General features: G+C 38.9%; 2 protein-coding genes and 2 long non-coding RNA genes across 14 annotated transcripts; 2 read left to right on the top strand and 2 right to left on the bottom strand.

Annotated features, from left to right (window-relative positions):
* The first annotated feature begins 92,133 nt into the window (after window positions 1–92,133).
* RAB27B (RAB27B, member RAS oncogene family) lies at window positions 92,134–229,309 on the top strand. 5 transcript variants are annotated; one of them, XM_072822825.1, is made up of 7 exons: window positions 175,065–175,182; window positions 210,808–210,937; window positions 211,471–211,642; window positions 213,316–213,401; window positions 218,412–218,515; window positions 221,832–221,955; window positions 223,038–229,309. In XM_072822825.1, the coding sequence occupies exons 3-7, from the start codon at window positions 211,490–211,492 to the stop codon at window positions 223,225–223,227; spliced, it is 657 nt and encodes a 218-aa protein (XP_072678926.1). In that variant the 5' UTR covers window positions 175,065–175,182; window positions 210,808–210,937; window positions 211,471–211,489; the 3' UTR covers window positions 223,228–229,309. The 5 variants fall into 5 exon arrangements, with proteins under 5 accessions (XP_072678924.1, XP_072678927.1, XP_072678923.1 ...); XM_072822823.1 differs by lacking the exons at window positions 175,065–175,182; window positions 210,808–210,937 and adding an exon at window positions 92,134–92,213; XM_072822826.1 differs by lacking the exons at window positions 175,065–175,182; window positions 210,808–210,937 and adding an exon at window positions 108,046–108,179.
* LOC140631419 (uncharacterized) lies at window positions 220,560–221,458 on the bottom strand. Its single transcript, XR_012029000.1, has 2 exons — window positions 221,176–221,458; window positions 220,560–220,764 (listed from the first exon to the last, which is right to left on the bottom strand). It is a non-coding gene; the product is annotated as an uncharacterized lncRNA (long non-coding RNA).
* Window positions 229,310–234,027: 4,718 nt separating the features above from the next.
* CCDC68 (coiled-coil domain containing 68) lies at window positions 234,028–285,298 on the bottom strand. Of its 7 annotated transcripts, none has more exons than XR_012028983.1 (12): window positions 284,596–284,704; window positions 270,798–270,893; window positions 268,080–268,210; window positions 266,884–266,970; window positions 263,656–263,796; window positions 262,346–262,471; window positions 260,514–260,642; window positions 255,115–255,197; window positions 248,207–248,346; window positions 246,846–246,929; window positions 239,192–239,268; window positions 234,028–236,718 (listed from the first exon to the last, which is right to left on the bottom strand). XR_012028983.1 is itself a non-coding variant. In XM_072822817.1 (12 exons), exons 3-12 carry the CDS (start codon window positions 268,194–268,196, stop codon window positions 236,661–236,663), a joined length of 1,008 nt encoding a protein of 335 aa, XP_072678918.1. In that variant the 5' UTR covers window positions 268,197–268,210; window positions 270,798–270,893; window positions 285,232–285,298; the 3' UTR covers window positions 234,028–236,660. The 7 variants fall into 7 exon arrangements, 6 of the variants coding, with proteins under 6 accessions (XP_072678918.1, XP_072678920.1, XP_072678921.1 ...); XM_072822817.1 differs by lacking the exon at window positions 284,596–284,704 and adding an exon at window positions 285,232–285,298 and having other exon boundaries at window positions 248,241–248,346; XM_072822819.1 differs by lacking the exon at window positions 284,596–284,704 and adding an exon at window positions 285,232–285,297 and having other exon boundaries at window positions 248,241–248,346; window positions 270,755–270,893.
* LOC140631412 (uncharacterized) lies at window positions 235,650–257,584 on the top strand. The gene is made up of 5 exons (XR_012028999.1): window positions 235,650–235,786; window positions 237,929–238,773; window positions 249,263–249,389; window positions 250,258–251,800; window positions 256,875–257,584. It is a non-coding gene; the product is annotated as an uncharacterized lncRNA (long non-coding RNA).
* Window positions 285,299–288,358: the final 3,060 nt, after the last annotated feature.

The raw sequence follows: 288,358 nt of genomic DNA, 5'->3' as shown, positions 1-288,358 counted from the left end.
CCTTGGTAAAAACCATGGCACAACCTTTAGCTCTCCGTCCTGTGCAGAGACTCTTACAAAACACTTCTTAATTTGGTGCCCCTTTCCACGTGCTGCCAGCGTGGCTCTGTCCCATTCGTATTGTGGGCTCTGAGGATATTTCACTCACTCATACATTCTTTCATCTACTAAACAAACACTTTGGGAGCCGAGCTTCTGTGTTCCAGGCACTGTTTTGAGGTATACAAAGTAATCCCCCTCTTTATGCTTCATGCTAGTAAAGGAGGCAGAAAATGCAAATAAATATCACAATTCTAGACAGAGGCACCTCAGTGGATGGAAAATACAGGATCAGAGCCAGTTTGCCCAAGGTGTAAATCCTACCTTTGCCAGTACTAGCTTTGTGATTGTGAGCATGTTATTAATCTCCTCTGTAAATGATGATCATCATTGTGTCTTGTTTGGCTCTTGTCAGGAGTGAAGCACGTAGAGCCCTGAGTAAGAGTTTTGTAGACACAAAAAAGTACAGGAATAAGTTTCATTTATTCTGTGTTTGCTACAAGTCCTGTGTGGCTGGAGATATTAAGTGAAAGAAAATGAATTCGGAAAGGAGGTGCCAGCCCCACTGTACTGGAGCTGTGTAGATTATATTTTTGAGAAATGTAAAGTCATTTAAAAAATATTTGCTTTGTGTTTTGAAATAATGGCACTAAGTTCTTTGAGAAAAGGCTTACTAACTTATAATTTGGGCTCCATATGAGCCACTTAAGTGAGTATTTAAGCCTTACGACCTAGTGAAGGTCAAATTCTTGTTTCCTAGTTCCAGTTAATGTCAGTTTGTTTGGGTTTCTCTGGTTTGGCTCATTAGGTAAAGATCCAAATAACTACTTAGTATGATTCATACTGATGCACTTCATTATTAATTTATAGTAGGTTCCCAATCCTACTTAAATACTTCCTAAACCTCCTCATATTTTGCAGAAGACATAGATATCTTTTTAGATATTTTTGGGATGGCATATAGATCACCTACAATGAATTTAAAAATAGGGCAATGTGTTACAAGCATTGAGAGACCAGTGAGCAAGCATGTGTATATTTAAGAGTTGATAGGGCTGTGAAAGAATTTCAATCTAAAATGGAACTGGAGGGTATAAAATGGAAAGCTCATGCATATGCCCTCAGAAAAGCAAAACTTAAGGACTGAGAGAGACTGATTTTCTGTAAATGCATAATTTATAGAAAACGGATAATATTGTAATTTTTTATGGAGGTGGGCCAAGCAGGAGGGAGGGAGGGAGAATCTTTTATTTTTATTTTCTTATTTTTTTATTTTTTTGGTAGGGGAGAGAGAGTCCTAAGCCCAATGTGGGGCTCGACCTCACAACCCTGAGATCATAACCAAGCTGAAATCAAGAGTGGGACGCTTAATCAACTAAGCCACCCAGGTGCCCCAATATCAGAATTTTCTTAAATGATTGGAAATCGGTTGTCTCATATCAACCTTGGAAATTTTGCTTATAATTTCTAGAGGCTTGAACAAAAATGATCCAGGGAGGGTTGGTTTAATAAAAATAAGCTGACTTGAACTCTTGTTTGTATGACTGGACTGGTTTTGATGGCTCAGGGAATTTTCAAAACTGGTCTTATTTGTTTTTGATTTTAATAGACTCTCCAGCTGAGCTCTCCCTTCTTTATATTCCCTGCCTATAAATACAGCCTACTGAAAGAAACAGCCTGCCCCCCCACACCTCAACTGACTCACCTGCAGCTTGGTAAATTCACATAGCTCCCATTGCAAATCTTTTGCTATTCCCAAATAATTGCATCCTTTTGAGCCAGGCTTAATTTACCTCTTTATTTAGGTAAACAATGTCTACTTAAAAAAAATAGGGTTTTTCTGTCTAAGGGAGCCTCAGTCTTTCTGGTTTGCCAGATGAATCAGCAAGCATTAACTGAATGCTAATATTTTCAGGACATTATGCTAATTATTATATTTTAATAGGAAATATTTCTAGTATTATTCATCTCATTCCATAATCACTTAAGATATATTTCCTATGTGCCCAGCATTGTGCTAGGTGCTGGGAATTCAAAGGGAATGCCATAGGATGGACTATTTTAATAGTGCATGACAAAGACTGTGGTAGAAGAAAGCCCAGCATGTTGTGGAAACACACAGAGGAGCAGTCAGCAGACCCAGAAGTTGGTGGTCTCATTTTGTTTTTGTTATTGTTGATTATCAGGCTTGCTTTTGACTAAATCAAGTGTAGAAACACATTTGCTTCAGTTCCAATAAAATTAGCACGTTTCATCTCCCTTGTCAAAGTAGTGAAATTTTAGCGCCCCTTGTGGGACGTTGAGTGAGGACCCCTCCAAACATCCACATCCTTATCCCTGGAGCCTGTGAATGTGGACTCACATGGCAAAAGAGGTTTTTCAGATGTGATTATGTTAAGCATCTTGGAATGAGAAGTTTATCTTGGATTGGTGAGACTAATGTAATTACAAAATTCCTTGTAGGAGGGAGGTGGGGGGTCAGAGTTAGTAAGAGATAAGATGACAGAAGCAAGAGATGAGGAAGGGCCGTGAGCCAAGGAATGCAGGTGGCCCCCATGAGCTGAAAGAGGCAAGGAAATGAGTCTCCCTCACACCAGCCAAGCCTCCAGAAGGAACAGGTTCCTTTTAGTGAAATTCCTTCTTGAGGAAATCCCATATACTGTAAATCTGAACATTTTATTTCTACAAACCATATGCTTTCATTCTTTAGGAGTGAGAAACTGTCTATTTTTGGTTTAGTTCATGACTCTTATGAAAGAATCACAAGCTGGGAAATAAGAGCTAGGATTGGTAAATTATTGTGAACCATCAGATCCCCAGCTTATCCAGAATGTGGTAACTTGTAGAGTGACATGACATTTCTCAGCGTCTCTCAGGAATCTGAGCCATCCTGGTCAGGGGCACTTCCCAGACCCTATACTGCCTCATGTTGTAAGGAAATATAAGTGGCCAATAAACATCTCATCATTCAGATATTCAGCTACATTAATTACCAGGGAAATCCAAATTAAATCTACATGAGAATTAGATTGGAAAATATTTTTTATTTATTTATTTTTTAAAAATTTTTGTTTTTTATTTCTTAAAGATTTATTTATTTATCTGAGAGAGAGGGAGGGAGAGAGAGAGAGAGAGAGAGAGAACAAAGGGAGAGGGAGAAGCAGGCTCCCCAGTAAGCAGGGAGCCTGATGCAGAGCTTGACCCCAGGACCCTGGGTTGAAATCAGATGCTTAACAGACTGAGCCACCTATGCACTCCTGGAAAATATTTTTTAAAGTCTGAAAATCCAAGCATTGACAATGATCTAGAAAAATGGGCACTTTCTGCTTGTAGGAATACAGAATAGTACAAACACTTAGGAGAATATCTTGGCATCTTCCAGTAAATTTAAATTGTGCTTACCTTGTAACATAACAACTCTACTCCAAGACAAGTGCCAGGAAGCAAGGATGAGATGTTCATAACAGCATTGTTTATCTTAACAAAATTTTAATAAATAAAAATAAATAAATGCAAGTCCAGAGCATACAGTTTGTAGCTTTACCACTTATGTTTCTAGAGTTATATAGATGTGGAGTCTAACTATAAAGAAAAACAAGAGGATGACAAACAGATAATTTAGGATGTTGGTTATTGCTAGGGGGAGGGAATATTACCTGGGAAATTTATAATGGGACTTCAATAGTATTCATGATTTTGACTGATTATGATGGGCAGTAGATATATAGGTAAGTGTCTATATTGTCATTCTTTACCGTTAAATATATTTTTTTGACAAATGTCTGGAAAAACCTCATAATGTTAACAAATGTAATTACTCTTCTGCCTCTCCCAACTTATGCCACTGTGTCCAAATGGGCTTCTTGAATCACTCTGGAAGGGATGGTTTTAGGAGGTAGTTGCTGTTTGAACAACAGACACAAAAGTCCTAGGATCCGTTTTCATAGGGATTTTAGCCTCTGTTTGCTGCTGATCAGAACAAAAAGAAGGATATACTAATGTATAGCTATACAAGAGAAGACAGGATTGAAAGTTTCTATCAAGATAATCAAAATATGGGGCGCCTGGGTGGCTCAGTGAGTTGAGTGACCAACTCTTTGTTTCAGCCCAGGTCATGATCTCAGTGTCTTCAGATCAAGTCCTGCATCAGACTCTATACTTGGTGCAGAGTCTGTTTGTCCCTCTCCTTCTGCTCTCTCTCTCTGTCTCTCTAAAATAAAGAAATAAAATCTTAAAAAAAAAAAAGATAATCCAAATGGGAACTTGGAAATCTTCGTTAGAGTTCAACATTGTGCAGCATGAATAGAATTCTCAAACTAGAAAAGTAATACCCAATACTTGCGTGCACTGATTCAACTCATGACCTTCAAGTCTGTTGGGTGCCATATATTCACAAACAAAAGAAAGACTGTAGTAATTATAAAATACCTATTTATAGAGCTTTGTAACCATAAAATAGTAACTTGTCAATTAGTCACCCAGTATTGATTTAGTTCTTATAAATTGTGCAGTTGGGTACTAACCATTCAGGAAATTCATTTTAAAACATAGGCCTGGGGGCAGCCCCGGTAGCTCAGCAGTTTAGCGCCACCTTCAGCCCAGGGCCTGATCCTGAAGACCCGGAATCGAGTCCTGCATGGAGCCTGCTTCTCCCTCTGCCTGTGTCTCTGCCTCTCTCTCTCTCTCTCTCTGTCTCTCATTAATAAATAAATAAAATCTAAAATAAATAAATAAATAAATAAATAAATAAATAAAATAAAAGGCCTGTTGGAACCGATATTACAATATATTTAATTACAATAGGTTGGTTGTGCTCAGTCTTTTGGCAGGACTAATATGGGATTATAATATCTGCAGAGAGAGAATTAAGGGTCACAGGGTTAAAGTGCAGAAATACAGGGGCAGCTAGGTGGCATCTGATTCTTGGTTTTGGTTCAGGTCATGATTTCAGGGTCCTGGGATTGAGCCCCGCATCCAGCTCTGCACTCAGCATGGAGTCTACTTGAGGATTCTCTCTCTCCTTCTTCCTTTGTCCCTCCCCCTGCTTGTGCACACACACTCTTCTCTCTCTCTCTCTCTCAAATAAATAAATAAATCTTTAAAAAATGCAGAAATATGGAAGATAATTGAAGGGAGGGAATGTTTTTAGAAAAGGATGATGTTAAAAGAATGGACACCTGTCCAATATCAAGTGTCCATACTAGTTGTTGACAATCAGGAAAATGTTGGAACAGAGAGAGCAGGATGTCACCTCAATATGTAACCAATTATTAACACACCTCTAAGCTATAATGTATGTAGATCAATTTCCTAAAGTTCAAATAAAAGGTAAAAGTTTGGATGTTCGAGTCATATTTGTCAAAATACTTATGCCCTGTATCTGGTAGCCAGAATGTCCAACGAACCTTTGTCTGGAGCTTTTGATTAAATAAATTTGTTTATAATTAGGTTAAATCACTTATAAGAGCTTGAGTAAAGTCATCTACAATGGAAAAATTCATGTATCATAAATTAGAAGGGAATGAAATATTGTACAATAAATGTTCTGGGAAAACTGGTTAAATATTTGGGGAAAATTGACTTTAAATATACTGAAGAATACTTGTTGAAATCAAAATATTAAAATCAGACACAATTAGCTTAGCCTCCCCATTTTAAAAACTTTTGTAAGTCAAAGAAATCATTCTTTTTCTTTTTCTTTTTTTTGAGACTCGAATCAGAATTATTAACAAAAGGAAAAAAGGAAATCATAATATCAGAAGACACAGTGCTTAGGTATGCCTAGATTAGGTGTTTATGAACATTACAAGCAACAGACTTTCCCTGTTTGGGAAAAGGCAAATTGGGACAAAGCCTACAAAGACATTTTCATTGTGTCTACCTTCGAATGAAAGCAAGCAGTCCAAATATCCAAAAGTCTAAATATTGTGACAAAGCCTTAACTGTGCTGAAGTAGTTGTTTGTAAAAACATGGTAGTAAAAGGAAGAGCTTAGGAGTCTGTGGACATGACATTTAAAAAGAATATCCTCTTCAAGTACTTACCATTTACACTTCAGAGCTTTGAAAATTGAAGCTCCTAATTATTATTCAGTAATAAATCTGTAATAAGTTAATGTTGTAATTCCACTGAGGAGAAAACACAGTGTCTATATATTTGGGTTCCTTTGACTATATGTCTACTTTGATTTTTCATAACTTTAAGTATTTTCTCCTTTTCTTCCTTTATTTGTTCTCTGTTTCATTCCACAATGGCTATAAGTACATTTACAAAGATAGGGATAAAGGAAAATAGGACACCTACAGACAAGTTTAAAAGATGAAAAAGAACAATTTTCCAGGAGTAATACAGCAGTTTTTGCTTCTGATACCAGTCTGGCAAGTCTCTGAGGATTCTTATAGAACTGTGATATAAAAAACACAGCTTGACCACATTCTGTAAGACAGATGACAATGAGTGTTTGTGCCTTTTCAAAGAAATCATTCTTTAAAAAAAAGTAGGAAAAGTAAACTGCTGGAAAAATATTTGCAAAACATGGGGTGAAAAAGTCATTGGTATCTTGATACGTATAATGTTCACTAGAAAAAGGAGTACTGAACCACAATAGTTGAACTGCCTGAAACATGAATATAAATAAACATAAATATGAACAAACACATGTAAATATAAATATTAATGCTTTATAAGTATGAATACTGAATAATATGGAAATGGTTATTAGTATTTTTGATTTTAGACTTATGAACCAAAGGAAATGTCAACACAAACACATACACACACACTTTTTTCTTTTGACCTGATTAGCCAAGACTGAGGAAATGGTCAAGCAAGAAGAATGTAGTAATTTAGCGAGTAGGGCTGTCTTGTGATTTTTTTTTTTAAGATTTTATTTACTTGAGAGAGAGAGAGAGTTCAAGCAGGGGCAGAGGCAGAGGGAGAGGGAGAGAAATCTCAAGCAGAGTCCCTGCTGAGCACGGAGCTCAGTGTGGGACCTGATCCCGGACCCTGAGATCATGACCTGAACTGAAATCAGGAGTTGGTTGCTTAACTGACTGAACCACCCAGGTGCCCCCATCTTGTGACGTTGTTAGTGACAGTGTAATCTGGTAAAATTTTCTTGGACAATTTGTTGAGTTCCGATCTAATTAATTCCACCTTTAGGTTGCAACTTAAAAAAACAATGACAGATTTTGAAAAAATATCTTTTAAAATTGAGTATCATATTGAATTAGTAAGAGAATAAAATCTGAATACTTGAGCAATGGAAGTGTGGTTGAGTAAACTCTTCCTTTCATGTAATGGACTTTTATGTGACCGATAAAACACACAAAACCAAACAAAAGGGAATAAATATCTTTAGACATGCAATGAAAAAAAGTCTATATGGAATCCATCACATTTCAATAGTGGATAAACAATTATTTTCTAATTTTCTGAATTCTCTTCAAAGTCCATTTATATTAGTTTTCTAATTCGGAAAAAAGTATATGAAGTCAGATGTTTTCATAACCTAATAAAAAAAATAAGAGAAGCAAGACAGTAAATTGAAGGCAGTGAGTAATGGAGACCAAAGGTAATGGATTTATAATGGAAGGATGAATCTAATCTGTGTGTATGCTTGTTTTTTTTCTTCTTTTTTTTCAAATAGTCATAGAACATTGTTTTAAAACTGAAGTACAAAAGAAATATGTATGTTTAGATACATATACATAGTACATGTATATTTTAGTATATACCTATAATGTATGTACCATAAAACTTCATTTATTTTAGGATATTTTAACTTCTTTTATTTTGGTCTATCAATTTTCTTTCATACTCAACTGAGCTTCTAGATAACTTTCTCAAAATTTCTACATTTCCCTACTAGGGGTTCCATAGCAATGGAGAGAATGAAAAAATGATCTTCTTTTCTTTTGATTTCTATCTGATCTTCAGAGCCGAGATAAAGCACAAATGTCAATTAGCATTGACATATGAATAAACTTTTCATTTTGGAGATATTTGCAACAGAACCCAGAAATAATCTCTTAGTTCTTCTAAGGATTCTGAACAATTGCCTCTCCTTTTTCCTTCGCGGATCAAGACAAATAAGCCCAAGAAGTGTCAGCAGAAATCCAGGTGCAGGTTGGCTGCTATGCTCTAATGCTTCGTGATCATGGCTTTCAGTAGCGGGGAAAAGGGAACAGCCCCATGCTCTTGCTCATTTCTCTAGTGAGTCATATTTCAATCTTTGATGGTCAAGGTGGAGATCAAACTTAAAAGACAGAACAAAATGGCTTAGGTCATGAAAACTTAGACCAGACCATAAAATTGAAGGTTCAGTTTCAAGTATGAGGATTGATAATAATTAACATACTTACAGAATCAGCAAACGAGCAAAGCAGAGGATGCTCATGAGCTCATCGGTGCACAATGATCAACACAAAGAATATAGTGCCCCAGCTGTGACCTTGTTGCTTGCTGGGAGGCACCAAAGTTCAGTGTCCTGGGCACCTTTCATGAAGTGAGGAACCAAACCCTAGGATTAGAAGCCATTTGGCTGGAGTCGAAAGAGGGCACAAATCTCAACTCTGAGTACCTTAAAAGCAACTGATTTTTTTTTTTTTTTTTAATCAGGCCACAGGTACAGAAACTAGCTTATTTTATGGTTTACTTCTCACTGTGCCATCAGTCAGAAGTACAAAAGAAATACCTATACTTATAGACATATACCTAGTACATATATATTTTAGTATATACCTATAATATATGTACCATAACACTTCATTTTTTAAAAAGATTTTATTTATTTATTTATTCATGAGAGACACACAGAGAGAAGCAGAGACCCAGGCAGAGGGAGAAGTGGGCTTCCCCCAGGGAGCCCAATGTGGGACTCCATCCCCAAACCTGGGACCACACCCTGAGCCCAAGGCAGATGCTCAACCGCTGAGTCACCCAGGCATCCCAAAACTTCGTTTATTTTAGGGTGTTTTAACTTCTTTCATTTTGGTCTATCAATTTTCTTTCATATTCTACTGAGCTTCTAGATAACTTTCTCAAAATTCTACATTTCCCTACTAGGTGTTTCATAGCAATGGGGAAATTTCAGTGCATGAGGCCTAGCCAAAATGGACCTTCCACCTTACTTGTCAGAGAATCACTATGAACACAGAAGAAAGAGAAGGTAATAAAAAAAATTTAAAAAATATTTTTAAATCAATATTTTTATTGATTTTTATTTTTAGCTGAAATGACACATACTATGAATTTTATTAGAGCTCGCCAATATATCTTAGTAAGTACTTACTTTTACCTTATATATAGATTTTCATGTGTGGTGGATATTTATAAGATGAACACCCATGTTATTACACTCAGGTCAAAAATAGAACACTTTTAGCACTTCTAAAATCCCTCCATGTTGAATCCAGCCCCAATTCTGCTTTTCTCCTTCCCCCGAGAGGTAACCACTATTATGAGTTTTATGTTAATAATTTGCTTGCTTTTTAAAAAATGGCTTTATCACTTATGAATGAGTCTCTAAATAATAAAATTTAATTTAATGTCTCTGTTATTTTTCTCACTACATTATATTTATAAGAATCGTAGATTTTATGTGTCTAGCAATAGTTCATTCACTTTCATTGGTGAAAGTATTTTATTGTATAAATATATCACAATTAACTTATCTATTCTGCTGTTGATGTGAATTTGGGATATTTTTAAAAAATTGATAAAATAATGCTACTATAAACTGTGTGTGTGTGTGTGTGCACGCGCACGCGTGTGTGTGTGTGTTTCCCCACGTAATGGGAGTGGAACTGCTAGATCATACAGCATATGAATATCTTCAAATTTACTAGATAATATCAAATGTTTTTCAAGTTGTCTTACCAATGTATACTGCTGCCAGGAGTATATTTATTTAGAACTTCATTAATGATTTATTCATTTAAATTTCATAATTCTTTTCCATTTAAAAGCAGTATACCTCTATTAGTAGATTTATTTCTAGGTACTTGAAATGTTCTTTAAATAGCTCTTTAAGTTTTTAGTTTTCTGAATATTTTTTGCTGACATACAAAACTATGAAACAGTTACTTATAGAAAACAAATGTAAAATGAATTTAATTATAAGTCATTTAATTCTTGCTTAGTGAGAAGTCCAGAGGTTTGGAATCAGTTACAGAGAGTTTTTTTCATGAATATACTTACAATAAGAAGACATGTCTACTTTTGAAATAGGATGTGTGTAAGCATCTTAAAATTTTGGAAATTCATGTCATTAACACTGCCAGGAGTTGTTGGCTTATAGGAAATGCACGACTAAAACGGATTTTTAAAGTCATTTTTTCTCCATTCCATACTGCATGCCACATTGTTAAAGGGCCAAGGAGCATTCATTTTCAGATGGATAGAAAACACCACCTCAATTTTGCATGTTGTATCATGTGAATGTTTCCTTGAGAAAAGTGGAAAAGTGCCAAAGACGTTGTTACTTTTCTAGTTCCCGCTCATCAAAAAAGATTGGGGTTCATGAGAAGGATGACATTACATAGCCAAAAGCAACACAAATTTACAGAGAAGCAGACCATATTTACTGTGGATAATCCTTGATTCCCGCAGAATCCTTGATTCTTGTGGATAATCAAGAACTAATGAAGTGACTTATTTGCTACTCTTTATTTTTAGCTGAAATCATTTTAGCGATGGTTGTCCATCTCAGCATAGCCACTGATGTCAATAGCACCATAGATTTTATTCACCATTCACCTAAAATCAATCATGACCCCATAATCTCAATATTGATTTATTTCTGGAAAGTTTTGAAATCAGTCATTACCATAATCCTTCTGCCTCGCCACAGAATGTTCTGCAATGTTCATAATCAAGGAGTGGCTTTGTGGGTTTTTTTAGAAACAAAAACTAAATTCCTAAGCCATGAGAAATCAAGTTTCAGTGATTTACATGAATTACGTGAAATAAGGAGGACAAGGGTTCATATCTGCTCAGAATCCTGGAGTCATTTTTACAGCTGAGATAATTTTCTGCATGTTGTTTTTTTGAAGGGAGCAAATTTTTCTATTTATTTTTCCTCAGCAAGCATAAATCGTGTACTTTGGGGTTGAATTTGGAAATTTTTCTTTGGATAATAGATGACTATTGCTTTACATAATCCAGATTGAATAAATACAGTTATTAATTTGACAAAAACCCAGGATTTTCCAACTTCTTATCCACCAAGTGAGTATAGACATCTCTGGAGTTGCACTTGAGATATCAGCCCCCACAGAATGCACGGCGAACGGCATCATGTTGAGGATGTTGAACAAAGTGCAGTACAGCTGGTAAGTACCTATGCCTTTTAGTTGCTTTCCTGTCTCATACTCTTGCCTTCAGCATTTAACGTTTAACACTTCAAGAAAGTTAGGTTGCATTCTTCTGATTTTGCTATTTCAGGATGAATGGAATCCAAGATGTCATTACCAGTAATCAAAAGTGTTCAGGGGTTATTTAATAAGCCAGATAGTGTTTTCATTTCATTTGGGAATTGTGCGTTAGACTTGCCTAAATTTTGATATTTTGCCTGAATTTTGACATTTGTATAAGGGCTACTTGTAGACAAAATTTTTATTTATTTATTTATTTTATTTATGATAGTCACAGAGAGAGAGAGAGAGAGGCAGAGACATAGGCAGAGGGAGAAGCAGGCTCCATGCACTGGGAGCCCGACATGGGACTCGATCCGGGGTCTCCAGGATCGCGCCCTGGGCCAAAGGCAGGCGCCAAACCGCTGCGCCACCCAGGGATCCCTGTAGACAAAATTTTTAATAAATTATTTGAAATGTTGCTGGTAGCACGTTAACATTATTTATTATTATTATTTATGTTTATTTTATATTGCTTATTTGTATTATTATTAAAATTATTATATATTTTGATCCAATGAAAGTATTTATTCTCATTGACCTACTTGTATATATTTAAAGTAGTAATTTATGGAAAATGTCTCGGGGAGACTTACGGTAAAAATGCATTACTCTAATAATATAAAAATCATATTTCTTAGAACATATATGGGGTCTCATTCATCATTCTAACAAATCTCTTCATTTTACATGTGAGGGAATTGAAACACTAAGGGTCCATTTAGCTAGTGGCAGAGTCAGAAATAGAACCAGATTTCTCATATATAATGTCATTATAAGAAACTACTTAAAAAAAAGAAACTACTTTTCCGAACACTTGACTACTACTATATTCATAATAAGGAAAAATGAACCTTAAGCCAACCCGAGGTTGTAGAAACCAAGAGACAAATCAGAAGAAATAAACACAAAGATAGGATTTGATAAAAGAGTTATTTTGCCACTTGAAGCTTGTATTTATGTCAGTTTCAGGATTCAACATGTAGACCAACATAAGCTTAATTTATAGGATGTCTCATATTTCAGGGTAGTTACACAATGACATTAATATCATGTATAATACATCATTTTATTTCCTTCTTCTTTTCATTATATATTAAATTTGAGTTATGGTAGTTTCTCCACCTGCCAAAATCTAGGCAAATTATTCCTTTAAGTCAAATAATTAGGTAATCTTGCTAAAAAAAAACAAAAAACAAAAACCCAAAACTCCAAAACAAACAAACAAAAAAAAAGCGATAATCAAAACCAAATAGTAAAATGGACTTCTGAGACCATGAAAAGGAATGTTTGAATTTCTTCCCTCCCCCGCCCCCCCCCCTTTTTTTTTTGGTAATCTGACAGTCTATATAACTTCTTACATTCTCCCAAAATAATGGGTAGAAGTTTTTTTTTTAATATATACAAGTACTAGATGAATTTATTTGCTCATTTTATAGCATTTGGAAAATACAGACAATAACAAAGATAAAAGAAAAAATCACCCATGATCCCTCTCAGAAAAAAAAATGACTGCTAATATTTTGCTTCCTGTCTCCTCTCCCATCCAATCTAATTTTATTCTTTTGATTGCTTTATTTTGCCATGTAAATTTTTGACAATTTACCCAAGTTTTCCCTCCAAAAATCCCATAAAGATATTAAAATTCAGAAAATTGAGAGTTTATACTGCTGAAGCTTTTTATAAGAGGACATTTATCCAAGTTGTCTTCTTGTTCCTCAGTAAAGTTTTATGGTTTTCTTTATATAAGTCCTATAGCATTTGACATGTTTAACCATTTTATATTGCTTTATTACTACAATTAGTAGTTGCTAATACATGCGCACATGCGTGTACATACACAAGACAAGTGCTGCTACATATATTTTTCAAATTTTTATAATCAGCCAATTTAATGAGTTCTTATTACTTTTGAGAGATTGTATGGTTGATTATTTGGGACTCTGTTTGCAGACAGTCATATCAAATAGAAAGAATGTTAATTTTATCTTCACATTTCCATTATTCATACATATTGATGAGAACTTCTAGAAAAACATTACCTAATACTGGTGGCAGGAGACATTCTTCACTTCTTCTGACTTTAAAGGAATGTGCCTGTTTTGAGGTAAACATTCCTTATCACATTTGGGAATTACTATTTTATTTGTAGTTCTTTGAGATTTGCATTGTTTGTCTACTTTTGTCAAGACTGAATGCTAAATCTGTTAAAATGATCCTTGGGTATCTATTGAATCAATCACTTTATTTTTCTTCATTGATCATTTGATGTGAAAAATCTATGTTACAATTCATATCATTAAAACCATTCATTAGAGTTTCAAATTCTCCTAGAACTTGGTTGGTTCTTCATTTAATACATGTTGGATTCACATCATTTATTTGTGCTTCATTTATGTTCCCAGATAAAATAAACTTTCATTTTTAACAATAAGCCTTGTTTTTTTAATTTATTTAAAAATTCTTTCTTTGCAGTTGCCCAGAAATCCATACTGTTTGAATGAAGGAACTCACTGTGGTTGTAGATTGCCTGGTGCAACCCTCCATCCACAGTGGGTAAGATTTGGGGACTGGGGATGGTGGGGAGTCTTTAGCAGTCCTGTGGAAATCTGTGGGGCTTTTGTGTCCTTTAACCTTTCACTGTCCTTTGGCTACTCTACACATCTCCAGTGCTGCCGTGTGTGTGTGTGACACCTGGGACCCATAGTCCCCAACAGTTTGTCAGGCCTTCATTCTATTCCTTGATGACCATACCCCAAAGGAGAGCTAATAAGTTTTGCATTTTAATGTCTTTCTGAGCTCAATGAAAGTCCTCTTATGTATGAGATAAAAATGTATTTTAAAAATATTTTTCTAATTCTGAAATTTCAATAGGTAATGGAAAATAGGAGATAACAATGAGCAAAAGAACACCTGCAATTTTCTATCACTCAAAGATAACCAATCTAAGTGTTTTGATATGTGTTTTTATCATTTTCCTAGCCATGAGGACTAATTAGGTAATTTATATTGCAACGTTATTAGCTGATAATAACTAACAGTGATATATCCCAGAGGCAATCTGTTTGCGTTTGAGATGATGCCTTATTGCTTTAGTACAAAGGGGTAACTCAGAGGGAACATTTTGTCCTCATGGACTTGTGGACAAAGTGTGTGTGTGTGTGTGTGTGTGTGTGTGTGTGTGTGTGTGAAGGAGAGGGAGAGGGGGAAAGAATGAAAGAAAGCTGTACTTTATAGCTTTTGGAGTAAGGAAAAAGGTTAGCCTCGTTCTAATTGAAATCAGTTACCTAAATCACTACTGTGTCATTTGCTGAAATATTAACTTTTCATAATTCATTGCAGGTTACAACAAAACCGTGGTCACTCTGGAAAACATTTCTGGTGTGTCTCTTGGCCTGTCTAATTGCCACAACTCTTGTTGTTCTGGTCTTATATTTTGTCCACTTTGGCAGGCCCACCAACAGTACCACTATCATCATTCACGCAGATGGAAAGTCAAATCATGTCACCTGCATCCCTGGTTCTCCCCCATCTCCTGCCTCATCAACCCTGCCTGGATCTCCTACCACTGTGGCTAAACAAAGCTCCTCTGCCAAGGTGTCTCCGTCCTCCGTGGACACAACTAAACCAACAACATTGGACCATGAAGTTATCATTGAAGAGGAAAAATGACATTTTTTGAGCCCCTAGCTCTCCTCAAGCTGGATCAACACCCTAGCCTTGAAGGAGGCATGTCCGGGTGTCCTCTCTTCCTGTCCAAGAGCTTGCAAAGCAGTTTGGCTTCATGAGAGCTTCTCCTCTTGCTCTGCTCATTTGCTATATTCCCACATGGTAATCACTCAGTTCTTGGTTCCTCCAATGTTCAAATGATTAGGAAAATTTTTTTTCAACTGATTCTGATTGATCCATTCAGGCAGGGGCCCAGAGCTTTCTTTGCATCCCTCCTATATAACCACCTTTCTCTTCACAATGGGGGTTTCAGCTGAGGTAGAGGCTGCCAGGTGGATCCCCCTCTGCTTTGTTCCCTGCCTGTTGGCTCTTAAGCCAGGATTTACCCTCTAGTTATTGCTTATTTTACAGTCTCATATGCTTCACTATTTTCAGCATTTGTTTTCCAGTAGGGGGAAGGAAATCTTCAATTATAGTAGTTAATGAGAAAGAGTCTTAAAATACCTATTGGTTATTGCAGATGCATTTCTCTTGTTGGGAAATTCAGAAAAGAGATCAGTGAGGTTAGAAAGGAAAGTCAAGGAAGATTTTGGAGACAAACTAAGAGTTGGAAAAGGGTGAAAATTTGGACTTAGGTAGAGATAATTAAAATAGAAAATTGAAAGGTGAAGGGGATTTAACATTTAAAATCAAAAGCACGCTTAGAAACACTTCAGATGTAGCAAATGATATATTTTATATATATGCATTTTTCACTGATATTGTCAATATTATTTTCCATATTTGATATTTTGCTCAATATCTAAAATACCATAAACCACTACTTATAAAATTTGAACCTTAAAATTGTTTTGTATTTTGTACTATGATTTTGCTTGCAGTTTGCTGCATAACACAAGACTTGTTCAATGTCATTTATATTGAGTGTTTAATATTTACTAAAAGCGTACACATTCATTCTGGGAAAGACTTCAGAGTTAAATGAACCTATCCATTACACCCCCGAATCTTCAAACTACAAAAATGGAAGACTGTCTCAGACAAACAGGCTTCCTACCCAAGGACTCAGCCCTGTGAGAGGACACTAAAGCCTTGGTATCCATCGTCCAACTTCTGATTATCTTTTGAACACACATTTTCAGAGGTTCTGAAAGCATTTTTTTCTTTTCCTAAAGCAAAAGACTTTGTGTTCTATATAATTCTAGTTGATTTGTTGCAGTCAATAAGAGGCCATGTAAATTAGCATAGACTTTGAGGCCTTACTGAGTATCTAGTGTCCATAAGATCAGAAATATGGTCATTCCTTACAAAATTGTTATATATGGACAGTTAGTATTATTTCTCAGATACCAAGAGATGTACACATTTGAGTCTCTAAATATTAATTTTATACCACAAATATTTGATAATACAATTTAAGAATGATGAGAGTTATTAGATACATTTTAGAAAAGAAATGTCATAAAGCTCTAGATAAGGTTAATAAACACAAGGGAGTAAATGTGCATGCATTTTCCCCTGTATGATTTTAAACCAATTCATTTTATTGTATTTTTTATTTAAATGCTTATGAAGAAGAAAGACTAAATTCACTAGGTTCAAATGTACTTCTTAATGTGATTGAAACTTTGTTTTGTGATATGAAAGTAAAAGAAAAGATTTTTAAAAAGGACTGAAAATAAACTTACTTCTAATAAAATTTAAAAAATAGTTTTCTAGAAGCCAAGCTAAGTAACTAGATGTTGTAATAAGAGCTGTTGTTAACTTCTTTCACTTTTATAGATCTTACAGAATGGGGTATGGTAACATGGGAAGGATAACTTCTTTATGTTTAAGAAGAATCTTAGCAATGAACTTCCTACATTAGATATTGGGTTGGAGGATATTGTAATTAAATTATCTGAGATCATCAGGTTTTGGAGCTTTGTAAAACAGAGATATGAATGAGCTCTTGGGTTCTTTTTTTTTCCTTTAGATTTTTATGGTTTAATAAAATATTAAAATAGTAAACAGAGTTGTGGAAAATATCTTCACAAGTTAAAATACATCACTTGAAACAAAAATTTTACAAAGTATTGTGAAAATACTAAATGTGCATAGTTAATAAATAAGTAATCATCCAGTTTTAAAGATTTATTCAGCAAATATTAAAACCATATATAAGTGCTAATATTTATTGTTCCAAAATTTTATTCACTCACTGTACTTGATCGATAGTAATATATTTTAGTCAGGAAGCTCCTCTATTTAAAACACCTGCTACATACCCTTTTGCGAGTCTATCATTTATTCTTAAGTGCAAAGTAACTTAGCATTACATGTTAAATTTTCAAAAACAAATAAGAGTGTAATTAATTTCTTTAGAGGCTTTATGGGAAAATGTCCTATTGGGCGTTTTGTTCCCCTCAAAGCTTATATATCTATACTGAAAATCCACCGTAATAGGTGGTCCAGCTCCATGATGATATGTGATTCACTCTGATAATGGGCAGTTTCAGAAGCTTTTGAACTTTGAAACTCTAGCTGATAACATTGACTCTATCTTGACTCTCCTCCATCCTGTTCACGCCTGAACAGTGACTTCTTCTACGTGTTCCATGCCCAGAGGAGATTAAGGTATACCCTCACCCAAATGTGGGAAGGCTAGTTCTGATCTTGAGCTTCCCTAAGGTGGCACGCAGAAGGCTCCACTTTAGGGAACTAGTAGAGGTCCTCTGGTGCATACAGATGGTGCCACTTTAGGTAATTACCCTGTGGCTGCACCATACTGCTTGCTCTATAAAAGCTGGGAGATTAAGGTCTGGGCCAGGTGGAGAATAACTGTGACTGCTGCGGGTCGTCCCCTGTGGGATTCCCACTGCCAGTAAGTTACCCTGAATAAAACTAAATGGCAGAGAGAGGCTTCATTTTTCAGTCTCAAAGTGCCTTCTCTTTGGTTTACTGACTCTTCTTTACCTTCTGTCAATTGGCAAGCCAGCCAGGAGATGGAAAACAAGTATGGGCAAAGGGGAAAGCCTCTTGTTTGTGGGAGAAATCCCAGATTGGCCAGCCACCTCCATGTGGAGGGACTCGCCAGGTTTTTGGAGCCTTTCAAAAAAAAACTTTCTTGCACTGCAAGAATATAGGGATGCATCCCTCACCACCCAAGCCCAAGGGATTGTTAGGTACCTTACCCAAAACGGCTGGGAAAGAAAATAGAGAGGGGGAAATAACCAAGCTATTGTGGCAGTAGCTTGGTGGTTGATCTGTGCATATGAGGCACCACAGAAAAGCAGTTACTAAAAAGGAGAGAACTGGAACAAACCAGGGAAGTGTGTCTTTAGAAAAGGACATAGGAGCTCATGTTCCTCTAATGTGGACATTATGTCCTAAAGAACCCAACGGCCAGAGGAACGCTTAGAAATTATAGCATGTAAGATGGCAAAATGCATGGGCACGGACTTTCACACACTAAAGTGAGAGCTGTTATATCTTAAGAGAATTGAGACCGTAAAGCATGTGATCCTGGGGATAATGTCTTGTCGGATAGCATTATCACAGAGGAGGGGAAAGATGTACAGGCATACCCTTTGATTCAAAGACCCAGGCCACTTGTGAGCCTGGGGATGGTGGAAAGGTTCCCACTAGTGAGAGAATGATTATGAGGGAATATTCTGCTGCTGGGTTATTGGAGCTAACCGGCTGCTTTAAGTGGAAGGGCCAAGACGGGGTGGCTGCTTGGGTGTTAGGACTATGGAATACTGGGGGGAGATGTTATTATGTTAAATGGGTTTGAGATGTTAAAAATGGTCTCTGTCATTGCTCAGTCTGCCTTGTGACAAGGATTAGATGCTGCAGGCATGGGTGAGTTTCGAGGTGCTTAGCTAATTTGATTGATTGGATAAAGGCTACCATTAAGATAATCTGGCCTAGTGAAGAGGATGCTCCCCTCCCCTACCTGTTACGCTAGGCCTCTATGGGAGAACTGCAAGAAATTATATGTGAACTAGGAATGAAACATGCCATTTATACCCAGCGTTTTGGAGGCCCAGGAGAAGAACTATTTTCCTCTGGTAGGAAAGCTCTTATCTTACAGTCAGCCCTGGAGCATGTTAGGGGATTTAGCATCTGTCCTTGACGGGTGTGGCTAATTAGCCCTTTGCTACAGTGGCTGCTATGGTTGCTGATTTAGGTGAAGCTGAAAGAATCCATTATGACGGAGACAGGTTGAAAAACAAGGAGAAACAAAGGATCCTGCCAACAATAAAATGGCAGAAAGGGGGCCCATCAAAGTGTCTTAAACAATTGTGGCAATAGCTAATATTATCTGGGACCCAGAGAGAAAATATAGACAACCCAATTTGATCTTGCTAAACTTATGGAAGGCACTAAATCAGGCAAAGTAGTTTGCTCATTTGAAGGAAGGCTCAAAAAAGCCAGGTGCATTGCCAAATGCTCCTCTACTAATGGAGGAATTTCAGGGGTGGATCCCCTTACCCCTAGAGACTAGGAGTTAGGCCAATGTTGATCTCTAGTGTGTGTAGGAGGGCAGTGTGGGGGGGGAACCCATGTTGAACTGACTGTTTATTGGTCTCCCACTGGCAGGCAGACTGTACTGGCTTGATAGATACTGGAGTTGGATACATACTTATTTATGGAAACCTCTCAAAATTTGGGGGAGAAAATGAAGCTGTAAATGGTTATGGGGGATAAATTATCAAGGTCAATTTAGTCTATCTACAGACGGGTAGGCTTCCTCCCTGCTGTTTCCTGGTGCATATTTCCCCCCATTCCTGAGTATATTTTGGGTCGAGGGGTTTTATAGATCTGGATCTAGCTACAAGGACAGATGAATTCAGGCTGTATACTGGAATAGTGAAACCTGTCATCATGAGTCATGCATAGGAACCTATACAGCTGCCATTCCCTTGAAAGTAATAAGCATAAAACAGTATAAACTACCCGAGAGGCATAAGGAAATTACTGCCACCATTAGAGAATTTAGAAAAGGTTCGAGTAGGTCTGGTCAAAGCCCATTCAATAGTCTAGTTGGGGATATAAAGAAATCTAATGGGACCTGGTGAATGACAATAGCTTATAGGGAACTCATTAAAGTTACTCTGACCATCCATGTTATGGTGCCTGGTATAGTCTTTTGTTAGAAAAAAATCACGGCATACATTAAGACCTATTATTGTGTACTGGACCTATCTAATGCCCTTTATAGCATTCTGTTAGAACTGGAATCCCAAAACCAATCTACTTTCATGTGGAATGGGAGACCGTGAACCTTTTAGACATTGCCCCAAGGGTATCTCTATATTCCTACAATTTGTCCTAGAATGATAGCCAGAGATTTGGAAAAATGGATATTGATATTTTTAGAGGAGATGGTGCTTTATCATTATATAGATGATGTTACGTTCACTTGTAATGATTTACCCTCCCTATCTCAAGCGGCTCCCTCATTATAAGCATACTTAAAGTCAGGAGGATAGAAGGTAATTACCCATAGATCCAAGGGTGAGGTCAGTCAGTAATGTGCCTGGGCGCCAAGTGGTTGGGTAAGACAAAGGTAATGCCTGAGGCAGGCACTTATAAAATACAAGTCTTCCCAACCCCTATAATGGCAGGAGAATTACAAGCTTTTTTTTTGGTTTGTTTGTTCATTGGGTTACTGGAAGTCTTTTAGTCCCCAGCTAGCACAGATATTAAAACCTTCATATGCCTTGGTTAAGAGGGGAAGACCAGGGATTGGGGGGCTAACCAAGAGGCTTCTTAGAGACAAAAATGATAGTAAAACAAATACAGGCCCTAGGGGTATTATAGCAAGTATCTTTTCTGACCACAATGATATGAAACTAGAAGTCAATAACTGGAGGAAAGCTGAAAAATTTACAAGCATGGGGAAACTAAACAGCACACTACTGAACAAACAATGGGTCAAAGAAGAACTCAAAAGGGAAATAAAAGAAAAATATCTTAAAACAAGATAGAAACACAACATATGAAAACCTATGGGGTTCTGCAGACTTTCTAAGGGGGAAGTTTATAGTAATAACATTAGGTTGTTTATTTGAAATCTTTGTTTTCTAACTTTATACCTCAAGGAAATACAAAAAGAACTAAACCCAAAATTAGCAGAAGGAAGTAAATAAGATCAGAGCTGAAATGTCCCTCTACAATGAAAATGAATCAACCATTGATACATGCCACATGATAAATCTCAAGGTAGTTATGCTGAAAGTGGGCAAATGAAAGAGTACATACTGTATGATTTCATTAATAGAAAATTCTGAAAAATTTAAGCTAATTGATAGTTACAGAAGACAGACCATTGGTTGCCTAAGGACAAGAATTGGAGTGAGGACATTTCGGGCAAATAAATTACAAAGGAGCATAAGGAAAATGTTGAGGGTGATGGGCATGTTCATTATCTTGATGGTGTTTTCAAGGGTTAAAACTTACTAAATCATATGACTCAAATACGTGCAATTTGTTGTATGCCAGTTATGCCTAAGTAAAGCTATTTTTAAAAACGACCAGTAAAATAATAGAAAAGATGAATGAAACTAAGAACTGATTATTTGGGAAAAAAATAAAATTGAGAAAGCTTTAGACAAGCTAATAAAAAAGAAGAGTCAAATATCATTAGAAGTGGAAGAGGAGACATTACAACTGATACCACAGATCTAGAAAGATCAGAAGAGGTTATAGTGAACAGTTCTGTGTCAACAAATTGGATAACCTAGGAGAAATGGACAACTTCCTAGAAACCTACAACTTGCCAAGACTGAATCACAAATAAACAGAAAATCAAAAACAGGTCAATATGAGTAAGGTGAATGAATCAGTAACCAAAAAATTTCTAAACTTCTAGAAGAGCCCAGGACCAGATGGTTTCACTGGTTAATTCCACCAAACATTTAAAGAAGAATTAATGCCAATCCTTAAAATGTTCTAAAAAAACTGATGGGGAAGGAATATGCCCAACTTGTTTTATAAGGCTACTTTTACCCTCATACTGAAGCCAGATAAAGACACTCCAAGAAAACAAAGCTGTGGGCCCATGTCCCTAATAAATGTAGGTGCAAAAATTCCCAACAAAATATTAGCAAACTATATTCAATCACATATTAAAAGGATAATATACTAAAAATCAAACTAAAAATCAAACTAAATCAAACCAATCAAACTAAAAAGCTTCTGCACAGCAAGGAAACCATCAACAAAATGCAACCTGTAGGATGGGAGAAAATCTTTGCAAATCATATAATCTGATAAGGGTTAATACCCAAAATCCATAAAGAATTCATAACTTGATAGGAAAAAACAATCGGATTTAAAAAAATAGGCAGAAGAATAGAATAAACATTTCCCCAAAGAAGACATACAGTTGGCTAGGAGGTACGTGAAAAGGTGCTCAAAATCACTAATTAGGAATATGCAAATGAAAACCAGAACATATCATCTCACACTTGTTAGAGTGGTTATCCTCAAAAAGATGAGATGACAAGTGTTGGCAAAGATGCGGAGAAAGGGAAAACGTGTGTTGGTGGGGAGGTAAATTGGTAGAGCCACTGTGAAAAACAGTATGGAGGTTCCTAAAGAAATTGAAAATAAAGCTATCATATGATCAAGCAATTGCACTTCTGGTTATATTCTCGAAGAAAATGAAAACAGGATCTGGAAGAGATATCTGTACTCCCATGTTCATTGCAGCATCATTCACAGTAGTCAAGATAGGAAGCAGTGTTAAGTGTCAACAGATGAATGGATAAAGAAGATGTGAAAAAAAACTCAGCCACCAGAGAGAAGGAAATCTTGTCATTTGTGACAACGTGAATGGAAGCCGAGGGCATTATTCTAAATGAAATAAGCCAGAGAGAGCAAAATACTGGATAATATGATCCATATGTGGGATCTAAAAAAGCTAAAATGCTAGAAACCAATGAAATATAGAAAGTTTCTTTGTCACAGGCAAAAGACTGAAGGTAGCTTGTACAGAGCTGGAAAAAGTAATTTCGATATCCTCAGAGACCTAGACTCCTTTATCTCACTGTTCCACATAGTCAGCAGCCGGCTTCTGCTTCATGGCCCAGAATGGCTACTTAAGCTCCGGTCATTATGTCTATATTCCAACCAGCAGAAAGGAAGAGGCATGAAAGGACTGATCCTTCCCTCTAAGGTTATTTCGAGTCTGCAAGAGCCTCCCCTGTCACTAGTGTGCGTGCACCCAGGGCCCCGCCCGGAAGGCCTGGGCTCATGCCCTGAGCAGAAGCCAGCCCTGTGCCTGGCTGAGAGAAACTACAAAGGCGGCGCTTGGCGTGGTAGGCACTGAGCACGTCCCAGAGGCCTCAAGCAGGAAGGGATTGTGGAGATGATCCAGTTCAGACTGCACTTCTGAGATGCAGGACCTGAGGCTGGAATGAAAACTTGCAAGGGCTGGCTCTGCGCAGGCACAGGGTCAAGGACTTTAACCCTGTGACCTTGCCTGACAGCCCATCAGTGGTAAAGCTGAGTGGACGTGAACTCAGATCTCAAAGGGTCTTCTATCTGCCACCCAATGTAGTGGGTAGCGCGTACATGCTCCCAAACTGGGTAGCCAGGGCGCGAAACCCAGTTCTCTCACTTTCTATGCGAACTTTGGCAAATTACCGGATCTTTCTGGGCTCTGGTTTTCTCATCTAGGAAGTGGAGATTTAAAAAACCCACTTACTTCATAGATCTATTGTGAAGAGTGGATAGATTAATAGATGTAAATCCCTTAGCCTGGCACCTGGCGAATATTCAGTAAATATTAGCTGAGAATGACAGTCGATGCTTAGGTCAAGGATGCTGTTCCCTTACCACCTAGCCTATTTCTGGCCATTTCTCCTCCTTTAATAATTTATAACTATTCAGAAAATTACAATAATATTGACATTCAACTAAGAAAAATATCACAAGATAGTTGACGATTCTCAGTATTTTCATATGGTCACCTCAGAGCTAAATAGAGGTTAGGGGTTGGTGGGATAAAAAAAAAAAAAAAGTGCACATGAAAGACCCCGCAATGATTGGAGGTGAAGGCTGACTGGGAGATGAAAGGATTGAGTCCCCTTCCCTCCTGCAGGAAGGACAGAGTGCACGCACTATTGGCTGGCTAAGCCACAGTAAGGAAATTACACCATACACACCTCAAATGGAAGTAGTTTTAAACGAAATTTAGTTATTTTTTGTTATTGGGAACCAGTGAGAACCAACTGAGTACGGAAAATTAAGATTTAAATATTTAAAAACTATTTTGGTGCATGAAATATATATTCGTACCCTTCAGCTCCACAGTCCCTTTCCCCGATGATACCTTTGTGACATACGTGCATTGAAACCAATTGCTCTTGTCCAAAGGGCTAGATTATTCTTGTCCTGTGGTTGACTCAGGGCAGGAAGGTAAATTCAAACACTTCTGCAGGTCTCTTTCCTCTGGGAAGGTGTTCTCATCACCCCAGAGTTCCTTTCGAGCACATGGCAGCATCTCACAGAAAACATGGCCCATCGCCATTTTCTGCCTAGCGGGGCCTCAAGGTGGTGGGCCCCATGCATGGAACCACTGAGACTGCATGGAGAGCGTGCTGGTGCCCCTCACCATTTGTGTGCCCTTGAGGGAATCTTTCCAAGTTTTTGGAAATCGGCTTCTTCATCTATTAAATGGGGATATTCAAACTTATTTCTAGAATTGCTCTTAAGATAATTAGACATCATGAGCCTGAAAGTACTTTGTAGCTATAAACGATCATAGCCATGACGATTGGTGTTATTATTTCTCCTTTTAGAGATGAAGAACTACTTGATTTTTCAGTGTGAGGTGAAGGATGGTTTTATTACTCTAGAAGAATGAGACTGTGATCCACTGTGGTTAGCAATAAGAGCTTTTTGAGGAGGGTCTTGGGTTTTAATCCCAAGTATAAATTGTGACCTCATAAAGGCCCATAATTTATTCCAAATCTTGGATTCCTCACCTATAACTTGGAGATAATAGTTGTATATAATTTACAGAATTTGTAAGATTAAATGGACTAATATTCTTCAGCAGAGTACAGGCATACCTTGGAGATATTACAGATTTGATTCCAGGCCACCACAGTAAAGTAGATACTGCAATTAAGTGAGTCAAAAATTAATTTCTTGGTTTTCCATAGTTATGGAACCTATGCCAACTCTAAGGGGTCAATTCCATACATTCACAATTTACTCAACACAGGTACTAATATGACCATAATTTCTCAGTGATATCAACAGAAATAAAATCTAAATACACCGATAACATTTCTTCTTTGCAATTCTTCGTAGTTAAAAAAGGAAGGTGGTAGGAAGTCTGATGAAAGATTTTATGAGAAGACAATATGGAGGGATAGATTGCTTTTATGAATTTTGTAGTTGTGTCATTTTAAACAGATGATGGGAAACATTTCCTGAGTGTTCACCGTGAGCAAAACACTGAACTGAAATTTGAAATGAATGTCACTAAATAAATAATTTTTAGCTTGGCTCAGAAGTTTTAAGAATAGTGCTGAAACCATCTGTGTTCTATGAGCAGCTTCTTCTCCCTTTGGATGAAATACAATCATCCAAAGACGACGATGAAAACTATTGATTAATTTTGGGACAGAATGCTGGGAAAATGTAAAACATCCTAAGTACTAAGTTGACAGTTGAGAGCTTTGAAGATTGTGTTAAAGTTAAACGCCCTCTTTAGAGGCACCAGCTTCTAGCCTGTGTGAACACATTTCACACTGCTCCAGTCACTTCAGAGCTGGTAATTCATCCAAAATCCAGGAGTCTCTCCCAATGAGTCTTAAGTGAAATAATAACATTCGTTTGTGAAAAGCACCAGAAGGAAAAGAATAATCCTGCTGAGCAGCACAGGTAACCAAATCACAGACTTGTAAATAGACGCAGAGCCTTCCTAAACCTAGAAGCCAATGCTAACCAGTGTGACGGGCAGGAATTTCAAATGTGGCAATGAAATGTGGCTGTCACATGTTCATCAAGTGTGTCACTCAAAAGATCTGGCCAAGTTGAAATAAATTTGTCTGGGTTTTCTGAGGAATAATAAATCTTTAACAACAAAACCAAAAGCTAGAGAATTCGGAGTACTTACTGGCTCTTCCTGGACTTTACCTTCTTGCCTGTTGTTAGTGAGCTCTAGTTAGGAGAAGGTTGCTGCTTCACTTTTTCCTTTCTTCTTTTCCTCCCCAGCTTTATATTATCCATGATCACTGGCTTCTTCTCAAAGTATAATTTGTTTCCTAAAGACCATTACCACAACAGAACTTTACCCAGCCTGTTGGCAAAGGAAAAAAACCATGTGTCTCTGTGACTGAAAAAAATCTTAATTTGTACTCCTTGATTTTGGTCTGGGTGTGAGGTCATGGAAGTTCTTTTCTTTCCCCACTCTGAGTAGAACTGACACACACACAAAAAAGAAGTTAATCAGCTGCTTTATGATGTCTTTGACATTACTGATATCTTCGACATTACAATCACTTTGGAACAATTAAGAGACTAGTGCCTGAAAGCACTAAAGCTTATGACAGCTTGAAATCAACCAGTGGAGGGCAGCCCCGGTGGCGCAGCGGTTTGGTGCCGCCTGTAGCCCGGGGTGTGATCCTGGAGACCCGGGGTCGAGTCCCACGTCAGGCTCCCTGCATGGAGCCTGTTTGTCCCTCTGCCTGTGTGTCTCTCTCTCTCTCTGTCTCTCATGAATAAATAAAATCTTTAAAAAAAAAAAAAAAAAAAAAAGAAATCAACCAGTGGAGACCATGTCATGTCTGGTAGAAGAAACTGAGGAAGGCAAGTGGCAACCACTGGGGCTCTGAGAGGGAGTCTGAAAGAGGACCTCCAGCTGGCTTCTGCCTAATGGTGCTTCCCTTGGAGGCATCTCAGCGTTCCCAAGGGACAGGACTCTCCAGCTCCTGCCACCCCCACTGTCCTCTACCCTAGAGCTACCAGAGACCCTCAAGGCTCCTGGGGAACAGAAAGTGGCTCTTGCTAAATTGTGTAATACCTCGATGTCTCAGTTGATTTATTTAATAGTCCTGAATTACCCCAGAGATGATTAGAGGAAAACCTACCCATTGAGCAACAGCTTCCAGCCTGACTGTGCCAGCTCATCAGTAATCCTACCACAGACTTTCATAGAGATGTTTTTATTTGAAGATCAAAAGAACTGCTCTCTAAGACCTGCTGACAAGTGGGATCATTAGACATTCCAGCCCAACCCTCTCTTTGTGGAAACAGCCATCACACTCATTACCCTCTGAAAGACACTTCTCTAACTGGGATAAAGAAACTCCAGAGAGAACAGAGTGCTTCCCCCGGAGATACTATTCTGCACCATTGGAAAGAAGAGGAAATCTTAGCTCATCTAAATACTTCTGTAAACTCCAAAGCAGTCTTGACAAGCCTCAGGCTGAAGTTAGATGAATTCTACATAAATCAGTTCAAGTGTATGTTATGCTTAGTGCTTTTAGATTTTAATAGTATTTTTCAAAGTAAAAACATAAAATTTTTTCAAAGCAGACCATTTGGAAACTAGGAAAAGGTAAAAACTTAGTTCACTATACAGTGGCAAGCACTAGAAACAGTTTAGTGTATAGAGTTCTGGAGACTTTTTTTTTTTTTTTTTTTGGTGTGTGCATAGGTATCATGATTTCCCTCCAAAATACATGATAAAGTACCTCCCTTGTTGAGATCGGTTCTCTTTACCCGGTTAGCAATGTACCCTAAACTCTACCCAGGTCCAGAACAGTGTTATCCTACAACGTATTATTTTTAAATGGCTTTAAAATCTTTTATTGAACAAATTCATTATAGTTTAACCAGTTCCCTAAAGTTGGACATGTAGGTTGATTTCTATTTTTATGATATTTAAATATATGTTGCATCTATAAACACAGGAATAATTTTTATTTTTATTTTTATTTATTTATTTATTTTTTTGCAGAAAGCATTAATTTTATTCAGTGATAAATTCATAGGAATAATTTTTAGTATAAGTCTCTGTATCTGCAATTTCTGGGTCAAAGTGTATGTATGTTTTTAAGACTCTTAAAACATTTTACCTGTCCTTCAGGAAGGTTAGACAAATTCTTTTCCACCAAAAGTATGAGAGTGAAGTTTCCTCACACCATGGCTAAATGGAAGAGTATTGTTTTCAATCTTGACCAAACTGATAGAAGATGAGTTAAACATCAATTGTCTAGGTGTTCTTATTTCATTACTAGTGAGATTAGATGTCTTTCAGCTTGTGCCATTTCATTTTTTCTTATCACACGTATTTTTGATGGAACTGGCCTATTCATGTCTTCTGCCATTTTAATGGGGTCTTCATCTTAATGATTTATAAGTGACTTTTCCGTATTAAAAAGATAAATTGTTTGCCTGTCATATGTGTTACAAATATTTCCCCACATTGTAACTTAGATTTTGATTTAGTTATGGTGATTTAAATTCCCAAGTATGAAATTGTTCTTATCTGTAGATTTCCTTTTCTTTATTTTTCTCTCAGTGCTGTGCCTCTAAGGTTTCTTTCTCTAACCCTAAAGACTATATGAATATTCAAATACAGTTTCTTCTTTAATATGGCTTTTTTTTACTATAATCTTTAATCCATTAGAATGTATTTTGATAGATTTTATAGAGTAAGGTTCAATATCTCTATTTTTGAGGAGCTAGAAGTTTAGGAACTTGGAGGTACAAAAGGTAGAGGTGGTACATATGGAAAAGATGCCTAATGTGGTGGGAAGTTCTGAGTTCTGGTCTCGTATCAGGTGTGCCTGAATGTATGTGGCAGGCAAGTTACTTAACCTGTGTCTAAGTTTCAAATAAGGTTGCAGAGCTGCCATGGAGATGAAAGGAAATAATACTTTGAAAAAACAGGAGTACCATTTCTTTGTGTCATCTTCAATTTCTTTCATCAGTCTTTATCATTTTCATAGTACAGGTCTTTTACCTCTGGTTAGACTTATTCCTAGATATCTTATTATTTTTGGTGCAATTGTACATAGGATTGTTTTCTTAATTTCTCCTTCTGCTTCATTCTTGGTGTAGAGAAATGTAACAAATTTCTGTACATTGAATTGTATCTTGTGATTTTGCTGAATTTACCAGTTCTAGCAGTTTTTTTTTTTTTTTGAAAATTTTACTTCTTCCTTATCCATTTGGATGCCTTTTGTTTATTTTTGTTGTCTTATTTCTGTGGCCAGAACTTTCAATACCGTGTTAAATAAAAGTGGTGAGAGTGGACATTCTTGTCTTGTTCCTGACCTTAGGGGAAAAGCTCTCAATTTTTTTTTTTTTTTCCCATTGAGGATGATGTTAGCTGTGGGTTTTTCATATATGGCCTTTATTATGTTGGGGTATGTTCCCTCTAAACCTACTTTGTTGAGGTTTTTTGGTGTGCTTTTTGTTTTTATTCATGCATGGATGTTGTACTTCATCATATGCATTTTCTGCATCTATTGAAATGATCATATGATTCTCATCCTTTGTCTTATCGATGTGATGTTATCAGATTGATTTGCAAATATTGAACCACTCTTGCATCCATGGAAGAAAGCCCACTTGATCATGGTGAATGATTTTTTAAATGTATTGTTGAATTCCTTTTGTTAGGATTTTATTGCGAATGAACATTTAATATTTGTATACTTTAGCTATACTGGGAAAAGCTTACTTTTGAGAAACTTTGAAAGTATTAAAAAGGACTCTCATAAAAATATAAATAGGATTAAAAGCATTTCAATGATAAGGGGTATGTATTAATGTGTATCCTTAATATACGAGAACAAATTAGTTCAGCTGGTAGATTCTCTTAAGTAAATCAGTTTTATGTTATTAAGGTACATACTTCCCTATATATAATGATGTTTTCCTGAGAGGAAGAAAAGGTATTTTTCCATTATGTATACAGTCCTTTCTCCCCACCTCCAATGGAGGAAATGCTATCAGTACCAAGCCATTTTGACTTATGTGAGGTACTAGTTCTAAAGGAAGCATTTTCAGGTTTATTTTTAAAGAGATGAGTTGTGCCCTTAAAAAAGGAAAATAAATCCTATAACGAAATATTTTAAGTTTTACTCTACTAATTCTTGCTTCCAAAGCAAGAGCTTCCTGAAAAGCATACCTCAGTGGAGGAGGGGAGACATCTGGTGGATGCCAGTTGGAAAGAATGCCTAAGAGTCTGCACACCAGGCCCTCGTGAAATGTTTATTTTTTTCCATGTCTTCGTAAGACAATAACAAGTAAGAGGGAAAGAATATTAAAGATATTTAAGTTTACTGATTTGCCTTCATTAACAACAGTTCAAATTATTTCAAAGGTGACTGAATTTTAAAAGCTTATATATATATATATAAAATATATATATTTTTATATATATATATATATATAAAAGCTTATATACATATATATGTATTTTTTTTCTTTAGCTAGTTCCTCTAAATTTTTAACTATAATTTTTAGCCCTGATGGAGGTATTAACACATTTTTTAAACAAAAACTATTATGAGGTCTTCAAGGATAAAAAGGAAAACCTCCTCAGTTTATTTTCATATTGCTATTGGCATTTTCTATCAATACAGTTTAAAGTGTACACAGAGAAAAAGCAATTCCATCTCGAAGACAGTATGTCACTCATACAATGGCAAAAGTACACAAAGATAAATGAAACCATGTTTATTAAGCATTGTTTGCAAAAAGCAAAAACCCAGAGACAACTTAGATTTCCATTGCTAGGTGGGTAAATATCATGAAACCTGATGTTACAAAGAATGAGATAGGTCTATATTACCATTAAGCTGTTTTCTGAATGTATAACAGTATGAGATAATTTATATAAAAAGGATATGTTATGTGAATAATTGCTTAGGAGTTCACAGGATATGTGTTTTAACTGAATGACCAATGATCATGTGTTAAAATCCATATTTAGCTAATGCTGAGGCCAAAGCCAAATATCACCCTTAAGAGAATGAACTGGGATAAAAGCAAAAATCTGATTTTTATCAAATGTTATAATTTGAATTTTTACTATTAAAATTTTAGTAGGTTCTGGCCTTGTCTGGTGGATTCAATTTTTTTGCAACACTATGTCATGCCTTCCAGATTTTATACTCTGGAATGGACAACACAGCTTATTAAAATATATTCATGGAGAATTATCTTTATTGGGATAAATAGCCAGAGTTCTAATATTTACTTTGTACTGATTATATTTATTTGAAATATAATGATAATATTCATTCCAATAACACTGCAGTTTAAAATGCTATACTGCTACATTTAACATTGCTCTTATCATTAAATTCTATTCCACCTGGCAAACTATGTTCATATTTCACATTTCAACACCTCTTTGAAGTCTTCCCTTATTCCTCTTGTGTTCTCACATGGTGCTCCTAGATATCTTTATTATAGCATGGCTCTGAGTACATTGCTGCTAGTTATTTACATATATATTTCCCTACTGGTCTATAAGGGATCTATTTATGCCTGTAAACCCAGAATTCTAACAGGCGCTTGTTGGATGCATGAAAAAAAGTATAAAACATTTTCCTCACATTGATCCAAAATCTTCAAAAAGAAACAACCGGATTACATTTCCCAGCATGCTTTGCAACTGGAGGTAGACACATGACTGTGTCTTAGCAGGCAGTAATGATATGTGCCACTTACAGGCTGAGCCCCTGAAAACCTCCATGTGCACTCCTTGGTGCTCTTTTCCCTCCTGGCTGGTTGGGCCACCCACCCCCTACCTGGAGCGTGGAAGCCACTGTGACAGCAGAGCTGCCATCAGCCTCATCAGTCCCTCTGCACCCACCTCCACTGACTTAGAACCGTCTCCTGCTGTCTTATGACTGAGAAATAAACTTACATTAAGCCAAAATAGGTTTGTATCTATTTTGTACTGTGGCCTAGCCAACCCTCATCTACTGCTCAGAGAGGAATTTGACCAAATCTCATTGAGGTAGTCCTCTTTCCTCATTCAGGCCAAATTGGAGGTGAATGTCTAGGAATCCATCCATTCATCTATTTAGCCAGAACCCACTGACTGACTACTCACCAGCTGCCACGCTCTCTGCTGTAGGCTGAAGAGACAAAGTAAACAAAGAAGGCACCGTTCCCGTCTTCATGGGCCCTACACGATAGCGGCAAAGACAGGCCAGAGACAAATAAGCAAAACACACAATATATTTTTAAGTTGTGATAAGTGCTGTGAAGGAAACAAGCAGCATTTGAGGATGGAAAATAAAAAGCATGCCCGAGGAGGATTTTAGATGGGTGAAGGTTTAGGAGAGACCTCCCTGAGAAGGCGATATTGAAGCCAAGACCCAAAGGATGAGAAGGACCCGCCTACACGAAGCCTGGAGTTTAAAATCATTCCAGGCAGAAGGAGCTGCCAGCAAAAGTTGTAGCATGAGAAATACCTTGGCCACGTTTGAGGTGCCAGAGAAGACCAGTGTGGCACACCGAATGAGAGATATTAGCTGAGCAAGGCTAAACTCCAGAGCAGTTTCCAGCCAGATGAACGTGCCAGCATTCTGGCTCCCCGCTCATAAATCTACTGTTGGACTAACTGAAGACAAGGATACTCGTATCTTCTGTTTGCTTTACCCCATTTATTTTGTCCATTGTAGACAGATGTCACTGCGGGAGAGAAACACAGGCCAAAAGCCAACGTGGCCCAATGTATTTGATCCCATTTTTTTCCCAAAAAACTAAGGGCCATCTGGGCTACTCGATTAATCTTATAAAACAAAAATGAGTCCTCTGTGAAAATATCTTTTACTCTATTTTTATGCAGTCATTTATGGAGGCCTCATTGATTAGAGCTTATATTCAGAAATATGAATAAACGTATTGTCTCTTCCAGGAGCAGATCCTTCAGCGGTATGTCATTGTAATTTACCGATGGAAAATTATCACTTGTTTTAATTACTATTACTCTTAATTACCCAAAGATAACATTATACATAAATGATACTGAGGATTTATTCTTTTTTTTTAAAAGGTGCCAGTGACTTCCCGTATCTATAACATTCATTCCAATGGTTTTCTTAACAACTGTGTCCCATTCGAGGTTAGGCTCAGTGCTACTGTGACAAATTGTCTTGCCAGTGGCCTCTTGTGTAATGGTCTCCATAGACTTCCCACGGTTTTGTGCACAATGTGGTACCTAAAGGATTCTTCACTCAATGTCATGAGCCAAGGACACCTAATATAAAAGCCATGGGATATCATTTAAGCAGCTTCTATGTAGATGGAAAAGACAAGCTTCCATCTCGAAAGCAGACCCCGGGCTCCTTTCTGTTAATCTTACCCGTCGGCAGGGACATTTTGAAAAAGCATCAGCAGGTTCCTGGACAAATTCAGGGTCTACAGAGCTTCTGGCCCAGCACCCTGATGCATCAGTATGTTGCCCGCCTCAGGGTTTTCCACTGCGGCTCGCCCTGGAAGTGAAACCACCATCTACAAAGACAGCCATGACCTTGGCCTCTGCACATTGTTTCTGGGTAATTTTGCTCTGGCAACGGCTTATTCCTTGAGTTTTAAAGCTATACAAATTCCATTAAGCATCCCCTGGTTGTGTGAGACCACAGGGAATGAAGCATCCTGGTTTTCACTCTTTTTTAATACCATGGCATGCTGAGAACTGCTTTACTAAAATAAATCAGGGTTTTGTTGCATGCATTGTCAGACAATCCAGGATTCTGCATCAAAAGTGAGAGAGATAATGTGATGTGCTTTATGTGAAATATTTAGCCCTATGCCAGGCGCACAATGAACATGTGATAAATAGCAGCTGTCCTTGTCATATTGTTGTTATTATCAGCTCTTACAAAATCTGTTAGAGACTGATTGCTTGAGCTTCAAACCTACATCAATCAATTGAATTAACAGACGTTTATTGAGAACAGAACATGACTAATTGCTAATTCAGTGGCTAGCCAGAAAGTGTTAGTTACTCAGACAGGGACAGTTCACAGCGGGGCAGATAGTAACACACACACACACACACACACACACACACACACACAGCACTTAAATCAGGATTTAAAGGATTGAGATTTTTCATAGGCAGCAGGGGTATCTTCTTTCCGTCTCTTCCCCAAATTGTGTTTTATTTTGAAAAATTACAGTCTTGCAAAGAATGGGAAGAAGAAACACCTATTTTTCTTGGCCTAGATTCCCTGGTGTCATCATTTTATTGCATTTGCTTTATATTCAGACTTTCTTTTGGCTGAACCATTTGAAAATAAGTTGTAGGTATCCTGACACTTTACCCTTGATGTTTCAGTATGCCTCTCCAGAGAGATAATCACAACACCATGACTTTATTAAAGAATATTGAAAAATACCGCTGTCATATCATCTACTGTACAATGTGTCTTCAAACAGTTCCAGTTATCCTGAAACTGGTTTTCATAGTTTTTATTTTTGATCCGAGACGTAATCAATAGACAAGCATTGGGTTGTTAGCCGGGGTGTATCTCCTGGCTCAGATGATTTCCACAAAGGGGAGACTCTTGATATCATTTTCTACACATGGCAGGACAGCGTTTCATCAATCCTCAAATTAACCATTTTGGGTAGTAAACAAATCCTCAAAATTGAATTCTTGTTTGATAGGACTTTCTAGAAAAATCAAGTGGGATATTAAAACAATTACTCATATAGTTCACTTTTTAAAAGAAAAAAACACTTCATGTTAATTTTCTGATAGTTGGGGGGGGGGACGGATAAAGAGGAAAAAGGGGGCAGCGCAAGTGATTGCTTTCCTTTAATTATCTGAATAATTGCTTCTAGCCTCCAGGATGCTTTGTCACTGATGATGTGGACTTAGCTTTACACTGGGAATACAGGTGGCTCATAGGTAAATATTGTTTTTCTGCTAAATGTTGTGTTTCTGCATTCTGTGGTTCATTTGGAATAGTTAGAAACATAGAGACCTATTTCTTTTCTCTGCGTGTGTTTTTGTTTGTAGCAGATAGATCACATCTCTTTGGAAATAATTAGATTAAGTTATAATGCTCCACAGCTGCTGAGTTATTAGCCAAATGCTCACCAAATGGGATCTCTCATTAGGACTCGTGAACAGGTAATCTTTTTTGATAAATGAACTTGTAATTTTCATAACCATTTATACAATACACAGATATCTTTTATATTGATTTCTAATGTGTTGGCACTTAGGATGCTATATTTGATTCCCCCTTTTAAAGGATGTAAAAATCATTACTGACACTTGATTGAGCTCCTTTTCAAAGTGGCGCAGGACCCCCTAGGAATTGGATACAATTGATAGTGATATTTCATGCATGGAGTCTCTAATTTTTTTTTTCCAGTTTTAACTTCAAAAGGAAGTCACATCTTCTGATGAGTAGCTTGATACTTTTACCATTATGCAAACTCAGATGATAATTGTTATCCACATAAAAATAGTTCTCCTGTTATTTAACTGAAGCTGCTGAATAGAAGTTAAAATCAAATCACAAATGAAAACAGGTGAAAGCATTAGTTTTTTTTTTTTTCCTGCATCTGAGCCAGATTGTTTTAGGATCTAAACTGCTCCCTGATAGCAATCTAGGAACTTTAGGATGGTGCAGTCATTTTCTTGATGAACCGAGAGAATTCCAGTATCTTCTCTCATTGCAAGTTGAAAAAGCTCGCCTCATTTACAGGAGTTAATAAATACACCTGCAGCATCTCCGATTTTTTTTCTTCATTAAAAGGCAGTGTTGAAATTGGAACCCTCCTACCCTGCTGGTGAGAATGTGAAATGATGCAGATGCTTGGAAAACAGTCTGGAAGTTCCTAAAAAGGGAAAACAAAGAGTTACCGCATGACCTGAAATCCTACTCCTAGGTATAGACTCAAGAGAAATGAAAACATGTGCCCACATAAAAATTTGTTCGTATTATTCAAAGCAGCATTATTCAGAATAGCCCCAAATGGAAACAACTCAAATGCCCATCAACTGATGAGTGAAAACACAATTTTTAAAAAAGATTTTATTTATTTTATTCATGAGAGACACAGAGAGGCAGAGACACAGGCTGAGTGAGAAGCAGGCTCTCCATGGGGAACCCATGGAGAGGGACTTGATCCCAGGACCCTGGGATCACGACCTGAGCCAAAGGCAGACGCTCAACCACTGAGCCACTAGGCGCCCCAAAACATAAAATTTGAAATAGCCATACCATGGAATGTTATTTGGCAATAAAAACCAGTGTAGTACTAATTTATGCGACTTCACAGATGCACCTTGAGAACATTATGCTAAGTGAAAGAAGCCACTTACAAAAGAATATTTTATGATTCCACTTCTATTAAATGTTCAGAATAGGCAATTCAATAAAGATAGAATATAGATTAGAAAGTTCTCAGGGCAGGGAATGGGGAAGTTGGCATAAGGGGTAGGGATTGTTGTGTACAGGGCTTCTTCCTAGGGTGTAGAAATATTCAGAAATAGATTCTGAAAAAGTCATACAACTTTGTGAATATACTAAAGATCATTGACATACATTTTAAATGGATCATTTTAAACAGAGTGTGTGAATTATATCTCAAAAATGAAAAAAAAATCTCAAAAATGTTTTATATGTGACTAATATATTTCTATAATGAATTAATATATTATAATAACATATAGCATAATGTTTTATATATAATCACATTATATATATTATATATGTCATATTATACATATTATATATGTAGATCACATTTACATATTATATATATATATATATATATATATCCTTTCTGTGGAAGAAAAAGGTGTTGGTTTTATTGTCATAAAGCCACAAAGACAATGCAAAAATTATTCCATAATTATTAATACTTTTGGAAAAGTATTTTAGAAAGATTTCTGTTCATCATATTTAACCACTTAGTATTTGAAGGTGGACAAAGCACACATCAGTTCTATATCTGTGTCCGTCATAAAGTGAATGAGGCATAGACAAGTCCTAGTGTACACGGCCTGGGGAATACTTCCCCTCAACAACGAGTAAGTTTGAAATCATTCTTCTTAGAGGCTCTGAGTTCCAGAATATTCTTGGATAATGCTAGCCTTTGCTAATGTGACTCATTTACCAAACATGGGAATCGGAGTAAAAATGACTGTCTACGGCTAAGCTCAGCAGGAATCTCTTTTTCTCTCTTGCTTTAAAGACACCTCAGATGATTCCAGGCTTTTTGATCACTCTCTAAAATAGAGTAATTCAGTTAAAAAACCTGATTTCATCTTTTGTCAGCTCAGATTTTATCCATGGCTCCAGGAAAATGAAAGGGAGATATAACCGTATCTGTTCTTCTGTGTCACCTTCCCTCTTCCTCCTTGTTCTAGATTTTCCAGACACCAGAGGGAAGGAACATGGGGATGGGTGGTGGTGGCAACAAATGTTTATTTCCCTGGGTATGAAATGGCGCTGTCTGTGATTATTCCTGTCTAGTTAGTATTAATTCGTATCCGCTCTTTGACAAGTGTCCAAATGTTGGCTCCCTCATGGGACACAGGTATGACTTCAGGAAGCGTTACAATATTCCGTACTGTATCTGTGGGGCACGTTGGCTGCAGTAGACACAACCCTGTAAAATGAGTGGCTTAAAATAAGAACCTTTCTCTCTGGCACATGTCTATGGCACGTATCTTGCCCAGAAGGTGGGGCTTCTTCCTCCAGATCTGCTGACTCTCACTGGTAATATCTCAAACATGATCTTCAATGCCCAGAGTACTGGTGGGTAGGACCCCTGCAATGACTGTTTCAGGATAGAAGTGAGAGATGCAACCTCTGCTCACAACTCACAGGCCCGAGTAAGACTTATCCATTCCCTCACCCCACCACAAAGAGGATAAGACGTGTAGTTTTGCCACATGCCTGAAAATATTTGGCAAACACTGGGCATGGGAGTTCCTGTTCCAGCCCCACGTGTTTCAGCATTAGCAGCTCACCAGTGCCAGCTTCTTGCTGCTCATGTCCTTTTATCTAGAAGCAGGACATCTCGGGTGGGGCACAGATGATGGATTCACGCCTGGCTATCCTCTGTGGTGTCCACCGAGAAGCTCAGGCACCCTCATCACATAAAATGCATGGAAATATTCCATGTGTTTGAGCCAACAGATGTGTCATGATGGAGGCAAGCTATGGAAAGCTTGTGGAGGCGCCACCTGGCAATTACTCCTGCACCTTCCATCCTTCCTTCCCTTTTCCCTCACTCCTCTTGCCTTGAGGTCGAATGGCCAAATAAAACTGTGTGGAGGTTCCTCAAAGAGTTAAAAATAGACCTGCCCTATGACCCAGCAATTGCACTGTTGGGGATTTACCCCAAAGATTCAGATGCAATGAAATGCCCGGACACCTGCACCCCGATGTTTCTAGCAGCAATGGCCACAATAGCCAAACTGTGGAAGGAGCCTCGGTGTCCATCAAAAGATGAATGGATAAAGAAGATGTGGTATATGTAACAATGGAATATTCCTCAGCCATTAGAAATGACAAATACCCACCATTTGCTTCAACGTGGATGGAACTGGAGGGTATTATGCTGAGTGAGTCAATCGGAGAAGGACAAACATTATATGTTCTCATTCATTTGGGGAATATAAATAATAGTGAAAGGGAATAGAGGGGAAGGGAGAAGAAATGGGTAGGAAATATCAGAAGGGGAGACAGAACATAAAGACTCCTAACTCCACCACTAGGGGTGATGGAAGGGGAGGAGGGCGGGGGGTGGGGGTGACTGGGTGACTGGCACTGAGGGGGGCACTTGACGGGATGAGCACTGGGTGTTATTCTGTATGTTGGCAAATTGAACACCAATAAAAATAAATTTATTATTAAAAAAACACTTCATCTTTGCCTCTTATTTTACTTCCTAAGGAACTGAGATAAGTAATTTTCTTTGGGACAAAAGAGGGAATAGTGATTTGGAAAAAACCTGGAACTCCAGAGACGCTGGTGATAAGAATTCTATCTCTTGGCCTAAGAAGTTACAATGGGTTTGTTTTGTGACAATTCATTGAACTGCACATTTATATTTTGTGTGCTCTTCTACATTTTTTTAAACTTAAAACCTTATGGGAAAAGAATCCTTAATATTGCATTTTATCTTAACAGAGTCAAATCTGAAAATCAGAGCAGAGAAGCAATGGAAAAAGAGTTGGAAATGAACTGAATAGACTAACCCTGCTTTGTTTAGAACCTGAGTTCTTAAAAGCTTCCCTGTTCTTCCCTTCCTTTAGTGAGATTATTTCCTCTGTTTCACAGCTGAGGGTCTGGAAGCCTGTGGGAGGAACATGAAATACCATGTCTGACAGGTTTTCATGGCAGAAGGTAAGAACAATCTTTGGTGGGACCTATTAATCCCATTTCCTTATTCTATAATTAGCGTCCTTCATAAACCTAAGCCACTCAGTAATCCTAGCTAAAATTCAACTACATTGGTAGCATTTTGTGATTTTTACCTGAATCTGTTCAATGAAGTGTTACATCTTCCGGAAGGGCTGTGAGTAATACCTATAGTAGAGGGTAAAAGATACAAGATCTAAAGTTGTCAGTGTTCTTCTTCTTTTTTTTTTTTTTAGTTGTCAGTGTTCTAAAAATACAAAATACCCAGGGATGCGTAAAAGCAGATTGCACTGCTGTTCCATTTGCTATAATTGCCATTCATAAGCTCTTTTTCTCATTAATTGGAAGTGCGCCTATAATTCCTTAATACTTCCATTTCTCTCTCTCTCTCTCTCTTTAGAATAATGCAAAAGAGCTGTTTGATACAGCTCTACATCCTTAGAACAGGCAATTCTATAAAGACAGAAAAAAAAAAGATTAATTGTTCCTTAGAGTGGGAGAGTTGGGGGTGGAAGAAAGATTGCTAATGATTACAGAACTTCTTTTTAGGGTAGGATCTGCCACCAGAAGGTGTCACCGAGAGATACAGCAACACCCCATGGGTGATTTTGCAGCCTCTCACTTTGCTAGGCAAGATCCTTTAGGCCTTTCCCCCCAAATTTTACCCCCTCCTCTCTCTCTGTGGCCCAAGAGCTGAAGGAAGACCCAGTGAAGAAGAGGGAGGAATGAGGGGCAGATGGGAGCCCCCCCACCTCTGCAGGTTCACACTTGAGCTGGAGAGAAGGGAAAGCTTGAGCTCTGAGTTTAAGTGGAAGAGAAATCCCTATAGTGCCTCAAAAGAGATCTGTGTGTTTTGCAGCAGGCTCTATGCGAATTGCTTTGCCCACATTAAATCATTCAACTCACAACAGTCTATATGGAAACTACTATTTCTATCACAATTTTATACTAAGGAAACTGAGAAACAGATTTAATCAACTCTCCTGAGGTTATGCAATTTTAAGTGGCAGGCAGGTGAGCTCTGGAGGATAGGATGTAAATCAGTACAGGATAGGACCTTTTTATGTGTTAAGGAGTGAAGAAAGATTTGCAAGTGTCATTGAAATGGTTGAAAATGGAAGAAAAAGAAGCCACTTAATGATTGTGCCCCCACAAATTCAGACCGATCTGGGGTGGAAATGTACAAATGTTAATAAAGAACATATGCAAATATATGCATAGAACTTAAGGCTGTTTATCAAATATTAATAACAATTGTCCCTGGGAGGTAGAATTATGAGTGACTGTTAATGTTCTTTTTTGTATTTTTAAGCGATTGCCCCCATGTTTCTTCTATGAATAGATACAATACTTTTATACATTAATTAGAAAAAACACAGTAAAAATTATATAACTACTCACAACTTAAATCTTGTTCCAAAACACACCATTTACCCCTTAATTGTATTTCTGTTTGCGTTACAAGTGAGAGAATTTCATGGGAGTTCCTGCACTCTTAGGCATTTTGTTTCCGATTGGTAAAGCAGCTAGCGAGAGAGGCAGAGGAAGGAATGGGAACTGTGGGAATATCCCATGAGACAAGAGCCATGTTTATGAGGTTCACCCTCGTGTCCTCCAGCAGTCAACCCACCCAGTGCTCAGGGCAAATGAGGAAACCACGTGGCCTTTGCGTGTCTCCGGCCTCAGGAGGTCAGCTGTAATGGTGGCCTGCAGGCCTAGTACACATGGTGGCACACGGTGGAGGTAGCAGAGGTGCCTGGGCCACCCTCTAGGTGCCCAGCAGCGATGGAGCTAATGTAGAGAAGAAACTAAAATGTACAAAGCACCATGGTTACTGAACAGGCAATAGACCTTTGGGATCTTCATAAATCCTTTAGGAGGGTACACATTTCAGGGGTGTGGGGTGCCGCCAAAGTTATCACCATTAACTTTAACCCACCTGTAGACAACAAAATGGAGGCAAGACGGGCAAGTGCACTGCCTTCAAAGCCAGCTAGTGTTTGACCATGCATTTTGTGACAGAGGGTAGACCAACCTCCAAATGAGAGTGGACTACTTCTACAGGATGCCCCATATCTCTACACCGGCAAATAGCCAGGTCATTATCTAAAACTTTGAGCTTTCCTCCAAAGTCTTTGCTTTGTATAGTTAGGATGTGATATTTCTAATTTTATCAATTATTACCTCACTACCATGGTCAAAGATTGGTCTAAATGACACGATATCCATAAATGAAAATATTTTGATATTCACTTTTTACCTGCCAGCCCTTGGGCAAGAGTAATTATAATTATCAATTCAAATTACATATAAACTGTTGCTCCTGGAATTCCTTTCCATTATTCTTTTGGTACTGTTGTTTAATAAACTCTACTTCTTCATAAAATCAGAAAATCCAGGTCTTCATTAGTGAAATCTTCTTTGGGGGGATTCAAATTAGTGCAATTTAATTGTAAGAATTATCTATATTTTAGCATTTGTGTTGAATTCTTAATATCTAGCTACTTGCTCTGTTTCTATCAAATATCAGTAGTAATATTTCTTGGGGTAAACATCTCCCAATTGTACTTTAAATATCATTTAACATGTAATTCAGGGACTTTGAGACTAGGGTGGTTTATCTGACACAATGTCCCATCAGTTAATAGGATTCTTGGTTTGTTTTCTTTTTTTTTTTTTTTTTTTTTATTGGTGTTCAATTTACTAACATACAGAATAACACCCAGTGCCCGTCACCCATTCACTCCCACCCCCCACCCTCCTCCCCTTCTACCACCCCTAGTTCGTTTCCCAGAGTTAGCAGTCTTTACGTTCTGTCTCCCTTTCTGATATTTCCCACACATTTCTTCCCCCTTCCCTTCTTTTCCCTTTCACTATTATTTATATTCCCCAAATGAATGAGAACATATAATGTTTGTCCTTCTCCGACTGACTTACTTCACTCAGCATAATACCCTCCAGTTCCATCCACGTTGAAGCAAATGGTGGGTATTTGTCATTTCTAATAGCTGAGGAATATTCCATTGTATACATAAACCACATCTTCTTTATCCATTCATCTTTCGTTGGACACCGAGGCTCCTTCCACAGTTTGGCTATCGTGGCCATTGCTGCTAGAAACATCGGGGTGCAGGTGTCCCGGCGTTTCATTGCATTTGTATCTTTGGGGTAAATCCCCAACAATGCAATTGCTGGGTCGTAGGGCAGGTATATTTTTAACTGTTTGAGGAACCTCCACACAGTTTTCCAGAGTGGCTGCACCAGTTCACATTCCCACCAACAGTGTAAGAGGGTTCCCTTTTCTCCGCATCCTCTCCAACATTTGTTGTTTCCTGCCTTGTTAATTTTCCCCATTCTCACTGGGGTGAGGTGGTATCTCATTGTAGTTTTGATTTGTATTTCCCTGATGGCAAGTGATGCAGAGCATTTTCTCATATGCATGTTGGCCATGTCTATGTCTTCCTCTGTGAGATTTCTGTTCATGTCTTTTGCCCATTTCATGATTGGATTGTTTGTTTCTTTGGTGTTGAGTTTAATAAGTTCTTTATAGATCTTGGAAACTAGCCCTTTATCTGATATGTCATTTGCAAATATCTTCTCCCATTCTGTAGGTTGTCTTTGAGTTTTGTTGACTGTAGCCTTTGCTGTGCAAAAGCTTCTTATCTTGATGAAGTCCCAATAGTTCATTTTTGCTTTTGTTTCTTTTGCCTTCGTGGATGTATCTTGCAAGAAGTTACTATGGCCGAGTTCAAAAAGGGTGTTGCCTGTGTTCTTCTCTAGGATTTTGATGGAATCTTGTCTCACATTTAGATCTTTCATCCATTTTGAGTTTATCTTTGTGTATGGTGAAAGAGAGTGGTCTAGTTTCATTCTTCTGCATGTGGATGTCCAATTTTCCCAGCACCATTTATTGAAGAGACTGTCTTTCTTCCAATGGATAGTCTTTCCTCCTTTATCGAATATTAGTTGCCCATAAAGTTCAGGGTCCACTTCTGGATTCTCTATTCTGTTCCACTGATCTATGTGTCTGTTTTTGTGCCAGTACCACACTGTCTTGATGACCACAGCTTTGTAATACAACCTGAAATCTGGCATTGTGATGCCCCCAGATATGGTTTTCTTTTTTAAAATTCCCCTGGCTATTCGGGGTCTTTTCTGATTCCACACAAATCTTAAAATAATTTGTTCTAACTCTCTGAAGAAAGTCCATGGTATTTTGATAGGGATTGCATTAAACGTGTATATTGCCCTGGGTAACATTGACATTTTCACAATATTAATTCTGCCAATCCATGAGCATGGAATATTTTTCCATCTCTTTGTGTCTTCCTCAATTTCTTTCAGAAGTGTTCTATAGTTTTGAGGGTATAGATCCTTTACATCTTTGGTGAGGTTTATTCCTAGGTATCTTATGCTTTTGGGTGCAATTGTAAATGGGATTGACTCCTTAATTTCTCTTTCTTCAGTCTCATTGTTAGTGTATAGAAATGCCACTGACTTCTGGGCATTGATTTTGTATCCTGCCACGCTACCGAATTGCTGTATGAGTTCTAGCAATCTTGGGGTGGAGACTTTTGGGTTTTCTATGTAGAGTATCATGTCATCGGCGAAGAGGGAGAGTTTGACTTCTTCTTTGCCAATTTGAATGCCTTTAATGTCTTTTTGTTGTCTGATTGCTGAGGCTAGGACTTCCAGCACTATGTTGAATAGCAGTGGTGAGAGTGGACATCCCTGTCTTGTTCCTGATCTTAGGGGAAAGGCTCCCAGTGCTTCCCCATTGAGAATGATATTTGCTGTGGGCTTTTCATAGATGGCTTTTAAGATGTCGAGGAATGTTCCCTCTATCCCTACACTCTGAAGAGTTTTGATCAGGAATGGATGCTGTATTTTGTCAAATGCTTTCTCTGCATCTAATGAGAGGATCATATGGTTCTTGGTTTTTCTCTTGCTGATATGATGAATCACATTGATTGTTTTACGGGTGTTGAACCAGCCTTGTGTCCCAGGGATAAATCCTACTTGGTCATGGTGAATAATTTTCTTAATGTACTGTTGGATCCTATTGGCCAGTATCTTGTTGAGAATTTTTGCATCCATGTTCATCAGGGATATTGGTCTGTAATTCTCCTTTTTGGCGGGGTCTTTGTCTGGCTTTGGAATTAAGGTGATGCTGGCTTCATAGAACGAATTTGGAAGTACTCCATCTCTTTCTATCTTTCCAAACAGCTTTAGGAGAATAGGTATGATTTCTTCTTTAAACGTTTGATAAAATTCTCCTGGGAAGCCATCTGGCCCTGGACTCTTGTGTCTTGGGAGGTTTTTGATGACTGCTTCAATTTCCTCCCTGGTTATTGGCCTGTTCAGGTTTTCTATTTCTTCCTGTTCCAGTTTTGGTAGTTTGTGGCTTTCCAGGAATGCGTCCATTTCTTCTAGATTGCCTAATTTATTGGCGTATAGCTGTTCATAATATGTTTTTAAAATCGTTTGTATTTCCTTGGTGTTGGTAGTGATCTCTCCTTTCTCATTCATGATTTTATTAATTTGAGTCTTCTCTCTCTTCTTTTTAATAAGGCTGGCTAATGGTTTATCTATCTTATTAATTCTTTCAAAGAACCAACTCCTGGTTCTGTTGATCTGTTCCACAGTTCTTCTGGTCTCGATTTCGTTGAGTTCTGCTCGAATCTTTATTAACTCCCTTCTTCTCTTGGGTGTAGGATCTATTTGCTGTTTTTTCTCTAGCTCCTTTATGTGTAAGGTTAGCTTTTGTATTTGAGTTCTTTCCAGTTTTTGAATGGATGCTTGTATTGCGATGTATTTCCCCCTTAGGACTGCTTTTGCTGCATCCCAAAGATTTTGAACGGTTGTATCTTCATTCTCATTAGTTTCCATGAATCTTTTTAATTCTTCCTTAATTTCTTGGTTGACCCTTTTATCTTTTAGCAGGATGGTCCTTAACCTCCATGTGTTTGAGGTCCTTCCAAACTTCTTGTTGTGATTTAGTTCTAATTTCAAGGCATTATGGTCCGAGAATATGCAGGGGACAATCCCAATCTTTTGGTATCGGTTCAGACCCGATTTGTGACCCAATATGTGGTCTATTCTGGAGAAAGTTCCATGTGCGCTTGAGAAGAATGTGTATTCAGTTGAATTTGGATGTAAAGTTCTGTAGATATCTGTGAAATCCATCTGGTCCAGTGTATCATTTAAAGCTTTCGTTTCTTTGGAGATGTTTTGCTTAGAAGACCTATCGAGTATAGAAAGAGCTAGATTGAAGTCACCAAGTATAAGTGTATTATTATCTAAGTATTTCTTCACTTTGGTTAATAATTGATTTATATATTTGGCAGCTCCCACATTCGGAGCATATATATTGAGGATTGTTAAGTCCTCTTGTTGAATAGATCCTTTAAGTATGATATAGTGTCCCTCTTCATCTCTCACTACAGTCTTTGGGGTAAATTTTAGTTTATCTGATATAAGGATGGCTACCCCTGCTTTCTTTTGAGGACCATTCGAATGGTAAATGGTTCTCCAACCTTTTATTTTCAGGCTGTAGGTGTCCTTCTGTCTAAAATGAGTCTCTTGTAGACAGCAAATAGATGGGTCCTGCTTTTTTATCCAGTCTGAAACCCTGCGCCTTTTGATGGGGTCATTAAGCCCGTTCACATTCAGAGTTACTATTGAGAGATATGAGTTTAGTGTCATCATGATATCTATTCAGTCTTTGTTTTTGTGGACTGTTCCACTGAACTTCTTCTTAAAGGGGAATTTTAAGAGGCCCCCTTAAAATTTCTTGCAGAGCTGGTTTGGAGGTCACATATTCTTTTAGTTGCTGCCTGTCTTGGAAGCTCTTTATCTCTCCTTCCATTTTGAATGAGAGCCTTGCTGGATAAAGTATTCTTGGTTGCATGTTCTTCTCATTTAGGACCCTGAATATATCCTGCCAGCCCTTTCTGGCCTGCCAGGTCTCTGTGGAGAGGTCTGCTGTTACCCTAATACTCCTCCCCATAAAAGTCAGGGATTTCTTGTCTCTTGCTGCTTTAAGGATCTTCTCTTTATCTTTGGAATTTGCAAGCTTCACAATTAAATGTCGAGGTGTTGAACGGTTTTTATTGATTTTAGGGGGGGATCTCTCTATTTCCTGGATCTGAATGCCTGTTTCCCTTCCCAGATTAGGAAAGTTTTCAGCTAGAATTTGTTCAAATACATATTCTGGCCCTCTGTCCCTTTCGGCGCCCTCGGGAACCCCAATTAAACGTAGGTTTTTCTTTCTCAGGCTGTCGTTTATTTCCCTTAATCTATCTTCATGGTCTTTTAATTGTTTGTCTCTTTTTTCCTCAGTTTCCCTCTTTGCTATCAACTTGTCTTCTAGGTCACTCACTCGTTCTTCCACCTCGTTAACCCTCGTCGTTAGGACTTCTAGTTTGGATTGCATCTCATTCAATTGATTTTTAATTTCTGCCTGATTAGCTCTAAATTCTGCAGTCATGAAGTCTCTTGAGTCCTTTATACTTTTTTCTAGAGCCACCAGTAGCTGTATAATAGTGCTTCTGAATTGGCTTTCTGACATTGAATTGTAATCCAGATTTTGTAACTCTGTGGGAGAGAGGACTGTTTCTGATTCTTTCTTTTGAGGTGAGGTTTTCCTTCTAGTCATTTTGCTCAGTGCAGAGTGGCCAAAAGCAAGTTGTATTGGGAAAAAGAGAAAAAGAGAGGAGAGAAAGAAGGAAAGAAAAGAGAAAGAGAAAAAAAAGGGAAGAAAAAGAAAAAAAAAACGAAAAAAAAAAAAGGGAAGAAAAAGAGAAAGAAAAAGAAAGGAGAAAAAAAGGGGGTGGGGGAAGGATACAAATCAAAAAGCAAAATAAAACAAAAACAAAAACAAACAAACAAAAAAAGAACCACCGGGGAGTATCTTCTGATTCTGTGTACTTTAAGTCCCTTGGCTTCTCCTGGAAGTTGTCAGTCTAGCTGGTGTTCTGGGGGAGGGGCCTGTTGTGCTGATTTTCAGGTGTTAGCAGTTGGGGGAGCTGCTGTGCCCCCTCCTGGTGCAGGGCTCAGTGGGGGTTGTTTACCCCGTGAGGCCGCAGGAGGAACAGCCCCAGTGGCGGGGCAGCTCTGGAAACCTGGATTCAGCCCCCGCAGGAACTCCGGAGCTCTCCGTCTGCAGGGCCTGGAGGCTCCGGGGCGGGGCCGCTGATCTGCTCAGCTGGGGCAGGAGCGTCCTCGCTGTCCTGGGCCCTCCCGGCCTCTGCCTGTCCCGGGGGAGGCGGGATCCTGGGCTGTGTCCCGGCGCCCTGTGCTCCGGAGCCTGCGCTGGTGGATTCGCGCTCCCGGGCCGCGCAGCCCCCTCCGCGGAGCTGCCGCCCAAGCCCCTCCGAGCTGCTCCTGGAACCGCGCAGCCCCCTCTGCACGGAGCCTCTTCCTCTGCCCGAGCCCCTCCGAGCTGCTCCCGGGGCCGCGCAGCCCCCTCCGCGGAGCCGCCGCCCGAGCCCCTTCAGCTGCTCCGGGTCCCGCCGGGTCCCGCCGTGCGCGCTGCAGCCCTTAGGGAGCTCGGCGCACTCTCCTGGGTGCGCAGTTGCTGTTACTGCCTGGTTCCTGCTCCCACTCCCCACGAGCCCCTTTCCGCCCGGGAAGGTCGGTGCAGCTCCTGCTCCTCCGGGACGGGGCTCTCCTGTCCTGGGGACACTCGCCCCGGCCTCAGCCCGGCTCCTCGCGGGGCCCCTCCCCCTTGGAGGCCTTTGTTCCTTTATTTCTTTTTCCCCGTCTTCCTACCTTGATAGAAGCGCGAATTCTTCTCACTGTAGCATTCCAGCTGGTCTCTCTTTAAATCTCAGGCCGAATTCATAGATTTTCAGGATAATTTGAAGGTTTTCTAGGTAGTTTGGTGGAGACAGGTGATTTGGAGACCCTACTCTTCAGCCATCTTGCTCCTCCCCTCTTGGTTTGTTTTCTTGACCAAGTAGAATGGCAAATGTTAAAAAAAATTTAGCAGTTGTTTAGTGCCATCTAGCGGGTAGTTTGGTGTGAATAAAAACTCTCAAAATGTTTAACAAAATGGCTTGTTGTGATTTTATTATTTTTTATAATGCTATTTAATGTATATCATTTGAATTTCAAGTTTTATAAATTAGGATATAATAAAGCCAACAAATTCTAAAATTATTTTCTATTGTATTAAATAACCAGTTTTTTGATTAGCTAAGAAATACATGAGAGATTGCCCAAATAGCTTATAATCACTCTCTTTTATTGAAAAAAATTAAAGTTCTCGAGACTAATTTAAAATTCCACAACACATATTTCTCATTAATCAAAAAATTTAAATTATGCTATTCAGAAGAAGTGATTTGATATTGCCGTTAAGTGTAGGAGTGTTAATAACAAGAACATAATTTCTTACAAAATTACTTAGTTTGGAGAGCATATGATTTACTACAAATGACTATTTTAGGCAAATAACCTAGCATATTTTAGCATAACATTCATCATGTTAATTCTATAAAATTTTGCTCTTCCTTAGTCTCAGAAACAAAATTCCAGAGTATATTCTGCTGTATATTAAGCAATATCTTTCTTAAAAAGATTTATTTATTAAAATATTTATTTAAAAAGAAGAGATAAAGAGAGAGTGCAAGCAGGGGAAGGAGCAGAGGGAGAGGGAGCAAAAGAATCCGCAAGCACACTCCCTGCTGATGGGGCTCAATCTCATGACCCTGAGATCATGACCTGACCTGAAGCCAAGAGTTGGCTTCCTAACCAATGGGGCCACCCAGGAGCCCCATAAATAATATCTTCTTAAGTCATTACTTTTGTAGTTTAATGTAGAATATATGTGTACATCGTTGGTCAACATTATTTATTGAATATCATTTCAACGTCATCTATTGAATGGGATAAATGTGTGGATGGGATGGAATAAATGCAGATGGAAGACACAGAGTTTTGGTAAAGTTGTCAGGGCATGAGAACAGGTGACAGCATGGAAGGATGCAGACAACTAGAGCTCAGGTGCATTGCCAATCTGATAGTTTTCTTTCCTTAACTGATAATGAGAAGTATGCAACTGTGAAATGCATCATCTTGTGAGAGACACAGAAACAGTCAGATACAAGACACCCCTGTCTCGCACTGGGTATATGCAAACTTAGCCGGTTGGCAATGATGATGAGGATGTGATGATGACAATGGCTGTGTCATGACATTATAATACTGCCATTGAATGCTTGCTATGTACCTACAAGTGTTCGCATTGATTTTCCTAAATTATATTAATCTTTTCCACCAACTTGTGAGTTGGTAGTATCAGTTTTCCCATTTTATAGAACAGAGAAAAAAGGTACAGTGTGATTAAGCAACCTATTGAAGGTCACACGGCTAGTCAGGGGTATTGGATGAATTTGAACCCAAATCTGTCTGGTTTTGCTTTTATTTTTGCTCTGTTGCTAATTGCAACAGTTATAAATGAGTTTCGAGGGATCCCTGGGTGGCGCAGCGGTTTGGCGCCTGCCTTTGGCCCAGGGCGCGATCCTGGAGACCCGGGATCGAATCCCACATCGGGCTCCCAGTGCATGGAGCCTGCTTCTCCCTCTGCCTGTGTCTCTGCCTCTCTCTCTCTCTCTCTCTCTCTCTGACTATCATAAAAAAAAAATGAGTTTCGATGTCATTTATTCATTTCATTTCATTATAAATGAATTTCTGGTGTTATGTGTGTGATTCAATTAGAAGGTCCCAGAATACCTTTGAAATTCTAACATTCCATGTTTCCATAAGAGAGTTTTTCTCACAGGCAAAAGAAATATTATGACCTTGTCTTCTTTTCATCTCTAAGAAATGAATGTGAAATTCCCCTTGTGCAGAGGAATTGGCATTGTCATTAACGATCGGCATTGATAACTGACATTGACATTGTCGTCATCATCTTCATCTGGATTTCCAGGAAACGAAACCCCTTTCTGAATCCTGGGAATCCTCTTTACGTAGGTCGAGGCTCCCATCATCCAAACCGACCCTGGCAAAGACTAATGCTTCGTCAATCGGATACTCTCCCAGGGGCACTAAGTCATGGAACAATGATAGAAGGAAGAAGGGACAACCACCAATCTCAATGGTGCTGATACCTGGAGATTTTTGCTGGAGAAGGGGGCCTGTGCAGGCTGGTCCTACCAAAAGTTGATGTGTTTTCTGCTCCTGGGCCTCTTGTATTTTACCAGCCTGGTTTGGCAGCCTCTTATTCATTCTGGGAGCCGCTATTACGCTTCCAACAAATCTTATTTCTGCATAAGATCATCAGAGTCCATTTCGTTGCTTGAAGCTGAGAACCTTGACTGACACCCTACTTATAACACCAACATGGGGATATCGACAGCTACTGATATTTGTCAGTGTTGAGGAGATTACTTTGGTGCTGTCTCCCATAAATCATGTTAAAGCATAGGCACATAACTGATTATGATTTTCCAGTGTAATAGAAAGAACTTCCATGAGAAATTCGCTGATGTGTATTTCAGACTAGAGATTTTATCATAACTATGTTACAAATTTTTCCATACATCTCAGAAGAAATATTGTAATTTTCCTTCATTTACAGAATGTTTATTGGTGTTTTCAATTTATTGTGGGGGGTGAGACTCAGCTAGGCATGTGAAAGACCAAGATGTCCTTTATCTCCCTGGGAGAGTAGAGTGTGGACTTAGAAGAATTCTACAATTGTCATTACTGCGTCTTACAGATTTTAACATAGATGTGAGAGGCAGTATAGCATGATGGTCCTGAAGCACAGATTGCAGGCCTGGGGGCCAGACAGCAGGTTTGAGTGACTCTGCTCTAATTACCACATGTGATCTTAGGCAAGTTACTTAACTTCTCCATGCCTCTTTTCCCCCATTTTTTTAAAAAAAGATTTTATCTATCTATCTATCTATCTATCTATCTATCTATCTATCTATCTATCATCATCATCATCTATCATCTATCTATCATCTATCTATCTAGAGAGAGAGAGAGAGAGAGCACACACACAAGTGGGGGGAGGGGCAGAGGAGAGGGCCAAGCAGACTCCATGCCCACAGAGCCTGGAGCAAGGGTTGATCTCACAACCCTAAGATAATGACCTGAGCCAAAATCAAGAGCTGGACACCCAACTGAATAAGCCACCCAGGTGCCCCTTCCCCCAATTTTTAAATGGCAATAATCAGAAAGATTATTTTAATAATCCTATACCTAAGTAATTTAAGAAGCCACACTTCTCATAATTTCCCACCAACACCTGACATAAACATAAAATGAATGCATATACTGAAGGCATAAACTTAATGCATAGAAATAACACTTGTTTCTGTTAAGAAAGAGGCAAGGTTCACAAGTTACCCTACAGCCTCTCAGTAGCTTTTGTTGACATTAATTAACAAAAGATAAACTAAAAGTGTCTAAATGACAACCAGGATTTAACATGAATACAATATTCTTATCAGAAGACCTTATCTGAACTTTACCAGTTTTTCCACTGATGTCCTTTTTCTGTTTCAAGTTGGGTGAGAGATATTTGGAATCTGTGTTATTTTTTTTTTTTTTACAACTTTTCCATAAGTCTAAAATCAGTTCTGAGTCAAAAATCATTTTAAGTATGAAAAAACAAAAGACTGAAAGTTAAGGAGAGGAAAAACACTGTTTTACTTTAAAGAAACATGCCTAATAAAAGTGATGACTTTGAATAAAATTAAATAAAAGGTTTTTATACTTAAGATTATTTTTTTTGGTTTCATATTTTTATTTAAATCCTAGTGAGTGGGATCCCTGGGTGGCTCAGCGGTTTAGTGCCTGCCTTTGGCCCAGGGTGTGATCCTGGAGTCCTGGGATTGAGTCCCGCATCAGGCTTCCTGCATTGGAGCCTGCTTCTCCGTCTGCCTGTCTCTGCCTCTCTCTCTCTCTCTCTAATAAATAAATAAAATATTAAAAAAAATAAATTCTAGTTAGTTACCATATAGTGTTATGCTTCAGGAGTAGAATTTAGTGATCCATCACTTCTGTACAACACCCAGTGTTCATCACAAATGCCCTCCTTAATCCCCATCACCCACCTAGTCCATCCCCCGCCCACCTCCCCTCCAGCAACCCACAGTTTTACACATAAACTTGTGCTAGAGACACCTTGAAGCTAGTCTGCCCATAAACACTGAACAGTTTGCCACGTGTTTGGCAATACAGCAACTGTACAACAGCGATGGTTGGAAAGATCTAGATCATGTTAGTTGAAACAAAATTTTAAACGCACCAGTCAAAAAAATAATAATAAATAAACGTACCAGTCTCCTCCAGAACCCCATCATATGTGGTCTAAACTCTTTTTATTGTATATGTAGTTGTCGTCTTCTATCTCTGGCTCGGATTCTTCTTGCAACACACTTTTTGATTATCTTCTAAGAGACAGCTTTCTTAGGTCAGTCCCTTGCTCTAAAATTGCATTTCTCATTTGATGGCCCATGGACAAATCACCTAAAATGCATGTTCATAATGTTGATTCTTGGATGAGACCTCAGGCCTACGGAATCAGAATCTCTGCATATTGGTCTCAGTAATCTGCTTCTCCAAAAATACCCTAGGTCTAACTTGCAAGCCCTCCAGGATGCAGTTTGAATATCTACACTTGGCATCTAGGACCCTCCTACCTTCTGCTCTGGGTTTTACCCCCCCCAAAACGGCCTTAGTATCCATGGTTATCAACCTGGCTAAGAGGCTGGCCTTGGAATTTTTTTCTTCTGTATATTACAATATACCTTCCCATGCTCAGTTAAATTATTTTGTTGAAACCACAAATAAGAGCTTTCTCACTGATTTCCTTCAGATTTTGACTACAGAAAGAGGCAAAAAGGCAAGGCAGCCCTTTGATGACATGATTGAATTCTCCAGTGGCCCAGTGCTAAAAGGACTTAGGATAAAATATCATCATTCTGTTTTATTTTATTTTATGCAAATTAAATAAAATAATATTTCTTACTTAGCTGAGTCCATATTCGCAAAATAATGCCCATGACATAGGTACCGTATGCCACAACACAGAAGTTATAAACATTTAAGTTGAAAATGATATTTGCACTGAAGTCAACTTTGGTTTATTTTTTTAATTTAAATTCAGTACATACTTAGTAGTGTGCGATGATTTATCAGTTGTGTATAACACCCAGTGCTCATCATGTCACGTGCCTTCCTTAATGCCCCTCACTAAATTACCCCATCCCCCCCCACACCTCCCATCCATCAACCCTCAGTTGATTTCCTATAGTTAAGAGTCTCTTATGGTTTTTCTCTCTCTCTGATGACTTCCCATTCAGTTTCCCTTTTTTACCCTATGATTCTCTGCACTGTTTCATATATTCCACATATGAGTGAAACCATATAATTATCTTTCTCTGATTAAATTACTTAACTCAGTATAATACCCTCCAGTTCCACCCATGTCAATGTAAATGGTGGGAATTCATCCTTTCTGATGGCTCAGTGATATTCCATTGTATATATTTACCACATCTTCCTTATCTCTTCATCTGTCAGTGGACATCTCAGTTCTCTCCACAGTTTGGCTATTGTGGACATTGCTGCTATGAACAGTGGGGTGCAGGTACCCCTGCAGATCACTACATTTGTATCTTTTTTAAAAAGATTTTATTTTTTTTGTGAGAGAGACACAGAAAGAGGCAGAGACACAGGCAGAGGGAGAAGTGGCTCCCTGCGGAGAGCCTGAAGGGGGACTCGATCCCGGGACTCCAGGATTGTGACCTGAGCCAAAGGCAGACACTCAACCACTGAGCCACCCAGATGCCTCACATTTGTATCTTTGGGATAAAAATCTAGTGATGCAATTGCTGGGTCGCAGGGTAGCTTTATTTTTAACTCTTTGAGGAACCTCCACTCATTTTTCCAGAGTGGCTGCACCAGTTCACATTCCCACCAACAGTTCAGGAGGGTCCCCCTTTCTCCACATCCTCTCCAACATCTGTTATTTCCTGTCTTGTTAATTTCCCCCATTCTCACTGGGGTGAGGTGGGATCTCATTGTTTTTTTTTTTTAAATAATAAATTTATTTTTTAATGGTGTTCAATTTGCCAACATACAGAATAACAGCCAGTGCTCATCCCGTCAAGTGCCCCCCTCAGTGCCCGTCACCCATTCACCCCCACCTCCCGCCCTCCTCCCCTTCCACCACCCCTAGTTCATTTCCCAGAGTTAGGAGTCTTTCTGTTCTGTCTCCCTTTCTGATATTTCCCACGCATTTCATTGGGGTTTTGATTTGTGTTTCCCTAGTGGCCAGTGATGCGGAGCATTTACTCATGTGCTTGTTGGCCATGTCTGTGTCTTTGGTGAAATTTCTGTTCCTGTCTTCTGCTCATTTCTTGACTGGATTATTTGGAGTTGAGTTTAATACATTCTTTTTTTTTTTTTTTTTTTTTTTTTGAGTTTAATACATTCTTAATAGATCTTGGATCCTAGCCCTTTGTCTGATGTATCATTTGCAAATATCTTCTCCCATTCTGTAGGGTGTCTTGTAGTTTTGTTGACTGTTTCCTTTGCTGTGCAGAAGCTTCTAATCTTGATGAAGTCCCAATGGTTCATTTTTGCTTTTGTTTCTCTCGCCTTTGGAGATGTGTCTAGCAAGTAGTTGCTGTGGCTGGGGACAAAGGGGTTGCTGCCTGCATTCTCCTCTAGGATTTTGATGGATTCCTGTCTCACATTTAGGTCTTTCATCCATTTTGAGTTTGTTTTTGTGAATGATGTAAGAAAATGGTCCAGTTTCATTCTTCTACATGTGACTGTCCAATTGTCCCAACACCATTTATTGAAGAGACTATCTTTTTGCCACTGGATAGTCTTCCTGCTTTGTCAAGGATTAGTTGACCATAGAGTTGAGGGCCCTTTTCTGGATTCTCTATTCTGTTCCATTGATCTACAGCTGTTTTTGTGCTAGTCCCATATTGTCTTGATGATTACAGCTTTTTATTATAGCTTGAAGTCTGGCATTGTGATGCCACCAGCTTTGGTTTTCTTTTTCAACATTCCTCTGGCTATTCAGGGTCTTTTCTAGTTCTGTGCAAATTTTAGGACTTTTCGTTCCAGCTCTGTGAAAAATGTCAATGGTATTTTGATAGGGATTCCATTGAATGTGAAGGTTGTTCTGGGTAGCATAGACATTTTAACAATATTTATTATTCTGATCCATGAGCATGGAGTGTCTTTCCATTTCTTTGTGTCTTCATCAATTTCTTTCATAAGTGTTCAAGTCGGCAAAAAGAAGTCAAACTCTTACTTTTCACAAATGACATGATACTTATGTGAAAAACCCCAAAGACTCCACTCCAAAATTGCTAGAACTCATACAGCAATTCAGCAACATGGTAGGATATAAAATCAATGCACAGAAATCAGTTGCATTTCTGTACACTAACAATGAGATAGAAGAAAGAGAAATTAAGGAATCAATCCTATTTATAATTGCACCAAAACCCTTAAGATACCTAGGAATAAACCTAAACAAAGAGGTAAAGGATCTGTACTCTAAAAACTTTGATTTCAACATAGATAAGCTGGTTCTCCAGTCCTGGCTGTTCTACTAGGAATGGCTAAGGGGACAAACAGAAGCAGGGATGAGAATTCTGGGGTCTAAGAAATAATGCAGTAGGAGCATGGGGAGTCCAAAGCCACATAAGAGGTTCAACAAACAAAAGAAGAGAGTGATGCAGGGCTGAGCAAAGCATGCATGCAAGAAGCATGCACTTCTTTACGGAAGTCAGATGTTAGGGCAGCAAATGTCTCCTTTGTCAGGAATGGGAGGGCAGGCTATCAGACAAGAGTTTTGCTATTTTTCACCTTGTACCCTTTTAAGGGTCTGTCTTTAGCAAGTCTAACTGAGACATCCACAGGATGTGACCAGGGGTTAAGAAAAGGAAAATCAGAGGCTATGGATATCCCGGCATGGTCCCTGGCTGATACTAAAAGTTTATAGGATGGAAGAGGTAGAAATAGGGCTGATATGCTATCAGTTGACCTACTCTTTGAAATATATTACATTAAAAAAACAAAAACAAATACTCCAAATCCCACAACGTATGGTATTTTTATTTTGTTTTGTTTTATTTTTTAGAGAAAGTGCAAGCAGGAAAAAGGGGCAGGGGAAGAGAGAGAGAGAGACAGAGAGAGAGAGAGAGAGAATCTCAAGCAGACTGCACTGAGCACAGAGCCTGACTAGCTCGACTGGGAGCTCTATCTCACAACCCTGAGATCATGACTTGAGCTGAAATCAAGAGTTGGACGCTCAGCCCACTGAGATACCCAGGCGCCCTGGCAGTGTTTTGTTTTTCACGGTCCTGATTAAAAAAATATCTCGTGATACATATTTTTCTTTTTTTTTTGTAATAATAAATTTATTTTTTATTGGTGTTCAATTTGCCAACATACAGAATAACACCCAGTGCTCATCCCGTCAAGTGCCCCCCTCAGTGCCCGCCACCCAGTCACCCCCACCCCCTGCCCTCCTCCCCTTCCACCACTCCTAGTTCGTTTCCCAGAGTTAGGAGTCTTCCATGTTCTGTCTCCCTTTTTGATATTTCCTACCCATTTCTTCTCCCTTCCCCTCTATTCCCTTTCACTATTATTTATATTCCCCAAATGAATGAGACCATATAATGTTTGTCCTTCTCCGATTGACTTACTTCACTCAGCATCATACCCTCCAGGTCCATCCACGTCGAAGCAAATGGTGGGTATTTGTCATTTCTAATGGCTGAGGAATATCCCACTGTACACATAGACCACATCGTCTTTATCCATCATCTGTCGATGGACACCGAGGCTCCTTCCACAGTTTGGCTATTGTGGACATTGCTGCTAGAAACATTGGGGTGCAGGTGTCCCGGCGTTTCACCGCATCTGTATCTTTGGGGTAAATCCCCAACAGTGCAATTGCTGGGTCGGAGGGCAGATCTATTTTTCACTCTTTGAGGAACCTCCACACAGTTTTCCAGAGTGGCTGCACCAGTTCACGTTCCCACCAACAGTGCAGGAGGGTTCCCCTTTTCTCCACATCCTCTCCAACATTTGTTGTTTCCTGCCTTGTTAATTTTCCCCATTCTCACTGGTGTGAGGTGGGATCTCATTGTGGTTTTGATGTGTATTTCCCTGATGGCCAGTGATGCGGAGCATTTCCTCATGTGCGTGTTGGCCATGTCTATGTCTTCCTCTGTGAGATTTCTGTTCATGTCTTTTGCCCATTTCATGATTGGATTGTTTGTTTCTTTGCTGTTGAGTTTAATAAGTTCTTTATAGATCTTGGAAACTAGCCCTTTATCTGACACGTCATTTGCAAATATCTTCTCCCATTCTGTAGGTTGTCTTTTAGTTTTGTTGACTGTATCCTTTGCTGTGCAAAAGCTTCTTATCTTGATGAAGTCCCAATAGTTCATTTTTGCTTTTGTTTCTTTTGCCTTCGTGGATGTATCTTGCAAGAAGTTACTGTGGCCGAGTTTAAAAAGGGTGTTGCCTGTGTTCTCCTCTAGGATTTTGATGGAATCTTGTCTCACATTTAGATCTTTCATCCATTTTGAGCTTATCTTCATGATACATATTTTTCACAAAAAGCATTAGCCTACGACTAGTTAGAGAAATCTTTGTTCTTCTCCCTCTCCTGGAATAGATAATATAATTCCATGCTTGATAGGGAATCCTGGTTTTAAAGAGATTATTTGCATGGCTCCAGGAGCAGCACTTGTGTTTGCTCACAGTTGCTGGGCTGTCACACCGCCCCCCGCACAGGCGTAGCCCATGACACACAGAGAGATCACACAGATTGGCCCCCACCAATGGTTAGTCAAGGATGAAGTAGTGTTTGCTCTTCTGTGGGAAATTTCCACTTCTCAGGTTTGCCATTTGGAGGCCTAGGACAAGAACATGTATTTCACAGCAGTGGGCACTTAACTTTGAAGGCTGTGTTTTACTCATGTTGGTTGTCCTTGGCTATGCCCCCACTCTCCCTGGAAATCATTTCTGCAGAAAGGAAAAACATAGCCTTGGCGCAGCACAGACTAATACATTATGGCTTTTAAAGTTGTATCTCTGATACCTTCTATATAGGGTCTTCGCTGAGTCTTCAACCAAATGAGGCCACCCCTTCCTGTAAATTTCCCTGCAAATCTATCTGTATTTCTCATGTCACTTATCACATTGTAGTTATATTATTACTTTTTATATACCATACTGCTTAAGCCTGATTAAAAACTTGGGCTCTAAATTCATAGACATCTGGGTTTGAATCTTTGTTCAGACACTTGTAAGCTGTGAGACTTTGGATGTTTTTAAACTCTGTTTATTAATCTGTAAGATGGGGATAAAGAGAGCACGCAGCTTGTAGGGTAGCTGCGAGAATTACGTGATTAAGCATCTTGCACAGAATGATTTCCTGATGAATATGGCTTTGATTATCACTCTCTTTCTAATTAATCTATAAGCTTTCTAAAGAGCAAAACTTATGTTTTATTCAATAGTATACTAGTCTAGTAGCCCACAGCATAGTGTGTTATACAGAAATAAGCATTCAAAAATAATTTTTGAGTCGTTAGGAAAATCATGAGGCCTTGAGATTAATGAGACATGAAAAGAGGAAAGAGCAGCTCATGAAAGAGACTTGCAAGAATTTGCTTCACATTTGGTTATAATCCAGGTGTATTATAGACATCATTACTTAATTTGACCAAAATATCCCTGAAATAGAGATCTTAATTTGTCCATTTCATCCTAGGAGGATGCTAAGGCTTAAGGATTTAAATAACTTGTCTAAAGTCACCTAGATAGCAAGTGCTGGGATTGGATTTAGAGCAAAATCCTTGTTCCATGACCCTCTCCATCCTAAGAGGCTTTTGCCATCTTTATTTGTTGGCTTGTTTTGTCCCAGGAAAGACTGTGCTGCTAGTGCACAGCCTCTTTTCTGCTTGTCTGTGTCCTTAGCATCAGCCTGAAGGACCTTTGTCACACAGGGTCTAACATGGTCAGTCAGATTACTGACAGTCTAATTTGGATGACTGCATGCTTCATCCAATCAATTGTGCACTAAATCAGCCATTAAAATGGTTGACAACACAGACCCCAGAAGGCCTTGGGAGAGTCACTGGTCATCCACAGGGGCTGCATTTGTGCGTCACACAAACAAGGCCAGCTGAGAAAATAGGAGAGAATACCATCTCTTACATTTTCTATTTATTTCTACACTTCCCCTGTTTTCTTTTAGCTTGTGCTGATTTTCTCTTTGGACATAGGATACTCTTTCTCTCCCCGCCAGCTTCGTTGAGGTATAATTGACAAATGAAAGTTGTAAATAGATAAGGTGTACAACGTGATGATTTCGTGTACATATACATTGTAAAATGATTATCATAATCAAGCTAATTAATATATCTATCATTTCCCATGGTTACTATTGTTTTTGTGTGTATGTGTGTGTTTTGAGAACACTTAAAATCCAATCTCTTAGCAAATTCCAAGTATACGATTCAGTATTATTAGTTATAATCATCATACTGTGCATTACACCTCTAAGAAATTCTTTTTATATTCTTTAGATCTAAGACTGTGACCCAAATTCAACTCTGTATGAACCTGGGGAAAGAATCAAAGTGAAATTTCTTGAGCAATTTCTAAGGACTAAAATTGCAATGGTAAAAAAAAAAAAATGCTGTTATATAATCTTTCTTCACTAAAAATTAGAGACAAAATTAAATTTGTATTTATTTAAAAGTACTATATATACCATAGCAAAACTCAGAAGCTATCAAGATAAATACTGGCAAATAGCACTGCATGAAAATTCTTCAATTTCTATACAGAAAAGGCACAATAAAGCAAAGTCAATAACAGGAAAAAATATTTTCAACGTAGAGGGAAATTTTTAAAAATATTTTTTATAGCGGTGTCTGGGTGGCTCAGTAAGTGAACATCCAACTCTCAATTTTGGCTCAGGTCACCATCTCAGGGGCTTGGAATTGAGCCCCATGTTGAGCTCTTTGCTCAGTGTGTGGATTCTCTCTCTTCCTTTGCCCCTCCCCCTGCTCATGTTCTCTCTCTCTCAAGTAAATAAGTCTTTGAAAAAAAAATTTTTATTTTTACTTTATATATACTGAGTACTTACAGATTAATAATGTACTTCTAGATTCACAAAAAGAGAGATGGACAAAGGACACAAATGTGCTTATTATAGAAGTAAACTACAAGTAACGCATATAAGCAGTATGCATGACTTTACCGATAATTAAATACATAGGAAAGAAACTATAAGAAAAGTGAGATTTTCAAAATAGGTTTAGGCAATTGTTTCTGAAATTACTATTTTTTAAAAATAAAAGTTACATGTGCTTGATATAAGTAGCTCATTATGAAAAGGAACCTGCATTCTTAGAAGAACACACATATATATGAGAACGTTTTTATATTAAAAAAATAGGACATCAGAGGGCTCTACTGCTATCCTTGCACATTGTCCATAAGACATAGACCTTCCCCTTTCCTACCATATCTCCCTTCTTTCCAGCTATTCTGGGAGACTTGAGTGGCCACTAGCCTTACTGAGCATATGGCCAAAGCCCACGGAGTCGTGGAGTGAAAATTCAGATTTGAAGTATTCAGGAAAATCAGAAAGAAACAACTCTTCCTTAGAATTTTTTTTTTTTCCAAAGGAGATGAGTATTTAAATCAGTGGGTTATGAGAGTGGTTCCAGTGACAGCTGTACCACTCACTAGCTGAGTTAGTCTGGGCAAGAGCCTTATTCCCTCTAGGCCTCCTTGTTTCCTGATTTCTTCATACATTCTTTCAATCAAGAAATACCTATGCCATTATACGCTTCCAGAGGCCAGGGATCATGTTTATTTTGCTGACTCATCTCCCTGTAAAGCTTGAAATATAGGAAGTGCTTTATTTGCTACTTGTTGAGTGACTGTGAGACAGGGGGGATCTTGGATCATGGCATTATGAGAAGAAATGAGGATTGCCCATCTGCTCACTGGGTTAGATGAAAATTTATAGGAGACAACAGATAATAAGAGAAAAAGACCCATAGCTGAGCTAGGAGAAATGGAGAAAGACCTTCAACAGGAAAACCAAGGCCTCGGATTACCACTGTGGGTCAAAGAACACTCTTCTTTCAAGGGGGATATTAGGGAAGACCTAATATCTGGATAAATATAGAAATGCATTAACATTTTTTTACATTTATTTATTTATTTGACAGAGAGTACAAGCAGGGGGAGTAGCAGAGGGAGGTGGAGAGGGAGAGGGACAGAGAGAGGAAGAGGAGAGGGAAAAGCAGGCTCCCGGCTGAGAAAGGAGCACAACTCAGGGCTCCCCGCCCCCCCCCCCCAGGACCCAGGGATCATGACCTGAGCTGAAAGTAGACATTCAACCGACTGAGCGACCCAAGCATCCCTAGAAATGCACCTTAAAGTGATGAAGTAGATATATCTGTGCAAGGGAGATGTATTTGAAACAATTAATTTAGAAAAGATATCAAATAGGTGACAGACTATGGTATGTTTTCATATTTACTCTTGTGTGTACACGGGCATATTTGTACATTTACATAGACACTGAAAGAATATACGGCCGACTGTTGGCAGTGGTTTCTTGCAGAGCACGATGGGATGATAAGGGGCTTGAATTTTTGCAATGAGCATGCGCTGCTTTTGTAATCAGTAAAATCGATAGGAATCCTCTCTCATAGCTACTGCTTAGGACAATATGATCAATTCCAAAATCAATTTTAATAAACCAAAGGAAATGTGCCACTTTCTTTATCTTCTGCAAATTGGTATCAATATAGTTTGGATATATACTAATGGAGATACATTTTATATGAAATCTACCAGACAGGTAATCTTTTTGTCTTTGTTTCTAGCATAAACTTCTGCTTTTTCCACATGCAGGAAAGCAAGGGGGGGGTGGACAGCCACGGGGATGAGTCTTAGCCCTTTGTGTCAAACATCCAGGTCTGTTGTGACCCAAGACCCCCGGATCACCTCATATGTGCCAAATTCATTCCATAATCAAAATTTAATCAACTGTTGTACAGCTCAGCTTGCGTCATTTCCCCCACAATGGAACTTGAGGTGAAATATTCTCATTAGTGAGACCTGAAACAACCAGGCTTCCAAAGATGACCATAAAGTATAAAAGTGCAGAACAACAGTTGAAAAATTCCAGAAAAGTAAAAGTAGGCTTGCAAAATGTCAGCGTATCATGAGGCAGGGACATGGAAACCTCTGTCCTTTCTTGTCCACGTGGTCAGTGCCTTCCAGGGTGCGTAGGTTGATAGACTTACTGACGTGTGACTGGTTCTTGCCTCTTAAAAATCTACCCCCAGTTCTGAGCTTCAGATGTCATCCTGAGAACACGTCTCAAACAAGTACTTCTAATCCTTATCTAATTTCCTATTTACTGCCCATTCACTGAGCTATAGGAGGTCATCTGTGAAAGGCTGGGGTGGCATGTCCATATTTTTCTAGCTGGGTCATCTTTGTGAACTGCCCCGTTGCTGCCCACCCTCCCTCCACCTCGCTTGCTGGGTTTACCAGCTTGGCTCTTTGCCATCTTGGTTGTCAGAGGCCCTATAAAAGCCAGTGGAAGGCATGCGATGAGAAGTTGGACCGCAAACCCATCATTCTCTCCAGACTTCCAATTAATTGTCCCAGGATATGGGGCAATATGATTTTCAGCACAGCCGTACATACAGTGCTTATGTACGATGCTGAATGGGGCCGGCAAGGGACAGTTTCTTGTGACACAACATAATCCTTTAAAAGCCAGACCCGAAGGAAAGAAGCCAACCAGTAGATGTCTCTGTGGTGCTTCAGTTCGGTCATGCTGTTGGATGCTTAGCACAGATGTCTGTGGGTTCAGAAATGCACTGATCGGAAGATTTGCACCTTTTATTTTAGGCAGGTGGGGGAGGGCCCAAAGTGCCCGAGAAATAGACCAAAGGTCTCCAACAATAAGTTTTCTATATGGTCTGAAAATAAACCTTGTCCTTAACACCTGCACTTCCAACCTCACCTTAAAAACCAAACAAAAAACAAAACAAAACAAAAAACAAAAAGCCCCCCCACAAAACCGTGTTTTACTTACAAAGATGAGCAGTTATGAAATGTTGAACAAATTTTTGCAAAATGATCACATTTGTAATTTTAGAAGTATGTATCCAGGGGAAAGATGTTTGACTGGAGGAAAAAAGGTATCATTTTCTTCTCAGCAATTCCAGGCCTTGAGTAGCAGAGGAAGTGACACTCTGGAAAGGAAATGGGACCCACTCCTCTGAAAGGAGCCCCCTAAGGTGCTGGTAACAACTTGGAGAGATTCCAGGGACCACTGTGAGTACATGCTTCTTGCTTTACCTGTCAAGCTTCCTCCTGCTTGAAATTGGATATAGAATACGTCTTTCTCTCCTCGTAAACTTACTATAGAAAAAATTATATGTTTAGTTCGAGAATTCCTGTGGCAATCCTCTTGTGAGGTTAAGACTCTTTTTAATAAGATTTTTCATAATACGTCTTTTCTATGTGAATTTTTTTAAAAAAGATTTTATTTATTTATTCATGAGAGACAGAGAGAGGCAGAGACACAGGCAGAGGGAGAAGCAGGCTCGCAGGGAACCCGATGTGGGACTCGATCTCAGGACTCCAGGATCAGGCCCTGAGCCCCAAGTGTGAATTTTTTAATCAAGTTTTTAAACTGAAATTCTTATTGGGAAGATTATAGATTCATATGTAAGTATAAGAAATAAAAGAGATCCAGCCTACACTTGAGTGGATTTCTCCAATAGATCATTTTGCTAAACTATAGTATCACAAGCAAGATACTGATATTGATACGATCCACCAACCTTATTCAGATTTCCTGTTTTGTGTCTATCTCTCTCTCTCTCTCTCTCTCTCTCTCTCTCCCTCCGTGTGTGTGTGTGTGTGTGTGTGTGTGTGTGTGTGTTCGGTTTGGCACAGTTTTGTCACATGTGTATATTTGTATGCCTACCACCACACTTGAGATACTGAACAGAGTCAAAGCTATAGGATCCCTGGTATTTCCCTTTATAATCATACCCTCCCCCAACTCCCTTCTCAGCAGCCCCCTCAGTGTTATCAAACCCCGCAGTCAGTAACCTATCCTGCATTTCTACAGTGTCTCGTTTCTCGGATGTTATATAAATGGAATCATATAGTAGGTAACCTTTTGGGATTGGCATTTTGATCCCACATAAGTCCCTAGATGTCCATGCAAACTGCTCAGGATATAAGCAGTTTGTTTCTTTTATTACTGAGTCACTTTCTGAGATACGTATGTACCACAGTTTGTGCAACCACTCATCTGTTGAAGAACATTTGATCAGACTCTAGTATTTCACTATTACAAGTAAAGCTGTCACGAAATTCACATACAGGTTTTTGGGTGAACATAAATTTTCATTTCTCTGGGATTAATGCTCAGGAGTGCAATTTCTTGGTCATATAGATTTAGTTTTTATGCAACTTTCTAAACTGTTTTCAAGAGTGTAGCATTTCTAGTTCCTGTCTATAGTATATGAGAGAGCTAGTTTCTCTGCATCTTTGCCAGCATTTGGTATTATCACTTTTTTTTTAGACTTTAGTTATTCTGGTAGATATATACTGATATCTCATTATAGTTTTAATTCCATTACCATAACAGCTAGTGACGGTTGAACAACTTTTCATATGATTATTTGCTATCTATACAGCCTCTTTGATGAAATACCTGGTTGTGTCTGTTGTCCATTTTCTAATTGGATTGTTTTTATTTTGTTTTGTTTTACTGTGAGTTTTGAGAATTCCTTGTATTTTAGATACAAATCCTTAGTTGGGTATGTGGTTTGCAAATATTGTCTTCCAGTTTATAGGTTGTCTTTTCATGCTTCAGTTTTATGCAACACTCACTCACTGTTCTCCGGAGCTGCTGCAACGTAACATAATAGCGCCATCCCACATAAAACCTGAAACACATTCATCTCTTCTTCAAAGTCGTGTCTGGGTACCAAATCCAGAGGTGACACAGGAAATTTGAAGAACAGGGATGCGGCTGAAACTCTCAGAATGGGCTGAGAGCCTGGGACTTTTTGTCCCCTGAGAACACTCCTAGAAGGTTTCTAGTGCAAAAAAGGACCTTAAAAATCAGGCAGGAAGAATGATCTGCTTTATAGATAATAGGCATCCTTCCTTTGCTACTTTAAGGCTTGCTCACCAGAATCATGAATAGAGTGGTCATGACGGCAGGAATGGAGGCTTTGTAGCACACCCATTTGGCTTGCCCAAAATGTCAGTAGTGCCTCGATTTAGAAACAATGACAGAAGTTACAATCTGAATTTTATAGCCAGAAAATTGAGGTTTTCTGAATCCTGGCTTGACCAGAACGCTATACTAGAGATTCTCAGCCTCTTGCCTAATTTTAAGAAATATAAATGAATCTGCATCCTCTTAAGGAAGAATTTTTCCTAGACGCTCTCAAATTCTATCCCCACAGATTTGCCTCAGCTTGAAAAAAATTAAAATAATAACAAATAAATGTCTTTGACATTTATTATGAAAAAATTGGACTACATTCAAAAAGCAATAAATTACAAACCCTCATATACTTACCATGCAGGCTCAGCAATGATCAGACCATATATTTGAAATGGCTGTAGCAAATTTCTGTAATGTCTTCCTGAGGATTTTTTTCTGATTCTTTCTTGCTTGCTTTCTTCCTTTCTTTCCTATGCCAGTTTGTATTTCCCCATTGAAAGTATATTCAATCTGAACACTGGACATGATTCAAAGGCCATTAGGGAAATGAGAATTGAAGCCACAGTGAGATGCCACTCACTCTATACTCCATAGGATGATTATAATGGTAATTTTTAAAAATCACAAAATAAAAATTGTAGGCAAGGAAGTGGAAAAATTGGAACTCCTATACTATGCTGGTAGGTACGTAAAATGGTACAATTGTTGTAGAAAACAGTTTGTTAACTTCTCAAAAAGTTAAACATTGAATTACCACATGGCCCAGGAATTCTTCTCTTAGGTATATACATAAAAGAATTAAAAACACACATAGGCAAAAACATGTAGAAGAGTTTTCATAGCAGTATTATTCATGATAGCCAAAAAATGGGGACCACCTAAATGTCCAGTAACGGATGATGGATAAACAGAAGTGGTATATCCATATAATAGAATGTCATTCAGCCATAAAAAGGGATAAAGTAGTAATACATGCTACATCATGGATGAACTTTGAAAATGTTATGCTAGGGAAAATAATCCAAAAGGAAAAGAACACATATCACATGATTCAATTTATATAAAATCTCCAGAATAGGCAAATCCATAAAGGCAGAAAGTATATTAGTGGTTGCCAGGGTCTAGAGGAGAAGGTAATAGGGAGTGACTGCTAATGAATTTGGAGTTTCTTTGGGGGTGATGGAAATATTCTGGAATTTAATAGTGGTAATGGTTGAACAACTTTGTGAATATACTAAAAACCACTGAATTGTAAGTGCTGAGTTTTTATATGTGAATTGTATCTTAAATTTAAAAAGAGCACTGGGCAGCATTTCAGAATCTGGAGACTCAGCATTTCCAAGTCTTTAGAGGCTCCCAGCTATCTTCATTTTAGTTGCTGAGGTCCCAGCCTTTCCTCATCATCCCTTAACCTTCACATGGGAGATCTGCAAGTTTGTCCTTTTGGTAGCCTCTGAATTAGAGCTCATTTCCTAGAATGAAATCAATGCCATGACCAAGTAGTGACAAATAGAAAAGTGTTCTCCTCACACCAGGCACACAGTATTCCTGAATTTTATTATGTGCCTCATTGAAGATTTTTGAATTTTGAAATTAGACTGCCTTGTTTTGTCTTATTCCCCCTTCCACCCCAGTTTTGACATAACTAATTCCCACCTTTTTTTTTTTTAAAGATTGTATTTATTTATTCATGAGAAACACACAGAGAGAGGCAGAGACACAGGCAGAGGGAGAAGCAGGTTTCCTGCAGGAAGCCTGGTGTGGGACTTGATCCCAGAACCCTGGGATCATGACCTGAGCCAAAGGCAGATGCTCAATCACTGAGCCACCCAGGGGCCCATAATGAATCTCTATTGGCTGACCTCCCCAGAGCTCCCTGCTATGTTGATAAATGGTCTCAAATGACTATAGATCCCATGATTTTCTAGTTCTCCACTGCTCACCTAAGGGTGCCATTTTCCTTTCTTAAGGATAGCCAAACTTTTTTTGTCTTTAGCCCCATTCTGATTCTATAACCCATCCCAAAATATGCCATAATCCCTCAAGCAAATGTACTTACAATGCATATTATGGTTCTGATATCTATATCAATTAAGATTCTTTTGTAAGCCAAGGAAATGGAGTCTGTTGAAATCATACCACAATAAATAAGTAAGAGGAAGACTAATAAGTAGCTCACCAGGAAAATTGCAAAAGGAACAAAGAACTAAGTGTTCAAGTCTAGGGAAAGACAGGAACCAGGTCAGCTGAAGGAAACACAGTAGAAGGAGCTCAGAGGCCCTCATAAGACCCTCTTCAAGTATCAATCATCACTATGTGCTGTACCTTCTTTTCTCAAAATTCAAATAATCTGCAAAAAAAAAAAAATACGTCCAGAAGGCTTGGATCATGTGCATCTCTGAGGAATGGTGGGAGCAGAGGAAAGAAGAGGGGGAAAGGTCACTGGGAAGATAAATTTCATAATTATAAACTTTGCTGTCAAAACTTTGGGATGAACATCCTTGATCTTAATTCTTTGTCCAAATGTCAAGTATTTCCTTAGTTTGGATATCTAGAAGTGAATCTGTTGGGTCAGGAAGTTGGGAAGAAAAGCGAAGGTATAAGTTCAGACTCATGTCATAATAATTATCCCCTGAAACAATTGCTCTACCAATTTATAAGCTTCAAAATATATAAAACAACCACTTCACTGTCTTCTATCAACATTAGTTACTTCCCTTTCAAAAAGGTTTGGCCGTGCTGATTGGGACACCTGGGTAGCTCAGTGGTTGAGCGTCTGCCTTTGGCTCAGGGGGTGACCCCAGGGTCCTGGGATCGAGTCCCACATCAGGGTACCTGAATGGAGCCTGCTTCCCCCTCTGCCTGTGTCTCTGCCCCCCCCCCCCTTTCTGTCTCTCATGAATAAATAAATACAATCTTTAAAAATAAAAAAAAGTTTTGGCAATTTGATAGGCTAGAAGTGATAGTTCTTTGTTATTTGATTTAGGGCTAGCATACAATAATTTAAAATATAATTTAAGACAATCAAAATTTTTTTCTTTAAACTTTCTCAGATTTCTTTTTAATAATATGGGATTTATTTTAACATATTCAGAAAAACACCAGATTTTAAAATAATTTTATTACATTCAGTTAGGTTTTGATGTTAATTTGGGGGGGGATAAGAGAATCGTATCTTTCTACATATTCAATTGTTTAATAGTCTCTCAGTTGATCATATACATTTAGAAATCTTTAGAGGAAAAAGAATTAACACACAATGAAAGTTTGTCCTTTACGTTTTGATTCTAAGACTAGAAAAATTCCAGAATATGATGTAAAATCTAGAAGTCAATTTTTTGACTGAATCTTCAATGTAACTGTTCTAGTGTTTATAATGTAATCTACAGGTACAGGTCAATAACCAAGTAAAAAATGACATTTTTCATGAATGACTGACATTCTACAGTGATAGCATGTAAGTGTGAGAAGTCTTGACTGGTTGACAGTGACACTTATGTTGATGTCTAATGAGAAAGAAGGAAAATCATGAAAAGAAGCCTTTTTAGAGGGGTGGCTCCATCGGGTAAGCATCTGCCTGAATTCAGCTCAGGTCAGGATCTCAGGGTCCTGGGATGAGCCCCGAGGGAGGCTCTCTGCTCAGTGGGGAGACTGCTTCTCTCTCTCCCTCTACCCCTCCCCCCGTACTCATTCTCTCTCTCTCTCTCTCAAATAAATAAAATCTTTAAAAACAAGGTTTTTTAGAGAAGAAATCATATAGATAAAAAGTAAAAGGTCTTAAGTCTTTTGTATTCTACTAGTTTGTCAGAACCCCAGATTAGAGCCATAGTTGGAAATGTTGGAAACATAGTTGGGATGTGGAATAATCATTCATCTGAGAGAAAGCACATGCACAGAAAATTGCCTCCTAGGACTGGTTGCATAGCAACCAATAGGGATGTGGTGGCTGGAAAAGTCTAAGCTGGGAAGGAAGCAGGTCAGTGACAGTGGAGGGGCAAGAGAATTCCCCAACCACAGAATAGCATCCACATTTCTGAGGGAAATAACTCCATAGGAAGATGCCTGGAGTTTTAAAGGGGAATGCAATCACAGGCTTCAAATCAAAAGAGATCTAGCTGCTGAAACTTGTATCTCTACATTTCCAGAGAAGTTTTATAGTTTAGGGGAAAGTGGGTTATGGGATTATTTGGGTAAAGAGATTCTTAGTACTCTTAGAATACAAGTATTTTTTTGTTTTGTTTTGTTTGTTTATTAAAATATTTTATTTATTTATTCATGAGAGACACAGAGAGAGAGGCAGAGACACAGGCAGAGGGAGAAGCAGGCTCCATGCAGGGAGCCCGATGTAGGAACTCGATCCTGGGTCTCCAGGGTCAGGCCCTGGCTGGAAGGTGGTGCTAAACCGCTGAGCCACCTGGGCTGCCAATACAAGTATTTTTGAAATATTATAAGACAAATGAAGAGCAAAGGGACCCAGTGAGGGATTTTTGTTCCAATTTTAAATGAGCTTTGTACTCTGTTTTAAAAGCTGCAAGAGAAAAAAAATGGTGTAAAGGAAGAGAACCATTTGATACTGAAAATAATCCTTTACACACACACACACACACACACACACACATGCACACACTGTTTCACCCATATCCAGGATCACGTTTTTGACAATTTATTCAATAAATAATAGTTTCTGTCTTAGTCCACTTGGGCTGCTGTCACAAATACCATAAACTGGGTAGCTTGTATATGACAGAAGTTTCTCACAACTCCAGAGGTGGGGAAGTCCAAGATCTAGTTAATTAACACTTCCAACACTTTACATATTTATTTATTTTTTCTTTTTGGAAGAGGGAGAGTGTTTAAGTTCTATTCTTTTAGCAAATTTCCAATGTTAGAATAGAGTTCGCCTCTTGAATTTTGTTCCATATTATGTGCTACCTATTGAAAAATATATAAACAAACTTAAAAAGCAAGCAAACAAAGGATGCCCAAGATCAGGACGCTGGCAGATTTGGTGTCTGGTCAGGGCCACTTCCTGGTTCCGAGAATGCTGTCTTTTCCACCCATCCTCCCATATCAGAAGGGGCGAGGGTGTTCTATGGGGCCTCCTTGACAAGGGTATGCATTCCATTCAGGAGGGCTCTGTCCTCATGACCTGATCATATCCCAAGCTCCCGCTCCCATCCAAATACCACCATATTGAGGATTAGTTTCAACATATGAATGGGGGGAGACACAAATATTCAATCTGGAGCAGTTTCCTACTGTACTTAATTGCAGTGGAAGCCAGAGAAGGGAATAAAACATAATCTCTCTCATCAAGGCAATTGTAGCATAACTGGGAGAATAAGGTCCAAATAGGTGGGAGGTTTGAATAAATGAGAAAGAAGAAGTAAACATTTTCAAATGTTCTAGGTACTATGTATATATTCTATGTACTATGTGTGTGTTATGTTCTATGTATGTTAATAACTTCATATGCTTTTTCGTTGATCTCAATAATGATCCTCTAATGTTTCTTTGTTTTGGATCATGGACTCCTTTGAACATCTGGTGAAAGCTACTGACCTCCTATAGGAAAAAAAAATATATACACACATAACATTTTGTTTATAATATTTAGATGATTTTAGGACCTTGAGTTTCATCCATGGACATCAAGTAAGAAATGGAGACTTATGGAGCAGTGCTCCTTATTTAATTAGGAGTGAAACTAAACCATAAAAGTTTCCATGTTTACCCTAAAGTCATACAACAATAATGCATTTGGGATCAAATACCTCATTCAATTCATATAAGAAATATCTGTAGTTAACCAAACTAGAAGGAGAAATATGACATACCAAACTTATAAAAATTATATTAAACATTATGGAAATGTATTGGAACCTTTGCAGAAAAGCTCTAGGATATCTCTAGGATGTTATTGCTGTCTCTATGACAGATTGCCTCTTTCACTAGAGCTTTCCTATTAAATATTGATGAAGTGTTTCTGGAAATTTTAATTAAAGGTTTCTTGAGGTCAGTGCCTGAATGTATGTTTTTTTCCTTTCTCAAGTAGAAAAAAAATTCACTTATACTAGCTCAAGCAGATAAATATTTTAATAAAGAGTTTAAGAAAATAAAGGGATAGTTTATGGAACTTGAGAAAAGGAAGAAGGGAAACCCTGGAACAGAAGAGCTAGCAAGGGGTCAAGAGTACTTCTCTCTCCCTCTCCTTCTTGGGATCCCCTGCCTCTCATCTCTGCTTCTCTGAGCACATACTAGACAATGGATGAACTTAGCTTTCAGGTTACCTTGTGCTCACTTCCAGCAATTAGAAATACCAGATACCTATCTTTCCTAATCTCTTTAATTCTAAATTTTACTCCAATATCCTGGCAGAGATCATTTTATTTGTCCAGTTTTTAACTTTCATGTAATCAGCTAGGGGAAAGGCAGGAGTCAGCTAGTAAAAACATAATGTTAAGGATTCATCTCCTGGGTGCCTAGGATATGGGAAGCATTGATGCCAAAAGCTGTTGATAAAGAGCCAGATAGTAAATATTTTGGAGTTTATGGTCTCTGTCACAAATGCTCAACTCCTGGTTTAGCACAAAAGCAGCCATACCCAATATACAAACAAATGAGAGCATCTGTGGGCCAATAAAATGTTATGAACATTGAAGTTGAATTTCATATATCACAATATATTATTCTTCTTTTGCTCTTTTTTAACCCAGCCATTTCAAAATGTAAAAAAGAACAAAAAAACAAAAACTTTATCAGCTTGCAAGATATATAAAAGCAGGGGATGCAGGCCAGATTTGACCAATGGGTCATAGTGTGCAAACTCTTGGTTTAGCAGAAGAGCTTACTTCTTATGAAGTTTTTGAGGGGCTTTCTTCCATCTCCTAATTTGGAGATCCACTCTTTCTTCATCTTGTTATGCCCCATCAGCATGTGACGTCTAAGGTTGCCATAGCAAGGGGAAAGGAAGAACATAAGTAGTTAAGACAGTAGTCTTAACTGTCTTGGCCTAGGGGTAGCATACATTAATACATCACTTTTTACAAGCCATTGGCTAGAGCTAGTTACATAATCCTAACCTAATTACATGGGAAGTTGGGGCATACAAGACAGTAGATGTAGTCTTTGGTAAAGGGCAACAATCAATGCCATAATATTAAACCAGATAGTGGCCAGTAACTCATCTTTATGACTATCAATCAAAAATTTCAAGTTTTGCATTTCTAATTGTTTATTCTTCATTGGACAACTGGATGCACATAACTGCAGAAAACTCTCCAAGTATTATCGTAAAACTAATGAATGTTTAAAAAAACAACACCCCCCCAAAACACTAATGAATGTAGGCAAAGTATAGTAAATTTAATTAAAGTGTAAGAATTCAATTCATTCTCTTTTCTTAAATTGTTTGGTAGTACTTTTGTGTTTATTTGTAATGCTGCCTTATAAGATGCCGAAGCCTGTATTTTGTGCTCATTGTATCATAAAAGCCTTCCATATCTACAGCTCACTAAGATGAATAGAAAACATTTTCCATTACTCCATCCTAGATGCCACTTAAAATGCCCATGCAAAAATAATGTCTACTTTTTGCAATGTCATAATGCCTACATTTTCCTATTAGTTTACTGGGACCTTTACCTTTTTAATTAATTAAATCCAAATTCTTTCATTTTCCTGATAGCTAATCTTCTCCATTAGTTGACCTCATCTCATTTATCATCCTGGTGTACAACCTTCAATTGACATAGCTTATCTCTTTACCATTCTTGATTTATTTCTGTATTGTTCTGCTGTGTAAAAATTGGCTTTCTACTGTCATTACTTCCTGCCATTCCTTATCTTATGTCTCCTTCGCATCAACTTTTATATTTGCCTACATTCTGAAGCCTTGCCAGATTAGCCTGACCTCATACAATCCATTCCTGATCTTGATTGCTCCACACCACTGAGAATCTGAATCATTCTATTATTCACTTAATAATATAGTGGCATACATTTTTACAGAATATCTTTAAATCTTATTTCCCCATTTAGATTATAGTTCTTTTTTCAAATGACAGGGCTTGTCTGTTTTCTATTCAACACAAAGTTGATTACATAAAATTCTCTTATTTTTGATATTAATCATTCAGACTATCAATGAAAATAGAAAAGACCATAACATATTTTATATTTAACACTTTTCAGGAATAAAAATATTATCAAATGTTATTTACACATATTCCTGAATTTGAGAAGAATTTCTTCTTATGAGTCAGTTACTAAAAAATGCAATCTAGAAGACAGATGGTCAATGCATTATGGGCATGTTCTAAAAACATTTATAATCATTCAAAGTTTTACATACAAGAATGAGCCTAAGCCTGTACATGTATCATTTTATAGGGAACATTTTATAGCACTGCACAAAGATTAAAGGTGCAGCAGACACGTAGTTTTGAAAATGAGGGGTTCTTTTTTTTTTTTTGAAAATGAGGGGTTCTTAAAATGATTTGACACTTTTCTTCATGGAATCTTCACCTTCTTAGGAAAGAAAGTTGTGATCAAAATTATTCATTTTCATACATCCAGAAGACGAGTAACTGTAGAGTGTATTCATAGTTTTTGTAAGAAGAGAAATAGCTTAAGAAGGGAAGTATAGATCAGAGTACAAGGTGAGTTAGTAGCTAAGCAACGTGCTGAAGAATCAGGGGCTATAAATTGTAATTACAGCATCTTACATCGGTAGTACTTTTCCAGCTGAGAGCTCAAAGTATACCGAGGCTAACAACTTGGTCCCAAACCAAGTCATTCACCCTCAGTTTAGTCATCTGAGAAATGAAGATGGAGAAATGACGTACTAACAATTATACAGATAACTTCAACAGGGAAGAGAGATGAAAAGAAATTAATTCCGGATGTGAGCAAGCCTGGTGACTCAATATTAAAATGAAAGAAACCAGAAGAAATATAGGAGATACCAAAAAAATGTCTCTGATTTCAGAAAATTCTCTCAAATTGCTTCAGACTCTCATCTCAATGACTTCTAATGATGTAATTTTGGAAACTGTTAGTTTTTAAACATCTTGATCCAATAGAAAGTGGTCTCAAGTTTCATGAAGTATTATACAGAGAATTATTTTCAAAGGTTAAGTTATTTTAGACTTACTTGAAATAAAGACCTGCAAAACATTTTATACTAGAAAAATAAAAGACTGGCTGATTTTGAATATAAAAGTAAATATTTCTCATTTTAGCACCTTTGTACTAGGGCCAAATAAGAAATACTGAATTTAGAACTAATATAAGCTACAAGACTAGCTTGAAACCATGGCATTGATTAGCTCCATGCCTTAGTTTCCGTGCTTATTTTCCTAATCATAAATTAGGCTGAACCTCTTTGCAAATATTAATTTCTTTCCAATATTAAATCACTATAAGGATGATGGAATATCTTATTTATTCACTAACAGTCACATATTAATTCATTGGGATTTTAGTATCTGCCAAAATAGGATTCTTTCACCTACTGGCCAGAGAGCACCTTGGTTCTTTTCACCACAAGAAGAAGGAAGTTTCAGACAAATAATGTTCAAAATGTGTTACCCTCCACTTATTCTTATTTAAGAGCAATGGCCAAAGTATATTTAGGTATTGTTATCTGGCCTTTACCTGAAGGTAGGAAACTTCATGCATTTGGATCATCACAGACTCTAGAACTGACATAGATTTCTCATAAATGGTATTCAGAGGAAGACAAGAATTTGCCCATTTGCCCAAAACTAAATCCCTATAGGTTAAGACTACCTTTATAGCAATCCCGGGAGACCCTATGATCCAGTGTTGTAACATCCCAGGTCTGTGAGCTCCTCTCAGATAAAATTCTACTAGATCTATTACAAGATCTTATAGAAATCTGGTAGATACATATTTTAATGAAATAATTCTGTAGGATTCTTAGTCAACAGGATATCTTGCTGGAGATTTGCATATATGATATTCTCTCTCACTGGAAATATGCATACCAACACTATCACTTTTACCTATGCTTTTACTCTGCTTTATTTTTCATAGTGCTTATCATCAGAAACACACACATTTATTAACTTTGTCTCTCTAGAATAGAAATAAACTTCACAAGAGCAGGGAATTTGCTCATTAATTGCCTAGACTAATGTTTAGTATAGATTCTTAACACATGTTCATTAAATAAATGGATGCATGAATGGATGGAAGGATGGATGGACAGACAGTAGTAGTCCTCAGTGCATGACAAAACCAACATATTCCATAGAAGCTCTTATTCATGGAGAAAAGTAATTAGTAAAATGTCATAGAAAGTGGAAGACCTGATGTTAACTTTGAAAGAGGTAGACAAGAAAAAGAGATAGAAGAACATTCCAGAAAGAGAGAAAATTATTTGATTATAGATGCAGAGTGAGGATATGTACATGTGTTTTTGACACTTGAAGACCAGAGATGTAGCCATCAGGGTTTGTATAAGGGGATGTCATGAATACTGCTTGGGAAGGTAGTTTCAGGCCAGTTTTAAAAAGACTCAATTTAAACATTTTGAGTTTTATTCCCTCAATAATGGGGAACCATTGAAGGGCAATGAGCAAAGGGAAGCAAAGTAAAAAGTGGGTAAATTGAAAAGATAAACTTGAAATGGAGTAGATTGAAAAGGTGGCTAATGTCATGAAGAACAGTTGGGAACCATTTCAATGACAACACAAATGGTGAATTTCAGATTTAAATGATGAAAAGTGGATTTTTTTTTGAAAAAGGATACAAGGGATAACATACATGAAACATCAAGCAAATCAATATCATTTCTTTCTAAGCTGTTAGGAGAATAATAGAATCCATCTTCTTCATTAAGATACTAAACATATTTACTCCTATATACTTTATAATAATCATTTAATAATTTGGAGTAGTAAAAGGAATTATTTTAAAAAACCTGACATTGAACAAAACTTTTTCTAATTTATCTCAGTTAGTTTTAAGTAGTGTTTATAGTCTTCATATTTTATTAGTTCAAGTGAAAAAACAGAACCAGATGATTAGTTCCCTATAACTGAAGTCTTGGCAAATTGTCACATGATCAGGACCACTTCTCATATGGCTTGGATGTTTTTGAAGGATGGATAGGATAAAACTTTAAAATCTCTTTGAGCTCTATAAATATGTGAAGCTCTAAAAAATTCAGCATTTAGAAAGAAAAGAAACAGAAGAATAAGAGAAAACCTTGATTTCTTTCAGTAAAGTCCATCTTTAATCAAATTTCTTTTGTTAATCCAAGAAAATGAGAAAGAGGAAATTTATAAGAAGACATAAGGAAGTGCTTAAAATAAGATAATGAGTTTATGCTAGCTAAATCCAATAACTATTTTCAATTTAACAGTGAAGTCACATTGTGTTTTTGACTCCTTTTTCATATGCTACATGGTGAAGAGTCTGTCTCCCTAGTTGTCAGGATAATGAATATCAATCTGAAGATACCCTAAGGTATTATTTTTTCAGTGAATTCACCTATGCCTTCTACATATGGCTATTTACTACAGTCAACAGTTTTATAGTCAAGTGGCAATGCATTTCATTTACAAATGTTAAAGTGGAATTAAATTTTAAAATGCCAAATGCAACTGATACATTCCCTCCCAGCAAGATTATTGCAATGAAAATACTGACTTTCACTGCGAAATTCTATTGATGGTTAGTGCTTTAATTTTTAGGTGTTATTAGTAAAAAAGATTTTACTAATCCTTTATATTTTTATTGCTTTAAAAAAATCAGACAAGTAAGATAAAACATCACAAAATACCTGTGTCGCTCTGGAGTAGGTAGTTCTTAATTAGGACACTGAAAAAATTAGCCATAAAAGTGATAAATTGGATTATATTAAAATACAAGATATTCTTCAAAAGAATATCTTAAAAAAGTTAAAATGCAACCACAGAATGAGAACAGACACTTCTTACAAATGCACAAATATAAATAAATATATATTTATGCACAAATATAAATATAAAAATATACATAAATATAATAATATTTATTGCACAAATATAAATAAATATATTTATTTATATAAATATATTTGCACAAATATAAATAAATAACTCAGTAGAAAAAGAGGCAAACGAATAGACACTTCACGAAAGGGTATCTAAATGGCGATTAAATCTATGAAAAGGTGCTCAACTTATTAAGTTATTTTTGACAAAGTACAAATTAAACCACTAAAAAACCATCAGAATGAGCAAGTGAAAAAGACTGATAATACCAAGTTTTGGCAAGGATGTAGATAATGTGAACTTGCATACACCGCAGGTGGTAGTAGAAATCGATAAAACCACTTTGGAAAACGGCTTGGCAACATCTACCCAAAGAATCACGGGTGCAAAGCCGATGGCCAGCAGTTCTACCTCTGGTATATACCCAACAGAAACATGTTCTTATGGTCATTCAGCAAAAGACACTTCGAGGAATGTTCAGTGCAGCACTGATTATGTTGCTCCTAAACTGAGTCACTACCCAAATAGCCATCAACGGTAGATTGAAAAAAAATACATTCTGGAAGGTTAGTTATGTCAGTGGAGAATATTGAGAATGAAAAATCTGACACTGTAATAAAGATGGCTCTAAACCATAATGTTGAACAAAGAAGTCACAGAAAAATTACTGAGCTTGGGATTTCTTTTACATAAAGCAAAATAGGTAAACATTGCATTAGTTATCAGATGTTAGAATAACGATTACCTTCCAAGGGAGATGATATTTCTTATTTGGAAGGAAACACAAGAAAGCTCCTGAGATGTGGGAGCGTCCCGTGGTATGATCTGACTGCTGCTACTACCTCAGCTTGTGGAAATTCATCAAGCTACATACACAGGTGCACTTCGGTGGGGGAGTGTGCATGTGCGTGTATTCACGCAGGTGCAAAACACACGTTATGTTCAGTAAAAAATTAAAAATACCTTAGAAAAGGAGGATGTGACTAAGAGAGTCCAGTAAAAGTTTCTCAAAATAGAGAAAATAAGGCAGTTCATTGCCCCTACCTCTCCCCTCCTCCAATGTTATTCTATGTCCGAAGGTAATCACATAAATGACGAGGCATCTTTCCATCCCTAATCATGGTTCACACACATATTTGCATACAAGTAATAGTATGAAAATGTAATTAAGTTATATTTTATGTGTTGTTCCTTAATCAATAACATCAACTTGCCCTTTAATATGATTTAGCAGTATATAATAACACAAATAAAGTACGGCCGTAAGTGAATTTCCCTACCCTTTTGTCACTTATGTATGGGATCAATCTTTTTAACTTTTGACAGTGTGATGGACAAAATTCATTTCAGTTAGAATGTCCTGGATTTGTAATGAAGTTGAAAATCTTTGTATTTATCTTATTTGTATATCTCCTTTGGAAATTTGCTGCTCATCTAACCTGGCCATTTTTCTCTTAGATGGCTTATTTTTACTTTCTTTAATTTGATATTGTTCCCTATTAGTTGTAGATGTTAATCTTTATTCTGATATTTAGTTTACATTTTTATATATTTAAATAATTTTATGTATCACTTAATGACTTCCAGGTTAAGTGTGTAGCTTGGAAAAACTCTTTAGATTATAAAAATATTCTATTATGGTTTCTTTTAAAATTCATTTTAAGAATTATAATTACTCAATCCATTTGGATTTATTTTTAGGTATGGAATGATGGAAAGGTATCTGACATCTTTTCTCCAAATGGATAGCCAGTTGTGTCAAGACTATTTGTGGAGTAGTCTGTCATTTCCCTACTGATTTTATTTTATTTTATTTTATTTTATTTTATTTTATTTTATTTTATTTTATTATTTTATTTTAATTTTTAAAGATTTTATTTATTTATTCCTGAGAGACACAGAGAGAGAGAGAGGCAGAGACACAGGCAGAGGGAAAAGCAGGCTCCACGCAGGGAGCCCGACGCAGGACTCGATCCCAGGTCTCCAGGATCACAACCTGAGTGAAAGGCAAAGGCTCAACTGCTGAGCCACCCAGGCATCCCTTCCCTACTGATTTTAAACTTTATCTTTGTCATATACTACATTTTCATATATGCATGTCTCTGTCTCATACTTAATTGTTCACTGTGAAATGTGTAGGTTTCTGCACCAATGCCACAATTTTCAAAGTTAATCTAGTTTGATGGTGTACTTTGATAGCTAACAGGGCAGCGAAAGCTAATTATTCTTTTTCCAAATCAGGTTGTTAATTCTTATAAAAATTCTTTTGGTGATATTCATTAGCATTACCTTTATAGATGAATTTAGTGAGACTACAATATTAACTTCTTTCAATACAGGTACTTAAGCTCTCTCTCTTTCTGTCTTAACCAACTCTTCCTTTGTGTTCTTTAGTAAAGATCTATAATTCTCTTCATGCAGTTCTGTAGTTTTTTGTTCATTTCTAGTTGGGTTTATATGTTGGCATTTAATATGGTATTGTTGCTATTATGAATGGCTTTTTTTGTTTTTTTCAAATTATCTTATTTAATTATCAAGTAGTGGTGATATTAGAAAAAATTATTTTGTAATTCACAGTTTTACCACCTTAACAAAATAAGTATTTTCATTACATTGTAATCCCTTGTAGGGATTTGTCCATATGGCTGAGTATTTTTTCCAGTTTTATTGAGAAATAATTGACATACATCACTGTATAAATTTAAGGCATTTTACAACATGATGGTTTGATTTAAATATATTGTGAAATGATTATCATAATAAGTTCAACTAACATCCATCTTCTTATATAGGTACAGTAAAAATAAAAGAGAAGAATAAAGGAGAAAAGTCTTCCATTGTGATGAGAACTCTTAGGATTTACCCTCTTAACAGCCTTCCTGTATGTTATACAGCAGCTCTAGTGATTGTTATCATGTACATCATAGCCTGAGCACTAATTTTTTTTAAAGGTTTTATTTACTTATTTGAAGGAGAGTGAGCAGGCCAGAGCCTACAAGTTGGGGGAATGGAGGGGCAGAGGCAGAGAGAGAGAAGCAGACTCCCTGCTGAGCACAGAGTCCAAGGTAGGGCTCAATCCCAGGACCCTGAGATCATGACCTGAGCCAAAGGCAGACACCTAACCATCTGAGCCATCCATGCACCTCAGCCCTAGCACTTACTCATAACAGAAGTTTGTACCTTTTGACCACCTTCCTCCATCTTAAAGAATATGTTTTTTTTCACTGGTTATAGGTTTATGGTCTTACTTAGATAGCTTCTGAATTGCACAGAATGCCCATATTCCTCCCTTTACTTAGCCATTCCATGTGACTTGGACTTCAGGGCCTTCCACACTTAACACTGACTTGACAGTAGACACAATTCAAGCCAAGTTCTCCATGAGCTCCACTTCCCCCTCTTAGAGGGAGCTCCCTCTCCATGAGCTCATTCATCCCTCTTAGACCAGCCTGTAGTTCTCTTCCACGACTGTGGGCATCAATGCTGCATTTACACTAGGTCCGTCTGTTTTATGTTTAGCATGCTGCTAAGTTGCATGATTTAAAAAAATATAAATAAGAAACAGCTGTAACAAATCTTGTTACTATTGGTGCAAAATTATTCTAAACTTTTCTCAAAATAACAGTGAATGGAACCTGAAAAAGAGAGATCTAACTAAGGAACCATACTGCCTTCTGGTGCAGTATCCCTGACCCACCCATCACTATTCACACCTTAGTTAGCTATTTCAAAACCATGTTCTTCAAGGCTGTTTTGGTGTCATGTTAATATGTGTGCCTCTCAGAGTCAGAAGAGTGTTGCTGGAAAAAAGATGTTTTTTCATAGTATAGTCTGATTCTTTAGGAGGCGTGGCTGAAGGTGTGTCAAAGAAGATGCTTCCAAAAAAAAAAAAAAAAGATGCTTCCAATACTTCTGCAGTTATTAAATCACTCATGGAAAGATCTATGCTAAATTTATCTGCAGCTATGATAAGGTAATTTCAAGCCAAACACTCCCATCAAATTAGCTGGCAACCAAATTCAATCCACTTTTGAGGAAAAATTTTACACTATTTTACAAACAGGAATGTAGTGTAAAAATATGAATTTATATGATGAAATGAGGGCTATGCACAATGAATTTGGGTGATATTCATAGAATTTTATTTATTTTTATTTTATTTTTTTAATTTTTATTTATTTATTTATTTATTTATTTATTTATTTATTTATTTATTTATTTATGATAGTCACAGAGAGAGAGAGAGAAGCAGAGACACAGGCAGAGGGAGAAGCAGGCTCCATGCACCGGGAGCCCGATGTGGGATTCGATCCTGGGTCTCCAGGATTGCGCCCTGGGCCAAAGGCAGGCGCCAAACCGCTGCGCCACCCAGGGATCCCTAGAATTTTAAATAGATATATTTTCTTTTATGGTAGAATTTTGAATATTTTAAATTAAATAGATAATTGATCTTATTCTTTCAGTGTGGGGGTCTTTTCTGATTTTATTTTGGGGAGTCAGACATTGATTACCTTATTTGTGTGAGTTAATTGATCATTTTTACCTAAATTATGTAATGAAATTAATTAATTGCCTATCTCCTGGTGGAGTTTTTGGGGGTAACAAAGTCAATCAAATACTTATTTCAAAATACAGAGACTTAGGCTCATGAATTTAAGGCAAATCTTTCAAAGTAAATGATTGGAGTTGGGCAAAGTCTGTGAAATAAAAGTCTAAGACTGATGGGCACAACCTTGAAAGTTCTTGAAAATAATGTCGATAAGCAAACTATTGTTTGATAGGCAAGCTGTTTGCCCAGATGAGCAGATAAATGGGTTTGTAAGAATTTTCTAAAACAAACATTTTTTGTTTTTTAAATTGGTTTACACTCCTATCTATCTGGGCAAGAATTTCCTGGAAAACACAGTCAAGTCATGTTGACACAAGTGTTCTCGGTTCTCAATCCCAATAGTTGAGTTGTTTAGATGCAGATGATATTAATTCTCATAAAGGGGGTTAGTTGGCAGCATGCTGAATAAATAAGGTAAATTTATGTTATGGAGAATCTTGGAGGAAACACTGAGAAATTTGAGTGTTTAATTTAGTGTAAGGATATCCTCTTGTAGTCATGATTTAGCTGCTATGAAACTATGTGACAATATTGGACCTACCTTTAGTTTTTCTCCCAGGTTTACCTGTCTTCAAAATACTGAGCCACTTGTTCTGCTTTGACAATTGCAGCAGAAACCAACTCCATTTGGGTTCGTTTCTGCCCCCTGAAGCTTACTGGCACCTCACCCAGAGTCCCTTGACTCTTATCGACGCTTTGGGCAACATGTTGCAGGCCATGGGATTTGACTTCCCAGGAGATGCCCAAGTGGCCAGGTAGCATGACCTGGGCATGTGGGGGAGTTAGCTTCCCATCAGGTAAACTTTGAAGAGTGATAGAAGAATGCGAAGGGTCCAGTAAGTAAATTCTCTCTTCTCTGTGTCTCTGACAAACTGTTTCGAGGCTTGGTACAGATTCCTGGAGCTGTCTTGCTAGACTCATATCTGCAGAGAAACCAGCTTTGTCTCTTTGAGCTTGGGAATGAATCAGTGGTCAGCAGAATGGTACATCATTGTACATTTGCTTTCTGCTTATCCTTGCCTTACCTACCTTTTCCCTAGTTCTTACAGCCTACGTTTTCCCTCCAAGAAAGCAGTATTATTTAAGCCTTGCCTTCGGCTCTGTTTTCTAGGAAATCCAGGCTAATACAGTGACCTTAAACTATTATATCTCCATGCTCTTCAATTTTAATAACTGTAAAATGAGGAGATTGGACTAAATTGTTTCTATGATCCTTTTAAGTTCTGGCATGTCATTATTAGAATTTAATCACTCAAATTTTTGAGCAGGGAAGTATGGTAGAAAGCTGACCTTGGTAGCACAGTTGGGATTTTTGGAAGTATGAGGGAAATAAGCTAAAGCAAACTCGAGAGAACAGATATTTGTAAAAAGTTGTGTCCTCATCTGATAACTACTAAAGAGGAGATGACTCAATCATGTTCTCATAAATGTTGCTGAAATTGCACTACTGTAAACATAAATGTGAAAAGAAAGACTAAGCAAAAACTCTTACAAAACACATGACTGTGGCTGATAGAGTCATCAAAACAAGGAGAGCATAAATCCATTAATTCGTGCCCTTGACCAGGACAGTCCATCTGCATCACTGGAAGTGCCAGACTCCTAGCCAAGTCTAAAGAGAAAATACATATATTTTATGCAGTGTGAGTTCAGTTTTGGGTAAGGAGGGAGATGTCCAGGGAGGTCTTGTAACACAGATCTTCCCAGGGGCGGTCTCACAACACAATGTGGGCTTTTCCATGGCAGGTCCAGAGTGTCTGGGGTGCTCTGCACATGGTAACGTGGGCTCCAGATGCTCAGAGGTGGAAAGGGGCTTTGGTATCACCTAGTTGAGCCCCTTGACTGATAGGAAAAAGAAGCTTGGAGAAGTGAAATAATTTTCCCGAGGTTATGTATACCTGGACAGTGAAGGACCACACGGTTATACCCCATGCTGGGGGACTTTTTAAAAAAATTTCCTGCAATAATAAATGCTTCTTTGTCATCTGATGTACTCACACTCTATAGATAATATTAATTATGAGTAGTGTACTTTCCTTGTGCCTCTGTCATCCGGAATTTCATGAGTAAACAAATCTTTAACACCAAAGAGAGATGATGAAACAAAATCACCATCTAGTTTGTGTCTAATGTAATGAACCAGAATAGAATAAGTCCTCACTGCTTCTCGAGTTGGTAAGAACCACACACTACACCACCTATTCAGTGAAATGGATCAGCAGTAACTACCCTCCCCTTGTGAAATCGAATTAGAAAAAAACAGATCCATCCCCGGTTGGCTGGGTGTATTAGTATTCTATCTTGATGCGTGATGAGCTATGTATCTTGTGTCCAACAAGTCCTGTTCTTAGGTGAATAAATAGCAGTAGTGTGATTGTAATAGATTATGCAACATCATTAGAAGGCCTGAATCCATAATTCTCTGGTTTTTATCCCAGTGCTGGATGACTCATACAGTATTGGACTATTTCAGGTCTATCCTCCATTAAATAAATGATCAGTCCATTCATTCAGTCATTCACTCAATGATAGCATCTCTATCTTGTGGAAGCCACAGCACAATGAGAATTCAAAGAAAAAAAAAACAGGCACAGGCATGCAGCAGTTTAGTGTACAACAAATAGCAAAATACTCTCAGAGGTCATTGTGTATAAAGCAAATGTTATAGGATAGGTACAGATAAAAATATAAATACCATGGAGAGTTCATAGGGGGAGGATATATTTTTTGGCTGATGGAATGAAGCAAAAACTTCATAAGAAAAACTACATTAAACCTAGGCTTTGAAGAAGGAGTATAATTTGTTGGGTTCGGTAGAGAGCATTGGGGTCAATGATAAACACACATATTATATATGAAGAACTGACCAAAAACATATGAGGGTTTAAAAATCCACAAGTAGAGAGTAGGGAATTGTTCAATTGTTTTAAGCTCACAGTTTGACAAACTAATTAAGAGGAATTAAGGTCTGAACGGTGAGTTGGGGCCAATTTGAAGAGAATTCATTACCAATGAAAGGAATTTTAACTTTATTCTGTAAGTGATGTAATCTCATTGCAAATTTTTGAGCAGGAAATTAATATTATTAGAACTTTAAAAAGGAAACTTAATTTAGCAGGAGTATATATTTGAAAAAATAGAGGAAACTGTAACTCTAAGGGGTAGACTAGTAAAGAGACTGCATCAGCATTCCAGAACAGAAGTAAAATATGCCAAAATGAAGGTGCTCAATGGTTGGATATTAGGAAGATGAGAGAAGAGATTGAAAGTAAATGCTGAGAGAAAATAGAGCCTGGGGGAGGTCAAGAAAGATAGATTGAAAACAAGGCACTCATATTATGGCCAAGAGATCCTTAATAGTCATCAAGGGTAAATGATCAAAAGTAGGTGGTGAGAATGCTTATGCAGTGGGGGTAAATATACTTTCCAGAAATTTCTCTGTGAGCGGTAGTGATGTTAGTTGGTGCAATGCTCTGGAAGAAAATTTGGCTGTATCTTCAAAAGCCTTATATAGAACATGTGCTTTTATCCAGTGATTTAATTTTTAGAATGTCTAAAAAGATTTGTAAGTCCAGGTAATCAGCAGAGGAAAAAAATTGAAAGTAGTCCAAATGTGTACAAAAGAAAAATTAGTTAATTTATGATCCATCCATAAAACGGAACGGTCTATGGCTATTAAAGGTGTGTCTTTATGCAAGAGTTGGCACCTTCTCTGCAAAGGGCCAGATAGTTCTATGGTACAGTCTCTGCTGCAACTACTCAACTCTGCTGTTGTAGCCACAGATTGCAAACCCATGAGCGTGACTGTGTTCCAATAAAACTTTATTTATAAAAACAGGTGAGGCAGGCTGGATTTGGCATATAGGTCATAGTTTGTTTACCCCTATATTTGAATACTACATAATGAGTTAGAGACAATATGACATTATTAACAAAAGTAATTGACTTTTGTTATTACTATTAACAAGAGTAATACGAGAAACGACGGGCTTTAAAATGATAGCTACAACATTTCCTAGTTTGTGAAATACAATGTGTGTATGTGTATGTACACTAGTCTTTAAACAGGGCATACAAACTATGGAAGGAGCCTCGGTGTCCATCGAAAGATGAATGGATAAAGAAGATGTGGTCTAACTATACAATGGAATATTCCTCAGCCATTAGAAATGACAAATACCCACCATTTGCTTCGACGTGGATGGAACTGGAGGGTATTATGCTGAGTGAAGTAAGTCAATGGGAGAAGGAGAAACATTATATGGTCTCATTCATTTGGGGAATATAAAAAATAGTGAAAGGGAATAAAGGGGAAAGGAGAAAAAATGAGTGGGAAATATCAGAAAGGGAGACAGAATATGAGAGACTCCTAACTCTGGGAAACGAACTAGGGTGGTGGAAGGGGAGGAGGGTGGGAGGTGGGGGTGACTGGGTGACGGGCACTGAGGGGGGCACTTGAGGGGATGAGCACTGGGTGTTATTCTATATGTTGGCAAATTGAACACCAATAAAAAATAAATTTATAAAAAAAATAAACAGGGCATAATCTTGAGTCCTGGCATCATAGTGAATTTTATAATCTATTTAGTGCTTACCTGTATTTCCACATTTTCTATAATAATTATACATTACTTCTTTTTGTAACCAGGGGGAAAAGTATTTTTATATGATATTTTGAAGTGAAAAGAAATAAGAAACTGACATGGTCTACTAAATCATGTTTCCAAACTAAAAATGTAGCAGGTCTTCAGGAGGAATTGGAAGATTCCACTGATAGATGAATTCTGAATTGATTGTGCATAATCTAAAAGGCCTTTCTTGTAGGTTATGCTTGTTTGGAAATCTGCAGTCATAAAATGATGAATCAACACTTGCTATGAGAAGCAAGGCCCGTTTGCAAAGACCATCTTCTCAACAAGGTGAGATGATGTCGACCGGGATAGGACCCTACAGGTACTACGTAGGTGGCCCCGAATGATGCTTCTCCCCCACTACCACGCTCATCTATCTGACCTCAGTAGCTGTCCTGTTTCTCATTCATTCCCTGTTATTTTCCCACCTTGCTGCCCTGATATCTGCACAGTTTGTTTTCTCTGTGTGGAATAGAATTTTTCTTTCTTTTATTTTGCTTTTAAGAAGAGATGTATTATTTGCCACATACAAGAGATTAATAGAACATACATATTAAGGAAAAAAGCATAATAATATAACAGCTGCCCATAAATGCAAGAATTAGGTCATTACCAATAGAAGGCATGTCGTGTTTCACCCCCCACCTTAGAAATGATCACTAGCCTTATTATGAGTTCCTTATTATTTAAAATAGGTGGTTTTGTCACATTTGCGGGTATGATTCAACAGTATAGTTCAATCCTGCTATTTTTAATCTCTAGAAAACCTTTATGCATCATGTTTAGTTTTTTGGGATTTACTTTTTTAGTTAATACCATGTTCTAAAATTTGGTTGTGATAGTTTACAATTATACATTTTTAATGCTGTATAGTATTTGTTGTGGAAACAGAGCACAGCTGGTTTATCTAGTCTCCTTTTCATGACTGTTTAAATGTTTCAAGTTTTTCTTACACCAACATTGCTGCCATGAGCATTCTTATACATGTCTCTTGGGTATCATCCCACGAATAGGATCACTTGATTGTAGGGTGCTTGTTCTCTTAATTTCTTTCATAATGCTGGGATTAATTAGACATTTGGTTTCTTTTGAATCAGTTTTAGTAGATTAAATTTTCCTAGGAATTCATCCATTTCCAAGTTTCCAAATCTATGGGCATAAAGTTGTTCATGGTGTTCTCTTGCTATATTTAACCTCTGTTTGTCTGTCACTGTGTCTTTCTTGTTTTTCTAATTTTATTGAGGCACATGTGACATATGATTGTACACATTTGAGGTGTCTAATTTGGTGAGGGGCAGCCAGGGCAATGCACTTCTCAGATCTTCTAGCGCTGGGAGAGTAGTTGACTAATAGTCCTGACTACCGTGCTCTGAAATCCATCACTGCATTTTGGGCCCAGGCCACGCTTCCACAGGCCACTCCTACCCAGGGACCACATATGGCAGGAACCTCCCCCTAATGGAGGAACTTGACTTCAAGATGCAGGGCTCCCCTCATGGGTCCAGAAAACTGTGTCAGCCATGCTATATTTCTTAGGTCTAGTCCAAGACCTTCCTATTTTCCATCCTGCTTTCCTTACCCTCATGTCTGCTGCCCCTGGTGAGTTCCATACCAGTGTCTGATGGCTCTCCCATAGACTAATTCACATCGTTCAGTAGTTTATATAAATGAATTCATAATATGTACCCTCATCTGGCTTTTGACAAATCAGCATAATTCTTTTGAGATTCATACATGTTGTTGCATGTAGCAATAGTTAATTCCTTATTATCGTGGAGTGGCATCTTGCTGTACAGATATGCCATGATTCAACCATTCATCTCTTGATGGCCATTTGAGTTGCTTCCCATTTTCCATTAGTACAACTAAAGCTCTCTGAGAATTGATATAAACCTTTTACAGTTGTCATCTTTTTTAGACAGCTACCTGAGGGTGAAATGGCTGGGTTATGTGATAGGTGTATGTTTAACTTTTTCAGAAATTAAAACACTTTTAAGAAGCATTTCTAAATGAGTTTTTTGCCTTTCCTCTTTTATTTTTAACAACTCTAGCCAAATATTTATTAATGAAATAGATAAATATTTATCTATTTCATTAACACTTTCAAAAATGCCCTTTTGGCTTTGTTGATTCTTGATGTTTTATATTTCTCTCTAGTATAGGTTTGTTTTCTATTTCATTGTTGTATTCTCTAGGATTTATTACCTCTTACCTTAATTTTCTTGCTTTTTATCTGCTGATTTAAGACCTTATATTTAAATATCCTTTCATAGTCTCTTATATGTAGTATTTTTTTAAAAAAAGATTTTTATTTATTTATTCATGAGAGATACAGAAAGAGAGAGAAGCAGAGACACAGGCAGAGGGAGAAGCAGACTCCATTCAGGGAGCCCGATCTGGGACTTGATCCCGGGACTCCAGGATCACGCCCTGGGCCAAAGGCAGGCGCTAAACTGCTGAGCCCCCCAGGGATGCCCCTCATATGTAGTATTTTAATGATTATACATCTCTAATTATTTTTAAATTTCTGCATTCATTTTGTCTTTGACCCATGAATTATTTAAAAGTGTGGTTTTATTTGTCCATTCTGTATCTGAATGTTTTACTTATTTTGTAACTGACATAAACCACTGCATTCTGATCAAAGAATATGGCCTGTGTAGTACTGATTCTTTTTTTACTACTTTTTAGCATTTTTTTTTAAAGATTTATTTTTTAGAGAAAGAACATGAGGGGCAGAAGGAGAGGGAGAGAGACTCTCAAGCAGACTCCATGCTGAGAACAGAGCTTGACATTGGGCTGGATCTCAGGACCTTGAGATCAGGGCCTAAGCCAAAACCAAGAGTCTGATGCTTGACTAACTGAGCCACCTGGGTGCCCCTGTGTGATACTGATTCTTTAGAAGTTTTTGCAACTTGCTTTATAACCTGGTGCATGATCAATTTTAATAAATGTTCTATATTTGAAGATATAATAAGTGTTCTATATTCTCTACATTGAGAAGAGATACACTTTCTGTTTTCCTTTATGTCCACTAGATTAAGATTGCTTTTGTGTTGAGTCTTTTTGATATCTCTATTATCTATCTATCTATCTATCTATCTATCTATCTATCTATCTATCTATCTAATCTATCTATTGTGATGTGTCTCTCACTACCCATGAGCTTCCTCCCTCCACCTGTATTGTGGCACAGATGACATGTCAGGGTATATCTGAGGCCCAGCCATGGACAGTGCATTTTACCCCAGGAGGCTTTCCAACATCCATAAAAATCAGTGGCTACAAAGACATCTGTAATGGAAGGCCATTCTCTTCCTCTCATACCAGCCACAGCCACTCATCTGCTATGTCTACTCTATGCATCTAGCCTACTTTCCAGCTTTTCGGGAGGGTGCATTAGCACCTTTGCTGCTACTCATCTTTCTCTTTTGAAAATAGAACCTCATTTCAGACAACATGCTGAATTGAGAAGTGGAAGAAATGAAATGTCTAGGTGAGTCACAATTTGTGGACTCAGCAAAGCAAACTTTTTTTCATTAAGACAAAATTACTCTGGCTTAACTTGACTCTCTGGGTCCTTAGACCTTACGAAGCATCAGCGTCCCCTTGTTGATGTTCTCAGTCTGACCCTGAACCTCTTGGGTCTGTACTTTTCCTACGTGAAAATCTTGCCTTGAGTGATTCTTGGGGACAGTCTTATCTTCATCTTTGATCTTCTCTCCCTCTCTCCTCTTGGCACCTGAGTCTCTGAGCCTCAGCCTTATCAGTACATGGTACCTTGCTCCTAGATGCCTTAACTCACCAATATGGTCTAATGACCTGGGTCACTAAGTAAGAGTAGCCCCCTTGCTGCTCCAGGAGGCAGCTATCTTTTGGTGGATGCTGGACCCTCCTGCTGACTCCCTGCCAATGTGAACCTTTCATCCCAAGCCTGAGAAACCACCTGCCTGCCCTTCTGCTCTTCACTAGCATTAGTACCAGTATTCACCCTGCTACCAAATCTTACTAGTTAACCATTCTGAAACCAACCTGCCTAAAACCAACCAAACTATAACTGTGTACTTGGGGAAGTGGGGGGATTTCTCAGCCCCAATTCCCTGGCTCAGTACCATATACATGATAGCAAAATACAGAAATCCTTATCGGTTACAGCACATGCTGACTTAATATTATTCATTCTCTTATGGCAACTAGTATGTGTATACATAACTGTTTGATATACACACATATTAGTGTCTTTTCTCTTCCTTTAAATTATAATCTTCTTAAAAGTAAACACAGACCTTAAATGATTGCTACTCAGCGGATGTGCTAGTTGAATTTAATCAGTTAAGGGCTTGACTTCTGTGCCTGCTTTCTGTAGTATAATTTCTCAGCATACTGTCCAGTTTATTGTTCCCACTAAGATTTGCTGAGGGCCTACTATGTGCTGAGAGATCTCCAGGGCTACTTCATCAGAATAGACATCATAGATATTATGTTGCAGGGGGCAGTTAGCAACTACATAAAAAAGCATGAATTTGTTGCAGATCGGGGCTACAAAGAGAAAGAGGCCAGTATTTATACGGAGGGGCACTTACACACTTTGCGTCTCCGAGAACAAGCTTCTGGAAGTCTTCATTTTTTTTTTAATTTTTATTTTTTGCATTTATCTTAGTTTAGGTCTCCAAACTCAAGATGCTATCAACCGTGGAGTGTTTGGGCCTTTACAAACAGTCTGTGCAAATGGTAAGAGAGACACCAAACTTTAGGAAAAAAAAAATCCCCTGCTTCTCTCTTCTTGTGTCCTTTACATTTCACACGTGGGCAGAGAAGCAAAATGAACAGATAGAGTCGAGACAGCAGATGTGCCCCCCAGGTTCCCCGGGAGCAGCCTTCCGGCTTTGACATCCTCAGGAGCACCATCCGATCAGCAGGCGGGATCGGCCCTGGTCCTTCCCGGGTGGGCCGCGGGGTCGGGAGATGTGGGAGCCCCCGCGTGGCGTGGGAGGCGGGGGCGCGGGAGGGGGGGGGCGGGGGGCGCGGCCACGGGCGGGAAGGCGGCGCTAGGACCGCGCGGCCACCGAGAGGCAGGCCCGCCCGGCGAGGCCGAGGCCGCGAGCGCCGCAGTCCCCGGGAGCCGCGGGCCGAGCCGCTCCGTCCTCCCGCCCCGCGAGGTATGTGCTGGCTGTTTGCCCTTGACGTGGCGCGGTGCTCGGCCGCCCGCTGGGTCCTCCGCTGGGTCCTCCGCTGGGTCCTCGGAGCCCTCAGGGGCGGGCGGGACCGCGGCGCCGCAGGTGCGCTCGGCGGGCGGGTGGTTGCCCCGCGGAGGACCCCGCAGCCCCGTCCGCAGGCGGCCCTGAGGGGGGGGGCGGCTCCGCTCTGCAGCTGCTGCCCTCCAGGCGGGGCGTGCAAGGGGTCCTGCGGGGGGGGGGGGGGGGGCAGGTGTGCGGGGTCCCGCAGGGGGCGGGGGGCAGGTGTGCACGGGGCGCGCTGGATGTGCGGGGTCCTGCGGGGGGTACAGGTGTCCGCGGGGCGCGCTGGATGTGCGGGGTCCTGCGGGGGGTACAGGTGTCCGCGGGGCGCGCTGGATGTGCGGGGTCCTGCGGGGAGACAGGTGTGCACGGGGCGCGCTGGATGTGCGGGGTCCTGCGGGGGGGCAGGTGTGCGAGGGGCGCGCTGGATGTGCGGGGTCCTGCGGGGAGACAGGTGTGCGAGGGGCGCGCTGGATGTGCGGGGTCCTGCGGGGGGCAGGTGTGCGAGGGGCGTGCTGGATGTGCGGGGTCCTGCGGGGAGACAGGTGTGCACGAGGCGCGCTGGATGTTCGGGGTCCTGCGGGGGGCAGGTGTGCGAGGGGCGCGCTGGATGTGCGGGGTCCTGCGGGGAACAGGTGTGCACAGGGCGCGCTGGATGTGCGGGGTCCTGTGGGGGTACAGGTGTCCGCGGGGCGCGCTGGATGTGCGGGGTCCTGCGGGGGGCAGGTGTGCGAGGGGCGCGCTGGATGTGCGGGGTCCTGTGGGGGTACCGGTGTCCGCGGGGCGCGCTGGATGTGCGGGGTCCTGCGGGGAGACAGGTGTGCACGGGGCGCGCTGGATGTGCGGGGTCCTGCGGGGGTACAGGTGTGCGCGGGGCAAGCTGGATATACGGGGTCCTGCAGGGGTGCAGGTGCGCGCCGGGGCGGCCCCGAGCACCTGCTGGTGGGCTCCCGGCCGGGGTCCTGGAGCTGGGTGGCGCAGGGGCTCCCGGGCATCCACGGGGCGCGCACCCCAACGCTCGGGGCGGGGGTGGCCGGGTGTCCAGCGCAGGAGCCGGTGCCTCTCGCCTCTCGGTGGCCGCCTCGCGGGCCGCGCTCCCCCCAAGACTACGGTCGGTACATTACACTTGGAAACATTTTTTTAAAAAATGAGTCTCGAGGAGCCCCTGACCTGTTCAAGGAGAAACCTGGTCGCGTGCGGTGAGGGAGTATTTGCTGCCAGGAGACCCCAGTGAAGATCACTCTACAGAGAAAATGGGACATTAAGTATTTTACCCATCCGCTGCTGATGCTTCTGTGGGGCCTGGATGCCAGTTTCTTGCATTAAAAGCTCTTTGAAAAAACTTCGAAGCCTTGTCAGGTTGGTAGGTTAGATTACTGCCTCAGAAACCAAGTCGCATTTAGGTGTCTTACACCAAAATGAAATAGGTAACCGCACCTCTAAATGAATGGAATGTTGAGTCCTATGCAAGGTTAATTCCTGGGAAATTTTAATATAGACGGTGGCATTAGCTTTACTTCAGGAAAGAAAATGATCAAACTGAGACCCATAGCAAGGCATCGACCCTGAAAAATGTGACTTTAATGAAAATCATTTTCTTTAAAGATTTTATTTATTTATTCATGAGAGACACAGAGACAGAGGCAGAGACACAGGCAGAGGGAGAAGCAGGCTCCCTGCAAGGAGCCCGAGGTGGGACTCGATCCCAGGACCCCAGGGTCACGGCCTGGGCTGCAGGCGGGGCTAAACCACTGAGCCACCTGGGGCTGCCCAAAAAGCATTTTTTAAAAGAGTTTAAAGTATATTTAATAGTTCAAAAATTATATCTTTCAAGTACTTGCATGTGACACGCTGAAATACCACAAATGAGATTTATAACTAAGTATTAAACTTTTGAAAATATACCTATAATTCTCCTACAACTCTTCATTAGTTACCAAAAAAGAGGTACAGAGGATATGAGAGAGGGAGGGAAGGATTGAGTCTTATTTTATTGTTCTATACTTCTTTATAGTTGAACATTCTGATGGAATGTTTATAAATATGCTACCTATATTTTTTAATGTAACAGATTACAAAGGGTTGTAGCAATTAATTTGCAAAATCTATAAATGCAAATGAATACAATAATGTAAAAATAGCATGTTAATATTACGCTATGATATTTCTTAAACAGGGAAAATCTTTTTTTGAAAACAATGTCTTCTAGAGAAAGTTGGGGAAATCAAACTGGAGGTAGTAATAGACTTTAAGTATTTTGTGAAGCAAAAGAAAATATTTACGTTTATTTTTAGTTGGTGTAACAATATGCTACATAACTCCTTGAGTTTTCTGTTGATAAATTTTCTCCTTTTTCTCTTAAAAAAAGAAGTTTCTGTAATTCTGTCTGGGAAGATGACTCAGTCCTTTCAAATTAAAACTTGGTTTTCAAAATTCTTGCCCAACATGTGATTTGCAGCCATAAACTCTAGTTTTATGCCATATTCATTATACATGCCTTACCATAAATAATCTAAAAATAATTTGATTATATGTTGGGTCTAAAGATTCATTGAATTCAGTGATGATGGGGGAGAAAAAACTGGGGAAGATAGATCCTATTCAGGATTTGATACTCTTTGCAGTACATGAACTTTGTTTCTGAATTTAAGTCCTGAAATTAAGTCCCCTGGCCAGACCCAACTGAAGACGATGGACACAATGCTCGGCAGAAGTTCAGAGTTGCTGGCAAACCAGTTGGGCTTAAGCTGCAGAATAAAAGGCAAAAGCTAAAATTAATTTGTTAAAGTGTGAAAGCAGTGATTATCTGGTGATTTTTTTATTCCTGAGGATAATCTCCTTAGGCCTTGAAAAGTCTGGCTTCCCAGGATATCCAGATGAATATCAACATTATCTAGATTTACTGGATAGTAATAAGGTAGAAATTTCTAAAAGATTAATTTTAGCATACAAATTTTTATTTAAAAGAGGCTCAGCAAATAGCAAATCTGGTTACACCCTGATTTCACCCTCAGCAGTGCTTTTTTTCTCTAAAGGATATAATATCTTCTGAAGTAGGGATTCTCATGTGAAGTGGGTACTCAGGAAGACATTTAAGAAAGAGTTGAAAAAAGATAACCTTTATAATATTAAACCACCCAGAGGGAGCTAATGTAATAGGAGAAGAGGACCACCAGCAAAACTTGTGTCATTTCAATTTACGTTTGTTTTAGTTTTCTGCTTTGAGTAAGGAAAGATGTCTTCTAGTAGAAGGCACAGAAAATGCAAAAAATTACCTGGGGGCTGACTTCCAATGCTCAACCCTGTGGGAAGCACGGAGTAAGTGTTGGTTGAAGGGATAAAGAAGCAAATGGAAAAAAATGACAGAGAGTCTTTGATTTGCCCTAAAAGGGGTTTACAATGCTAACAAGAGTGTTTACAGACCAGACCTGTTGGCCACATATACAAGCCACAGTGAATAGGAATTATATGTAACTTGAGAATTTCCTTGAAATTTTCCTTGGAATTCTCTAATTGTGATTTTTTTCTTGTGAAGTGAAAGGATTAAAGGAAACGGAACAGGAGTACATCAGTAGCGCGTTCGTAGCGTGCTCATGTTTTGTTGGAGTTTGGCAAAAGGGAGAAGTTACTATCCATGTCGTTTTGGGAATAAGATTTCTTTAGAGCCAAGGTTTCGTTTCCACAATTGATTTTACTTAAAAAGAAATAAGTTTGTAGGAACAGCAGAAAGCTTTTAAATAAATGAGATTCAGCCTTTAGGTGAAAAAGACCAATTAGCAAAATGAAAGGTGTACCGTGGATTGTTGATAAGCGGTTTTATCCAAAACATTGTGTGAATTATCCCTCCTGGTTCATGCAATTATAACTGATGTGGACATGGGACACACACCACTCATACACTCTTGCTTCCTCCCACTTACGTCTTTCATTTAATAGGGAAGAAGTTAAACCCTAGAAGTTAAACACAAGGAAACTGTTGATAAATATTAATCATGATTTCATAGATGGTTAAGCAGCAAATGAGCTTTGCTATCCCCCAAAATATCATGTAATCATTATGGTTTGCATTTTGGAATCACACTATAAGATTTTATGGACACAGCATTAAATTTTCTTGGATTATATTTATTTATTAGATATTTGTCAATCCCTCACTGGTTGCTGCGTATGAAAGCCAGACCAGTCAATAAGATAGGTCCCACTATTCGTGGGCTTCATTTTTTGTGGAGGGAAATAGGCAACAAAAACCAAATATTATAAACCAAGTACACCATTATTTAAATTCTTTTAAAGTCATTATAGCTTGTTATAAATTAAACCAGAGTATATATAATAGGTACTAATTTGAAAATTAGAAGAGAGTAGTATGATAAAGAATGACCTGGTGGTTTCTTTAGTTGTGGTTGTCTGGAAGACTCCCTGAAAAAGTGACAGATCTTCAGGGATCTGAGGGAAAAAGCCAAGTAATGAGCAGCATTATTAACAGAAAGAGTGCAGGCTTCATGCTGCAATTTAAATCCGTGGTAGGTCAGTCTTAAGTCTTGAAATCTTGAGCATTTTACCCCCTTGATAAAACTTTACAGAGTTTTGAAGAAAATAAGTAACGTATCCAAAGAGTCCATGACAATATCTGGAGCAAATTTAATTTCCATTGTGACTTAAAGAGTGTCGTTGCAACTTTATGAATTCATTCCTTTGACTATCTAGTCAAATAAACCAGTATGGGCCATTCATTGTATTCTTCTGTGTCTCCTTCCTTAAAGTCTTGTGGTGATTCTCTACCACACAATCGAGGGAGGAAAGACAGCCACTCCCACAGACGGCAGAAAGAGAGAGCATCATTCCTGAATCTTCTAAAGACCAAGTCACAATGAAGAGCCTTCTTAGGTGTAGTTGTGGTACATTTGTGAGGGGGTCTCCTCAGAAACCACCAACACCGTGGTTGATGGGGATTAATTAAGGTGCTGTTCCTCCCAGGGAATGCTGGAGGGAGAGGACCGTGAGGACCACCTCCAAGGAGGTTGGCGTGTGTCCCCTGGCAGGACTGTGCTTACTGGACTTGGCCTTCCCACACAGCATTTTGAGAAGTGCAGTGAGATGAACGTGGCACTTCACAGTGCATAGCACAGGATGCAGGCTCAAGTCAAAGAAGTGAGTTCACTGATGAAGAAGGTAGTTTATTAATGCTTGGAGCAACTTATGTCTAAACACTTCGGAGTTTTGCCATCTCATGAGTGCACAGCCATAGAATATATACTTGCTCCCAGCAACCCGATGCTTTCCAAATACCTATATGTCTATATATCTGTATACATATTTGGAAAACAATATATGATATATATAATATATATGATATATACTACTATATATATTGCATGTTATATATATTTACATATAATTGCTATGTAGGTGTTCTACTTTGTAGTGTGGAAAATAGCTATGTGGTGATTTTTAAGTGTTTCCCCCCTATTGCTATTGACAATACAACTAGGTATAGTGGCAAATTGTTCAACAGTATTTTCGCTCAGTCCTTTCAAAGGAAAACATTAATCCTAGGTGTTATCAGCTAGACGTAGGTGAAGCTACTTTATTAGAAGAACCCAAAATAGAAAACTAAACTAAAATAGAAGCATAAAAGAGGCACACGTTGAAAAGAAGCAGGGGTAGGGGAAGAAAGTCCCTGACATGTCAAGATTGGATGTGGCAGGCACAGATAGATTGGCAGGACCAGAAAAAAAGCAAAGGCCCTTTCTGAGGATAAAAACGAAGTCAGGAGGGTCAGGACAGGAAGTGGAATTCAAGTTCATGAGCTCTTGTGCTGCTAGTATTTAGATCTGTCTGTAGCTCTGTCTTGCTCCATTTGTGCGTCCTTGAAAATATGACTTTATTTAGGTCTTGGTTTCTTTATTGCAATCTATTGAATTTTAGTAATAAATTAATATCACTAAGTGAGGGAAATATCTAACAGGCAGATTATTACTAAATTACATTTTAAAGCAGAAAGCATCATTAAGGATCGCCTGAGTGGCTCAGTTGGTTGAGCATCCAAATCTTGATTTCGGTTCAGGTCATGATCTCAGGATTGTGAGATTGAGCCCTGCATTGGGCTCTGTGCTGGGCATGGAGTCTGCTTAAAATTCTCCCTCTCCCTCGGCCCCTCCCCTCTCTCTAACTCTAAGAAAAAAAAAGACATAATTAAGATTTAAAAGGGCTGTTAATTAATGATTAAACATACAATTCATCAGCAAGATAGATCTATCCCGAACCTGTAAGCATCTAATAATACAACCTAAAGTAACATAAACAAAATATATAGTGAGATTGTACTCAGATTCACTCAGAAACTGGGTAAAAACTAATAAGGCTGGCAAATTGGAGCAATACAATTTATAATTTATACTTTGAAATTTGAAAATTGTAACCAATAAAGTTACTCTTTGTAAGCATACATAAGCAGTCTTTTTACACATAAAAATTTACTAACAAAATACAAGACAAGCCTCAATAAATGACAAAGATCAATATCATATAGTTAATGTCCTTTCGATCACAATTGAAAAAATGTTTTTGTATCAGAAACTCATATAGTTCAATTCAGCTATATACAATATAAAAGGCAATATAATCCAGACTAGTAGACTATAGAAAAGGTAGAAAATAATGTCTAGACTTAGAAAGAGCTATTAAGTCTCATTTGACCCCCATTAAAAAATTTCACTTTTATCCATGCATCTCATTGAGATTATTTCTTTTTTTATTTAAAAATTTTTAAAAGATTTTATTTATTTATTTATTCATGACACACACACACACACACACACACACACACACACAGGCAGAGACACAGGCAGAGGGAGAAGCAGGCTCCATGCAGGGAGCCTGATGTGGGACTCGATCCCGAGACTCTAGGACCATGCCCTGGGCCGAAGGTAGGCACTAAACCACTGAGCCATCCAGGGATCCCCCTCATTGAGATTATTTCTAACCAGGTTCATTTTCCAGCTTTTACCTGAGGGTACTGTGTAAGGGTTTAGATAAAAGTGTTCTAAACTGAACACTGTTGAAATTTTCCTGTTCAATGACATCTGCACGATGACCAAAAAAATGATCGATTTATAATAAATCTATGATTCTGTTTTTTTTTTTTTAAATTTTATTTATTTTTTCATGAAAGATGTATATAGAGAGGCAGAGACAAAGGCAAGGGAGAAGCAGACTCCCTGTGGGGAGTCTGATGCAGGAGTCGATCCCAGGACACTGGGATCATGACCTGAGCTAAATACAGATACTCAACCCCTGAGCCGCCCAGGTGCCCCCAGGATTCTGGTTCTAGGGCCAAATTTCTACTGGGCCTACTCTGGTAGCTATCATGCCCTGTAGGTAAAGCCTCATGTTCAAGGTTAGAATTAACTCATAACTGGATTTTAGATGGTCCATATTGCAATATCCTATATTTTCTTCATATAGAAAATATTCCAGTCACTGTAAACAAATACCAACCAAATCCATTATTGATGGAATCCCAAAATAATTCATCTAGGTTGTGACTATTGTAGGTGTTATACTTTTATCTATGTTGTTTTAATTATAGTCCTGTCTTTCACTTCTTTTATAAACTATTTTTTAAAGGCCTTAAAATATTAAAATTTGTCATGACCCTTAACAGACCATTCTAGTGCTCTTTTGGAAAAATTTTAGTCATTTACAAGTTTCCACTTGTGTAAAGTCAAACTGGATCAAAATTCCATCTGAGATCCACAGGAGCTTTGCACTTGGTGTGAAAAGGGTGTGGAGACTTACTATCTGAGCATTGCTCTCTGAAAAAAAAAATGACCCTATTTTATGCCTTGACAAAAAAATTCTCGAGGAAAGATATAAATCTCGTATCATTCTATGTGTATGTCAAAAGTTATCTATCTTAAGGACAAATGGCTCAATTAAAGAGCAATTGCTCTTGGCAAAGTGGATCACTTGAATGGTGCTTTTTCATTTTGAATAGATTCCTTTAGTTGTCACCGCAATAAAAAAAACCTTAGTGTAATCCCAGTCTGTTTGAGTCCTTTTCAGAATGTTAAGATTTCTTTCTCTCAATAATACTCTGCCTCTGTCAATGTGTTTAAACTTTCAGTTTTAGAATGTTTAAGGTGAAATTTGGAAGGGACTTTTGAAATCTTGGTCCACCACCTCCCCTTTAGAGATGACGATCCTGAAGTTCCCAGTGGTCAGGTCCTGTTGTGCCAGATATGAAAGGAGGATCTCGTCTTACGATTTGCACCCGGGCTTTATTATATCAGCATATAGTTTGTGAAGGTGCAATTTCAAAATGTAAAATCGAAACTCTTAGGCAAATAGAAAATGAACATGTGAAAAAAATTTCTTTAATTCATTAACTAATGAAGGATATCACTCAGATATAATGAACAGTTTGAAAAGCACATATAATATATATAAAATATATAGGCAATAAAACACTTATTGTATATGAGACATATATCTCATATATATAGGCAACTTTAAAAAGAAGTGTTAGGATAATATTGTGGATTTCTTTTAAAAAAAGATTAATCTTGGGGCGCCTGGGTGGCTCAGTGGTTGAGTGTCTGCCTTTGGCTCAGGTCATGATCCCGGGGTCTTGGGATCAAGTCCCGCATCCGGCCCCCTGCAGGGAGCCTGCTTCTCCCTCTGCTTGTGTCTCTGCCTCGTTCTGTTCTCTCATGAATAAATAAACAAACAAACAAACAGATAAACAAATAAATAAATAAATTTTTAAAATCTTAAGAAATAAAAGGTTACTCTTTGGGGTTACCTGTTCCATCAGGCAAAAATTATTTGCATTTCTACAGGACAAAAGCCTACAAGTTAACAAGTAACTTCACTAAATCTGGGACTTTTAATCAATAATAAGCAATGAGATGAACTAAGTATTTCTCTTAGAGAATCCTTGGGTGCTCTTTGTCCCCATGTGTTACTCAAAGTACTTTCCGCTCCTCTTTTGCCTTATTTCTGCAGTCTAGATCAGGGATTTACCAACTATGCTTTTGTGCCAAATCCAGCCCATCACCTGTTTGTTCTATAAGTGAAGTCTTACGGGAACACAGGTTTGACCTGATTCTTTCCACGGGTGCATCAAGAGTGTTAATTAACCAAATAGACTTCTTGCAGTTTGCTCTGTGAATCTAGGGTCTCACTGTATTATTAATCACTAAGATCACAAAATTAACTTCTGTCTGGAAATTTTCATCGTCTGGAGTTGGACTTTTAAATTCTCTTTTAGTACCTCTTCTATCCAAGGTCTGGGAAACCAACTCAAAAGCACTCTCTCTACTAGCTTTTATCTGTTATTCCTATAAATTTAGATGAAATCTTCCCTTCTAGAGCTTCCTCAAATTTGCTATTGTACCTAACCTTTTGGAAGTAACCTTTTTACTGCCTGTAGGCAGGGACTTAGGTACTAGACCAGCTTTATGAACATCCAGTCCATATATGTTCCTTAATGATGAGCTGCCAAACTTGATTACATTACATAAGAATCCTTCTCAGATATGACACTCCAAGCATAGACTTTGCTGAAGCATTGATTTGTGCAGTTACATCCTAGTAAGAATGGGGACACATCGATATTGATCCTATGTAAATAACCTATTGCCATGGAAAGTAAAGAGATGCAGTTAAAATATTTGCTTCTGAATTCCTAGTGGGTCAGCGAGAGTCAGATATCATTTAGAACATTAATTTAATAATCTTCTAAGGTTATGATTAGAAATAGCTTAAGAAGAAAGAGAGAGGGTTTCCTGACACATTTATTAAAAAGTAGGATGTATGTTGGTAAATTGAATACCAATAAAAAATTAATTTATTTTTTAAAAAAAGTAGGATGTTAAAATAATGCCAACCATATTCCAGACAACTAATCACAACTAAATATTCCTCATGAGCTCATTCAGTTCTGGTGATAAACCCCTGGTTTCATGTAATATCTGCTTCTGGACTCGAAAGAATCCAGCAAATCCTAACTTAATCCACTGGTACAGCCTGAAAGTTGTCCAAGGCATGTGAACGTAGATCTCCCCAGTGGTCGACTCTTTGAAGAGTACTTGGTGCTGTCTTTTTTACAAGGCTCTGGGACTGTACTATGTTGAAAACACCAGTTTTGGCCTACAGTTTATAGCAGAGCTCTCAGGCAGCATCAACAAACAGAATTGTTGATGAAACTGATGGTGATTAATTTATAACAATAACCAATGATGTCAGAATTGAGGGGAGTAAAGTTTTCTAATAGGTTCTCATAATGGTTTGACCAATGCTTTCCCCGAGGGTAAGAACATATTATGGAAGGCACTGAAGAGTCTCCAAGGCCGTTCCAAAAAAGCATCTAATTTCTGAAATATTTGTATTAATTCTTTTTGACTTATGCAAATTAGCCTAAGGAAGTCTGAGCCTCTCTCCTGCTTATACAATTCTTCCCTGTAGCTCTTATAATAGTACTGTACTAATGACTAACTGTGGAGCCGCCAGAAAAACCTAATTGTTTCTTGCATCTTTTTTCTCTCTCTCTTTTTTACTTTTATAAAGTAAAATAACAAATATTTGTGATTTCTGAGACTTCTGAAAAATCTCAAAAATAACTTTATGAATTAATTTTAAGGACTATTGGGGGTCACCTCCAAAACTACTGAGGTCTAATTTGCAAATCACGACTGGCAAATATGAAATGCACATGTGTAAACAACTTCACATAACTTATTGATGAATAAGGGAACTCGATTTATCACTGCTGCAGAGAAAATATGAGAAATATTTATATTTAGGCAATTTAGTATGTTAGGATAAAATTACTGAGTCAGATTTTGAAACTTGCTAATACCCAAACAGACCATAAATACTTGAAGTTATTTGTCCCACTGGGAAAAAGGGTTTGCATATTTAATAGAAAAATTCTACAAATTAACAAGTAATTTTACTAAAGCTAGGGCTTTTAATTAAGACAAAAAGTGAGACAAACTAAGCAGTATACTCTTCTGGACCTGTGCTGTCTGGTAAGGTAGCCACTAGTTTTTTAAATGTGTCTATTTAAACTTCAACTTAATTAAAATTAAATATAACAAAAACTTTAGTCTCTCAGTCACACTATTCACTTTCTACATGCTCCATGGCTGCACTTGCCTAATGGCTACCATACTGGGCAACATTTCCATTTTCACATAAAGTTCTTCTAGACAGCCTACCTACACAATCCTCAGATGGCCATTGACCCTGTAGGACATTAAAGGTGTGTTGCCCAAAGTTTTGCCTTACTTTCAAGCGTCAGAGAATTTTTCTGACACTTTTAAGTGTAATAGAATTTATAACCATCTAAAAGTTAAAATTAGATAGTAAATATCTACAATTTGAGTAAACTTTGTAAGTATCATGATCATGCCCAGATGGAAAATTATATGAGTACACCAAATGATGCATGATATATTTTGGTATTATTATTATTTTTATTTATTTATTTTTTAAAAAGATTTTATTTATTTATTAGAGAGAGAGAGAGAGACAGGCAGAGACACAGGCAGAGGGAGAAGCAGGCTCCATGCAGGGAGCCCAACGTGGGACTCGATTCCGGGTCTCCAGGATCACAACCTGGGCTGAAGGCGGCGCTAAACCGCTGAGCCACCAGGGCTGCCCGTATTATTATTTTTAAAAAGGCTTTAGAGCAAATAAATTTTCTTAAATTATGATGCTACCGAAATATGTCATGTATCATTTAGTTTACTCAAGGTAATTCAATCAACTCTCAAAAAACCATAGAAGTTGGGATATAGTGAATGGTTCTGGTAAAACAGAGAAGGGTCAAAACAGAAAAGATGTGAGTCAGGGCAACAATGGTATCTAAGGAAAGTTGTGTAATCTCTTGTTTCGCATAGAATTCGACTTTTCCATGCTCAATAATGGTAAAATGGAATTGCACATATTGCTGTGAAAGTAACTTCCACCTTAACCAGAACCTATGTTTTATAATAATGATAGTGCAGTAAGGAAATAGAATGTGTATCAAATAAAATGCTATTTAAAATTGTGAGAATTAATTTTATAGTAGAGAACTGCTTTACCTTGGCTTTCTCATTAACAAAATGAAAGGATTATTTCCCTGAATTTCATTATTGTTTGTATATTTCATCATTTATTAAACAGATATGAGGTACCTATTATGCAAACAGGAGAGCAACAGTGTCTCCCCATCTTGAGGGTGCAGACTGGTAAGGAAGAAAATAAACATATAACAGAAAATAAATGTAAAACAAATTAATTACAAGTATCCTAAGTTTTATGAAAAAGTACTTATGACAGGAATCCTTTCTTAGTCTGTTGGGATGCAGGCTGAGTGTGTTTGGGGCAGGACAGAGTCCAGAAAGTCATGTCCAAGAAATCGGATATAGAAGATAAATGGGGATTTTCTAGTAAAGGAGAGTTGTGAAAGGAGTGATGTGGAAAACTTCCGAAAGGGAACATCATGTAAGAGGTCTTGACCAAAGAGGGAGCATGAGCATTTGAGTTTTTGATGCATAAAGCTTAGACTTGAAAGAATCACATTATATTGCTATTATTTCCTTTTTGTGACAAAAAGGAAAGATTATTTTCTTCTATCAGACTGCAATCAAAAAATTAGGTAAGTAGACATAATCCTAGTGCCCCACTTCTTATTCAAAATCGCCAATTGTGCTTCCCTCTGTGGAAGAAAATTGCCCATATAGTTACCTTGACTTCCACTAAGGTCTGAAGTGGAAGAGGCCAGCTGCTGTTGCTGCTGCTGCTGCTTCCTCTTCTTCTTCTTCTTTTTTAAGATTTATTTAGTTATTTAGAGAGAAAGTGCATGTAAGAGAGTAGAGAGGGAGGGCGGGAGGGGGAGAGAGAGAGGTTTTAGCAATTGTAAGTAAAGTTGCTCTTAACAACCATGAGCGGGTTTTGTGTGAACGTAAAATTTTAGTTCACATGCATAAATACCAAGGGATATGATTGTTGAATTGTACGGAGAGAGTGTGTTTAGCTTCTTTTTCTTTCTTTTCATTTATATAAGTTGCTAAGAGCAAGGGGTTCTAATTTTGATATAGTCCCATTTCCCTTTTGTTTCCCAGGTGAAATCTGAAACTGGCTCCTATACACAGAGAGGGAGGTGAGACCATAGGTAGACTGACTACTCCAGATCCGTAGGTGGCGGTTACAACAAGCAAGGGGGCTTATGTACAAGGCTTGTCGTGGGTGGCTGCAAAACAAAGAGAATATTAAAAGTTTACATAGCGGCCTTAACTGTGTCTAGCCACTGTCCAGCTGGTCTCAACAACACATTGCTCTCTCAAGGTTGCATCCTTGAAACCGGCTTCTAGTGTGGGGAAGGACAGGAATGGGGGTGCAGAGCTTCCCATGGCCTGGGTTCAGCTCTTGGGTCAGCAGGTAGTCACATCCTCTTGACGGCCTTCTCCAACACCTTTTTTTTTTTGGTCTTTCATGATCTGTGCATGGTCTGGTGACAATTTCATGACTAGAGGAAAAACTCATTCCATAGCTAACATTATTATGTGGCATTACTTGATTGATTCTGCATAAGGCAGGAATACTGAAGATCTTTATAAGAGTGATTTTTATCTTATGCTTTTTATTAACTAGTCCCCCGGATAATGAAATGATTCATAGACATTGTCCCCCTAACTCCTTGGATGTCTAAATAGAAAGAGTTATAGAGCCTCAGGGTTAGGAAGGAAATGATAAGACATTCTTTCCATCCATTGGATAAACATTTTAGCAGTCAGATCATTTTTCTAATGCACATTTCCAGAACCTTTTCTCACTGTAGGCCTCCAAGTAGCATAACTCATCTGGGTGTTAGAACAGGCAAGGAAAAAGGAACTTCTAATTTTTCATTTATAAGATGCCTGCCCGAATTTTCTCGGCTTAGCAGTGAAACGTCTCCCGTCAATGTATCACTTACTTTAGAGCAGATTTGGCAGTGGCTGAAATGATTGTACGGACAGAGTGAGAGCTTTCTAATCAGTCAGAGCTGGGCATGTGTGCTGGCTTAGCAACGTGGACGAGTCACTTAAATATCCTGGGCCACAGTTTACCTCATCTGTAAAATATAAAGACTAGGATTTATTTACACCAGAACATAGTTGCCTCTCAGTAAATGGTAATTTTTTTAAAAAACTGATTAGTGATAGAAATGAAATGCAGAGAGAGAAATTTTATTTCTGGTGCATTTTTGTTAATAGAGGAAAGCTGAGAAATTCACCATCAAGAAAGATGACAAGGTTAAAAACTTGGATTTTATTTTCCATAAATCCTACCTAGGTTTTTGGTCAAGATAATAATCTACTTGTGGTCTGCTTTCTTATGAAGCATGTCCTTGGAAGCGATGAATATTGAATAATATCCTTGGCAGACAATACCAAAGAGCCAAGTGATATCACAATGATTTTCAAACACAAAACAAAATTAAATATTACTAAGGGGGGGTGGAGATGTATCTCCCCATGGGAACTTGTGAATTTTTGAATAAGTAAGAAATTCTCATGGTTCAAAACTCAAATAGTAAGACCACCCCAGCAAGACTCGCCTACATTGCTCTCCTCACCTGTCAAGTTCCCCATATCTCTGCCCCCTAAAGCTCATTGGTTCTGTTACCTACTCAGTATTTCTCTACGTCGATACAAATATGAATGTCAAGTCTTTTCTCCCTTTTCATTACACAAAAGTTTGTGTATGTACTGTTGTATATCTAGCTTATGAAGCATATATATGCGTCTGGAAAGCCTTATGAATTAGCATGCCACCTCTGCAGAGTGACCAGGTTGAGCTTCTACGCAGCATTCCAGCCTTATTGCTGATGCAAAATCTTTTGCTAAATAAAAAGTGGCCCACCTCTCAGCCTTGCTGACTTAGTTCTCCTCTTGCCTAGAGGCAGAATGTGGCTGTTGGTAAGAACTCAAGGCCTCTGTAAATTTTGAGACCATTTCTAGAGTTTAACTACTCATAAAAATAAGCTCTGGGAATTCTGACATTCTTCCTTCTGGCAAAATCGGTCCTGAGGGATTGATTCTAGCCTGAAGGCTTGTGATAACGAATAAAGGTGTTTCGGTATAAAAGTTAATGCAGCTTTTCATTGAAGAGTGAATGTTTTCACCTGTAGAGCTTGAAAGGACAAAGGATGCTAAAGCAGTCTTCTTTTCTGAATAGAGCAAATGACCTGGGAAGAAACCTTTCTAAAGCAATTGGTTGTAAAGGTGACTTAATTGTCGCTCTGAAGGAAACTGTGAACTAACTCCCAAGAAAGTACGTGAGAGTCCCTTCTCTGAGTCAGAATGGTGGGTGTCAGAGTCACTGTCATCAATGCAGTTTATTTTGTAGCTAACATTTCTGGGTGTAGTTTCATCTTTCTGAGCTTATAAGCATCCTAACTTGTTTTTAAAACCTCAAAGAACATACATAGAATTATCTGAATTTATAATAATGGAAGGCAGGATGAAGTTAGGGTCAAATATACAAATATTATAAAGTATAAGGTCACTTAAACCATTCACAATTTATCTATTAAGAATTCGTCTGCTATCTCTGCAATAGATTTACCCTCATTTGTGGCTTTGCTTCTGTTAATAATCAAGTTTATTTGCATTTTCTGAGTACAAAGCAAGTAATTATAAGAACAGGTGCCCTGAAGACAGCTGAATGGTAGGTGGAAGCCAATCTGGCTTCCCTATTTTCTGTGTTTCTAGATTGTGAGGAGAACACAGCTAATCCCTGGAGCCAAGCCAAAGGAGGAGACTGACGACTTGAATATCAAGGCCAAAGGCCCCAGTTGTATAACATTCTGGTTTCCTCTGCAGATGGTGGCCATAACCCGGGACATCGATGGTAGGTCTCATCTCCTCGAAAGTGTGCATGACAGCCCTGTAAATTTTGCATTCATGCTGACTTAAATCATAGGGACAAGTTTTGATAGGATGTTTGAATCCTGTACTGCTTTTGGAAACCTCTGAGAACTATCCTCAACACGGGAAGGGATTCTCAGCAATCTAGACAGGAATATATACATATGTATGTATTCCTATATAACATAATTTTAAGCTTGCAAAGACATCAAACTCATTTTTGATACCAATTATGGCACATCTGACCCTTCATCCTATGCTACTACCATGTGGCTTATCATTCAAGTACTCTGCTGTTTAGCTTTTATATGTTTTCAACATTTTATAAGAGGATCTTAACAAACTGAATTGTAAGCTTTTGTTTAGCAGAGGCATTCCTTTCTTTTTTAAAAGAGTTTATTTATTCATGAGAGACACAGAGAAAGAGGCAGAGACGCAGGCAGAGGGAGAAGCAGGCTTCCTGTGGGGAGCCCGATGAGGGACTCGATCCCAGGACCCTGGGGTCATGACCTGAGCCAAAGGCAGATGCTCAACTGAGTCATCCAGGTGCCCTCCTATTTTTTATTCAGTAGATATATATATATTTTTAATTTTTATTTATTTATGATAGTCACACACACACACACACACACACACACACACAGAGGCAGAGAGAGAGACATAGGCAGAGGGAGAAGCAGGCTCCATGCACCGGGAGCCCGACGTGGGATTCGATCCCGGGTCTCCAGGATCGCACTCTGGGCCAAAGGCAGGCGCTAAACCGCTGCACCACCCAGGGATCCCCTATTCAGTAGATATTTACTGAGTGCCTACTATGGACCAGATTCTCTCAGGGACCGTGATAGAATCCCTGCTGTCCTGGAGTTCTGGATAAAACTTCAAAAATATATGAGTGCATCTAGGGGATGTTAGATGGGGATAACTAAGTAAGAGCAAGAGCTGAGGGAGCCTGGACTGACATAGATTGAGTGGTGAGGGAAGGAAACGCTGACCACATGCTCCTCAGGCAAAGACTTGAGTTCAATGAGTGAATGAGCCACATAGATAACAAATACAGAATAGAGCACATAAGGTGGAAGAATGGTTACTGGTAAACAGTAAGTGCCCTGAGCCCGACATGGGACTGTGACATGGACTGTGTTTGTCATGTTCACAAAGAGCAAGGAGGTAAATATGACTTGAAAAAAGAGAGAGAAGGATAATAGGTGAGATCAGATATGCCAGAGAGAGGCAGAGTGGATAGCGTGAATAACGTGGAACTGTGACCTTTCTGCCCAGGGAGATGGGAAGCCATTAGCAGAGGTGATGAGGGCTAGGGAGCAAGAGTAGAAGCAAGGAGACCAATTCCAAGGCTGTAAAAATAGTCTAGACAAGAGATAGTAGTAGTTAAAACCAGTAGCTGGAGGAGTGATTCCAACATAATTGATACAGTAAACATCTCTTAAGAGAACTTGCCCCAAGCAGTGTGACTGCTTCTGGGCTCTTGACCATTTGTACTGCCTCTTGTAAAATGGAGAATGAATTTCAGGTTAATCAAATAGATTGATTTCATTCATTTGAAGGTTTATGAGCCATGGCTACATACATCTTTTTGACAGCTCCTATTGGACCCAACGGGAAGATCAACAGATATGAATCTTTAATACTCTTTTTCCTACTTCATTTCAGGACAAGGTTTTTAGTTATTTTTATTTCAAAATGTGATAAAGAATCTTCTAAGAGAAGGTAAAACTTTTCTTTATGTTTTGGGCTTCACCGACAATACTAGAATCGTGAGGCACAGATCATAGGTGACCCTGTATCTTATCACCTACAATCTAGACTTGTTACTTGTCTCCTTTTACTGGAGGATGTCTGGAAGTCAGGGCCAATGTCATCTGATGAAGAATAATATTAAAAAAGGAGTCATTGGAGCTATTCATTAAGTCAGTCAGTTTACAAATATTTATTGAGGTATGGCAGTGAGTTGACCACCATGCTGGTGAGGACAGACCCAAAGATGGATGTTGCAGTATGGTTGGTGCAATGGCACATACATAACAGCTGCATAGAAGCATGATGTACCGGCCATAGGATGTATGTGTGCAGAAGGCTCAGAAGGAGCCTAGAGAGGGGGGAGGTATCTCACTGTACATAGGAGAGGTTTAGAAGATGTTGATGCATGAAATGAATCTAGAATGAGATTGTTAGGTGGACAAGGAAGTCCATTGACTAGTTTTGGAGAAGAGTGAAATTAGTAGAAGTCTTTCTAAAAAACAGAAATAGTCCCCAAGGTGGGGTGGGGGGGGGGGGAACTTGAAAGATTACAGCATGGTTATTAGATGGCAAGAATAGCCTTTACTGAGGTCCCAAGTATTAGGTAAGAATTGTAATTGCCAACTGGACAAGATAAAAACCAGAAAGTTGACTTTGGTGTCTGGATAGCAAGAATGTTATTCAATAGAGCTGCTACTATTGGGAGGCTCTATGGGAGGCCTGAGCCCTCAGCAACACTGATAGTTTTTAAGGACTTGTTTTGAAGTATTGCCACATGGGTCATACCTTAATCTGTGAAAATGTTCCTGAAACTTTGCAAGGTTTAAAAATAAATTTGACCTTATTTTATGTAGATCAGAGGAGCTTATAGGTATAGTAATCATATGCTTAATGCTCTTTATATTGTTAACACTCTTGGTTTCTGGAGGCCTTCTAGCTTGCAGTGAAGACCGAGGGGACTGGAAAAATCAGACTTGATTTTTTGCTCTATCACCTACCTGCTCTCCTTGCTCCATGTTTAGCCTTAGTTTTGGCATCTGAACAACTGAGAGAATAATAGTACCTTCATCCCAGGGTTAGAGTGAAAAGAGAAATTATTATATGTAAAAGACTTAGCCAAATGGGCGTCCTATATTAAGTGCTTACTGCACATTATTCTCAATCCCCAGCTCACTTTTTGTATGCCTGTATTTCCATGATGGCTTTGCCCTAAGTAACTTATTCTCAATATTATAATATAAACCAACCTTTATCTGAAAATCTTGGCTCAGAGGCCTGGAGGAAAGTGGTTTCCTGATAGTAAAGAGAAGCAGGACAAAGATTTAGCGTTTACCTGTAAGTAAAACAAAATCAATCTCTCCTTGAGCCGTCCACTTCTCAGATCTCCATGAAGCTGAGAAATGTGCGTCTGCTTCATATTCCCCTATAACATTCCATCATACCAGCCAAGACAAAATTTCCATGTTTGGCTTTGGCTTTCCTAGCCGACTTTCTAGTTCATAGTACCTGCTCCCCACAATCTCAGATCTTCTATAGCCTCTAGCTACTCCTGAGTTGTCTTCTAGTTTTACTTATAAAAGAGATTGCAGCCTTCAGAGTTGTTTTGTTTTTCTATACCGGTGACCAAGTTTTGCTAGCCTAATGTCTCATGGTCTTAGTTGTTAATTAATAGGGGTTGTTACTTAATTAACAGCCCCTATTTATTATATATAATTAATTAATAATATATTAATATATTGTTCCTTCTCCCGGGTTAAAAGCTGCAAAAGCCTTTGAATATATAGATGTCAGTTTTAGACTTATATGTAGAGTAAAAAAATAAAACCCTTACTTATCAAAATGGGTAAGACCAATGCCATTTTGCCATGAATATGAATTATGAATTGTGAATGATAGCTTGCGGTGTTTTGTAGATGACCACAGTGGATGATTCAGTCTAAAGAACGTGGGAGGATTTTTAAACAAAACTGAATGATAGTTCTTGATGTTTCAATGTGTGTGTGTGTGTGTGTGTGTGCATGCGCATGCACACACCCATGTATGAGTTCATTTAAATTCTTTTTGCTTCCCACACCCTGCCTACCAAATAATTATGACATTCGAAAATATACATGGATTTCATAGCCAGTGTCAGTTATTAGATCGTGAAATTAGAATTTCCGGCTCGAGTATTTTATAGTCTCTTTACTTAGAATTTCTCAGTGGTTGACCCTACCCTATTTAAAGTTACAATATATTACATCCACAAAATCAGCTAAGTTCTCATAAGGATTAACGTGTTTCCTGTGAGGATGGCTCTGAAGGGTCAGTCTTCTGAGTGCTCTGTAGAAACGTCAGAATAACCATTGTGGGAATTCAGTGAGCTGGAATCTCCCAGAACTTCATGGCAGTTCTCACACCTGTGCCTTAACATGCTTTGAGATTCACTATGTAGAATGTCACAAGTAATTTCATGTTGGTAAAATGCAAAATTTCCCAAACGCAATTGCCTCATGTAAGCAGGTTCAAGGCTCTTCCTAAAATAATGTGATTCTTTTGAGTGAGAGGAAAGGGGCTGTAGGTACAGACATCATGCATATGGTTTAAAACAGATGTTCCCAGCCCCTAGCGTACTGCGGACTCCTCTGGGGAGACTGATCAAATTCAGATTCCTGGGCCCTGCTTCTGAGGAACCTGGTGTCATAGATCTGGGTTGAGGCACACATTTGCATCATTAACAAAACCCAGGAGACCCTGACATGGGTGCGTAGAGATCACATCTTCACAAACAGCGGCTGGACATCACCAAGGGCAGCCAGTCTTGAACAGATCCCATGCCTTCCTTCTGGTCTGAATGCCCGGTCCTAGTTCCCAGCCTAAGACTTGCTGGTATGTTCTCAGTCGCCAGAGTTTTGGCTCACAGACCCTCACTTCCTGTGACAGGTGCTGACAGCTGCCAATTCCTGATATATGAGTCACCCTCCTCCTCAAATGCGCTAACAGAGATTGTAAAGGGCTTCCGTAAATTATAGTTTGCTTCCATCTACAAATAATAGCACAAAAAAACCCCTGAAAAACATTTTTTTTTCATTTCTAAAAAGAACACATTCATATGAAAAAAAGCCATTAAATGGATAAGTCCAGAACAGCTAAAATTGTAAGTTATCTGGACGTGAAGAGAGATGACAGGGAACCAAGAAGAGAAGGAGATTTTTCTAAGGATTTGTAGCATTCCCCCGCAACACTACAGACAATATTAGAGGGTTTTTTTTTTTCCTGCAAGCTCTAACAATGTTAGCTATATTTTTATTGCTGATTAATACTTATTAGTAATTATGCTCTTTGCTTTGAGCATTTAAAAATACCTACTGACAAGCTTTTAAAAAAATACCTACTATTCTTGAGTCCCTAATCATTGAGGTTTGAGGTCTTATATCAATTAGTGTCATGCTTTCAATCACATTGTGCTTAAGCTAGAAAGACAAATGACTCATGCTGCATTTATATATGATGGAAGTTCCATTTTTCCTTAGTAGCCATCCTTTCAAGTATGTCTCTGTCTGTTCCTACATGTCAAGGGAACTACTTCCTTCGACATTCCACCGGTGAAGTTGATGACCCTTTTCAGAATCTTACAATGATTCAACTCTGGAATATTATAAGACAAATGTTCTATTTCTAGTCAGATAAGAGAAGATAGGGACTAGCTCTCAAAGCTCCAGGAGTGTTTGTTTCTCTGTTTGGGTAGAGAAGTGAAGGATAACAGCACATATTTTACTTAGATTTTTCATGTTTAATGTTTTTAGATGGTTCTGAACCATTTGATGGAGATGGGACCTTCCTTTCCCTTCCTCATTTCTTGCTTTCTTTCAGTTGCCATTGAGAGAGCACCTATTCATGTTCAGGCAATATGGTTAACACCAAAGGAACAAAGATGAATACAAAACCGTCCTTGACAGCTCTCCCAGAGATAATAGTCTGGTTGAAAGGGGAGAGAAAGAACACAATAAATACTATACAAGGCAATAAGGACTGTGAGGGGAGTATATCCTGAGTACCATGGAGGTATTCATAATTCATAATGTTTGTTTGAGTGCCAGACTCTGCCTAGCTACTGAAGATAGAGTAAGCCACTGAATTCAAGGAGCTTACATTGGAGAGAAGGAGGAGGGTTACTTTTAGAGATAGAGAATTGCACAGAATGTTATGAAAGCAAAGAAGAGCTGGGGGAGGCAATGGGGATAAGGTATAGTTTCCTGGAAGAGGATGTAACGTATGTGAGAATCTTAAATGATAGGAGTTAGCTAAACAAAAGGTAGAGGGCCAAAGACACAGGTCACATAGCAAGTTGGAGGGGACTGCAAATGATTGATTTTTTTCTAGAGAATCGAGTCCTGGACAGAGGCTGATAGAAGCTGTGAGTGGAGGGGGAGACAGGTACCGTCCACAGAAGGATCCAAGGCCAGCTGAAGACACGCAACTTTATCTTGTCCTGGGGAGAGCAGCTGAAGAGGGCAATGGAACAGCACAAAATTTACGTTTCATACCCTGGCTGTTTCATGGCTGATGCATCTAAGATAACACTAGAAGCTTTGGACATCGTAGTAATACCGTTTGCAAGAAGTAAGAGCCTTCGGTAGGGCTGAGGTGGGAGTGTTGAGGAGGATGGTAGGAGAAATAGAGGAGATGAGATCAGTAACACTTAGGGATCAATTGATATGAGAAGTAGTGATAAAGGGAGAAATCAAGAATGATGCCCTGAGTTCTAGCTTAGTTAACTGGATGGATGGTTATGACACTAACTCAGAATTTTGGGGGAGAGACAGGCATGAAGAGGAAGACCATCAATTTGGTTTTGGACACCTTGATTTTGAGGTGCCTGGATCACTCTTGGGAGAGCTACCACAGGTGATGAGATATTTGAACACGAAAGGAATCTAGGCAACAAATGTAGATTTGGGGCTCATAAGACTATAGGGGCAGTTGAATCTGAGTTCAGTTTTGGGTACAATGAATTCAAAAATCCATTGGAAGTGGCAATGCAAGTCTAAAAATTCAGAATTGAGACTGAGACACGTTATCTTGAAACCAGCAGCAAGTATATGGACTATATTTCTCTCTGATCACATAAAATATGATTAACAAGGTAGTTAAGTCTACCCAAGTGCTAAAGGGAAGATGTAAAAGACGAAAGGAAATTAACAAAGCAGAGAATAAAGAAGATCCATAAAAATTGAGCATCACATCTATCAGGTTTGTGAGAAGGCACCTGGGAAAGTGTCACAGGAATTAGAGAAAATGCTGAGCTGGGAAGGTCGATCCCAAAATTAACATTTCTGGAGCTTCGAAGTAAGAGTTGTTCCCAGGTTTTTAGTTGTCCTGGGTGGTCCCACCTGACTCATATTCTAGGACCTAAGTTGTGAGGTTAGGATGAGGACATGGTTCTTGTAGTCCAAGAAGTTCTGATTGCTCGCAATCATTCACTGAGCCCTTCCTAACTTCCTAACACGCCACTGTAAATTTTCCTGTGCTCAATTCACATAAATCGAGAGCATGGTGAGTGGTTGGCCCACTTCTGAATAAATCTGTAAACCTAAGCATGAACCTGTCTTCATTCAGTCTTCTCGGCAACTCTCAGCCCTGGCTGCCCACGGGAATCATCTGGGGAACTTTTTTTTTTTTTTTAATATTTTATTATTCGTTCATGAGAGACACAGAGAGACAGAGACATAGACAGAGGGAGAAGCAGGCTTCCTGCGAGGATCCTGATATGGGACTTGATCCCAGGATCCCAGGATCCCAGGATCAGGACCTGAGCCAAAGGCAGAGGTTCAACCACTGAGCCACCCAGGTGCCCCCATCTGGGGAACTGGGGAACTTTTATGAAGCAAGATGCGTTGGTCTACTCTCTTAGAGAGGACTACTTAATTGTGGTGGGGTGGGGCTCAGGCATGCACATGTTTTAAAAATCCCCCAGGCGATTCTAATGTGCAGACAACATGGAGAAGCACTGCTGTCAAGTAAGGAAATACCTGCTTGGCCAAATCAGTGAAGAAACCCTCTGCATACGTGTAATAAATAATGTATATGAACATATGATCACCTTGTGAGAGGCTGTTGAGGGAGGAACTAGTAAAACCCTAAGAAAGCAGCATGAAATAGGTTTTTGTTTTGTTTGTGGTTTTTAACCTTAAAAGGCACCTGTGCTAGGGTAGGGAGTTGACTCAGGCATAGAAATCTAGACATTTCTCTGATCCTTCAAGCAGCCAGATGTCTATGAAGGTCCTTCTGTCAGCAGAACAGGGAGGCCTGCTGTATCCGACATTTGACTCAGCCCCACCCACACGGATGGAACAGCTATGCCAGATGTATATTTATAATCACTTTTCTTGCAATTTTTGTGCTCTTTTCCTGTTTTCCCAACTATCCCCTTGCCTCTCCACTTTCTGGAAGTAGCACATTCCAAGACTCTTATTCTAATTTATAGGCTTGGCTACTTAATATCCATCTGGCTTTGGGTACTTTAATTCCTCTGGCAACTGTTTCTTCATCTGTATCAGAGTTGGTTGGGAAGGTTGAATGAAGGAACACATCTGAAGTGCTTAGCCCAGTGCTAGACGACAGATTGTGGGCTCTCGAAAACATGAGTAAAGCCACACTGCAGTTCTATACGTTATTTGTAATGTATTTTACTGTTTACTTATCATGTCCTTCCCTAGGTTTTTCTCTAAAAAACATTTCTATAGGCTTGCACAGGTGTCTTCATCTTTCTAAGTACTTCAGCATTTATTTTCTTCTGAGCTAAGGAGAGCCCCAATAAAACAGGCCAACAGTTTGGCCCGCAGAGGATCATCACTCAGCAGTAGTTTTATGGTGCAGATGCCTGGTCTGACCCCACATCCCCATCTTTATTAACATTCAGTTTGAGTTCCTGGTAGGAAAAGCCAATAATAGCAAATGCCCCTATTCCAGGGTAGCCACCAGAGTTCCGTAAGCCAAATGAGTCTGTAAACAAGTAATCTAGATGTCAATGGGTAATGGTTATGTGAAAATATCATACAAGAGGACACTGAATATTACATGGGAAGCAAGTAACAGTGTTGGCCGCAATCTGTTGCCTAGAGCCCTGCATGAAATCAAAAACAATGAACTCGTGGAGACCTCAGTCCATTCACAGTGACTTTGTTTTCATTTGCCCATTTCAAGACCGATTTAGTAGTATTGTCAATTTGCGATTTATTTGTTTCTATGTGAAAGTGAAAACATCCCTCGTTGAAGTAAGAACGGTAACTGAGTAGTGTTATCAATCCATTGAAAAAAGTGTGGGATGATAACTAATCTGTTGGCTGAGTAATTAACATCACCTCCCCATACAAAATTCAACAAGAAAGATCAAGAAGTTCCCAACCTTCAGTGATACATTTGCTTTAAACTAACAGACGTACAACCTAAAAGTGCCATTTTATATTTCCTTGCAATCCTTAACACTATTTCTGTCGTTTCTTTATGTCTACCGTCTGTCTGGTCCTCTTTTGGCTGAAAGTTTTTCCTTTCTATTCCACATCGCACTTAACTGATTAGCTCTCCCAGATTATTTTAAGTGACTCTACATCATGTATCATTCAGGGCACCAAATGCTGGTTCAGTTTTTCTAGACCCTAAAATGTTTTTTTTTTTTTTTTAACATGGGAATCAACCACGCTGTTATTCAGAACTCCCCCATTCAAAGTGGCAGGTAAGGGAATGCTGTGGCTCTTCACTCCAGAACTGGGGTTGCATGGGGACACCTGCCCTGCTGCCTTCTGGGCTGAATATGTCTATGAGTCCAGGCGAGGGCGAGCTGCAGGCCATGCTGTGATATAAATGTGTCCAGTTTACCTTAGCACTTTGTGAGATACTCATGTTAAATGAAGAGATGAAGAAGGAAGGTGAAAAGGGAATAAACTCTCAAGGTCAGTTGTGAAACTTCCTTTTGCTTAAAAAATGATGAATTGCCTGTGCCTTTCACCTTCATTTTCAGAAACTTCTTTATTTCTAAATAATGTTTCATTCTTCGTATAGGTAAAAAATTACTAGGGTGATCCCCATTGAGACAGTTCAACTAGATCTATCCAGTATGGCCCCCGGGGGGGGGGGGGGGAGGGCGCGGGGAAGGGCTTCAAATAGGGTGGTTTCTGCAGTGGGCACTAGGGGTCAGGATAGAGCCAGGCATCAGATGGGCAGAGGGCCCTTAGGCTCCGGGGCTAGCTTGTGGGGGGTGGGGTGGGGGAGTTGGGGGGTGGGCAATACCCAGCAGTCCTGGTTTCAGAGCAGGAACAGGCAAAACGTGTCAATTAAGAGATATACACAAACATCAACAGGTGTGAATCCTGAGCAGAGTAGGAAAGTGTGCCTGTCACAAGTATTCAAAGGACATCAGAGTCAGAACAAAAAAGAGATCCTGGAATCCCATGGATACCTGAGCTAATTTCAGGGTAAATCAGAACCAAAACTTGGAGATAAAATTAGAGCTTTGTGGGGACAGGAAAGAAAGTGTTGCCCTAGCAACATCTCAGTGGGTTCTACACTACAACTTGTCTGTTGGTTATTAATTAAAGGACTATTTCCTTATAACATTTGCAGTGGGTCATACCTTTGACCATATGCTTTTTCATCTTAATCTGAAAGATGGTGATGGATGGTAAAATAATAAAAAAGATAGTATGAAATTCAATCCACTCTTTCCTGAGAAAGCTGTTATATAATTTTATCAATTCCAGTATCTTCTGCTGTGTATGTCCACTAAAAACTGAATGTGAACACGTTATATAAATGTAGCAGGGACAATGTAATCTGTTTCTGAGAACGAGCATTTTGATGGCATAGAGACCAAGAAGGGTTACATATTTCTTTTTCTTTGTAAATATTTAAGAACTAGACAGTCCTCGTTGAAATTATCCTTGTAAGAAAGGAAAATAATAGGTCTTATGAGGCCTGAAGCTTATAATTCTGGGGACAGCCTCTTTGATTTGATTATAAATTAATTAATTATGATTACAAAATTAGATATGGAAGCAAATAATTATCTGACATGACAAAAATCGCAAGAAATCCTATATTCTTCTAATATCTGAAAAATAGAAAAAAAAAGAAACAGAAAATCTAGAAATATTTTTATTCATAAATTGACACTTCATAATACCTTGTTTTTCTATTTTTTCTATGGTTTTTTTTTTGGCTTTATGTACTTTTTATGATAAAGATTTGTAAGATTTTTAAAAAAGATTTTATTTACTTATTTGAGAGAAAGAATGAGAGAGAAAAAGAGAGAGCACAAGCAGGGGGAGGGGGAGAGCAAGAAGCAGACTCCCAGCTGACCAGGGAGCCCGGCGCAGCTCAATCCTAGGACCCGAGGATCACGACCTGAGCTGAAGGCAGATGCTTAACCGACTGAGCCACCCCTGTAAGATTTTTTTAAAGGAAAGAATAGAAAGGTAATCCGGTCTCTGTTAACATAATTGATCAGAATCTGTTTGTGTGCACACTCTGGCATGTATATACAGATGTATTTAACTGATTATATAGAAAAGAATTTTTTTCAGCTTCACACCTTTTTATTAGCAGCATGACACAAATGTATAGAATAGTAAACAAATCTGGTAAACCTCTACTAGGTTTCCTCACTTATGAGCTGTAGTTTTTAAGGTATTTTAGGTTTTCTTATGCAGTATCTAAAGTGCTATTTAAATTGAACATTTGCCAGTTGATGTCCTTGTTTCCATGACTATTCTGAGTTTTGTATTTGTGCCTGTTGCCATCCATGTTTTGTGTGAAATCTGAAAAAATTTAAATCTTTTTCCAGTGTTCCTGGATTTATACCTCTTCATTATTTAAATTATCCAACTATGCAGAGTGTTAATTCATTTCTTCTCTCTAAAAGGTATTTCCTCTCAATAAATTGCTGTTTTTGCAGATATTTGATTTTTTAATCTGACGTTTTGTTGCAATCCTCTTCTTGATATTTGATTGATTTCATCATGTCATGGTCATTATCATTTTTGCTTGACTTTCAGTTAGTTATTTATGCGAATATTGTCTCAGACCTTTAATAAATGCTGTTCAGGAGATTAAATAAGCTGCTTTTCATGTATATTAGATCAGGACTTTGTAAACACTCAGACCCTGTGAATTGTGGTTAAAATGGCCAATTTTCAACTCATCACTCCCTTGTCATGTGCCCCAAATACTCATGGCCACTTCTATATGTCTACTATGAGAGGAAATAAGGCAAAAGGAGAGGCATGATAGAAATTGACAGGTGTTCCTAACCAGTGGCAGTTAAAATACTGTATTTTTGTACATGTAGCAAAGAATATGATGTTTTGATTACCCCAGGAAAGCAAGGGGGCCTGAAATGTATTCTCCATTGGGTTTGTGGCAAATCTTCTTATGGATGACCCTTAACATATTACATATGGAATTTGTCTGCATATGAAAGTATGAGATGTGACCTAATTATTTAATAACCTGGATGGCACTAGGTAATGCACAAAATACCATAATTTCCAGTTGAGAAAGACGTGATCCCGTAAAGTCTTTTTTGCAAAGCAATTACATCTGCATTGTAAATACATAGATATAAGAAGTAGGGAAGAAAAGCAGTAAGATATTTGGAGAACAATAAAATAAAAGCGATATATACCTCACACACATATACACAGAGTGACACAGAACTGGTTTAAAAGGCTAACAATGTAACCTGCTTTGGGATAAGATGAAGAAATACCAGCTAACCATAATTTGATGTCTCTAAACCCCAGATCTGGCGTTTCTCTAAACTTTGCCATGTATGCTTACCATATTATACCTAGGAAGGTCCACTCAAATTTGGACTACGAATCAGAAAGAATGTATGACTATTCCTGGGGCTCTATCCCTGGCAAATAGCTCTCCAGATTATAGTTTAAACAGAGCAGAATCTCCACAAACAATGGCTGATTCTATTGAATCAATACTTTTTTCAAGTATTATTGTCTATTTTTCAGTGCAACCAGTGTGTAATTGTTTAGTAGTCTGACTCTTGGAATCTCAATTTGCCCAAAGCTTGTGTACCTAAACTTGAGTCCTATCACTAAGCTCTCAAACTAGCCTTGCTCTTTTTCATTTTTCAACTGAACAGCATTGCTTCAAGTTATGTAAAATCAATAAAGGTGGTTATTAATATCATCTAAAATCTACATCTGAGCCAAGAATAGAACATAAAGCACATCTAAATCAAGGAATGACTCTTTTTCATAATATTCAGTAGATTAAAAGCTGTTGGACATTTAAATCAAATTATTGTACTTGCCATAAATAAATTTAAATTTTATGTTAACTCAGACTGTTCCCCCCGTAAATGCAAAGGCTTTGAACGTCTGCATGTAGCTCACCTGTTTGAATGATTTGATGTAAAATAAAATTTAGTGCCTAAAAGCTCTGGTTATTATTTTAAACATATATGACCCTTTAAAAATGTCTTTCATACTTTTGATTTGTGTCTTTCCCTAACTCATCAAGTTGGCTCTCTTGAATACTCTCCTCAAAGTGTTCATTTGATTATGTATCATGTTTTCCTATGCCTACCTCTACCCCCTACAAAGAAATAACAATGACATCTTCTTCAGAAAGGAGGGCATGCTGTAGGAAACCCAATACAAATCAAGAATTGTGCTTTTGTGTCACTAATCCTGTCATTCCTTTGAAACTAGAAGAAATTCTTCTGTGAAACCAGTTGTGACTCAATGAGTGTGGAATCTTCCCTTTCTCTGGGGAATGAGAAACAATTTTAGATAGAAAAAAATATTGAAGAATCTGGTGAATATTAGGTGTAAGATTAATGGATGTCTTATAACTGCAGTTTTTTTCTTGTGTTTTCCAGGCAATTCTTAGTCCTTTTTTAGATAATAACCAAGTTTTCTTAAATCCAATTTCTAGTTGGAGGCATGACAATTAAAATTGTTGTCATTTGATCTGGAGAAACTGGTCATTTGATCCAGAGACTGCCTTCACTGTGATTTTTATAACAGGCACATGTATGGATAATTTCTGAAGAATTCCATTCAATTTACCAAGTACTTATTAAAACCGTTGCATGTATGGTATTGTGTTAATAACTGTGGATGATATGAGAATAGAACAGATAAAGGTTTTACCTTCAAGGAACTGACAAGTCAGTAAAGGAAATTTCTTTAAAGGTTTTATTTATTTATTCATGAGAGACACAGAGAGAGGCAGAGACACAGGCAGAGGGAGAAGCAGGCTCCTGCAGGGAGCCCGATGTGGGACTCGATCCTGGATCCCAGGATCACACCCTGAGCCAAAGGCATACACTCAACTGCTGAGCCACCCAGGTGTCCCAGTAAAGGAAATTAAATAAGCATCCAAATAAATATAAAAAATTCAATAAGAGAAATAACTAAAATGTGTTACAAATAAATAAGAGGGAAATACATATCATGTTTTGAAAGAATCAGGAAGGACATCATGTATGAAGGATCATCTCAGATGGGCCTGAAAGGTTGGGAGGTTAGTAGACCAAGGAATCTCTCTTGAGCTTGCAAATGACCAAAAAACAAATAAAAAACAGAGAAAGACAATATAGACAATGGACCCTGCTGGATTCTAATACTAATTTTTCCCACAAGTTCATTCTATGTCACTTTAGACAAACAAATTATTCTCATTTATCTTGTCTCTAAAATGAAGATATTGGACTGCTTCTAATGTGCTCTGTAGTGTGCTAAAGTAGGGACAAATATCAAAGCAGCAAACAGGAGTTAGTGAATAGTCACTAATTAGCTTTGTGTCACTTAACCTGTTCAGGCCTTGATGCCTCATTTTGAAGTGAGTTTGTGGGAGATCAGAAGACTTCAAAATTCTCTCTATATCTCTGGAATTGTATGATTAAATACAAACCCAGCACCAGTTTCTATGATTGTATTCTGAACAGAGACAAACAAACATTTCCTTTTCATTATTTTATTTTGTATTCTATCAGTGAGTAGCACTGATCTTTGTATATGGTAGTTGGTCAATAGGCTCTTTATCAGATAAATTACTGTTATTAAGGTTTTTTTCCTAAAGTTTGTATCTTGGTTTTCATTTAAAACATATTCCTGTGTTTCCTCATTTTGCTTGACTCTCTGTGTTTGTATTAGGCAAAATAGCTACCTTTCTCAGTCTTGAAGGAGTGGCCTTGTGTAGGAGATGAAACTTATAGTTCAATCTTGCCCTAGTTTTTGATTGTTTTTCAAACCTTTGTGATTATCGAAATGGCTCAATTTATTCTTGATTGATCACAGTTGTTGAGGATGACAAGACCTATCAGCATTCTGAAAGGAGGGATCTCAGTTAGTACCTAATTTTAGGCTGAGTGGAAGCCAGATCCTCAGACAGCAGCTTTTAAAGTATGCAGATATATACAGTCCTACGGGACTGTAATTGTAAACCCTGCTGATCCTGCTGAACTGTAAACCACCTGGTCTGGAGGTGCTCCCTAAGGACAAATATGTAGGAATTAAACAACATGCTACTGGTTCTTTGAAAAGATAGACAAAATGGACAAATCTTTAGTTAGATTCCTAAGACATAAAAAGAGAGGATTTAGATAAGTAAAATTGTGTTAAAAGAGAAGTTACAACTATTATAACAGAAATAGAAAGGATCATAAGAGACTACTATGAACAATTATACACTAATAAGTGGGACAGCATAGAAGAAATAGATAATTTCCCAGAAACATACAATCTTCCAGGATTGAATGATAAACAAATAGAAAATCATATTAGACTGATTACTAGTAAGGAATTAAGTCACAATGAAAATCCTCCCAACAAAATAAAAGTCTGGGGCCAGATGGCTTTACTGATCAATTCTTCTTTTTTTTTTTTTTTTAAGGAATTTTATTTATTCATGAGAGACACACAGAGAGGCAGAGACACAGGCAGAGGGAGAAGCAGGCTCCCTGCAAGGAGCCCAATGCGGGACTCCATCCCAGATCCCAGATCCCAGGATCACGCCCTGGGCTGAAGGCGACGCTAAACCGCTGAGCCATCCGGGCTGCCCTTTACTGATCAGTTCTGCCAAACATTCAAATATTACACTTTTAAAGTCATTTCACAAAGTCAGCATACACTGATACCAAACCAGACAATAACATCACAAAAGAAAATTATAGGCTAATATCCCTGATGAAGATATAAAGTAAAAATCCTTAACAAAATTTTAGCTAACTGAATTCAACAATACATTAAAGGGATCATACACCATGATCAAGTGGAATTTATTCCAGGGTTAAAAGGATGGTTCAACATTTGGAAATTCATCAACATGATACAGTACAGTAACAAAATAAAGGATAAATTTCATATGATCATTTCCATAAATGCAGAAAAAAGACGAAATTCAGCATCCATTCATGACAAAAACTCTCAATAGAGTGGGTATAGAGGGAAAATAACATAATAAAAGCCTCATATGACAGATCCACAGCTAACATCATACTCAACAGTAAAAGTATTTATTCCTTTAAGATAAGGAACAAGAAAAGGATGCCCATTCTTGCCACTTTTATTCAACATTGTATTAGAAGTCCTAGCCAGGGGAATTAGGCAAGAAAATGAAATAAATGTCATCTAAATTGGAAAAGAAGTAAAGCTATCACTATTTGCAGACAACATGATTTTATGTATATAGAAACTCTAAAGACACTACCAAAAAACTGTTAAAACTAATAAATTTACTAATCTGTAGGGTATAAAAATCAATATACAAAAAAACCTATTGTGCTTCTATACACTAACAGTGAACTATCAGAAATAGAAATTAAGAAAATTATCCCACTTATAGTTGTATAATAATATAAATAAATATAGATGAAAATATCTGGGAATAAAGTTAAATAAGGAGGTAAAAGATCTGTACACTGAAAACTACAAGAAACTGAGGAAAAAAATTTAAAGACATACATAAAAATGGAAAGAGATTTAATGACCATAGATGGGAAGAATTCATATTGTTAAAATATCCATATAACTCAAAGCAATTTATAGATTCAATGCAATCCCTATAAAAATTCCAATGGCATGTTCCTCAGGAATAGAACAAACAATCTTAAAATTTGTATAAAGCCACAAAAGATACCAAAGAGCTAGAACAACCTTGAGAAAGAAGAACAAACCTAAAGGCATCATGCTCCCTGATTTCAAACTATACTACAAAGCTAAGTAAACAAAACAATATGGTATTGGCATAAAAGCAGACATATAGATCAATAGAACAGAACAGAGAGCCCTGAAATAAAGGCATGCATATGTGGCCAATTAATTTATGACAAAGAAGGCAAGAATATACAATGGGGGAAAAGACAGTCTCTTGAATAAATGGCGTTGGGAAAACTGGACGGCCACATGCAAAAGAATGAAATTGGACTACTTTCTTACACCATACACAAAAATAAACTCAAAATGGATTAAAGATTTGAATGTAAGACCTTAAACATAAAAATCCTAGAAGAAAACATAGAAAATGAGCTCTTTGACATTGATACTGGTGATGAATTTTTGGATCTGAGTCCAATAGCAAAGACAACAAAAGCCAAAATACACAGGTAGGATACATCAAACTAAAAAGCTTCTGCACAGCAAAGGAAACTATCAATGAAATGGAAAGGTAACATTGCATGGGAGAAAATATTTGCAAATCATATGTCTGATAGGCGTTAATATTGAAAATATATAAAGTACTCATATAAGTCAATAGCAATAAATAAGTAAATAAGTAAATAAATAAAGCCAATCTGATTTGAAAATGGACAGAGGATCTGAACATTTTTCCAAAAAAGGCATACAGATGGCCAATGAGCACATGAAAAGATGTCCAACATCACTACCATCAGGGAAATGCATACGAGAAACCACAATGAGGTATCACCGCATACCAGTTAGAATGGTTATTATCAAAAAGACAAGAAATAGTGAGTATTGGCAAGGCTACAGAGAAAAGGAACTTTTATATACTGTTGGTGGAAATGAAAAATGGGCACAGCCACTATGGAAAGCAAAATGGAGGTTTCCTACAAAATTAAAAATAGAGCTACCATATGGTCCAGAAATTCTATATATTTGGAAGAAAAATGAAAACACTAATTCAAAAAGATTATATATATATATATATATATATATATATATATCAACCTGTATATATATCCCTATGTTCATTGCAGCTTTATTTACAATAACTAAGATATGGAAACAACCTAATCCCATTGATGGTTGAATGGAGAAAGAGGATGTGATATTTATCTATGTATATATCTGTTCTGTATCTATATCTATATATCTATATTTATGTCAATATCTACATGCTGGAATACTACTCAGCCTTAAAAAAGAATGAAATATTATCATTTGCAACAGCATGGTTGGACCTTGAGGAAATAAATCATACAGAGAAAGACAAATACCATATGATTCACTTATATGCGGAATCTAAAAAACAAAACAAATGAGAAAACGAAATAAAACTCACAGAGGACAAAATGGTGGTTGCCAGAGTGAATAGGGGTTGGGCGCTGGGAAACATAGGTGAATGGGGTCAAGAATTACAAAATTTTAAGTTATAAAATTAATAAGTCATGTGGAAATAGTGTACAGCATGGTGACAAGAGTTAATAATATTGTAGTACATATTTGAAAGTTGCCAGGAGAGTAAATCTTAAAAGTTCTCATCACAGAAAAAAAATTTCTAACTATGTATGATAATGGATGGTAACTAGACTTTATTATGGTGATTGCTTCACAGTGTATGCAAATATTGAATTATGTTATATGCCTAAAGTTAATACCTTATGTCAGTTATACTTCAGTTTTATTTTATTTTTAAAAAAGATTTTATTTATTTATTCAGGAGAGACACAGAGAGAGAGAGGGAGAGACATAGGCAGAAGGAGAAGCAGGCTTCCTGCAGGGGAGGGAACTCCCTGGAACTCCGGGGTCATGACCTGAGCCAAAGGCAAATGCTCAACTGCTGAGTCACCCAAGTGTCCCTATACTTCAATTAAAAAAAAAAAAAAGACTTAATAAAGATATTTTTAACTAGCTATTCACAAGCTGCTGTCAGATTAGGGTTTTTTTCAGTGAAAGTAAGTGACACCCATAGAGGATGCCATGTGTGGAGGGACATTCAGTGTCCTGGAGCCCTGAGTTCTCTTATGAAAGGACAAAGTTGAGAGTTAGATGAGGGGTCTTTGGCTGCTAATCTCAGAAAGTGGAAGAACATTCTTTAGGTGATAAATAACAAGAGGCCATTGTTGAATCAATAGGAAAGGTCCATAGAGAGGCACTTGTTAAATAAGGAGCTTACTTTGTCCTGATTTTGCACTGAATACGGAGAAATTTGTTGAGGATCTGATACTGCAATGGGAATAATTTATAGTATTTCATTTCCTTCATTTTCTCTGCCTGTCCTGTCTCCCTGAGGTTATAGCTTGGGAAGTAAATCAAGATTTCAGTTGAAACTGTTACCAAAGCACTTAGAAGTTCATATTGATTCTCATTATTATTTTTCCAGCTAAGCTCAACTCCTAAGGCTCTTTAAGTTGTAAGTCAGCTTTCTTCTTAGATGGGTGAGATCAGTTTTCTTCCCTAAAGAGAAATATTTCCATGCAAATAGATGCAGTGAATCAGAATACAAAGTTGTTTTGGTTCTGGGGTTTGCATAAGAAATGTAATACATTTATCTATCCCTGCCATGTGACTGTATTTCCTGTCTTCAGAACAATTTACCATTGACCTTTGTCAGTTTACACAACATGGGTTTGAACTATGTGGTTGATTTGTACATGGATCTTTTTTCAATAAATACATTATAGTATTTTAGATGGATTATCTCTTCCTTATGATTTTCTTAGGGACATTTCTCCCTCTAGCTTGTTTTATGTAAGAATACAGTTATATGATACACATAACATGCAAAATAATGTCTGTCAACTGTTTATGTTATTGGCTTCTGGTCAACAGTAGGTGATTAATAATTAGGTTTTGGGGGAGTCAAAAGTTATACCTGGATTTTCAACTGAATGGAGTAGGTGTCCCTAACCCCCGTGTTGTTCAAGAGTCAACTGTGTTTATCTTTAAAATTTTGCTTTATTTGAATTGCAACAAAATATATTGGCATAAGCATATTTAATAAAAAACGTCAAATAAGAAACACCAATATTAAGAATTGGAAAAAAGCTCCTACTTCCTCTGCCTGCATGTAACTGTTTGTAAGTCATAATTTGGGTTTATGCCTCTGTTTAGGCAATAACAACTACTGAGCTGCCACATAACTCTTTCTATTCCAAACATTAATGCTTCTCTTATTTATATATCAGTGAAGAAGAAAAACTCAATAAGTCAATAATCCTACATGTCAATAAATCCCATTGGCTCTCTTAAAAATATATCTTGCAGGACCACGTCTCACCACTTCCATGTTACCAACTCAAGCCGCATCATCCCACAAATGCACTATTGACATCTGAATGGCCTCCCAATGCTCTTGATGCTTCTCCCTTGCTCCTTACAATGGGTTTAATTATTATCTCCCCCAAATTTATGCCCACTCAGAACCTCAGAATGTGACCTCATTCGGACTAAAGTCTTCACAGAATTAATTAAGGTGAGGATTGAAAGGAGACTCTACTGGATTAAAGTGAGTCTAAATCCAATGAGTGTGTCCTAATAAGAAAGAGAAAAGACACAGAAACACAGAGAAGAAGGAAATGTGAAGTTGGAGATAGATATTGGAGCCATGTATCTACAAGCTGAGGCGTGCCAAGGATTGCCACCAATCACTTGAAGCTAGGAGAGAGCCGTGGGATGGTGACACCTTGATTTTAGACATCTGATAAATCTCTGTTGTTTTAAGCCACCCAGTTTTCGATAACTGAATATGGCCGCCCTAGGAAACTAATAGACTCCCTAGTAGTCTAAACTTATTTCTTTCTACTCTTACTCACTCTGATTCAGCTACATTGTCCTCTTTGCTCATCCTTTAAGAACCAAAATACATTTCTGTCTTGAGCCTTTACACTTGCTATTTTATTTCTTGGGAATAGTCTTCCCTCAGATATGTGCGTGGCTTATTCAGTCATTTCCGTAAGTGCTTTAGTCAAAGATTACTTTACTTTTTAAGGTCAAAGTATTACTTTAGTCAAAGTATTACTTTACTTTTTAAGGTCTTCTTTGATCATCTTATTAAATTTGCTCATCTCTCAAGGACTTACACATGAGACCTGAAACCATAAAAATCCTAGAAGAGAACACAGGAAGTAATCTCTCTGACATCGGCTGTAGCAGCACTTTTCTAGATATGTCTCCTTAGACAAAGGAAACAAAAGCAAAAATGAACTATTGGGACTATATCTAAATGAAAAGCTTCTACACAGCAAAGGAAACTACCAACAAAATACAAACTACTGAATGGGAGAAGATATTTGCAAATGACATATCCATCTAATAAAGGACTGGTATCCAAAAATATATAAAGAACTTGTAGAACTCAACACCACCCCCCCCCAAAGTAATCCAATTAGAAATGAGCAGAATACATCAATAGACATTTCTTCAAAGAAGAATACAGATGGCCAACAGACACATGAGAAGATGCTCAACATCATTCATCAACAAGGAAATATAAATAAATACCACAATGAGATATCACCTCACACCTGTCAGAATGGCTAAAATAAAACACACAACAAATAACAAGTGTTGTCAAGGATATAGAGAAAGAGGAACACTCATTCACTGTCGGTGGGAATGCAAACTGGTGCAGCCACTCTGGAAAACAGTATCCAGGTTTCTCAAAAAAATTAAAAATAGAATGACCATTTGATCCAGTAATTCCATTACTGGATATTTACTCAAATAATGCTTATTTGAAAAGATGTATCCGCCCCTATATTTATTGCAGCATTGTTTACAATAGTCAAATTATGATAGTGATCCAAGTGATCCAAGTGTCCATAGATAGATGGAGATTTATACAATGGAATATTACTCAGCCATAAAGATGAATGTTGTATTTGCAACAACATAAAGGGTATATTACTAAGTGAAATAAGTCAGTAAGAGAAAGACAAGTACCATATGATTTCAATCATATGTGAAATGTAAGTAACAAAACAAGCAAAAGAAAAAAAAAAAGAAACCAAACAACAGACTTTTAACTAAGGAGAACAAGCAGATGATTACCAAAGGGGATCATCTCTGGGCGGAGGTGGGGGGTGGGGGTGGGTGAAATAGATGAAGGGATGAAGAGTTCACTTATGATGAGCACTGAGTAATGTTTAGAATCATCGAATCACTACACTGTACACCTGAAATTAATATAACCCTGTATGATAACTATACTGGAATTAAAATGAAAAACATAAAGACCTAGAGAAAGAAAATCTTAAGATAATTAAAATTGTACATCTTTCTCTTCCCCTTGCCCACTGCTTATCCTTCTTTCTTGCTTTATTATTCTTCCTAGCACTTATCACCCTTTGGCAAATATTTTACTACATTATTTGCGTATTTTATGGCTCCTCCTTTAGTCTGTAGACTATGTAGGAGGAGGTCTTTTGCTGTGTTTCTCACACCCATGTCCCCAACACCTGTGTTGTGTGTCACAGCATGCCCAGGCATAGACGAAGAAATGCTTAAACTAAAGGTTATTTTACTGCACCTTTATTTTCCTAATTAATTGATTAGAAAATATTTCTTGAGTCTCTAAGCCCAATGCTTTGATGAATATTATGATTCATGAAACTTGGTCTTACCATCAGAGAACTTAAAACTTATAAGGATAAATAATATATATTATATATAATATTATATAATTAATAGTATAAGCCTACCAGTAATATTATTTAGATTAAAAATCTACTTAATTTTTGTTTACTTAATACATTTCTCATAATTGGGTGTTAAAAATTACAAATATATGTTTCTCTCTGTATGCTGTCATCCTTTTAATGACACTGTCCATCTCTTAGGTTTAAAGTTGGTTGCTATTTTCTCCGGTCCTTGTTCTTTGTTTTCTTTTTCTTTTTTTTTTTTTTTTTTTTTTTTGTTCTTTGTTTTCTTCCTTTAGTTGCTCTTCGGGCTTATTGATTCTTCCTTCCAAATGCATTTCAAATCTGTCCATTCCAGGATAGAAGTTTGTCCTAAACTCCTCCTTTTGTCCTCTAACTTATACCATCGGTGGTATCTCACTACCGCAACCTCCTTCAAACATCACCAACCAGAGATCCTTTAGTTGTTCGCTATTGTGCTTCTTTCATTCATGTGCATTCATCCATTCTTATAATTAACCAACATCTTTCCTTCCCTCCAACATCTTTTAAATGCCTATTTCATGCCCTGGCTATGTGCATGATGCTAAGGATGAATAAGAGAAGACCTGCAACTCCAGGACGACTCTTGAATTCTCATCAGAGTATGTTGGCAAATGGAACTTCAATAAAAAAATAAATAAATAAAAGTAAACAAGAATAAAGATTTTTCAATTCTGCAGATATCCTGCCACCCCAATCCAAAATCCTTTCTGCTTCAGCACAATGCCCACCCCAACCCCTCCGGGTAACCTAAATTCTTTATGTCTTGACTAACACTTCACATTCAGTTTGACTTCAAGATATTGATCATGCTGCTCCCCAGCCCAGAATGTTCTTTACTCGTTAAGCAAACATGGATTGATCACCTTTGTGCAGGGTGCTCTCCTTTTGCATACATAGCAATATATTTCAGGGTGTAATTTAAAATATTTGTCCCGGTTGTGCTCAAGTCTAAAACCCTAATGCCTTCATCTGTACTTTTATGGGGATACTGGATGCTGAGTTCCTTACTGCCTTATGACTTTGCTTACTCATGTGCTTGTCTTGTCTGTACACACAAGGCGACGGTAGACCTTAGAGGTCTAGGGTTGTTGTTATTTTCCTGTATCCTCTTCTCCCTTCCCTCTCCTTTTACCCACCTCCACAATACAGTGAACCACCTGCAGGAACATCTGTACACTTTTCAATAAAATGAAGTATTGAAGGATGAGATACAGCCCTACACACCGTTGCTCGCTGCGATAAGGCAACTTACTAATCTTGGTTCCATGGAAGATTAATTCCAGCAGAAACTGGTGTTGGGCATACACACAGAAAGAGCTTCCATATTCAAATATGTTTGATAAATAACAGGTCAAAAAAGAAGTTAAACTGGTTTGTTTACAGCAAGACTTCTCAGATCCTTTGATATGCTAATAGGCATTGAGTTCTTCTAGTAGGAACTGTACTTTCTCTAACTTATTTTACTATAAAACTTAAATGCTTTTGTTGGGGCACATTTGTAGAATTAGTGCTCAACAGTCATACCTCTGGAATTGCCCATTTTAGATCTCACTGCACCTAAGAATGACTGGAGTTCAGTTCTTGGTTTGTAATAGCTGCATGAAGTAATGCATGGCTTCATTCCATTGCATCATTTCATTATCTACGTGGTATACCTTACAGGGATTTTCTAAGGCAGCAATGAATAAAAACAAATATAAAGCAAGGCAAGCATGGAGCATTATACATGGGGTCATTACTGATGAGTAAAAGGGTGGCGATGACCCTATACATTTAGCTGACAGAGGTTGTCTAGTGGGGTGAGTTGAAGGAGGTAGGCACACGCAGAGAGCACCAGATTAGCATTTAAGACTCTTAATTTCTGGTTCCATTTCTGGTTTTGCCCTCTACTGCCTTATGATTTGAGTGGGTCATTTAACCTGTTCAAGTCCCATTTTTTTTAAAAATTCCATTTATAAAATGGGCAGGTTAAGTGCTCAAATACCTCCTAGGTCAAAATGTCTATGTTTGTGTAATGCAGGTTCTTTATATTTCAATTATGTCTCACCGGTACATAGAAATCCATGAAATATGCCTAAAAGCATATACGCAGTGCAGGCAATATTAGAAATCTCTGTCAGATACGCGCAAGTGACTGGCTTATGTTTCACATCCTCTCCGGTAGATTGTGTGCTGGCTTCCCAGAGATAAAATACTCAGTTTGTTAGTTTTGAAATGTCATTCCAGCTATGCATTCTGAAGTGAAGAAGCAATAACAGCCTGGGGAATTTTCGATGTAAATCACGGAGCTAAATCGTCACTAATGCATTGTAATGTGACTTCTCTAATGGCTTCTTTAGAAGGCTGTTAGTGGTTCATTTTTGGCTCTTTCTTTAATTGTGCCAAATGACAAGAATGTAGGCATTTGGCCATAGCTGGCACACATCCAATTCACTTAATTTGTGAATGATTACGAAGGTGGACTCTAGACTCAAGCAGAGAAGGTGGGAAAACTTTAGTCTGTGACAGAGGTTTTTCCCATCCTGGAAACCAAAGATTTTCTTTCCTTTTAACCTACACTTTCAACATATTACTTGAAGGAAATGAAACACTGAACTGCTTTCTCCATTTCCTCTCAGAAATGTTTGCTCTAATACTCCCCAAGCAGGTTTTCACATGGGTAAATAGCCTGGAAGGGTAAATAACTCCACATATAACCAAGGTTTACTCAGTGGCTCACACTGATGTGCGGTACGCAGTATTGATTTTTCAGGAGTTGCCCAGCTGCTCTAACAGCTAAATAGTTAGAATTCATAGTATGGTGCCCTGGAAAGATAATGGCCGTAAGGGCATTTAATTGCGATAGTTATTTAGCAACTTGTATTTCTGAGAGAACCGCTAGAAGATATAACTGATTAATGGTCTTTCTTGAAAGCAAGATGCAACTAAAAATTACATAGATAGGAACTGTTTGTGTCAAGGAATTCACAAACACAATTAGGCAATCACTTTGCTTGTATATTTTAGATAATGACCCCGAATAAGACAAAGTCCATGAATATTGTTTATCTTCCATTTTTATCTTATTTAATATACATTCATTTCATTTCATGTGGTCAGTCCTCAACAGCTGAAGTCAGACCTTGCTTGGTTCTTTTGCCTGTTTTCCACAATTCACCTAAAATCACACAAAATAAGCACTACCCTCTGTATGTGGAATGTTGTTATTATACCTGTTGTGTGGACATAGCAAGCTCAGCTTCATCTCCAATGAAGTAATCAGATTGTAAAGAAATGTTTTGCTCCATAAAAGTAACCTAGAATCACTTCAGGGAATGCCTGTGTTGAAGGACCTAGTGGGAGATTAAATGATGATCAGGAATATAATGATAAATAAGAGATCACCCTTTCTTCTGAGAGTCCCCAGGCTCATGGAGACGTGGAGAAGATAGGTGAATAGTAAACACAATACTACTGAGTAGGAGCCATGGCGGTGTAAAGACAAGGAAGGCATAGAGGGAGTGGATGGACACCCTAGAGGAGGTGAAGTGAGCTCATGTTGAAAGTAGCAATTCACTGGGGAATTAAAGAGGAAATCCGTTTAATAGCACACCCCACCACCACAAAAAAAAAAAAAAAAGGAAACAAAACAAAGCAAAAACCCAATAGGATGAGAGAATGGAGCATGTGTGGAAACGGAAGAATGTTCCCCTATGGAGAAAGCCTGAAAGTGTTTGTGAAAATGTACGTATGTGAGTCTGGAATACTAGGCGGTGGTGAAATAGTGAAGAGGCTTGAATAGCAAATAATTTTAGAATGTTTTTAAAAAGTGGGTGCCTCGGTGGCTCAGTCGGTTAGGTATGTGACTCTTGGGTTCAGCCGAGGTCATGATCTCCCGGTCGTGGGATTGAGCTCTGAGTTGGGCTCTGCACTCTGCACGGTCTGCTTCAGATTCTCTCTCCCTCCTGTGTTCTCTGTCTCTCTCTCTCAAATAAATAAATACAATCTTTAAGAAAAAAATTAATATATATTTTTAAGAATTGCCTAAAGCCAATAAAGAGCCATTGAGAACTTTTAAATTCTCTTTCCTATATTCAAAATATACATACTTTTCATATATACTAAAAGTGAACACATACAGCCTTTCTGGATTTGATTTTGTGTTTTCCTCCTATAGTCTCACTACCAAACTGCCCACTTGGGGCAATCAGTGTTGACAACCTAATCTTCGCGGTTTTTCTCATGGTTCACATAATCATATGCAAATACATAAAAACACATAGACGTATATAGATGGGGCTGCCACTGTTTTTTAAAAATTTGCTCATATGGTATACATTTTCTGCATCTTGTCCTTCTTACTTACTACCTCTTTGAAATTCCTTCGAATAAGCTTCCATTTTTACGTCTCCAGGTTATGTAATGATTCACCTATTCATCGATTTGTACGTTTTTCTTTGTGTCCAGTATATATACTCCCATACGTATCCTTACAAACAGGTGTTTATTTTTCTAGGCTAAAGACCTACCTTTAATGAATTTCCAGATTATATTCCCCAAAGACTGTAACAATACACATACCTGCCAGCAGCATACGAGAGTACTTTATTTCACAACTTTTCTAGCACCGGGTGATAGAGTTCTTTTTTGCTTTGGCAGTCCATTGTATATCAAACTCCATCACACTATTACATGAGAGCACTTATTCCTTGATTTCTTCGCCATTTGGATTTGCTTCTCTGAACTTACCTTCTTTCTGTTCTTCTTCTAATTTTTTTTTCTGTTAATTTTTGAGAGCTCTTTGTCTATCCTCTGCAATAATAATATTTATTCAAAATCTATTATTTGTCCAGTGACTTTGTTAGTGGTATATTTTGCCACACAAAAGATTTAACTTTTATGTGGTATCTTTTTAACTTAGAGCATTGAATTTCTAGTTGTGGTTAAGAGGGTCTTCCTTTCTCCTACATTGCACATGTATTTACTGGAATGTTCTTTGACCATTTTGTGGTTTTATTTATTACAGTTAAGTCTCTAATCCACGTGGTACTTATTTTTGTATACAATCTATGTCAGTGGCCTAATTTCATTTCCTCCCAGTTAATAGCCCTTTGGGCCAACACTGTGTACTAAATAATCTTTTCCCTCACTGGATTGAAATACAATACCTTTATCATGTACTAAGTTCTATATTCTGGGATCTATTTCTGGATTTTTAATTCTGTTTCCTTGATCTATTTCTCTATCACTATACCAATACCATGTGTTTTCATAGGAACCACATAGTACTTTCTACTCTTCGGTAAGGCTTATCCTTCCCTCAACACTCTTTTCCAAAGCTTTCTCCAGCACCTATTATCCCATATAAATATTACCATTATTTGATCCAATTGAAAAAATCTTATTGGGGTTCTGATTAGAATTGCATTATAATTTTTATGTTAATTTTGGGAGCCGAATGCAGGTGCTCAACCGCTGAGCCGCCCAGGGATCCCTCAACATTAGTTTTCAATGGAACTGATTCAGAAACTGAAGGAGACACAGGAGTATCTAATAGCTCAGGATCTTGACTGGATCCATATGTGTCCCATTCATAAAGAGAAGTCAGAGTAAGGGAAACATTTCTAGGAGTAGAGACGAATGAGCTCAATCTTGGACACATTTCATTTTGAAGTCCCTAATAATAGAAATGAATTTGGAACTAAGGTGAGAGACCTGGGTTAGAAGTAGAGGAGCAATATCATAGCTGATAGTGGAGTGTGTGTGTGTGTGTGTGTGTGTGCGCGCACGTGTATTTAAGGGTGAGATGCCCCCAAAGACCACAGAAAATAAGAAAAGTTCATTAAAGGAACTCTTCTACTCTCAATTTGAAACATCACATATATTTGACTTCATGTTTGGCAAAGTAACAAAGGATATTTCTACTTGTAAAGAAGCCAGACTGAGGAGAAATCTTCACTCAGTTTTCCCAAAATAGTTAGAAGGAAGCACGAAAACCCAAGCAGTCTTGGACACTGTGATCTGAAGACTGCTGGCAAGAATAAATATTTGTTTTATTTATGGTGTTGGGGAAGTCTAGTCACGAATTTAGGCAATTAAGAGAAAAATATATCATCTATATTACTTGGTGAAATAAAGCCTCACATTTGCACACATTCACTTAACACACATGCAAATCCTCACAAGCACTCTGGTTTATTTAAAAGCTCCTCTTCAATTTCTTCATGTTGCTTTTGCTTTTGATAAGCTGCCATGTTTATTTCTAATGATGAGTTTCTTTAGGGAATGTGTCTCTTCACCTCCAATGATAATATTATCAGTATAGTCACATAGAGGTCCTGGATGGGGACTGCTTTGTTAAATGACATTTGGCAGCTGGCTGATGAGGTTTAGCCAATTGCCATGCCAGATATTTAGTAGCATAATGTATCATGGGTTGGATGCCAATGGTTCTTGGACTATTTCCTTTCTGTGCTTACGTGCTATGGACCCAGGGGGTGACTAACAAAGTGGCATGCTTTATTCATCTGTGAATAACAGCATGTGCAAATGAAGCCTGGGAATAAGAGCTCTCCTTCCTTTGCTGGAGAAAAGAGAATGTTTTGGTGGCTCATCCTTAATTCTGCATTGGCCTCTAGGCTTATCCATATTGATTGTTCCCACATTTCCATGCGGCAATTTGAATCAAAATGTGAGATCTTTCATTTTAAAAGTTGTATGCATCCAAATTTCAAATAGACATTCGGTAGGAGAATAGGAGATGTTTTGCATTGAGCTAATTACATTGAATTAGGACAGTTAAAATTCTTACTTGAAACCCAGTCCCTTTATTAATTATTGCAAAGTAATACTTGAGCTGTATTTTATAATCGGTTTGTTGCATATTTAATGAGTCATGCTTCTTAATCATTAACCTACTTAACAAACTCATGTTAAAGATATGCCACATACAGTCGCCAGGCTAGATGCTGCCCCACTGTGTATGCGTTCTTACATTTGTTCTTACTGCTTTCATTCGTTTGCTCATTTCTTCATACAACTCTCCCTTCTCTGTCTGGCAGACTCATATTAGTTTTCTTCATAATTTAATTCCATGCTCTTTTCATGCATTTTGTACTTGATTACTTTTTTTTATGTGCAACTACAAATCCAGAGTATTTTCGGAATAATAATTAAAAAAAAAAAAAAAAAAGCTGTGGACCAGTAGTCATGCTAGTATTTCCTGCTTTATCTTCACCAATCGTATTCGGTTCATTTGGCAAAGAGCAGGTCATATTTTGTCCTGAATTTAATTGGATTGGGTAGACATTGGCTTTGAAATTTCATTCTCTAAACCACAAAAGAAAATGAATGTTTTTATGAGTCAAGCAAACAGGGATCGATACTTTCCTGCTCCTAAGGCCATGATTCAATGTAGCAATGTCCATCCTCTTTGATGCTCCTGGGTGGACCTTTCAAATTGAAGCTCAGCTCCCATAGTGTGCTGCCCTGGGGAAGTGGCTAAAGAGGCAGAGGACGTGAGTACACCAAAGGTGGAGATGACTTTGGCCTGATTTTCCCCAGAGGAAACAGACCATGGAGGCTGTGAGAGGAAAAGGAAGGAGGTGTTGCTGGGACGGTGAGCCTCAGTTCCATTCCATACAAGGGTGGCCTCGTTTGATGGCCTCTGCTCCATGACTGTGACCATTGTTTGTGTATTGCTTTCCATTGTGCTACTCGGTCAGCTTAACCTTTCTCTCTAAGCACTTAACTCTGGCAGGCACTGACTTAAGTGAGTAAGGAAGATTTAATAAGGATGATTTCCTTACATGAGAATGTACATTCTTGCAGGGGATACGGACACATGAAGCAGGATACATGCTACTTCCTAAGCCCAGGAAGTATCAATTAATTTAACTTTGAATAGTAGGAAATATATCTTCTCTATTTTTTTAACATATCGTTGCCTTCAAATGCTAACCAGAAATGTCTTTAAGAAACTGTATGTGAATAGCTAAAACACATATAGTATTTCCACCTATTTGTGTTCTTAGCCAACATTCTACTTTCCCTCCCCTCTAAAAAAAGTGAATGCTGCAAAAAAAAAATCACGTATTACCATTTAGAAATAATTATAACCTTGGAAGGCTGGTTTTCATGCCTTCCATTTTCATCCTAGATAAACCTTCCTGAAGAGGTTACCATAGTAATGGCTAACTTCTATTAAACATCTATTTTATGTGCCTGGCTCAGAGCTAAGCACTTTGTATGTATAATCGCATTAACCCTTCCAACAACTTAACAAGAAGGTACTGTTACTATCTCATTTTGCAGATGAGAAAACAGAGATCTAGAGGAATAAAGTAACTGGCAAAGCCCATGTGGATTTTGAGGAGTGAAACCAAAATTGAAGAGAGGAAGGTTGACAGCATTTTAAGTTCTAAAAGAACTTAATTACTATAATGGTCTTACCACCAGTCATAAGATAAAGTACTGATTGCAGGCTGCTTGCTATATTCCAGAAAGATGATGAAGTCTTTCTTAGCCACATTGCATTTAATTCTTGTTACAACCTGGAGAGGTTGCATCTATTCAATTCTAATTTACAACTAAGAAACTCTGTTCAATAATTGCTCAAGACTTAAATTAACATTTTTCCTGTTATTCTTTATCCCCCTATCCTGCTCTACTATTCTTTTTTAATTGAACCTACTTCCACCTGATAGGTGGTTTTTTTTTTTTTTTTTTTTTTTTGGATTTTATTTGAGAGAGAGAGAGAGAGAGAGAGAGAGAAAAGAGCAGTGGGAAGTACAGAGACCAAGTTCCTCCCAGGATGCAAGAGCAGGGACCGACAGCCCAAACAGCACATAAGCCCCTTTTGTATTGATTCCTTCAACCACTGGACAGATACTTGTGATGTACCTAGTGTCTCTAAGGCACAGCTCTAGGCTCTGGGGGTGTACCAGTGAACAAAACACAAGGAGCTGGTGATGGAGGGGAGATGGGCAATATACAAATGAATATAAAAATGTCAAGTGGAGGGGCACCTGGAGGGCCCAGTCAGTTGGGCATCTGCCTTCAGCTCAGGTCATGATCCCAGGGTCCTGGGATCGAGCCTCACATTGGGCTCCCTGCTCCATGGGGAGCCTGATTCTCCTGTTCTCTCTGCCCCTCCCCTACTGCTTCTTCCAAGGGCCTGAAGCGGTTCAGCTTTGCACCCAGCCTCAAGTTGGGAATATGTCTGTCATTTTTCTTCTCTTGGCCCTGACCTAGAGGAGGCAATGACCGTAGCATCAATGAAAAGCAGCTCTGAAATCCTGTAAAGGCCAGAAACAACGTCTGGCAAATCCTCAAGCTCCCATTAGCTAAATGATGGAACGTAGCAGATGCACTTTAGACCTGTTCCTTGAGTCTGGAGTTGATGCCAAGTTAACAATATTCCATCATAACTCTTCCAGAGAACAGGATGAGTTTCTTGGCCTAATCTTTGTCATCCTGGCATCATAATGCCGAGGAAAAAGGGTCTAGGGATTTGTCTCCAACAACCTGCTGCCCCAGGCAATAATGTGGTCCTTTCAGCATCCAGAGACTCTCCCCATCTCTTTCAACTGCCGACTTTTGCATCCTGGCCTTTAAGATGACACTAATATATGTGGACGACATGGAGTCTGACCCTGGAATAATTGTTCTGGTGAATTGAATCTGACATAGTGTCCCCTGAAATTGAGCCCTTGACTATTTCTTCAGCTTCATCTCCCCCCGACGAAGCTGCTTCCTGGCAACCATGCTGCCTCCACTCTGTGTTTGCTCACGCTGTCTCCTCTTCCTGAAGGCCCCTCCCCTTAGTGACCTCGCCAGTGTTTCCAACTTCCTCCCCGAGGCCCCCACCCCCTGTATGAGCAGTGCTCTCACTCATCATCACATACTTACGGAGTGCCAGTTACTGAGGAGCGTGGTGATACTATAAGGTAACCGTAGGACCCTCTGGCCTTTCCCCAAATTTCTCGTGGAAACAATACTGGAGTTAATATACTGTGATCAGAGCCCTGAAGCAAGTCACTCCCAGATTTATGTGCCGCTTAATCAGAAAATAGGCTGTACGTGGTGTGAAGATAGAACATCTAGTATTTGCAAATCTCTTGGTCTAAATCCTGTTCGTTTGCAAATTGGAATTACCTGACTGGAGTGTTTTTAGAAAACAGACAGAAACTGGCCCTTCAGTGTTTCCAATGAGGGAAGAAAGTTGATCATAATCTCAGCTATGAGGAAAGAAGGAGAGGGTTAGGACACTTTTCCATCTTGGAATGGTTTCCTGCTCAGACAGGTCAGTCCTGGCTACAAGCAGAGCCCCTCACCCACTACTCCCCATACATCTTTGCATTTCACCCCAAGAGCAAGTAAACTGGCCCTGCTCCGTGGCCTCCGCCATTCATAAACTCAGCCCCCTCACCTTCAGAGAGCAGGGGCAGCGGGGACCTCCATGAGGATTACGGGGCCTTGCGATTTCTAGGCTGCTCTCTATCCCTTTATTTCCAGAAGCCTCGATCTCTTGTGGTTGAATGAATCACAGCAAGGACAACCCAGAAGAGCGGTGTCATCGTTCCTTTTGGGAGATTGCAAGACCAGCAGTGAGCAAAACAGATGACTTCCTTACTGTCCTAGAGGATAGATTCTGGTGGATGTTGCTATGATGCCCTGTGCGCATTTCTATGTGGGCGTCTTCAACATCGGGCTGCAATCGTTGGTTTATGTTTCTGTCTCTTGGGCTGTAAAAGTGTCTGGAGGCCCATTCATCTTTGTGTCCACGGTGCCTAGAGTAACTCCAGTTCCCAATCAGTCACACAAGGACTATTTGGTGAGTGAATGAAACTGATCACAATAACATAGACTTCTATATAAAAGCAGGGCGCTTAGAAGACTTCCTTAGTCATTTTGGGGGGAGAAGTGTTTTGGGGAGGTCTTTATTCATCCATTTTGGGAGAAGTGGGAGAAATATTAAATCTATAACTTTTGTATGGAGAAGTAATTGTTACAGCATAAAAGAATTTGAGCTTGGGCCAGCAAAGGTAAAGGAGTCAAGAATGGTAGACGGTGAATCGTGAGAAAGAAGAGAGAGAACGTTTTGAAATACCCACAGATCAATTGGGTATGGGGCTGGGGGCTGGCGGTGAATGAGAAAATGCTCTAGAAATAAATCGATGTGAAGACTGATCTCTACAAAGTTAGAAATGAGGGCAGTATTTCTGCAGCCCAGCATGGGCTGATTGTCCTTCAGCTGCACTTCAATTCAGTGGAAAGTACTCGAATAAAACCTGGAAGGATACAGGAGAAATTTCCTAAGCAGCACGGAGGTAACCTACCTTTTGTTTCAGTAATTAGAGAAAAGAAATACGGATGTAGTTTGCGTACTCGGGAAGTATATTATTTGTGTTCTTAGCTATAGTTCTTTAGGGTGACTCTATTTAACATGAAGTATTACCTTTAGTTTGTTTGCTGTTTTTCTTAATTTTCCCTTTTACTTCCTTAAAGATAGATTTAAATTGCAAACTGTATTTCCTTATTTCCTTCATGATATAATAAAAAAACAAGAGTCCTCACAAATTTAATTAAGCATTGACTATTTGGTTTTTATGTGCTTCTTTGGAGATAATAGAGTGACATTTGTTCCCTCCTCCTCCCCTTTTCCCTTCTCTTTTGCTCCCAGACTAGCTCTCACTTTCACTTATCGAGTCTGGTAAAAGTATAAAATAACAAGACTGTGTCAGAGAAGGAAAATTTTTTAAAAAGTCAACTTACGACAGAAGTCAACGTACAAGTAAAGAAGTCCCTCCCCTGCCAGTTTGCTATGACAATTTCCAACTTTTCAGAATTGAACGCTCACTGTGTTTCTCTTACTTTTTGAAAGTCTTTCCAATGTCTTTCAACACCTTTCCTCCACATCTTTTTTAAGAATTGTAGACATTAAAATATTCTTCACTGTAATGAACATAGATTGAGGTTTTCAGCCCTTATACACACTAACTTAAAAGAAAGAAATAAAGAATCCACTTTATATTAAAATTTTTTTCACTCATTTGTCATACCAACAATGCAAATACAAATTTAATCTAAATGTACAGACAGACTCATGAGCAACAGTGCAGCCTTTCTTCATCCTCTATGCTAAGCGATATAAGAAAATGCTTTTTTGCAACAATTTAATGTATTTTAAATACTCTAATAAACTTCTCTTCCTATCCTCATCCCTTCCTAATTCTCTTGTATAAAACAACTCTAAGGCATAACTCTGGCTATGCCAACTTGTAATTTGTCATTGACAATAATATAAATTCCAAGAAAATATCTACAGTAATTTTCAAAATTATTATTAAATCTCTAATGGTTCTTTAAATTTGATTGTAAAACATAGACTGTTCGTACAAGCCCCATTTTCTGAACAGTAGTATTGTTGACTCTTGTGCAATTTCAGAAAATCATAGAAACAAATCAGTAAATAATGGCTAGGGCAACATAGTCTTTAAAACTGGAAATATGCCATGCAGTACTCAACATGGTTCCATTGATGTGATAAAGTATCCGAATCCTGTATGAAAACCGGAACTAAATGTGCAACTGACACAAGGACAGGGTCATTATGGATTTCTTAGGATAACATTGACAAGATTCTCATGATAACATTTTAGCTGCTTTTGGGAACACACCAAGCTGATGATTATCATTATCACAATTCTTTCAGAGTTTGAAGAATGTGTTTTATCACCTCCCCTACTGTGATTTTGCAACTCTGGTACCCATTTTTAAAAAGTATTTTGAATGTAGTGGCTGAATTAGTAAATATTTTGCCTTCAGCTTTAAAATGTTAATTGTGGAGCCTGTGGAGATATATAAATATATATTTACATATTTATGGATGCATACACACAGTGATTATTGTACTTTCAGATCTCTAGTTGTTTCCCCAGGTTCTTAGATTAAAATGTTTTGATTGCATAACTGTAACTACCTCTAGCTCACAGTAAGCGAAAAGCAATCTATGAGGATGCAAGAGTGCCTAATGGAAACCAGGGGAGCTGGACCACAGGAATGTCCTGGAAGCGAGTGTGACTTCTGTCTCTGTCTCTCATCTCCTTGCTTCCCTCTGGGCCTGGGATTGCTTCTTTCTTCTTTCCTGAAACCAAATTCTTCCACTTCAGTGCAATGCCAACAACACGTTCCAAGCTCATGCCTCTCCTCCTCAGAAGAACCACCAGACTCCTTAAACTTAGCTCTGAATTACACGTACCCTTGGGGAGCAGCCTATTGGTCCAGGCTCACCTTGTGTCTGGGCCTTAACTAATCAGTTGTGACCAAAGGCAGAGTCACATTATCCAAATATGCTTGCCCGTGAAAATACGAGAAAGAAAGGAGGGGGGAGCCTGTTTCCAGAAACCAGAGTACTGCATCAGTTGTCCATGAGAGGTACAAACCTATGCCAATTAGACTGACTTTCTCCAAAAACACATTCTTTCTACATTTTTTTGTGGCTCATCTGCCTCTTCCTTCTCTTCTTTTCCTACCTTCTCTTATCCCTTTATACGTTCTACTTCTCTTTTTCCTCCACTTTTTCATCATTTTTGTCTTCTGCAAAATAGTTCCTCCTTCCTTGTACAAAATGATCTGTTCTCCCAACTTTATAAAAAAGACAAAACTCCTTTCCTTGAGTCTTTTTAGAATCACTCTAGCCAGTTCAAAGTTCTTGGGGGAAAAAATATCAACAGCAACATGCCTTTGACAACATTTCTTGCTGCTCCAGACCTGTTCTCACTTGTCTCACTGTGTTTAAATCTCAATCTAATGAGGGTAGAAGTCCACCAAGGGCAGCCAGGACCCAATCTTCATTTCTGCCTGAATCCTGGTGATGCTCTAACCCATTACTTGGTTTCATATACAAATCAGGAATATGACACATCTGTCTGAAGAATGTCCCATCTGAAAAACCATTAAAATACCAGGTTATATTAGATAATATCTTTCAATACTTGACTAAAGAAATCTAGACACACATCTAGACACATATAGTACATCTGTAGCATATGCAATGAAAGTATGAGAATAGTCTTTAAATTATTCTACAAAGCCATGCCGTTTGAAATGTTTAATGTAGTGAAAGTTTGAGAGATTTAAAGTCATTATGAAACTGAATTTTTCAATTAAATTTTTAAACATTCCTGAAATATATCTATCTAGAAGTGAAGTATTTGAAGTTTGACAACTACAACTGGAGAATGCGTGTTCATAAGGAAATTAAATTAAATAAGGTTATTCAGCTATGACAAAGTGGTATGATTTATTGCAAGGTGTTTGTATGCTGAATAACAATATTTAAACACATCTCTCTGCATCAGCAGAGATTAATAAAGTCTGTTGCACTCACATGCATTGATTAATTAGAAATTGATTCAAGTTTATTTACTTTACTTAATTTATCATATCCAAGGCAATTTAATATATTTCAAGATGCAGTGAATATGTTGAGTAGTGAAGCCCAAGAACTTGGACCCAATATTGAGGATGGGGTAGGAGGTATGTAAAATAAATACTTAATAGAAGAAAAGTGAGCAGAAAAGAATGAAAAGATTGTCTCTATTTCTGTGTTAGGACACCTCAGAAAAAAAATCTTCCCTTTAATTTTACACTCTGAAAGTGAAAACAAGAGTTTCCTTTTTTAAAAAATTTTTTTTAAAGAGTTTCCTTCACTAGATAGCATCAAAATATTGCTTTAATAGTCTAGCATTTCTCACTAAAGCAAGAGTCCTGAAAGGTTTAGGGGCAGAGTTAGTTAGAAAGAGGGACGGATTCACCATCTGAAATTGTCATTAGGGCTTAATCTCTCTCCATATCTTGGTTCATTTCTTCTAGATTGCTCCTTTGATGAGCAGTTTCCTAGCTTGTGGGAGTAAGGTGGTTCCGGCTGTTCCACGTTTATCATCTGCTAACACAAAATTATTCTGGAATTGTGTCTTATTACCAATAAGCCTTTGGTACTGGATCATGTGCCCATTCTTGATTCTGGGGAAGGTTCTCGTTTCACAAGAAGTATGTGGTCTAAGAGTAATTCTCCAAGTGAGCTGTCGTGTTGTTATTTTCGAAGGGGAGGGAGCTCTGAGTAGGCGAAAACAACATTTATCTTACTACCATATGGGGGCTTCTAAGCAACTCTTTAGTGGGAAGAGATGGAGGGGATCACATTGCTTCCTGTTTAGAGAGAAAGCATCATCTCTTGTTTAGCAGATAGAAATGTTGACTTCTCAGTGTACGTGCATATGTGCATGGATGTGCATACACACAGAGGCAGACAGGATAAAAAGAAGGTAAAAAAATCTAAGAATAGTAGTGTCAGAGTCAAACTTCAGGAAATACAATAAAATGTAGAGAAAGTCTCTAAGGATTAGTGTAAGATTGTAGCTTGGCTGGCTTGACTGGCTATAAAACTGCTAAAAACTTGCCACTCCTTCACGAGTTGATGAAAACCAGGTTCGTAGCTAACTAATGGCTTTACCCCTGTATATACATACCTAAGTTGAGCCTTCTTAACTTGTGCCATTTAATCTACTCACCCTGGTTTTTTAAAAATCAATTTAATTGGTCTAAAGTTACAGTGACAGATTCCATTCAAGCGACGATGAACTAAAGAGATCCAAATCTAAATGCAGTAAATATGTTGAGTAGTGAAGCCATTAAAATCCAAATGGTCCCCAATTGTTACCTAGAAGTCATTCTGCTGGAATTCATGAAGAGACCAACTTTGAGTGTCTGGTACTAGTTGTGAACATCTGTATTTTCAGTATATCTCCTCCTGGTTTAATTGGAAGAAATGCAGATTTAGAGAGACTCCTAAACTCTCCAGATATTTCAATATTTGCATGCATCACTGCTAATTGCTCATGGTGCTAAAACGTGGTGGTTCAGCTGAATTTTAAGAGCATTGAGATTACAACCATGGCCCTTGGAAACCTGATAATTTTACCTCAGGCTATCTTTCTCAACCTTAAAACAAAATCAGGAAGGAGAAAAAAAAAAAAACACAAAAGAAAGCACAACATATTTTTTTTTCTTCTGGTCTCCTACCCTGACTCTTAGATGTCTCTTATTACTCTGGGGGCTGTCCACAGTTGCTTCTTTTTCCACCTTTGAATTTAAGATGATCATTATTCAAAGCAAAATCCTATCCCAACTAGTATCCCCCCTCCACTGTAGAATTAACGGCAAATGGGAACTAAACAAAAAGAATAAACTTCACAAGGGAATTTGCATTTAAGAGTTCAGTAACTCAATGGTATCTCCCAATGGTATCATCTGGAATGGAGCCATGATTCAGTAGGGACTCTATTCCCTGATCACTATGTATCAGGGAATAAAACAGAGTTGGTCAGCATATTGCCCCTTTGCTTGAGGCTTACATCCCAAGGAACTTAGTAGCACAGGAAAGGTCCCCTGAAGAGTGTGTGCTGGTTTTTCACAGTAGATACAAGAGGTCACTGAAACTGGAGACTATGAAATCTATAACTGCTATTCATGGTTCTAAGAAATTGTGACATTTATCCTAACCATTTTTATTCTAGATATTGGGCCTTGTTATCTTGCCAACAAAAATATTTTAGCCACTTGGCAGAAAAAAAAAATTAATTTTAATTCCAACTTTGAGATTGAAGAAATACAGACCATCTGGACCAGAACTATAAGAAAATTTTCAATTCCTGTTGATGGTGATACCTATAGCCTCTTTAAAATACTATTATAAACTAAAAGCACATCGGCTGTGAAGAATTTTATGTTTATATTCATACCAATGACTTTATGTTGTGTTAATATATCAATATCATTAATTTGGGCATTTTATGGTATGTTTTCAAGCAAACTGATTAGTGCTTTTCTCAACTGGTATACAAAATACTGCTTAAACAACAAAATTCTTTCTTTTTAAATTATGAGTAAAAAAATACAGAAAGATATTTAGATATTGTTGTATCAGTAATAATTTATAAATGATGGATATTTGAAAAGTCATAAAAATTCTATCGTGCTATATATACATACCCATCTGATTATATTATTGGCCAGGTATAGTTTTCAGCTATCCTATCTCAAAACTCTTTTTTCTGTTTTCCACCAGGGAATTATGTTTTTAGACTTGAACTTAGTAGGATGCTACAGTGAAGTTTTACATTCGAACTTAATAAGATGCTGCAAATGTCTTCTGTTAGAAAAAACACACTAGGAGTGGGTTTTCATATCTTTCGCATGGATTTTTAGATCAAATAGTTTCTGTAATGTAATTAACATATCAGAAGGACTGGCCATGTTTAAATTCAAATTACCTTCTGCTTGCTTCCTATTTCATTAGCAGAATTGAAATTAAATACAAGGAAACAATCTGTTACTAGGATTTTTTTTCATGTTGACATTCCAATCCCACCCCGGTCTATTCTACATTTGCTAAGATTTGCTTTTACATTTGAGCCATGGACTATTTTGATTAAATTTGAGATCTATTGCTGTAAATTGTTTTTTGACTAAATTGTCTATTTGTTTTAATTGACCCATCAATTCATTCAAAGTGATGGATTTCATAGCTCTTTTTAGACATAGTTACCATGAGGTCAACTTCTTATTGAAGGAAAATTAATGAAGTAGAGAAATGAACCATTGACATCTGGTCCCTTGTGTTTGTCAGGAAAGAAAAGGTAGTATTTAAAGAGATCTTTGTTTTATTAAAGAAATACACACACTATCTGTTGATATTGTGAAAGCTCATCTCCATAGATGAACTAACTATATTAAACTAAATATGAAGTATGGCTTATTTAAAAGAAAAAAATTAAAAGACAGGTAGGTATATAAACCAGAGTGAAACTTAGCTAAAGTGTTTAAAAACAGTATCCAAGAAATACGTGAAACATTTTTTCAAAATAAGTGAGTATATTTTTGACAAATTATTCCTTCCCAATTGCTCTGAATGATCTTCACTGGCCCCTGCCATGACCATACCTGAATTTATTTTGGATATTGATGACATAAAGATCATTACCGTTTTAATCTTGCAAGGATGCTAGAAGACAAGCACATTAAGATTTTCTTTCATGTTAACATATGGGGGGAAAAATGAAAAATCCACTGAACAGCTAGATTATCCAGGAGTCAGGTAGTTAACATTTATTCTTATAGATGTATTTTTCAACAAAGAAGAAGTTTCAACTTTTCTTGGAGATGTTTTGTGTAATGTGCCCACAGTCTAGAGATGGCTGTAACCTTTTTATTGGAGAGTGGCTGTTTTTTTTTTTTTTAAGATTTTATTTATTTATTCATGAGAGACACACAGAGAGAGGCAGAGACACAGGCAGAGGGAAAAGCAGGCTCCATGCAGGGAGCCCAATGTGGGACTTGATCCCGGGTCTCCAGGATCACGCCCTGGGCCAAAGGCAGGCACAAAACCACTGAGCCACTCGGGCTGCCCCCAGAGTGGCTGTTTGTAGTACTTTTTTTATTTTTTAAGGAGGCACATAAAGTGTTGTCCCTACAGAGTTGTCCTGTAAAGTTATGCCATTTTTTTAATAATGCCAAATTTCTCTAGAACATTGTAACACTTGTAGAACGTTTTCAAGGCTTACTGTTGACCCACACAGAAAGAACATGGTGTGGCTCCACTTTAACTCTTCAGGTACTGCACCTGATTTAGAATGATTTTTGGCTCTTTCCAAATATCAAATTCAGCACCAAAGTACCAATATTTTTAACTGCTGAGATGTATTTCAAAGACACTTAAGACAATTTTACAAGAGGAATTTTGAGAAACATCTTGAACGGGGACATTGCCGTAAGAATCTGCCCTTACATGACTGATTGTTTGTCATTTAGATGTTAGTATATGATGTAAGTTTTTAAATCCTTCTCATTACTTTACAGCCTTATCTCATAATAAAAAGGGATATGAATCATCAAAACAAAACATGAAACCTTAACTCTATATGGACCAAGAACATCAGACTCACAAACTAGTTTTTGTCATGCTCCCTACTAATTGGTTTCGCTACATTGCTATTTATGTCATCACGGATGCAAAAGTGAGGCCAAATAAATGACAGTCTAAACTCCTTTATTGTATTGCATAAATGACTAAAGATAAGAGGTAGGACATCGGAAGAACACTTGTGTTAATGAGCAAAAATAAATATATTTACACATATAAGATAATGGATAAGTGGATAGACCCTGATTTTCTTTTTTCTTTTTTTTTAGACCCTGATTTTCTGAATAATTCTTTCATTTGTTTCTGCTATTATTACTAGAATTGATATTACTATATTCATTTATATTCAAAGCAAAAAAATTTTCTTCAGTGCTTCAATACATAACACACTCTCTGTAACAGGGAACTCATAAAGTTCTCCACTAGATTATTGCCATAAGAAAATTTGCTTTACATGGGGCACCTGGGTGGCTCAGTGGTTGAGTGTCTGCCTTCAGCTCAGGTCGTGATCCTGGGGTCCTGGGATCGAGTACCACCTCGGGCTCCTCGCTGTGAGCCTACTTCTTCCTCTGCCTATGTCTCTGTATCTCTCATAAATAAATAAATAAATAAATAAATAAATAAATAAATAATTTTTTAAAAAGAGAAAATTTGCTTTACAAATTTCTAACAAACAGGAGGTATTCTAAAGCAGTAGTCATAAAAGGGAAAATATTTTGACATAAGGGGTTTGTAAAACCATCACCAGGGTCAATAGTATAAGGGTTGTCTTTTTTATTGACAGCAACCTAACAGCCAACTTCTGATATTATTATGTGAAAATCGAAACTAACACAGCTCCTGATGTAAGTGAAGTAGATGTGTTTGGTAAATTAATGGACAGTTGAAATATCTTGAGTCTTTGAATAAAAACTCAGAATTAAAATAGAAGGAGAATCCTTTGGATTTAAAATCTTCAACTTCACTACCTAACATATTTTGGAAAAAGTCCTTTGATCTGACTCCTCAGTTTCCTTCCCTGAGAATTCTCCTGTCTCAGGAAAGAGCATCCTCTTTCATGTGGTTTGCAGGAGAAAGAGAAAAAGCATAGATTAGTGATGAAGGAAAAGAGTTCCCACATATGCTGATTCAGTCTTGATGATCCATGGAAAGAGAGATGTCTAATTCTTACTTGGTTTTCCATTTGTTTTGGTCACTGGCCATTTCAAACATTTCATAATATGCTAAGGAATGAAAATTAGAGGGGACATATCATAGAGTTCATCTGGTCCAAACTCCCCTTCGTTGAGAACTTGGGAAAATCAAGTACTACCCATGTCAGGTGGTTGTTTTGAGAATAAAATGAATTTATAAATCTATATCTATGTCTGTCTCTTTCTATAAGTACATTCTATACTTTCTATAAATATATATATATAGTACTTAGAACCTGGGACCCAGAAAACATGTTTTAAGTGTTCATCATCATTGCATACTCTAGGCTTTTATCACTGAATTAGGTAAATTGAATCTTAAATATTAAATTTTGAATTATCAATATCAATTTTGAATATTGAATTTGAATATTGAATTTTCATTAAATAAGAAGTTGAAAATAATCAAAATGAGCTCCAGGATCTCATCAAGAGGTATGCCTTTTGCACTTGTTAAACAGGACTAGTGAAATGCCATCCAGCTCTGGCATGAGCTCTGATTGAGTAAAAAAATCTTTGTGTTTTTCCAAGAAATGAGATTTGAGCCTTATGTGTAGGATAATTCTCCGGCTGAGAATATTAAACTAGTTTCATGACAAAAGTCACAAACCAATTGATCCATTCAATGTTGAAAAGATTTTGGAATAACTTTTTTTTTTTAAGGGAGTTCACATAAATATCTTAAATTCCCACTTCTTTTGAGACAAGGGAAGACCTGGCGATATATGTCCTATGTCCAATGATCAGCTGGTGTAGAGCAGAAGTAGCCCCCTTGAGAGTGGAGTAGTGGTGACCAGAAGGCCACAGTCCTTAGCATCCCCTATCATTTTACATCTAGAGTTTGGACTAGTGTCCTCCAAAAATGTTTGTGTTCGTGGTTCCTTTTAGTATGAAATCATGAGAAATGAAAATAAAAACAGTGACAAGCATTCCTGTTACATGATACACAAGTGGTGATTTCTTCTGAATTACAAGGCTGGTTATTACAGATGTTTGTTGCTTTTTTGACTATTCTATCTACTGCAGAGACTATAGGCATTATATTTCAAAATGAGGCCCTTGGTTCCTAATGGCAGCATGGCAGGCCATACTATCACCAGTTTCCCAAATTCCTCAACCATTAGAGTGGAAGTTGAGCTTTAGCATGATTTTATTTTATTTTATTTTATTTTTAATTTTTTTATTTATTCATGATAGTCACAGAGAGAGAGAGAGAGAGAGGCAGAGACACAGGCAGAGGGAGAAGCAGGCTCCATGCACCGGGAGCCCGACGTGGGATTTGATCCCGGGTCTCCAGGATCGCGCCCTGGGCCAAAGGCAGGCGCCAAACCGCTGCGCCACCCAGGGATCCCTTTAGCATGATTTTAAAGAAGAATTTGTTTTCCACTTCAGGTTAATGTTACAGAATTTGTGGTGCTGGCCTGTTGTCACTTGCTAGTAGCATGCCTGAGCCAGTAAAATTGAGGTACGGTTTCAAGATCCCTAGCTCTGACACTAGTGCTTCAACATCTGGTCCTAAGTGTGAAATTATTAAATTGTTGCCTTTATAACTGTTTATATCATCGTCATCATCCAAATCTGGCCATACCAACTTCCAAGGGGCAAAGATGGAGACTGATTGATCAGTTGATATGAAATATAGTAAGTTTAAGGTCTAATCTTTTTTCCTAGTTGTTTTAAATAATCAGAGGTTAGAGCTCTGTGAGAATAGGCTCTCTTCATATGCTCTTCCAGTTTATACTACAGTTTAGACAAATTGCACTCAGGAAGGAACCTCTCATTCTAGTAGATCTGAAAGACAGAGTGGCCGTGGGATAGTTGTAGTAACAGCTGTGTCTCAAGGAAGTTAGTTCTGGGCAGACATAGGGCCAAATACTTTTCCAAACATCCGAGTTGAAGAATCATTGCAGTCTTTGCTCCATGTCAGAGCATAGGGAGGTAGAGTTATATCTATCCTGTTCATTTCTGATGTGATGATACCCAACTCCGTCAGCATCAAGAAAATATTACTTCCAATCCTATCCAAGTATGGGCGGGTGAATTATGTATACAGAGGGGCAAGCAGGCATTTGAGTGTGCAGGTGTGCAGGCCTTAAAGAATTGATCGTTCGTTATAAGGATCCACGGCTTTTTTGAAAATGCAAAACTGTCCATTCATTCCTTCTTTGTTTGGAATAGTTCCGTCTAAATTATAGCCTTTCTCACTTTTGGTGACAGATTAAATAACTCTCTGTCTCTATTTCCCAACGACCTAACTTTCCAATGATCTAGTAAGGAGCAAATATTCAAATATGCTCTGGTGGCTGTCCACTCTGGCTGTCCAACAGACTCATTAAAAGGGGGTGATTTGTGGTATCTTTATAAACCAAGAACAGTTAGCATTTTTAGGTTTGTAGATTTTTTAAGAAATAATTTCCCTTTGCATAAGGATATTTTGGATTTATATCCTCTCTTTCTCAAATGATACTCTCATCACCATCTTGTCTTGTGATTCTCAATTCTGACTGTGCAAGAGAAGTACCAGGAGTTTTATTATTTTTGTTCTTGTTTAAATATCCAGTGTCAGCCCTACCCTGAAAGATTCTGATTTAATTGATTGCAGTGAAGCTGAGTATTTTGTTCAAAACTCCATAGGTGGCTCTAATGTGAAAATCACTGGTCTATTCTATAACCTAAATGACCTCTCTTTCCCTTTAATGTTTCATACTGAGAGCTCATTTCCCTGCCCTATTATTTAGCAATTCATCACCTAGGAAGCCCAATGATCCACTTCTGAGAAGGTTGAACCTATGGACACCCCTCCTCAAAGGCTGAGAGCTGCTGAAAGAAAACACCAAGGAATCCAGGATTAAAGCATATTCCTGGATCTGCTCATAGAATAATGGAAGGTTAGGGTTTGAAGGGACCTTAGCTACTGTGTTACAGAACTGATCCATTTTGCCAATGATGAAATAGAAGTATGAAGATGTAGGAATTAGAGAACTAGTGATAGCAGAGCCCACATGAGAACCAAGGTCATGGGGCATCTAGGCTCACTCTGTCTCTGCTCCATCCTGATGTCATTGCTGTTATAGGAGAGTAGAGTCCTTCGAGAGAAGTGTCAAAGCAGAGGAAAGTCACATTCTAAATCAACCTACACTTGTGAGGTTTCTCTAGTTGTTAGGCTTTCAAAGAAAATAGGAAAACTATTGCCAGGAGTGGCAACGTTACAAAGTACTACTTACTGGGTGCCTGGGTAGCTCAGTTGGTTAAGGGTCTGCCTTTGGCTCAGATCATGATCCCAGAGTCCTAGAGCAGGGACCTGCTTCTCCCTCTGTCTCTGCCATGCTTTCTCACTCTTTCTCTCTCTCTCTCCTTCTCTCTCATGAATAAATAAATTTTAAAAAGCACAACAAAGTGCTACTTACTTTGAAAAGGATAGGCCTTATAAGTTTTGAAACTTCTAAGTTGTTAACATTCATTTATATGTTAGATCATTTTCTATGAATCCAAACTTAATATCCAAGAGTTACTAGTTGTTTGAATATTAAATAATGTTATTTATGATTATTATTTTCAGTCACAGTATTAGATATTAGCATAATGTATCTCCAAGGTTTTTTTAAAAGATTTTACTTATTTATTCATGATAGAGAGAGAGAGAGAGAGAGAGAGAGGCAGAGACACAGGCAGAGGGAGCCCGACGCGGGACTCGATCCAGGGACCCCAGGATCACGCCCTGGGCAAAAGGCAGGTGCTCAACCGCTGAGCCACCCAGGGATCCCCTAAGTTTTATAAACTAAAAAAGAAACATACAACAATTATCCCCATCAAGAGGCATGGAGATGAAGGCAAAGATCAAATTGTACAGTTTTTCAAAGTTTCTTTCAATCACTCCAGGGTCACTTGCATAAGGAAAGATCAACCATAGCCCCTCTGTGAGAACCACTGCCTGAGTTAAGAAGATCTAGATTGTTTAAAATGTGTAGGAAGAAGATATGGGTGCAGTCAGCAAGTGTGCAGGTCTCTGTGCCATTCCCTATTGAAACTATCCCCCAGTTTGTTGGGTGTGGAGGACTGCAGCGGATGGACAGTAAGCTTGAATCTGGAACCTGTGAGCATAAGGAGATGGAAAGTGGTGGATTGTCCTTCAGAATACAGAGGCCAAGAGCAGTCCACAACTGGGTGTCCCGACCCCTTTCCCTTCCCATTGAGTAAGATGCTGACCAAAGGATTTCCTAAGCAGCAAAGCCTCCATTTCTGTCAGCGAGATGACCTTAGGGAGTGAAGCCAGGCAGGAATCAATAATTGGAGGTGCCGGGAAGCTGGAGCCTAGCATAGTTCACAGCAGCCTTACTTTTGCTCCAGGCTTTTCCAGCAGTGGAGAATGTGCTTTCCCTCCAGCAATACTTACCAGTAGGAGGTAGGGAAGACATTTCCAGAGAGGGAGAACACTAAGATTTTACTCCTGGGCTGAGCTGAGTTTCTTCCTTTGTTTCTTTGCTTGGGCAAATTGAAGTTAGTGGGTGCTGGGGGCACTGTCACTGTGGCTTTAGTCTTTGTCTTGGCCTCCTCCAAGGTCTCAGGGCCTCCTCTTGCATCTAGTATGTGGTGATTCAAGGTTCGACCTGAGGGCAACCTCTTCATGTATGTTCAAGGTGTGTCCTTTCTTTCCTTGACTGGATGTATAAACTGGTCAGCATGGATCAGATTTTCTTTTGGGCCAAATTCATTATTTTAATATCCTCTTGACATTTTCTAAGTTTCTTACTGAGCAATTTTACCCTTTTCTATTTTTCTAAACTGCTACAGATAGTTTCTTATTTTTCAATTCTTCAGTTATTTCAATAGAATATGGGGCAAAAGGAGTTTAAATATGTAGGCTCAATTTGCCAGGAGAAATTCCCTGACTGGAACAGGGAACATTGGGATGCCTTCCCTGAAGATTATAAGGTCTAGTTGACTAATATCATTCTGCAGAACTTTTATTAAGGTCCTAGATGTAGCAAGAGGAATAGTCCAAGGGCTACACATCATTCAGTGTCATTCCAGTCTAAAATCTATGTTGACTGACCATTTGCAGATTTGGAAAGGAGACGTTGATGGTGAGCAATCGTGTAACAGGTGGTAGCTTTATTAATTTTTCATTGACAGTTCTTTGCTTATGTAAACATTTTGATTTAGGTGGGGTAGGACTCATTTATTCGCTTTTCACTTAGTTCTTCAGTTTATTTATTTATTATTTATTGAGTGTTTATGTTATACCTGACACTGTAGCTGAAATATGTCAATAAAAAAACACAATGTTCCTTCTTCTGTGAACTTATATCTAGAAGAGGAAGAAACACAAAGCAAGCAAGAAAACAATTAAATAACAATTTTACATAGCGATGATGCTTATCATGAAAATAAAGAAAGGGGGTAGAGAAGTCAGAAACTGGGGAAGAGGGCTGTTTCAGAGAGGGCAGTTGGAGCTCCTCAAAATGGATGGCTTTTGAGCAGAGGTTTAAATGATATAAAGTGGTAAGCTATGCAAGTTCAGGAAGAAGCATATCTAGAGCAGAAGGATTGTGGAGTTTGGCTGGTAGGAGAAGAAGAAAAAGAAAAAGAAGAAGAAGGAGGAAGAGGAGGAGGAGGAAGAAGAGAAGGAGGAGGGGAGGAGGAGGAAGAAGAGAAGGAGGAGGGGAGGAGGAGGAGGGAAGGAGGAGGAGAGGAGGAGGAGGAGGGGAGCAAAATAAATTGTTCATACTGATAATCGTTCATGTTTAATAAAGAAACACAGGTGATGGGGAATCATGCCATGCAGACTTCTGATCTTACAGGTGTGTAAGGAGGCGGGGAGGAGGAGGGCGGCGGGGGGGCAGAGGGGGGAGAAGGGGAGGAGGAGGAGGAGAAGAAGGAGAAAAGAGGCCAGCATGCAACAAGAGTGGTATGTGAGAAGTCACACAAGTCCTTGCAAACACAGAAAGGAGTTTGGATTTTTATTCCCCTCCTGTAATAAGTAGCCATTAGAGGTTTTCAAGCTGAGGAACCTGCTTACATTACTTTGAAAAGATGTCCCTGGTGGCTGGGTGTAGGGGGAGAAGAGTGGAAGCAGTGAACCCAGTTAGGAAACAACTTTAGTGGTGCAAGGAAGAGGTGATGCATGGGGAAGAGAAGAGACAGGTAGAAGCAAGTAGATTTGGGACAAGTTGGGATTAGACTGCGCTGCCAGGCTGGCTGTGGGAGCGGAGCCCCAGAGAAGAATCATGGGTGCCTCCTGGCTTTTGGAGTTCATATGTGTGGATGAGATAATGGTAAGGTTTGGGGTTCATTTAGGGATGGGAGAAATCAATAGTTCCAAAAGTTTGGGATTTCTGGTGGTGAAATCAATACTTTTGGAAGGTTGAGACTTCTGGATGTACTATGTTAAACAGCCATGAAGGATGGAGGGATTAGTCCTGATGAGGACTAATTATATCTTCCTTTTCTTGGCTGGTGTCTGATGGGCTTTTTAAAACTTTTTAAAAAAGATTTTATTTATTTATTCATGGGACACACACACAGAGAGAGTCAGACAGAGACAGAGACAGAGACAGAGGGAGAAGCAGGCTCCCTGTGGGGAGCCTGATACAGGACTCGATCACAGGACCCCAGGATCATGCTCTGAGCCAAAGGCAGACACTCAACCACTGAGCCACCCAGGTGTCCCTCTAATGAGCTTTTTAAATCAAAGTGTGGTCAGTACCATTGATGGCCTCAGCCTTGTAGGAAACACACTGTGGATCTCACCATAGTCCTATTAATCAGAATCTTTTTAACAAGACCTCCATGAGATTCCTATGCACATTCAAGTTTGTTAGGAAGAAGTAACTGAATCTAACGATGAGAAAACATCAGACAAATCCAAACTGGGAGACATTCTACAAAATAACTTGTCTGTAATCTTCAAAAAGTCAAGATCATGAAGGTCAAAGAGTTGGACCTGTTCTAGCTTAAGGAAAGATAAATACAGGTGATAATTAAGGGAAATGTATGATCCTGGATTGGAGTTGGATTCTTTTGCTTTAAAAGATATTCTCGTGAGTATCTTTTCACAAGAATGCCAAGTTTGAATGGCATTTCTGGGTCAAGGGCACATAGGAGTGTCTTACTGGGTGGCTACTTTTTTAATCTATGTTTGAAGGTAGGTTTTTGTTTGTTTTTGTTCTGTTTTGTTTGTAATTTTGACTGGTATGAGCCATTTTCTGCAGTGTTAAGATAGATGTGACAGAGCTTGGTGGTAGTGGTGGGGGAGCAGTTTCTGGCAGCCTCATTTCAGTCCAACAAGGCCTTCCTTCACATCTCAGCTAGTAGGCAGCAAAGCCTTCCCAGGCTCACCAGGTGAGCCTCCACACATTTCAAGCCTCTCACACATTTTACTCTGAGGGGTATCACAGGCAGTGGCATCAAGGGGAAGTCTCATCAAGTCTCGAAGAGGTACCAAGAGAAAAAACTTGGGTCAACCTGGAGGTCACCATGGCATTCAGTCCTGAAAAGGCTATAAGAAGACACCATGGAAACATTGGTGACTCTGGATCCCTTTTTCTTCTGGTTCATTTTTTCTATTGATGATTATTAAATGAATATTAAAAACTTTATACTTGTCTTCTCCTGTACATGTAGAAATTTATGTCTTTTTATCTAAAGTTGTCAGGGTACTATGCTAGTTCTACCTCCAAAGCACAACTACAATTTTCACAACCATAAATGGTAATGATTTGCCCTATGCACTTGGAGAATTCATGAGCAGGTTTGTCTTCATCCCAATGTGGTTGAAGACTTCCCTCCCTGAAAAAAACAAAATCCAGTAGTGTTGACTTGAGGATCCTAGCATAGGTAATTTGTAAGTTTAGAGATGATGTGCTATCACACTCTGAAAATGAAGCGCAGATGATTCTTAGAAAATATTAATAGAGTTGAATGAGTCTCAAGGTTAATTCAACATTCATCAAGCAGGTATTTTTCATTGTTGTTTGAAACTCAAGTTCCTGAATCAAAGATCAGATTTCATGTTGAGTAACAAGAACACTTCAGAAAAGGGTTTGTTTCTCCATTGAAAATATAATTAGGTCCCCAGACACACAGATTGAATTAGTAAATACAGTTCCATCAAAATCATGCATTTATTGCTCATAAGTTGGGACAAGCCACTTCATAGGAAATCATGTGCTCGTTTTCCCAAAATCGTTCCACTGTAGAACATCTGATTTAGCTGCTTAATCGTGACCCATTGTGATAAAAGTGAACGATGTGGTGAGTCCACTTGGTTTGTTCCCAAGCTGTGGGATTTCCTTGAGAGATACGAGACACTGTGCTGCCGCTTCCTTTTTTGTTTCCGATGCCCATATTTTGTGCTCTGTGGCGAGTCCTTCTTTGAAATATGTTGACAGCCCTCACAGATAAGCAATGTACTCAGCCTTAGGTCAAGGACTAGAAAATGTACTGGTCTCTGAATCATCTGCTTAACTCAGAACCCATCTCTTAGGGAGATGAAGCCGATAGTGTGACATGGAGGCTATTGTGTTACCTGGTGGGGAGCATACCTTTGATTAGAGGAGCAGTATCTCTTTTTACCTCCTAGCTTTGTTGTTCACTTTGATATCAAGTGTATACAAGCGTAAGTATCCAAAAGAAAAATGAAAAAATACAGCCTTGCCAACACTCTCAGACACTGTTTTCTTTCCTCATGCATATTTTGAAGAGCTTAAATGTATGCCTGATTCAAAAGTTATTATGGGATTTAGCATGATGGAAAATTATCATAATAATGATTCTTTAGTTTAAGCTCTTTCTTTTGTGTTAGGTTTAAGCAGCTCAAGTGTTAAGAAAGCAGACTTTCTTTTCACATCCAACATGACCTAGGCACGGAGGATGTGTTAGAGACCAGGTTGCATTCACCTACATGGACCTGAAGAAAAATAAACATGTCTCTGAGGCTTCTGTCAAACAGGGGAGAAGTTATGAGGGACCAATGCAGTGGCTGATGGGGTAAACTTTTATTACTCCCCTGACAGTCTCTGATTATTCAATACATTTTGAAAAATATTCAAAGGCTGTTCAACGTAAATGTTCCTAAAACTGCTTACTTAGTACAATAGTATAAAGAACCACTGTTTGTTACCATTTTCAATGGAAATAAAGGCGTTAAAATATTTAAGAGTCTGTGGTTCTTTAATGATGGATTAATATGACTGCTAATGCGAAAGCAAAGTATCTGCAGATTGAAAATTCTTAAAATAAGAAATGTGTGACTCTCAGGTAGCCGTGCCAATGTACTTCATTTTGGTTACTCTTGGCTCTTAGCCACTATCAAGCAAATATGAATTTCCCTGGAATCCGAGGGAGCCATTGACAACCAGTACTGACCTGTGACTTTTTCTTAAGTTAGCTAGATCAGGTTATGGCATCTCATGAGTCCCAAAGGATTTCACATCGCATTTTGCAGTCTTTACACTGAGAAACAGTGTTCATGTAACAACTTTTTTTGCAGTCACCTGCTCCTCAGTTTAGGAACTTGGCATTCTCCCAGTAGTTGCTAAATTTAGGGAAAACAAGAAGTCACCAGGATTGCTCATGCAATCAACGAATCTATGAACACTGGTAATACCAATCTTTATCAGTTCCCTCAAAGCCATTCCAATGAAACATACCATCTTTAAAAAAACAAACAAACAACAACAACAACAAAAAAAACCCTGAAGAATCCTTATTTTGCAACTCATCAAGGATTTGGTTTAATATCTCACTCTAACTGCACACCAGTAATAAAGTTTATAAAGGCATACAAGTCACCTATTCTCCTCTCAACACCTCTTTGTAGGAATTCTCAGGTTACCTCTCTGAGCATCTATAGGTAACACTTATCATGCTAGGACTTTATCTTGCTCTCAGCATCCTTAGAATCTGGTTGGTGAGAAAATACAAACCTGAAACAATTCAGGTGTTACATGATCAATCAATTCAATGAGATCAATTCAAGAGCAGATAGGTTATTAGCTTTTTTTTTTTTTCAGAGAAAACTAATTGAGAAGACAAGACTTGATTTGAAGTAATAAAAATATATGGATAATGGAAAAATGGGATTTTCTTACATTCTCTCAATCTGCAGGATTTAAATTAGTCAAGATGTTGGGTGTGGTATTGCAGGAGGAGCAAGCAACCTGAACAAAGATATTGAAATGGAATTTGCTCAACAGACTTGGAGGAAATTGTTCTGATTGGTGTGAGGAACTTATATTAGAAATTACTAAATATGAAACATCAGATTACAGAAGTGAGGTAGGAATGCATAGTTAGTGCTATAGGAATTAATAAATCAAATTTCGAGAAATGGCCAGACATGGTAAAAAAAAACAAAAAACAAACCCACACTTCTCTAGTAAACTAACTGACTTCTTACATTTACCAAACTTGCAGAATCATACACTAAAAATATGAATTTTGCTGTCTCTACAATATGCTCTGAAAATATAGGAAAAATTTTTATTTAAAGACAAATATGGGGATCCCTGGGTGGCGCAGCGGTTTAGCGCCTGCCTTTGGCCCAGGGCGCGATCCTGGAGACCCGGGATCGAATCCCACGTCAGGCTCCCGGTGTATGGAGCCTGCTTCTCCCTCTGCCTATGTCTCTGCCTCTCTTGCTCTCTCTGTGTGTGACTATCATAAATAAATAAAAATTAAAAAAAAAAAAAAAGACAAATATGGGTTAAAAGTAGGGATGACTGTTGATGGGAAGAAATAGAAGGAAGAACTGTTAAAATTCATTGCCCTAATATATTAATCAAAAACTTTGAAATTTTCAGACCTATCAAAGGAGATAATATGTGGAATATAAATACATGTCTGAGGACTATACATGTGTAATTTTACAATGTCTTTAAGAACTACAATGGCCTCTTGAACAGAGGTAATCATCAGATTAGCTTTCAGGTTGTTTTGTTAGTTACTATCAAACTGGGATGGTTAGGTAAATAGGAAACATGAGTCATTAACACCATGTTTAAACTGTTAACAACTAGCAAAAATAATATTCAAAAAAGTAAAGAATTACATTAGCATTACTGCTCAATATCAGAAGTATTATAAATATCTTTAAAAGCAAACATAAGTAGGTTTGAGCCAGATGGATTGGTTAGAAGATTATTGAGTTCCTTCTGAAATGTTGGAGCGCTGAAATTTGGAGTGATTTATTACAGTACATTATTGCAGAAAAGCTTACTAATACAAAAGTCAAAACCAAATGTTTGGGAGCAAACATGCAAAAAAGGCTTTATATAGTTGATTATAAAATAGTCATTGTTGATTATAAAATAATTGATTATAAAATAATTGTTCACCTCAATACATCTATTGACCACCTACTTACATGCCATATAAGATACTATTCACTATTCAGAAATTAAGTATGAACATTATTAAACAGATTCTACATTAATTTCTTTAAAACTTGGGCTATCTTTCTTTAACGCTTTTAAAATATGTTCATATCCATTCATGTGCAGATAATAATATTTTGTGTTATACTGATTTTTAAAGCGTTTTTATTTAAATTCCAGTTAATGTACAGTGTGATATTAGTTTCAGGTGTATGATATAGTGATTCAATACTTCCACAAATCACCTGGTACTCATCACAAGTGTATTCCTTAATCCCCATCACCTATTTAACTGATTTTTTTTTAAAAGCTTACAAAGTTAGATTTTGCTGCTTCTCCTTCTCCTTCTCCTTCTCCTTCTCCTTCTCTTTCTCCTTCTTCTTCTTTTTTAAGAGAGGGCAAGGAGAAGAGGGACAGGGGAGAGGGAGAGAAAGAATCCCAAGCAGGCTCCATGCCCAGAGTGGATCCCCAACACAGGGCTTGATCTCAGGACTCTGAGATCATGACCTGAGCTGAAATCAATAGTTGGACGCCCAACCAACTGAGCCACCCAGGTGCCCCAGGTTTTACTGTTGATTAAGAACTGAAATAATCATAATTTTATTCTTCTAACTCCAGTTTTCAGTATTTGTATAAGTTGAAGTATGGAGAATACTGATCTGAAAATATTGAGAATAGGTAAATACCTTCAAAATATACAATAGAAGATCAAGTACTCATAGTATATACCCTACAAGTATACTTTGAGTTGAGAGGAGAGGAGTTAAATAAGGCAATAACTGCATCTCTTTAATTTTTTTTTAATTTTTATTTATTTATGATAGTCACAGAGAGAGAGAGAGAGGCAGAGACACAGGCAGAGGGAGAAGCAGGCTCCATGCACCGGGAGCCCGATGTGGGATTCGATCCCGGGTCTCCAGGATCGCGCCCTGGGCCAAAGGCAGGCGCTAAACTGCTGCGCCACCCAGGGATCCCTTGCATCTCTTTAAATGGTTGATAAAACATAGTGTTATGTTTATGTTCCTTTTTCAAGATGGCTTTATTGAATTTTAACTGAAATAAAATAAACTGCACATAATTATAATGCACTGTATGATAGATACATTTTGACATGTGGCTATACTGATGAAACTACGCCCATAGTTAAGACAATGACTACATCTGTCTTCTCTAAGGCTTCCTCTTGTTCATTTGTAATCCCTTCCACATATCCTGTTCTCTTTTGGTAAAATGAAACTTTCGGGTTCCATTGTAAATTCTCAGGTCTTTCATTTAGTAGGCTCCCAATAAATTTGGCTGAGCAACACTTAATTCTAGGGAGTGCTGTGCTTTTTTTCACATATATACTTATCAGAAGTATCTTTCAAAATGTTTTTCAGGCATGCAACTCTATAAAGTGATTATTCTTATTATTGGCCTTTTTATATGAAAGAAGAAATAGGGGATTGGAGAGGTGATGGAATTAGTTCTGAAATTTAAACATTGGACCTCATAAAGTGTGTAGGTGCTCACTAAACACCCAACTGACTGAGCCACCAGGTACCACATGCATTTTTTTAAAGTAGGTTCCACACCCAAAATGGGGCTTGAACTTGTGAGCCTGGAGCCAAGAATCACATGCTCTACCGACTAAGGTCACTGCTCACTGTGAATTTTAAGAGGTGGTAGCAGAAGCAGTACTTCCCAAAGAAGCCTGACTACAGAACCCTTCATATGTATACCTGATTATTATTATTATTAATATTTCTAGATGTAGTGCTCTTTGGAAGAGAGTTTGACCTAGACGATTGCTTTTAAAATTTGAGTTTCTGTGATTCAAAACTAAGTAACAAAGACATTTTAGGAATTAATTTTGTTAATAACTTTATTATTTCTAGTGGTGTAAGATAAAATTAAGAAGAATTTAACCTTTGGTGTAAGGAAAAAAGTATACAGACATATATGTATATATATACACATATGTCTATCACACGTATTTATGTATATATATATACACAATCATACAATAAAATGTGAAATAATGACAAATAAGAACTAAAAACTTATGACATATTTACCACCTTCTTGATGCAAATGATAATTCTAAGTCTCAGCATGGGGAATGGAATGAATAAAGAAGCCTAGGTCCTCTGTCTTTCTCTGCAATTATGCTCTTAACTGACATAATTCAAAGAAGAAACAAGATGTCATGGCATGGAAAATGCTAATACCATGTTTTCATGCTTCTGTTGGTTGTGGCTCTTTCCTCTAGGGCCCTGTGGTCCTTGTCTATCGCTGTGGCCAGAATGTCCTTGACAGGGTTTCCTTTACTCCTCTTTATATTCCATCTGCTTCTTATTAAAGGATCTTAGCTGTGTCAGTACAAGTTTGGGCCATGTATTTCCTGGTTGTTACAAATCCGGTTTTGCCACTAATGAGTTGAGGCAAGGCTGAAGGTGCCAAGCAATAGGCAAGGCGTATCTGTGGCTTATTTATCTCCTTAAACAGTAACAGAGAGAGCTGCCAATATTTTAACTGTGACTTAGGTTATAGTAACTACTGTGAGGGAGTCAAAGTGTCTTGCAATTTTCACTGAGAAAACGCACACACATTTGTATCATTATGCCTCAAGGAGTTTCCTTAATTTGCTACTGGCAGTTTAATTGTAAATCATATTTACTTGACGAGTGCTATATTTCCTGCTTTGAATCATTTTCACAAATATTTTTTCCAACTTTTAATATTGCAATTTAAAAAAAAAAAGCAGATTCGCTGAAATATAAAGCAGAGAATGGGCAAGAGATTCCTGTCCTTTTCCTGGAAAACTTCCTTGCTAAGGACATCAAGGTAGTGAACAGATTCCTTTATTTGTTGACCCATTCAGCAAACATTAATTCTTTGGACGCCTGTAGGGATGTCAGCCACATGAAGTTTTTATAAGCAAAACAAATTATTTTAAAACCCCGTGTGTTTAACATGTAAGATCAAAGATGAGGTTATTATAAATGTCTTTTGGCAGAAGTTGAAGTAAATCCTAAGACATTTGAGTTAGAATTCTTGCTCATCTTACTCTTTCCAGAACATGGGAAAACCCCTACTTCTATAATTTTTTTTACTTCTATAATTTTACACATAGAGGCTTCCAAAATGATCCCTCCACTTGGAAATGCCAAAGTCTCAGCAGAGCACCCTATTTTACTGCAGATAAATGTGTTATCATGAATCCCCTGGGCATAGAGTGTAAGAAGCAGAAGTGCTTTGTCTGAAACCTGGATCAAATGGGGAGCCTTGGAGGGAATTCATATATATATGACTTAGAGCCACCTATGAAGTTTACCAAGGATATTAGAATTTATCCTTTTGATTAGTTGCATTAGTGGCAGTTGAAGTCATTATCTGATTAAGCTTTTAAATATTCGTTGTTGTTCTTGAAGACCCATTTGCCTTCTACACAGGTCAATGTAGAGCACCAGGTAGAAATGGGATAAGAATTCCTTTCTTTATATCATTCAAGTTTTTAATAGCTAAGTGACACTAATATCTGCAATTCATTCCAAGAACAGCTGTCCCTTTGGATATATATATCTAATACATGTATTTGTGTTGCATGGTTTTAGTATCAGAAACTCAAAAAGTAACCTTTCGATCACATTGACCTTTAGCCTATAGATTAAGGAAAAAATGGCAAACATGGGATGGATTTGTGACTCCTGGTGGGCCTCCTGGGAAGTAAAATTTGATTAAGCCATATGCTCTGACTCTAATCTTTGAATTGCAGTGACTTTCTTGTGATTCAGTCATTAGTGACAACTTGGAAGTCAATTTTCTGTTCTGAAAAGGTTCCTGTTCCCCAGTGCCAATTATCTTGGAAAATAATTGCAGGATCTTTTGAGAAAATGTAGAAAGAAAACATTCTCAATGTATTTGTAATGTTGCAGTGTCCTTCCTAGAGAGGAAGGGTGGTTCTTTGAGTTAAGATAGGGCTTACCCTAGGTTGGAATTTCATCAAACTGAGAAAGCAATTATAACGACTCTCAATCAAATCACTACATTTTATCCTGGGCATTCATGTTCACCAGCTCATCCTGTTCTAAAATTCTGCTCCTTCTTCCTTGGTGCAATCGCCCTTAGCGTCCATTCCCATACGTTTCTCATTTTTCTTTGCTTATATAATTTAGCAAGTTTCACATTTCTTTTAGTTGTAAGAATGCTTTGCCCAGGTTTGATATTGCGTTGTCCCTACTTTAGGGCAAGCTAGATTAGGACCAGAGTTACAAGCCTAACCTCATTTCGTCCTGCGGTTAGAAGGCTACTATTGGAATCACTCAGTGCTTTTGTATCCAGACCCTGTACACCGCCACCACTGCCATGAGTATCTGACGCCTTTGACTTTTAGAGGGGATTCCCACCAAGACGTGCATTCGATAGGATGCCTTACACCAAGAAGATGACTAATATTTACCACATTTTATAGGTGGAGAAATGCAAGAAAATGAGAACTTCTTATTAATTTCGTATCTTCACTGTGATCCTATGTTCTTTTGTGGGTTCCTTTGAAATGTCTCCTCTGTCAAGACTCTCACCAAATATATGACAATAAAAATAGTGTATAATTCTAACAAAAGCCTATATTTTATATGATGCATACAGGGATTTTCTTCCATTCTCTCAATCTGCAGTAGTAATGAAGTATGTAGCTAAAAATTTCACAGAACAGGAAAAACTGAGTGGTTATGGCAGCGATGCATATCTCAGGAGTGCATATTGCATGGCTATAGTACTTAGAATCTTCAAGTCATTTTGGAAATAGAACATTTAAATATATATTAGAAATATGATAAAAAATTATCATGGCTTTAGAAATGCTTTCTATACTGGCTTTACTATACTGATGCTAAAAATAGCTATTTCATTTAATTATAATGTAAAAGTATTTATTAATACAACTTTACTATTTCTTGAAAGTATAGTTTTAGAAAGTAATCACTTAGAATGGGATTCTTTGCTATGACCAGAGAGCTTCATGTACTAGTTGCTATTCTTGTAAATTATCTTTTAATATCATATATGATCAGATATAAGGCACATCATTTCCCAAATCATACCTTTAAAAAAGAGATGTTTATCTTATATTGGTGTCATTATAGATCTCTTATAATGGAACTTTCATGAAAGTACTTTAATTTGATCAAAAAAGTATTCTGGGGGGAAGAACATATTTGCTTGAAATTACATCAATCAATGTTAGTCTGGATGCTTGGAAAACTACCTGATAATTGGTCAAAAGGCTGACAAAATTTTAATAAAGATTTAATTATTCCTGTGTATGACATCACAATTTGAACTATTTGCAGGTAAAAAAGTAGCCGAAGTTGTGAACAAGAACACTGTTTTTAATAAAATGTTTGGGGAAAATGAAGAAATCACCATATATTTGCTTATACTTACATGATAGGCGTATAAAACCTCTTATTTTGTAACTCATTATGAAGCTAGCATTAAGCAAATATATGTCTACACATGTGCTTAAATAAGACTATACTTAACATCTGCACATATAATTACACATGTTAACATATGACTATTTACGAAGATATGTTTGTGTTGCTACATTCTTTCCTATTGTCTTAGTTCTATTAAGAAAGATTTATTTATCCTTAATCAATCTGATACATGAATTAAACAATTTTGTAATCATAATTATGTTCACAATTATACTTGCAGCATTTTTTTGTTGTTGTTAGTAAAGGGGGTCCAATACTATTTGTACACAGAAATATGACCTACCCTCTCTACTGCGGCTTCTTTGCTAGTCCAGGCTTGCATAAAGGCCGTGTGAAAGCATTACTCATGAAACCATTTGGTCCTTTCCCACTCGATATTTCTTTAACACAGAAAGAAAGAATTAGACTGAGTTACAGTAATTTCCATATAAGGTCCCAGTGTGGGTTTATTTCACATTCTAAGAAACTGAGGCAAAATGGGGTTAGAAGCCGGGAGTTAGGAACACACCATAGAGTAGAGGCTCTACCTGTAAGTACGTGAACAAGTCCACTTGATGCCTACAATGGGTCTTCACGTGCTATGTATTTAGAGTAACTTGCTCGTAGAAATTCACTTAAGCATATATGTTTTTTGAACTTGCATCTTTAAAAGTAGTTAGCAAAACCAGCACAACCTGGGTGTCCAGTCTTGTGACTTGTAGTCATGCTGTGGGATTTCCTCAAACTGGGGAGGGGTTGATTTTTCTTTGTGATTAGACAGGCTTTATACGAACTGAAGATCGGCAGAGGGTGGAGGCAAAGCCGCGCACGGCTCCTCCGCACGGCCTTCTCTGCCAACCCAGCAGAAGGGTGAGTTGGGAAACCTCTGATCTCATCAGTGTGAGCTTTGAGCTGATGGTCAAGATGGCAATTTTTAAGAGTATTTGGAAGGATGAAAGACAGTGTCTTGCCCCAAAAGTTGTCAGTGGAAAACATCACCAAGGACAAGAGAAGAAACCAAACATATTTATTGTTTAAAGTTTAAAATCTTCATTTTCTCCTAGAGCACTGTATATTTTTCTTTTTTCTTTTCCTAAAAGATTTTATTTATTTATTTATTCATGAGAGACACAGAGAGAGAGAGAGGCAGAGGCACAGGCAGAGGGAGAAGCAGGCTCCACGCAGGGAGCCCCTTGCGGGACTCGATCCTGGGAACTTGGGATCACACCCTGAGCCAAAGATAGACAGAGGCACAACCACTGGACCACCCAGGTGCCCCAAGCACCTTATATTTTTCTTTCATGTTCTTCACTTCATCCCCTGTGCCTAGCAGAGTATCAGGCACCCCTTACTTAATAAATGTTTGTTGAGTGAATAAATGACTGTGCAAACCTCTCAACTCTATCATCAGGCTGCACCCCAAATTCACTTTCTCCACTGCTAACAGGTCATTGCACAAAAATATATACATATACTTAAAAATTATAATGTTCTCTTTATTAAAATATTTTTCTTCCCTCTATATTTTAAGACTACTTCAATATTAATTTTATCTTTGTTGAGGTAATACATCTCATAGTTTTTCCTTAAAATGGTGGTGAGGGGATCCCTGGGTGCCCCTCAGCAGCTTGGCCCCTGCCTTTGGCCCAGGCGCAGTCCTGGAGTCCCGGGATCGAGTCCTGCGTCGGGCTCCTGGCATGGAGCCTGCTTCTTCCTCCTCCTGTGTCTCTGCCTCTCTCTCTCTCTCTCTCTCTCTCTCTCTATGTCTATCATAAATAAATAAATAAATCTTAAAAAAAAAATGGTGGTGAATTCTTATAAACCAGCACAGAAGTCCTCCTAAGTCCTGGCCTCAATCCCCATGGTAAAACATTTGACTCATAGTTTTCATCACACTTACATATTTCTAAATGGTTTGCTTATTCTGCTATTTCTTTACTTAGCAATTTTACTCATTGTTTATTGACTGTTATGATAGTTGAGGATGTAGTCGTCTTACACATGTACATAGACGGTCTTTCCTTATCTCCACCCTCTACATATATTTTGGGAGGAAAGACATTTGCCTGAAATTACATCAATCAATGTTAGTTTGGATGATTGGAAAATTACCTGATAATTGGTTAAAAGGCAGGCAAAAGAATGCAAGGAAGATTTATTATTAATAATTATTTAATTATTGCTCGCATCCTAGTTTATCGTTACTCTCTTGTCAGCGTTCCCGTTATTGTGATCATATTGTGGTCACATCTCAGTAAAGTGGTGTAGTATCATTATGCTTCTTTTCTCCCCCTGGAGTTAGTAATGTCCTTTTTCAAATTTGTTTAGTAAACTTTGTGTCTACTGCGAGTTATTCACAAATGTCCCCAAATGATCTTTCCAACAGTCAGAAGAGTCTAACTGCTATTAACAAGCAAGCCCCCAAATCTCAGTAGCTTTACATGGTATAGGTTTATTTCTTGCTCATGTCATGGGCCAGCGTGTGGCAGCTCGGGCTTCTGTGCCACACGGTCATTCGGAGTCACACAGTTCCTTCATCTTGGGGCTCTCATGTCTTCTAAAGCCTCAGAACACTTTTTTGAGAATTGTGTCTGGAGGAGGAGGAGGGAGAGCACGGAGGATCTCATGAGTTACTTTATGGGAATGGCCTGGGAGGAGTGTATATCCCTGCTGCCCACATCCCACTGGCTAGAACTCAATTACATGTCTCTGCCTGCAGAGGGCTAAGGAACGAAATCTATTGGGGTGCTCGGGAAAAAGAGGACATGGACTCAGATGAGCACTTGCAGTCTCCCCCCACACACATTTATCAATAATTTTTCACATGTATATGTACATCAGATAATTATATTTTTTTCTTCCTTTCCTTGGGAACTTTCCTGCTGTAATTCATCCTTCTGCTTTCCCTCCAGGCCTGCTTCACAATTGTCCCGCAGAGTTTACTTTTATGTATTCTACGTTGGACCTGCATTTCTTGGGTCCCATCTCCTTCTCTTTCTTGATTTATAAGCTTATTTCGGAAATCCTTCTTTAAAAACAGTACAGGAAGTACATTTTTGAATCCTTGCAGGTCTGAAAATATCTTTCATCACACTTGGCTGACATTTTGTCAGGGTCTACAATGCTAGGTTCAAAATAATTTCATTTTTATTTTTTTTTAAGATTTTTTTTATTTATTCATGAGAGACACAGAGACAGAACGAGAGGCAGAGACACAGGCAGAGGGAGAAGCAGGCTCCATGCAGGGAGCCCTAGTGGGATTCGATCCTGGGCCCCCAGGATCAGGCCCTGGGCTGAAGGCGACGCTAAACCGCTGGGCCACCAGGGCTGCCCAAATAATTTCATTTTAAAAATGTGAAGTCATTTAAAGACTCTTCTGGATCCATTATTGATCTTGAGAAATCCAATGCAATTTTTATTCTTTTCCTTTGTATGTGATCTGCTTTATGTCGCTGGAAGATGTTTTATGTTCTTTGTTCCGAGGCTTATGATATTTCAGAATGGTTTATCTTTGTGTATGTAATTAATTAATTGATTTTAAAAACTCTTCTCTGCGATTTTTTCGTGGAAATTTTGATCCCAAAGATTTACAGTCTTCATTTCTGGAATTGTTTTTTGCACTATTCCTTTAATTAATTTTTTTTCATCCCATTTTGGGTAGAAAGAAATCTTTTCTGGACCTCTCTGGCATTCCCATTAGTCCGGAAATTTGCCCCTTTCTCTAATTTTTAAAAATTTCCCTAGGTCTTTGTTCTATTTTCCTGAAGATTTTTTCAACATAATATTACCAACCTATCTGTCAAATTTAAAGATTTTTGAGTATATTTTCAATTTTGAGAGTTTTTTTTTCCTGTCTTGCATATAAATTTCTTTTTAATTCATTTTCTACAGGAGCAGAGTAAAAATCTGTGTTCATCTTGTTAAACCACAGATTACTCTAGTTTACTTTCTCCAGAAAATAAACTTCCAGTCTCCTGGAGACTGGGTTGAGCAGATGGAGGGACTTATGGTTGGTTGATTGCATGGCAGTGGAGAAGGAAGCTTTGGGTGCAAGCATTCTGTATACAGACATCTAACCAAACCTCTGTGCTCATCCCACCACCTGGCCTCCTTATCTGGTGGCGTTTCTGCCTCCTAGGCCTGAGGCTCGCAGGCGAATGCACAGAGAATCATTTTGCTTCTTATCCACAATCCCTCCTACGGGCACTCAGAGTGTAAACTCCTCTCTCCAAGTGAGTTACAAGCCTCCATCTGACCTAGTTGCTTCCAATCATCTATTGCTGTTTATTTTGTCTTTGGAGGTCTCTTCTCCTTTCTATTTATCTCTATTACTTAATAACATTTAAAAATCCATTTATTCTCAAGTTTGAGGAGTTCAGGGTAGGGGGGATGAAACACATGTGATCAATTTGCCATTTTTAACTAGAAGTCTCCCATGTGCACTTAGGTATCTGTTCACTTCAGTGCTGTATTTATTGATCGATAAACCTATTGACAAATTATGTCTATTTAATTCGTGCCATAGAAACTCCAGGTACAGGAAGGTATTTATTTTTTATTATGACACATGATGCTGTCCCCCTGTTTTCACTGGGTTTGCAGGCTCTTTTATTCTGCTCCACCTCTGGTCAAAGTAGCCTACATGAGACAGCTCAGAATCATTTCTCTCATGTTCTCCCACCCCTCTTCTCACTGGGAAGGAAAAGTTCCACCAGTGTCGTGTACCTGAATAGCATCACTAAGGGACATTAGTGCCTCTGAGCTTCAGAACCCACAGATGAGACTTACGTGGTGGGTGATTCCCGGAGGGCTGTCCCTGCAAAAGTGTACCTACGAGGCAGCAGGTACACTTATCTGGGGAAGGGTGACAAGGAGAGAAGATGATACACGTCTTTGTTAGACTCTCTCATGCAGGAACTTTTTCTAGAAATCCTAGGCAGGAAGCACAGTACAACGACCACTCTGAGCCCTGCCTTTGGGACGAGCAACCTGAGTTCTCTACCTTTATGGATCTTCATGACTCTGGACACCTTTTTGGGACTTTCTCAACTTCCAATTCTTCTTTCTCTAATTGGGGACAATAAAAATAATAGATGCCTTGCTTATTTCAAAGCAGGTTGGTGAAAATCAAATGACCTATGGGCAAGGGCTTTAAAACTCTATACGGGAAATAGTATCTATTTGGATTAATGGAAGTGAACATGTAAACTGGGTGAAGAATACAGATTATCACTAATTAGCACAGAGAATCATTTCATGTAAAAAAATTGTTTTGAGAATCATTTTAGGTTAATGTGCTACATACAATAGAGTCAATTCCGAGTTACATTCTTTCTTTTATCTCTCTCTAGGCCCAGTGACACATGCTTGTTTTATACTCAGAGATTGTTGATGGACACAAAACAGGTTTACCATAAATATAGATACCCGGTATACATATAGATACCCAGTATGCACGTAGATACCCAGTATACATATATTTTGAAAATCTACAACCGAAACCTCCTATACTTTCTCCTAGTCGATCAGAGTAATTTTTATTAATTAGATCCTGCTTTGGGGGGCTGGAGTGGATAAGAACTACCACAATAACATGTAAAGCAACGCGTCTACAGAATTTACTGGGCTGGGCACTATTCTATGCGCTTTGCTGAAGTGAACTCATTTGCTCACAATAACCCTATAAAGGCATTTTATCATCCTCATTTTCAGGCCAAGAACCTTAAGGCACAGGAAATAGAACTACTGTATTTTCCAGTGTAGTCTTGTGGGACCAAATGCTTTCTGCCCTTGCCTTTTTCTTAGCTGTTTTGCTACTGCGTGTTCACCTCTGGTTTTGCTTGGGGCTCTTTCTGCAGCTCCTGGGCCCCTAGAACTCCCGGGGTGGGGGGCCGCCCCGAGCTGCCCAAAGCCCGTTGCCCACCCGACAGAAGACCGTGGGACAATCAGAGCTGAAATAGAGTCTCACTGTTGACCAGCAGGGGTTTGAAGGCCGGCACTTCCTTCCCAGAGGAATGGTCCGACTGCCCCTGTGTGCACGCAGCCTACCATGGATCCCTCAACGGGGGGGCAGGTGGGGAGGGGACGGGTGTCTAGCCTGTGACCTCCAGGGAGCCGGCCGGGATCTCCGCAGGGACATAGGATAGTGGGCGCTGCAGGGATACTTGCCCAGCCCCGCTGCTGGCTCCCGGTCCCCCAGGTGCGACCCCCACATCCCTCCCTCCGGGCTGCGGCGAGTGAGGGTGCTGCATGCTGCCTAACGTGCACCAGTGAGGATGCTGCGGCCAGTTAGGGTGCTGCGACCAGTGAGTGTGCTGCGTGCTGCCTAACATGCACCAGTGAGGGTGCTGCAGCCAGTGAGGGTGCTGCGTGCAGCCTAGCATGCTCCAGTGAGGGTGCTGCGGCCAGTGAGGGTGCTGAGGCCAGTTAGGGTGCTGTGGCCAGTGAGGGTGCTGCGTGCAGCCTAGCATGCTCCAGTGAGGGTGCTGCAGCCAGTGAGGGTGCTGCGGCCAGTGAGGGTGCTGCGTGCTGCCTAGCGTGCTCCTGTGAAGGTGCTGCGGCCAGTCAGGGTGCTGTGGCCAGTGAGGGTGCTGCGGCCAGTGAGGGTGCTGCGTGCTCCAGTGAGGGTGCTGCAGCCAGTGAGGGTGCTGCGGCCAGTGAGGGTGCTGAGGCTAGTTAGGGTGCTGCGGCCAGTGAGGGTGCTGCGTGCAGCCTAGCATGCTCCAGTGAGGGTGCTGCAGCCAGTGAGGGTGCTGTGGCCAGTGAGGGTGCTGCGGCCAGTGAGGGTGCTGCATGCAGCCTAGCATGCTCCAGTGAGGGTGCTGCAGCCAGTGAGGGTGCTGCGGCCAGTGAGGGTGCTGCGTGCTGCCTAGCGTGCTCCTGTGAAGGTGCTGCGGCCAGTCAGGGTGCTGTGGCCAGTGAGGGTGCTGCGGCCAGTGAGGGTGCTGCGTGCAGCCTAGCGTGCTCCAGTGAGGGTGCTGCAGCCAGTGAGGGTGCTGCGGCCAGTTAGGGTGCTGCGTGCTGCCTAGCGTGAGCGCCAAGCGGTGCATCCCGCAGGGCGCTGCTCGCGGGGCCCCTTCGGCTCCGCCCCCCCGTCCCTCCGCCCCCGTCCCCCCCTCCCCGCCTCCCCGCCTTCCGGGCGCTCCGGGGAAGCGCCCCGGGTCGGCGGCAGGTGCAGCCCAGGCGCGCGCCCGCGCGTCCCGGACACGCCCCCGTCACCCCGCCCTCCGGAGCGCTGTCGCCCGCGGGGCCGCCGGGCGGGCGGGGACGAGCCGCAGCCGCAGCGAGGACGGGCAGAGCCGCGTCCCCCCGCGGAGCTCAAGGGCCTGGCACGCGACCCCCGCCCTCCGCGGGGACCCTGGGCAGCCGGTGAGTCGGGCCGCAGGGCCGCGCTGCTGGGACGGGGCGGGGGCGGGGGGGCGGCAGGTGGGGCAGGTGGGGCAGGCGGGGCAGGTGCGGGCCGCCCCGGGAGACCCCGCCGCGGGTACCCGACAGCTGCTTAGGACGAACCCCCACCCCCCCAAAAAGAGAAAACCCCAACAGCCACAGCAATGCCATCTCCCTTCCCCTCGCATCCGCAGACGCCAACATCCTTAATAACCACAGAAATAACCACAGCGTGTGTGGACTTTCGGGGCAGGGCAAGTGCAGGCGCTAGGACAGTCCCTCGCACTTTCTCGGGGCGAGAGCCACAGAGAAATCAAAAGTAATTTCTGTCTTCCAGGTGTCCATTATTATTATTATTATTATTACTCAGTTATTTCCAAATTCTGAGCCAAGCTGGCAGCTACTGGGGTGTGGGCGTGTGTGCTCCTCCAAGTGGTCGCAGGACCTTAGCTTCCAGGAGTTTCCCCGCCCAAGACAACATATTCAATCATCTGAAAAATGCCGGAGCAGGTGGCTAGCGAAGGTTGGAGGCTGTATCAGGAGGGAGAAGCTGTGTTTGGCTGAAGTCACCACACCTGTAATAACGTGCTTGCCGGCTTTTTATTTCAAGATCTAAAATTAAGGGTCTAAGGGTTCCAGTTGATTAAGTGGTACATTATTAAATTAAGCCCAAATTAATAAACGTAGTTCCCGGGTTATTAGCAGCAAAATTACCATTTAACATAACAGTAGCTATGAATTTTGATTTAGTTCTAAGCCTTAAAAATGTATATTAGTATTTAGTTACGGTCCCCCGGATTTAGTGATATTATTAATAAGTAAATATATTGATATGCATGTTTGTATAATTCTAAATTTGAGAAGTTAATAGAAAAGATGGACTTTGGCATTACAGCCTTAGACACTTAAGTTTGTTGAATCTTCAAGTTATTATAAAGTCCACGTCGTAGTATTCAGTGAGAGCCATACTTGCCTTGTGCCATTCCTCCTAAAGAGTTCGTTTTCATAGTTTTTTTTTTTTTTGTTTGTTTGTTTGTTTTTAGCATGATCCTCTACCTAGATGGGATCAGCCCTTTTTGAAGGCAAAAGGGGATTCTTACGGATGACCAGAACAGGGTAATCTTGACAGATAGTTTAATATTAATGAGGCTTTTCTGCTTAAGGATTATGGGCCTCTCATAAAATATTACCATCATTATTTTCAAAAGGAAAACAAAAGATTTCAGATGGAACTGGATGAGCCTGTTCTCGTAGTTGCCAAGAAGAAATAAAGGGAATGTGTCAAATATTAAGCAAATGACAACTCTCCTAGGCCGTTTCTGGAACAGGAATATTTGACCTGATAGAGAAGGGAACCCTAATAAATTGGTCTCCTCAGCTCCTCAGCACACCAGCTTATTCTAAAATTATCTGCTGGTGTCTGAGTTGCCTTTGGTTTAGTTAACTGCTTTTTTTTTTTTTTTCCTAGAAAAGTGGAAGTCAGCCAAAACCTCAGGTAGTCCAGAAGAGAAATCTGTTCTTTTCCCACCCTCACTCTGGGAAGTTTCAGGTTAGACTTTTGGTCTTTCAGATCAGTAGAGCATGACACATAGGCCAACTATTCACATAAAGCTCAGCTCACAATTAATCCAGTTTCTTGAGTTGATTCATCAAGGTAGCTTAACCAATAGTTCAGCTCTTGAGCAAGAAATTGTAGTGTCAAGATGCAAGAAAACAATTACAGTAAAAACAGACAGGACAAACCAGGTGTTTCCCATGAAGAGTAGGTCACTTTCTAGAGCTGGTGGCTAAAGGAGAATGATTCTTTACTCATTATTAGGTGTACACAGGGCTGAAGTTTATTATACAGTAGTAGGAAGCAGCAACATCACTAAGCATAATAAAAGCCTCCTGCAAACCCGATAAGTGGAGTTGTATTACTTAATTTGTTTCACACAATCATTATTCATGCTTTCCAAATATTTACCTTCTCTCATAGGTCTTTCCTTGAATGAAGGAAATTTGCCTAGTCTTCAGTAATGAGAGTAAAACTCTGTTTAATGCATAATCAAAAAAATCTTTAGCAAGTTGTCTTTTTTTTTTTAAGATTTTGTTTATTTATTCTTGAGAGACACAGAGAGAGGCAGAGACATAGGCTCTTCACGGGGAGTCTGATGTGGGACTCAATCCGAGGACCCCGAGATCATGACCTGAGCCAAAGACAGACGCTCAACCAATAAGCCACCCAGGTGCCCAAATAAATTGTCTTTTTAAGTAAACAACTGCTTCATGTATTAAGAAAAGTTATTTAAGTTTCTTGTTCATTTATTCAATAAATATTTATTAGTGTCAAACACTATTCTGGGGTTTATGTGGACAGAATTGGACAAAACAAAAACAGACAAAAATCTCTGGCCCCATGCAGGCTTGCCTTTCACCGCAGAGAGAGAGAGTCAACAAGATACGTGCAAGCTGAATCTATAATACATTAGAGATAAATGCTGGGAGAGAATCTAAGGCAGAAGATGCACGCAGAGAGTGTAGGCAGCCTGGCCCAGCGAGTGTTGAAATTTTAAATCAGGTACCTGAGAAGATGAACTTTGAATATTGGTCTGAAGGAGGTCAGAGAGTGAGCCATGTGGTTATGAGGAGGAAGAGTTTTCCACAGTGAAAGGATAACAAGCAGGGGTTTGCCTGGCATCTTCCAGGAACCAAAGAAGCCTGCACACCTGGAGAGGGGCCGGGTTAGCAAGAGATGGGGGATGGGTGATAATGGAGCCAGATCACTGAGGGCTTTGAAAGTCCTAAAAAACATGCTGACTTTTGATTTTTATTCTGAACGAGGTGAGAAGACACTGTGATTTAGATATTGCCTATTGAAAATTTGTTCAACAGATACTAAGCATATCCGGAGTCTTGGTATCCTTCCAAGCCAGTGGATAATAGAGGTTAATAGCATGGAAATTAAATTCTAGCTTAGAAAAATAGACATCTAAGTCAAAATACAAATTAGCAATTACCCGAATTTCAATGATATGTATTTTTTTAATTTAGGGACGTTTGGGGGGCTCAGCAGTTGAGCACCTTGCCTTCAGCCTGGGGCATGATCCTGGAGTCTCGGGATCCAGTCCCGTGTCAGGCTCCCTGCATGGAGCCTGCTTCTCCCTCTGCCTATGTCTCTGCCTCTCTCTCTGTGTCTCTCATGAATAAATAAAATAAAATCTTAAAAAATAAATAAAATAAATACAATAAAAATTAATTATGAAATAATGAGAATGACCTGGGAAGGGTAGAAGAATGCTGTATGATTCAGAGGAAAAACCCCAGAGAGGGCCATCTTCCTAAATGATCACGCTGCCCTCCTTAACAAGAGATACCAAGTAGGGGCGAGGCCAGCAGATGACAGTGGCATAGATCGGGGTTGGAACAGTGGTCGTGGAAAGAAAGAAATAGATTCAGGACCTGTTTGAAGGCAGAGCTGACAGGACTTGCTGACAAACCAAATAAGGAGGTGGGTTGAAGAAAAGGAAGAACCAAAATGATCACTGGGTTTTGTATGGAGATACAAGACTCATGGTGAAGCTCTCTCCTAAGGTGATTAAAGCTAAGAGAATAAAAAAAATTGGAAGGTAAATGCAGAATTCATTTTGAGCCTCTTGAGGTATGTGTAGGTATCCATGTGGAGATGTCAAATCCAAGCTTTTGGTTACAGAGTTTGGGGAAGAAGTCATAGATACACATAGAAACTAGGAGATACAGAGTCCATGGATGCTCTTGGTCTTGAGGATATCACCGAAGGACCTCACTCTGGCTTGTTCTAACATCAAGGAAACTTGCAGAGGAGCCAGTAAAAAACTCCCCTTTCCCCCAGAAAAGAGTGTCATCATGGAGCCCAAGCCGGGAAGTGTTCCCAGAGAAAGGGAATGGTGACTTGTGTCAGATGTTGTGAAGATGCAGAGTGAGAGGAGGACCAGGAAGTGATCATTGCTTGTGACAACTTGGAATCATTGGCAACTTTGACAGAAGACAGAGTTCTTAAAAACAAGGAATTCAGATAAACTAACTTTAACAAATGCTGGAAAAAGCATTTCACGTAATCCCCAAAGAGAGACCACTAGAGAAATTCATGAGGCTTACATAGAGGTTCTAGTAAAATCAATTTTAAAAACTGGCTTGTAGAACAGATGAACAAAGGGACACATAATTAGAAATACCTACAAAGGTGTTGTGAGCTGTCAAGACAGTATGAAGAGGATTACAACCCAGAGTGGGCTGAACCCAGAGAGCCAAAGATTCCTCTAGCATTGTTTAAAGCAAAGCAGTGAATAAGGATGTTAATGGATGTGAGTGAAAGTAGAATTATTTAGTTTCTATTGTGCTTCCCTCTTCTCTCTACAAAAAAGAAAATCGTGTTCCAAACTGGGAAGGAATTGACAACAACTGAAAGAAAAGTAAAATCATAGGAAGTTGAGAAGTTATTGTGACCACAAGTAACTACTTTAAATGGGAAAGAATAATGTTGGGATTGGTCAAGAAGACCTGTCTGAGGAAACTGTTTCGGTTGAGACTGAAGGGTCTGGGTGCCAGTCCCGTGGACAGTTAGGGGAGAACGAACATTTGAGACAGAGCCAAAGCACCTGCTGAGATCTCCACCCAGGAAAGAGCTTGGTGCATTCAGTGAGCTTCAGAGGGTTTCGGAGAAGGCAGGGGTCGGAGAGGGGCACCAGGTGAGGCTGGAAAGACCGCTCAGGGAGTCATCGCAGGGACTGGATAAAACCAAAGAAGACCAAGGAATGCGCCATTCTCAGAATTATTTGTTGTAGACGTGGCCTGTACTGGGACATTGAACCAAATGACCTTTATTATCCTTGTTATCTTACCCTTGATCTGATCCCTTGTATCTGGGGATAAGAGCATTCCTAGATAAATGTGAGGGGGAGATGAAAAGTGGAGAGTAAGCACCGGTGTGTGTTGTCCTCCGATGGGGAAAGCTGCCCCAACCCCTGTGCTTGGTCTCCTCTGCAGATGTGGAGAAGGCCTGGTGTGCATCTGCTTCCTGTACGAACTGGGAGGAAGTCTTTGACTTCTAGGACTTCTATGTGGTTTTCTCTGCAAAGCGACTGTATGATAATAACAGTTGTTGCAAAGATGGATTTCTCTTGAATCACAAATGTTCTTCTTTCTAATTCCCAGCAGTGTCTCTAATCAAGCGTGGTCTTCACGGCTCTGACTCCTTGCGGTTGTTCACTCTCTCAAAGTACCCTCTGACATTTAAAATAAACCCATGCGTGAGGCCCAGGAAACCAGAGGTTCCTTTCCTATCATTTCCTGGAAGGTGTTGAATTAGGGTAATTTTAGTAAATAAAGACTTGCAGTCTGGTGCATTCAATCTCAAGTAGTAATGTCATATAAATATCCACAGGCGAGGATTGTCTTGGCTGTGTGAGAACAGAAGTAATTCAAAAGAAAAAAGAAACAATTCAAATTCCTAAATGTTGTCTGTACCCTTAAAAAAAGATGCCATGTTTGTGTCATAATATTTTATAAACATTTTTGTCTTATTTTTCAGGAACTATGTTTTTTTAAAAGTGTGTAGAAATTGGAATAGGAGGATTAAGGAAATAGTCTTTTAATTAGTCTTTTTCCAATTAGTCTTTTTTTTTAATAGAAAACCTGTTATTGTGCATGATAACTTGATCCAGAAGCTGAAAACAAGAACTCAAAGAATTATTGACACCCTTTGGTGAGCACAGATTCTACCCAGAAAGCATAAACTTTAGAGAAAATGGCATTAGTTATGTCAAAGTTGACAATGGATTGTATTGCAATAAAAGATCAGCTCACCATATTAAAACAGATACTAGCAATTTAACTTCTGGCATAACTTTTGCGTATCTGAATTTTTTTTTATTGAAAAAAGGTCATAAAGCGCCTATGATGTGTCAGTGGCATATTTGTTATTTTGGTTATAAAAGATGAATAAGACAATTCTTGCTCTTGAAGAACATAGAGTCTGGTACATGAAAGAGATCCGTGAAAAGATAGTTTTACTGTGACTGAGCAAGGTTTAAGTTAGTGGTTTCAATGCAGTATTGTGATAATAAACAGGTACACCGAAAGGGGTTAAAACTAGAGAGCTCAGTTAGGTATAGGAAATAAAATCTGAAGTGAGCTCAGTGATTGTAAGGTTGGAGAAGAGGAGTCCAATTAGAGAAATAACAAGAATGGCGTTGACCAGCTATTGGGAGAAAGAAGGGAATTTTATAAAGTCCCAATTGCTGGTTTTAAGGAAGCAGTAGAACGAATGGAAGGTGGTCCCCAAAATTCAAATTAATCATAAAAAAACATGAACCACGTTGGGGGAGAAAGACCTATGACATATGGGGTACCTGTGCTCATTCAGCTGGATATATTCAGGGAAATGGCTTCTGGAATCTGAACCTCCTAGAAGAGGTCAGGCCAGTGACAACCACAGAGATATGCTGGCCAAATCCGTAAAAGCAAGTGCCGTACTTCTCTTCTCAGGGAGAAGTAGTAGCCGTAACACAGGACTCCTGATTTTCTTCTTTTTCTGTAAGCACTGATGTGCTTTGGCTAATAAAGACATTTCAGTTCTGAGAAGAGGGGAAATTGAAGATTATATCTAATTATAGGTATATATTCATCATCATTATTATTATCATTATTGTTAAATTGGAAGAATATGTTAAAAATGTCTTTAGCTCTTAGTTTATGCATATGACATCATTTATCCCTTTTTGTGGGCAGTCACTTCAAGTAGCCCTTCCCTTTCTCTAGAATTCCTTTCTCTACAATTGTTCTGTATTCTCTCTCGGCAGCCCCTTGTGAAAAATGACGGGTGCCTCAGTTAGGAATGTGTTCCAGTACCAGAGAATGGAAAACCTAACAGATTCCCAAAGGGAATGAAGTCTATTTATTTGAGCTTAATTAATAATTAGTACCATGCCTTAAGAACTGATACCCAGCCAGTGTCCATTTAAAAACCAGTTCCCTCCCATTTTCTTCAGTAGTTTTGTTCTAGCTCTGCTATGACGGACTTTATGACACTTTTAATCTCAAGATCTACTTACCAAAATATAAAAAGTATCTTGATGTTCTAAGACTTAAAGACTAATTCTCTAGTACTGATTACTTTTGCAATATCCAACAAAACGTAAAATATTGTCAAATGTAAATATATGTCAAGTGATTGACCCCATTAAGGAGACTTCTTCTCTTTCTCCTACCTCCTCTTTCCCATCCCATTTTCATCCCCATGATAATATGCTTTCTGGTTCACTGCTTGAAAAAAGTCTGGGGAATATTTTATTGCATTGAAAAATATTCTTTATACAATCATTTGACTGCCTCTCACTCTCCATTTCAAGTATTTCTGATTATTAGTAACTAGTTTGAGAACATTCTGCATGCCCACTTGTCCGGTTGAGGTGTTCTCTCTGTACCTTCTGGATTCCTGGTGTGTAAAGCATTCTTTGTTATGGATACATCATTTCTGACATCTTGTTCTGCACGAATGTGTTTTTCATAAAAGCTGTCACTTACGATGGACTTTTGTAGGTCACTATCAATTATAATTCTTTGATCTCATTGTCAAGGGTGAAAATTTGCATTAATAACAAGTCCTTGGTTAAAGACGGACAGCAGTCACCATCATTTCCAGCTTTGAAATATTACCTCCAAAAAAAAAAAAAAAGAAAAGAAAAGAAATATTGCCACCAAAAGAATGCATTCACTTAATGCATCAGTTTTCAAATCTCTGTTACTGTGTAAGAAAATAAAAAGCTTGATCATTTTCATTTTAGTGGGCACAGTTTTGCAAATTCTACTTTTTCTTGCTACTGCTTTCTGTTTGGGGTAAATTTTTTACATATATCTTCTTGAGATTTCAGGCATTTACACAATATATTTGCAAAGATGAAAAAGATGAAAGAAGGTTAAACAAACATGCCTCACGGGTCTTCCAGCCATAATCTTTATGAGTTTAGTTTCTTTTAGCACGATTGCCAAAATCAGCCCAGGAATGACTTAAAGGGAAAATTGAACTAAATGATGTGGGTGACAGTGAGGTCTTTTCCAAACCACAGGATCTTGAGAAAAGGGCATACAAAGGCAGAAGTAAAGGGTTTTCTTTTTTTTTTTTTTTTAATCTATTTAAGGTTTTTCTTTTGGCTTGGTATACTTTCTAGCACTCCCAGATATTGGGAGCAGATATCAAATCCAGCACTAATTAAGGAAAGTAAGGAGTAGACTGGATCTTGAATATTTCTTTTTATTTTTATCTTTATTCAATTCTATTTAATATACAGTATTACAGTAGTTTCAGGTGTACAATATAATGCCTCAAATATTCTATACGTTTCTCAGTGCTCATCAAGATCAGTGTACACTTAATTCCCTTTATTTCACCCATGCCCCCACCAACCTCCCCTCTGGCAACCATCAGTTTGGTCTCTATACTTAAGATTCTGGTTTTCTGTTTGTCTCTTTTTTTCTTTGTTCATGAGTTTTTTTTCCCCTTAAATTCTACATATGAGTGAAATCATATGGTATTTGTCCTTTTCTGACTTACTTATTTCACTTAGCTTTATAGCCTCTAGGTCCATCCATATTTGCCGCAAATGGCCAGATTTCATTCTTTTTATTTTTATTTTTTTTTAGATTTTTTTTTTTAAATTATTTATTCATGAGACACACAGAGGCAGAGACATAGGGGGAGGGAGAAGAGAAGCAGCCTCCCTGTGAGGAGACTGATGCGGAACTCAATCCCAGGACCCTGGGATCACAACCTGGACCAAAGGCAGACGCTCAATCACTAAACCACTCAGGTGCCCTGAGTAATCCTCCACTGTATATATAGACTGCACTTTTTTATCCATTCATCAGTGATGAACACTGGGTTGCTTCCATATCTTTTTGATTCTTTTAAGCAGCAAAAATCACTTTATTCCCATTACTTTGAAATTACCTTACTTCACTGGATCTGAAATGAGTTGGGACTAGCATTTACCAGGAGAATAAAAAATAAAATAAAATAAAATAAGAGGAGAATAAAGACATTTATGATAATCATTCCATTGTTGAATTTCCAGAAGTACATTTACACTATAGCGGTGGTGTCTATGAGTAAATTCATAAAATTCTTAACACTAGTTGCTTCTGTTCTGAAGCTGTATTAAGAAAGAATTGACAGATTCTTTTTTATAGACATTTTTAGAAAAATGCTATATCCTCTCCTACATAATTGGAAATAAGTAAGCCTCTGATAAGGCCAGGCATTCTCTATGGCCCCTAAATTCTTTCCTGGACAAAAAGTTTTATTACATTGTCTATTTTGTCACGGAGGTAAAATTGTCTCCTTAAGTCTTTTTTTTTTTCATTGAAAGTGGAGCAAAGAACTTCCTTTTTAGTACATGTCAAGGGAAAATCATTCTTTGTCAGAACTTTCTCAGAGCCCGTCTTTCTCTCTTTTGATATTTTGTTGCTTCCCAGGTAGGAAATTAATGGCTTATTGACCAGTCTTTTTTTTTTTTTTTTTTTTTTAGATTTTGTTTATTTATTCATGAGAGACACAGAGACACAGGAAGAGGGAGAAGCAGCCTCCATGCAGGGAGCCTGACCTGGGACTTGATCCCGGGTCTCCAGGATCAGACCCTGGGCTGAAGGCAGGCGCTAAACTGCTGAGCCACCCGGGCTGCCCTTGACCAGTCTTTCTAATGAGTTAATTTCTGCTACAGTATCAATGACCAAAAGCAGCTAATTTACTTAATGTAGCAAAAATCCAAAGGCACGTATCACGTTACAAATTGCAATTGTGCAAATAGAATTGTAGGGGAACAATTTGGGGCAAAAAAAAGAACTTCATAAATAGAAGCTAATGTGGTCCATGTGGTTGGTGATACTATGGCCTGAAAATCCTGGAGCAGCTACCATATAGAATCTTCCATCATTAAGGGCAGATCCTGGGTTAGATAAGTGTTCAAATCCCTAGTTCTGAAAATACTGTCACATCCCTTTGTAGACAGGGTCATTGGTGTCCTTCTGTAGAGTCTCTTAAGTCAATCCTCAGGAAGAGAAGTGGCCCTGGGATAGAGTTTGAGGCTTGCTCACCATTATTGCCCATAACCCTTGACTATGTATTCTTGACAGTAATTTCTCCATTTCCTGTCTCTTGGGTCAACATTACAAATATGTGTAAGTAGACTCAGGTGGTAAGCTGGCAGACACTGTGGTTAGTCTGCAGACTGAAGTAATTGTAATGGATTAACCAGCCTAAGCATTTTTTCCATCAGGAATAGTAGCATTTTTCTGAGCCAACCTCAGCCAACTGCTGGTATAAGAGATGAGCTGCATAATCTCCAAACAGGTCTAGGCCCACAAGTGCAAACTAAATGGCCAACCTTTTAGATACATGACACCAAAGATCTCTTGGTTGATTGCATCTAGGTAATTTTAGAGTAATCTTTAAAACCATGACTGCCCTCTGTGTTGTTACCTTCAGAAATAGACACCAGTATACTATTCAGTCCAATGTCTAACCTGTCGGTCTAGGAAAGCCTATGTATTACAGAAAATAAAATGGTCCAGAATTGAGGATTTAAACAATTCATAGAAATCATAAAGATAACAGTTTGATTCTCCTTAGAGATAAAAATATACCTTATTGATTATGGTAAGTAAAACAGAGTCCCACATTTGCCACGTTAACATATTTGGAAGTGTTGTTAAGCAACAACAGGGTAGGTCAAGTGTCTGATGATAGCAGAAGGCTGCTATGTAAGAAATAGCCCAAAGTAAACTAATTAGTTCATCATGGGAAAATTTGGACCTGGTTTTCTATCTGTGCTTGGCTTATCTCCAAATGATAATTTCAAGTCAGTGAAATTTAGAAAACTGACATGGAAGTAGTTGACCTACTTGTTTGTAAGAAGGGTTATGTAAGCAGTCTTCTATTTATCCCACCATAAGAAAAACCTAGGTCAGATAACTACAGGAATTTTTTTAGAAGGATTTTATGGGATTTAAAAAAAATTTATCTTTTGCAAAACTACTAGAACACTTCATCAAATGCACTGAATTCATTTCCAGTCTCTTCAAATACACGAGGTTTTAAACTATTTTTCAGAAAAAGCGTTCTGTAAAGCTTCATGTTTGAACAGAAATTTAGATAGATATTTTGAACTAATTTTTAAGCATAATGTGATTTATCAGGACAGTCTGAAGTCCATTAAAGCTTAGATGGTAATACCAAGAAAGACAAAGAAAATAACCAGTGGGAGCATTTAAACAGGATAGGTAGAAATCCTTTTTACCATGGTGTGGGTCAAAGCAGAAATCAAAACATTGATTACAATGTAGTTTAAGAAATTTATTGCTGGTAAGTTTTATCTTTTACTTTTAAGAGAAAAATGCCTATTTAAAAAATATTCTTAGTCTGGGGAGTTAGTTGCAACCATTTTACTTTAGATTTGCTAGTTTCAGACAAAAATATCTGTTGTAAGTATCTTCAGTTTATGCATTTGTAGCTTTTTCGCATTTGTATTCTTTTCTAATGAATAAAGACTGTAAAGCTCTACAAAGTTAATCACTGTCCTTCAAATTTGCTTATGCCACTTGTCACTGGGTGTTGTGTCAGCAAGGAGCATAGTCTGACCAGGGTTTGTGCTACAACTTTTTCTGATGATTGAGGCTCAGAAAGGCATTAAAACAAATTAGCACCATGTACAATGTTTAAATATTTAATAAATATTTTATATTTTAACCTTTGATTTTCCTATTTAGAATTTAATGTATTTAACATTTGTATTTAGTATATTTACATATTTTATATTTATTATTTATTAAAGCTTTGTGGTAATAGTGTACCTATAATTTTAGATTTTTTAAAAGATTTTATTTATTTATTCATGAGAGACACAGAGAGAGAGACAGAGACATAGGCAGAGGGAGAAGCAGGCTTCCTGTGGGGAGCCTGATAAGGGACTTTATCCCAGGACTCTGGGATCACAACCTGTGCCAAAGGCAGATGCTCAACCACTGAGCCACCCAGGTGCCCCTAATTTTAGGTTTTTAATAAAATTTATTATTATTTTTTTGTTTTAGTAGTGCTAAGCCACCCTGTAATAAGAAGGTGCTTCTGATAGGAGAACTTGAGCTTGAAGTGGTTTTATAAAAATAGCATCAAGGATATATTCAAATGCATCTCTCCTGTTTCCTCTCCTGGCTCCCCAGAACTAGGGGCACTGGAGCTGTTGGACAACTAGTGTGGCACCTGCTGATTAGTAAGAGTAAAGGAACATTTAAGCCACATTGGTCTGTGTTTGCTGCGTATCAGCCGGGCCAGGGGACCAGTGTGAAACTATTACACAGTAATATTAGAGCAAACTGGTTTATTTGGAAATCAGACATATCTTAAACTTCAGTTCAGTCTATTTGATTCCAACATGTTAAAATGTCTTATGGTAACAAGAGGATTATCTCTGTTCTTCTGAAGTATCAATGTAAATGATGAAATCTTTGAAAAATTTCTTCATATTTTATAAACTTTGGCCAAACTGGAGCTATACGTTTTTCTTCCATTTCAGATAATCAAGATTAAAATAATTTTAAAAATCCTGAATATGAGTACAATCATCCCTCATATGCTAGAATTTGTGTGTCAATGGCTCCTTCAGATAGGTTCAGAATCACAGTCCAACTGAAGGACAGGAAGTGCAGGCACCTCAGAACTCGAAGGAAAGCCAATCCTTAACCATGAGATGGTTTCAGTGTCATAGTAATCAGGGTGGAGTCTGAAATAACAAGGGTGTGACTTAAAGAACCAAGCCAAGTTTATGAATAAAACACAGGTACGATTATGGCTTCTCTATATATCAATATCTTCCATGAGAAATAACCTTGTGGGAAAAGATACTAAATTAGCCACGAACCATGACAGAGCTGTGGGTTGAAATATCTACAGAGCTCACTGGTGCTAAAATTCCCAGTAATTTTCACCGAATGAAAGATCCAAGAGGGTTTATTAGTGATTGCCCAAAGAGACAGAAAATGAGACTGAATTTTCATGTCATGAACTAATTAGCTTTAACTGAGACCGGCTGCTAACTTTGTTGATCCCTGGAGGACCTACTATGTGCAGCATCCTAACAGACCGATCTGCTGTCAGTCCTATTAAATTCACATGTGTCTTTCCCAACCTGCCTTTCTACCAATTTTTGCCTAATGTGTGTGAAAATGGAGGTGTGTGGAGGAGATGGGAGTGGTTCTTCTAGGTTTAGTAACATTTTTCATCATCAACTAGAAAGAAGAGTCTCCCCTGAGATCCACGTGTTACAACTTTTACTAATAATTTGGCCAAAATCAACACATTATGTATTGGGTTTATTTTCCCTGAGACATATTAGCACTACAATACTTGGTCATATAGCCTGACATTTGTACTAAGTTTAGCGTAGGAATCTATCGGGGAAGAAAAAAGTCTCCCTGAATTCCCCTAGTTAAGCAATAATGGGTGTAATAATAGGGCCACTGCAGTAGGATAAAGTACAGTTGTGAAATCTGTTAATGCTATGTCCATTTAGGCTTGCCTTGCTTCTCCTGTCCTTGTCCCAGAGACCTGAGTCCCCTGTGGGACTCCCTGGCTGCTCCTCTGGGATCTGCTCCTCTTGCCGTTGCTCAAACCTTTCTGCTATTTCCACAATATAATCAAAGTGCAGCTGTCCCATTCCCTCAGGCTCCTCCTCTCCACTCCATAATTTGATATTCTAACTGTGGCTAATGCACTAATTAGCCAAAATATAATAATTCCCCCAAACTATAATAGTTTGGGGAAGTCATGCAACCAGTCCTCATAATTTGCCATTTGTAGATTTGTGCATTTGCCTACTGGCTAAAATTTATGTGTAACTCTAAGATCATCACTCTTGCTGTCTTTGTGGTCGTTCACAAACATGCATGGACATGGGGAAAACTTTGAGTCTTCTGCTGTGCACGTTCCCAGCTGCGGTCAAACAAGTTGACTCTGTCTTGTTTTAGTTTCTTTCCGTTTGGTTTCTCATGCTGTAAACAAGTGTCCTTTCCATGGTTTATTTAATGCCAACATGTTTCCCGTTTTTGTGCTTTTAGGTGGTGGTTTTTCTGTTTAAAATGTCTCCCAAGCATATCACTGAAGTGATTAATGTTCTTAAGTGTGAGAAGGCTGTGATGTGCCTTATAAAGAAAATATGTGTGTCAGATAAGTTTCATTGAGGCATGAGTTATGGTGCTATTGGCCATGAATTCAATGTTCATGAATCAACCATAATATTAAGGAAGGTGTCCTTATTAGAATACACGTAAAACAAGGTTTATATTGATCAGTTGGTGACCAGTGGCTCACAGGAACTTTATCCTATATTTCTCCTAGGAACAATGGCTCAGTATTCGCTAATTCAGTATTTGGAGTGACTTTATAGAACAAAACTACCACGATTAACAAGAATCAACTGTGTTTACGTCTTCCTACAGAGGGTTTGCGATAGTTTAGAGATAAAAATGCAGTCAAGTAGCTAAAGGAACCAGAAAAAAACAAGCAAAAAGAAAGAGTTGCGTAATCCAGGAGTAGGGAGAGGTAAAGTAGTTTAACCAGGGAACCTTTGATCACTAAAATGTTAAGGAAAAAAACTGAATTCTGATCTTCCAGGCAACGGAAACAAACAAACAAAAATACTGCGTACCATAGCTTCTCTTATCAGATTAAAGAAAGTATATCGATTTATCGGGAGAGACACATTTCTTTTCCTGTCATTACATTCTAATAGTAACTTTATGGCACAAAGCCCATTATGGGTCATGTTTTTAATTGTAGTTTTATAAATAATGTAGAAATGGACTTTATAGGATTGCTTTTATATTGACAATAAAAAAGCCTAAGACACTAATCCTATTTTATTGTTCTATGAAGGATTTCCATGGGGATCTAAAGTTCTGTATGTATGTTTCTGGGATGCTGAAATGAAATGTAGTAGTATCATACATGTTATGCTGACATTTACATTTTTAAAGAGCTTCAGATGAAATTATTATAATGGTGGAATTATCCAGTTTTCTGGTAAATGGGAGGGGGGATATAGGTTTGAGCAGCCTACTGTTGTGGTGCTTCCAAAGTTACTGTAGAAAGAGGACGTGTGAAGTTGCCTGTGGATTGGAGAGGCCAACATGGAGCATCCCAGAAAAATGAGGAAAGCTATGGCCTCTACCCATACCAGACTACTCCAGTTAAGAACACCGTGTTAATTAGAAAAAGCATGTTGATTATGAGGTTAGATATACATGAAACTGACTCCACCAAGCCTGTCTCCTTTAGGTATCTGTGCTCATTTTTATTTATGAATTCATCTTACCACTGGTGCTAAGAATTTTCTGATAAAATTTGGAGAGAGTTATAAAGTATAGGCTCAAATGGTGAGTAAAGAAGTGTTACGATAAAAGCACTTATTCATACATAAATGTACACATATTTCCCCAGACTCTAGATACAAAGACATTTAAGAATAGGCCGTTGACCTATAGGCAGGAAAAAGCAAGAGCTTCAGAAAACTGAAGGCAAACATTCTTTTAACCATCTTAGTTTATAAATGATGTAAACAATTCAATTTTCCTTTTTTAAAATGAAGAAGAGTAAACAAAAAAACTTGACTCAATTACATATAATAAATACAATTAAATGGAGATGCAGTTTGATTTATGGAAGTAATAGGAGTTTTATGCAGATTTACTACTGGCGGTACCTTACCAGAATATAATGCATTCTGGAAAATATCTACTGAATCAAATATGTGTAACTATAGAAAAATAAAGAAATAAATTTCATTGTATGGTATGAGGTGGTAAGGGGTGGGGAGGTAGAAGCTGAAAGTAATATAAAATCCTCAATAACTCTTGGTTATTTAGATAAAATCTTTGATGATCTAGCATTTTATATATATTCTTTAATATTGTACTTTCAAAGAAAATACTCCCTTTTATAAGGAATAAAGAGGAAGATAAATAGAATATTTAGATGATGGCACAAATACAGCTTCACCAAGGTGGTATCTGACTTTGGCAAATGGAGTCACTGCCTGGCCAACAGCATATCTGGGCATGGTTTTTTTTTTTTTTTTTTTTTTTTTTTTTCAGATAGCAACCTGCTTTTCTGGGCATGGTTTTAAATGACATTCCTGGGTTGATTTTTCCTGACTTCAGAATTGTAATACTGGCCACTCAGAAGAGTTGATGTAGTGTAGAAAGCACAAAGTTTGAACATGGGGAGGTCAAGTCTTGCCTTAAACTCACAGTGCTGCTCTGGTTGCCCTTGGGCTGGAGGGGACACTTACCTGCCTTCAACCACTCCTATCCCAACCTCTGACAGAAATCCTGGCAACTATTCAGGGAGTCTGCGGCTCTCTTCTTAATGGGATGATAGCTTTTGGTCAACTGTTTATAAAATTACTAATTTTAAAGATGCTTGAAATAGCCTTTGATTATCAGTTCCAACAGATAAACCCCTTCCTCTCATTCCTCACACATTGCCATCTAAATAAGGCAGATCATTGGGGGATGCCTAAGGTATGTAGACCAAAATAGATTTTGGAGAAATCTTTTAAAAACCATTCACAAGAGGTAACAAAGTTGTCCTCTAACACATTCCTGTCTCAGTAAGCTATGAAAATAGTACTGGTTTGATAAGTGACACTCTGCTTCTCTATAACAAATATTTACTCATGCTTATTTAAACAATAAATTAGCTAAAGGCAGACTCAAGTTAGAAATTTAATTTAACTGATTAAATCCTTTGTAATTTAGCAAAGTATCCTCTGCACACATAAACTACCAGTCATGTTTTATATTAAGACCCTCAACCCTGAAGGACAATTAGCAAATTCCTAGATGATCTCATTTTGTGCCCTGTCCCAAAACAATGGGATTGAGCTCAGTCATATTTATCTTCTGAATTTAACACACTTTGTTTAAAAAGCAGACTCCCAGATTTACTCTAAAATACGAATACAATTACATTTGCATAAATGTCATTGAGAAACAACTGTCTTGGAACACAAACGTTGCATAAAGTGAGGTGCGCTTGCATATTTACTTACCAAGAAAATACTTACCGGGGTGTCACGTTTCATAGCTCGGTGACTGATGCTGGCATAAAATGAAAATGTGCATTCATTGCTCTGCCTTTTTGCATTGATTTTCATGCCCAAATACAAATTTCCTGACTTTGGGAATCAACGTGCTGAAGACAGTAGAGTATTGTCTTGTATTTAAAAGCAACAAGCTGTGGATTTGGACTGACCCAGATTTAAACCCCAGGCCTGCCAATCATTAGTTGTGTGATTTGGGCAAGTTAATTAATCTTTCTGAGTTTCAGCCTTTTTGTTTGCAAAACCCCCAAGGGTTATTGTGAGGATTAAATTAAAGTGTATAAAGTGCTTTGCGTAATAGCAACTCAACAGGAGGCTGCTGATATTAATTCCAATTATAATCTGGCAACTCAACAAGTGATTGTTAATATTAATTCTACTTAGGTCTATGCTGAAAAACCAGAATATAATAGAGTAAGATGTTTTGACAGATTCCTACCAGTTTTGCTTTCTAGGTATTATATGTATTAGTTATGTCCTCTATTGATTCTTCACTCTCATTATAAATTATTTATTTTCAATTTTTATAATGCTATTTGTTTTAAAAATATGGAATGCTTTCATGTGGTTCAAAGCTTAAAAGGCACAAAAAAGTACAGTGAAAACCACCCTCCCTTTCCTCCTATCTCGTTCCCCTCCCAGAAGCACATCTTTAAAATCCATTTTATACATACATAATTAAACAGTTGGATACCCATATTCTTCTTTCTCCCTTTTTTACACAAAAGTTATCATACCGGTTAGGGTTGCCAAATGAAGAAAACACATGACATCCAGTTAAATATGCAGTATTTGTGACACGCTTACACTAAAAAATTAATTGGTCTTTTGATCCAAACTTCCTGAATTTTGAGCATCCTGAATTTTGTTTGCTAACTCTGGCATCCCTAAATTGCTAGTCACACTGTTTAGCATCTTATTTGTCTGCTTTTGATTTGTTTTTGTTTTTTTTTCACATTAGAATCATGAGAGCTGATTTGAGAATTCCCTGTCCCCAAATCACACACTCCAGACCAGTTCCATCAGAATCATTCAGGGTTGTAGTTGGGCAACAGTACCTTTTTCTCCCCCCAGTGATTGTCTATAACTGAGCGAGAGGCCTTTATTGCAGTCACAAAATGAGAAATGTTATTAATAAGTGTTTGCAATTGCCACACTAATTACAAAGAAATGCAAAGATTACAAAGAAATTGTTGCCAATAGTGTTTTATACCAAGATCGTTTTCACCTACTCAGTGTCTCCTCGTTGGCTAAGTGACAAACCAGGTGCTTTACAAATATTGTATGACCCCCAGTTACACAGGAGGGATCTGAGAGCCAGGTTTAATAATTGTTCATGCCATATAGCTAGTAATTAGAGGAACAGGAATTAGAGTCATGTCTGACCCCAAAGTCTTGTTGGGGGTCACATCCTGATTTGACCTCATTCTGAGATTCCACTTTTCTTAACACTATTCAGAAACTCCTATTTTTAATTTGGAAAACAATTCAGATCGGCTGTTTCTGTTTCTCAGCAGACGACTATCTCAGTTAAAATGCCCTCTAGAGAGAACCAGCTGAGAGAAACCAAACAGGTAAAATTCCTTGGAGTTCAAGTTTCTTTCATCTCTATCAATCCTTTGCAAGGGAGTTCTGGATTTTTGTCTTTGTTGGTTCACCTGCCTTGAGTCACCTGAGCGTGAGAGCTTATGACAAGAGTCAACTGGACATAATTATGAGCTGTGACTTGGGAAAGGAAGCAGTGTTTTTTTGTTAAGGTGCTTTATCATTCTGCTCAGATTGTGTGTATATCCTACCCATATCTTGGTGCAGAACTAAATGAAGGAACCCAAGGAAAATGAGGGGTGGGTATCTTACTCCTGCGCATACCAAATACTTTCTTTCTCATCCTTTGTGGATGTGTTTGATGAAGTGCAAGATGTAGAGACAGACCACAAAACCATCCTGGAATCCAGTAATACAAATATGTCAGTGTAAATTGTGGTTTAACAAATTTGGAATTTCCCCTTTACTCCTCGCCATCTTATTGTGTCTTTTTTCAACACATAGCTGTGGACTTAATGTATTAGCAAAAGTACGGATTATTACGGATTCAATGAAATGCCACTGATAAAGGGCAGAGTGTTTTTCTTAAGTTAATTATTTACAATGGCTTTTAGAATCTGAGGAGCTCAACCAATTAGAATACAGAGATTTAGAATGGGTTTGACATTTTTAGGGCCACCTGGGAACAAAATTGTGAGGGAGGGGAGAGAGGGGCTTGATTCTATATGCCCCCCCCCATCTTTCTTTAATGCCCCAACATCAGCCCATTGACTTTATTTTAGTAAATTTCTTTTCTTTTTTCCCATTCAGGAATTGCATTCATACAGATATGCCTTCATCAACCTTTGCCTCTTTTTCATTATTCATTCAACGAAATATGTGTGTCTCTTTTTACCAGGTACTCCGTTAATCAAATTTGCCTTGGAAGATGTAGTTTAGGTGACTACTTTAGGGAGGTAGAGAGTTTAATGAGTCAACCTAATCAACACTAATGAGTGAACTAGTTAATATATCACCTCCTTGGTGACTTCTTGTTCTAATACACTTAATATCCTTCCACTAGATCCTCAGGAGTATCTGTTTCATAAGGATTTCATGAGGGCTTTAGGCTTGGTGGCTGGGCAGATGCTGGGGTCAGAGGTGGTTTCAGCACCCCTCTAAAACACCAGCTACAGATGCCACTGTTTGAGGACAGCTACCAAAAAATACGTATGAGAAAACACAAGAGGTTTTCTGGCAGTTTGCCTTTGTATCACACAAGAGAAGATCAACCATAACCTTTATTTTAAAAATATGAAGAGGCTGAAATAAAGCAGGTAAATTAAGTAAAAAAAAATTGTAATCCTTTGTAAAATCTTTATTATATAGATTCTGAAAATTCAACATAGGCAGACCTGCCTTAAGAGCGTAGTTCCTTGCTGAGCTATTAATGTATCCTGTGTCCAAGAATCAAGTCCAAAGTGAAAACAGTCACAACTCAGTAGCAAACTTCTTCCTTCAGGTTGCATATAATGTGAGTTGTTTGCATTCCACAATGATAATGTTTTCTTGGATTTTCTTACAACACTAGCCATGTTTATATATTTAAAATATGATTCTTGCTTTCTCTTGAAGTACAGATTATTTTTATTTTATATTATCAAATACAGATCTAAGATATTGTGTTGCTTCATTAAGAACTTTACATATGAGTTTGTAGGAATGAGGATTTGAGCCTATGATTTTCTTTTTCTTTTTCTTTTTTCTTTTTTTATTTACTTATAAATAACACACAGAGAGAGACAGAGAGAGAGGCAGAGGGAGAAGCAGGCTCCATGCAAGGAGCCCAATACTGGGACTCGATCGCAGGACTAGGAGATCATGCCCTGAGCCAAAGGCAGACACTCAACTGCTAAGCCACCCAGGCATCCCCGAGCTCATGATTTTCTTTTGTGAGATTTTGTGATATTGTGATTTATAAGAAATATGTATATATATTTGATCATTCAGAAGACCAAAACATATTTCTCAAATAGATTTGGTCTATATCTGCAGTTCCTGCCTCATAGCTTCCAAAACCCTTGGAATTTCCTGAGCGATAAGAGTAGCAGAGCATCTTTTGCCATAATTTTTGGTCTCCACTTCTCATTTCCTTTTTTTTTTTTTTGTTTTGTTTTTGTTTTTTCACTTCTCATTTCCTGAGTTTCAGAGCCATCGAGGTGACATGGTGTCTTGGTATTCATAACAAATTCCTTTCCATTTCAACCAGGTTTATGTTAATGAGATGACTTTTGGAAAAAGGCCATGGGATGAGGGAACCAATCAGGAATAGGGGGTTGGGATCTTCCTTCCCACCTGCTGATTGCAGGGTAGGGGAGAGGAACTGGAGGTTGAGTCAATCACCAATAGCCAATGAGTCAATCAATCTGCCTAAATAATGAAGCCTCCATATTAAAAAAAAAAATGAAGGGGGTTCAGAGAATTTCTGGGTTAGGGAACCAAAGATGTCCACATGTGACCATGCCGGGCCCCAAACTTCATGAGGACAAAAGCTCCTTTGTTTGCTACCTTGCCCTCTGTATCTCTTCATCTGACTGTTGATTTGTAACTTTTAATTATCTTTGTAATATATCAGTAATCTGGGGAGTAAACAGGTTTCCTGAGTTCTGTGAACAAATTAATAGAAGTTAAGGAGGGGTTGTGGGAACCTCTGGTTTACAAGCCAGTGGGTCAGAAGTACAGGTAGCTTCTGACTTACAATTGGCATCTTTACTAGAGGGACGTCTCCAGAATCTCTAATTTGTAGCCGGTCAGTTAGAAGCACAGATAACAACCTAGACTTTCGGTTGATGTCTGAAGTAGAGGGCCGTCTTGTGGGACTGAGTTCTTTACCCGTGGAATCCAGGTGTAATGTCAGAATCGAGCTGAATTCTCAGACACCTTACTGGTGTCAGAGAATTGCTTGTTGGTGTAGGGAAGCCTGCATGAGCACGTGTGCGTACACACACACACACACACACACACACACACACACTGGAAATGGTCCAGAACCCCAAAGGAGGTTTCCTCTTCAATAATCTTACCCTGAAGCACTTACATAAAACCCTTTCTAGCATCTCATCAAAATCTTCTGTATTTTAGCCGGACATGGCTCTGAAAACCAAAGAAACAGAGGTAGATATTAAGGACGTTACTGTCTTAGAAACAGCTGCTGGTAGAGTCAGAAACCATACACTCAACCACCAGAATTCTTTAATTTTATAGCTTTATACTCGTGAGTTTTAGATTAGTTTCTTCTTCGATTCAACATGTAAGGTAACTTTGCTGGTAAAGACACTGTTATTTATGCAGAGAGTTCAGGGTTTTTAGTGCACAACCGGAAGTTCTCCAAGACCAGCTGTCTGCATTACAGACCACACCAATTAAATCCAACAGAGCCTATATTGGTGTCTCCAGCAAATATTTGCAGAACACCTATTTTTAGCGAGGCTCCAAAGTGAACAAAGCATGCGCAGACTCCCCCCACTCAGAGCTTGCAACTAGATGGGAAAGCAAGTGATAACAAACGAAGGCAGACAGGACCTGGGAAGAAGGGCCACATGGAACCTAGAGGGATGCCTTAGAAAGTGAATGGAGCCTTCCTCAGATTTGAGGGCCCTGTGAGATCCCTCTGAAGAAGAAGCATTTAAATTGAAAAGTGAATGATGGTAAGAAGGCCCTTTGTGAGACAGGGGAGGAGAAGGGAATGTAGGCAGAGGGAGCGGCCCATGCAGAGGTTCCAACAGGATGAGACGTGGCTCCTTAAAGGAATGGAACATTAGCAGGAAGAGTCAGCCGGGTCATACAGAGCTTTGTAAGACAGGACAAAGGACTCCGGCTTTATTTTCATTTTGTTGAATGCCATTGGAAAATATGAGGCAGGACAGCGATGTTGCCTGACTATAATTTTGAGGGACAGTCTACTGGCTACGTGGAGAAGGCTGGGGGAAAAGACAGAGCCAGAGGCACGAAGACCAGTTAACTGCTCTTCCTGGCTGCAGTGACCACACGGTTTGTTCAAATGTGACTCTTCTGAGAGTGAAAGGGGCCACTGTGAGCAGATCGGAGTGGCAGTGGCCTGTGGCGGGAACAAGCAGTTGCTGGAGTTGTCGCAGCTGGCGCGGTAACGTAGTGGAGGCCTTATGCAGCACATCATCCCTGCACAAAACTGTGTGTGCCCAACACACGACACGTGCCCAATAAATATTTGTTGGGTGAGCAAATGAGCGAATCTGGGGGAGATTAGTATTCTTGCTTTATAAATGGAGCTGGGAGACAAGCATATTGTGAAGTCTAATTTTGACTATAAAACCCATCCTCTTTCCTCAGTTTCTTACCTGATGCCTTATCATTGTTGCTTTTTAAGTGTTTCTGAGTCGTCTCACAGTTATTTCCATTTTCCTTCTTCATTTCCTCCTCTCTCCTGGGGTTAGTGTTCTATATACAGAAAGAGGTTCGGTAAATGTGTTTGCTGTACTAATTTTTATCAAAGGCAGGAATCGGAGTAGCCATGGACAGTGTCAGGTCCCCAGGCAGCTTTGTGAGCTTTCCTTTGAAGCTCCCTAGGTGACATTTCATGCCCATGCTCATGAGGTCTCCACCTGGGCAATCTGTCAGGGTTGATTCAACAGGGCTGCTACTGGGCGGTGCCTTAATGTTGCACTCACCCCTTAGACAAAGAACACCCTCCTCTGTCTTTTCCTGCCCATCCAGGAAACTAGTACCACCTAAGTTCCGGGTGAGGAGACCTAGGAATCATTTCAAAAGCACCCAGCATACTCTTTATAGGCAGAGTAGCTTCTGCATGTTGGATAGACTGCACCAAATCCTCAACAACAACAACAACAAAGATGGTCTCACTCTTCTACTTGGAAGTATAGGCATAGAAAACAATTCAAATTGTGCGTCTTATAGAATTTGTATTGTAAATTGTACATATTTCTGGCTTACTCCATGAACAATTCAAGCAGACTTATCTTCTGGCAAGATCAGATTAAATAGAAAGCTGGCTTTTAGGGAGTGGTGTGCACAAGCTTCATGATCTTTTCATGCTTGATGAGCCTGTGCCTGTGTGTGTACAAGTGTGTGCGTGTGGCACGCATGCATAGGTGCTCATCATGACCCTGCTGATCCTTTATAATCAATAACTGATGTAACCCAGTGTTGTGCTGGAGAAGAATGTTCCAGCTTGCATTCCCATACTCCTTCCTCAAATTTTATATCCTACTTGCTTGTTTTGCCTAAGACAATGCAAATCCATCTGCCACGAGATATAGTGTATCACTTGCTAATATTTGTGATTATTCAATATGCAACCTTACCTATAGCTGGATTTATAAAACTGGTTTTTGTTTTAGGTCTTAGGATATGTCTTCTCTTTCACATGATGTTAAAGGATTGTAAGGTGAATAATATTATAGTTCCACCTGGGCTTAACTAGGGGAGAGACAACGGGGTGGGGGTGGGGGAGGGGCATTAGCCTGCATTTGTCATTGTGCAAATAGGAGCGAGATTAGCTGCTGAGTCACATTATCAAAGGGAGCAGAGCCAGCTTTATTCTGAAATATAAATCCTTCAACAGTCATATACAATGGTATATTCACCTTTCTGTGCTCAACAGAAATATATAGATGGAACAAATCTGAAACTTTCCTGTTTTGCTATTAAATGCAACTAGAAGTTTTATTTCCGAAATGTAATACACAAGCATTAAGCTTCCATATTTTTCCCTCTTATTGTAATAATATCCATCCAAATGGGCTCAGATTTCAGCATGAAAACCTTTACTTCTAGCTATAATAATATAACTTCTTAAAAGAAACCCTTCGCTTGTTACTGGAACCTTAGGAAATAAGACAGTTAAGGAAGATATTTGGATTTTCCTTTTCAAAACAGTGGAAATGATATAGGAAGAACATTCTTTGATATAGGGGAAATGAATTGATTCCCCAAAATTTGAGACACAGACTTTCCGTAAACTGGAAAGTGTCGGATATAACAAATGCTATTCTTTGTGACAGATAGCTTACTGTGATTATTTTTCTCACTAAAATCTTTACCTTTTCCTTTCAGGATTTTGATTTAAAGTGGTAAATTATGATACTTGTCCTTTTGTTAAAAAAAAATACCAGAAAGTAAAATGTAAATCTTTAATGGAAAATGTGATCACGTTTTTCCTTGGGCAGGAAGGGACTTCAGGATGGTGATTTTGCAGAGATGAGAGATCACCATAACCCAATCTGTGTTCCTGCAGCATACCGCAGAGTTTCCTCTCATCTTAGAACCAATCTGGAAAATAGAGGCAAAGCTAATTTTATAAGAACTGTCTTGTAACAAATCTTAGTTTATAAAAACTCCAACTCTGGCATTTCTTTATTGAGGTCACGATTCTTTTTCGGTGAGAACAGTCACTATGGATATAAACAGTCAAGGGGATATGTTCCCACATGAAAGTCCCTTTCTCAGTGAAAAAAAAAATTGGACAAAAGCACAATGCAAAATTATGAGTAGCAACCTTTCTATAAAGTATAATTTTAGGAAACCACTCGCATCGTTGAATATTTCATGACTTTTCTCAGGCCAAGATTGTTATTAACCAAAAAATGTTCACCAGCTCTCAAGTTAAAGGATGTTACGGAATGGAGAACTACGCTGGCCAGCTAGGGCTCTGAGCAAGGCACCAAGCTGCCTTCTGCTCTGTTCTGATTTGAAAAAGCACCAAACAGCAGGGATGGGAGTACATAGCTGTAAATATCTTTGTGCTAATCGTGACTTTTCTTTTCTCACCAGTAACAGCTGGAGGTCAAAGTCATCAAAAACAAAATTATAAATGTTTTATATTGGAAAATACTAGGTGAGTTTAAGACATGGTCAGTTGATTAGGTTACTGCCAAGAAGTAAACAATAGGCTTATTAAAGCGGTAATTAGGCATTGTTGACATACTGTATTTTTAATCAGAGCTCCAGCAGGGGATAAAGTAGTTGAATTAATCTAGTGCTTTGTCAAGTAAAAGGAAAACCAGCTTTTTAAAATTTAGCTATGCCCATTTATTGGGATTTCTACACCACCTTTGTTCTGGGAAATTTGGTGACTTCATTTTAAGTTACAAAGGAACCTGCAGGAATTGTTTTGTGGTTTTGTTATGTTGTGTCATTGGTCAAAATGGTTGGAGTTTTTTTTTTTTTTTTTTTTTTTTTTAATGGTTCTCTATTTCTTGGCAAGTTAAGAGTGGAAGGGGGAATACATAATGATCGAATGCATTGAGCCAGGTACTTTACATACTTACAACTGCAGGTAAAGACTGTAAGAATTAAGTGATGTGCCCTTGGCCACATAGTGGCAAAATGGCTGAAAATCCAGGGCTGCTGTAAACATAGGGGGGCATGTATCCCATTGAGTCAGTATTTTTGTATCTTGTGAGTAAATACAACTAGTGCAATGGGTGGATCGTAGGGTGGTCCTATTTTTAACTTTTTGAGGAAACTGCGTACTGTTTTCCTGAGTAGCTGCACCAATTTGCATTCCCACCAACAGTATAAGAGGGTCCCCTTTCTCTGCATCCTCACCAATACCTGTTGTTTCCTCTGCTGTTGATTTTAGCCATTCCGACAGGTGTGAGGTGGCATCTCATTGTAGGTTTGATTCGTGTTTCCCTGGTGATGAGTGATGTTGAGCATCTTTTCATGTGTCTGTTAGCCATCTGGATGTCTTCTTTGGAAAAAAATGTCTATTCATCCCTTCTACTATTTTTTAACTGGATTATTTGGTTTGGGGGCTTTATGAGTTTTTCACTCTCCTCTGAATACCGCTTAGAATTAGAGCCATAGATTTTCTGGTATAGAGTCCATGTCAAATAACTTATCAGATAAAGAGACTTAACATGTATTTATTTTCTCTCCAATCACATAAGGGTTAAGAACCACTTGTAAGAGCACTCTATATTTTCTACTCAGCCTTGTACGTATTACAGAAATAAAATTCTAATCTAGAAATTTCAATTAACATGAACATCTACATAATATAGAAAGAGCCCTTGAGATAAGTACTTTCTTTGGACTAATTCCATTCAGATACATACAGTCTTTCTTTTTCAGCATTAATTAAGCTCATAAAATGCTTCCTGTTAAAGATCAGCTAAAACAACAACCAGCCAACATTCTTTTCCTAAAGAGGTCATGGATTTTTTTTTCATCTTTTTTATATTTGGAATTATATGGCTCTATGAGTTACCTAGAATTAGCTTTAAGTGAGAAAACTGTACTAATATGGAACTCATCTTTTTTTTTCATAGATACGTGAACCCATAGACACTATCTAACTAGGCTCCCTCACATTTGAGAAATGCAGAATTTGTGGGCAGATATTTTGATTAGTATGCCCTTTCTCACACAATGAAGCAAAGCACTAGAAGTTTGGCAAGACTTCCTCAACGCAGCAGCCAGCTGGAAAATAATCACAATTTTGCAAGATTATTAGGCCAATGTCTGAAAACTTAGGAAAACATCTTATTAAATGCTCATCTCTTTAGCTTAAAGTCATATCTGTCTTCTATGTGGAGACGTTAAGAATTGAAGCTTCCATTTACATATATACACTCAATGTCTTCCATATGTCACATAACTCTATTGAAAAAGATGGATTGACTGCCATCACAGAGGTCGCATGCCCTGTCATGATGAGGGAAAGCAGCTCCTGTGGCCGGTGCCAGTGGGCCCACTGAGGCTGGGACCTATGGTGGGAAAATGAATCCTCTTTCAACCAGCCACTGCCTTAGGAAACAATATGTTTTCATGAATATGATCCACTCTGCTCTCCTCTTAGCTATAGTAGGAAACTCGGAGTTACTTGCACTATTGAAATTAGAAATCATTCACTGGCAGTGAGGAGTCTCTCTGCTAAAAGGTAGTGTGGTGGTTCTTGGGACGCCTGGGTGGCACAGTCGGTTAAGCCTCTGGCTGGGTTTCGGCTCAGGTTGTGATCTCAGGGTTGTGAGATCGAGTTGGGCAGGGAGTCTGCTTAAGATACTCTGTCTCCCTCTGCCCCTTCCCCTCACCTCCATCCCCTGTTCACCATGTCCATGTGCACGCACTTTATCTCTCTCTCAAATCAATAAAATCTTTAAAAGGCAGTGTGGTGGTTCTCAAACTTGACTGTAGGTTGGAATCATCTGGAGAGCATGAAAGAAATATTAATGCTTTTGTCTCACCGTCAGGAGTCAGATTTACGTGACTTAGGGTGTGGTCTGGGCATCAGGAAGTTTTAAAAGCAGCCAAGTTTGAGAACCACTAGGTTAGGAAAACCCATTTTCTGGTCTTGCTGACTGGCTTCAGGGAAGCTGTCAACCTCTATGTGTATACTTCCTAATGTGTTGTATCACCTCAAAGGTTTTTTCAGTTCTGGAAAAGATACATGTCTTTCCATATAAGGCTTTGCTGAATTTCAAGGAATTTACATTTATTTTTCTTGCTCCCTTGTTAAAGTCCTGGATGAAAGGACCTAAAAAGGCATTTTTTTTAAAAGTAAGCTCACTAATGAAAGATAAATCATATGATTCATATGATTCACTTAGGAAGATAAGCATAAGACCTTTTCAAGTCAAATAATAAATCTTTCAAAAAATTCTTAAAGCTTAATTTACTTAAACATTTATGCAAAGTCTTCAGTTCATGTAATGTATGTGGTTCCAGTGGTAAAAATATTTTGAGTACTAATCCTAACTTTCAGGGAAACAAGGTTTAAAATATGTGAAGTAACAAAATGATACATAGCTGGGAAAGCACGTCAAGGGCTTTGTAGTAGCGGGTACGGGCAGAAGGAGGACTCCAGTAGCCATGTGCCAAGCTTGGCTGATGGCAATCAGCAAGGGGAAATTGCTCTCAACTGTAACAAGATCAAATCAGATAAACTGACTTTTCTTGACCAATGGGGGTTTTTTTTCTACTCAAAATGAGTTGCTGAAGTGGCTTAAGAGTCTCAACCATCTGGAACAGTTTCCTGTATATGCCTCAAGGTGAAAAAAGAGGAAGAAAAGCAATTCCCAAATCTGGCTGTTGTACTGTTGTACTTTAGTGGAATATGTAAACTCGAAGTCCCAGGACCTGCCTACGGAGATTCTGATTCTCTAAGAATTCTGGAGACATCTTAGAGTTTGTGCTTGTAAACTCCTCAGGGAAGGCTGATCATCAGCAGCATTGGAACCTGTATCATTGGGACGATATCCACACCCAAGCTCTGTTCCTGGGCTGTTCACAGACTCCTGACCACCAGTCCGCCCTGCTATTTCTCAGTGATTTTTAATTACTCCTGATTTGTGAGCCCACTTGCTTATCAGGACCCAGTCAATTGAGGAATTTTTTAAGAAGATTTATTTGAGAGAGAGAGAATGCGGCAGTGGGCAGCAGGGTGGAGGTTGCACACCAGAGGGAGAGAATCTCAAGCATACCCCATGCACTGAGCCTGGAGCCTGAAGTGGGGCTCGATCTCAGACCCTGAGATCATGACCTGAGCCAAAGTCAAGAGTCAGACACTTAACTGACTGAGCCACGCAGGTGCCCCATAAGGGATATTTTTATAAAAAAAGAAATTACTGAAAATTAGGTTCATAGAGTATATTCTATAGGTCCTTTGCACTAGGGTTCAGGAGGATATTATTATCTGAATACACATGATTCTTACTCGTAAGTGACTTCACTGTAAACAGGTATTAATTAACGCCCAGCTAGGGGAGCTCAGCTAAAAATAATATTTTAAAAATAAGATATGATATTCTTACTTTGTTGGGCTTTTCCGGTAGCTCCACTGAATGTAATTCATATATTATAAAATTTACCCTTTTGGAGTATACAATTCAGCGCCATATAGTACATTCACAAAGATGTGCCCCCGTTAGTATCTAAATCCAGAACATTGTCATCATCTCTCCCAAAAGCCTCTTCCTCGTTAGCAGTCACTTCCCATCCCTCCTCCTCCCTGCGTCCTCTGGCAAGCACTAATTTATATTCTGTCTCCTTGAGTTTGCGTTTCTGTATATTACATATGTATTGAATCATAAAATCTGTGACCTTTTATATCTGGCCTCTTCCACTTAGTGTGTTGTCAAGGTTCATCCACGGTGTAGCATGTGTCCATACTTTATCCTTTTCATGACTGAATAATATTCCATCGTGTGGCCACACCACATTTGGTCTATACACTCATCCATTAATGGACATTTGGATTGTTTCCTTTTGGGGACTATTATGAGCATTTGTGTACAAGATTTTGTGTGGCTATATGTTTGCATTTCTCTGGGGTATAGACCTGGGAGTATTGATAATTTAGAAGCTGGCTGATTGATATATGAGAGTATACTAGTATTCCCTCAAATCTTATATAAGTTTGAGATTTTTTGTAATAAAAAGTAAAGAAAAAAAGGGGAAAAACCCTCACATAGTTTCAAAAGTTACCACGAAACTAAGCCCATGGAAAAGAAAAATGTTACTTTTAAGAAAAAAATATTTAGACAAAATTATTCATTGGCTTAGAGGTGAGTTTAATATGTGAGAATAATTTAAAGAATTTATATCACTGGAGATAAATCAGTTTAAAGTTGACTTGTGCTAGAGTTTTTACCCCTTATTTTCAGGGCAAGTAAGCTAAACTTTAGAGTTCAATAATTTCTTGGTTTATCTCTGTTGTAGTAGATCCCTTGATCATAGAATGAAACAAAACAGACACTTTTTATCTTTTAAAATAGATTTGATTGCTGCAATAGACACATTGACCATTGTTAGCTGAAGTCAAGGTTGTTTGATTAAGTTGATATTGATTTATACTTACAATTAGGTTTGAATTTTTCATACACACTCATGTCCATTAATTATAAATAGTCTTTAAGAAGAATCAAAATGAAAATCTTCCCAACAGAACCAAATGCTATCAAATACAATTTTTTTTAAATTACTCCCATCTTCCCTTCCTTCATAAAATGCCTTCTGTCCTTCTGATGCACAGACTATAGGTCCTTTAAGTACCATCTATAATTTATTTTTTTAAAAGATTTATTATTTATTTGAAAGAGAGACTCTAGGGGGGAGGGGAAGACAGAGAGGGAGAAAGAGAATCTCAAGCAGACTCCCTGCTGAGTGTGAAGCCCCACATAGCACCCAATGTCATGACCCTGGGATTGTGACCTGAGCTGAAATTAAGAGTCAGACACTTAACCCACTGTGCCACCCAGATGCCCCCAGTTCCAGCCATAATTTAACTCTAACCCCTAAGCCATGAATGTGGTTCCAAGATCAGTCAATAAGAACCACCCTCAAGCTATCACTCAATGACATCTTGCCATGAGAATTCCAGATTTCAAGATGTACCTACTGGAGCCCAATACAAACCAGTTGAATAAAGATACATGAGGAAATATTAAGCATCAATCCACTTTATGCTCGATAGCTTTATTTTATTTAAAGCACCTACAAGGTAATATCACTGATAGTTTGTCTACTATTTTAAGCTTCCGAAGTGCCTTACACATATTAGGTTGCTTTTGGGACCCTTGGGTGGCTCAGTCAGTTAAGTGTCTCACTTCGGCTCAGGTCATGATCTCAGGGTGGTCATGATCTCAGGGTCCTGGGGTTGAGCCCTGTTCTGGGCTTCCTAACCAGCGGGGAGTCTGCTTGTCCCTCTGCCCCTCCATGCTCTTTCTCTCCATGTGTGTCCCCCTTTCTCAAATAAATAAGTGAATAAAAATCTTTTAAAAAAGGAATATTAACTTGGTTTTTACCAATTAATAAGTTCAAGTCACAGGGTCATAACTTATCATGGCATTTTGAAGATTGTTACTTGAAGAACTTGCACAGAACATTGTAAGTTTGCATGAGTAAGTCGCCTGTATCGTGGTCGTCCATACATGTCTGTAGTGTTTAAGCTCCTCCCCTCGGGAGAAAACAGCATATCCTCAGTGTCATACAAAATATCATACAAATTACGAGGTGTCAGTGAGTATGAGTTAGATGGGTGAATGGGTGCTTTCATGTAGAAGCCCAGTTCTGAGCCCTGACCTATTCAACTGACAAGTTTATATGCTCTCTGCCAATACAGCTCTCACTTCCAAAAATTACGTTCCCTCTGTGCTTTCTCTGTTCCTAGTTTCTTTGAAACTGCTTCTCTGAAGCTATAAATATCCTATTTCGAGAAGGTTTTTATAGAAATAGAAAAATGAGCTCAGGAAGCCAAACCCAGAATGTCCTACAAAGATCATTTAATCTAAATATTCACTCCACAACTGAGAAAGGAAGGAGAGAAGTCCTGAACTTGGAAGGATACCATTTCCACCAAATGCTCAAAGATTAATTTCATTAATTATGACATTTGCGTGGCTCTGACACTCAACATATATGTGCTGAGCCCCTAATATAAGCCGACCGTTGTACTGGACTCTGTGGATCCAGCAGTGGACAAAGGACATTCCGTTTCTGAGCAAATAGAATTTATGTTGAACAAGAAGGAGGCACAGCAGTGGGGAAAAGAGAGAAAGGAACTGTGGGCAGCCTCATTTGAGAGAGTCTAACTATGAAAATCATGTTCCTGTGAAAAACCAGAGAAAATTCCTTTCCCTGTAGAAGGAAAATGTTTCTACTTTCAACCCATCTAACTCACTTTTCATTTCAAATTATAACAAACAGCAGTCTTGGATTTTTTTGTTAAAAGCTGTCATCCCACCAATGGCATAATTTCTGTGCACGTGACTTCCTATCTGGAAACTGAGGACTGCGCCACAGGGTAACTTAGATTTCCTTCTATCTTTGAGATTCTGCATTAAGCAGAGCCTCCCAAGAGTTTTGAATACTTTTTCCTACTCTTCCCAGCCCCTTACCTTCCCATGAAGGGCTCTGACGATGATGCCTCAGTTTCTGTGTCTAAAAGACGTCGTGGCTCTTAAGGTATAGCTGGTGACACAGTGATACTGGTAGAGAGTCAGACATCTTTCCTAAAGTACAGCACTCTTCTGGCTTTTTCTTTACTTTTAGATCCATAGAACGAAGAACTGACAAGACCATCAATCATTGTGCAAGAATAAATACTGCTAAACTTGTCAGCTTTTTGATCCTTCCCAGATCATTTTTTTTTTAGCTCCGTTCTTGGTAAAGGAAACTTTGCCAAGGCTTTTATTTTTCTTTGTGGTGTCATATTTGCTGGGCCAAGGATAGAATATTGAGGTCATATGATTTTAGGACTCAGAAAATCACATGGTAATAAGAGAGGAACCGCATTAGATAACTGTGTATGAATAGTGATATAAAAATGAGAAAATTCATTTTCAAAAGAAATTTAAGAGGCAAACGATCTCATGCTGAGTCTATTTTGTCAATTGCTTTAAGGAGTCTACTAGAGACACTAATAAAGGTTTTCTATAGTGCCAGCCTTTGCATTCATTTTGGGTGGAATTTTTGTCCAATGCCACAAAGTAGCCACAACCCTCCACTTAGAGAAAAGAGCCAGTGTGGGCCACATTAAATATGATCCACGGCTGCCAATTGTTCACTCTGGATTAGAGCCTGAGCAGGAGGCAAGTCCAGTATTGCCCAGGGCAAGTTTATGTAAGAATAACAGAGAACAAATTGCTGATCAAAAATACCTGGTAGGTCATGTACCTTGCAAGTGGTGGTAGCCTCATTCTATGAGTGGGAGGTCATCCCATACAGTGGTCCTGTATCTTCTTTCCTCCCATTTAATTCTTCCCTTTGTTATAAAGATTAAATGCAAGTTCATCTTCCTCTACAGAGTCTTCTCAGACCATTGCAGCCCACGAAGATCACTGTTTTGTTTGCACTAAAAGCACAACTATTTGACTCATCTGCCAGTTACTCATGTTTCCTGTCTTGTAAAACTATGTTATATTTTCTTGCGTCTTTAAGTTTTAAGTGTACGCATGCCTTATCGGAAACTATGTTATAAATCACATTTTAAAAATGTTCATGGTTGGACCTGATACCAAATAGAGAAGATATTTAACTAGATTTGCTCGGACTTAGCTTTTTCTTAACTCTGTCACACACACACACAAAAAATTTGAAAAAGACATAGTTAACTTTAAGCAAAAGTTTAAAGTATATGGGGACACCTGGGTGGCTCAGTGGTTTAGTGCCTGCCTTCAGCTCAGGGCGTGATCCTGGAATCCTGGGATCGAATCTGTCGGGCTCCCTCTTCTTGCTTCTCCCTCTGCTTGTGTCTCTCTGTGTGTCTCTCATGAATGAATAAATAAATAAATAAATAAAATCTTTAAAAAAAATTTAAAGCATACTGATCTACCTTCTTGACTCTATCATTTTAATTTTTCCAGGCCTGGGCGCCGCAGTATCCTCCAGCTTTTATCTTGTATTTAGGCAGCCAGTAGCTTTATTTTACTTTATTTTATTTTTTTTATTTTTATTTTTTTTTAGCCAGTAGCTTTTAATTTTAATTTTATCCCCCTTGATCAAGACTTGTGCTCAGGGAAGAATTCAGCTTTGGTCACTTGTATTTCAGAACAAATTTAATTCTTCTTTCCCAAGAGAATTAACAGTTTCATCTAATTCTATTAGTGAAATGACAGACTTTATCACCCTTCAGAGGAGTTGCACATGAGCAAGTTTGGGAAGGAAAGAGAGAAGAAAGTTGAGTGATGGTGGCTCTGATATGCCCAAATGGGGGGAAATGATATTGCTTTGACAGCAAACTCCTCTAGCAATGCATTTGGCTCAAAGACTAGGAACGGCAACTTCTTCAACTATCAAGTCTGGTAAGATATTTAGAACCATCTGAACTTAGAACTAGTCGCTGCTATGTAGGCAATCAATGAACACATTTTCCAAGAAGAATTTCATGTCAATACTTGGGATATCTGCATCCTTTTATTAAGGAAGGCTGGTTGTTGATAGAAGCTAAGCATTTCTTCCTGAGCAATGATTGTACTTTGTATAGACCCTGAACAGAAGTAACAACAATAAGAGAGAGAACGTTCATTGTCAGCGAACATTCACCATGAGAGGCCCCTCAGTGTAGAAAACATATTACAGGGGAGGAGAGCTTTAGCATAGAAGTATGTATTAGCAGCTCTCAAAACACTTAACTCAAAACGCTTCATTAATTAAAGAAACCTACATCCATAATATATTTAACAGGATTTAGCAGCGTATGGTTCAAATTTTAGAAAATTCTAATGTAAAAAATTTGCCAATCTTCCAAATGATGTAATGATACTGATTTGCTAAGTACCTAATTATCGTCTTCATCATTATTTATCCAAAGACATGAAACCTTTTAGTTTTGATCACTAACTAAAGTGACTATGTAAAAAAGAAAATTTTGTTTGGAGTGATGAACATGTACATCATTTTCTTACAGGTAGAAAATGATTCGAATTATCTAGCAATTTTTAGATGCGTCTGCGGGATAACTTGTTGAAATTTAATTTTAATCACTCCAGAACTGAAGAGTACGATGTTTTTTGGATTTGTAAAGGCGGAAAAATATTGTCCTTTCATGTAATAGGAGACATACTTTTCTAGGAACTTCATAGGCCCTCCTCTACATGGGGTTGTAATAAACCCATTTCTACAACTCATGAATTGGAAAGTTTTATCAAAGGACAAATCCTTTCCCCGACCTCAGGAGTGGAAACCTCATTAAGTATTCGGTAGGTGAGAGTGTACCTTAAAGGTATTACCAGTGTTGTAGGTGTTCTTGGCTTTAGCCCATGGGATCATCCATAGGCATTTTAACAACACAAGAAATGAAGACTGAGGCAAAGGAGGTCAGGACAATGGGAAAAGTGGCAAATGGCATTCCTCCAGGCAGGAGAAATACTAGCAGAATTACCACAGTCGTGCCTCTTACTAGCTTTTCTCCTTTTTCAAGGTCTGGAAAATATTCAGCAGATTTGCCAAATACAGCAGATTTGCCATTGGAGAACAGAGGCTTTGGTATTTCAAAACAGAAGATTTTTAGACACTGCTTTTGAAATGATTTCAAATCAATGTTTTTAAAGGTTGTCATCTCAGTTGTTAAATTTTTTAAATTAAAAAGGAATATTTTGCATGCACATAATAGAAAGCTCATTATGCATGATGAGATGTAAAATATTCCCTTAGGCTTTTCCCTTCCACTACCCCCTATGCAATTCTAATCTCTCCCTGGCCTACCTGCATCATCTTGGGCAGGCTTTTCCGTTTCCTGTGACCTCCTTCTCTTCCTGGCCCCATACTCCTGGCCCCAAAGGGCACTGGCTTTAAAACAAAAGGCTGCGGCTCTTTAAGTTCGACTTCTGCTGGGGCAGTGGCTGCTGTGGGGATCGGGTAGCTTTTTGTTCCATATTAACTGCCGTGATGTAGAAAGATTGGTATTGAGCGAAGTAATAGAGGTGCCCTCACTCCTGAAGCTCCTCTGAACAAGTTAATTCAGAATTTGACAGAAGTGTTCAACTATTTTAACCCTGAAACATAAATTTATGTTGTATTTTGGAGGAAGGCCAGGGGAAACTGATTTTTATCATAACCTACTTATTTTTCCTCTCCTACGCAGGCCCACCAAGACCATCACTATGACCGATGGGGACTATGATTATCTGATCAAACTCCTGGCCCTTGGAGACTCGGGGGTGGGGAAGACAACGTTTCTTTATCGATACACAGACAATAAATTCAATCCCAAGTTTATCACAACAGTAGGAATAGACTTTCGGGAAAAACGCGTGGTGAGTTTTTAACCATACTGGTATGTTAATCTTGTTGCTGGTTCCCTCCGCTGGCCCCATATAAAATAGAATTAAGAAGCTATGTTTATTGCATTGCAAGGTGTCTGTCTTTTATCCCAGGAAATTCATAACCTGTCATTTTAATTCAATTTAGAATATGCTTACTTTTGTCAACTATAAATAACATTTTGCTAAGAAAAAGATTGAGTGGCACTCTCGCCAGTCTCCAAGAGCACACAGGACAAAAGAACTAATGTACGGGTTTATATAGCATGTGTTCTATGAATTTTCTAGGAAACTCTCAAAACTCGAATTATTTGGGTTGCAAAAACCTTAAGTCTTGATGTGAGTTAAGTTTCCCGATAAGAACTAGTGTTCATTTCTCAACTCTTCAGAGAGAAGTTAAGAGAATGATTGGCAAATAGCTGGAACATGAGCTTTGTAAGTGCTCGCTGCATTTTTATTTATGTGTAGACTCAGCTATCAATCACTAGCTTATTATGAACAGAATGTGAGACCAGTCCATGCTATTTTCCAAGATAAGGGAGTTTAAGTGAGAATTACAACTGCTTTCTTCTCCTATGCTAGACGCTAATGACAGGAATAAGGATATTGTGACATGTGAGACGTGTAGCATAGACACATAAGCTGAGCCAGATTTACTGCCACCCAAGGTATTCTTGATTGCCAACACGGCTGCGGCTTCCAGTTGATGTCACAAATCTACTCTTTGCCTGAGAGTTGGGGGGAAGAAAAAGGAAATAGTGGTTGAGAAGCTAAATCGTGCTTCCTTATAAATTGTGTACCTTATCTGAAGGTCAATACATTTTTAGTGTAGTCTTAGCCTCCTTGCTTCCAACCCCTGCAAGGTTTTCCTGTGACTTCACCCCTCCCAAATGTCTCCACTGATCGAGGTATAGAAGTCCTTGCAAAGTTTTCCCTTTAAACATTTTTACTAAGCCATACTTGATGCTAAGCCACACTTTAAACATCTTTATTAACCATACTTAGGGGAGCCAATTAAGTATTAAAGTTGTTGTGCTTTGTTTAAATAAGAAGCCCAAAGGCCGTAATTTTGAAAATTTAAATGTTAGGAGAAAGAGCCTTTGAAAAAAATGGCAAGCAAAGGAAGACTTGAAATATCTTGTGTAAACTTATTGAGCCATTCTGTGTGTGTTTTATGCGTAGGTCACTTTGGCAGTCCAAGTCACAATAAAGGTTTTCAGGTATTACTAAAGCATTTTACCATTTTGAAAATGTGTTCACATTTGTTACCACACTGAAGTTTGCAGTAACTCTGTAAAGTAGGAATAGACTGTGGGCCTCCGTTTGCTGTAAGAAAATTAAGATTCGAAGAAGTGAAATGAAGAGTTGATATTCAAACCTAGAACTTGGGTCCTAAATCTAATGTTTGCTGCCTCCGTGAGGAAATGACAGAAGGTGTCTAATTTAAGTTTGCAGTATGCCTAAATTGTGTTGAAAATCATACTTGTACTTGACATTTAAAAGTGAGAGTATATGTGATACTTCTGGAAAAAAACAGAGCAAATATTTATTCTGCACTATGAACTTTGATTATAGTAATTGAGAAAAAACATGCTGAGTGAACCCAGAGAATGTGAATGTTGACAAAATCCAAAGTAATATCAACTGATGAAAATTGTATCTTTTAGGTTTATAATACACAGGGACCAAATGGATCATCAGGGAAAGCATTTAAAGTGCATCTTCAGCTGTGGGACACCGCAGGACAAGAGCGGTAATAGTGAATTACTTTGTTTCTAGCTACCAACAACTGAGAGAAACTTCTTTTAAAGTGAATACTGGATGTGGACTTGAAAAGCGAATATTGTGCAACTCTTCTCCAGGTTCCGAAATAGATATTTATGTCAAGAAATAAAAATAAATTATTTAGAGTTAATTAACCCTAATGAGCATGACGGATTTGGTACAGATGTCAAAAATCGGATCTTCAGCAATCTGGACTTCCTTGTTATGTGTTGTCTTTGTACTTTCTAATAGGGGAGAAAAAAAAAAACAAACAACCTTCTGTAGAATTTAATTAAATTTAAGTGGGGGAATTAACATGCTTACAAGTGTGACCTGAAGAGGGAATTGAAAAAAGGGTGGTTAAGACCTTTCCTATTTGTTTCCGTTCTTCTGCAGACTCTGTCCTGTGCCTCCCGATTGGCCTAGTTTTCTAAGATTTGGGTCACACCATTGCTCTCTAGCTAGAATGTTTTCCTTTCTCCCCACCTTCCCTGATCCTCTCCTCTCACCAAGCCTGGCTCAGCTACTTCCTCTGCGGAGCCTTTCTAAATGCCCACCTGAAACAAACTCCCTCTTCCAGGGATCTCCTACAACACCCATCCTACCATCCCTTAAGCTACTCAATTAATTATATGCCATTTGTAATATATGCCATTGTAATAAGGCAGATTGTTTTCACCTACGGCCTTCTTACCCCAACAAAGCTGTCAGCATCACAGGGACAGAGATTGTGCTTGGTTTTCCAGCATCTTCTCTGGTACAACGTCCGAGGCAGGAGAAGCTCAGTAGACAGGAGTGTTGTTTGCTTAGAGCTGGAGGTGCTGTTCCATTATCTGATGAAAATATATTCCTTTGAGACCCAAGGTTTCAAAATGCTAAAGACCACAAGCTAGGGAAGCTTTACAATATCAGATTAAATAAGAATTGGCAGTAGGTTGTCAGAGAAGATATTTAGAAGGCACATACCTCCAAATTCAGCATCACATGTCTTAGAATGTTTATGCTTGTAAACACTTTAGTTTTTGAAATGCGTCCAAAGTGTTCTCGCCTTCAGTGACTGTAAACGCCAGGAGAGGTGCCGGGCCCTCTCCGTTAGCTCTTTTGACTGTGAATTCCATTTACACACACTCTTCAACACTGCTAGTTCTTCTGAAGTCATTCCTCACAAGAATTTCTGTTCATATGTCAGTTTTGTTGTCACGAAGATGTATGTTTTATAGACCAATTTAATTCATTTTTGTAGAAGTAATATGAGAAAATGTGGTTCCCATATGTCCTCACACATGATATGTCAGCCCAGCATGATGGTAGGCTTCTCTCTCCTGCCCCCCCAAGGCAGCTGCTCTATGAGGGAAGTGAGGAATACTGGGGACAGTCTTAGTAACACTGAGGTTATTCATCCCTTGAGAATTTGCATTCTGTGTATATATAAGGTGTAGCTATGCAACAAGATAAACAGTGTCTCATACCTCAGCCCTGTGCCTGAAAACATCTGGCAGTAGAGCCTGTATAAGATTATGGTTATCGATAAAAGTGGTATCATGGGAATGAGGAAAAAATCGTACTCCTTTTGTAAGCCCCAAAGATACCGGGCACAGCTCTAGTTCCCAGTGAGGGAGAGAGTAATAATGTGACTTTGGAATCTTTGTGTGTGTGTGTGGGGGGAGGGTTTAATGTGGTCCTGCCTTTTCCCACCCCACTGACTCACCGGACAGCATGAGATTGGTGAGTAAAGCTGGAAATCAATGGCCTTTCCCCTGGAGTCACCTTGGGAAGAATGGAGATAACAAGGGAGCTGGGAAGAATGGCCCTAGATATAAGCCTGTTCCAGAGCAAGAATGTCCTATCTGTGTTGCTGTGGATACAAAGATGTTCACCCCAATGAAATCCATATAACAAGCACGTTTTAAAAATAGCATAGCCCCTCTTAGCAGGATGGCCCTCTATGACTTCCATGTGTCCCCACCCATGGTGACAATGACACACGTCCTGATGGCATGCTGCATGTGGGGGTTTAGCATTGTCTGTGTTGTACTGGAGTGAAATGGGTATCAGGCTGTCACCATTAACACACATTTTTGAAAAGAAACCTTTACCAAGGGAGCATCTTTGAACTCACTCTATTTTTAAAACGTTTTGAGCCATGACTTGGAGCCAGCAGAATTGGCTGTGGCTGTGGGCCTCAGCATGACCATTAGCATGGATGTTCAAGAAATTACAGCTTACATCCATCCCAAGTTGTGAATGCTAGCCTCCCCCCCCCCAATAAAAAGATCATTAACATAAAAAAATAACTTCGCCATGTGCTATGGGCAGTGAGAGGAGGGCATGGCACAGTCTTGTCCTTAAGTGAGACACACACATAACACACAGAGACTCTCTCTCTCTCTTTCTCTCTCTCTCTAGGAGAGAACAGAGAGCAGATGTCCTAGGCACACCATTGTAGTTGAGTGAGAGACAATTTTGTGAATACAGCTCATCCCCACACAGAAAGAAAACTTCAATAAAAGCACTATAATCTCTGTGAGCTCCTAGCACTGGTAGGAACAATTCCACAAGAAAAGAATTGAGTAAATTTTTTTGGTATTGCATAATTATTATGATTACTGCCTTACCAAAGAAATCAAACTTGCAAATAGTCATTAAACTATCTGTTCTCTTTGCTTTGGTATTAAAAGAATCGTTCTCTACTTGAAGTCATTGAAATCTTTAATAATTTTATCTCTTGCTATTCTCTTTCTTTCTTTTTTTTTCTTCTCTTAGTTAGACAAACACTTTGTGAACAAACACTATGTTCAGGACCATGAAAATATAATGGATAACAAGTTAGAAACATAACTCCTTTCCTGTTGGAGCTCACAAGTGTAGGGTGGAATTCGAATAGATAATGAACAATTACCATATAACCTTAGGATAGTGTCAGGAAAACGTAGGTGATAGGTACACCAGGTGGAGCCTCTAACCCAGATATGGGTGTTAGGAAGGCTGCTTGGGAAAGCGATATTTCCTCAGAAACTATATATATATATATATATATATATATATACTCATACACAATGTATGAGTGAGAGAGTCTTATCCAGGCTAAGGAGGTAGGAGGTAAAGGAAGCATTAGGCCAGGTTACCCACAGAAAGAACAGCATGTGTGAGAGCCCAGGGGAGAGAGTGAACTTTCTAAGAACTAAAAGAAGATCAGCATGCCTGTGGGTAGTCAGGAGAGGAAGCTAGAGGGATGAGCAAGGGTCACTTCCATGCAGAGCGTGACAGCGTATTGAAGAGTTCAGCCATTATCCTAAGAGCAATGCACCATCATCTAGATGTTTTTAGCCAAGGATTTACACAGTCAGCAGGAACGGATCCGCGAAGGGGAGGGTCCCCAACAAAACTGGAGACAGGAAGCCTGTTAGGAAGGCTGTCGAGGTTATTCAGATGAAAGACGATAGGTTCAAAACGAGAGTAGATGGACAGAAATGAGAAGATCAGAAAATGCTTGGTAATCATACATAGTAGGTGAAGGAGAAAGAAGCCGTGGCAACCCCAAAGGTCATGATGCACTGATAGAAGAAGAAATAAAAAAATAAAAAAAATAAAATAAAAATAAAAAGAAGAAGAAGAAGAAGAAGAAGAAGAAGAAGAAGAAGAAGAAGAAGAAGAAGAAGAAGAAGAAGAAGAAGAAGAAAGAAAGAAAGAAGAAGGAGGAGGAGGAGGAGGAGGAGGAATCAAAAGGAGGAGCCAGGTGGGGTCTAGACTCTCGAAGTTAGAGGTGCCTCAGTTTCCTCCAGCTGGAAACACACAACATGTAATTGGGCACACAGCATGGAGGACAGGATAAATCTACACCTATCCATTTGAGGTCCAACATAAAGGTGTCAACTGAATCAGGGAAGTAGATGAGGTTACTCAGTGAATGTATGTCGAGTGGGAAGGGACTGAGAATAGAACTCTAAGGAAACCAAAGAATCTACAAATAGGCTAAAATAGGAGACCAATAATTAGGAGGGCATTTAGGACAGGAAGTGATAGTCTGTATTTAAACGTTATGTGCCTTCCTAAAAACCCATTTCCAAATTCACTTCTGTGTCAGTATAACCCAAACCTTCTCTGGTCCCTCTGTGTGATCTCTGGTTTTGCCCATTCCTGCCATTGAAGTGCATCTCAGCATACCTTCAATTGTACTGAAGGTTTTGGGGTGGAGGAGGTAGGAGCAGGGGAGAGACAGTCTTCACACAACACGGGAGTGTACATTCTCTAGAATCTTCCATCACAGATGAGCGTTCTTACTTTCTGTCTCCAACTACTATGTCTCTCTGACCTTGCCTTATTTTCCCTAATCATCTTTCTCTTCCTCCTTTCTTCAGTGTTTTATTTATTATTTTTTTTCTTCAGTGTTTTAATCATCTTTCTCTTCCTTCTTTCTTCAGTGTTTTTCCCTCTTTTTATGAGACACGGATGCCAGAGTAGAATTGAGCTTTACCCCTAGAGTGCTGACACAGGAGTTTTCTCACCAATGTTTTTTTCCCCCTGCAAAAGAACCCCAGTTTCGGTTGCTAACATGCCCATGGTTGTGGTTTTCTGCATGTAATCATGGGCATTCATTTTTAGGCTACCAAGTGCCAAGCTTTCTTCTAGGCACAGACAAGGGAGATTGAAAAGTATAAGTTGAAGTCCCCATTTGAAAGTGGCTTTCATTTTAATTGTGGACCACAAGATATCCAAGAAAGAGTCCAAGGGGCTGTGTAAGCCAGCGTGTGATTGAACGTTACAAACTCTGTGTGTATAAGTGCTACGGACCAGAAAGCCAGGTTGTGGTCCTAAAAAATGTCTACAACCAGATGCCCTCCCCTTTAGCAGTCTTTCTGTCCACTCTCATTCTGTAGGACAATCCATTAGGGATGCCGTGGGGATTTCACATTTCAAAGGGAAATAGTGTTGTTGTATATACTGCCATCATATGTTTGTGGGCTAACTTCCAGAACTATCCGCTGTGCTTTCTTGGCAGATTCCGGAGCCTTACCACTGCATTTTTCAGAGATGCCATGGGTTTCTTATTAATGTTTGACCTCACCAGTCAACAGAGCTTCTTAAATGTCAGAAACTGGATGAGTAAGTGGAACCAAGTCACTTGCATTGGCCATTTGAGGCTCCCAACAGCTCTATTTGCCTCTTTGCCTCCCAACACAAAACCAGATTGGGTTCCACAGATGAACCTTGGGAATTCACGACTTTAGCATTTCCTATGTCACCTTCAAAGTGATGCCCTGTATGCGGCTCACCAAAGGGGGCTTGGGATCATATCTTCCTTTGACACTCTTAGAACAGCCTGTGTAACTCTCACTTGATGAGAGAGCAAGCTCACCACAATCTCCCTGGAAGAAATGCATCAAATGAAAAGAAAGGGATCCATGAAAGCAACCCACATTGGCTACTAAAGCCATTCAGATGTCACCCATTATCAAATGACACAGGCAAAATTATACACTAACCTGCTTTATTTCAATGCCTTCCTTTAAAAAGGGCAACTTTCTTGGGATATTGCACGATCACCATTTTAATCATGATTAATGGAATTGCTGATACTTTCTAAAATCTAGGTGCTATATGATATTACTCTTTTATAAAAACTTTTCAATATAGGCACAGTGAGGGGATATAATATTTGACAATTTATTACTTGTAACTGAAGGAAATAAAATCAGAAAGTAACACCTATATATAGGTGCAATTGAAAGGCTATTAATTCCACTTATCCAGTTAAGTCTTAAAAGGACTTCTTATAACCATCTGAGCTATGACATCTAATCTGGAAAGGAGACAGAAAAGCAACAGCATTTTCTGAGAGGGTTCACTGGCACCTAAAAATGTATGCCCTTGCACACGGGTTAACTAATGCATGAACTAGCGGATGGGTTAATTTGGTGAGAAACTGCCCCAGAGCACACCAGCCACAGGAAGATAAGGCATAGCATGTCTTAGCTCACACTGAAATTTTGCATTTTTGGAAAAAAAAATGTTCAAAGGTAAGGAAGCCTTAAGTAGAAAAATCTATATAATTTTCACCTAACATTAAGTTAAAAGTAGCCTAATCAGGTATTGAAGATAGACTGATATGTGTCAGCATAGGAAAGTAGTATTTGAGTTTCCTTTTTCAAAAATTGGTGTAGCACTAAAGAGAATATTTCATTTGCATTTTTATTACAAATATGAATTTTGATCCTACCGTGGTATAAATGCAGTGCTATGGACTGGTGATAGGCTTGTCATTTCTAGATTTGTTGGAGCTGTCTATGGCCAGAGTGATATTTCTTCAAAAATTGGGTCATGTTGGGACACCTGGGTGGCTCAGTCAGTTGGATATCCAACTCTTGGTTTTGGCTCAGGTCATGATGTTGGAGCCGAGGGATCGAGCCCCACCTCGGGCTCCAAGCTCAGCAGGGAATCTGCTTGAGATTCTCTTTCTGTCTCCCTCTCTTCCTCCCTGCCATGCCATGCACCCCCTGCCCCCCACCATCGCTAAAATAAAGAATCTTTACAAAAAACATCGGATCATGTTATTTCCCTGGTCAAAGTCCTCCTGGGACCTCCCAACTCACGTGGGCTAAAATCCAGAGTCTTTCACTCAACTGCAAGGCCCTGGTGATCAGGCCTTAGATTCCTGGGTAATTTACTCTGATCCTGTCCCAGCTCACTGGCCTCCAGCCAAACACCTCTCCTGCTATTCCCGCGACAAAAGGCCCATTCCCTACTTTGTGGCTTTTGTACTTGCCAATTTTCTCTGCCTGATACCTCTTCTCCCGTGTATAGAGTGTGCCAATTCTCTCATCTCCTTAAAGGGTTTGTTCAAACTTTATTTATCTCTTGAAAGAAGCCTTCCCTGACCATGCATCTAAACTAGTACGCTTCATTACTTTCTATCTCCTCAGCACACTTTACATTTCCTTTTGTCACCACCACCACCTGACATTATGTTTTTCTTTGTTTACTTGTCCTTTGGACCCTCTGCCACTAGAATGTGAGCTCTATGAAAGTGCAGACTTCGTCTGCTTTGTTGCATTGCAATAGCCCAAAGCCAGGATTAGTGTCTAGCACAGAATAGATACTAAAAAAAAAAAAAAAAAAAAAAAAAAAAAAAAACAAAAAAAACCATGTATTTCTTATTATTATATATTATTTATAATTTACATATAACTGCTTTAAATGTGAGTTCAAAAATGCAGTTGCTGCAGCGGCGACAAATACCAACAAGTTCTGACTTCCTTCATTGCTTCTCCAACTGAGTGTTTATCCTAGGATTTGTCTCTATTTCCTTTTATTATTGTATTTCTTTCTCCAAATTTTGGTGGTATTATTAGATTCTGAGGAGATAAAGAGATAATAAGATTATCAGATTCTTTCAGGGAATGATTTGTTCATCCTTTTTCAAGGCAGATAAAATTCTTCCTTATTTAAAAAAAAGATCCAGAAGGATACTATTGGGATTTAAGATAATTAATTGGCATGTCTCATAACACTTTAATTTTTAACACCCAAATAATCACTGTTACAGGGTAAGCAAGCTTTGTCTTCCTCCTTGGCAAACTTGCACACAGCATGCCTTGAGATAGAAAGTAAAGTAATCCCCGTAACTTCAAAAACAAGAGTTGACAGATTTTGTACCATTTTCTTCCTTCTGTCCTTCCTTCCTTCCATCCCTCCCTCCTTCCTTCCCTCTCTCTTTCTTCTCTCTTTTGTGCAGTGTATCCTGGAGAAAAAGAAAAACAAGTCACCTGTCTTAAAATTGTTTCTACATGAATTTGTGGTGGTTCAGAAATGTTCTCTTCTGATAGATCATCACCTTGGACTTCAGGAGGTAGAAAAGTAGCCACCTCGGGGCACCTGGGTAGCTCAACCACTTAAGCATCTGACTCTTGATCTCAGCTCAGGTCTTGATCCCAGGATCATGAGTTCAAGCCCCACACTGGGCTCCATGCTGGGTCTGGGGCCTACTAAAAAAAAAAAAAAAATGTAGCAGCCTCTTGAAGGAACATACTTACACACTTAAAATTCCTGTTCTATTATCTCTACTTATATTTGAGGAACAAATAGTATGAAGCAGTATGTCCATCTTGGAGGACAGTTCCTCAGATGCAAGAGAGTTACAGATCGGTGATCATATAGGTGCTTCATAGCAGTTATTATTAATACTCATAATCTGCAATTTTTGAGGCATTATCTTCACTCATTTTACAGATTGAAGAAGGTATAGTTGAGAACAATTAAGGAACTTGGCTAATATGATATAACTAGTAAGCAGGCAAACTGGAGGTGAACAATTAGATTAGGAATTTGAAGTATGAAAAAAAAAGGAATTCAAAGTATGAGCAGTCATTTGACATCACTTGTTTATAACTAATGTGCTGGGTCCATCTGCTTTCTTCCTAAGGCCAACTGCAAGCAAACGCTTATTGTGAAAATCCAGATATAGTATTAATTGGCAACAAGGCAGACCTGCCGGACCAGAGGGAAGTCAATGAAAGGCAAGCCCGGGACCTCGCTGACAAATACGGGTAAGTCATTTACTCGGAGATGTCATCTGCCCTTGCACACTGCGGCTTAGTAGTGGAACAGGGACTTGAGGTTGATACTGGGAAGGATTCCCTTGAGTCAATAATGGCACAAGAATGAAAAAGATCTTTCAGGGGAATGTATGTGATCTTTTAAATCGATTCCTTAATAGTAGTAGTGGCTAACAATGGCTGAATCCTTACTACTATGTGCCAACAACTCCCTCTAGACTTTAACTCTTTAACTACTCATAACCAAACATAGGAGATCTAGAATCATCCCATCTTATATATTAAGAATTGAGGCATAGAAAAATTAAGTAACTGATGGAAGGCCAGGTAGCTAGTAAGTAGCAGAGCTTGAATTCAACCCAGGCAGTCTGAGATCAGAGCTCGTGACCTTCAACACTATCGTCCACTGCCTTTCCGCTAATAGCTGCAAAACTCTAAGAAATAACACCTGACAAGGACATAATATTGCAATCCTCATCCTTGCTGAGCTTAAGTGGCAGATCAAAAATAATTTTAAATATCCCCCTACGAAGATAAGTTGACTTCCAACACAGACTTTAAATTTAAAGCAGTTGCCTCATTCCTGCCAATTTTTTACTGAAGAATTTTCCTTGAGAGCTTTAAAAATGTGTATGTCTTCTTGAAACTTTTGATTCCATATAAATATAGACGGTTTATTGACATGCATATCCTCTTCAGTGCCTGCTTAATTTCTAAGTCAAATTACCAGATAATTAACAGGGAAGTGCTATTTTAATAGTAAATATTTATCACTAGTCTAGTTATTTCTACCTTCTTAAATTTCTTGTGAAACAGTGATAATACCTTAGCTTCAAATTCCTAAGTACCTCCTGTATCCGTTTCCTTGTCCGATATACCCACATGAGAAAGCAGCCTGCCATTTTTTACTCACTGAGAAGAAACAAGGATACTTTCCAACTCAGTGGGCAAAATAGTGATTATTTCGCGATCTCTATGCCAGCCATGTTTGTGCCTATTACTCATTTGTACATCTTGTTGTATCTTTTCTGATTTCTTCCTCTCAAAAATATGTATCACTTCTTCGATGCAAGTATACCATATTTTGAAACAAGTGCCGCGACTGGCCAGAATGTGGAGAAAGCGGTGGAAACCCTTCTGGACTTAATAATGAAGCGAATGGAACAGTGTGTAGAGAAGACACAAGTTCCCGACACTGTCAATGGTGGAGACTCTGGAAAGCTAGATGGGGAAAAACCAGCAGAGAAGAAATGTGGCTGTTAGACTCTACCTAGGAACTGATCATCAAAACCCCCACCCAAATATTACTTCCAAAAAACAGTGACAAACCACAAAATCGTTGTTGAGTAGACCATGCATAATGGCATGTCTTTTCTTTTCTGCCAGAAAAAATCTATTTTACGAAACCAGAATAGTCAACAGTGTTCCAAAGAATTGACCAGTTGTCTCTGAGGCACCCTCCAAACAAGATCAAAGATTTTCTAATGTGATCTCACTGTCACGGATGCTCAGTTTGCTTTTTCTTAAAAAGAAAATGAATATGTAAGAAAGTATTCAAGATGATATCAATAAGTTTTAAATCAGAAAAAAAAATTGCCATGTCATATGGGGGAAAGGGATAGGCCACTAAAGGAAGAATATAGAATGGCGGGTTTTTTTGTTTGTTTTTTAAAGATTGGATTTACTTCTTATATAAAATTTGGTTTATACTTTTAGTTTTGCATTGGGGGAATATATTAGCTAAAAATGGGTATACAATGAAGAAGTCTAAAAGGATCATTAATAATGACTACTATATATACCCAATAAGCTGTCTTAAGGTGACTCAAGTACTGGTAAGGTTATACGATTGTGAATCAGATTTTTGTTAAAATGTGGGAGCCTGGATATTAATGTCGTTTTTATACTCTTAATAAATGGCAGATAGACAAGAACAGGACTGTGGACGACAGAGTACAAGAGAAATGCCCTGGGAGAAAAATGAAAGTATGAAAACATGGCATTTGGACAAATGAAATTAAATGTGTCTGTTACAGATGTCTGGAAGAATCATTTAGCCAAATTTCACTCAAGCCAATTAGAAGTTGACATTATCAGTTGGGATTAAGAATCTCCAGAGGTTTCCCCTTCCAAACAAAATTTTGGAATTCGATTGAGTGTTCAGTTTCATCTGAACATCTCATTTTTCTTGGTAAAGGGTCACGAGGAGAAATTAAAGTTGTCATTTATTAAATATGTCTTGAAAAATGCAGTCAAGAAAAATTATTTAGCTTTAATTGTTTTTAGATAAACTATGTTGGTGATATGAAAACAAAAGTGACTAATAACTGTGGGTTTCTTTTTAATTTACAAAAGCATTGGAAACTCTAAATCACATTTCTACTCTCCATGCCCACCCCTGACTTTGAATCAATTATAAAAATACAGGTGTGTTGCTTTGTAGATCAACAACTTTAGGATGATGGATTGATTTTATGGTCACTCTGAGTTTTCAGGTCATTTGTCACATAAAAATTGATGATGCCTCATGCCATATTACAATATATTTCATATTTGTTTTCATTTCTGCCTATGGAAAAATAACCACGTTTGGTTAAAGAGTAAGGCAGGATTGGAGCTGTGTCTTTTCTCTCTAAAAATTTGGTTAATCACTTTATTTTTTCACATAAAACAGCCTTTTCTTTTAAAAATCATTGCAAAAGGATTTTCCATTGGCCTATTCTTATTGTGCCTAAACTGGTATGGCATTGCCTTTTTATTTTTGTTTTTGATAAGCATAAGCAACTTCTATTAAACTATTATTTAAATATTTCAATCAGTTTTATCAGTAACAAAGGCATCACACTCCAGATTTTCTCTTTTTATCATGAGTATATAATTTCAAAAGGATGGTCTTCTTCCTATAAAATTTTGTCAGTTAAACTTCATTTTTTCCACACTCTGTGCATATTTTTTAAGTGATAAACATTAGAAACCCTAAATCACAGTCCTGCCATTCCCCCCTTGAACCTCTCTCTACAGTCGACATCTGGTATGAAATCCATTTTAGGAACACAGATCCGAGGGATTGTCTAAAATATCTTGCAAAATTCTCAGTGTGAACTCCTCAGTCCCTCTTATTTCTACAGCATAATGCCAGCTTCTAAGATCCATCATGCTTGGGTATTACCTCCAGTGGTGTTTTTCTCTACGATGTGATTCATGACCTCAGTGCCTGAGCCATGACAATAGAAATCTACTAGCTGATGTCCAGCATGTTTTGACTGAAAGAAAAGTGAACAGAAACAATATAATCATTGCGATGGCAAAATTTGGTAAATGTCTATGGTCATTTTATTGACTCTTCCTTGGATCAGGTTATGATGCCCCTGGCATTTCCCTAATAGGGAGTGTTTAGCCTTTATGAAATCCTAAAGGTATTCTATTTTGGGTTTGTTTTTCAGTTTCTACTCTTTTTCCAGTTATATGATTGACTTACTTTTGCCAAGGTTCTGTCATTGCCAGTTACTTGACGAACATTTATTCAGGGTCTATTTTAAGATCATTATTTGATAGCTGTAGCATGAAGCAGAGGGTGACGATGCCTATAATTATAGAACTCTGCCTATAAAAATAACAATTATTGGGCAACAGTCTCAAGAGGAATGAAATTTAAAGAAGACAAGAAAATTAATTTAAAATAGCATTCTACTTATAAATAAGTACTTGACCTAAGAAAGATATTTTTTTCTTTTCAAGTTTGACATCTAATCCCAAATTCTGTGTCACCATTGCTGCAAATGCCTTCACTTATTATTACAGAATTAATTATTATGTGTATTTCATTTTACAATTTCGAATTGATTTGGGACCATGAAGTATACAGGCTGCTTCAAAGAACTGCATACCTCCTTTAACAAAACAGCATGTATTTTTAGCCAAGATGTATCCTGTTACTTGTTATCTCCCAAACGCTTTGGTAAACCATACTGTATTTGGGGGAAATATTTAAAATGTACATGAAATTCCTTTCTGATATAGAAATCATTTCTGGAGTGCTTACACTAGTTTGATGTTTACATTGCTCTAACACAGTGCCTCAAATACCTCTATGACCAAATTTGTCTCCAACCATATAGCTCATTTCCTATTATATCATATCTGAGAAAGGCCTCACAGAGACACCAATGCAGCTAAAGGTATTCTAATATCTTCAGCAAAGGGTTCAGGATGTTATTAGCATCTGCAGATTATTACCACCATCTTCTGGTCTCCTAAACTGCTCATGGAATGAGAGTGGGCATTGCCTGAGACTCAACTGTGAGTAGGTACAAAGTTACCTTTTAATACAAAAAAAAAAAAAAATCCTTTGAAAAACATATCAAAAATAGCTGAGAAAGCACTTTTTTTTTTTTTGGTATGACAAGGGTCACCAGTCATGAATTGGCAAAGAGAAATGCTGCATGCTAGGAATCGAGCTCGTGGGTCTCTGCATAAGTTTTAGAATCACAAGTCACCACTCTAGTTGATTTTCTCTCATTTCCACAGAACCAGCTATACATTGCAAAAAACTCAAAACCAGCATTTTCTAAAGTAAATATTTCATCTGTTGTTTTTAACCAGATGGGCCATTCTGTGTATCAGTGGGTGTCTTTGTTTTGCTTCCAGCCTAAGTTATTCTCTGCCAGCCTGTCAAGGTAAAATGAATTGGGCGAGAGTTTTAATCAGACCTTTTCCGTCTCCAATGTAAAAGAGAGAAGCTTGACCATCGAGAAGTACAGGACCACATTAAAACTTATTTAATAACAGCCAAAACATTCTATAAACTGTAAGTTGAATCAACTGGAAACCAACAAATTTGATGAAGCTCATATATCAGCTAGAGGGAGAGGCCGTATGTGTAACAGTGAACAACTAGGTATAGTGGAAATCCAGTACCTGTGTGTATGACACAAAATTATTCACCATTCTGTATCTCTCTTCACTTTAAAAAAGGGTACATATGCTTTCCTCAGTATGTATCACAGTATAAAACATTGAGGAAAGATTCTCATCCATACAGAGTCTTGGAGTTATGAGCTCAAACTCAGATTATAAAGAGATAATATTGAAGTTTCTGGTTTTCTAAGATACTTAACTCTTTAAAAGAGAGATCTGAAAGCTGGTATCAGCCAAAGAGATGGAAAAGTTGTCTTTCACCCAATACCACCAAGTTTTAAAACATTAAAAGACAGCTAATATATGTAAATATTTTAGGAAAAGCTTTATTATCTTTAAAGATGTCCAGATACTGTCTATATTTGAAAAAATTGTCTGAGAATTCACCAAAACTGTATTTTCTTCTTGATCTTTGATCAATATGATATAAACTTATTTCTGGGGGAGTGCTAAGCTCTTAAACATGGAAGGTAGAAGTTGAATCTTAGATGAGTGTTATTGCAATGCTTTATAAACCTGTGAAGATATCTGTCTCATAAAGAAGGACTGACAAAAATCATTGTTAGAAATCTAGGGAATTTTAGGAATTTATTGTCTTAGAATTCCTGGGTGGAGACCCAACAATGGTGACATTGTTGAGGAAGAACTATAAAGAAAGGTTAGAGTTCAATGTCTGAATAGCATTCTTAAATATTGCAGAACACAGAGAAGGCCATATACATGGAGGCTGATTTTTAGGTAGAAAACGAAAAAAGAGAATTAGTAACAAGAAGAGCTTTTTAACATGAAGATCCAAGGCAAGTATTTATATCCATCATTTTTATCTATCAAGTAGAAGTTTATGCCCTTAGAACTAAGCTAATAATAATAATAATAATAATAATAATAATAATAATAAACATTTAAACACCCAATATTTCATTAGTGGCATCAAAATGTGGGAAACTTTGAAACATTTTGTTGGCTCTATCTGAATTTAATTTTCTCATACATTGCACTTTGACTAATTATTCGAGGAGTGGAATCACAAAGATGCTTCTCCACAGAGCTCCTTTTACCAACAGTGTATGGTTATTTTTGAGCTTCATACACAGAGAGCAAAGGCATTAGCAGTGGAATCGTGAGGTTATTTCAAAGAGTGTCAGCTTTTGAAGAAAAAAAAAATGTACCAAGGAATCATCTTTGGATTGACTCATTTGAATTTGTTTCCCAGTTCCTTTTCTTTCCAACAGATTGTGGAAATCATGGCTAATACCCCTCAGCTGACTTAGTCCTAAGCATCATTAGCAAATTTTGTAAAAGCAGACATGTCTGTCCTTAACTGAATGGATCCCTTATTTAATCAATGGGTCTTAGCCTGATGTCTGCTGAAACATCAAAATAGTGTCTGTGCCTAGCAAAGTAATAACATATTCTTATACTTACTCTTTTCTTGTCCAGGTTACTTTTTCAAAAATGCTCTTTGAGAGGAAGCTTAGTATTATAGAAAGGAAAGTGAGCAGAAAGAAAAATTTGGGGACCCCGAGTATGTCATTAAATATCTTAGTGGCTTCTCCTCCTATGGAGTTTATTAAACCCTGTGTGCCTCGTAGGGTTCGTGTCAAGCTCAAAAGAGAATCTATCTAAGAAATTGGTTTGTAAATTATTTTCCATTTCATAAACGGGCACTATTATCACAGGCTAAGAATAATAAAAAAATTACAGTAATAATTTAAACCACTTGTGAGAAGAAGTGTCATAGCAGGGGCAAAACACTAATTGTAGTCGTGGGTACTGGAAGCTATCGGTGGTTAGCAACTTGAGGTCATTGTGTGTGATTGAAAAAGTTTAATATAGCTCAAGTTATTGAGAAAATAAGAGTTCTATTTCATTTTGTATGTCATCTTGTATTTCTTCCAAGGAGTCCAATTACATTCTAGATAGTATATTACAACTTGGTCAAATCGTCCTTGTACAAATAGGGCTTTTGTGTCCATAGCCTTGTAAAAGATACCGACTGCATCTGAAAATATCTAAGAGATATGTTACCTTGCTTAATGTGTTACAAATAGACAATGTTCTAACCTAACACTGAAGTGCTTCACTGTATTCGACAGTCTACCTTTAAGTGATACTATTCTCATTTTTAGGCTAAGCACTTTTGGTTGTTTTGTCTGTCATCTACACAGATCTCTGTTTTGTCTAGTGCTATGAATGTAAATTAAAACCTTAAACATGGAGTTTTTATTCTCTGTGCCCCTAAGTAGACTGTGGTGCCTGACAAACACTGTTAGATCATTATTTTGTTGTACCAAAGCTCTAGTGGCTTCAGAAATCATAGCATCCAATGATTTTGTGGTGTCTGGGTTTGAATACCATGGTGGAGAAACTGTATTCAGTGATTGTTCCTGCACATTTTTCAATAATAAAAATGCATTTTTATCAGTTATTTTGTGTACTCAAAGCAAACTTATTTCTGTGCTGAAGTTGCATGTGTGGTGCATGGAGAACATTAAATCAGAATCAACATGGAACTTGTTTCAGATTTAAAATGGTATCCATCAGGGCAGCCCGGGTAGCTCAGCGGTTTAGCGCCGCCTTCGGCCCAGGGCGTGATCCTGGGGGTCCTGGGATCAAGCCCCACATCAGGCTCCCTGCATGGAGCCTCCTTCTCCCTCTGCCTGTGTCTCTGCCTCTCTCTCTCTCTCTCTCTCTGTGTGTCTCTCATGAATAAATAAAATCTTTAAAAAATAAAAATAAAAAAATAAAATGGTATCCATTAGAAACTGGGAAATAAGAAGTAACTTGAATTTAGCCAAGTGATTTTTATCCACCTCTCTAAAAATTACATTTACTATTTGTTTAAAGCCTGGGCTTTCAAGGAAAATGTCCTAATAATTTTGAAGGATAGATGTATAAAATTAGCTGTTAACCTGTTAAAGTAAGCACCTCAATATATTAACCTCTTTCTTCCCCATAATAAGATGCTGGGGCAGGTGGTGGCAACCTCCTTAGTCCCAGACTGGTGAAAGGACTGATGTTCGAGGCTGATTCAAGACCATGACCATACAGTTTCCTTTTAAATGTTCATTTGCAAAGGCTGCCTTGTTCCCAGAGCTGCTCTCATTCCATATGTTACTTAGATAGTCTTTGCCAAGATAATGATGAGTTTTTAATTTAAAGATAAACAACTCTCCCACTGCAAGCAAATAAATCCTTGGCACCATGCTCTCAACTTGACTCCCTGGTAGCTGTAATGCTGTTTCACATAGGCAGTGTCTTTTGCCCTTTGGTTTCTTAAGTAATTTATAACAAGTCATTAGAGACTTGCTTTTCCTAATGGCTTTAGAGGATTTTTAAATAGTCACAGCATGCCCCATATTGATGGGGAGAAAAAAAGACCATCTTTACATTCACTATCTTTAATGAGGAAAAGAGAAATCTTTTAAAAACTGTATGTAAGGTATTTGGTTTATCCGCTGCCCTCTCTACCAAGAACAATTCCATTTCAATATAACTAAATCTGGGGTGCCTGGGTGGCTGAGTCGGTTAAGAGTCCGACTCTGGGTTTTGGCTCACATCATGATCAGGGTTCTAGGACGGAGCCCCATATCAGGTTCTGTGCTCAGAGAGGAGTCTGCTTCTCCTTTTCCTCTCCCTCTGCCCACCCCTACCCCTGCTTTCTAATAAATAAACAAACAAATCTTTAAAAAAAGTAAATTCTAATTCTAAGAATGTGAGCATTGCTCCTCTGTTAGAAACTCATTTAGAAAAAAAAAAAAAACTCATTTAGGTGACATTATGCTTTAAAAGCCAACACACAAATTATAATTTGACAAAGGTTATATTATAGGTATTAGAAATGTTTCAGGATAATAATCAGATTTTTGAAATAATCAAAGCTTTAAACCATTTTTGTAGGTCTCTGAGAAAGTGACTCTTCTTTACCAAAAAGATTTAAATTAAAAAAAAAAAAAAAACAGCAGCGAGGTTAATAGTAGACAACTTCAGACTGTTTGCTTGATTCTCCAGAGAATTTTATATCATGACTCATTCACCGATGAAAAAAATGAAGCAGAAGGAGTGATTTGGAGTCGTGCTGGTAAACTATTGGATTATGAATACATGCTGCCTGGCTTCGTGGACCCTCTTCTCCTTCCCTGACTCCCAAGAGCAGCTCGGCATGCGTCCTCTAGGCAAAGGGCGTAAAGTCAAAATAAGACCACTCAGCTGAACCTTTCAAGAGTAGTTTTCCCTTGACTGAGCCTTCTGGAAACATGGGTTTTCTCAGCATATTAGGAAAACATAGACAAAAATCGAGATACAGATTCCTAAAACTCATCAGCTCTCCACTGCTCAGAATTCAAAGAACTGGGAGGATAATTCATTGTTCAAATAAAAGGAATGACTTCTACAAAGAACACATGAAAGACTATGTTGCATGGAAGATGACTTAGACGAGGGTGGGACTTCTTCACGGGCCAAGTCCAGCTGCACTGACATCCTAGCTCTTCCAGGACACACCTGGTCTGTCTGTCCTCCGGAGCCTGTGCACCTGCGCTTGCCTCTTCCTGGACCCTTCCTCCGCCAAATGACAACACCCTTCCTCCTGTCACTTTCCTAGCCTTCCTCCTGTCTTTGTTTAAATGGTATCTTTAAAGAGAGAGGTCTTTTTTTTTTTTTTTTTTGAAGATTTTATTTATTCATGAGAAACACAGGGAGAAGCAGAGACACAGGCAGAGGGAGAAGCAGGCTCCCTGCAGGGACCCGGATGTGGGACTCCATCCCCTGGTCCCAGGATCAACCCTGGGCAGAAGGCAGATGCTCAACCACTGAGCCCCCCAGGCATCCCAAAGAGAGAGATCTTATTTAAGATTACTCTCCTAGTTAATTTAACAATCCATTGTTACCACATTTAAAATTATCAACCTGTTTAAAATTGGAACCACAACCGTCAATCCCGGTAACTCCTGATACCTGTGTTCTGCTTTATTTTTCTTCACAGTCTTGGGACATCTCTGACTTTATTATGTTTTTTTTTCTTTTTTCTTTTTTTTTTTTTTTTTTGTCACTAGAATATATTTACATGATGGTAGAGATCTTTCCTTTTTCTTTCTTCCCCGGCACATGCACGCCCTCTTCTTTCTCCACTGTCAGAGCCCTGGCATCTAGAACAGTGCCTGGCACATAGAAGGCATTCAATAAATACTTGTTGAAAGAAAAAAATGAATGAATCCTTTGTGACAACCCGATTGGGTTGCTAGAATAATAACAGTGTTAACTTATATTTTTTTTACTACTTTATTGAAGTAAATTTTAAATTCTACAAGGTATTGATTTCTGTCATGGAACACATCCATGGAAACATCACCATTCTCAACACACCGCCCATTTCTACTCCCTCCCTATGTGTCTCTGTGCTCCTGTGCACTCTCTCCCTCTTCTCCTGTCCCCGGGTCAATACTGATATGCTCTCTGTTGCTGTGGAATCACATAGCATGTCATCTTTTTTTCCCTCTAGATTCTTTCACTAAATTTAATGATTTGAAGTTTATCCATTGTTGTATATATTTGTTTGTGCTTCTTGTTTCTTCTTATTGTTGAGTTATATTCTAAAGTATGGATGTACCACATTTGTTTACCTGTTCACCTTTTAATGGACATCTGTTGTGTTCTTAGGTTTTGGCTATTACAAACAAAGGTGCCAGGAAAATTCAGATACACAGAAGCTGTTGTTTCCTGGGGTGAAAAAAAAAAGTAAAGAAAGGAGTGGCTAGGTCATATGGCAGGTGTATATTTAACTTTTAAAAAAACACCTGTCTCTCAAACTGCTTGTACCATTTTTGCATTTCCACCATTATCATATAATCTCATTGCTCCACATCCTCATTAAGGCCCATCTTTTTATTTTAGATATTCTAGTGGTGTGTTTGGCATTTATTTCTTAGTGGTTTTCATTCGCATTGCCCTGATAACTAATGGATTAAACATCTTTTCATGTGTGTGTTTGTAATTTGTCTTACTTGTTTTATGAAGTGACTCTCCAAACGTTTTTGCCAGTATTTTTTACTCTTTTTTCTTCATTATATTTTAAGGGTTCTTTATATATTCTGAATACGAATCCTATACATGTATTTTCACCCATCCTATAGGTTGGTTTTTAATATTGATGGTTTTTAAAATTTGTTTAGTGGCGTCTTTAGTTCTAGTAGCTGTTTGGTAGAGTCATTAACGTTTTCTACATTAACAATTATATGAACAATAGACAGTTTTACTTTTCCTTTCCAATCTGTATGCCTTTTCTTCCTTTTTCTTTTTCTTGACATATTCCAATGGCTAGGACCAGTACAATGTTTAAGAAAAGTGGTGAGAGCAATTATCTTAACATTAGCCTTTCATCACTAGTTATAGTGACTGAAGGCTTTTTGGTAAATGCTCTTTAGCAGAATGATAAAGTTTCTTATTCCCAGATTGCTCAGTTTTTATCATGAATTTTGTCACTTTCCTTCACTTATTAAAATAATTATATAATTTTTCTTCTTTATTATGTGTAGATGGCTAATTACATTGATTGATTTCTAAATGATGACCCTTCCAACTTTCTGTAGTTCTAGTTCGATTTTTAAACCCTTATAGATATATATTTAAATAATAACAAAACAAATACGATTATTTAAATCTATGTTGCATCTTTAATATTTCCCACCAAAAATAAATAAATAAATAAAAGAAGAAAGGAAGTAAAAAAAGGGAGGAAGTGGGGGGAATGATAATGATTATTAGTTGAAGGAATTTTCAGTCCTTGATGGATTGGGTCCCTACTTCAATATTGATGAGGATTCTTTAATTATTTCCAGCTCAGAGGAGATGTAAAGATTTTCAAAATAAAGAAATATGAAAATGCTTGAGAAGCATGTTTGTTCTTACTTTTATAATGCTACTATTTTTTCAAATTCAGAATAAAAACTTAATAGATTACTTTTTCCATTAATTTGGATCCAGGGAAATTTAACAGAAAAATTCAAGGAGCCATCTGAATACACCTGCTCACGGCAAAAACAATCCATTTTTATGGTTTATATTGTCATGAATAATCAAATATAAGTGACTTAATTCACTTATGCATAATAATGTAAAAAGAAATAAAAACAAAAAATAAACAAAAAATGGTATCAATTTCTTTATTGTAAGGCATACCATAAGCAATTACTCAAAAGATACATGTATTATACTAATTGTTTAAACATTTCTTTTGTTGTTGTTTAAACATTTCTTAATGATTTGTCACAATATGTAATCAAAGTGAAACTAACTTTCTTTTCATTTGCTACATTCCTGTATTCAAGGTCCACCTCAGACTTTATTTAATATCTTGATTAGCATCATTATAAGTATAACCATTTAGACTACAACTGAACTTGTGTTTCTTTTCCTGTATTTCTTGTTTGGTACTACTTTTAGGTTAATGCTTTTTTATTTTCCATTGTAATCCTTTGTTTTATTGCTCAGAAATATTTATTCAAAAAAACATTCCAAATGGTAAAAGCTGAAACCATAAAGATATAGGAAGTAATCTATATATGACAAAAAAATGATATTGCTGATGCTACTTAAAAATTACTTTTGTATTCGAAGAGGCCAGACTGTTTTAAGCTTCTGAAACTGCTTGTTCTTGTTCTCAGGAAATCCAAAGACCATAACAGGGTGAATGTGGAGAGCACATGAGCAGGTCCTATCTGTGTCATGTCCAGCTGTACTTCCATGTTCAAAAAGGAGCAGAGTTAAATCCAACAGCGTCTTCCCATTTTTGACTTTAGAACACATTGTTCTAACGGGAATCATTCTAGTTGTTAGCTCAGTTAGATGGATCCGTTTCAAAATCTCATATTTATTACCATCCATCCAGGTGACTGGGGTGTAACAGAACCTAAGTGATCTCCAGGTGAAAGGTGAATTCACCTACTACACTGCAACTGCTTGACAGAACTTGTGGTCCCAAACTCCCTACAAATGTGTCTGAAAATACACTGCCAAAAGAATCTTCCATGTGGCATAAGGTCATAAAATAAATGTAGAATTTCAAGATTTTTAGCAGCGTAGTTTTTTTGAACCAAGTGCTCATGAGGGTAGTCCAACAGGTGAAAGACCAACTCAATTGCAGCAAAATATTTACTTTATGAGTAAGGGTTGTTTCTGACCGTCATTCACAGAATAATGCACATAGCCAACAAGGAAGCTGTGCTTGTTAAAGTAGCAAAAAGAGAGGTATTTCTATAGTGTGGAAATTGACCACCTAGTGAACAGATAGAAAGAATACTGATAGCCAAGCAAGAGGTCCAAATCCTTGCTCCATCACTGGCAGCAGGGGAAATTACTGGACCTCACAGTATCCGCCCCTGTAAGACGGGGTAATAATATGACCTGCTTTAGAGGCCTGTTGGGAAGATTAAAGTAATTAATTCAGGTAAAGTACTTAGAAGTGTTCCTGGTGTAGGAACTGTGCCATAAATATTATTAGATAACTACATTTGAAAAACTAGCAAGCAATAAAAACATGAAGCATGAAATGCACACATAGAACTATGTGACATTTCAAAGATTAGAATACTCTGATGAATTTATAAATACATTACTTTATCTCCTTTGCATGTATTTTTTAAATATTTCATAGATAATACTGCTAGCTCACATTCCACATTGAAAGCCTTGAAGCATCTTTCCTGAGAAAACGTTTACAGTCATACTGCAGAGAGGAGGATCAAAAGGCTTACAAGGAATTCACCCTTTAGTATGGCCAAGGCTGCCCATTATTCCTTCAGTTCAAGTGTTTTCTGTGTGTCAGCATGTTTGCATTTCTACGAATTAGAGTGTGGTTTTCTTCACAGCAATCACAAACTCCACCTGTGATGAATGCCTGTATCAAAAGGTAAGTAAAGCACTGGACATCTAATTCTAATTCATGAATTCAGGTCTTCCTGGCTGCAGACAGCAGCCACTGTTCCTCTAAACCCAAAATATACACACTTTTATGGAGGTTTCTGAGCTGCCGGCATTGTGTTTCTATTCTTCCCTCCAAATATCTTCTTAGATAATATAATGAATCTTGAAAAGAAAATTAGTCACGAAGCCAGAGTAACAAACTCCATTTCTCTGTGCTTATTTGTGGGTTGTCTCTAGCAACCAATTTGCAATCCTAACTGAAGAACAATGGCTTCCTAAAGTGTGGTGAGGTGCCATGATTCTCAGCTTTGGAGGGTTATGTGGGTTGGGGAATTAGCTAAAAAAACCTACTCCTTCTCCTGCCCATAAGGCAGTAAAGAATAACTCTCCCACTAACACTGGGTCAGGAGATGAATTTATAAGTTCACGTTAAGATATTTTTTATTATCCAGAGTTAACTTTAAAATATATCCTTGACTCATGCACACATACACTCTTTCATTTATATACATAAAACCACTATCGAAAGGTTATAGTTGACAACCTTAAGCCACTCTCTTCAGCAAAAAATCTGCAAAAAAAAATCAGATCTTTTTTAAGTTTAAAGCAAAATTCATTTTCCATCAAAAGCCCCTGATCTCTTCACTCACTTAGTAAGTTCTGAAGGAAGAGTTCCTTCTCTTGAATATATATTCGTCTGATTTTCTGGAATGTCATCTTTCTGCAAAACTATTGATGTAGAGTAAATTCCACTGAATACTGGCATTGAGCCATTTTAACAAGCAAGTTTCGGCTGTGTTTCAAGGAATAAATAAGACCTATATAGTGATCTTCCTCATTCAGATCTTCAGCCAGCCGGCTCATTTCCGGAGCCTAATCAACATCAAATAGGGCGTAGTGCCGACAGTCTTCAATTCGCTGTAGAAAAGACCATACAATTATCAAAATCGAGCGCATTAAACTTTAGTGATATAATTGCCGTATCACCAGCATTCCCGTCTCCACCACCGCTGTACTACCAAGTCTGAACTAATTGCTTTAGTCTAAGAGAAATGGTGGTTAATTGGGTGATTCTAATTCCCCAAGAGACATGCTAAAATCACAAATGGAAGCATCAAACTTATGCAAATTCAGCCGGTTGTAGTAGGACAAGAGTGAGGAAGAGCGAGGGGAGGGGAGAGAGACTTAGAGCCTGTCTCTGCCATTCCACACAGTGAAGACATGCACTGGAGTGACTCGAGACCTTAGTCAACCCTTCTGCTGGGACGTTTTAATTCTGTGGGCTTCTCAGTCTGAACTTCTCTCCTCATTGTGTTATTCTAGTATTTAAAATATATGTGTGTGCAACTCACACACACTTCCACGTGTGTTCTGTTGTTATTGTCTAAGAACAAGACCTTCAATCTCCAGTAAACACCCCTTCCAGTGTTCAAGAACTATCTCTATGTCCTAATGCTCAAGGGAAACACCTTGCTTTTTGGTACTTACTGAGAGATATAGAAGTATATTTTATGGGTGATTAGGGAGATTTGCCTGGATTAATCTTGAAATGTACATGATTTTTCCCCCCTTAACAGCTACTTTCCTACTCCAATCTCTCCCTTGAGTTATAATTCCATTGCATATGGGTGAACCTGGACTTACCAAACCATACCATAGCTTACATTCTCAAAGCAGCCAATTGGCCATATTTCATTTTGCAAACATGAGATCTATCAAGTCAGAGGAATGAAAAACAATATTTAAAACCAAAAGATCTTTAACAATTAATTTGCTACAGGTAAAGAATTGGCAGTAGAAGTCATTCTCTCTAGCACATTCCCTCTGTGTTAGGGTATCCATGTTCAAGCCTGTTGTTAGAATATAGAGACAATCGGTTGCTCCTTCCTCTACTCTGCTCTGGCTGCACTCCCTACAGGGTCGAACAGCTGAGCATGGCCAGGATGCTGTACCACCCTAAGGGGACTGCTATCTGGTGAGAACGTAAAAAGGCAATCACCTCCCTTTCCCTTGGAATCATGCTTGCCCTTCTATACTGGACCCTTCGTTTATTCTTCTACTAAAGTGACTGCTTCTCTCACTGCTTCTGAAATGTGGGTATTTCACTTTTTTCCTTTAATATTTCTAGGGCTTTTCCTTTTCTTTATTGGAAGTTGCAGGGCCGGCGGCCAAAAGAGTTGATAACATAGCACCTGGGAGCCCAATGATTCTCTAAGACTCGATTCAGAATGGCTTCATCTCGTCTCTGACTACATACATCATTAACAAAGTGAAGCATGGCTGCAGGGAGTTCTGAAGGGGGAGATGGATCTCCCTGATTTCCTGGACTGATGCAAATCACAGCAGGCCTGACTTTCTACCCCAGGCGCTGCCCCGAGGAGAGTTTCAGAAAACAAGCTTCTGCCCTAAAGGGACTGGACTGGGAAATTCAAAAGCTGCTAGAACAGGAAGTTTTTAATCACTTTTTAAATCATTCATGTAATTACAGACTATGTTTTCTTTTAAGTGATAATTTCATAGACTATTATGGAAATAAGATTTGAGCCCAGAAGTCCTTTTTTTTTTTTTTTTAAACTTGTCATTTCAGATTCTGTCCCGTTAGAAAGTGACATTGATATTTTCAACCAACATTTTGATTGCTGTAGTGGGTCATTATCATTGCTGGATTCAGTCATTATTAGGTGGTTACTGAAGACACTTGCTGTCAGCAATACAGGAAATAAAGTGAAATACAAGGAACTATTCCTGCCTTCTTGACATTTACAATCTACCTGGTTTGAAATATGGACATTCACATAAGTACAAACAATTTATAAATAAGTGCTCATCAACAGAAAAACAGAAATAAAGGAGAAACAAGGACCATAGAGAAGATGATGTGTGCTGCTGGGAGAAAGTGTTGAAGCCAAGACGAGGCCTGTTTTATGGCACAAAGCAAGAAAAGATATCTAAATTTATTCACTCATTTATTCAGTAAGTATTTCTATGTTGGGCTTTGAGAGTTCAATGATGAATAAGTAATATGGGGGGACAACGGGGTGGCTCAGCGGTTTAGCACCGCCTTCAGCCCAGGGCGTGAGCCTGGAGTTCGGGGATGGAGTCCCACGTCATGGGCTCCTGCATGGAGCCTGCTTCTCCCTCTGCCTGTGTCTTTGCCTCTGTGTGTGTGTGTGTGTGTGTGTCTCATGAGTAAATAAATAAAATCTTTAAAAAAAAGAATAAGTAACATAGGTCTTATTCTCAAGAACTGGGAAACAGACAGTAAACCAATGATCACGTAACTACTAATAGATTGGAATTATTTCTCAAGTGGGATAAATGTCAACATTCATGAATGAATGTCCAACAGAAGCTTTGAAGGCAGATGGTGGCAGGGGAAGACAAACCTTACCTTGTAGAGACAGCCTTTGATACTGTTGTCCTAGGAGTGTCAGACCAAAGTGCCACCTTGGTTTTTAGTTCTTTATTCTGCAGTTGGAAAAAAAATGTGCAGAGATCACACAGGTAGCAGATTTATCAGTCACATGCTTAATGCTTCTGATCAACCCTCCACCTACATTACTCCTTGGCAGTAAGCTTGTTTCAGTCACTCTGTTAGAACACAGAATACAGCCAGTTGAGAGTCACAATTATCTCTGAAATTACAAATACACCTTAAAAAGTGCACAATTTTCCAAGGGATTAAAATGGAGCTACTCTACGTTAGCTTCTGAAATTTAACAGCTGAACTGTGTTTGATTTTAGTGTCTTTTACATAGACAGATGCAAAAAACTTCATAAAATAATTTTGCTAAAGAACCTTGTTAAAGACACCCACGATATTGATTACATGTTTGGCTTTCTTGTGCAATCTCCTGATTATAAGCTCCGTGAAAATAAGCACCATCTGTTCTTTACTATACAGTTCATGGCATTTTTAGCCCCAATTTTCTCACTGAAACCTCAGTTTCTCGATCTCTATACTAGTGGTAAATGATACACATCTTGCCTATCATGTATTAGTTGTTGGCAGAAACAAATCCCATGTGATCATAATATTTTAAATCTGGAAGCACTCTCATAATTCTAGGAGATAGTGTAATGGTGTTAATAAGGATGGCAAGAGTTTAAGTTCTCAGGCTCAAATCCTAGCCACTCAGTAGCTATGTGACCTCACTTAGTTACCTAACCTTTCTGAGCCCAGTTTCCTCATCTATATAATAGAACCATAATCTCTTCTTCACAGGTTCTGAAATGACATATCAAGATGTACTCAGCTCAGTGTCTGACACAGATTTTAAGACTTCAGGCAGTTGGTTATGATTTTCTAGTTCAAGTACCATTTTTATGATGAAAAACCGAGGTCCAAAGAACTTAAGGGCCCGACATCGTGTTCATGACAAAATTCAGGTTCAGGACAGGTCCTCCCAGTCCAGAGCCAACGCTTCCTCTATAGGGAAGTGGGTTGCATGGACCTCTATTGGTCAGAGGTGTTTAAAGGGTACACCAGCCCAGCAGGGGCTGGGACTGAAAGGGGGCAAGGTGGGAGGTTAACAGGTGGAGCTGTGGCTCTAAATCTTTTTTTTTTTTTAAGATTTTATTTATTATTCATGAGAGACACAGAGAGAGATAGACAGATAGACACAGGCAGAGGGAGAACTCGAGAACTCCAGGCTCACGCCCTGAGCTGAAAGTAAAGCTTAACCACTGAGCCATCCAGGCGTCCCAGAACTGTGGCTGTAAAAGTAGAGTCACACACTAGCTCTAATCCCTATTAGGAAACTAAGGATTTAAAGTGTCATATAATTGAAGTTTAAAAGGTATTTCCTAAAAGTCCACCAGACGGTTTGGAGTAAGCCAACACCAAAATGCATGGTTTAGGGAAATAGATGTTAGAATTTTGATGGAAGCAAGAGTGTTAATAATTAGGAGTGCCTACCAAATGTCAAGACACTTGTCAGGTGCTTTCCGTTCATCTTTTCTTTGATAACTTTTATTCTTATGCATATTAAAGAAAGAAGGCTGGCAAAGCTCAAATTGTTTAGGTAACTTGTTTCTGATAACCCACACATTGTATATGTAGCATTTTGTATAATGCACAAGTTTAATGCATAAGGCCTCTCTGCCAAATTCCATGCTCTTTGTCCTGTTAGATATTTTTCTGTAACCAGAGGAATTAGTTCAGCCTTCTTATATTACAAACAAGTAAAGGGTGAGCCCCAGGAACACAGAGACTCAATGATTTCCAGATATGATAATAGGAAATAGATAAAAAAGTAAACTGTCAACAATTAATCTAGAGCAACCATCCATCCACACATCCAGTTAGTCAGTCTCCGCCATGTCTATGGCACCACGCCGGGAGCAGAGTGAATGTGAAGAAGCACAGGAAAACACAGGTCTTTCCCTCCAGTATGCAGGATGCATAATACAGTGGAGGTGATAAAACAAATGCATGAACATTAAAAATAAAAATAAATCAAAGCAGATCAGGAGATGCCATAGGCAGTAGGTAATTAATTGCTACATAAAAAGGTATAACAGAAATCAGTGTGACTGGAATAGTTTATGACATTTTCATACACATGGATATTTTACCTGGACCTTGAAGACAAAGTGAAATGGCCAAGGTGGAAGAGAAGGGGGAAAAGGACTAAGGCAACAGTTCTTAAAGTGTGATCTCAGCATCTCAGCAATATTAGCATCACCTGGGAATCTGCTAGAACTACAGCTAGAATTACTGCTTCCTCAGTGTCCAGCAAGACCTACAGAGAAACCCAGATGGCCAAGCGATGTGTTTTAAGAAGCTCACCAGATGATTCTGACATCTGCTCAAGTTTGAGAACCATTGGACCCAAATGCTGGTTTTCAGTGCCTGTTGTATATTGGAATTATCTGGGGAGATAGAAAATCTACTGATGCTAGGGCCTCATCCCAGAGAGTCTGTTAACTTGGCTGTAGTCTGGATTCAAGAGTTTTGGAGACTCGCAGGGTGCCTGGGTGGCTCAGTCAGTTAAGCGTCTGCCTTTGGCTCAGGTCATGATCTCAGTTGTGTGGGATCGAGCCCTGCATCGGTCTCCATGCTCAGCTGAGAATCTGCTTGAGACCTCTGCCCCTCCTTCCACTCTCTCTCAAATAAAATAAATAAATAAAATCTTTATTAAAAAAAAAAAGAGTTTTCAAGACTCCACAGGTGATTCTAATGTGCTGCCAAGATAATAAACTACTGGAGTAAGGAAAGCAGAGCAAGATACGGATTTTGCCCTTTCTTATCCCTCGGCATCTATACTGCATAATAACTAAAATATCTTCACAGACTACGATCAATGACCATTTCACTGTGATCTTTCAAGAGATAAGCATTTAAGTCTCAGGTATGAAATGTACTTCAGATTTGATAAATTGATAATAAAGATGCTCCTTGTATAATGGAGATAAAGCTAATATACACTCCAAACAAGCATAGGCACATATCACAGGCCAAACACGCTGCTGAGAAAAACTCCGCACAATATTCTATGAGTTAGGAAGCAAGATGAATCACAACATCATGATGACAACGAAGATTGGAATAAAAATAATCTATGCTGGACAATTACGTAAAGGCTATTGGGAGTTTTTCCAAAATAAACTCCCAGTTTCTCAAGTTCCTGAGTATTGAACAATACAAAAACATAAGAACTATCATGTTACACTGTCTCTATGCTCATTTGCCTCAGCTCCCATGCTGATTTATTTCAGCTACTAGATTTAGGGATTTATTTTTGATTCACGGCCTATCATAGTTTTTCCTTTAACTAGGTCATTCATGAGTTTTATTACATTATTATGTTACAAAACTATAAATCACTGACCATAATATGTCTGCTATTATGATGACTCTATCCAAGGATAGTGTGTTGACACGGCTTTCCAAAAGAACCTAATTTTTGCATACTTTCTATCAACACATGTTTGTTAAATTAAATTTTAAGGATCATGATGAGTATATAAAATAAGATAATCTTCAGTGTTTAGAAAATGGAGTAATTTCTGAAGATGTATTTCTATATCAGCAGGTCATTAGTGAGGAAGCTAGAAATGCATGAAATGTGAGAGGAATGTCGGAGCTGAAAATTAAGATGATAAAGATACAGCAAGAGTAAAAAGAAAAGTAAATAATTTTGGTAGAGTTAATCAGAAATCTTCCAATGATATTTTTTTAAAGTTTTAAAAACCTTAAAGTTGTTGTTGTTGTTTTAAAGGATAGAGTTATATGAGTGAATACATCTCCTTCGCAGAGAGGGGGGAAAAAACCTGCTAAGATAGAAAGAGTACCACAGAAAAAAAGTATTTGTTATCATGACTCAAAAAAATGGAAAATGGAAAACACTGTGATATAGTCACTGCAACAATGACTAAAATAAATATAAACGGTCAGGTGAATTTACCAACTCTTCATTTCTAAATACATCTTGTACGCACACACATGTATTTCGCACATGCATATGTGCACATGCACATACACACTTACCCTCCCAACATACACTTAAGTAATCACACCAACAAATAGATTTTGTGGTGGTGATGGGGCGGGGGGAGGGGGGAGGGATGTGCTTCCAAGATAATAAGACTCAAATGAGTGATTTTGAATGAGTTTCTTAACTTCTCTGAATCTCAGTTTCATCACTTACAAAATGTAATATCTTTCTCCCAGAGTAGTTTTGAGGATTAAATAAAATGAAGCATGTCGCATGCCTAAAAAGAGATTAATGTTTTTGGTATGATGCTGTCTGTGTGGTTTAGAAACACAGTTGATGTGTTTAAATGGGTTGCTCAAGCTTGGGTGACCATTTTCATAAATGAAATCAATTCGCCCTGTTACTTAACGGATCCCAACATAGGCAGTGGTCTTACATTTGCGGTGCAAGATCGTATTTTACTCCTGCATAAATCATCCAGCTTAAGAACTTCATAATAAAGCACTGATTAGGACCAAACCAGAAATAGGCAAACCATGGCTCAAATACTCACTGAATTCGAGTACCTGGTCAAATATCACAGGCTCAGAGATGCCCTTCCCGACTACCATCACTCTATAACTATCACATTGTCCCATTCTACACTTTTCAGAGCACTTGTCCCTCCATAATTATGTTGTTTATTTACCTGTTTATGTGTTTATTGTCTGTATCTTTATTTAAAGTATAAGCTAGGTGAGGTCAGAGACGGTCCGTCCTGTGCAATACCCATATACCCAGCACTTGAAACATTTCCTGATACATCATAAACACACAAAACTATTTGATGAATAAATTAAATTAATGTGGCTTGGACTTTTTAAAGCTGAAATGGTCATTGTAAAATTCTTTGCTGTGAAGGAAAAGATTTATCTACTCAATCAGTTTTGAGAATATAAATATATTTATCAGATACTGCTACAGCTTGAAGACTTTTTTTTTAATAAAAGAAAACATTAAAAAACAGAGGCCTGAATGGAGCCATGTACAGAGAATCTGAGACAGTATTGAGAGGTATTTTTACATCACTGCAGAGAGTCTGCAGCCAACCAAGAAGTTTCCACAAGGGGAACAAATCTGTTGCTTTCTCGTGTAACACTGAGTGGCCAATCAGCAATTATTTGCTGAATTTGGAAAGACAGAAACAGTGTACAATGGAAAGACCAAAAGGCCAATTGGATAACGTATTGCACCCGAGCAATCTGAGTTATAGTGCTGGTCTATTTAGGACAAGAATATTTGTTTTGGGAATGACAAAATAGACACAACTAAATGAAATAAAACTGAATTAAAACAGCAGTACCACTGATACCTTGTCCTGAAAAACAATCTAATGTCCAATTGTACATCAGCACAGTGGCTAATATGTAAAAGTAATGTAATTGGTAAGCAAAGACTTCACATTATATTGTTATAAAGAGACAAAGACTCCTTGGCATAGTCCATGATCTAGCCCCTTCCTACCTTTCCAATGCCATCCCATGCTATTCCATACAACTCTTAGGTTAGAAGCACTCCCAATGGCTCCCTGTCCTTCTTCCTGACATGTTCTATCACCCAATTGTTCACTAGGCTCAGGTTAAAATTCATTTTCTTAGCTTACTCCCACCCACCAATCCAAGTCCTCCATCCAGTGTTATCTTGCTCTGTCCTTGCAAAATGCTTCCATAATATTGCTAGTTACATGTTCTTTTATGTGTCTGTCTCCCTCTCTAGACAGTATATTCCAGAGTGTGGGGTTCCTGTCTCTTTTGTTCAATATTGTTTTCTTCAAACTTAGCCACTTCCCAAACTTAGCCACTTCCCATACCTCTACAGCACAGCAGCCACTCAGTAAGTACTTACAGAATCAACGACAAGATTGATGATGTGAATAAATGAATGAAATGAACAGAAGCTTAAAAACCCAATGAAGCAGGCATAACGTGATGCCATGTACATAGACCTTACACACACAGGCATGTCACAGGCACATCGAGTCCCAGAGAAACACAGATGGACACAACTGATTACCCATGGGTGGCAAGTCTGCATGATTTCCTTGTTAGATGTACTTAGCTGTATTTCCTAATTTGTATGGGATTAATGAATATATATTAGTAACAAAAATAATGTAAGAAAAAATATTTTATCAAGTAATATTTGCCAAAAAGCTACTAAGTACAAAAAAACTGTGAGGAAATCCCCACAGAGACATTCCTTGGGAGGAAGAGGCTCTAATGTGGTCTGAATCCCATCATCTGAGCCCCTGGGTGTAAGCTGGCCAGCCATTAACGGGCAGTTGCATGCACACTAGTGTTGAGCCAATTATTCCACTGCCCCTGCACTTTACGGTTGCACAGGGCTTGTGCAAGCTCTGCCTTTCTCCAACAGCCGCAGGCAACCTAAGGAGGGCAAGCATTGAAGCACAGCCCGAGGCTCAAAGGGTTCACCCTCCAGGACGGAGAGAACGGTGACCCTCTGGGAAGGGGAGAAATGGCACAACACAGCTGTGGTTACAACATTTAAGATGTAAAACTATTTAAAAACTGTGCTGAATGGATTATGATTTGCCTCTTCTGTTTGGGGAAAGCAGAGAGCAAAGGGGGCAGCTCCTGTCTGGTCTATCGCGGGGGCTGGGGAAGGCGAGCAGCTCCGTGTTCCACGGGACAGGACAGCAGGGCTGGGGACAGCAAACAGGGAGTCGGAATCCTGCAGAATGAACCAGAACAGGTGACCAGGCCCGGGCAGCCAGTGAGGAGCCACCGGCAGAGAAGGAAGAGGTGGCACCGAGCAGCAGGCCGAGCCCAGGGGCAGGCGTGGGCCCTGGTCCCTAGGGAGGGCTTCCCTAGCATCAAGGGCAATGAACGGGGGAGCGGGGGGGAGCATGTCCTATCACAGGAAATGATAAAGTGTTAGGTAGGCTAAGTTTCAAAGCACTGAAAAGTAAGAAAATTACAACAGGCTTCTCGAAGTGGATGAGCCTGATGCAGAGCGCGCCAGCCGCCGTGGATGTGAATGCTGGGGGGCGGGGGGTGTGTGGCAAAGGGACACAAACGAAGACATTAGAGAACCAAGCCAGCTACCTGGCTAGAGCTGAATTCACACAAGGTGGGCCTGACCAAGCCTCCAGCTCGAGGCCACACGGTGAGATGTTATTATCTGTCCCCCCAGTATAGCAAGCATTCCGGAAACCAGAGGAACTTTTAACAGTTATTTAATAATATTAATACTAGTAATTTAATATTATAAAATAAGGTTTAATACTGCAATAATTATTAGGAATACCTCTCCCATGAGTCTACAATTTCTTATACATAGAAGAAAATTTACACACACATTCACGAAAAGACACTCATATACACACAGACACATGCATGTACACTCACACGTAGATACTCAGGCACAATCACACAGAAACACTAACGCACCTGCCCACATACAACTCATCATGTCTCACTGGCACGCCAGCACACACAAGCACATGCGACACTTTCATACACAGGCTCACAGATACACCGAGCACACACACATACGCACACGCACACTCACAATCGCCCTGAAATACACAACAGATTCCCTTCTTACCTGGGCTTCAAGGATGTTAATTTTTTCTTTCAGATTTTCAATTCTTTTGTCTTGCTCTTCTAAATTATTTTTTAATCCTTCCATCTAAGAGTTAAGAAACACAATTGGAAAAATCTAGTCAGACAACAGGGGAGTTACTTACGTCAGAAATTGCACAGGTTTCTATGGTCAACTGACATCCATCAAATAAAAAAAATAAAATAAAATAAAAATAAATAAATCCCAAAGCATTAGTAGATTTAGCTAGGTTTAGGTTACAGAAGAGAGCAGGGTAAATTGGCACCCGGAGCTGAGAGCGTACAGGCAGTCCTATTAAACATTGTGGTCTTTGGAAAACCTGTCTAAACCAAATCCAGCGGGCATGCATCCTGCGGAAAGCAGCTTCAGCCATCCTTCTATGTGTCTGGCACACAATGTTTTCACACGGCAGATGCAGAGGCTGGTGACCGTTGTGCAAGGCCACCACCCAGAATTGGGAAGCTCCCCAAGGCAGAGATCTGGTCAACCTGCAGCATCATGAGATGAGTCTGCTCCGCTTAGGAAGAAAAGCATCTGCCCAGAAGCCTTGTGGAGTAGGCTTCTGGGCAGAACAGAACAGGAAGAGAGGAAACCCAGGGATTCTCAGGCCCATTCCGCCACCAGCTGTGTCTTTTAACTACCAGGATCCTCTGTTTTCTCATTTGTAATTTGAGAATGTGGGCTGCTCCCAAAGTCCTTCCTGACTCTCCAGTGCCATGACTCAATTCCTTGGCCTTTTAGTGAGGCCTTAGCCAAATGATGCATTTGAGTCAAGAAGGCTTTGGAGTAACTTCAAAGGAGTCCTTTTGGAGACAAACATTAGGTAGTAAAAAATCAGCGTAGGTCTGATTTGGAGGTGAAAGCAGAGCCCCCCAAACAGGATCAATAGATTTCTTGAAGTAAATCGCATGATTTCACAATCCACCACCATCCATCTGGCTGCCACCACAATGACCTCCTCTCTTTCACCTGCCAGGATGTTTCCAGAGAAGAATGGCCAGGCTACACCCCTGTCCCCACACACCTACAAAGTAAATTTACTGTTTATGAGGTCATGAAAACAGATCATCTCGTCCTCAAAAAGGGCTGAATCTTCTAATCTCCAAAATCTTCTAAAGAACAGTGTACGTTATCTGGCTCTGAACCCTTTTTTTTTTTTTAAATCACCTGAACAACCAAAGTGCAGTTAAACACAATTTTCCAAAAATCTTCATTGAGAAGGGCAGTGAAAAGAAAGCCATGTTGCATGGGAATACAAAGGAAATGTCAGCGGAGGGAAAAATCTCACTGCGTGTAAAGTCCAGGCAAGCTGCCTGCATTCCGTCGTCTCACTGCACACATACCGTCTACCAGAGAAACACACTTGATTAATCTGACCTCCTGGATGACACTGCGCAGGTTCTGATGTTGGGAATGAATCACAAGCTGCAGATGAGAGATCTGCTCTTGGAGAAGGGAAATCTCCATCTGAAGATTGTGGCAACTGGAAATGCAAAAGGAAAAAGAGAGCTGAAGATTGGCTGAAGCATTGTGAAGCCACTTTCTGCAGTGGGGCTGCCAGGCTCCCCTCACACAGGACCCTCTTACTGGGCATCCTGTGGGAAAGACGCTGAGGGCCCCATATGCCACACAGGACACGGAAGGTACGCAGTGCAGAGCAGCTTCTGGTTAGCTCAGACAGGCCCTGGAATGAGTATATCCATTCATGTCAGAAGCTCCCTCCTGGTCATCTGTGACTTCTCTCCCTCCAGGAGGTGGTTGAGTCAAGCTGTGTTGAGCAGAGGAAGCACTCACACAACTAGACTGTCTTGCCTAGGGAGCACCCACAGACCCAGCACTCATCAGAATGTCCAGATAATTGCATAACGATGTGAGGCTAGGACATGGGGGCAAGGAATAGAGATTTTACATCTAATGGGAAACCAGCTTCCAGTGGTGCAGAGTTAGTGTATATTGCAGATTGCCTGTGTTTGTCTTTTATTATTATTATTCTTAATGACTATTATTGTTTTGGCTTCCTGCTTTGGGTCATTCTACTACCTGCAAACGGAGTATTAAAAAAAAAGGGGGGGGAAATTAAATTACAGCAAATAGTTGGAGTCCACATCAACCATTGTGAGAAAAGACAAATGTTGGGGGGCCTGGGGGGCCCAGTTGGTTAAGCATCTGCATGATCTCAGCGTTATGATCTCAGGGTCTTGGGATCGAGTCCTGAGTCAGGCTCCCTGCTCAGCAAGGAGCCTGCTTCTCCCTCTCCCTCTGTCTCTCCCCACTACTTGTGCTATTTCTCTCTTTCTCAATTTTTCTCAAATAAATAAATAAATAAAATCTTTTTTAAAAAAGAAAGACAGATGAAGTTTAAGTTTAGATTATTTACACTTTTCCACAACTCCATTTAGGTAGCTGGAATTGATTATACAGCCTTTGACTTGCCAATATTTTCTCCTTGTCAATATTATTGGAGTTCTGAGGCAGCACGCATTGTGACGAGGTCACCAAACTTGGGAGCATTGTGACAGAATTCACGTAAGCTTTCTCAGCCTCAATTATTCTTATTCTCAACAGATAGAATAATTCCTACTTCTATTCCTTTACAAGAATATACTGTGGACTTCAGTAGGTAAGTGAATATGCTCTTGGAGAAAAAGCTTTTTACACAGCAATATGTTAATATTTCTGTAGCTATTAAGGTTTCATAATTAGTAGCCAACATCCAATGCAATCACAATTCTGATTTTTATAGCCTTGACAAGTATTATGAAGGAAGTAGACAGTCACGTGACACTATGGAACACGTTCTCATTCAAAAACCAGAGAGTCTCATTTTGTTTCACATCACGTACTGAAACATTGCTTCTCGAACTTCGTATGCATTGGAGGATCGTATTAAATCATGAGGGATCTTGTTAAAATGCACATCTGCTCCAGGAAGCTGGGGTAGGGCTTGAGATTCTACGTTTCCAATGGGCTCAGGGTTGTTGCCAGTGACAGTGCTTGTCCACACTGTGAATAGCCCCGCGCTGAACCGCTGATGGTGGGTGAATAACTTCTAGTATGGAGTATCCTCGAATATTTAAAATAGTCTTTTATTTTTTTCCCTCTTTTGGTTTTGCATGAGACAGCTTAAGAACCATTTGTTTTACCGTAGAAAACTAATTTCTACAAAACCATAGACATACTTGCGCAAATACAAATATTGCCTGACAGCCATTACTATTTATTTATCCTATGGAATTAAATAATTCTTACTATAAAAATGCTGTGTAATTATATAAAACAGATGTAAAATGTAGTTCATTATTGTTCGTAGCATAAAAATTAGAACACTCTAAATGTTCATCAGTAGAAGACTAATTAAACAAATTCTGCTATATCTGTGCCACTTTTATTTTAGATACATGTATATCACAGGGATAGACCAACAGCCTTGATTTGTATCAAAGATGGTTCTGGAGAATGTTATAAAAAGGATGACCCTTTCAACAAATGGTACAGAGACAACTCTACATTCATATATATGTTAAAAAAAGAAAATTAATCCTAAACTCACCTCATAAGAAAAATAAATACCATGTAGATGGTAAATAAAGCTGGGGACCCGAAGACTTTCAGAACATAATATAGAAGGACATCTTCGTGAATTTGTGATAGACAAAGATTTTTAAAAATAGAACTCAAAACTGTATCAACCACAAAGGGAAAGACTGATAATTTTGTCTAGACAAAGATGAAAAACTTGTAGCCATCAAATAAGAGGGAACAGGATAGCCTCAGCATCTCAGTAACTCCAATGACTAACAAAGGCATTGTACCCAGAATACACATAAGGATACATCTGCCTATCTATGGAACAGACACCCCGGGAGAAAAATTAGAAAGGGACTAGAGAGATACTGTACACACACAAAATGAGATGAGGACATATGGACCAAAACAGCAGAGAAGGCAAACCGAAGTCTGCCCCACAGCTGGTGGTGCTAAGATTAAGAATGCTCCCATGAGGAGGAAAAAATAGAGGAGGGAAGGACCAGTCAGACTCAGGACTTCCCTGAGAAATAAGGAGAAAGAACTCAGGATGCCTCACAGAGGCAGGCTGGCTTTGAATACTCATAAGGTGTTCACGACCCCATAAGAAAAGCTAAAAAATAAAAATAAATAAAATACACAAAGATGTTAAGGATGAGTATTCATAACGGTCTCATTGTGTCCTATGATGACCCAGAACTTAGACCAAGGGGCAAGAAGGGTGGTTTAGGAAAACAGGGTGGGGTAGATGTTGTGCTCCTCAGAATTCAAATCTCAGGAAATTTCCCCACGTATTCTGTGATGCCATTACCATAGAAGTCACTGTAGAGAAATAGAAACCTGAAATAGGGCTCAAGAGGGAAGAAAATAATTTCTAGAAGCACTCTTGAAAACACAGGGCTTTCACACTTATCTGGATTAATATACTAGAAGAGGGACTAACAGAAATTGAAGAAATTCTCTCTTGGGATTGTTCGATAAGTATGAAACCCATCACCCGTTCAAGGTCTTTAACTGTGAAAATATACTGAAGTAAACTGCCTCTTGAGCTCCCTCTAATCTCTGCTCGTCATTTGTCTGTTAAAGCAACTCAGTCTTGATAAAGAGGCACTAAAGCAAAACAGCGGGAAGAAAACATTACAAAGGCCAGGCCTGGAAGAGGACGCCAAGCCTTTAAGAGATGTCTCATTCCTGCCCTGCCTCCCAATGCCTCAATATAAAGTAAAGGCTGAAATTGAAACAGAATTGAAAATCTCATACTTTGGGAACATGTAGATGCATCCTTCCCTAACCTTCCCACTGAGTACAACCAAAAGCCTGGAGATGATATGTCAACAAACACAAGAAGACTCAGAAAGGTGGCGAGAAGGCCGACCAGCTCAGGACCTAGGAGTCCGAGGCACAACACAACGGTGAGTTCCCTGGGGGGTTTCTCTTTTGCCTCCTATATCCCAGACTTGGAGCTGAAAAAGTCTGCAGCCTGGAAATGCCAAAGAGAGCAAACGAGAAAAGCCCCATCAACAAGAGAGGAAACTCTTGGCCCTATTCTTTTAAGGAAGGGAATTGAGGATCCTGTCTCCAATCAGCACTGGCGGAGAGTGAACAGAGCACCATTTCTGATATTCTTTCTTTTAGATTCCTTCATGTTCAAGAAGGTAAATTAATTCTATCATTAATTCACAGAAAGGTGAGAACAAATGGCTCAGCCTTTAATAATATGGGCTGATTGTGGGGTAGGTACTCGGCAAGAGGCATACCCTCCCGCACTCTGATGGCCAATGTCTGCCAAACACTTTGTCAGAGGAAGTTGATAGTCTTTCTACCCATCCATCAGGATACTTTAGGATCCACATGGGGTGACTTACACCGCCAGAGGGCAGCATGATTTGACCATGCCACTTTGCCCTCTGCTCCTCACTGTTAGAGTGGTTTGGGTTGAATTGTTTTCTGGCATCGTGCTATTGGGTCCTAAAGGGTTTCTCTGAGGTACAGCTCCTGTGCTTCTCCGAAGGGTCACTCTAAATCTATAAACTTTGTGTTTGTGTGTGATGTCACAGGGGCAGAGGGACAAGCTGGGACACTGCCTTCTGCTCACAGACACAGCGGGGAATTAGGAAGCCAGTCTGGGGGAAAGCCTCCAGGGGTCTCCAGAAATGAAAGAAGGTCAAATCTCTGTAGCAGGATGAGCATGGGCCGCTGTGACAGTTCTAGAGCCCAACCTCCCCTAACTCTACGCCTTCTGAGTTGTATAATCGCTTTACCCATGAGAATCTCAGTCTCCTCCCTGAAAAGTCAAAGAAAAGATTCAATTAAATAAGGTACCTGGGCTGACTCTATAAACAGCAAAACATAATACACGTGCCGGTTAGTAGACAGCAGTCCAAGTACGGAGTCAACCTTGTTTTTAATGAGATGCTTGTGCCAAATCTCTTGACTCTTGTTAAAAGTAATTGTGGGGATTAGCATAATATATTATAATTATATATTCATATCCATATGCAAAAAACCTGTCATTTTCTCCTGAATCACAAATACTTAAAAGTCATCCTCTTTAGAGATGCTTTTTTGATATTAGAAATGCCAGGTTAGAACATACTGAATCTTTTTATCAAAATGGCAGAAAGTCATGCCACCTGTCATACCCACCAGCCTACCTCCAGGGAACTTAATCACCCAGGGCCCCCTGCCCAGAGGAGAAGCTCCAGGCTATCTGGGGGGTAAGGAAAGGCCCCTGTAGGACTGGGAGCTGGTGCCTGCAAAAAGGCCATTGCTTAGATGACAACATAGGGGTTGGTTAACATAAGCAATCTGCCCAGCAGAGGAGGTGATGTTAGGCCAGTAGGCTCTTCCCTCTGCAATTTGAAAGGAAAATAAAGACGATAAGCAAGCTGGAAAAAAAAAAACACACCCCAAAACTTCAAGAAATCGCACAGGAAAAACAAAGAAAGAGGAAGAGTGAAACTCTACGAACCCACAGACTGAATAACAGCGACAAAATAATCTGGCTTTTAAAAATACATTAGGTGCTAAAGGGTGGTCCTCCTGTCTTCCCCGGAGCCGCATCTTCTTTATGGCCAGATCTATTCAGTCTTAATCCACCAGAAATCCTCTTCCTTGTGGTAGCTTAAGCAAGTCTCTATTGCTTTAACCCAAAGAGTCTGACTCCTACTGATTTCATTTTCTTGTCACTTAGCAGAGTGAATACCTCCACACACAAAGTAATAAGTAAGATAAATATTTGTGATGCCTACAATCCATGAAAATTGCATAAGCCTTGATGTTCAAACGCCTTTCTAGAAACACAAAACATCCATTTCCCTCAAGACATTTCTAAAACCTCCCTAAGAGCTTTCTGAGAATTCCTTCTAACAACCGCTCATTTATAATGGAACAGAAAGAATAGTTCAGTTTGGTTTTTTAAATGGTTACATTTTGGGCTCAAAGACTGACAAAAACCCCATTATCAATAAAAATCATTTTTAAAGAAAAAAAAATCAAACTCAGATTGTCCAGACTCTTGCCAATAGTTCTGCTGCATGGGCAGGCTCTCTTTCAGGGAAAAAAAGAAAGCATAATCCATGGGTTTATTAAGAGTTTAAGCTATGAGCACATGCAAATAATTCTGAAGAGCTAGGGATGTCTTCCACGGTATTCCTTCATTTTCTACGGAGATGTGCAGTGCTATCCTGCGCTCTCTTAGAAAGCCACCTCCTGGGACTAGATGCTTGTTCACAAATACAGGTAAATTAATATTAGTGCTATTCCAGTGTGCTCTGAATACGTATGTGCAATTGCCAGGGTCAGTGCAGGTATGGACTTTGCCACATGTGGTCCAACAGATGAACATGAACCAGACAGAAGGCAGAAGCTTATGAGAGATGAGAAGAGAAAGATAGATAATGGGAAAGGAAAGAGAAGCAGAAAAAAAAAATCGAAGACCAAGAGAGGGGGATATTTGAATATATATTATTGAATAAATGAGAAGAATTTGTACCTTCTGCGGCTCACATGGTGAGCCTTACCCAACAGAGCAATAGTTCCAGATGGATGAAATAAGACCTCAAAATAGACTTGACTTTGAACATTATATCAGAACATATAACAAACAGTGGCAGGTTTAGAATTAGAAGAGAAGGGAGGGGAAGGGGGGGAAAGTGAGGAAATTTTGTATGTTATAAGTTATTACGTGATGTTCCAGAGAATTTTTCTAACAGCATCAAAGTAGTGCAGTTGGGTGATATCCGTGATCCACGCCACCCCCATACTAAGGACTGTAACAGCTTGTGGATTATGAGTATTCACCTGTCAGTCCAAAGAATGCATTCAGAGTGGTTCCTTCATTCTCTGCAAAGTTGGGGAGCACCATAAAATGATCTTGCAATTCCACTTGTGGGCTAGCCGATCTGCTGCCGGCTACAGCAGGGGCCCGGTAACAAAATCAGAAGCATCGGGGGGATTGAAGGCCTCAACAGCATCCTCGTGAGCACCCAGGGTAAAAAGGGAAGGGGCGGGCTCATTCATTCTGCAGAAGGAGTAAGCCTGTACCCCCAGGGACCTCTGCTCCTCCCTGACTCCCCAGTGGGATGGAGGGGAGGCACGTGGCTGTTAATACCAGGAAAGCACCTGTTGTCCTGCACTGTCAGTCTTCCTGTGTCCTGGGAGCCTGCTAGCCAGGGGAGAGGACAGGTGTCAGGAACCGCTTTAATTAGGAGAGAGATGTGCAAACCTTTTAGCACACGTAGCATTGGCTTTGAGTTGCAGCAGCTTGTTTTCCAAAGACACTTTTTTCTCTAGCAGTGTTCTCTTTTCCTAGGAGAAAATAAAATACACAGTTTCATTTATTTATCCTTGTGTGTGTGTGTGTGTGTGTGTGTGTGTGTGTGTATGTGTTTGGTGTTTCTGTGTGTTTGCTAAGTCATTCTTGCAAACTGTTCACAAAAGACACTTCTCATAATATTGGAAATATGTTTTGAGCTAAAGAGCTGATTTCAGATGGTGCTGTTACAACCGACCCCAGTGGGACCGGGCCAGGCCTTCCCAGCAGCTCAGTGACCATAGTTGTCTTCACTCCTCTCACTCGCCTGGAGAGTTTTTGCTCCTCCTCCAACCAACTATTGAAGTGTACCCTGCTCAAAGTTCTGGTTCTCTCCATCGCACCCCAAATGAAAACTGCAAGCTCATCTCTCTAGGCATTGGCTCTTCCTCCATTCCACCTGCTTCTCCTACATCAGACTGAGTTGCTGGTACCCAAGGACACTATTGGCCTTATACCCCTACCTGCTTACATGGCATCTGTCAGAAAGCAGAAAAGTAGTATATGAATCTTTAGTGGAGGATCAAAGCCACAAGTAATAAAGTCACTTCCCAGCTAGAATATAAGAGAAACTTTGACTTGGAGAAAGAGAAGCTAAAGAAACACCTGAGTGTCATTATTGAACAAAGTCTTTCCATTCAAAAGAAAAATAACAAGTCCATGGGAAATCAAGCTGGGAAGATGGTGGGTTTTTTTAAAAAAATATTTAATGGTAAGAGATGCTTTGACACTGTTTAAAATGCTGTTTAAAACCATTCCTGCTATGGTGTTTATATGGGTAAAATGCGAAAAGCAGTGTTGTAGAGCAAAAATGCGGGAATCTCTTTGGATGTGGACTGACCTAGTTTTGAAACTGTGACTATATAATTTTTGCCAAGGCTTTAGCCTCCTAGGGCTTTATCTTTGTTAAGAAAAACTAGCTAAAACTTGGAAATCAAAACAGTATATGATTTTAATGTCATATTGGGTCATTGTTAAATAACCAGTTCTCATGGAGAATTGCTCTGTGTTTGACTTTATTGTTTATGATTTGATTAGAGCCCTGACTCTATGAAGTTGCATGTTCATTTGTAGATTCCTGCCTGGTAGAAAAGATAATCCCACAGGTTATGGTTTAATTGATTTGAAATATATTAACCAGCTTTGTAGCTATTTTAGTAATCCGATTCTATATTCCTTTTTTAAAAATGCCTATAAATAGTTTCTCAAAATCGCCTAAGTCAGCTTTACCATCTTACTGGTTCCCTTATTAATGAATGAGGTGAGTAAAACATCTGACATGGATTCATTCTATATTTGTTTGAGTCCTGGTTTTTTGAGTCATGACTTTTTGAACATCCCTAAAATGGGGTAATAATACTACCTATATTGGAATGTTGGGATGGTCGGAGATATTACATGTGAAAGGCCCATATGCTTCTCTCACACTTGTGAGGACCTCACAGTTAATAATAATTTGAAGGCGCCAAACACTTCCTACCTATGTGCTATTATTTTTCAAGTTTATATTAACTTTTTCCATATTTTCCTGTAGCATTCTTGTCACATATAGGAATCACCCTTGTGTTCCCTTGATGTGTTCAAATTATTTTTGAGGGATCACAGGTATGCCTTGTAAGCTTATTATGATAATCAAAGAAACACATTATTGATAATATATTTTGATTTTGTAGGCAGGAAAATGCAGTTTCACATTCTTCCTAATGGACTTACTCTCAATTAATGGATCTTCATAACGAGGGTTCAAGCAGACCGGACAACTGGACAAGTAAACATTGTGCCATGGCCAAGGCTCCAGCATGTAGCTTGGGCTCTTAGTGCCTCCTCTCTGACAACAGAGAAAGTCACACCACATGGGCTAGCACTTTTTCTCAGGGACAGTGTCTCCTGGAAAAGGAAAGGAGTTCACAGCACCACCCAGTGGGCAATGCACTCTTCCCAAAACTGCACCTCCGGGGAGCTCAAGAGTTCCCTGGCCCTATTGATCAACGTGCAGGAGACACCAATTTAAATAATTGCCATATGTTAACATCTAAATGATTTAGGAACCAAGTATATCATTTTTATCTGACTCCAGAGAAGATAGAGGCATAATGGAAAGCATTTTGAACTGGTAACTGGAGGACAGTGGAATCGTTCCTTGTTCCCACTGTCCTCATTTATAAAATGGTGATGAGGAACTAGGTGGTCTCCAAAGCACCTTTGAGCTCTAAAATTCTAATAGAGCTAAATCAATGACACTGGAAAACAAATATGATGCAACAGAATTGCACTGCTAGCAAAAGGAACATATGCCATATTAAAATGTTCTTATTGGGCGTTTTTGCTGGCTTATCACTGTGTTTACGGAATTCATTTTCACTGCATTCCTGATTAAAGTGGGACAGATGGTGAAGGTTTTAAGTAATGTGTTCATTACCAGACCTCATACCACTAATGGCTATTTACTGGAGCAGTGGCTTGTTCAAGTGAGTAGAAAATGAATCCTTCTCCAGGGGCCACCCACTACCAGGGCAATATTTATCAACCTTTGTTGTGGGTGTTCATTTTTAATTTTCATTTCCTTTCTAAACTCATGTCTTTTTCCTACTAACACAAAAATCTAGAGTTCCCCCTCCCCTCATTCTGACACACACCCCCACCTGATGAACCCTTCATCACAGCCTTAAAAGCATTCTCAGTATTATCTTAACACAAGAAGACATTGCCAAGTTTTGTTTCTTATAGTTTTATTTATTCGCTTGTTTGTTTTACAAATATCACATTATCTTTAAACTAAATATGTCTTTAAAAAAACTCCTGCACAGTGCCCTTCCACTCCGTCTCCACCTATCTCCACCTATCCGAGATTCCAATGGGCTTCACTCTAGGAAATTACTGAACTAGAATATTCTGGAAAGTTCCTTCATGGCCATGAACCATGGACATCCTGTCCACTCACTCTGTCACAGACACCTAGAGACAGCCCACCATTATGGGTCAGTATCAAAATAAATGCAAAAACAAAAATGACAAAAACAAACAAAAAAGATAAATGCTAGGCTATCACTTCTCAAAAATGTCTGCCAGTATCTAAGCCAGTCAACTTTATTCTGGGGTAAACCAGCTTTGTAGCTATTCTAGTAATCCAATTCTATATTCCTCTTTTTCAAAATGCCTACAAATAGTCAGTTTCTCAAAATCGCTTTTCAATATGGATGTGTGCCTCCGTAGGGGCCCGGAGGAGAATGAATGAAGAGAGAGATATGGGAAGCTCCTTGAGACCCACAGAACCCAGATATACTACCCTGCAATCTCCACAAAGAGACTATATCTGGTTCATTCACAAATAGATACCTAGCCTCTAGCTCTGCTTGGGACACGGTGTGTGCTTAAATAAGTGTTGAACGAACAGTCAAGTGTATGTAACTCAAATTCTGAGATGAACTCACATCCAGTGCAGATTTCACAGGGTTTCTGGGAAAAAAGAAACTATATTCCACTGTTCTGTTGTTAATTTTCAGAGACAGCTGGCTACTAAACCTGACCCAGTGTTACTGGGTTTGAGGTGATCACAAATCTCAATTTAAAGGAAAGCTGGTTAATCAATCCTATTTGAATTCCAGAATTGTCTTCCTTTCCTAAATGCAAACACTCTTCGTGCTTAATTTGCTCAACTATTTATTATAGGATAAATATTCTAATGCTACAAAGTATTCATCCAAATGTTACAGTTTGTTCAAAATATTAAAACTATAAACTGTCACACTAGCCAACCAGGTACTTGAGGACATTCTAGCCCAGTGATTCTTGGCTACAGTAAAATCTTCAGTGACCCAACACACAACACAGATGTAGCTATATATTAGTACTAGATTCAGTTAAATTTGGGCTTATTTAATTTTTGTGGTTTCCTCATAGGACCTTCATTGAGATTACAGATTCAACCAAACTCAGTGTTATAAATTAAATTATTGGGAAATATGTAACAAATTAATCAAATTTCCGTTGGCAAGAAACCTGAATATTGAAATGTGATACTTTTGAAGTGACATTTCTAAAATGGCACCAACTCATGCAGACATAAAACAGAATAAGGCTGAGAAGGAGGCAAATCAGGGAATTATGATAAATGTAAGAATTTATTGGGCAATATTTGCCAGAAGTCAAAGCCTATTTTTTTAAAGATCTTTTAAAAGTAATCTCTACATTCCACATGAGGCTCGAATTCACAACCCCAGATGAAGAGTTGCATGCTCTACTGACTGAACCAGCCAGGCGACACCTGCAAACCTATATTCTTAATCTACCCCACATCCAGTTTTAAAGAGCCCAATTTTCTGTCCGTTTGTTTTCTATTAAAAACCCAGTATTCCTTGATTTCTCTGTATTCTAAATTCTAATAGATGCATAATTAAATCTATATGCTCACCATCTGTATATGCTTGGAGTGTCAACCACTCAAAGGCATACTGCATAAAATTTTTAATAATTTTTGTTCTGTCACTATTCTTCCCTAAATTATCTCTTACGGAAGTTCCAGTTCCTATAGGAGGTCTTTCCTTAATGTGAATTATATCCGTCCCAATGTAGCCAGAGGTATTCACAATCCCAAAGTGAGCTTGGGTGGCCAAAGAACAGATATTTCACTGACTCTAATACACAGAAATGCTATTACAGGGATTCACTGTATGATTACCAATAGGTGGATTTTGTGATTGTTCCCATTGTTTCCACTCACAGTCTCACCTGCTTCCCTTTTCTAAGCCATACATACACCAGAGAGAGAAAGTGACAGAGGATGATATGACTGCAGCACTTGGAGAAAGGCCAATTAGTGACAGTACAGACCATGTTAAGTGTGTAAGGGGAGGGACTAACATTACTGAGTTCTTTCTGAAGTCTTAGTTGTCGAAAAGGGTACTCACTTTCAACTAATATTTTATGTATTTTAGGGGTGCCTGGGTGGCTCAGTCGGTTGGGCATCCTACTCTTGATTTTGGCTCAGGTCATGATCTCAGTGTCGGAAACCAAGCCCCACGTTGAGCTCCATGCTCAGTGGAGAGTCTGCTTGAGATTTTCTCTCTCCTTCTCCCTCTGCCCCTCCCCTCCCCCTGCTTGCTCTAGCATGCACACTCTCTTGCTAAAAAATATATATATTATATTAATACATTTAATTGTATAAATTTATAAATTATATTTATAAATAAATAAATTCACATTTATATATAAATTATATATATTTATATATCTTATTTATTTTAGTGTTATTTTCTTTCCTTCTCTCCCTAACCCTGTCTGGAAGAAATTCTTCTAATTCCCCAGGGGCTCACCTTTTCCATCCTCTGCACAAGGTTCTCCAGCTCTGTGATTTGATTATGTTTTTCTTCAAGCTTTTTAGCAATTTGATTCAGATTTTCAGCATGTTGTTTCAATTGCTGTTCTTTTTCAAGTTTGTTAACCTTTGGTCAGTAAGACAATGGTGAAACTATTGTTTTTATTAAGTTTAAACAGATAGTATTGCCCTCTATAATTTTGAGTAGCCAAAAAAATTTAATTATTCACACTTCATTCAAATTACTCTTTTGAATTTAGTGTTTCCTCCAAAACAAACTCAATGGGCTGCAACAGCACTAAACAATATAGTATTAATAATATTTCAGCATTATTTCTAGAATGTTTACATTTGTTACCATAAAACATGCTACCCCGACTGGTATAAGAAAGACAGATGCTAATTTAAGAAAAGCAAGATTTTTAACTTTTTCTCAATGAAATTTAATTAGAATTAAAATCTTAGATGCTCAAGTAAAAAATGTTTCACTTTTTAATGTTTTATTTTTAATCAGAAAGTGTCATAAAAGCAGAATAATGATCCCCACTGTGTTGGGGGTTATTCCCCAGGCCTATAGCAGGAACAGTGCTAAAGATCATAGAAGTGAAGTCTTCATCTGGTAGCCTACAGGCCACACTTGAGTGTCTCAAGTGACTTCTAACTGACATGCATGCACACATCGGCATTTATATTTAATAAAATATGAGATTTTACAGTAGAAAAAAAGCATCTAGTTTCTTTCCTTTGGAAACACCAGGTGGGCTTTCCTGCCAAGCATCTTCAGGCTGGGGCTGAGGCCCCTTTGCAGAACACATGAATTCCCTTCCCTACAGGCCGACCACTCACTCACATGGAGCACTTGGGTGCTCACTTCATTCACTACAGTTCTTTATCTGTACCCTGTGAGTTTCCGACCATCACCAGCACATCCAGAAGCATGAAGGTGTGTCACCTGCACAGTGGATTTCCTTATGATCCCGTGGAGATCTCTGCAGGGCCCGAGCTGTCAGAGGCCTACGTACCCCACCCCAGCATGAATGAGCTTCCCTATTTAGAGTTTTGGTGAATATATACATACAAACACTCGCACACACAAACATACGCACATTTCTTTCTTCCTTTTCCCAATCCTAGAATTCATTTTTCAAATAATGGTGTATTGATCTTAAAATGTATACGTCAGATTTAAAAACAAACCAAAAAATGTATGCATGTGTTTATATGTGTATGTCTATGCATATGTATACACACATATAGACACATGTATACATATTTATGTTTTTAAAATATTTTAATTTATAGAGTTATATATTGAAATATGAAAGGTGTATTTTAAAATATAAATGTACAGATACTTTTTTTAAATTTGAAGAATGTATTCTAGGACCGGGTCAAAACCATCTTGAAACCATTGATCTAGCCCAACTCTCATTTTAGAGACAAGGAAATCCAACTCCAGAGAGGGGAAAATGACTCTACCTAGGTCATCTACTTAGTCAAAAGCAGAACCAGGAGAGGAGTCACTGGCCAGTGTCCCTGGGACAGCCCTGATTTCTAGACAGGGTGGCCCAGCTTCCTCCCACCTGTGCTCCACGGGGCCTCGGGCAAGAGCAGCAACACCACAGCTGAACAATGTCTGGGTGCCAGGCTAAGCAGGATGTGGGGAGAGATCAGGACAGAAGATGGGCACCCTGCCCAGTCCAAGGCTTGCCAAAGACATGGGGCCATTGCTTATTTCACATCAAACCTCAAAAAGGGAGATGTGAACCAATACACATACACATTCTCTGGGGTGTCAATTCTCCAAAAGACAAGCTGCTAACCCAGTACCTCCAGTAAACGTTTACCATCCTCATGCTGCTTCCTAACTTCTTCAGACTGTGTTTGGTAGACTTCAAATAATCTCTGGGCCACGTTTCTCAGAGCCGCTGCTCCTGCTTCTCTGGAGGCTTCCAGCTAGAAAAAGAGGTCACGTATGTTTTGGCATTTACAGTAGAAAGGGTTAAAGTCAGAACAGTTTGATAGGCGGCTGAAAACAGAGAGGCCATAACTGTACCATTTGCACCCTCCTATACAGCAAATAGGAGAAAAGGCACTATTACCTAGTAAGAAGAAAAAGTAAAATGAGAAACATCCTATTTAGGGAAACTATCATGCACAAGGATTTGTACCAACCAGGCCAAACCAAAGCTCCACAATCAGTGCTCTGCATTTATAGGATGCACCCTTCAAAGAGTTCCACAGTGTCTCATCAGCTTATACACTTATTTGCATTTTATCGTTGATGCCCATGATACTAAAAAGATGTATTTTCCTAAGACAGCAGTGGGACAAGATGTGAGTATTAAGGGCAAATGTCCAGGATTTAACCAAAAGAAATAATCAAGAATGGCCACAACGATTTACCTACAGAAATATTCATTGCAGGACTGCAAATATAATAACCCCCCCCAACACCCAGAATATATAAAGTATCCAATAATAAGTTAATTAAACTAAATAATGAGCCATTTGACTATAAGTGTTCTAATTAATATTTATTAAGTATGAAAGATTTTAAAAAACTATTTAGGAGGAATACTTAACATGAGACCGATCTTCTTAACACATTTTTAAGTGTATGACACTGTATTAACTACAGGCACAGTATCAAACAGCAGATCTCTAGAACTGATTCATCTCGCACAACCGAAACTTTATATCCGTTGAACTTTTGTAAAATCTTTTCAATAGTAAAAGTAGTCTCCAAAATAGAACAGTGAGATTTAATTTATAAAATGGAAAAGTGGTTCTCTATGAAGGTGAGCATACGTGTGGATCCGTGGATGTGTAAGGATGCCTGTCTGCTTTTACACATCCATGAAACTATCTTATTGGCTCAAAGGCCCAAAAACACAAAATCAGAAATTTCTCCTACACCTAAAATAACTACCAGAAATTCCTCCTGGGTGACTCAGTCAGTTAAGCATCTGACCCTTGGTTTCAGCTCTGGTCATGCATGATCTCAGGGTTGTGAGATTGAGCCCCACATTCAGTATGGAGTCTGCTTGATTTTTTCACTCCCTCTCCATCTGTCCTTCCCCCTATAATAAATAAATTAAAATCTTAAAAAAAAAAGAAATTTCTCCTGATAGCCATACCTTGATTTTCAATATTTCATTTTCTTTGTTCATTTCTAAGAGCTGCTGTTCTTTCCCTTTCATCCTTTCCATGAGCAGATCCAAACTGCGACAAGAGGGATCCATTTCAAAATCCAAGCCACTCTGAATGTTTTGACAATGCTGAAATGAACAAACATGAAAATCGTCAACCTAACTATTCTTTTCCTCTACAAACTTTGACAACAATAATTATCACTCACTACTAATATATATACAAAAAACATTCAGGTCAGCACAAATAAAATAAATATTTTGAATTTCAAATATCAAAGGGGAATTCTAGATGAAGCAGCTGGCCTCTATATTTGCTCAAATTTGATTAGGTTCTTTTATTAAAAAAAAAAGGAAAAAAAAAAAAGGTAGAGGAATATCTTTTATGCTTTTTTATTCCCTATAGTTTTAAATATACCATTAAGTCCTTTTTGGGAGATAAATAATATCCACAAGGCCTATTTTTTCCCCCTTTTAAAATCTAAGTTGCAGACACAGATGCATTTTGGTTACATTGTATTATAAACGAATATAATCAGACCTAATAGTTACAGTACATAATAGTCAATGTTCAGTGATGCTTCACTGTAATCACCCCATATTAAATTTCCAGAGATATCAGAACTGGATGTTATTGCCAGCGTGACTCAATGTAAACTCTTGCCTACTGAAAATAAACTTAGAGAGCATAAAATAAATCTTATCTAGAATCAAGGACATGTGGAAGTGGAAAGATAATTTGAAACTATCTAACTCAACTACATCAATTTTACAGATACCAAAAGTGAGGTACTGAGCCTCAGTTAACACGGTAAGTGGGAGAGCACATGAAACAGCCTCTTGAGTATCTATCCTACCTATGCTTTCTGCTCTTCCAAATTATTTCAAGGCAATATACAATTCTACATACCCTGAAATGAAACAATTATAAAATAATAACTTCCTTTTAGACTTCTATTTAGTAAGCACCTATTATGTGACAGGTAATCTTTTAGATGTTTTATAAAGCCCCCTTTGTCTGAATGCTGCAAACACTAGAAGGCACTATGTCCATTATTCAGAGGAGAAAATTGAAGATGAGAGTGTTTCACTAGTAAGCTTACTAGCAATACTAGTAAGTGTTTTCTAGTATTTTAGGAGGTTATACCTAAAACAACCACCAGGACCAGAATTGGAACCCAAGTTTGTTTAACAAAGGCAATATTCTTTCCAGTACAAAATATAGGTTACGTTTACAGAAATAAAAAAGCAGAAAAGAATATAGTGAAATAAATAATATATATAAATATATAAATTTTAAAGACCTGTAATTCCATCATGGTTTTGTTTATTCTACTCCATACCCTACTATATACTCTCACTCTCCCTATATAAGTTATTTTGTTTTTAATTTGTAAAAGAATACTCCATGGAAGGAGTCTTGTGGAAGGTAGATTGCTGGCAGCAGTAGATAGCTACAAAGGTCATGGATTAGTGCATCTTGAACTTTGATGTGTATATGAGTCACTTGGTGATAGATCCAGTTAAAATGCAGATTCTGATTCACAAGGTCTGGGGTGGAGCTCCAGATGCTACATTTCTAAAGAGCTCCCTGGTACTGCTACTGCTGCTGTGAATACCGCCCAGGCTTGGAGAGCAGTAAAGCCCTAGATCAGTATGCTGAATTCCCACATGGACGTTGTGCAGATATTGCAGGGGAAGGAGCAGGTCCTTTGAGGCTATTATTTGCTATCTTGAGGTTTGAGATGACCAAGGCAGACACACTGGCAACACAATTCATCTCCATTCCTAACTCCTATCAAGGTCACCAACCTTCCCATTGTGATATCCAATGGTGAATGTTCAGTTCTCAATTTACTTGACCCATAGGCACCATTAGACATAGTGGTGACACCCTTTTTCACTTGCCATTCAGTGACTCTCTCTCTTCCGGTTTTCCTTCTAATTCACTAGTGTCTTTTTCCAGCCTGCTGTGAGGATTCTTCTTCCAAAGTGTTGGATATCTCAGGACCAAATGCTCAAATTTCCTGCCATTTAATTTCTTTTAAAGATGTATGTATGTATGTATTTATTTATTTATTTATTTATTTATTTTTGAGAGAGAGAGAGAGAGAGAGAGCGCTCCCATGCACATGAGGAGAGGGGCAGAAGGAAAAAATCCTCAAGCAGATTCTCCCCTGAGTGAGCCCGGAGCCAGAGGCAAGGCTCGATCTCAGGACCCACGAGATCAGGACCTGAGCCAAAGCCAAGAGTCAGATGCTCAACTGACTGAGCCACTCAGGTGCCCCCGTCATTTCTATCCACACTCACATTTGGCAATCTCCTCCAATTTCAGAAATTTAAATGCTATCTTTATTTCTAAAATCTCTGCCCTGTGGCCTGGATCTTCTAGCCCAAACCTCTACCTTCAAAGCCAGAATCAGACACACAGTACCCATTATAAATCTCCACTTACAGGTGAAATAAACAACTCAATAGAACCAAAATGGATTTTTTTTTTTTTTTGGCCTTTACCACCATTCACAAACATTAACCTTTTTTTCTAGTTTCTGAGCACTTAATATAAGAAAATTTTTGGAGCTGGTTGTGTTAGTTTGGCAGACTGAGCATGATAAAGGGAACAATGTTTATGCCTTCTTCATTCTCTATGGCTACACTATATAGTGGACAACGTTGGTATGGATGAGGTGCACTTGGCTTCAGATGGGCTCTAATCCGGCACAATCCAGGCAAGGCTAGTGTAGATTGTTTGACATTAAGAATATAAGGCCAGTCACAGGGGAAACGGTACATTCAAGTTTATCAATTGTCTGATCACTTGGCCTAACAGCTTAATAACTTCGACTCTGTGTCCATTGGCGTGACCCAGGTGAGCCTAAAAGGTTGTACCTTCATCACGCTTTGAGAAATGTTGCTGCCCTATATCCTGGCTGGGCTGACATCTTTACATATACTTTAGATAAGTAAGCCCTATTTAAAATATTCAACTAAGGTCTAGTCCTTCCAATCTGAGCCTGCTAATAACATCTGTGGTTAAATATTTCATACATATGCCCAGTAACATCTTTAGATACTGACAAAATATTTAACATCCATCATTCAAAACTTCAAAGAATAATTTAATAATTATCATAAAAAGTTATTTAAATAGGGTTTATACTGTTTTATGTTTATTTACTGAAGGAATAAAGTGGTACATTTTGATCAATTTATTACCTTTGTTTCTAGTTTGTGATTTGTACTGTTATGTCCTACTTCATCTTTAAAAATTTGATTTCGGATCTTTTCCAGAGTAGTTCGGATCTAGAAGAAAAGCACATTTAAATTTTTTTTCAAAGACATTTAATGTCAAATACTTTTTTCTTTATACCAGCTACAGTATACCTGATTTATCTGGAAAGTAATAATAAACACTGATCAGAGATTTAAATAACTGCCACCAACCTGACTTGCATTTAGGCTAATATTGTTTAGACTGCAGAAAATGAACATTTGGTCTTTATAATTCTTTCTCAGTCAAACCTAAAATATAACCTAAATGAATATTATGCTACAAAATAATTACTATTTAGTAATTAGTATTTAATACTATTTAATTCTATTTTTCCTATGTAGCAATTTAGTACTAATTTACTATTTAGTAATTACTATAAAACAATTACTATTTAGTAATCACTACAAAATAATTACTAGCTAGTAATTACTAGAGAATAATTACTAGCTAGCAATTACTATAGAATAATTACTATTTAGTAATTACTACAGAATAATTACTAAGAGAAGATCATACAAATTTATGCATGAAATATAAGCCTAATGTCTTAGTGACCTATGGAATTGTAAGACACTCAAAGATGAATTAATCTAAGTAAGTTATAAACTAGCCAGGTTCAAATTTTTCTATCTGTTCTAAGAAACAGTTCATAAGAATATATACTTTTGTCAGCCATTATCACTGGATTCTCATAAGATTTCACATTTGTAATGAAGTCACATGCCAACATGTGATCACTGAGGAGAGCAACCCAGCACTGTGAAAAGGAAGCGGTAAGGAGAGACAGTAACTCAGAGAGAACATAAACATCTAGTTGGGAGCACAGTAGCAACACTCATGAAACAACTGAGAAATGATATAAAACAGTAGGAAGTGCAGTGGTGAAGAGTGTGGGGCAAATTAAGTGCTGATAGGTGTTCTGAACCCTTCTGGCCCATGATTCAATTTTATGCCATGTGTGGGAACAGAGGTTTGTGTCCTCAAGAGAGGTTACCAAACATGTGTTGAAATTTCAGCTGCTGGGGTTGTCCTTTACCAAATGTGTCCTCACAGGTTCTATGGAGGGAGAAACAAAGCCCACCCAAACATGTTAGGTTGCATTTTAAAAGATCATGATCGATTTCCAGTACCTGCATACCTTTTTCACATATTCAGTTTCTTCAATAACGTGAGCTGATGTGGACTCATACAGGGCAGAGTTATTTTTTATTTTACCACTTGGGGGAATCTCTGTGGTCACTGTTACTGTTGTCATTGTGAATTCCGGCTCTAGGAAAACACAAATCAGTTAGTCAAAACTAACTTCTTTGATGATATGATAATATGGTCCATAAACTGAAAGAAGTTCTGTATTAGCACTATAATTAAATATAGTAGAACATGTGATTAATTATTGATATCTGGATATATCCAGGAATTAATTTAATATAAAAACAGCACCAGCTGAAGCATTCATTGATCAGAAGTATAAAAATCAAATTATCTGAGAAGAAACTATGTAAAATGTCTCTTTTTACTCCACATCATATTGGACTATAAAACCTTAAGACTACAGATTGCATCTTATTCATCTTTATATTCCAGCACATTGTAAGCACTTAATAAATGACTGTGGAACTAAAACAATATAACAAAATCATATGTATATATTATATATATATATATATATCACTTATATGTCACTTTATACTCTTTTTTAACTCTCAAGAGCCTATAAAGGTCATCTACTGGAGAACTATTTGTAATAGAAAAATATTGGGAAAAGCCTAAATATCCACAAAAAGAGGACTAGTTGAATAATCTGCTATGAAGTCTTCTCTAGGATGCATTATTCAATAAAAAAGACATGGTGCAGAAAAGGATATATAAAGGATGTATAGCATAGTAATTTCTAAAAGAAGGAAGAGGTGGATAGAAGGGGAAAATCTGTGATTTAAGTTTTGACACTGAACAATGTAATTGTTTTACCTAATTATAAAGTAAAACTAAATTAAATAGGAGAAAATGAAATCCTTCTAAAATAAGAAATAAATACACAAATAACTATATCTGTATAACAAGTTGAATTATTATTGAATTACTTGAAGTGACTTTAAAACACATGCCAGGGGCTATTTATCCCAGGTGTGCTATGCCCTAAGAACAAAAAGAAGTGCAAAACAATCTTAAACTATACTCATTAATAATATTGTTAGTGGAAATATTGGTATTGCTATTTTGAAAGTAGTATATGTGTATGTGCATGCACATGCACTCACCCACATAAATGCATGATGTAGAATAAAGCCACAAAGTCATTCTCTTAACATCAAGAACTAAAATTTTGAACATAGAGAAAAAAATCCTACAATTAGAGCAAAAATGTTCTGTAAACACCTTATAATCCAAACTGAAATTATGAATATAAAATAATGATTTATTTTCCTCTAAAAATGTATTCTAGGTCCAGCCACTCAAAAATTTCGAAATATAAGCAATTGATGCTCCCAGTGCCCAGACCATGGTCTCAGTATATCATTCTCTACTAAAAAGAAATCATGGTTTCTTGAATGATTTAGGTCTGAGACAAGAAATATACAAGGTAAGTTTGAGATATCTTGTTCTACCAGAAGGCAGAAGGTGACTTAATACTATACAAAGCCAATCTGATAGAGGAATGACTGTGAAGGATTGAAAAATACGAAGGATTATAAATTCCTGAAATTATAGTGACAGGAGAAAAACCACCACCAACAGCAACCATCATCATCCAACTCAATGGAGAGAGGCCATCATTATACTAACATCAGCTCAAAAGAGGAAGTGAGATAAATGCACCAACAAGCATTTATCTTGCCTTTCTTGTATGAATTATATTTCATGGTAACCAAATAATTGATTCTTTTTTTTTAAAGAAGTCCTGCTAATAAATCTAAGTGGATGATAGAATTAGACCTACATTTTGCAATCCCTTATGAAATAATGGATCTAAACAACAGTCATCAACCAGTGCCAAAATCACTAGGTGAGAGGTTGATGAAGAATGCATTAACCTGGGAACCTTACTAATCAATCGTGACAGAAGTAGAAAGAGATAACCAGACATTTTGTCCTCTAGATGTCGTACAATCACATGCAAAAAGCATCACCTACAAAGTATGCTTTAAAAAAGAATTGAACTTGAATCTAATCAAGCCTCTATATCTAAGGACAGTAAGCATCTGAACAAGAGGAAAATGTTCAATGACTCTACAAGGGCGAAGGTTGCAATCAGCCAAATCCAAATTATGTGACATTTTATGAGACAAACAACTAGTTCCTTCCACAAATTATATGAAGAAAGATGGGAAGAAGAGAAGGAAAATTGCCATAAATGAAGAGTCTTAAAGAAACATGTGGCCAAACGCAATATCTGAATCTTCCTTGGCTCTTGATTCAAATAAACCAGGTATATGAAGACATTTTTAAGACAGCTGGGGAAACTTTAAATCTAATTGGATAATGGGTTATGTTAAAGAACCATTGCAATTTTGCTAGGTATATTAGAATTATGATATTCTTTAGAAAGATCTTTTCTGTTAGTCATCCATACTGAAATATTACATTTAGAATTGCTGTAAAATACTCTAGCAGAGAGAGAAAAGGGGGTGGGGTAAAGATGGAAGAAATTTGGCAAAATGCAGGGAATTACTGAAATAGGTCAAGGGCACATGGAATTCACTATGTTCCTCTACTTTGTCTCTTGTTATAAATTTCCCCAATAAAGAGTAAAGAACTAAAAATAAATAAATCAATAAAATGAAAAGCCCTGTGAGGTAGGATTATTCACCTTACCTTACTGAACAGGAAGCCAAGACTCCTGTAGGTGGTAACTTACCCAAGGTCACTGGAAAACGAACAGAGCTGAAACTCAAGCCTTTGTCTTTGGGACACCAAGTTCAAGGGTGTTTCTATTACATTAAGGCTGGCTTCCCTGGTGAGGAAAACAACAACAGCAAAATATTAAAATTTAGCAATGACCTATGCTGGTAAAGCACACAAAGAATTTTCGTATTAGCTATTATCACTTCAAAACTAGCTTGCTATTGGAATAACTCTAAGTCCTGAATTTATTCTTTAATCTTCAATGAAATTGACAGAGTATGCCAAGAATTTTCCATTTTATTATAAATCCTCTTAGACAACCACTATGGCTTCTATTTATTTCGCCCAAAGTCGATTTGGCAGCTGCAACTCAGCAAGTCTGCTTTTGCAGAATGTGAGTGCAAGTACCTCTGGTACTTGGTCTTCTGAAGTCTCTTCTGGGATGAAGTGCTTGGTCCAAAACATCATTTAAATGCAACTTGAAGTAAAAGAAACACCCATAGAGACAATAAGCCATGTGTTTGAAAACCAGAGGGGGATGATCAAGCCTGAGTGTGGTCAGCAGTCATGTGAGCCCAGTCTGGCTTCCCACCTATTTGCACAGTCTGTAAAGTCACAATGGTGCTTATATTTCTTAATGGTCTAAAATGAACACACACACACACACACACACACACTTAACAAAAATCAAAACAGCTACATCATTTTGTGCCACATGAAAATTATATGTTGTTCAAATTTAGTGTTCATACTTGAAAGTTTGCAATACCCACAGCCATTCATTTCCATATTGTCTGTGCTGTTTTCGCTTTACAACAGCAGAGAAAATATGTGGCAAGCAATGTCCCAAATATTTACTATATGGTCCTTCACGGGATAAGTTTGCTGACCCCTGGGTTAGGATGGAGCAGAAGTGGGAGCAAAATCTGTGGGAAAATAGAAGTGAGCAGAACAACCAATGTGGTCTGAGTTCCGTTTGGTTCTCCAGTTCAATCCTCCCTGATCTACGGTCCCATGTGATCGATTTGCATTCTTTTTTTCCTTTTTAATATGTTACCCACTGTGTATGTTAACAAATGATGAGAGGTGTTTCAGCATAGGAGTTAATCAGTCTTTGGGAGCGATCCCAAATGCATTCTCACGGTCTTTCATAATTTGAAAATCACACCAGGCCCCACGTTATATGTCCTAAACATACTCTCTTCTGTGCCTTTTATTCTTAATATCAAGGAATTCGGCTCCTTTATCACTGATATTTCTCAAAACACCGAACCTCTTCCACTCACTAGTTGGGCCATCTTAAACAAGTTACGTAGAATTTTAGCCTCAACTTACCTTTGTCTGTAAAATAGGGATAATAAAACACCTAGAGTTGTAAAACAGAGTGGTTTTTTTTTTTTTTTTTAACTTCATTGGTTGCAGCAGGCACTCAATGGGCAGTAATGGTTAATACCATTGCTCCTATTATTTTATGTTATCAATAACCACAGAAGATACGCAGCCGATAACAGAGGAGGTAGTTTATGCCCATCTGGTTGCAAAGTTTACATCCAGCTCTATTCAAACGAAATCCAATTCCATTCCTCTCTTTGATTCAGGAAATTTTTGTGATCACAGTCCTTGATTTGTATAAAGAAACCCAAGGGGAACTTAAGCCAGCAAAGTCCAAATTGCCATATGGCATTACCATCCTGGGGAAAATCCATCTTAGCATTTTATTTCTGCCAGAAGTAGATTAGGCAGATAAAATTTTCAAAATAAAACACAATCAGTTAATTAAAGTGAGAAAAGAATTTTATTTGCTTTATGCTACAGTGGATTGAAGACAGCTTATAAGTGGCATCACGCCAAGAGGTGTTATTTCCCAGATCAGGGCTTTTCAAACAGGGCTCCCAGGGGACGGGAGGTGCTAAGTAGACAGGGCTTTGCCATCCCAACTTGAACCAAAGCGCTTCTGCTTTGTTTTGTCACACACTGAATTTTTCCATGAGATTTTCCATGAAGAAAGAACATTCTCCAATGAAAAGGTTTAGAGGCAGACCGCCTGGTTTCACGGCCTGCCTCTGCCACTCAGTAGCTGTGTGACCTTGCACAACTTTCTCGACCACTTATGCCTTAGTTTCCTTATCAGCAAATTTCAGATAATATTAATAACTAATGATGAGAGAAACAATAAACAACATAGGGTCGTTTGCAAGGTAACATTTCCCCAGCATTTAAAACAGTGCATAGCACATAATAAATGATTTGTATGTTTGTCCAATGAGTAAATGAAATAATCCATTATCCACAATTATTGCTGATAAGCAGTCTGAGTAGTAGAGACGAACCAGGTAATATTTTAAACCATCTGCAGACCCAGGTAGGTTATAAAGGAAGATCTGCTTCTGGGATTTTAAGACAAGAAAATCCATGGTATCAGTTCTTTCTCAATAACACATCAATAATTCATCAACATCCCCAACTGATTATGCTAACATCTAATGAACAGTTTACAGTTTACAAAGTGATTCATACACATTAATTGTAATCTGTGCCATAAACCAACACATCACTGGGTGCCCAGGATAACGTAAGCAAACCTACTTCTCTGTTTAATGACGTGAGAATGGCTTATCCATTATACAATAAACACATGTGAAGCACTGCTATGGGGTTGAGTATTGCTCCTTCCCCATTCCTACGATGAAGTTCTAACTTCCCAGGATCTCAGAATGTGATCTCATTAGGAAATAGGATCATTACAGATGTAATTAGTTATGGCAAAGTCACCCTGGCATAGGCTGGTCTCCTAATCCAATACAATAGGTGTTTTTATAAAAATTCGGACACAGGTGCACACAGGAGAATGTAAAGCTGAAGGCAGAGCTCAAGGTGATGCTTCTACCCGCCAAGGAATGCCCAAAACTGCAAGCAAACCACCAGAGGCTGGAGGAGAAGCATGGAACAGGCCCTTCCTCACAGCCTCAGGAAAACCCAACCATGCCAACACCTTGACCTTGGACTTTGGCTTCCAGCACCGTGAGACAAGCAATTGCTATGTTTAAGCTACTTAGTCCGTGGTGCTTTGTTACAGCAGTCCTAAGAAATGAGTACAGGCAACTGCTTGTATTCAGAGCTTCTAACAAAGGTATTTTCATCATTTATTTAACCTTTGATTGAGTCATTCATAGATGAAACGTTTATTGAATAGAGCTGTGTGGGGTGCTGTGACCCCAGAGGTGCACCAGACACCCCGCCTTCATGAGACTTTCAGCGCAGACGGAAGACAGATGTTATAAAACAATGGAACACTTGGGAACTTGAGAGGTGGGGACAAGCGTGAGGAAGAAAAGCAGGGAAGGGCAACAGAACAAAAGGAGGTGCTGTTGTGGTTGAGTGGTGAGGGAAGGCCAATCTGAAGCAGTGGCATTTGAACCAAAGACTTGAATGAAAGGAGGAGATGCTGTGTGGCTGCCTGGGAGATGAGGGTTCCAGGCAAAGGGGCAATAAGAGAAGAGGCTGGAATTTGCTTGGAGTGGTAGTCGATGAAACACTAAAGTACACAGTGTAGCCTACCACTTTCCTTTTCTTTTATTTTTTTTTATTTTTTTTCCTTTTCTTTTGATGTAGCAGGGACTTTTTTTTTTTTTTTTTAATAGACTGAAACTTGTTAAGACTTCCAGTTTGCCCAAGGAGGTGTCTCCTCAGCTACCAAGAACAGGTCTAGCCCTGGCTGGTATGGCTCCCTCAGGGTTGAAGCAAAGTGTGGGACACTGCCAGGTGCCAAGACGTCAGGGGACAGAAGGGACACTAAAATTCAGTTGACTGCCCAGTGGTATTCTCAACTCACTTCTCTGGGTGCTACCCGAAGGCACCATGGTGGACGCATGGCATGCTTTGGCTCTCCGGCACTTGATTCTCCTTCTCAGATATGCCGAATCACCACCTGTAGGAGTCTTTGTGGGAAAAGACTTCTTCTTCCTCACTCCCTTGGGCTGGAGCACAGGCCAACACGTAGATTCAGCCAAACCTCAGCCAACCAGCTGCTCAACTCAACACCTAGACTCAGCCAACCCTCAGCCAACCAGCTGCTCAACTCAACACCTAGACTCAGCCAACCCTCAGCCAACCAGGTACTCAACTCAACACCTAGACTCAGCCATCCCTCAGCCAACCAGGTGCTCAACTCAACACCTAGACTCAGCCAACCCTCAGCCAACCGGGTACTCAACTCAACACCTAGACTCAGCCAACCCTCAGCCAACCGGGTGCTCAACTCAACACCTAGACTCAGCCAACCCTCAGCCAACCAGCTGCTCAACTCAACACCTAGACTCAGCCAACCCTCAGCCAACCAGGTACTCAACTCAACACCTAGACTCAGCCAACCCTCAGCCAACCAGGTGCTCAACTCAACACCTAGACTCAGCCAACCCTCAGCCAACCGGGTGCTCAACTCAACACCTAGACTCAGCCAACCCTCAGCCAACCAGGTGCTCAACTCAACACCTAGACTCAGCCAACCCTCAGCCAACCAGGTACTCAACTCAACACCTAGACTCAGCCAACCCTCAGCCAACCGGGTGCTCAACTCAACACCTAGACTCAGCCAACCCTCAGCCAACCGGGTGCTCAACTCAACACCTAGACTCAGCCAACCCTCAGCCAACCAGGTGCTCCCATCTGGAAATGCCAGTAAAGGGATTGGCCCTGGGGCTTGTTGAATCTGGAGGCAGTGAAAACCTCATTATTATTCTGAGAAGGGAAGGAGTCCCTCACAGAGTGCTGCCTTGTGTCCAGGGAGCAAGAACACCAGTGGTGACATCTAGTGACCAGTGGCAATGCCAGGACCCTCTCCTCCTCCTGTGATAGCCTGCTCTTGGCTGAGGGACCAGCACACTGGATTCTCCCATTTCTAAACCGGGAAGTTCCTTTTCAACTTGTTATCCAGAGCCAATGAACTTAACTGACAGGTTTGTAACCAAGAGCCCTGATGGGTTTCAGCACAGTTTCTGAGTTCTGAGCTGACAATATTGAATATTGTTTCGTCATCATTCTTGGTCACTCTTCTAGAGAGCTTCGATGTTAGAAGCTGCAAAAGTAAGTTGCAAGAAAAGTGAATTAGGGTAATTAGGTTATATGAGGGGAAAAATGCTAACATATCTCCAAACTCTTGAAGAGACTGACCGTGTCTTGAATATTAAACAACACACCTGTTCTGCAGCTACATTACACAGCACAATGGTGACATCCAGTGTCAGCTGGCTAAATCTCAGGTGACTGTGTATTTTACTGGAAAACGATGCACACTGTATCAGAAGACATGCATGGTTAACCTTAGCTCCAGTAGTAATAACTTTGGTTCAAGTAATAAACTAAGATTTTTAAAGTAGAATTAATTTTATTCATTTGTGATACTCATTTATATACAAACACATATTTACATCATAGCCAATGCTACAGAAACTCTTAGATATGAAATAAAAGCTATCTCAGTTTTTTAAAAAGATTGAAATATCGGCACACATGGAAAATACAAATAAATGGGATTGATAAACACTGTGCCATTTACTGAAGAATCATTTCCCATAAATTGTCAAAAGTAGGGACGCCTGGGTGACTCAGTGGTTTGAGCGTCTGCCTTCGGCTCAGGGTGTGATCCTGGGATCCGGGATCGAGTCCCCCTCAGCCTCCCTACAGGGAGCCTGCTTCTCCCTCTGCCTATGTCTCTGCCTCTTTCCCTCTCTCTGTGTCTCTCATGAATAAATAAAATCTTTAAAAAAAAATTTGTCAAAACTAATCATGACAACGTATTGCACAACAATACCTACCATCTATATATCTACAGCTTTATCTAAGTCCATCCATGTACACAGGTATAATGCAATCAAGTCACAGAAAAGTGACTCAAGGTTTTCAAGGTCATCAATTGACCTCCACCTGATATACCAGGTGGCCCAGATATACTGGCCTTAAATCCTGGTGTCTTTGTAAGGAAATAATCTATCTTCATAGTTCATTGGCATAATTTGAAATTTTGAAAGCAGCTGAAGATTTCACCCAGTGCCCCGTATGGCTACTAAACTGTGAAAAGGAGCAAATCACGTGAGTCCCATCCACTTTGGGGAAACACTGGGGAGAAGGGACCAGAGTCTGCTGAGCACCTACTACATGCAGGTTAGGGTGCTCACACACCCTAATAATAATCCTCACACACACCCTGAAAGGTTTGTGTTACTATTCCTACTTTACAGATGAGGAAAGGAGGCTGAGCAAGATGAAGCAAAACAGCTGGTTAGTGATGGTCGTGGAGGTCAAGCCATGAGTCCGCTGGGTCTTTCCAGCTCACCACCTTGCCTTCTGCTGCATTCTGAACAGATTTCTAAGCCTAATTTTTTGGGCCCGAGCTAGTTTAGTAGTCAGACCACTGAGTAACCGTCAAGTAACTCCTGTTGTGAGCTCCCTGTGCATCCTCTAGGACCGTGAGCAGATGTTTTTGTCCCAGTAGATTTATTCCCTGGAGAGAGGCAGTGTGGCCTCATGGCTTAAAAATGGTGGCTTCAGACTTGGTGGGTGCTGTGCACAAGGCTGTGCTACTTCCTGCTAGCTGGGTGGCCTCTGAACAGTTTTCAAACGTCCTAGGCTTCAGCTTCCCCAAATGAAAATTTCAGATGCAACTGTTGAATTTACCACAGAGTTATACGAGGATTAAACAGTACAGTGCACAAAAAGTGCTTCACGAAGTGTCTGACCCGTCATGCACATTTAAAGAATATTAAATCATCATATTGACACCCACAGCCCATAGCGGGCATCTGCTATAGGACATCGCTTGGAAGTGTCAAAGCCTCAGCTCAGCTGTCCCCTCACTGTCCACCCTTCTAGTCAGACCATCCATCCTGTATTGACCTCAGTTAACAGTCAACTCAAAAACCACTTAGGACTTGGCAGTGAAGAGCATATGAAAAAAAGCATACGTCAATGACATTTATCTTAGTCATTTGTAACATTTAAAAGGAAAGTATCCTTTCAGAAAATATCTCTTGTGACTTTATAAAATATTTTAAGAGTAAAAGGTTCAGGAATAGACAAAATATCTTTAGCTTCCTAAACTCATCCTGGAATATTTTAGCTCCAACATAATTTACTTCATTTAAAAAATTATCCAGGGGCCACCTGGTGTCTCAGTGGTTGAGCATCTGCCTTCGGCTCAGGTCATGATCCCGGCGTTGTGGGATCGAGTCTTGCATTGAGATTGCTTCTCCCTCTGCCTAAGTCTCTGTCTGTCTCTGTCTCTGTTTGTGTGTGTGTGTCTCTCACGAGTAAATAAATAAAATATTTTTTAAAATAAAAAATAAAAAAATTTCCAGTAAGGAGGTAAGTATGAATGAGGATACAGAGTGGCTGGAGCTCCTGTCTGTTGCTCATGGGAATGCAAAATGGGCAGGCACGCTGGACAACTCTTAGGCAGTTTCCTATAAAGTTAAGCACTCACTGTACAACCAGCAATCCCACTTCTAGGTATTTACCCAAGTGAAATGAAGGTCTACGATCCATACATCACAGATGTTACTAATTGCCAAACACTGGGGAAAATTCAAATATACATCCATAGGTGAATCCTAATCATCAATAAGAAGAATGAAGTACTGATGCACACAATGTGGATGAATCTCCAAAGCATTTTCCTTACAGAAAACAGCCAGATCCAAAAGCCTACATACTCTAGTTCTATTTATATGAGATTTAGAAAATTCAAAATTACGGTCACAGAAAACAGATCAGTGGTTAACTAGGGATTGGGAGTGGGGGGGGGGGGATTGACTACAAAGGGGACACAGGGGAATACTGGTGGGGAACAGAATAACATAACTGTTCTATATCTTTTTAAAAAGATTTTATGTATTTGAGAAGGAGAGTGAGCCCATGAGCAGAGTAGGGGGGAGGAGGCAGAGGGAGAGGGAGAAGCAGACTCCCCACTGAGCAGGGAGCCTGAGGTGGCGCTCGATCCCAGGACCTCAAGATCATGGCCTGAGCTGAAAGCAGACACTTAACTGGCTGGGCCACCCGGGCACCCCATAACTGTTCTGTATCTTGAAGGTGATGATGGTTCTGTGACTGAAACCATTTGTCAAAACTTACAGAACTCTACTAAAAAAGGTGAGCTCATAAACTTTTATTTGAAAAAAATAATAATGCAACAACAGCTTAGAGAAAGCAAAGTACAACTGAGACCTTAAAACCCAAGGACCTTCACTGATTTTATCAGAGCTAACTGGAAGTCACAATTAGCTGGATTTGTTTCCCTTTGTTCAAATTAGTGACCCCAAAACAATATAAATGGCAAACAAAACAAAACAGTGATGGAATCAGGATTGTTAAAAGGCAAAGTAGAACCACTGTTGCCACAAGAGTAGCCAGTGAAGCCTGACATTCCATATGGTGACAGAGGAGGCCCAGGGAAATCTTAAACATCCTAAGAAGTTACCCATACTTATTATTCACTAATGTGGAAAAGTAGGAGGAAGTCAATAGAAGTCTATAAGAAGTAAGTAAGAATATTTGCCACGACAAGATTTAAGTCTAACTCATGAGCCTTGAACCCTCATCTCATCTACCCAACCGCTCCTTAATTGTTTTCTAGATGCATAACTTGTTTCTACTCTTCACAGTGGCCCATTTGCACGTAGACTATTGGGTCAGTGACTTCAAAGTCTGTCCAGGAAGGCCACCACCGGCAGCCAGGCCCTCCCACCCCAGGAAGACATCAGATTGACACACAGGCAGGGCAGTGTGTTCCCCAAATCTGGGGGCTCACAGAAAGATACCAGAGTGAGAGGCAGCTTCTGGTTCTGGGTAAAATCTAGTTCCTTAAAGCAGATGACGTCATCAGGAGCCATGAGTGAGTGAGCTCATCAAAATAACTCACAGACACTCACAGCTCAACGCTGATCAAGCCTCCCTCTTGCAGGTGAACGGACACAACTGAGGCAGCTCGTCCCCGCCAATTTCAGAGCATATGAAAGTGGGAAGGATGAGGAGAGAGTCCTGTAAATGATATATGACTCTTAGGACACATTTAGAACGATGTGGTCAGTGGAAGTCTAGAAAAACGCATCCGTTCCAGAGATTTTTTTTAAGCCTTTACCAAGTTAAAAAAAAAAAAAAAAAAAAAAAAAAAAAGGCATTACCAGTAGAGTCTGATTAATTCATCCCATCACGGATCATCAAAAGCAGTGTTCCCACCCAGGGATTTCAGCAGGTTGTTCTGATAGTTCAAGCAGAAAAAACAGTTCCAAATGAACACATGCAGCCATGGAAAACTGTTATTTAATCTAGACTATTTTGTTTTCAAATTTTATAATTTTAAAAATAAAGTCCGTTGCATTCTAAGTTGCCCATAAAATAGACCTTTAAGTTCTATTAATGATCTTTTTTTCCCCCAATAGGAAAGTGTAATTTCAGTAGTAACTATTGTCTTCTCCTTAGTTTCACAGAACCTTTTTCTAGAAGGGTTTCTACTCAACCGGAAAAATCCTTCTAAGAGGATCTTTCAGCAGAAGTTGTCAAGCATAACCTTCTAAGAATACATTTGCTGTAGTAGTTGGCACAAAGCAAGGTGAATGGAGGTGTGCAAGGGAATGGCTCTACCAGAACTGCTGGTCAACGTTCCTGATTCCTAGGAAAGGTAATTCAAAAAGGTCAATGCTTTTCAGTGTTAGTTCTGATTTGGTCTGTTCTCTGGACAACACACAGAAAACCACTACCACTGGCTGGTGAGCTATAATTTTGATCTAGGTCTTTAAAAAGGTCCCAGAGAAAAAAGAAGTGGGATTTTGTTCTGTTTTAGATTTTCTCTGCTCTAAGAGCTCAAACTAGAGCCTGATTTAATAAATTAGCAGTTGTATCTGTCTTCATTCTTTAGCACAATCATAGAAACCACAGAATAACAAAACTAAAAGCTTATAAATCCACTTGCACTCCCTTCAACTTTTTAAGGCTTGAGGCTATAGATGACTCATGCTTTATGTTAAGTGTGCCACTAAAATGTTATTAGGAAGCACTCATTTTATTTTAAAGGTTTTATTTATTTATTTAATCATGAGAGACACACAGAGAGAGAGAGAGAGAGGCAGAGACACAGGCAGAGGCAGAAGCAGGCTCCGCACAGGGAGCCCAATGTGGGACTCAATCCCAGGACTCCGGGGTCACGCCCTGGGCCAAAGGCAGATGCTCAACCGCTGAGCCACCCAGGCACCCCAGGATGCACTCGTATTTTTGAGAGTACTTCAGTTATCGCTGTTAGGTCAATCATCAAAATTCACCCACTCTAAATGCGTCCTTTGTGAAGAAAATGTAGCAAAGGAGGTGAAGTCTTTTCACACATGTTAATGTCAAGAGTGAAACATCTTCCAAGTCCAACCTAGAATCCCAAATGATTGATGCTTTCTGCTACTTGCACAGGGTCTACTATTTACTATTCTCATGGGAATATCAAAGGAAGATCACAGAAAATAGCAGTAATCCATACAGAAATATATTTTCATGATACAAATAAGAGGTTGGCTCCTATCAATTATTTTCAAATTATGCTACCATGGAAGTTGGACCAAAATATCTGTCTTACCACTTAAATGTAAATGCAGAAAACTCTACTAGCTGGTGAACAAAACGTAGACCAGCCTTACAATGGCATGAAATAGTAGCAATAATAAGGAACCAACTACTGATACATGCTACACCCTGAATGAACCTCAGAAACACTGTTCTAGGTGAAGGAAGCCAGATGCTAAAGACCATCTATTGTATGACCCCATTTGTGTGAAATGTCCAGAAAGCGAATCTAAACAGAGAGACAGTAGATTAATGGTTGCCTGGGGGTGGGGTTGAGGAAAGTTGTAACAAATAGGAAGGTGGAATCATTTTTTTTAAAAGATTTGTTTATTTATTTATTTATGATAGACAGAGAGAGAGAGAGAGAGAAAGAGGCAGAGACACAGAAGGAGGGAGAAGCAGGCTCCATGAGGGAGCCCGACGTGGGATTCAATCCCGGGACTCCAGGATCGCACCCTGGGCCAAAGGCAGGCGCTTAACTGCTGAGCCACCCAGGGATCCCCAGGAAGGTGGAATCTTTTGTGGATGCTGAGAATGCTCTAAAATTGGATTGTCATGATGATTGCACAATCCCATAGATTTATCATTGAATATACACGTGGATATATTTTAGGGTGTGTAAACTACACCTCCAATAAAGGTGTTTTTTTAAAAGAACAGCCACAATGACAACAACAAAAAAAGCAAGAATGCCTTGGATAAAGTAAGTCTTTTCCTCTGGGGTAGAGTATAATTGTAGTTATATTTTTCTAATTCACAGAAAAAAATAATGTGATAGATAGAATTTTCTCAATTTGAAAATTTTCATTCATTGATTTATATGCTAAATTATTGGCTTCCACTACTACAAGTTTAGTTTGTATTTAATTTGCATGAAATTGATATTTAGTTCTTTCAGGCTTAACATCTCAATTTTTCATATTAAACTCAGAACATGTGATTCCTAAATTGTTTCCCAATCTAAACAAAAGAGAAAAACACCGACCTGAATAATATATAAGGTCCCTTATAATTTTTAGAGTTGACTATTTAAATTTGAAGATAATCTAGTTCCAGTCACTGTCAAAATTGATAGATGATCAATGATATGGTTCTTATCTAGGATCCCAAGGTGTTCTGGAGAACTCCAGCATTGTGCAAATTCCATGAGGACAGGAATGTGACTATGTGACTTAGCTACACAAAGCTGTATCCACCCCTTCTTACCTGATTTGAACTCAGAACAAAGTGCCCTGCCCAACAGGTGCTCAACCAATGCATGAACAGGCTCACAAATCCACACATACCACAGACAGATTCTAAAACTGAACGTGCACACATTCACGCTTTTGTTTTCCAAACCTGTGTAGATGGCTGTTTTCATGCTTAGTAAAATGCAAATTCGCTTAAACACCTTGTTAAGTTGATAGTAACATTTGGCCAATATGAATTTATTTTCTATTGATAAATGGCCTATAATTTTGATATAAATATCTCAGTTCAAGAGATTCGAAACCATGACTTTTTAATTCCCTTCCAAACTTTCAGTTCTTTCTGTTTTCAGTCACGATCCCAAACAAATAAATATACACCTAATTTTTCAGCCTCAGCCAGAATTTGGATTACAACCCCACTGTCCAGCACACTGTAAATCAATCAGCTAACAAATAACATGCCTGTTATCCATTCACAAAGTAATAAAGGTGAATGATATAACTGAAATAGCATATTTATTTCAAAATTTTAGTTAGGGCAGCTTTAGTTACCAAATTTATTCACCAAGTCACAAAGATAGGAACCTTAAGAAATTTGCAGGAAGTGTAGGCTGTTTTCATTCTTTCTGGAAATAGCAGAGGAGCCACAAGGGTATACCCTGCCTTAGGCACAAATTCCTCTGTGTCAGGGGCCTTCACTCTAAAACAATCAGTGTTGGGGGGGAGTGTGGGGGGAAGCAGGCCGGTAACAGGAAACAACAGCGCCGATTGTGTCTGCCAGGGTACCTGAGACTCTGGCTCAGATCACATTTCTGAAAAAACCAGACTTCTCCAGAACTGAATATTTAATAACATTAGGTAAAATCAAAAGGGCAGATTCTCTTTTTCTTATTGCAAATGCAGAATAATTTCCCTTGTGGCTTCATGTAGTCTTTACTAGAAGATAGTAAAGAAAGTTTGGATTCCTAAAGTAAAACAACTATAATATAATGGAGCTCAGTTATGTTTGGGTCTAACTGCTTCTTCTGATCTTTATTTTATATATATATGATATATATATTTATACATCAAAATTTTAATACAATATATAATATAAACATGTTTTATATATTATATATGTATATATTGTATATTTTATATATTTCATACATTTACATATTATATACTTTGTATACATTATATACTTATATATCATATATTTTCACATGTTTATATATTTTTATACATTACATATATATATTCCCCCGTCTATTGAAGGGTTTAAAAATCACAGCCACGTCTTCAGTCCCTAACAGCTGTCCTGTGTAAGACACTAAGGCTCTCTTGCGCGCCTGCCATGAGCTCTGTAACTTGCAGCTTTCCAATCCCCAGGACGGTGGACAGCGGTCGCCCAGAGGGCCGTTCTGCTGCTTCGTGCACCTGCGGCCCGGGGCACCTGCAGTCCGAGGGCACCTGCACCTGCGGCCCGGGGGCACCTGCAGCCCGAGGGCACCTGCACCTGCGGCCCGGGGGCACCTGCAGCCCGAGGGCACCTGCACCTGCGGCCCGGGGGCACCTGCGGCCCGGGGGCACCTGCAGCCCAAGGGCACTGGCACCTGCGGCCCGAGGGCACCTGCAGCCCGAGGGCCGGCAGGAAAGAATAAGGGGAAGACGACCACTCGTGTTCACCCCTCTGTGCTCTTAGAAGCTCTGGGCCCAGGGACCTGTCACGGCGCCACAGGAGGACGACGCAGGTGTCCCGACCCCTCGACCTCGGGGACCTCGGGGGACACCCCCCCGGGAACCCACCCGGGGACTCCCGACGGCAAAGGCACCGCCAAACAGCAGCCTAACTAAGAAGCCAGACGCGCCCCGGGCGGGGGGAGGTGGTCGTTTCCCGGAGGGTGGGCTCCTCCCCGAGGGCGGGGGCGCGGACCCGGGCAGCCCCCCACCCCCCCGCTCCCCGCCGACCGCCCGCGGCTGCGCCTGCCCGGGGGGGGGGGTGCTCCGCGGGGCCAGGTCGCGGGGGCCGGGCTCGCCTACCTCGCAGCGCGGGGCTCCGGGCCTCGCCGTCCGTCCCACCTCCCGCGCCGGCAGGTCGGGCTCCGCCTCGGTAGGCTGCGCCCGGGGCAGAGGTCGGCGCCGGGAGGCGGGGCGGGGGGGGGGGGGAACCCGCGCTCCGGGGCAGCCCCGCCCTGCGCCCCGCCCCGCGCCCGCCCGCTCGGGACCCCCTCCCGCTCCCCCCAGCCCCGGGCCCCCTCCTCCCCCAGTGCACCGCCTGCAGCGCCCCGCTCCTGGGCACCCCCCACCCGCCCCGGGGCCCCAACCCTGCGCTCCGGTCCGCGCGGGGCCGCAAGGGGGCCGCGGCTGCTTCCGAGGAGGGCTCTGCCGGCGCCGCTCGTCGCCTCGGGGCTTCCTCGTTCCGCGGAAAACTTCAGTTGGGGGCGATGGCAGACTGACGCCGAAGCGCAGGGGCGTCCAGGGCCCCCCGCACCCCCCCGCGCCCCGGGCGCCTCCGTGGCCTTCCCCCCGTGACCTCCTCCCCCCCCGCCGCGGCCCCCCGTGACCTCCCGCGCCCCCGCAGCCCCGCGCCCCCCGTGACCTCCCGCGCATCCCCCGCGCCCCTCGCGCCCCCGCGCCCCCCGGCCCCTGTGACCTCAGGCGGGGGAGGGCATCTACCTCTATCATTGGAGCCTGTGGGTCCGGGGACCTGTGGCCCGTCGCGGTCCCCGCCCCCTGCCCCCCCTGGACCCCCCCCCCCCCCGCGGCGTGGACGCCCACACCCGCCCCGAGCGCCCGGCGGTGACGCGAGCCGCCGACCGTGAGGTTCGGGCGGTCCCAGCCCGGACTCCTGGGCCCTTCGGCTGGGCTCCCGGGTCCCTTTGAAAATTTATAGACAGGGGTCCCTGGGTGGAGCAGCGGTTTGGCGCCTGCCTTTGGCCTGGGGCGCGATCCTGGAGACCCGGGATCGAATCCCATGTCGGGCTCCCGGTGCATGGAGCCTGCTTCTCCCTCTGCCTGTGTCTCTGCCTCTCTCTCTCTCTGTGACTATCATAAATAAATAAAAAAGTAAAAATAAAAAAAATTAAAAAAAAAGAAAATTCATAGACATTTAGGGGCTGCGGAGCAAACCCTCATTGTGGACTCCGCCTGTCTCCGTTTACCAGACCCAGAAAACTGCAGCCCAATCCCCTAGCATCCGAGGGGATTCTGAATCTTCCTGGGAAAGCCATGAGGAGGGGTTTCCAGCCCCCCCTCCCCCCCCAAAGAAAGACCAAAGAAACGTTGTTGGGTCTGTTGTTTGTTCTCCTAGCACATGAAGCGGTAGATGGAGACGCAGCTGGAGAAGTGAAAGTTGATGTTTCTTTAAGTAGATTTTGCTTAACTAATCCTGGAGGTTCTATTAATAGATACGGATATATTCATAGACCCCTCCGGCTCCCAGTAGCCAGGGCTGTTTATAATTACTTTAAACACTGAAGAAATCCAGCTGCTGAGGACTGTTTGTTATGGGGCCGGGGGTTGATGGGTTTGCGTTTGCCAGCTGGCCCCTGAGCTGCTCCCTCAGACCCTCCACTTCCTCCTCCTGAGCTGGAATCTGGGAGCCGCCCTGGGTTCTGTGGGTGCCCCCCTTTCTGACCTTAACCTTCCTTGGAGAGGGAAATCTGCCCCATTAGTCCCAGTTTTGCCAGGTACGCATGGGATCCAAAGCCCAGCGAGTAATCCAGCACCACAGAGTGAAAAGCTTTTCTACTTTTTAAGCATTTTGGACAAAGTTACTAAAAATAGTAATACTTAGGTGTTTTTCCCATTTTGCATTTAAGTCCCACCACACTCCAGAGAAACTGACCAGATCAGAGGGGCAGGTGCAAATTCTGTGCACTTTCCTGGAGGAAGAGAGAGGATTTAATAAAACTAATGGTCCTAACCACTACCAAGTGTTGACTGTGTTTCATAGTTCTGCAAATGCACCATTACCTAAATAATTTTAATGACTTTTCTGGGGAGGAGAACAGGGAATCACTCAGGATTAAAGAAAATATGGAACTATAAAGTATTTGTAATTTACATAGTGCTGCTCAGGAAAATCCATAAAGCATCCTTAAATTTAAAACTCCAGTGATACGTCTTAAAGGGTGGAAATTGAAAGGGAGCTAGATCAATGTTCATGAATTTCTCTTATAGTTGTAGCATTTGATTGCCATTTTTATGTCAGAATATATGTAAATCATTTTAAGATTTTATTTATTTATTCATGAGAGAGAGACAGAGACACAGGCAGAGGGAGAAGCAGGCCCCATGCGGGGAGCCCCAGGCAGGACTCCATCCTGGAACCCCAGGGTCACACCCTGAGCCGAAGGCAGACACTCGACCGTTGAGCCACCCGGGAGCCCCTACATAAATCATTTTAAATGACGGTATTTTCTGAAACTGCCTTACTTCACATTTTACCTATATTACCCACATTAAAAAAAAAAAAAAAGTATTGGTATTTTAATATTGTGAATTTTTTTGGAATGTCATGGGTTGTAGGGAGGAAAGCACCGCAAACGCCCCTCGGCAGCCTCATTGAATAGACACTATGACCCTGTGTAGGGCGTTCAGTATAAAGGAAAGATTTCGGGGCAAAGACAAAGTAGCAGGGGCGGCCTCAGGCCTTGGGGCGCGCTAGCCGCGGATCTGACCGTAAGTCCAGGGCCCCGAGCTGCTCACTCACAGCGCTCATGCGGGCCTCACATTTGACATCACTGCTGTTGGGTTCCGTTTGGGAGTTACCTGCTAAGAGGAAATTGGGTGTGATGTATATTTTCAAAGGCAAATCCTGAGATTTCATTTCAGCTCCCCCCTCCACCAGTGCACACACACACACCCCATCACCATCACCATCACCATCACCACCTAGGCCACTACCATGCATTAAAACACTGACCTCGGGTTGAAAGCCTAAGCCCCACCCCAGGGCAGAGAATTCCCCTTCTTCCAACCCTCCTGCTTCCTCTCTTGCCACAACACCACTTCGTTTGCAAATAAGGGGACATGGCTTGTGTACTGTCCCAAACAAGCCCTCTCTTGTTTCTCACTTTATAGTCCTTTTTTATGCTCTACTTCCCCACACGAGCACATCCTCACCCCACAGACTAGAATGTCCTTTCTCCTCCTCCTCCTCACCTGGAAATTCCTGCTTATTTATTCAGTCGGTACAGGGAACCCTTCCCTTGAGATCCCCCGCTGACTGAGCAGCCCACTTAGGTCTTCCCACGAAATGCTGGATATATTGCATTTGTTGCTGTATTCGTTTCCGGTGGCTGCTGTAACAAATTACCTTGAATTTGGTTGTTTAAAAAAATACACATCTGTTTTCCTACGGTTCTGTGGGTTAGGAATCTGCTCTCTTGCCTTTTCTGTCCTTTCTAGAGGCTGCCTGCATTTCTTGGTTCTTGGCCCCTTTCTCCATGTTTAAAACCAGCCACGTATCTTTCTCTGACTCTGATTCTCTCGGTCTCACTTGCAAAAGTTCTTGGGATTGCATTGCATTCAACTGGATAATCCAGGATAATCTCCCCCATTTTAAGATCCTTAACCACATCTACAAAGTCTGTTGTGCAGCGGAAGATTACATACGCACAGGTCCCGGAGTCTAGGGCCTGGACATCCTTGAGGGGCCATCATTCTGCCTGCCACAACTGTGCTGCCAAAGCACTTGATAAAATAAGTTCAATTTGATTGACTTGATTCAAATAAGTTTTATAAGTTTTGTTATTAATATTTCATCTTTTATGCCACAAAATCAAGAAGGTTTGGCAAG

This window comes from Canis lupus, chromosome 1, assembly GCF_048164855.1.
Source record: "Canis lupus baileyi chromosome 1, mCanLup2.hap1, whole genome shotgun sequence".
In the NCBI taxonomy this organism is placed as follows: Eukaryota; Metazoa; Chordata; class Mammalia; order Carnivora; family Canidae; genus Canis; species Canis lupus.
Note: the sequence above shows the minus strand (reverse complement) of the source record. Positions and strands in the feature narration are given on the sequence as shown.

Bases quoted from the DNA above. Each gene is read 5' to 3' on its own strand.
- RAB27B (XM_072822823.1), top strand. From the start codon at position 211,490: ATGACCGATGGGGACTATGATTATCTGATCAAACTCCTGGCCCTTGGA. The intron at 211,643-213,315 runs GTGAGTTTTTAA...TGTATCTTTTAG, and splicing joins ACTTTCGGGAAAAACGCGTG to GTTTATAATACACAGGGACC. The intron at 213,402-218,411 runs GTAATAGTGAAT...CTTTCTTGGCAG, and splicing joins GACACCGCAGGACAAGAGCG to ATTCCGGAGCCTTACCACTG.
- CCDC68 (XM_072822817.1), bottom strand. From the start codon at position 268,196: ATGACAACAGTAACAGTGACCACAGAGATTCCCCCAAGTGGTAAAATA. The intron at 260,643-262,345 runs GTACTGGGTTAG...TACTGACCAAAG, and splicing joins ATGGTAAACGTTTACTGGAG to GTTAACAAACTTGAAAAAGA. The intron at 255,198-260,513 runs GTGAGCCCCTGG...ATTTTCTCCTAG, and splicing joins TTGTGCAGAGGATGGAAAAG to GAAAAGAGAACACTGCTAGA.